The sequence below is a fragment of the Xiphophorus maculatus genome, chromosome 1 (assembly GCF_002775205.1).
Source record: "Xiphophorus maculatus strain JP 163 A chromosome 1, X_maculatus-5.0-male, whole genome shotgun sequence".
Classification (NCBI taxonomy): domain Eukaryota; kingdom Metazoa; phylum Chordata; class Actinopteri; order Cyprinodontiformes; family Poeciliidae; genus Xiphophorus; species Xiphophorus maculatus.
This window is the reverse complement of record NC_036443.1, coordinates 8,366,872-8,579,245: the sequence shown is the minus strand read 5'-3', so window position 1 is coordinate 8,579,245 and position 212,374 is coordinate 8,366,872. Positions and strand designations below refer to the sequence as shown.

The following is a 212,374-nucleotide window of genomic DNA, read 5'->3' as shown; positions in this document are numbered from 1 at the left end:
TATTAATGGTATGCCTCAACAGCAGAACAAAAATTATTCGTCATGTTTTTATAAATAAAAAGTAAGAAGTAAATTTCTGTTCTGCCAGTTCCTTGTAGTCCTTGTAATTAGTAAATAGAATCCATCTTTAAATGCAATATAAATGCTATATTCTGTTGCCACAACTCTTAGCCATGCACTCCACCAATGTGCCCTTTTCCCATCAACAGTCCCATTTAAGTTAGTCACAAACCATTTAAGGACAAAGCAAACACGCTCTTGTCAGATGAGGAGAAAACTGCACTTGTCGGCCTACATTCAAACCATCTCGTAGAAAAGTAACACAACACTCAGAATACATTATGTCGTTACACTTTTCTTCAGCTGGGACAGAGAAGCTGGACAGAGTCGATGGGAAGATGAATTGAGCGAATTAAGTGACAATACTGGAGAAACACCTTTGACCCCAAGGGTTCTTTTTCATTATTATTATTGTTGTAAAAATTTATTATTATATTCTATCATTGCATACTCCTTGAATCTATATTCAGTCTTACTTTGGCCCTCTCTTGTAGTCAGACAGGGGGTTAATTTCAGGACCTGTGTGAGGTCTCATCTAAGCCATATTATTTCTTTAATAAAAAATGTAGCTTACTAGTCACTGATATGTCTGATATAGCTGACTGCATCCTCATAGATGAAGACACGCATGAGGTCCTTTCAAACACTAAGGTCAGTCTTAGGTCATTCTAAGCTAAAAATGGTAAGTCATCTAGTCTCATTTTTATTTATGTGACAATATAACATAAAAAAGTGACAAAATAGCTAAGTGTGCTGTGAAAGATGGCACAAGATAAATAGTTTTTGAACTACATTTTTCATTTAAACTAAGCATAAGTAAGAAAGGCCTTATTCCAGTTTAATTTAATATTGTGATAACCAGCAGGGGACAGAAAGGCAGTGTCCTGTTTGTCTCTGCAGTTACATAACAATAATCGTGTGATGAGGAGAACAGAGAATGTGATCAGAGAGGGCAGGAGAGGAGGAGGGGAGCAGGCAGAGAACATTGGAGGAAAAAAATACTTTCTATTCATCCTCTCAGTGGGACACAGAGTCCTGCTTCTACTCAATCGCTCACACAAAGACACAGTCATTCTTAGCACATACAGAGGCCCTGGGCATCATAAAGAAATTCTAATAAAACAATGCAGTGCTGTGGATTCGTAAGATTTTTCTGATGTACCACTAAATAAAGGGTCATCATGATCTGTAAACAATTAATTGCAATTAAAATCATTCTACAAAGAATGCAAAGCATCCTGATCAACCTGGTAAGGTATCGCGATAATCCAAAGGACTTCCAACTTTTTTTAAACTGGCGAATCAAACTCTTCAAATCAAAGCATTCTTTTAATTAGTCAGAGTTAACAGAAACATTAATTTAGTTTTTATACTGTGCAGAACTTCGAGGAGCGCTTACTTCCCATCATAAGTAACAGAAGGGTAGTTTGAAGCAGGTTTTCCCCAGGGCTAGTGCACACTGGGTAGTGAGCCATGTCGTCCATTTCAAAATAGCCACGTTTGATCTTTTTATAGAACAACATAGTTTATGAATTTTTAGGCATTTTGCTATGCTATAAATTATTTTTATATCCTCCAAAAAGCAAGTACCACACCCACAATGTCGGTGACATCACATAATTGGAGTTCTTGATTTTTTTTTTTATTATTCAGATTTTTAAGGTGTTTTGTTTTCTCGATTGCAGAAAAGTGTTCAAACCATATTTGATAATCCTGAATGGATTATAGACAAATGTTGAGATCAGTAACATATGAAGGCAATTTTGTAAGAGGGACAGTAAATTAATCAAACTATGAACAAATGTGTTTAATGTTTTTGTTTTGCTTTTCTTCATCACACATTGTAAAACATTGTAATGTGTGGTGTCAAAATCAAAATCCATGTCATAACTCAACTCTGCTTTTATTGTCAATATACATTTGTTAGTAAGAAAAATACACCTCTGAATACTGTGCATAACAATTACTGCAAAAAGTTACATAACTTGTGGCGATGCAAATAATTTTACCTTATCACTTAAATGTTTTCTTCCTTGTTTATGGTTGTTCCACTTAGAACTACTAGTGTGGTCTCTGCTGCAACTCTTCCTTCTTAACACAAGGTGGCGGTAAAAGATTGTCCTATCTTTTTTCTCTTTCTCCACAGGTACAGCTAAAAGAAAATTTAATATTATAAATTACAGATAATGAAAATCCAAGATTCAGTTTCTCAGAAGATTAGAATACGTTGAAAAAGATAATTATTGGAAACTCATGGTACCACACCCCAATCAACTAACTGAAAACATCTGCAAGGTTTCCTGAGCCTGTTAACGATCTCTCAGACTGGGCCAGGAAGTGATTCTATCATGGGATTCTATCTGTCTTGACAGAAGACCAGGAGGGTAAGCCACAAAAGGTCATTGGTGAAGAAGCCGGTTGTTCTCAAAGTTCTGTGTCCAAGCATATTACCACAAAATTGAGTGGAGGGGAGGATTGGAATAGGAAAAGATGCACCAGCAGAGAGGAACTGTTTCAGATGAAAGTAGATTCTGCATTTCATTTGGAAAGCAAAGTCTGGGAGAAAGAGTGGAGACACAGAATCTACAGTGCTTGAAGTCCAGTTCAAAGTTTCCACATCCAGTGATGGTTTGGGGTGCCATGCCATCTGCTGGTATTAGTCCCATGTATTTCCTGATTGTCCAGACCCCGCAGTCAATGCAACAGTCTACCAGGAAATTCTGGAGTGTTTCATGCTTCCCTCTACAAGCTGCATGAGATGTTGATTTTCTTTTCCAGCAGGACATGGCACGGTCAGCACTGCCAAAGATACCTAACGCTGGACCAATGACCACAGTGTCATTGTTCTTCATTGGCCCACAAACTCCCCTGACCTAAACATCATAGAAAATCTGTGGGCTGTTGCCAGGAAGAAGATGAGAGATATCAAATCCAACAAGGCAGTTGACCTCTGCCATTGTACACTGATGCTGTAATTCATGCAAGAGGACACCCAAACAAGTATTAAGTCCATAAATGTATATATTAAGTTAAAGAAAGTTTTCAAAATCCTGACATTTGTGATTTAAAAATAGTCGTTTTTGATTGGTCTACCATGACATTCAAATTTTCTGGGGAAATGAATTTTGGGTTCTCTTTACCTGAAAGTTGTAATCATTAAAATTGAAAATAAAAAGAAATGAATAAAAAAATTCTAGAAATATTATTCTCTGTGTAATTAATCTCTTTAAAATAACTGCTTCACTTTCTGAAATGACTGCCAAGAAATATTGAACTCCTACGCAATTATTACATTTTTTTTACTTGTATGTTACGTTCCACCTCTAATTGGATAAGGGCTACCAAATGGCTGGTTTTATCTCTATAGTTCTTTGTGAAAAATATTGTTTGTGCATCAACAATTTTGTGTGTTTTGTTTTTTGTGTTTTTTAACTGATTTCCATTGAGCTGGAAGCTGCAAGACATGTAATAAAACACGATTCCATAGTATATTATATTTTCTCAAAGACGCTTAAATAAGAGATATGTTTTGACAAGACGATCCCTCTGTGGTGATTGTCTGACATCAAAATCCAGCAGCATAAAACACAAATCCCCGTTATGTAATAGAGCCCATTAAACTGAGCTCATCATAATAATGATACTGTAGATTATCTAACTTCGTGGAAGCATGCAGCTTCAATGTCAGTAGATGTTTGAATCCTGTCAGTAGTACCGTACCAATTAAACTGAATCATTTACTGTATATATATATATATATATATATATATATATATATATATATATATATATATATATATATATAATGCACACAAAACAAAGATTAGAGCATAACCCATCCGTCGCGTTCTGATTAAAAGTTCTTCAGTGATGCTTTTTCGATTCCAATAAACAATGTATAGCAGTAGTTTAAGCACAAAGAAAGAAACAAAAAATGTATTTGAGTTAAACAGACGACACAACACTTTTGAGCATAGCAAAGGGCCTTTACCAAATGAAACAAAACCAGGAGATGACCTTTTCAAGTGAATCCAGAGTCAAGATGGAACCAAAATGATTCCATCAAGTTACAAACACTGGACTAGCAAATTGGTGTTGCTTAATCGACACGTGCAAATAAATATTACTCATAACATGATAAGGGACGCCAACAAAATACTCAATACTTCCTGCATTGGGAAAAATCTAAATGAGGCCAACAGGATTCTGAGTATCACATTATGGGGCTAAAGAAGCTTTTATGTGGTCACACATTTTACAAATTTTAACTTCTGTTCTTTAAATAGGGGGGAAAACCAGTCAGATTAAAGCAGTACATACATAGAGGGCACTGCTTATTGACTTTCTAAGATGTAGGTGACCTCTAGTTCTGTGCTGCAAAAAAAAAAAAAACGTAGAGATTTTTTTTTTTTTTTTAAATAGGGCACATGAGAGTCACATTATTTGCAGTGAGTAATTTTCCACTTCAGCCAAAACATTAGAACAAATAATGACTAGTTTAGCCTGATAAATCTGCAGTGGGGAAGGGGAGGGTGTACATTTTATGGTTTAGTCCTACGAAAAAAGTGCACAACAGTCCAAAAAAATGGGGCAGTAAAATGTGACACAATGCCAATCACTTATTCTCCTTCGGCTGGATAAAGCGCAGTGACAGTGCTGATGCAGCTCATGTTTTCACCCACCTACACGGCCATCCAATTACTGCACTGAAGATTTCTTGCAAACGCAGCGATTTTCTAATGTTTCTCATGCCCCAAAAGCAACTGGAGTCTTTTAGACTCTGTAACTGGGAGAGTACGTCAATGAGAGGCACATCGGGGTATTTTTCATCCACAATTAGTGAAATATGTGGATTGTATTGTGGAAGTATTTGTTGATTGGTTTACTGAGTTTCCTCCCCGTGGTCTCACAATGAGGTTTGGGCTACTGCTGGGTGATGTGAGGTCCTAAATCTTTTGTCTTGGTAAAGAAAGTTTTCTGTTTTCGGCAGAATGAATGCAATTTTTTCCTTACACAGAAGGTGGAAAAAGGTTCATAACTTCAACTGTGTAACGATTATCCTAAGTGCCCGAGTAGAAGTGAAAATGTGCTTCTTCTCCGTTCATCCAAAGGAATTCTTCAACTTCAAAACATGGCTGGAAGTTACGCTGAGCTGTGAACAGTGTGAGGACAGTGACTCACATGCCCTAATTGTCCCATTTGTGACCTCAGTGGCCTCATAAATGTGATTGTTCTGACCTCAACTCATAAGCCCATAACGTCCTAACATGGTCAGAACTGAAGACGCCTTTAGAATGAGAGTTGAAACTCCTTCAAGATAAAAGAAAAGTCTATTTGTCCTCGATTTATGGGCTCCTGAGTGAGAATCTGCATCAGTATGTGGAAGAAATAAGATAAATGTACCAAAAATATATATTGAAGTTATTTTTCTTTTCTTTTTTTTCTTTTTTTTTTAAAGATTTTTAGCTTTAGAGAAATCTTAAAATCTTTCTCCACTTTGTATCTGAACACTACCATGTTAAGTTAAAGACTTTAACTGTGTATTTATTATCTTTAGAAGATGTGACTTTTAAAGATGTTTGATATGCATTTATTAAAAACAGTCAGAATCAGCGGTTCTCAAGTTTGTCTTATCTTGACAGACAACAACAATGTGTTGCAAAAATGATTTTGACCTTTTCTGTTTACTGTGTTAATCTCTTTTATTACATCCTTCAAATACCCAATCTGTGCCAAAGGATAAGAATTTTTGCTGGGATTTTTTTGGGGGGTGTAAATATGTAGCTAAATGCATTTGAATGTCTCGTTTTCCAAAATACGCATGGATTTAATTTATTTTTTTAAATTGTTTTCGGCTTTGTGTGTTCTCACAACGGTGGCGACAGAGCATCAGAAATGCGACTCGCCTCGTCTTTCAATGCATCCCATTATCTGGGCGGGGATAGGGGGAGAGAGATAGTGACCATAGCCACCACATTGCTTCCCTCTTCTCAGACACAGTTGCTCTGAGCAGGAACCGGTTGGTTTGTGCTATCCGCGCAAAGAAATCCTAAAGAAATGAGAGGACAACAACAAAACGGAGCAGTTTGAAAATCTGCTTCACAAACTGGGGCTTTTGTTTTGCATTCTTGCAGCTTTCAGGCTCGTCTTCTTCCGCTTCGTCCTGTTGCTCTGCAAGCTCTCATTGTAGGAGGAGGACTGGTCTCCCTTTTGTGTTGCTCTGCGGTTGTTTATTCAACTTCTGCCTCCCCAAGTCGGCATACAGGAGGTGGTTCATTTCAGCTTTTCACTGTGTCGTCCTAAACGGAATGAATGACAAAAACAAAGGAGGTTGATGTCCATAACTCTCCGACTCACCTCTCCTTCGCCTCGCCAAAGGAACGGAGACTTCATCTCCGGCAGAAGATGGAAAGCGGAGGCGGGACGGAGAGCTCGGACGGCGGCCAGGGGCAGCACTCGGCGCCCGGTCAGCCGCAGCAGCACCCCGGGGCTGAAACGGCGGCACAGCCCGCCCGCACGGGTGAGAAGAAGAAGATAAACCGGGCACCGTCTCCGGCGAGACCGAAGGACGTGCCCGGTTGGTCGCTCACAAAGATCCGCGGAGGGATCGGGAGCACAACCCTGAGCGTCAAGCCCGGAGCTATCCATCTGGGCAGCCGCATTTCCAGGCGCAGCCCTGTGGGCAGCCTCGCTGGAAAGGACGGTAAAGCCGAGAGGGGCGGCGGGAAAACGGTGGGAAAGTCTTCGCTGCTGTCCAAGACTTCGGCGTCCAAAGCGGCAAAAAGCAACAGCGGCCGGAGGAAGGTGTCGGACGCCAGCACAGGGTCCGACGACCTATCCAAAGACTCTGGGTGCGCCGCGGGGAAGCTCTCCCCGACAGACAGCAGCTCCGAGCTTTCGGACTGCGCCTCCGAGGAAAACAAACTCTCGGCGGATGCTGGGAGCAGCGACACCGAGTCGAGGAGCAGCCGCGGCGCAGAAGGAGAGAAGCCGCTCGGGAGCAGAGCTGGTCAGCGAGCAGCCGCCAGGAACACCTGCTCCACCGCGGAGAAAGATGAAAAGGATCGGCTCTTTCTGAGCGTGGAGACCGGGGAGGATAGCATTTCCCCGGGCGAGGAGCGCTCGGCCACCTCGTTTGACAGCAGGGTGCCTGCCAGCACATCCCTGGCGTTCTCAGACCTCACGGAGGAATTTACCGATGGCTTGCATGAGGAGTACCTCAGGGAAATAGAAGAGCTGAGATCTGAAAATGATTACCTCAAAGTAAGGAACATTCATTTTCTGTTTTTCTGTGGTTCCCTTAAATGCACGGACCGTATTAACACACATCACTGTAAGACATAAATATTAAAAGTCGTGTCATTTTACAATTAATAACTCAGTAAGTTTAGCTGTTTTTCATTGCATGCAGCGCACTTTAAGCTGCTGACAATTCTTTGGTTCGCTCTGATTTTTTCCCCCATGTGAAGATTGTTTTGGGAACCCCCGCCCCTCTCTGCGCATGATCTGTGAAGGATCGTTGTGACTAGACGTTAACAAAAGACCAAACAGATATGCTTTCCACCTCTTAAAGTGGAAGGAATGTAAACAATTTGAATAGTTGCATCTTATGTTTGCAGATGCTGCTTCATTGAAAGACATTTGTTGTTGGTGATGGCCATATTTCATAATATACATAAGGGTGTTTACACTGGTTTAGATGGAAACAACAGCAGCTTAACCTAATATAGCTTGTCAAATTTTGGTGCCACTCAATTACCTTCCTCTGTTCTCAAAGCTCCCCTCTTTTTTTGCAATGACTGTGTAGGCCCAAAGTAGACCAAATTAATCCACCCATCCATCCATCCATCCATCCATCCATCCATCCATCCATCCATCCATACATACATACATACATACATACATACATACATACATACATACATACATACATACATACATACATACATACATACATACATACATACATACATACATACATCGTGCTGGCCAGAAAATAGTTGGATATTCAATGTCCAATATGACTGACATGTGTAAAACATAATGGACTTTGGAGCTATTGTCCGTTATGAGAGTTTGTATCTCATTTATCCAGTGGCATGCATGCACTTGAACACATCAAAACGAGGAGGGGGGAGGGTAGTTTTAGCAGATTGAATAGCTGCTAATGGCAACAAAACAAAAAAGCATGCCTTTTGTTTTGCTTTCTAAATTGCAGCTACAGCATGTGACACGATCCAAACCAGATCTGAGCTTTGACTTTCAGGATGAATCGAACCCAACAGTAAGCCTCCCATTCAGCACGGGAGTTTGCTTTTTACCCGAGCTTCATTGATTCATATTTTGATATCTGAACCTGCCCAGGAGGCGTTCTGCAGTCTCTCTGCAAATCAGAGGCCCTTAAAGCCAAGTGTCTTTGACTGTTTGCACTGACAAATAACAACAGACCTTCTGTTCAGAATGAGGCACTAAACACAGAACAAACCAATTATAGGAAGAGATACAAGAAGGTGGTTTGTTCTTGTATTACAGGATTTTCTGTCATTTACATTTGGGATTTTCTCTCTCTCTCTCTGAGAACACAAAAATTGCTTTGAGTTGCTGATGAGAAAAGCTGAAACATTTTTCCTTCTCTTTAGAAAAAAGACAGCTGCTTAAATCGGTGCACTATTGGCGCCTATGAGAAACTCTGAAAATGTCTATCTTTGAACAAAATGCTTTGGTCTGATGGACCCGAAAGTAATTTGAATGGCAGCTTGTGCAGGTTGAAAAGTTTGATTGTGATTTGTATTCATTTACATATTAGCAACCTTAGACATAATAGCCTTGGAAAAACAGCCTAAAGTATTTGGGCTTGCAGTAAACAATACAGTTTAGTGCCAATAGTCCATCTTTCGGGCACATCTCTTTGGGAAACCTGTATTTAACTGATCCATTTTACACAAACACTGTACTGCTGAAGAGTGACATCCAGCATATTAAGTGAAATTGTTAGAGTAGAACTAACCTGACAATCTTATCAGTAACCCCCCCCTCCCCAAAAAAAACTGTTTCAGATCTCACAGATTGCCTGTAGACAGCAGTGAAAAGCAATACAATTAAATCTACTGGTCAAGCCTACCTTGAGATTGACTGTTTAAGGGAAAGATCAATTAGGGAGCATGTCCCGAAGCTCTCGCAACGTCTGACCAGACAAGCCAGTAATTGTCAGAGATTGATTGGAAGCGTTGACTGATTAGGAACACTTGCCTCTGTGTGCTTCTGGTTCTTTATGCCCAGCTAGTTCTAAAGGGAGTGTGTTATTTATATATATATATTTTTTTGAAGCTTCATTTTGACTTCAAACCAGGTTTCAGGAAGATCTAGTCAGCCCTCCGTGAAAAGTGAGTAGATAATTGACCATTTTCAGAATAACACTACATCATGATTTTAGCTGATTTCGTCAACATATGAAGAGATGTTTCTCCAGTGTCTCTCTTTGTGCTGGACAAATATTTGAAAATTAATTAGCAATGCATAGGTGTTAAGTAAATTCTTAAGACATTCATCTTGTCTTAGTGTTAAAGTTAGAAAAAAACACCCATTGCTATAATAGTAAAATGATACCTATTTTCTGAATGTGGTAATGGACAGACTACCTAACTTCTAACAGACATTTCTTTGCAATTTTTATTTGTGCAAGTGAAACACTGAAGCATAATGACACTCATGCGTTTCTCTCTTACTTAAAGCCACTCTTTGCGTCCTCTGAGTGCCGTTTTTCTCTGGCAGACTGCAGACTGAATATAGGCCAACGTGATTCAGAGCTACCTCTTTAGACCACAGCACACACTCCTGGGAGGGCCTGCAGTGAAGTTAATCTGTCGTTGCAGCTGTGAGGAACACCTGCAAAGATCTAAACAACATACTGTTTAAGCATCAGATTAACAGACTGGAGCTAAATCCTTATTCTAAATCTTATTTGTGACTACCTTCTTTCCTTAAAGCCTCATTTGATGTTCATTGTCATTGTTTGCCTCTGTATTACTGCCTGAGCTTGCAGTGCTGCCTATCTTTCACTATTGGCAATTAGCCTATAAACAGCAGTCAACTTAAAAATCTTTACGTCTACGGCGTGTTAAAAATACTACTTGCTATACACACTTTACAACCTCTTGCCATTCAGAACACACTCAATGCAGTGTGTGTGGCAGGCAAACAACAGTTTCATTGTTTCTCCACATTTGGCTCTGTTTCTACTCTTTTCAAGTGTTTTTCCTTCCGCTTGAAGTTAAAGAGAAACCTTTCTGGGCTGTACGAGTGTTACTGTATAAGTATGTCTTTGCTACTCATAGCTATCCCTCTGATTTGAAAAGTATTTTTCCCAGCCTTGACTTAATTTTTGAGGAATGTCTGTCCTGTGACTACAGTTTCAGATGCAAGATGAGCATCAGTTTCTTTGTACAGACAGGAAACAGCTCTGGATTAGTGTGATTGCACCACTACATCGTTTGACACTGAGAGCTTTTATTTTAACTTCCTGGTAGGTAGGATTTTTTTGTACTTGTTGTGACATGATTTACATGGATATTCTCAAATATTCTTATTGTCTACTTTGGATAAATATGTCTTTTGGGAAAAAAACTAAAATATAACAGGAATAAGCTGCATAAGCCATGTTGATGACCCTTATTTTTATTTTTTCTATGCCAGCCTGTCATATTTCACATGGCCAGTTGATCTAACAGTTAAAGTTCTTGACTTGCTGGAAGAAGCCAGGGGACCCAGAGACAACCCATGTATTCACAAATGGATCATGCAAACAATGTGAAAGATTGAAGCATGTTATGTTTGTCAGTATAAATAATTATATAGTTTTATTTATTAAATCAGAAAAAAACTTAACTTCAAATAAAAATACAGTGATGTCTAATAGTTTGAGCAGGTTGGTAGAGAAATGGATGTAGGCGGTGGTGAAGCTGCAGCACAAGGGTAAAGATGAGGGTACAAATTGACCCAAAGACTTTGGGTAAATGTCATAAATTATTTTAGCTCCAAAGGTTGTTGTTTGAACAGCAAAGTGCATAAAAGAGCAATTTCTTGGTTTCTTGAGTCATTGAACATAATTCTAAACTTATCACTTCATTGCGCAAATCTGTTACCAGTATATTACCTAAAGCTTGATAAGTATGTGATTAGAAAATCTTGGTTTTTAACCTGACATCTGAATTTGTGACAGGTTAACTCAACACTACAGCGGATAAACGCTAGCTAAACAGAGCACATATCAGGCAGGCTGGCTCTGTTTAAAGAAAATACCTCCTTGTCCACTACAGCTACTAAGCAAACAGGACAGAAAGGGGAGTTTAATAAATGCTGCTCCACATATTTTCCCACCTCAACAAAAAACCTAGAAAGGTTTTTTTATTTTTGGCTATGTTGCATTTTGTAGTAAGCTAAGCTAGCAGCTCTCCTGCTGCAGCCTTCTGTGTTACACAGACACATTAGAATGTAAATAAAAAAGAAACCCTTTACTAATGTTTTTAAACAATTTTATTTATAATTTAAATCTAATAAAACTCTTTAGGTTAGTATTAGAGAATGAATATTCAATGACATAAAAAGTTAGTTTATAATCTGAAAATTAGCACCAAATATACATTTCACTTTTCTTAGTATTACATTGACGTTTTGCCATTTCTTGCATTTTAGTTTGCCATTGCAAGCAGCATAAAGAACTTGCATGCATTCATACAGGAGAAAATAAATTGTGTGTGTACAGTAGCAAGGAGTTGTCTAAGCTGTCATGCGACAAATGGTTTCTGCCTTCCTCATTTTTAAATCATGTATCACTTGTCGCAAATACTTTTAACAGGACACTGAATCATTCGTCATATCAAGAAATCTGAATGATACTCTTGCAACCTGAGAATGTTACGGAAAAGAAGAAAACGTCAACTTTTAACTCAAAATACGCAGAGCCTTGCTCAAGCTTTCACATTCCTTGCTTTTGTCACATTTTGTCATGTTACAGCACCAAACCGCAAAGTATTTAGAGGGAATTTATGTGATATTTCCAACAAAATGTAAATAATTTGAATGAGGAAGGAAAAAAAGACAACAAAAAAATCAGAAAAGTGTGGTGTGCATTTGTATTCAACTTTTCTGAGTCATTCACCTTATATGCTCCAGTTGCAACTTCAAGTGTTTTGGGGATTTTTTTTCCACCAGCAGATTAAAAAAACCAGCATGCAAAAATGACAATGATCAATTCTTGCCACAGACAGTATCTGTTTGATTTTGGTCTTTGGACTTGAACTGGGTTTTGCTAACATTACAGCATGATTTCAAATATTAAAGTGTCTTGACTCTTAAACATGACAGCTGATTGGTTAATTTTTTTCTCCTGACTGGCTGTGTGCTCACATGACAGAGACTATCTTCCCTTTTCTTTCTCAGTTAGCTGTGAAAAGCAGGTCAGTGGAGCAATCTCTCTCTCTGTCTCTTGCCAGGATAACTTGTGATTCCCTGGTCTCATGTCCTCACGTTCTCCCCTCCTCTCCGTCATGTTTCATCATCTTTATGTACAATTAGTCCGCAAGCATAGAGAGGGATTTTTTTACCCACTTCCAAATTTCTCTTCAGCTATGTTTTTTTAATCTCCATCTTTGGAGATCTGTCCTTACTTTGGTGCACTGGCCCTGTTAAATGCACATATTTCTCTGTTTCTTCTTCTTTTATCTCGTTTCTCCTCTCATTTTTATTCTTTTTTTTCCCATTTCCTACAATTCCACCCTCTTTCCTTCTGGAATCGACCCTCTGCTCCTTGGATTGCACATTTGTACTTGTGCTCCTTGGAGAAAAAATTGCTTCCTGCTGAAGTCAATGTTAGTTTCATCAACACCGGGATGCTTACAAGACACTGTGCTGCATTATAATCCCAGACACTACCCTGTGGTGTTTTATTGTCCATTAAAAATATACACATTAACAATAAAAATGGCGCAGTGATGAAGTGATGAACTGTAGGATTTCATAAATTCAAGCCTCTTTAAAAACTGTAATAGTTGGGGATAAAAGGAGCTATTTCTGTTTTGTTTACACTTTGGTCGACGACATCACAAGAGGCGGAAGAATCGATCTGATCAGCTCAGACCATTTAACTGTTGTAGAGAAGCAACTTTTAACCAATTTTATTTATTTTTTTAGCATACATTAGAAAGCATTTGAGTTCCAGTCTATCTTGGTCCTCTTCCCTTTTGTTTTTGCCAAATGTTTCTGAAATACATTCGTTGCTCCCAAATATAGCTGATAAGCTTAACTGCTGCTGTACTAAATATAAGTAAGTACCTTTGAACAAGGGATTGGATTGAAAATGTGATCAAAGGGGAAGAAACACAGCAAGGAATGAATAAGTGAATATGCTCAAGGCATATTCAGTTGTGCCTTATGTGATGTCATCAGAGGTCATCTTGTTTTAGCGAAGGTGAAGTTCACAGATAAAAATCAAAACCAATAGAAAGCTGACCGTGAAACGCTATCCTATTGGCCACAAACTATATTATCGTTGAGACTTGATTCATTAAAAAAAAAAAGTACAGGCAGTAGCTTTAATCGTTAGTAGTTCCACGCTCATAGGAGTATTTTGTTGCTGCAGTGACACATGTGAACCCTACCTACTGCTGAACTCACTTCGACTCATTCCATATTCCACGCACACATCGCGACACATCCCCAGAGCTTGTTGTTGCTACAGTAGCAGCTCTGCAGAAGCTGACCCACATTATTCACTATAGTAAAATTGTGTCAGCACTACTACAACTACCACTACTGCTGCTGCTGCATCCTATTTCCGTTTCCTAACATCCTCACACATGTGCTTACATGCGGAGATTTCAGCAAACACACGCTTCTCGTCTTGGAGTCACGCTACTGTGTCACACAACCCTGCATCTGTGCTGCTGTCACATCAAGCCTCTTCCCATGGATGATAATTTTATTACTTACACCCACACTGCTACAGGAGCTGCACCCCAAAATATGATTCAGAGGGATGATGCAATTCATGTTTCTAGGTTGAAATGAATCATTGATTGCTATTTGTTCAAAATGAGAGGTAGGTAATATGCAGTGGATATCTTTGCAATGTTTTTGTCACGTTCTTTACGGTTTCCAAGAATTAAGGGTTTTTTTTGTGTTTCACATTTCTTGTCCTGAAAGCTCCTGTATATTCTTGTTGCTTTAGATATATAGGTAGACATAGACAGATATAGGTTTATTTCAGACCTTTCATAGGAAGTAAAACACCCAGATAGAAAGACAACAAAGCAGAATCAGCATCCAACCTAAAGAGTGAAGTTAGAAGTTTTGAGCTCCCCGGTGATATGCCTATTCTTAAAATGTGTGAGAACATCTTGCAATAACATTTGTTTACGTAATTCTGTCTTCTGATGACCCTTTCAGTTGCTGTAGCAGACAGTCGAGTCTGTAATTATTAGGTAATTATTAGGCAGTTATTAGACTGATGAAGAGAAGATGAAGTGACCGACAACGAGCTGACCAAAGAGATTATGTTGATAACAAGCTCAATGGGATCATATTTTCAGATGATTGCCTCACCATGGGGATAAGAGGCTTCAATAGCTCTCCATAAATGTTGAAGGATTCCCTTTATGTCTATATAATGTTTTCACCTTTTAACTGTGGTCCACTCTTGGGGAGTAAATTACCATGAAATATGCCGTTTTCAGAATATGACTGGAATTCTAATGAAAACATGCATTACTTTCTTAACTCCTCCCTTTTTTGAACCGTTTCCAGGATGAGATGGAGGAGCTGAGGTCTGAGATGCTGGAAATGAGGGACATGTACATGGAGGATGATGTTTACCAGCTGCAGGAACTGCGCCAACAACTGGAGCAGGTAAGAACAAGCCAGAGCCTATCTTGGTTAACATAGGAAAGTGTTTCAAAGCAGGCAAGCAAGAAAAGGTTTATCAGTCATCTGCTTTTGATGCTTTTAGGCAAGACCAGTCCTAGGTTAGATTAGCAAAATGATCTCCAGGCTTCCCTTCAAAGCAATGTGAGCCTTTAATTTTGCAATACTTAAACATCTGCCGTAATTGCACCAGAGTGTTCTTGCACGTAATAGTCCCACATTTCTTCCTTAAGTCTTGCAATGTTAGCTAGAGGAATTTGTTTGGCAACTTTCTCGTGGCCAAATGCAAGAGGTGGCATTGATAACTATTGTTTATTAAAAACATGCATCTGCTGAGCCCTATTATAGACGGCTATCAGAATGTCCACTGATTTTTATTTAGTTTACAACAGGCACTTTTATAGTCTAGACTCAGGGTTCAAGAAAATCTGGACAAAACTGCTAGAAAAATTATTTCTTTTTAAAAAAGGCTAAAAGTTCATTTGTTTGGAGCTGCTTTTGATAAAAAAAAACCCCAAAAATCTGAAACATGATAAATTGTCTTGTGTTTCTCAACCTGCCATCACTTTCCCTTACTTTGCTACTGCAATGTCATTGCTTTTTTTTTTTTTTTTTGCTTTTTGGTATATTTTCCTTCTAAAAATGTTTGAATTGCCCTGCTACTGAAAATGTGCTATGCAAATTAATTGCCTTGTTTTGCCTACAGTACCTTCACAATGCTTTCACTGGCTTATGTTAAACTCTGCATTGGCTTTATGATCTCAGGACTCAGGCCACATTCTTAACCATTAGTCCCTCTCCGCTGCTATTTTTACTAGTTGCACATCTTGTAGCTATTACCTTTGTTTTGTGTTTCAATTCTTACATTTTAATCCATTCCAAACAAATTAAATGCTACTTTGTTCTAAGTGTTTTCTGGTCATGTGTGGCATTGACTGCAGCAGGAACAAGGAAGGTTTAGACACAAGACATGTGACGTCATGTCTTTCTCCCTTTAGGCAAACAAAACCTGCCGCATCCTGCAGTACCGACTGAGAAAGGCAGAGCGGCGCTCTCTGCGCGTAGCCCAAACGGGCCAGGTGGATGGAGAATTGATAAGGACGTTGGAGCAAGACGTAAAAGTAAGTGTTAAAATCAGCAACATTTTGTATAACAGTTGCCGCACGCAAAGTGATTTTGATGTATGAGAAATGCAATATCAGTGTGGCTTTGTGGTTATTTACTGATTCTAAAGAGTGTAGCTTGAAGTTTACTAGAAATTTATTAGCTGGCTTAATAACTGCAAATCTAGATTCTGCTGTCAAAGAATTTGCCGGTGTTGAAACTTTTGTTTACTATTTTAATGTCAACGTTCAAGATTCCATTTATATATTTTAGCTCTATTCAATAGAAATTAGTATTTGCTTGTTTCATTTAATTGTATTTTTGGCAGTAATGATTTTCAAAACAAGAATTCCAGTTTTGTGTAAATGTGCGTTGTTCTGCACTCGCTTCTATATAACTTGATTCATTGTGACACTGGCTCCTGCAGCTTCCTGTTTTTTTTTGTGTTTTTTTTACAAACTTCAACTTTGGTGGTTTTTGAAATATATTTTCAACATACAGAGTAATTTTTGTTCACTAAAGGTTTGGATCAGATGGTTAAAAAACATAACCAGCTGGGTTTTCCAACAGAACAGTGATTCTTTGATGGCTTCCCTCATGGGTATGGGCTTCTAGATTTGGAGTGTTGTTCAGCTATATACCGACTAGAGATAAAAGTTCTCACCCCGGGGATAATCCTTATTTCAGATTTTGAAATATGACCAGCATAATGCTATCATAAGTCTGTGTGTGTCTCTGGACTGTCGCCGGATTTTGCTTCAGGCAATAAGGGCAACTTTCCTCTCATTTATTTCAGTTATGCTCACAGAAACGTAGAAATGCCTCATCAGGACTCTGAGCTAACCTCATGTTTTATCACACACACATAGAGATGAGTGGCACAGTACCTCCAGAAGTCTTTCAGAGCAGATTCGCTTCAGAAAGACACAGATATGGTTAAAGCAAGCGACCTTCAGAGCATGTGCAAATAATCTACAGTCATCCCAGTCACTTCAGGAATTCCTGATAAAAGCCTTTTCAACGTAAACACTAAGTGAGAACAGGGTGGGTTAGAGCTCACCCTGGTCATTGGTTGCTCTTTGTTAAATTTCCAACGTTCCTCCGACATTTTCACCGTCAAGGAGGACACAATGAGGTCTTTATGCACTCCAAGAGCGAGAGAGTGCATGAGTGTGGGGCCGTTGTATCATTCTAAGGGGTTTCCGCCCGCTGCTGCGGTCTGTCTCTCAGCTGCTGTCTGACCATCTGGTTGTTTTTGGAAGGAGGAAGGATGGGAAGGAAAAAGACGAGGGAATATCCGGTGTTTGTGGACTGAAAGGGGAGGGGGCAAAACTCCGTCTCAGTTTGAAAATTCAAACCGGCCAATCAGGAGGAGAGGATGAAAATAGAGGGAAAATGAAAACGAGGAGTTTTTAAATTGAAATGGAAAATGGGGAACGGATATCCAAATAGAGCCAGCCTATTTTTTAAATGGATGATTGTTCTGTTTAAATGTGTACAGAAAGCGTGACGTGAATAAAAACAACAGACAAGATTTTAAGAGGTTTGTCAGGATTTTTGAAGGAAGACTCTGTTAATCGTTAATAACTTACTTGCAGTTGATAGCACTTGTCCTGTTTGCGTTGAATGATTAATTACAGAGAAACTGTCGATTATTTACACAGAAAACAAAAGTTGAAGGGTTATGTAGTACCGATGATGTTCCTGTGTAAAACACATACTAAGAATAGAATATGTAAAGCGGCTGAATAGAACCCTACTTTAATATTGCTGAACTATCGCTTTAAGCAAATTCTGCATCTGTTGTCTGTATTACCAAATATGAGACAGGAAACTGGAATAAAGTGTCTTCTGGGAGGGAACGCTGACCTCTCTGCATCTTTCTCTCAACACATGGTTGATTGTGGCTCCCTGGCAGCAGAGACTCAGCCCTAAACGGCCGGTCAAGTTACACCACCCTGTTCAGTGTGTGGGTGTAGAAGTGCATTAAGCCTTTGCTAATCTTCTCGTATTGTTACTCATGTTTATTCTAAAAGCTTTTTCATGTATAAAAGCTTTATCTTTCTAAAAACAGATGCTCTCTCTCTGACTTTACCGTGACTCAGCTGTCTTGGAAAAGCTCTAAATAGTAGTGAGAATATAGGATTTCATGAAATAAGCAGGTGAGCAGTGTTGATCAGTGTACCAGTTCTTAAAGTGAACTAATTCTGATTTAGAAACTAAAATATATTTCACAAATGCAAATGTCTTTTGGGGTTTTCTGTTAAGTGGAAAAGAGCCAAACTAGCCATCTGTCTAGCACACCCTGTTATCAAAAAAAAACATTTTTTAATCTGGAACAGAAGCTACAACAGTATGGCAATGTGTTGTGCAAAAGTCCCAACCTTTAAGAAATGTAACTCTCACTGGTGTACACTATGATCAAGGAATAAAATCAGTAGAGATGCACCAATCAGGTTCGACTGATTGTGTGTGATTGTTTTTTATTCTAAGAATGATAACATACATAAGAGAAAGAATATCCTGCAGGTTATTTGATAGGAGTAGTAAAAACCAACAAAACATAATACAATTTTAATATTATTTCCATTTATGTATTAAGACACATTTCGACAGCATTTATGAAACTATTTTTATGAAATTGTAAAATTTGAATAAGACACTCAAAGTTTGTTGATGTGTTCATTGATCTAAAATGATGGGAGTTTTCAGTTTTGATGCATTTGGTAAATGAGTAAAAAATATAATTTTTCAGTATTGAAACTGAATAGCTGAAATTTTAAAGAAAATGCTAATTTAATGGGATTGCAGGTTAAGAAGGGGGCAGAGTCTGCAAATAGCATTACATATCAGGAACCTGGATAAATTTTTGTGTTTGATAACGTCCTCATCCTTCCTGGAAATAAATATTTACCTTGGAGGTGCTCAGTGTTTCGCAGCTCTTAGTCCAGGTTGACCTTAAGTTGCTCCACGGTTCTCTCCTGAGCTGCTTTACAAGAGTAAGTGGCTTAACCACTGTTGCTGCTTCAGGTTCCAGATTTGATGACTCGCCAACATGCAAATGAAAACAAATTGGCAAATGCGCACATGCAAACTCTTTGCCCTCACTGAAGTCTTTGCTCTTATTTTGTTTGTCTTCCTTTCCACTTCTGTCTATGACTTAAGTGTTGATTGCTGGATGATACAGAAAGATTAGTGTCACATGGATATTTTGTGACAAGGAACGAGGATCACATGCTCCAGCTTGTGTCCGTTTAGCTGTCTTGTGTGTGTCCCTTGCATGCACATGACTTGGAGATGCACTGTTTGTGTTTGTAGGTCTGTGTGTGAAATGGAAACTAGTCAGTGTGGTGTAGCACCATCACATTCTCCATGAGAACATCTAACATCATTTCCTGTCCCACTCACAAACCGCTCTCATTCCCACAGGCTGCAGACATCTGGACACACACACACACACACACACACACACGCACGCACGCACGCACGCACGCACGCACGCGCACACACGCACACACACACACACACACACACACACACACACACACACACACACACACACACACACACACACACACACAAGCAGAGAAGGAAATGGTTGTTGGTAGTCTAACAAAGCCAACAAAGCATTACTTCATTTAAGGGGATGATGTTATCAGGGATCTCTACTAGATCTTTTCTGCCTAAAGACAAATAGATTCTTTGAAACAAACTTCTTTTTTTTTTTACATGAAAAAGATATGTCATGTCTTTTGCTTTGCCTTATTTTCTTTTCTTAACAGAATATTAGATTAATAGACTGGTTCATTTGCCTTCATGAAAGAAAAGTATTCAGATTGTGATTCACAGTCTCCACTGTGTGCTCACATGGGGAGAGGACCAGGCCTCCTCTCCAGCATATAAAAACAGGATGGCTTTATAATGTTTTGTATAATATCTATATCTACTATAGTATACAGTAAAATTCCCTTCTCACCACCGTGGGTGGTTCTTATCCTCTGAGCTCGGGTCCTCTACCAGAGGCCTGGGAGCTTGAGGGTTCTGCGCAGTATCTTGGCTGTGCCAAGGACTGCACATTTCTGGACTGAGATGTCTGATGTTGTTCCTGGGATCTGTTGCAGCCATTGGTCCAGTTTGGGGGTGACTGCATGAAAAATGAAGGGGAGCTAACTCTTCGATGAGCGAGAAAATTAAACATACGCTCCAAACTGAGGGGGTGAAATGATTCTAGGGAAAATATGTCCACTAAAAACAGGAAGGGATTTTTAAGATTTTTTTTTTTTTTAAATTGGATTTCTTAAGAGACGGGCCAACAAATCAGCGGGTGAACAAAATCAGTTTGACCCTGTGGCGGCAACGTTTTCAGATCAGTCAATGCACTTTAACCGAGATCCACTGATGTGCCATAATAACACACGTCAGTGTGAACGGTGTTACTGTGGGAGGCACAAACTGAGTTATTTTTGGTCAGAGGCAACACAGAACATGAGAAATTATTTTAAACGGCTGGTACCTTATGTTTTCCAGACACATTGTATCATTTTACAGTACAATCAAGCAACTTTGTCTTCTTCAGTATATACTGTATATGACTTAAAAGAAATTTGACGTTGTAATTTAATGCCTTTAAAATTAAACTACTGCATTTGCGGGGACCCTAATAGTGAGTAGTTTCAGAGCTTTAATTTAAGAAGCTATACAGTAAAAAGTCCTGACAGTATAAAAGCCAAAGGCAGTTTGAAGGTATGGGAATTTTATTTCAAAATTAAAAAAAAAAACCCTCACTTGCCATACTTGCACTGCATAATGTCCCTGAAAGTCATTAGATGAAGGAAGCAGCAACATCCATCTGAACAAGCCTGCATCCTTTCCTCATCACCACATGCTCTGCTGTGTGTGCCAAAGTGAGGCGTGGAGCTAAAACTGGACTCAGTGCAGTTGGTTTACTGAATGAGGTCAGGTAAGGGGCTCCTCATGTACGTTTTTCATCTATGCATGAACTTCACAGTGATCCCACCCCCTGCGGTTGCACCATGTGTTATAATGTATACGGTTCCAGTTACCATTCCTGTCTCATTCTTTACTTCCCTGCAGACTGCAGAGGAACAACAGCAGCTCTTGTCTGTTTATATTTGTGTGACATTAATGCTTTAAAGCATCCATTTGGTTGCTTCTTTATTACAGTCTTGGGACAATAAACATGTAATTAGAATGTTTTCAGTGCTGCCATAATCCCATAAAGTTCTAAATGGTTTAAAGTGCTAGATAAAGATGTCCAGACTAGCATGCAATTAGTGTGTTCTAAGCTTTGACTTTGTTTTCCTTTTTGGTTTTCTTAAATTGAATCTCCAAGATTGGAAAACCGGCGACAACGTATGAACCTTACCAGATGCTATTCAAGCTTTTAGCTGGAAGCGTGTGCTTTGGTCAGATGATGTCGAGATTGTTCTAACACCAACAATTTAAGGGGAGGAAAATGTGAATCAGTATGTGGAAAAAGAAGCCAATGTTCACCAATTCCAAAATTAAACATCTGTGATGACCAGCTCCACAGACCCAGATCTAATTGAAAACTTGTGAGGAGCGCTGAAGTACAGAGAGCATAAGACAGGACTCACTCGCTCTTTTTTTTGTTTTGTTTTGAGATCATGCGAAAAGGAAGGCCTTTTACACTTCCTTACGCGTCCGGAAAGTGCTTAAGGCGACACGTGAATGCATAGATATGCTGATGGAATCAAAGGATTGCTGTTGATAGTGGAGGTGAGATCACGCGTTCCACCTGCCAAACAAAGTGCCGGTGATGGTGAGAATCCATCACATTCCTATACCCTCTGCCGCCTCCCTCCCTGTTGCTCTCCGACTCGTTCTCCCTCTCTCCGGAGACACATGATCACAGGCTGAACTGGAACAGCTGTCACGCCACAGCTCCCTTCTTCTCTCTCGCTCATATGCCTTTATATATAGACATGAAGCCGCCATGGGTGATGTAATATCTCCTAAGTGGGCACTTAGAGACGGTGATGCTGTGTGACTGTTTCTAAGGGTCAAGCGGCATCGATGCTTATAAAGCATGCGGAGCTGAATCGGTCGTGTTGGTAGCCACCTGCGAAAATCACTCAGTCGTGGAAATTCCAGCTACATTTGTCATAACTGACAGTAATGTTTCATTTTACTTCTGTAGGCTTGTTACTATAAGTTACACTGACTGTAGAATAAAGTAAATTGTGAATTTGGGAAATTTAAAAACAAAATCTAATTTGGCAGACTTTTTGTTTGCTGGAGATGCTTTTTATTTGTTTTATTTCATTAGGAGTGTTTACTTGCCTGGTGTACAGCAGCCGGCTTGTAATTTGTGAATAAAAAATAAATTATTACCTTCTATTTAAATGAAACTGGATATTTACATACACTTTCTAAAAAGACAAAAACTTTTTCCCTCACTGTTTAACATTCCCGTTTTTAGGACAGTTAGGACTGCCAAAAAATCTTTGTAATTACTAAGTAACTTAATAACCATAAAGACATTTTGCTACAGCTTTGTCTAAATTCAGAAAAATCGCATACCTTTAATATTTGTTAGGACATTTTCTGTATTTTTTCACAAGCTTTCACAGGTTTGCTGAAAATTTGGCCCATTCCTTCAGACAGAACACATGTAACAGAGATTTCTCTTCCTTGCTCACACACATAATTTAGTAAATAGAAATAGTTTTGGTTACTCTAACTCAGGGGTCTCAAACTCCAGTCCTCGAGGGCCGCAGACCTACAGTTTTTAGATGTGCCACAGGTACAAAACACTAGAATGAAATGGCTTAATTACCTCCTCCTTGTGTAGATCAGTTCTCCCAGCCTTGCTAATGACCTAATTATTCTATTCAGGTGTGGTGCAGCAGAGGCACATCTAAAGGTTGCAGGACTGCGGCCCTTGAGGACTGAAGTTTGAGACCCCTGCCTCTAACTGACCTTGACAGGAAATGTTTATCCTGATTTTACATATAGAGGTTATATATATACATATATATATATATATATATATATATATATATATATATATATATATATATATATACTGTATGTCTATATGTCTTTTATACAGTACCTGTATGTTGTAAAACAAGATGGAGTTTAGATTTAACGACCATGCTAGTTATCCAAACCAGTCGTTTTCTGTAGGTTTCTGCTGTGAGCTGATTCTGCAACCCTCTCTTCTGTGCTAAACTGCAGGACTCAGCAATATAAGAGGCTGTCTATTACATCACAAAGGACCATACTTTGTAAGCATATTTTATTGCTCTTTAGGGAAAAAAAATCACTTACCTTCAATGTTGGCTAAAAGATCTGAGATACTTTTCCATTTAAGTCGAGTCATCATTTCCCAACGTGAAGCCACGATGATTTGTGACTCGGTAAAGAGCAAACTGAGCCACAGTGCTGAGCTAAATGAAAACACAAAGTGAACAATGAACAATGTCAGCTTTATGCACCACAATGAATAATTATGTTTTATTTCACTTAATAACAGAATGGCTAAGGCACAGAAAGCTATCTAACACACAAAAGAATCAGTAGAAACCAAACTCGAACAACTGTAGAAAATCGCATCAACCTTAAATAACATTTCAAACTATGTTGCTCGATTGATTTTTCTGAGTGCGTTTCTCCACAGTGTTGTAGTAGAATATATTTATGTTGCGATATCCCAATAATGTCAACAAGCCTGCTGCATAGTTGGTCTGTTTCCTCTTACGTTTTTCAGAAAGTGTCAAGTTTTTGGGGGGGGGTTTGCCTTTGTTGCTGGGTAAGACAGTGGTTCCCTTTTAATATGCAGTTGACGGCCACATCCTGTAAGAAGTTAGAGCAAATTAAATATAAGTGAATAAGTAAATCCTTATAAATACATAAACAGGAACCTAGACATCTCTGCCATCTGCATATGATGTACACAGCCATATGTTACCATACCAGCTCTGACCCAGCAGTGCATGAACTGTTTTGAGGTGCCACCTGGTATCTGTCATCAGTAACTTCATACTCAAGACCTTTGAATCTAGACAAACAAATCAAAACTTTGAATATGGATTTTTTTTTTATCAGGCTTTAATTCAAACCTTAATTTCCATTTAATTAACCAACCAACCATGATCATCAATGACTTTGTGGATGTTTTGCTTGGGGAATAAGACAGTGTGGTGATTGAGTAGTAACTTTACTGTTAATGCTACGTTGGCCACCTATCTGTGTAGAACATGTATTGCCTTTCATGCAAGATTTTCTCTTCACAATTTTTATCAAGCATTTTGACAGGAATGATTATTAACAAAGAAACCTTGTGGCCGTACCAACAATGCTATATTCTTGTCAAACCTTTTACTCAAACAGTTTTCAAATAAAACTGAACAAATGTCTTCATCTGTTCTTCTTGGGAATCTTAAACCTATAATTGTACAAGGGTGCATAAAAATCAAACATGCACTGTAAAGCACACACACAGCTGCTTTTTCTCTGCAACGGTCTTCCGTTTAACAAGTCTCCTTTGTGTAGATTTTATCAGAGGGGTTTTACATGCGGCTGCTTTTGTGCACTAAGTGTGTGTGCGTGCGGGTGTTTGTGTGTGTGTGTGTGTGCGTAGATGCAAGAATTACAGCTGGAACAAGACTCCAGTTGTTGACCACAATCGAAAGCACACAGTCACACACGCTTTCCATGAAAAATATCCTTTGTTGACTAACTGAGTGACTGCTGTAGAATCATAAACATGAGGCTGTTTGTGTACTGGTCGGGGTGTGTGTGGGGGTGGGCGTGTGTGTGTGTGCTTTGCATAATGCTTTGGTGAAGAAGCATTAGAGAACGACTGACTTTCCTGGCTCCTTCTGTTTTTTTTCTCTTCTCTTTGCTTCCCTCTAAGTGAGCTTTAATTACACTTAAAGTTCTGTTGCTAGGTGCAATATAATGGCTTCGATGGTGTGAAATTCTTTCCATTCTTTCCTTTAACATTGAAGAACAATTAAGTATTTAGCGGCAGTGAAAGACCAACAAAGTGATGTTAAATAATAGGACGCTATAGGAGAAGAGGAGCAGAACTAAAGAGAACTGGCATGAGCTCATGGTGCATTTGATTTGTAGACAGAAGTCAAAATGCCTCAGCTCCTAACCAGGACAATCAATAGAAGATGCAATAAAGTGGACGTTTTGCCTTGGAAAGCCAGAGGTCTTTGATCAACTTTGAGAGTTAAAACAAATCAAATATGGCTGCCTGGTGTACCACAGTTGCCATTTTCCCTCACTTTTCTTGACAAAATACCTTGCAAAAATATCAGTCTTAGAGTTAAGTTAAAAATTCATTGACAAAAATGGCTGTTTTTTGACAGCTTAGGAGTAAAATTAAAGTTATTATTATTGTCATAATCAGCTTTATTGGTAAATATTGTATTTACAAAGGGGTTTGTAAGAACTCAAACTTTACAAAATAATATGTAATCTTAGAGGAAACAGAACAAGTGATGAATGAAACAGTAAGAAAACAAAGAAAAGGACAAAAAAGGAAATGCAGCTCGTGATGCTTATTTTGTTTCACAGCACAGTAGCTGACGACTTTGACTATACGGTTGTTCCTTGCAGTCATAAGAGAGGCAGTCTGGGTCTTTAGTGGCTGGTTTTTGAAAATAGTGCTCTGTAGCGCTGACCTGAAGGTAGGAATCTAATCAATTTGTATCCAGAATGTTTGTGGTCTGCACAGATGTTTGCATGCATTAATATCAGTTTTTATTTAAGCAATAGTAGAGTGTTTGGAGAAAGCATCTTTAGTGCTGCATCAGTGTAACCCTTGTTGCAGGCAAAAATGTCTACTCACCTGTTAGGAACCCTTTACTTGTGTTAAGTATGAACTTTTTACATTTGCATTTTATGAGATCAAGAAGATTTATGAGATCACTATTAAATTCACTTTCTTAGCTTTGTACGGCTTTTCAAATGTCAGCAGTTTCAACATGGTGCTTGGACTTTATGAACACCCATTACCACAGTTAAAAAGTTTGTGGCGCATTCAGTAGCTAAACAGCCAAATCTTTTCCCGAATCAGCACACCATTGTAAAGGAGCACTTTAGCAATCGCACTCGTGCATACTGTTGGGAATTTTATCTCTGTAGAGATGCACAACAACAATACATGTTTCAGATTACGTCTTCCTGGAGTAGAATGACTGCATCTGAATAATACTAGGTAATAAATTGTTTTGGCCTAAAATATATTGAAAGACTCTAATTAGAAGATAAACTAGAAAATTATAAGAAATGAACTGGAAAGTGAAGAAATAAGTTAAAGAAAAGACGTTACAGCAGCGTGTTTATTTATATTTATATCTGACTTTAGAGCAGAGAGCCTTAAATAGCGTTATCAAAATCCCCAGTGTGCAAACACACAAAACACACACTTATAAAACAACATGAATTGGAGCATGGTGGAGCCCAGGCATGGTTTGCTTGGCTAAAATAGGAGTGGGCAGTACAAGGCCCATCATTGTGGGATTCAGCTGCAGACAGGCAACAATTCAAACAAACACACTGAGGGGCTGGCGTTATTACACACAGTTATGGCCAGGCACACAGGCAACTCTATAGAGAAAAACAAAAACAAACAAATGTAGAGATATGATGCAGATTAGTATTGACACAAAAAAAGAACAAAGTCCCCTAGATGCAATATGGATTCATCTGAGTTTCTAATTGTTAGATAGATTCAGTGACTGTAATGCGGGAACACTTGAGTTACTATTGAACCATGCCTGGATGCCTAAAACAAACTCTCCAGTTTTGTGTTACATTTTATGAGATGCATTTTGTGGTTGGGGCCTCTGGGTCTGTTATATCTGAATATTGACTGAAAACTCATCTCACAAACAGACGGCGGATAATGAATCAGTCAGGCCTACACTTAGTTAGAGCACTGATCATTCCCATCTCTGTTTTGTCATAGATGGTAGCTTGCAAGTGTGGTGCAGCACTCAAGGTTTGGTCTGTGTAAATGTTTAAATTTTGTTTAATAAATAGAGTTTGAGTCCTTTTATGAGCCAATGAGTGAGTTAATTAGCACACTCGTTTTCCTTTTGATTAGCTTCCAACGGGAGTCATTATAGTTTCATGCACTCAAGTCTAATACAGCGTTCAGGATTAAAAAGAAATAAATTTGGTCTTGGGTATGATATTACGCTGCAACATCAGAACACCATTAAATTTGGATCGGCTGGCAGCACTGCTTGTGAGTTACTGTATTGCTCTTGCTCATGTCACCGCTCTGGCTGAAACCATCTCAACAAGCAGCTGCAAGAAAGAAACCCATGATTTCCTCACCAATAAATCTATTGGTTTTTTTTTATCAAGTTTTGTCGTACACAAGGGTCAGCTGGTGCTGTGTTTTCCATGAAATGTTGCTGCAACCTGGAGAGACACTCGTACTCCTCCAAATTACTTATGGAGCTGATTGCTGTGAAAACAAACAGTTTACAGTAGCATTTTTACAATAGATGCACTGGGTCTTATAATACTAACTTCAGAATGAAGCGTAATGAGATGGGGTTTGGTTTAGTTCTGTGCCAGCTGTAAATTATCGCCCAGGATGTCAGGTTCAGTGATTTGCGGAAACAACCAATCCCCTTCCGATTTTCTCACTTGTCGATGATACTCCCTGAAAACAATGGTGATGTTTTCTTCTCCATAGTAGGCTGGAAGCTGACGGTGGCGGTGCAGCAACCTGCCACTAATGTAGGGTTGCTCTACGGATTGGCAGAAGTGATGTGAGAGGATTAGTGAAAAAAACAAAACAAAATATTGTCAAGTACGAAGAAGCCACTGGCATCAGAATTTCTTTCAACTCAAATGAGATTTCTCAAATTTGCCACGGCCAGTGATTCTATGACCGGTTTCTAACAGGTTTGACTAATGTGGCAGGAATGAAATGGGGCCATTTCTAGTCTTATTCTGATTTTCTAAGAAATCACTTATTTACTATGAATAGCCGAAGTAATAATTAATTCATTAGTTAATGGACTGAGGTCATTTAGTACTCCAGGCACATGTGAAAGTCTTTCTCCAAAAAATAAAATAAAAATGTCCTTCTCACTTTAATATTTTGTATGTAACCAGATAATAGTGTGGCATATGAAGGTAAAATTTAGGCGGCCCTGGTATAAATGCTACAATGTCTAATTGTTCTCTTTTAGGTGGTTATATTTGGCACATTGTTCACAGTTTGCTTTCTCACTTTAGTTTCACCCAATGCAGTTGAAAATAGAGTGGAAGCCGCTGCGATGTGATTTGTTGTTGTATTGACTGGTGCGCGGTTATCCGACCGTGGTTTGAACTGCTCAGCTTGTTATGTGACTGTTGAGGGTTTGGAGAACACGACGGCAAAAAATTAGATGGAAAGATTACATCTGACTGAGAGCTGCGCTGCAGACATAAAGTGGTTGACTTTAGTTTCACTCTTTGACTTTACAAACTTTTAATGAAGAGCCGCCCCCTGGGAGGACACAATCAGACTTTCATGAGATCAATTTATGTATGAAATATCAGAGCCCTCTTGAGTGCTCTAGGGGTAGATTAGATAAAAAAAAAAGTCCTCCTCATGAACATAAATTGGAACATACGAAAAGTAAAACTGATTGACCATAACAATCAACTCCTTCCCATTTACGGAACAAACTTTAATTCGACTTTAATTTTATTGCTGTAGTCTTTCTATTACATAAATGAGCGTAAAGCTGTAATTACAGCTAATATTTAGCAGTACATCAGTTATTTATCCATCAGTTATCGACGTGTGGTGGAGAGCGTAATCTCGTCTGCCATCAGTTTTGTTCTGGACACGGCTCTGAAACCTCTGGAGGTGATTGTATTAGAAGGGATTCTTCATAAAATATAAGAAAAACATAATGAACAACCCTGAGCGTCATCTTCACTAGACAACAGAGTGTCTTCAGTCAGAGGCTTTTCCAGAATCGCTGTAAGACTGACTGTTACAGGAGGTCTGTAATGCCTTATCTACACTGACTCATTCAAGAAATTTCTATAAGCTGCAGCAATGCCTAATTTTCCTTTGAAATTAATAAAGTATTTTTGACTTGAAGTGAATTGACAAAAATCCCTGAATTGGCTCTGATGACAGATTAACTGGTCAAATAATGGCTTGTGAATTAAATGCCCCAAAACTACGTATTGCTATTTTGTGCTGTAAACCAGTTAGCGCTGTTTGTTTTCTTAATAAAACTAGGAAATTAACTGGCAAATACTTTACTTGCTGGAAACCTCTATTGAAGAGTATGTTGTGTTTGGGTTTTTTTTTTAACGTTTCCATGAATGATCAGCGATTTTGCTTGTAATGGTTTTCGAGAGTAATTATTAAAACAGATTATTTTGCCTAAAGGATATGTCTTTTTTTTTACTTTAAAATACAGTAGAATGTATTATTTTTCTATTCCTTCAGATTTTAAGCAGTGTTTTTACTCTCTAGCCAGCTATAACTTTTTCTCAATCCGCTTTTCTCCAGGTGGCGAAGGATGTCTCCATCCGAATCCACAGCCAGCTGGACAGTTTGGAGAAGAAGAGGAGTCGGCTGGAGCAGGAGAACGAAGAGCTCCGAGTCCGGCTGCAGGACCTGGAGGTCGCCAAACAAGTCCTGCAGCAGGAGCTGGACAAGGTCAGATTAAAAACTGCTGTTTTTTTTTTCTGTGTCCCCGTTTATATTTATGCAGGGGATCTGATGCTCCACCAAGTGTTTTGATAAAGAGCAGATTTTAGAGCTGCTGGGCTATTTATACAACATTTCCTGTTAAGATGCATCATACGACTACAGTTCAACGTCCATTTGAGATCTGATCTTAACATTTTATTTAAACACTCACAGCTCAGGACGATCCTGATTTATGCTCCCGTTCACTTAGGTCTCTGAAAACTCTGTTTGTTGTGCTTATTTTGTCTCAGAGCCTCAGGGGATTCTGTCTCTGATCTCATCTTGTGCTCATTTCATCTCTGCCTCTCTGGCATCGCTCGGGGGAATTTTTTACTTAACCAAGTGTGTTCAGAAAAACACTGCATTGAAAACTAAAGTGGTAACTTGGATGTCGAAGCAAGCCAAAGTGAAGACGAACAAAACCCAATTAATGTCATGCTCCGCTTGATAGGATTTATTCTGCTAGACTTCCTGCTTTTGTTTCCGGAAGACAATTTGTCACCATGTTCTTTTTCTCATCCTTTTTTTCTGCTCAGTGTCCCTTTCCCACAATCTATACTGGCTTGATGGCCCTTGCTGAGGCCCCTGATGTGGGTCAGAATTGGATGGTTGGGTTTCTGGCAGCTGATCTGGGTTTGGCTGCTTTTATCTGGGTGAACTGTGTGTTCCCACAATACATTCATAAAGTTTCTTCTTTTGTATGGATGCAGGGCAGCCGAGAGGGATGTACAACACACACACGCCTTCATTTGATATTTTAGGGATCTCCCAATAACAATTTTGACTATATTTTTATTGCAGGCATTTTCACCCCCTCAGCCTTACTGCATTGGTCACTTATTAGCAAAGTTTTGTGTCTTCTATTGATTATGGAAAGAAGCCAGATGTGCTTTGCCCAAACTCTAAGCTAATTCAGCAGCATTTTTCAGTGTGGATCCAGTTAACAGTGTACAGACAAAGCTTCCAGAAACAGGGCTCCTTCCGTTTCATAAAACCAGTACTTTTTCTTTGAACATTGTAAAATGTTATTAATTTGTCTTTCGGGTGCTTTCGATTTACTTCTCTCAAGACAACTTGCTGATACTCTGGATCGGATCTCTATTCTTTGAGTTTGATGGCCGAGTTTCTATTCAATTTTCACCAACAGGTATAAACCAGTTGTCATGGTTTAATCTTTGTGTTTAAAAGCCTTTAGTTTGTGCAGAATAAAGCTGTTTGAGATATTTTATGAGAGCGTACACATTTAAATCCCTAACCAATGCAATGCAACATTGCATTGCATTACGTCCTCACTGTAGTACTTATGTAAAGCTGTCCATGGACATTAAGCAGCTACATCAAAGCCAGTGTGCTCTAGTTATTTTCGTCTCGTCGTGTCTTTTTGTTGACTAACTAAATGACTGATTTGCTTAAGTGTTTTCTGGCTCTCAGCTCACCGTGTGTGACTAGGCCATTTCATTCCACATGTCGGTTTATTGTCTGTTGAGCAAACGTCCAAAATCCCTTCCAAGCAGGAGGCTCTCACCCTCCTTACCCTGACAATGATGATTCAGAGTTTTTGTTCACGCTCATCTGCAGTGGAAATTCTCACTCATCCGTTTTTCACCATTTGGACACACAGTGCAGCTACCGTGCCCTGCAAAAAGCATTCTACTGCTCCACATTTCTTCTCATCGGAAACCTCAAATGTCAATGCACTTTGTTGGGACTTCATGTGATAGAGCAACACGGCTGTTGCGTAACTGAATCAGAAGAAAAAATATACATAGTTCAAAGTGTTTCATGCATTTGTTCTGAGATTGTTTGGTCAAATGTTTGTTTTTTTCAAAAGAAATTTGTGAATAGCTTAGACATATTAAATGGAGAGTATCTCTGTTCAATTTTATTTCTACATGGACATTGACTGGCCCATTCTAACATAACATTGTTATGAAATCCAAACCCTCCATTGTAGCCGTGGCTGTATGTTTCGGGTGGTTGTTTTCTGGCAGGTGAATCTACGCTCCAGTCTGAAGTCTCAAACAGGTTTTGTTCCTGTAGTGTCGTGTTTTAGCTCCACCCATGTTCCTGTGAACTTTGAGCAGGGTCCATGTCCCTGTTGAAGAAAAGTTTCCCCATACTGCCATCTTGTTTTACTGTGGAGATGGTACTGGTGCAGGCTGAGGCATAACACACACGGTCTTTTGCATGAAGGTTTACTTTTTAATTCTTCTTCCACATGTTTGTCATGTCCCAAAACCACAAACAGAACTTCTTCTCTGATTAATGATCCTGTCCAGTTTGGTTCAGTTTAAGCCACCAATGGTTGGTGGGTTTGTTCCTCTGTGCTCTTTCCATTTTCAGGTGATGACCTAAACAGAGCTCTGTGACGCTGAAAGCTTCAAATATTGTATTGTAATCTCACTCTGCTTTAGGTTTCTCAATAACTTTCTCCCAGACCTCCGAGACCTTTCACAGAAAAACTGGAATTAGGTTTGTGGTTGTAATGAGGCAAAAGGTGAAACATTTCAAAGGGTGTGAACACTTTGCATGGCACAATGCAGGAACTATGACTAAGGCGAGACAACAGAGATATGTTTTGGAAATAAAGAAAGATGAAGTAGATACACAGAGATGATTGTAATAAGGATAAGCAGACCGGTTCTGACCCACGCAAACACAAGTACCTTGTAAACACTCAGACAATGGCGGTCCTAAACTTCACAGTGGTAAGACTGGCTGTTGAATTATTGACTATGTGGCAGACGCAGCCCACAGTCTGCACTGATATCGATATTCTTTAAGAAGCAGAGGCGCACGCAGCGCTGGAGCTGCACCTCTATGCTACTGCTGTAGGCTGCGAATATTATACTTTGAACCAGAGAGACTGTAAAAAAAAAAAAAAAGAAGTCTGTCTGCAGCTTTTGATGAATTAGCTCTGAGAAGGGGTCCACATGAAGTGGATTCCTCTGCCGGGCTGGACTGCGATTGGAACAGCTTCTGCTGCATCTGTCATGAGGATCAGTTTAGATTGTTGGAGGATTTGAGTCGCATGATGCAAACAGGATTTCAGGCTCCATGGAGATCCATCAAACATGTCATGTTTATTTCAACATATTTTGGTCCAAAATGTGCCGGACTCAAAACATTGTGCCTGTAGCTGCATATGTAATGAAAGGAAGTCTAAGTGCTTTGTTTCACATTTGAATTTCAGTGCTGCACATTAGCTTCACACTGTCTCAAACCATCACGTACCATTTCTGAACACTGACCTTTAATTCACATACCTTGTAAAACATACATTACCTATAATGAATTCAATTAAGCTGACATTGTTCGCTGCTCCTCATTTTCTTTGCCCCTGTTTTCCTTTCCTCCCATCACTCACCCACAGCTCCCCTCCTGTGTTCTTTTAATTTATTTCTCCCCATTTATTATCACCTCCCATTCTCTCTCCCGGTCCTCCTCCTCCCATCTCTCCCACAGAGACGTACAGGAATGCTGATGCAAGAGTTTTATTTTCTCCCTCCCTTTTCTCCCTTAAAATCCTTTCCTTGTTCGTCTCCTCCTCCAGCCAGACTTCACCTTCAATACTTCTGTCACACCAAGGCTGCCACTCACTCATTCCCCTTTCTCTCTCTCTCTCTCTCTTGTTTTCTCGTTCATCCACTCTTCCTGCTCCCAAACCACTGGTCCATTCAGCTGCGGGTGACCTTTGGAGGTGGGAAGGTTGCGCTTGATGATGGGATGGATGCACTTCAGTTCCACAGGGATGGAAGCAATAAGGGACGAACTTATTCTAAAGATGGTTGACGGAAAACAGATGATAGGACTGAATAGAGGCATATTTTCTTGGTATTTCGTCCTGTAAATATGAAGAAGCCCAATAGAAACATTCAAAATGATACTGATAGAGAAGGTCAAACTGAATTTATGTTAAAAGTTAAGGAATAAAATGGTAACACCGTCAGCTTGCCTCTGGTTTCTTTCAGGTCAGGTTTTGTTTACGGCTAACGCCATTACTTCTCTTATTCTTTTTGTTGTGCATATGCTATGTTGGTTGTATTGTAAACACACACCAGACTTTCCACAGAGTCTACTTATTAAACAAATAAGTAGGAGATATGCTGGTAAGATGACTTTGAAATGATTTAGTATATTGATTTGAATTGAATCTCTTTTTTTATTCGCATATAGAAAGCTAACTTGTCCTTTGGTGTGAACTGATGCAACTGAAATGAGTGAGATTCAGCTGAATTAATTAGGATATAAATGCTCTGCTTCGTGGTTTGCATTGTTGACGTGATTCAGTATTTATGTTTTATAAATGCCGTCTAGTGACCGGGACTGATGTTTCCCCTGTCCAGTGAGTTATGTGTTTACATAGATGACTCAGACTAAGTAGCAGGACCAGATCAAACGCGTTTGATTTATAGTTTGAAAAATACGCCGCATACTAACTGTCATTTGTTAGTTTTAGCTGCAACCTCTCCTTAAATCTAGTGAACAGAAAATTGCAAAGAGAAAAATGAGACCAGAAAAAGCATCTAAAGTAAGACGGATGGAAGAAAAGCAGCTTGGATAACTGAGAAATTACACTGAGTGAAGAAGGATGGAGAGAAAAGGAACAAAAATTATAGATTAAAAAAGTAAAAATGTCGTGGTTTGAGTTTCTCTGTGTGTTTATTTTTGAGTTTCTGTGTCTTCTGAGTCTCCTTGTTGTCCTGTCTACCCCTTGATTGTTCCCAGGTGTGTCTCGTTCCCTGATTACCTCCTGTGTATTTAATGTCACCTGTGTCTTGGCGTCTCTGTCGGGTCCTTGTCTCAGCAGTTGTTAGTTGTGGTCTGTCGTCAGTCGTCCATTTGTTTTCCCGTTGCTACCTGTGTTGAGCCTTGGCTTCCGCTCAGCAGTGCTGCCTGGTTTTTGGACTTTTGTGTTGGATTAAACTCATCATTTCACTTCAACCTTGGGTCTGCTGCGTTTCCCTCACCGCCTACCACACCACTTCATGACAAAAAGAGAAAACCCCCCCACAAATGCTAGGACTGAACCATGTGGGGGTTGTGTAAAGAGGAAGTCTGACAGAGGAGATATCTGTCCAAATTAGAAAAAAAAACAAAAAAAACTTTAATGAGTACAGGGTGAGAGGAGGGAAAAATACAGCAGTTCCCTGTCTCGTCTTATTTTCTTCCCCTCTCCTCTCTTCAACTGTTCTCTTTCTCTCCTTGTTTCTTTCTGCAGATTTCTGAAGCTAATATTTCTCCTGAAGGTCATTCAGTACCCTTCCTCTTTGTCTATATGTCTGAACGCGGTGATGTAGAATGAATCAGCTCAACGTGGCAAGCAAAAGGCAACAGACTTGTATATCATGGATGTTTTTATGCTTGAACAGTATTTACTGGGACAGTCCATTAGTTTTCTGGTCGGAAACTGCTGCCATCATATTACCTCATGCTGTCCTTGGGGAAAAAACTAAACAAAAAAAACAAATCAAACTTGTAATTGCTGATGCTTACGGGGTTTAAAATCGACTTTAGACCTGAAGGCAGCAGCTCAGGAGTGAACCACTCCAGACATTTCTTTCGTACCTTTCTGTGTTTTTTTTTTTTAATACCTCCCTCCTTCTCTTTAAGTCCTGGTGAAATACTAAAGGAAGCTGTTCCCTGCTGTTCCTGACTTTCAGGAAGTGCTGCCTTTTGTTTGCAGGGAGCCGAGGGATGTGGGGCAAGGGTGGCTGGAGACTTTATAGTGTGTTTGTGTGGCTGCGTCTCTTTGTGCGTGTTAATGTCCTTTATTTTAGCAGTGAAGAATAGAGGTACTGTGGGAAGCTAACTTCATTAACCTACAGATACAAGGAGATTATTTAGGGTGCATCAGAAATTCATAGTGCACCTCTTTATGATGTTTTATGCTGCTAATCTTCCTTATTTGGAGTCAGACATTTTTGAGGTACTACATGCATTCAGAAGCTTGTTAAAGCTAACAGAAAATTAGCAAAACGCACGACGGCAACTCAACGCACTGAGGCATGCAGATATGGCGAAGACACATGACTGAAGTTCAAACTGAGCATCAGAATGAGAAAGTACATTTTCAAAGCCTAAGCCGAAGTTCAAACTTTGATCAAAATGTCTAACATTTGCACTGGCAACTAGTTTTCCGAGCAAAAGAACTACAAAAAATGTTCCCTCATGCTGTTCCAGAGGATTAGCCTTCACTAAATGTGAAGCTAGAGAGAATTTAGGATATATTTTTTGTAGTAACAAATTCTAGAACTACTGTGAGCTGTCAGTCAGTTGTGTATAGTGACTTTAAAATGTTGCCTCATGTGGATTAAAGTACAAATTGGCTTCATTGGAAGCTAAATGAATTTAGGCTACAGTGTTTTGATACAAGTTTCAACACATGGCTATAAGAGTTAGCATGCGTGTCTGTAAAGTAAACGGCCTACTGCAGGCTCATCACAGAGGTGAAGACACTTGCTAATAACCGAGTTAACCCCAGCTTGTACGAAACTAAGGATCAAAAATTTGGTGTCGGAAACAAGATGACATGGGGCCTGAATCTTTTGCAAGTCCATAACAAAGGCTAGTAAACCTTCATCCCGTTGATGCACCTCCATTTCACCTACTTCCCTCCGAGCGTTCCTCTCTGTACTTAATCCAAAGCACCAAACACGTCATGGAGCTCCATCTGACACCACTGGGAGGAAGTGGAAGCAGTGTTTACTACAGAGACACAAGTTTGGAGAAAATGGGTCAGAGCATCAAAGTGGTCTGGGTTTAAACTCGGCTTTATCTGGGTCGCATTGATTGATTATAGTGAGGATAGTCTTAGAAGAGGGACATTGGGGACGTTAAAACCAACTGTGTTTGTTAGAGGAGGCAGTCACCGTTTTAAAGCTGGAGGGAAAGAAAGTGAGAAGCGTCAAGTTATTGCGATAGGCTGGTGGAAATGTGTCAAAAATGATGATTTAAACTGTAAGTTGTAACAAACCTGAAAGAGAAGCAAGAAAAATATACACTGACCTCGTGAATTGTGGATGACCGATAGGAATTCAAATAAAAGTAAAACACCAAGGTTTTAAAGACATGGTGAACATCATGCAGTAAAACTTAAAAGGAGCTAAAGCCCAAAGGGGGAATTGTGTGAATTCTGAAAATAGGAGAGGAGCAGAAGAGGAAGCACAAAAAAGACTGAATGCTTCGAAAGAAAAAGGGGAGCGAACCAGAGGGAAGTCAGGGTAAGACGACGGGAATCATGCCAGGAGGGGTTTTCTGGGTTGATCCCAGCTTCACGGGCACCAACTGGGACAGACAGCAGTTGCATGTGCACACAAACACACTTGTGTGCATAAGAAGAGAGAGACTTGCCCTCTTGTTTTCACAAATACTGTAATGCAGATGAGTAGAAAGTCGGTTAGGAATATTGAGGCCTTACAGAGAAGAATGCACAAAAAGAATCAGAGCAGCACAAGGGCAAACCGCAGAGCCGCGCGTCACTACTGCTGGCTTTATAGCAAACAAGGCTTGCAGAAATTTACTGAATTCTGCATGCTGCCACCTGGCTGGAAGATAAAAAAAGCCTTATCAATCTGGGAAATGTCAGGTTCAGCAGAAAGAAAACAGTTTGTGGATGTGACTGTTGCTGGATTGTATGTACAAACTGGCAGCACATTAATCAGAGACCCGATTAATGTGGGTCTCTGATTTGGTTGAGACAACATTTAAATCTGTGTTTATTTAACTGATCACTTATAATACTTCTTCACAGTTACAGTAAGTTTTCCTTTTAATACGATGGAACAAACACTGAATTTCACTGCTGTGTTCTGCACAATATTCTGCACATTAATCAAGGCTAAACAGTCCAATTATTGGTGTGTGTTTACATTTAAAACCCAGATGTAAACATGCACTGCATAAAAAGACATCAATTTTTTTCCCCGCCATCTAACTTTGAATCAGACAAAACTTTTCCTTTTCTAGGTCAGCTAGGATTATTTCTACTTGGTAAAATCAGCTCCCAGTCTGTCTATGAGAGTCTACCCTTTCCTTTTAAAATTATTCATAAAGCTCATCTTTTTAAACAGGCTTTTTTTTTGCTTTGTTTTTTTATTGAGGCACACTCTTAATGCTTTGATATGGATTTAGTTTGGGTGCTTTTGTATTAGTGTTGAACTTGTGTGTTCTGTTTTTTCTATCTTCTTTTTTATGCTTTGATAATGTTACTTTATTTTTACACATATTCAATCGCTGCATTTTTGTTGCCGTAAACCAATGTTGGTTGCCTCCAGCTTGAAAAGCGTTTTAATTAAAGTTGAGTTAAGCCTCTCAAGAACATTGATAGACCAAAGAAAAAAAAAATACCAATAAACCTTTTGCTTTCCTGCAAAGTTTATTTCTTCAGTATTTGGCAGCATTGTTAAACATTTTGTGTATTTTCCCAAAACTTCTGATTCTAGACTGGAATTCTGTCCCACACATTTGGTAAAAAGAGAAGAATCTCCTCTCCATTTCATTTAACAAGGAAACATAAACCTAGTCGGGGTGTGAGAATGAAAAAATATGAGCTGTAATTTTATGAACAAATTATTGCAAATACTTGCTGGACCCACGCTGGACAAGTGTAGCTCACCGAGTCAGAGAGGGTCTGAGAAGCCTCAGGTGCAGCAACAACTTTAACAATCTACCCAGGCTGTTGCCTGAGGGCGCAAGACACTGCTGGAGTGAGGGAGGTGAGCCGCCACAAAATAAAGAAACAAAGAGATACTCCAGGTAATTCTAAGATCAGCTCTATAGGGAGCAAAAATAAATAAATCTGGACAGAGGAATCAGAGGAACTGGTACGAAGCCCAGGCCCGAAGGCAAACTAGCTGAAGTGACTGAAATCTGGTTTTCTAAAAAAGAAAAAGAAACATGAATAAGAGAAGGGGATTCAACAGCAATATAACCAAATAACTTAATCTAACCAGTTCTGGATATTGTAATTAATCACAAGGTCACATCAAAAAGAAAATCCTCACAATTAGAGATTTTTGTATTTTTTTAAATTCCAGTTCATATCAAAAATGTCTGCACTGCACGAGATTTTAAGGTTCTTATGTACAAGCACTTATTTTTTCCCGCTGTCAATAAAGGAAGTCCGGAGTCCTTTTTAGTAATAATATGATAAGATTATTTTAATTTTCATTTCATCGTTACTCAAAAGCTTCATTTTTCTCATCAATCAGGTGTTATGGATGTCTGTCTCTCCTTTCCCTTCACCTCCTGTTCTGCCCTTTATGAATTGGCAGACAGAAATATCAACAAGCAATAAGCAAGCAATTTGTGCCTCATCGTCTCCTACAAAACCATTAGCAGCGTTTAGCTTTCCTAAACTCAACTCTTGTCTCCTGTCTGTCTTTTTTTTTGCTACAATCTTATTCTGGTGTAGAATCACTAATGGCCCCACGGGGGAGAGGGGAGGGGGGCAGCAGGGGTAATTTCATGCCTCACTAACTGTAAAGTGAGCCTGCCTGAGACACCCTGCCCCAAAAACTGGTCAAATCACTGATGGAGGCGCTGAGCAATGACTGGGTCGTAATAACAGTGAGAACACACGAGAGAGAAAGACGAGACGAGACAACCAGAGGGCACAGAGAAGAAGAATGGAGGGAGGATGGATGCTTGGACGTATCGACACCTTTCAGTGATGGGAGCCCTGCGGTTAGATCAGATGGTGGGGAACACCACAAGCAGCTCTTTTTTACAATTTTGTCCATCCACAAAATTAAAGGAAAACATCTTTTGTTTGTTTGTTCATATCTGTAAGTTTGTTTAAAAAATGAGGTTGTCAGATCTGTGGGAAGAAGTACAGACTTTTTTCTGCTCAGCTTAAAAGAGACATAACGGATGTACTTAAAGCGTTGAAACACATTGTTCTCTGACGATTATCCCTGACTGTTGCCGTTAAAAGCAGCCATCGAGCTTTCAGTAAGTGCTCACCTTTTTCTGCAGCCGGCTCTGTGCAAATGCTAATGCACTTCCAGAAAATGAGTCTTGGCGAGATGCTGCTTCGCCTTTTGACAAGCTTAAAAGACATTTCTTTATAATGTTGCCTTGATTGTATATAAAGGACCATTTTGTTATTTTGAACTTTCCTTGAAAGAAATGATTTAAGCCTAAATTCTTGCCAAATTTGAAGAAGAAGAAGAGAATAGATTTGTAGGTGTCATAAAGTGGGCTTCTAGCAACACTATCTCAAATGTTAATAAATGTCAGGTATAATTTCCTCTGCAGCTGCTGGATATTTTAAATGCCAGCCTGAAATACACAGTCAAAGGCAACAAGTCTTTTGTCTTGAGCAACATCTGAATTGATCAACTTAACCCTCTGGCATGACTTTTTATTTTTTGGGGGAAAAACCTTTTTCCTGCATTCTTTGAGAGCTTGGTGGTCCCTAATTACATGTCAATCATAAAATCGGACTCTGACACCTCCTGGAACCAGATTTGGGTTTGTTGCCTCAGGGCAACGTCGGTCTAGAACACCAAGGTTTTCTACAGTGATTATGAGAAATAAAATACAAATCAAACAAAAACTATATTCATAAAAAAACTTTTTTTTGGACAAAAATAATCAGACATGGTTCCAACTCACCAAATATAAAATAAACAACTAACCTTCATTAATGAATGGTACATTTGAGCAAATTACTAAAACGAGCATTTGTGTGTTTGTACGTGTGTATGTTTGGCAGAGTTAGAATCACTAACGATGTTGCCATCAGTTTTTTTCCCTATTATACGTAAAACATCAGGAAGGAATTGCTTGCTGATGTGAAAAAGAGAGTATATCACATTTATGGTACTTGATTATTGACATACCTGTGAATCACCATCTGTTTAGCTGATTATCTATGGGTTGTAGCTACCAGATTCACATCAGTGACTGGAGTTAGGGCTGAAGGCTCTCTTTTTTAAGAGTTTGTAGTTCTGATTCCTTGGTAGAATTTGAGCCAAGCAAAGGACAACATTTCCACCAGCTCCCATATCTGGTAGATCTGGTGGTTGCACGACTTGCCCTGTGTAGATTTTCAAGTTGTAAGGAACACTATCTGCACCAACCATATGAAGTACCCTGCAGCCCCATATTTTTGGTTTTGGCAGGTATTGCTTCAGTTTTTGCCTGTCTTGGAGTAGGGCCATTTGTTAATTGATGAACAGCTTATCACCCTTTGGGACTGAAGTTAGTTTTGAGGATAAACAAACAATGAAATAATGGTTGTACAGTGGATCCTCATGTTTTCATCAGGAATGACCCCAATTTATGAACCATGCACCTTTTGTCCATGAAATGATCTTGCATCCATCTCCTGTTGCTGTTAGTCATTAATAAAGTGCATATCAACGCACTACAATAATGTTGTCTGAACAAAAGGGCCCCAACTGCACAATTGTTGCCCTGAGGCAACAAACAAAAAAAACACAGTTTTAGCATATAAATTATAAAAAGAAATTGTCTTGAAATGATCAATCAATCAATCAATCAAATTTTATTTGTATAGCACATTTCAGCAGCAAGGCATTTCAAAGTGCTTTACATCATTACAAACACAGAAACACAAAGCAACATAGAATCAATAATCAAAACACAGCATTAAGTCAAGTGCCATCAATACATTTGTAATTGATTACATTTCAAATACAATCCTAAACAGGTGGGTTTTTAGTTGAGATTTAAAAGAAGTCAGTGTTTCAGCTGTTTTACAGTTGAAAAACAGCTGTTTTACAGAAGTACAATGCTTCTTTACATACTCACAGACATGAAAATATTTTTAGTTAGTTACCCAAAATTTAAACATGAAGAAAAGTGATGTATAACTTACAAATAGGAGGCAAGGTGTTGCATCCAACTCTGCTTCATAAAAAGGACTGCCGCTCTTCCAAGTAAAAGGTCACATGAACCTCAATACCTCTTTTATTTGGACAAAAATATGTCTAGTGGTACTTTAAATCATGCCCCCCAAAAAATAAAATAAAGGAGCAATGTGAGGTACAGATATGTGGTTTGTTGCCTGAGGGCAACGCCATGCCATAGAGCAGGGGTGTCAAACTCCAGTCCTCGAGGGCCGGTGTCCTGCAGTTTTTATAAGTGCCACAGGTACAAAACACTGGAATGAAATGGCTTAATTACCTCCTCCTTGTGTAGATCAGTTCTCCGGAGCCTTGCTAATGACCTAATTATTCTATTCAGGTGTGGTGCAGCAAAGGCACAACTAAAAGTTGCAGGACAGCGGCCCTTGAGGACTGGAGTTTGACACCTGTGCCATAGAGGGTTAACTGTTAAAATTATTCAGTTGCTATCAGCACATTTATATATTTTGTCACTGTACAATTCTAATTTATGGGGAGGATTTTGTTTAACAGGCCAACACACAAAGTAGTGAATAAATATGAATCTGAAGGAAAACTATAGTTTTTTTTTTTTTTTTCATTTTTACAAATAAAAGTCTGAAAAGTGTGTGATTTTTATCTATTTAGCCTACTCTGAAATACTTTACTCTGAAATACCTAAACAAAACCCGTGCAACTGCCTACAAAGTCCACTAAATAACGATCAGGCCTGTAATTAGATCTCAGTATAATTCTAGCTAGTCTGCAAAGCCCTCTGAGGTTTATTGGAGAACAATAAACAACAATCGGCTCCATGAGGAGGTCTGTAGTGTTCAGAGCAGAGTTAGTTAAACGAAAGAGACACAGCCGTCCACCCAGAGTGACATTTATGAGACCAAAATGACCAAAAGTCTTTGGGCAACATTAAAAAAGTTCTGTATTGTGGAAAGCTCACACTTCATATCACCATTAAGAATCATCCTCTGGGGGTGCTGTGGTGGCGCAGGGGCAGAACACGACCCACGTATTGAGGCCATAATCCTTGTGGCGGTGGTCGCTGGTTCGATTCCCAGCCTGGCGACATTTACTGCATGTCTTCCCCCTCTCTCATTGCCCTTTCCTGTCTAACTACTTTGGCCACTGGAGCCAACAAACCCTTCAACAAAGAAAAAAAGAATCGTCCACTGAATGTTTCATAACGTAAAAACGTACAGATGCTGTAAATAACAAGATGAAAGTGAGATGGGATAAATACAGCACTGCACTCTAGTCGGCTAGTGAGCGAGATCATTATGGACAGGTGGGGAGAGAAATGAGCAGATGGAGGAGATGGGAGGGGCAGAAACTTTCACTCTCAGCCTTTGAGAGGTTTACAGCTTTTAAAAGTAAACTGAAGTGCTGATTATCTCACCTGTGGGGAGACGCCGGGGTCTGTGGGGAATCATCGTGGGTGGAGGTACACACCAACAACGAAGAGGATTACTGTGCCACATGTTGGTGGGATGATTGATTTGGTTTTTAATGGACTTCGTAGGTTCAACCTGAAGCACTGAAATCACAGCGCATACTTTCCCTTTCTTTGACCTGAATTACACGTATATTTTATTGATAAAAATTCTCAGAAGATAAAAGTTGATCAAATGTTAAACTCTAACTCAAGTTTGGAGTTTCAACACAGGAAAGGTTTTACCAAATATTTGCTGGAGAGTTTGACAGTCACCATCATTATTGGCATTTTTCCTAGCTGGACATTGACCTGTACACTGTTCCTGACTTATGTAAAAAAAAAAAAATCTAGCGCTGCTTCCTTCAAACAGGTTCTTTGTTTAGGTATTAAGCACAAAAAATAAGTTTTGTGAACTAGACGAGGAGTAAATAAGTGTCACCTGCTCTGCTGTATTTTCTGCTTTATTTTAAACCTGATCAGAATATCAAAAGGCTTTTATTTAGTAATCGGGGTCTAAAAATATGACTGGACATATTTGTCTTAACTGCTCATCTTTATGGGACTTTCAAGAAAGCATTCCACTCTAACAAGGCGATTGGTGTCCATCATCTTTTTCTAGGTATACAGTTTGAACAAGAGGTAAGCTTAAAACGGCTGCTATAAACAACACTGAACGAGGTCCGTAGTTTATTTTGCCATCACTCACAGGGAGGAGAATGGTAGGAAGGAAGGTGTGGTTTTATTTTTAATTCAAAAAACAAATAATGGGGCCTGTAATCCGTTTTGGAGTCAAAATGTAGTTTCATCTTGACAAGCACGAGGAAACACCTCTTTGGGTTGAAAAGGAAAAATCTGCAAATGAAGACGTCACCCACGCAATCACACTGATCGCTTATATCTCAGAAAGCAGAACAAGTGCACTAAGACAAAACCCGACTTACATCAAGATGTAATAAAACCGGTCGCAGATCTTTGCCAATTTCCCCCCCAGAGAAGGCTGCATTATCGCTGCTGGGATTACTAATGGTCGAGAGGTTTATTGCTAATAATGGCTGATGGATGCTGGAGTTTATTGTTGATGCATTCAAAGTATGAGCTCTGCTGGGTGCAGAAGTCGTGCTGCGGCCGCGCTCAGCTCCACGTAAGCCGCAGTGAAGAGATTACCATGAAGCTGCAGGTGCAGGTCCTTTGTGAAAACACGTGTCTGTGTTTGTCTTTTGTGTTTGGAAAGATCCTTTATGCTCTCTGCCTCTTGTCTTTGTCCTCCCCCCTTCCTCTGTTCTCCGTTCTCCTCCTATCTTTTAATTTGTATTTTTTCTTCTTCTCCTTTTCGTCCTCTCCTCCTGCCTTCCTGCCCCCTGCTTTTCGCCCGGCCATGCGGGGTGACATCATCAGCACGCTGCCGGCCGTTGTTATGATGTGGAAATGGAGACGTGGAAAATGAGTAGCTGGCACCTCCCGCTGATGCTATAGTCTGGCTGGACTGTGGTCGCCATGGTTACACTGCTTGTGTTTGTGTGCTGCTCTGCACAAACAGAGCAATGTGCTGCAATTGACTTTATGTCTCGTTGGCAGACTCACTGTTTGAAATTTAAGAAGCATTAGATTTTGCTTCTTTGTAAAAAAAAAATATAAATTTTAAATGTGGTCCTTCAGAGGAGATGAAGTAAATGTCCTGTCAGGGAATATTTGCAAAGGTGTTACACAACTGGAAAGAGTTATTTGATGTTGCTGTTTCATTTCAGAGCAACAATTCTGGAAGGTTTTGTGAGTAAATAAATAAATAAAATTGACCAAATCTGTTTGTTTCCTATGCAGGACATTAATCTATAAGTGCATCAGTCAATGCACTTCTTTGCACTTTATGAGATTAATAAAAATCAGGTAAAAGTTGGGGATATTTCCAGTATTGTCATATTTTATAATTTCTTGATTTTTTTTTTTTTTAGGATTCTTTACTATGTGCTTTATTTCTTAAGTAATCCTAGAATGCCTGAGTGGTGGACCTCTGGAGAAAACTTTAGCTTTTAGACATTATTTTTTAAAGTGATGCTCCTTCACAATGCATCCCAAATCGTAGTTAAACAACTTATGCCAAATTAAACGGCAGCAGCTGCAAGACAAATGCTTGAGAATGACAAACGAGAGGAGTCATGCATGAAGAAAACAGCAGCTGACTTTTACAAAACCAGAAAGTGAATTTAGATTTGTTAAACAGAAGTAGTTAATGAAAAGGAAAGAGAAGGGCTCGATTTAAATAAAAAAATAAATAAAATAAATCTTTTTCAGTGAATTATCATCAGAAGATTGTTTGTATTGTTGCTATAGTGATGGACTTGTTGCTGTGTGAGCTCACGGTGGAAATGATATAATCTGTGGCACATCCAGGATTTCCTCTTCTACAAATACTGCATATGTGAAACAGTTTTTCAGCTACGCTTTCACTCTCTATATATATGTTTCGTATGTTGGACTCATGGAATTTCACATCCAGTTGTATTTTAAAGATGACGAACAACGCTGCCGGTAATGATCTATGAGATGTCGTTCACTCGTGGCATGTTGGGGAGTCTCATCCAGTCACCCAGATCAGAAACGGTCACTGGTTGGTTAATGGGGCAGAAAGGAGCTGTGGGGATCTGGAGCTGGCCCGATGAGAGAAGAGAAGCAGCAACGAAATCACACAATGACTGACAGAGTGGCTGGAAGAGAGAGGAAAGAGAAGGATATTACGTGAATGCTTTGCTGTGCCTAAAGAGAAATGTGGCTTTAAAGGGCCCATGTGTTGATATTTAGCTGTGGAGGAGAGGAACTGATTAAAAGAAGAAAGCGTGAACTGTTTTATGACCTAGCTCATAAAATGACATTTAGGAAATTATATTTAGATTCTTACTGAAATAAATCATTTCAGGAACAGTTGCTGAGAATTGAATCTACATGGTCAGACTTTCGTAGCGTGTTTCTGCTCTAGGTTTAGACTAAGCTTCATGTCTCATGGTATCAGTCTGCTTTTGGGACTGTTTCACTTTCAGCGAATTTTCCTGTGAAAAATACTGTCTGAGTTTATATTAGCATCTGTGAATTTTTGGGATTTTCTGACTTTTTGTAGTTTTTTTCACAGTTCAGTGAATCTTAATAAGTCTCCGCTTTTACAGGTAGTTTAAGAAAGTTCCTTTCTCTCACAGTTAATGTGTGTTTTGAAAAGATTCTTTTAAACTAGGGAAGCAAGAGTTCAAAATTTTTGAGAACATTTTGACTGTTTTATTAAATTGAGTAAATATTCTAAGTTTTAAATCAAATAATCAGTGCAAGTCCTCCCTTTTTTATCTTTTCACTGGTAAAGTTTTCACAAACATGGAGTTTTTAAAGCACACACCTTCTTCAAATCCTTAGAATTATTTCTCTACATATCCAGTAATTGGACAACACTTCACAGGAGAGACTTTGCTCTTAGAAATTTTGTAGTGTTTTATTCCTTCAAAATTTCACAGTACAAGAACTCGCTACATTTGCTACTTTAAATTGTTAAACTTTTTGGCACATTTTAAAGTTCACTCAGGATGAAGTTGCATTTCTGCTGAAAAATGTCGCAGGGCTACGCATGCCGCCTTAGACACAGCCTAAAGAGGGAACAAAGGAAAGAGGAGCCAAAGTTCTTCATGTTGTGTTCGAAGCATCAAGCAGCATTATCCCCAAATGCTACTTGACGCTAATGCTACATTAAAGATGTTCTATTCTCCTTACAATGAACTGTTTTTGTTTATTTTGCTTCTTTTGGATACCTTTATACTCCTGCTTGCTTAAATACTGGACAAAGTGAAACAAACTGAAACCACAAAGAGATTTTAAATTTTCTTTCTTTTTCAGCTGGAGGTCCGACAAGTAAGATTTGGAAATTCTAGGGGTGTGAAATTCAAACACTTATAAAAAGTGTGAAGGCTACAGAAAAGCAATAAAGGTGAAGAAGCTGAGGTACCAGAAAGTGGGTTGTAAAATGAGAATTTAAGTATTTAATATCATATGGGATCACAGGGATGGGTTTGGTTGGTGTGAGAGGGCTGACATGCTCAGTGGGCTGGATGACTCTGTAATCCTACAGTAAAGACGATTTATGATTGTCCTTTTCGCTCTAGAGGACATCCACGGAACATTGCAGAGTTCGCATCTTCACCAGAAAAACATGACCACACCGATAAAGCACTGGGGTTAGCAGGAAAGAGATATATATTATTTTATGCTGACATTTTCTGCATTACCAGCATTGATAAATATAACTATGTTTGATTCAATGACAGAGCACATCAGTGGACAGATCCTAATGATCATTTTATTGGCCTAGTTTGCGGCGTGAAGAGAGCTATTATTTCAAACTTGGAGCCAATTCACTCTCACAGATTTCTCTTCCAAAATGAACCATCTACTTGCAAATATATTGTGAACAATTATAGCCACATTAAGTTTGTAAAAATGGCGAATGTGGAAACGTGTGTGCTCGTTTAGCTACGTTTTTGTTGTAAGAAGTAAAAAAAGAGAGAAAAAAACAGCTATTGTAAGTTAGCGTTGATTGTCGAGCATCCAAGATACACATTAGAACAATATCTGGTAAGTATGTGGAGATTTCACCCATCAGTTATCAACATAGTCGTAGAAATTCTCAAATTTCACGTATAATTTGATATAGCATGTATTTGATTCATATATTATTTTGTGAGAACTTTACAAAATAACTTAACTTAAAATAACTGTTAAAGTTTATCCCCATGCCACGCCACTGCTTAATAAACATAAACTGGATAGAGCTGTTACAAGAAGATTCAGCATGTTAATATATGTCTTTAAACTTAAAATGATCCTAAAAATAAAAACAAAATACCAATTTCAGTGTGGATTCCTCTTTGAGACAAAGAAGAAAGAGTAACTGGTTCTGTGGAGTTGGCAAACAAACGCTCAGTGAATTTGCTTTTAACTCATCTGGGCTGGACTTCAAAAACATTTCATGCCTCTTGAGGCTGTATAGGTTGCCATACCTGGCCTGTGGGTGATGGTGAAAAGCAAATCCTTTGAAAGTGGTCAATTGTCAAGGTTAGTTTGCTGAGGGTTTGTCCCCTCCAACTCACCGTTTTTTTTTTTGTTTTTTTTTTTTACAGAATGACTTGGGTCATCAGGGTGAAAACATGGATACTGAAGGGAATCACAGAGCCAAACCATCAGTGGTTAAATGACCAGCCAACCCTCTTACAGTTCATTCACTTGTCCATCGGTAGCCGACGAGATTTCACTGTCTGAAAAAGATTTCAGTTTTACTAAATCCAGTGGGAAGGTGTACTTCTGCATAATTGCATAATTGGAAATGAAATAAGCGGGGCTTCAAGAAAACTGATGAGTCAACTACCCATTAATTATATGAGGCGGATATGAAATGTCCCCATGGCCTATTTTACAAATAGCTTTCATAGCTCCTTCAAATAGACCTCCTCATAATTAGCACAAACATCCCCAGCAGCCTTGCAGGCTCTGGACATGCACCGTCTGTGATTACAGTTAATAGAAACTCATTGGTTCCACACAACTGTGAAGTTGACTTAACTTCATAAAACAAACAAAAACTCAGGGGAGCAAATATGGTTGCTGTTTTCTAAAGTTAACTGGACATCTTTATATATACGACTGCTCAGTTATTGGTATGTGTTTATTTATAAACTATTCTGGGTACTACGCCTTCTTATCTGTCTTGTCGCTTAATAAGGAAACATGGGAGTTACAAACTTAGATCTATGGATGTTCTTCAATTTGTTGCTCCCAAAAGTACAAACTGACCTGGACTAGAAAGCTTTTAGGTTTTCTGTACGACGTGTTTGGAACAATTTACAATCTGAGCTTCAACTTCATGCCCTTGTTACGCTGAGGGACTTTAAAAATATGGAAATATCTTGGCAGTTTTTTTCTGGGAGCACATTTTAACGTTTTCTGTTTGCTTTCTTTGTAATTCAGCTGATGTTGTCTTGGCCAGGTCTCACGTATTAAAGAGATATCTGGTCTTGATGGGCATAAATAAAGATTAAGTAAAAAAAAAAAAAAACTCAGACAGAAAAAATGACTTGCATGTACTTTATACTGTACATGCTTCTAGGTTGGCTAAAATACACCTATTAGCCTTAGCTTGGCAAAATTATAAGTTGTCAGAGTTTTAAAGCTAAATGTGAGTAGCATGCAACAGGAATTTAGCTGTATCACTTCTATTTAGATGAGTATAAGAATTTAGTCTGTACTTTTTCCACAGTGGCTATTTAGCAAAGGGTTTCTTCACTCCATGAGTTCCTTTCAGCAACATTTCATTGTCTACAGTCTACGGTGAAAATCTAGTGAACTCCAATTAGCAATGCTAGGTTGAGCTCTAAAAAGTGGCTAAAAAACATTTAAATTATTTGTATCAACCCCAAGTGGCTTAAATAACATTTCTAACTTTTAGCTTCTTATTCTAACCTTGAAAAAGGTATCTGACTGTAGAGTGAATTGATCATTAAGCGCAGACAGGTCGGCCTCTACCAGGATTTATGAGTGTTTGGTTGTACTTTCCCTTCCCGAGCTTTTGTTGGGCACTCCAGTGGTTTACCCTGCACTTTTCTGGAGGTTCAGTAATGCAGGTTTGTGTTCGTCTGTCACACTGAGGTCAAAAATTAATAGCCACCACATAGTTGGTCCCAGCACTGATTTGATGGGAGCAGTGGAGCAAGTCCAAGTGGCTGAGTGGGAGCACTTGCATACGGGCATTTCTGTGTCTTCCTCTCAGGGGTCTTAGTCTCTGCCAGAGCCTTCACCGCAGAAAAAATATTGCAACAGAATCAGAAAACGCCCTTGATGTGGAGCAAGTGAGAGCAGAGTTCTGGGTTTAACTCTCTAGTGGTGCAACAGTGAATGTGTTTTTTCTCTTATAAAACTGGCTCGCCCCTTCAGAAAAAAAGATGCAACTAAAAGGCCTCTTGTTTTAGCAGGTTGCTTACTTTATATTTTCCATTTGACTATAACTTTCCACAAACCATCTAGTTATCTTCTTGTCTTTTTTCACTCTTATGTTTTCTTTCTACTTTATGTTTTGCCTGCTTACAATTGTAGCTTTAAATCTGGTCACCAGACAGCAACAGCCACACAACAACCCCAAATGATTGCCTCTTTGTTCGGTTGCTTATCAGCTATCTGGAGCTTCGTCGTCCTGCACACATCCCCCTCTGTGTAATAACCTCCGCCATGCTGCGAGTCGATAAGCCGGCCGTTTAAAACCACATTTAGCTCATTCCTTCACCCGAAGCTAACAGCTAAAAGCCCCTTATTCATTTGTGTTTGACTCTGTGCCAGGGTCAGCATCTGCCTTGGTCGCTTTTAAAACCAGACCGGCCTCTCTAACTGGATAAAATCAGGTCAAACTGTGTCACAGCAGAGAGCATTTGCTTTGCACATCACAATTAATTAGTTAAAAACACCCTCGCCTAACTGTTTTCACATTTTAAACTCCTGGAAAAGGCACAGCTTCTCCCCGTCAGTGAAAACAATTACGGACAAGACAGCATCTCATCATCACTTTTTGCTCGGAGCAAGAAGTTAGGCCTCCAATCAGCCTGTCATATCCTGTTTGATTTCCTGTCAACACGCGATTGCCAGGATTGCTGGAGTCAGAAGGAAGGAGGGCCATGAGGAAGACGAAGGGAACAAACAGGGTGGCAGGAAGAAGAGGGATGCGTTTAACGCCTTGTGATGAACTTCTGAAGACAGCTGTGTCCCAGCTGTTGTGAAAGGATGACACATAAGCGTGTGCTCACCTAAGATGCTTGTTATCACCGACAACAACACGATTATGGTCTCTACAATCTAATCTTATGCTGTGAAAGATAGGGAACGAAACCTAGAAGATGGAGAGGAAGACACGTGTTCTGACACCCTTGACAAAGACGTGTTAAAATACTTCAAATGATCATCTTTTATGGCACTGCAAAAGAATTGAAAAAAACACTCTATTGCTAATTGCTATTAGCGATTCGCAGTAACGCGTATAGGTAGATCACTGACAGATTCTATTTCAGTTTTTCTACAGTATTTGGACTGAGATGGTCACAAAGGAGGATTTATTACAACTTCTGCTAACTTGGCCATCTACTGTAGACCCTTATTCTGTAGAAAGACCCACTGGTGAGTCATTTTCAGTTTTCTCCAACAAAATCCCAAGGGTCTATGAAGGAAAAACAAACCTACAACTATAGCATCTGGATCTGGATGATAAATTGCCCAAGCAATTATTGCGACAAATAATAATATTGTTGTTTTGAAACCATTTTCAAGTAATATATCGATAACGGCAAACTAATGCAAGTTAGCACTTTTAAAGATCAACAGACTTACATTTTTGTAAAGAAAACTTAACACTGGTACTGGAAGATTTTTTTTAAAATCCAAAATAAAACAACAAATAAATAAAACAAAAACTACTTCAACTTCTACAAAAGATTAATTTATTTGATTTCTTTTTTTTTTTTTTTCCCCGCCCTTCCAACAATTTTTTCTCCCTTCTGTATAGACGTCACCAAAGTTGCAAGATGAGTTGTCAGGCCACACTGTTTACATCAGGAGTGTCATGAGTGTCTGCTGAAATTACCCTTCGGGTGTGTGTGGTGAACGCGTTGGTCTTTGTGTTTGAACTGTCAGTCACATCTAAAGGTCAGTCGAGCCCTTTATGTCTGCCAGCACCGGATATTGTTCTGCTTTCACTGAGATAAAACAGGCAGTTATTATTTAAAGCACCACAAGGTTGAGCGTGTTGACTTTTATGACAGACTCAGTGGTTATCCGTCTTTTATCTATGATACCTTAAATCAAATATACTCTAATTAATTGACCAAAGTTATAATTTTTAGCCAAATGTTTGACACAGTATTTATTACGTATGTGATCTTTACTAGTGTTTAATGTATCTGTAGCTTTCTTTCTCCAGCGGACTATTTGCAGCTGGATGTGACACGCGCGCACACACACACACACACATGCACACACACATAATTGATGAAGCTCGAACTGCCAATTACCGAAGAACCCAGTCAGCTTGCTGTCATACGTGCTCCACTTCACTGTCTTTCTTATGCAGCACACTGTGATATACCACCAGCTGTCACTGCTGCCTTGTGTGTTTGTCAGGTGTAAGATGGAGTGTGACAAGATATTCTGACTAATTAAATTTGTGAATCACACTTTCCTACCAACCACATGGAGGTCGGAAGGGTGAGTTTGTGTTGCATGCAAGTTAGCCCTTGAATGTATCTAAATAAGGATATATGTATCTAGGCTGCCCTTGCATGTGTTGGCACAAATAAGGATAAGAGGCCTGTTTGAAACATAAATAAAGCCGTGTACTGTCAAAATGTTGACTATTGTTACAAGATTTATTTATATTTTTCACGTATAAGATTATTGTAGTAAATTAAATTCATATTTGTGGAAGTTTCCAATACTTTCTCACAATAGAACCAGTATTTTCATATATTTTACTGGTTTTGTAAAATATATGAAACAATGAAAACTATCCCCACCACATGATACTGCCACCGCCATGTTTAAAAATGGAGATAGAGTATTCAAATTATTTACAGAGTTAGCTTTACAAACAAATAGCACTTTGCATGTGCTACTTTTGTAAATAATCATTTATTTATTGTCGTAATTTAGAATTCATTCAGGTCTGGATTTTGATTGGGCTCTTCCTCTACATGACTATTCTTTGATCTAAGCCATTCCAGTGTAACTCTGGTGGCATGTTTATTGTTGTCCTTGAAGAGGAGTGTCAGACTCATTTTCGTTTTGGGCCATGTCAAGATCACAAATGTCCTCCAGGGCTGCTTGAAGCAGAATGTATTGATAAAACTACCCATAGATTTCTCTGCAGTCAATGAGTGCTTCTTGAAATTAAATAATGTTGAACATCTTTTCACAATATCATTTGGCAGTATACAGATAAAAGCTGTCTTGATTTGATTGATAAAAAAAATATTTAAGCACACAACTGTTATCTGGAGAGTTATATTTCTGTGGCCCTAGAGTCTAATGGGCCACAAAACAATTAATGGTGGGCCGGATTTGGGCCCCAGGCCTTGAGTTTGATAAATTAACCAACATATTAAAAAGTGATTGTTTTTTGTATTATTTAGTTTTGAATCAGATAGCCCCAAAAAGGTCTTGTTCTTATTTTTAATTTTAGTAAAACATCAAAAACACAAAATGGATAAATGGGCCACAGAACCAAATGCAATGGTTTTCGCAACACATAACATTTTTCATTTTTCTCCATATTTGGACAGACCAAATATAATCCTGAAGCATCTGAGAATTTTCTTTCTTGTCACCTTGTTACAGTTACATCTGGCACTTGCATAAGGCATCTTCCTCTTTTGTCTTTTAAGATCTCAGACTCTGACTCATTCTAATCTTTGCAATTGAGGAACAGGAGGTTAACTTCAGGTTTCAACTCATTAGATGCTGCTTTCTGTCAGAAAGCATCAACAAAGCTCAGTTTGACAGAAAAGGAGCAGGGAGGTGTGAACTGCACATGATGCTCTCTATTTATAGGGTCTAAAAGGGTGCTGCTTGTGCTTCACTGGGACGTCCACAGTGTCACACTCACCAGATGGAGACCCTGTGTGTTGGTGTGTTGCGTTCACATATGGTTTCTCTGTGTGAAGTAGGAAAGGAGGGGGAGATGTGTTTGTGTAACCCTGTTTTGATATCGCAGGGTGACATTTTAGAACTAAAAACACCCCATTCCTGACTATTTTAGTTTTCAAGATGTCAAAAGCAGTATGTTTTTTTTGTTTGTTTTTTTTGTACTGGCATGTACTGTACTTTTTAATGTAAAGTGTGCTCATCAGTTGACTTGATTTCACTTTATTATCAGTCACTTTGAACGTCAAACAGGAAAATAAATGGTTTTCGTCAATAGAGATGAACACAGGTGACAACTGAATGAAATAGAAAATACTGTTACAGTTAGTAAACATGCTAAGACCAGCTAATCTAGCCGGCAGAATAATCTCAGTCTTTCCGTCTGTCACGTTCCTGTAATCCATTTTCTCAGCCACTTGGTTATTAATTCTTACCCACTAAGCTATTATTAGAGCTATTGGTCATAAGCATGTTGACATTAGGCTCAGTGATTTACCTTGCTGCAGCAATCTGTCAACGCCCAAACAACCCAATAGGAACTATTAGTCTTTCAAGTGACACGACAAACCTTGATCCTCCAAAGCAGCAAAAAATGGCCAACTATCACATTTTTGGGTTGAAATTGCATTGAAATGACCTACATGTCTTACCTTAATCTGGATTTTTAAAAAGTGAGTATTTTGTCAGTTTTAGGCATCTGAAAGCCGATGCCTGGTTTCGGCATTGGCTTTAGTTAGAGAAAAAAGGTTTCGCTGCTTTAAACACTTCAAATAAACTGCTCAGCTGGTGACACTGGCGTGGCAAATGTCTTGAAAACTTGCCGGTTTTCAGATTTAAATTACTCAGAAACCCTAATGCCAATACATGAAACTGTATGGAAACATTTGCGTAAATATGTTTGCAGCACAATTTAAAGCGATAGATTTTGTCATCTGTGAATTTAGCTTTAAATGGGGTAATTTGTTCACTATTGTCGGCTCTTTTTCTTTGCTTAGTGTTGAGGAAATCAGATGTAGACAATTATTACTAATCTTTTCCGTTTTGCTTGTTATGATCGTCGAAAGGGGATAAAAGGCTCGCACGTACACAATAATGTGCAGTGATGTTGAACAGTAAATCATGTTTGTGAAAGTTCACCCTGCAGTTGAACTATCATTACTCTTAAGCTAGCCCAGAAGAACACTGTTTCCCTTGTCTCGCTGGATAAAGAAGTAGAGGAAGAAGCTTAATGAAAGAGCATAAAGCGTGGCCGTAAATATTTCACACCCTTCAATTAGGTCTTTAATTCATTCTATGTCAATATTGAGGTTACAGTTTTACACTTTTTGATGAGCCAAATCTCCCTCCGTGTGCCTCTTCCTTATTTACGTCCTGTCTTTATCACATGGTTGTTACTCCGACACTGAATGCACAGAGTGGGCTTTCAGGTTACTGCTGATGTTTAATCATTTAAATTGGGATGAGCTGATTGCTCTCCGGAGAGACGCTTAGATGATTTAACTCCCATTTTCTGAAAAATTAAAGAAAAGAAAGACCAAAACAAATGTCTGGACCTTTTCAAACCCTGACTCCTGACTTTGTTTTTGATTCAACTCAGTGGATCTCCCTCCTCTCTTTCTTTCCTCTCTCATCGCTTGTCGGTCGTCCGCCAACACTTTCCCCCTCTTCATTTACTTTCCTACCTCCTCTTCCTGTTTCTGTCTTCTCATTAATGTGCTGCCAACAGGGTGCTTTGGCGACAGCCTGCAGAAGCTGTCGTCACGGCAACGTGCTATGGTCTGTGGTTGCTGATGCATGTATTTGTAGGGGGGAGATTGAAACGGATGCTGTATTCTTTGCTTGCTCCTCAGAATAGAGGAGGTGATGGCATTAAATATTAATAAAACAAAGTCTGACCTCTTCTTTATCCTCCAACTAGAGAATCATAAAACTTTTGAAGTATTGAATTTTAAATCTGTATTTAAAAAATGTGTCTGCTTCCATTCATGCACCTCTGTGCATACTGCGCGTCTAACATTTACCAGACATTGTAATATCGATTATGTTTTTGTCAGTGCAGTAGTTCCTCATTGAGTATTACACAGAAAGGACCAGACAAAAATAAGAGCTGTATTTACAGAACACAAAAGAAAAGGAACAGGTCCTTTAAAACGTCTTTTTTTTTTAGAATTTTACGTGACATCTGCTGAGCAGCAACAAAATAAATTTGGCAACATTTTGGCTTTGAAAGATAAGGAAGATACCTCTAAGCTGTAGAGAACCAAAAGTGTCAGCTACACCCAGACGATCACCGTATTCTCACCACATTCATGGAGCACGGATAATTCAGCTCAATCAAAGCAGTGGTGTTGTGTTTGAAATGTCTTTTTCCTCAAGGTTACCCAGTAACACACTGCCCTTAAGAAGCACACAGTTGACACACACACACACACACACACACACACACACACACACACACACACACACACACACACACACACACACACACACACACACACACACACACATGCCCACGCTCATGTGGCCCAAACACACTTATTGGCAGATTTACAGAAGCTTTTCGATTGATGGAAGAGGCTGGGAGTGAGCAGCGGTGCTTCTGGTAACAAAGGAAACCTCCTGTCTGCCCCGTTCCTTGTTTTCTCAAAATAATTTTCTCTCCTCTGTAACACCCGAAACCTGGTTTAATTTTTTTTTTTTATCCTCTGTTTACATACATTTCAGACGGCTTGTGATTACGTGTGACAAATGAAAGTAACAGAAGCTTGAGTTTATATTTTTCTTTCTCGAAGCTACATGCAGAGTAACACATCCGTTTCCAGTCAGCCCAGTGGCTCTTTGTTGCTCTGCTAATGCCATGCTAATGCTATGCTAATTGAGCGTTTAGCCTTTTGGCTTTGGCTGCGCTTATATACACACGCAAGACAGTGAGAGCTGAATTACATCACTTTTGTTGCATCACTTGTTTCCTCTGAAGACCTGGTGGGAAAACTGAAAACATGGGTTATGATAGACTGAAAACAGGAATCTGAACAACATTAGCTGTTGCTGTATGGTCTCTGTAGTTTAGGAAAGGCATAAAGCCAGTTTTTAGAATTTTTCAAGTCGGTGAGGATTAAATGTTTGATGTAGAACCACCTGATTTATTTGCATGGTTCCTACATTGTCTTGAATACTCTAGAAAAATATGAGATTTGATTCTATCCAAATATAGAAGTGTAAAGAAAGAAGAATCAGTCATGGTAAAACATTTGTCTTGTTATGGACTTTTTTCTCATTTGGTTAAAGTAAACAAACTCTCAAAAAGGATCAACACATTTATATTTATGTTACAATTGTTAGGTTTTTGTCCAACTCATGCATTGTTTTGGTTTCTGACTTGTGTGTGATCAGGAGTCAAAATCTGTCAGATTTTATAAGAGTCAAGTTGGCCAAACTGTGACCAGAGCTTAATTTAATGGGAACGTTTTTGTAAAAAAGTTTTCAGGTAATAATTACGCAATCAAATTAGATTAGATGGGAGGTTTGTTGAATATATGCCTGAAATAAATGAAAAATACTTAACTCTGACAAAAATAAGATGATAGTTTAACTACATGGTTGTCAAGTAGTTTGTTTAAGGTACAAAATAGAAATCTGAAAATACAAAAGTCACAGATTACAAGTTGTGTTTAATCAGTTCAGATCTACAAAATGATTAATTTCAATGTTAAAGCTGATATAAGTCCATATACCAAAAAAAGCTGTGAAATAGCCCTTTACCACACCGATGAGTTAGAAGCAAACTTTTATGCTGATGTTAAAACTAAACTAAGTTAACGTCTCAGACATTATAGTAACCAGAAACGGTTTGATTCATATGTTTCACTCTGTGCATCTTCTCCTTCTCTGCATAATGCAAGCACTCAGATTACATTTTTCTCCCTCTTTTATCTCCTCGCGTTTTTATCTCTTTCATCTTTTACCTCTATTTTTTTTTCTCTCTCTTCACACCTCCACTCCTGTGATGAGAACACACGAGGAATTGTTTTATTTCTACCTTCAGAGTATTCAACTCCAAAAATAAAACACAAACATGCCCTCATTGCTCTTTGGAGGGAATTGCATTTTTTTACTGCTCGCTTTCTGGTTTGTTGTCCAAGCTTGAGTTTTCTTCCCAGTTCTCTTAAAAATAAAAACAATTATCTTTAAATAGGCACATCATGCTTCATTTTACCAGATGTAGTTTTCTTGTATTTCTCATGAACTTTTTATTTTCCATAAAGTCCAGGATTGCTGCATTCTCCCATTTTAATTTTATTACAATAATTTCTTTCTTGCAAAGCTCATAAATAGGAGATGGGAGTGGGAAACATGAAAAAGCAATACAAAACAGACGCTTTGCTTGATATAACACTTTGAAACCCCTGCATTGTTTATTTTGGTATATGTCATTTCCGGTTCTCAGTTCATTCTGCGTCACACAAAGTGGTCTGATGTTCCGGGAGCTGATAGCAAGTTGGCTGATTATTTCCCACTTCAGCATTAGCAGGATGGGTATATGACAGACTGCGTGTCAATGCGCTGAGTGTGGAAGTGGAGTGTTTGCATGTGTGTTTAGTAATGAGCAGAGAAGCCTGGGGATTTGGGAAAACACTTCCCTCTTATCTTTTGCATTCTGAGCTGCTTCGCTCTGCCTGCAAACAACTGCAGGGAGCTACTTAACATCTCTCACTGAGAATAAATAGCATGTTAGGGTTTGTGCACTGTGTAACTTAAGCAGTCTGTGTTTGTGCTGCTTTTTAATCACTTCATGTGGTAAATGGCAGGATGTGTATTTTTTTTATTGACGTACAAAAATCCTTTCCCTGACCACATAATAGTCCAGTACCTTTCCAAATATACACTGCTCCAAAAAATAAAGGGAACACTCAAATAACACATCCTAGATCTGAATGAAAGAAATATTCTCATTGAATACTTTGTTCTGTACAAAGTTCCATTTGCACAACAGCAGGTGAAATTGATTGTCAATCAGTGTTGCTTCCTAAGTGGACAGTTTGATTTCACAGAAGTTTGATTTACTTGGAGTTATATTGTGTTGTTTAAGTGTTCCCTTTATTTTTTTGAGCAGTATACAAATTTAGTCGTTTTGCAACACTGTCACCTTTTTAAATGATGGCCTAAGCCATTTTTTAAAATCTGCACCTTTTTTTTTTGCCAAAATATTGTTTGGGGGGCGGGTCGGGGGAAAAACTCTTGGCCAAAAAAAAAAAAAGAGACTGCTGGTTTAATTTTTCTTTGCTCCTCCAGTGGGGTGTAATTATCGCCCTTCCTCTGATCTGTCAATCATCCATTTCTCTCTGCTACCATCCGGTTTAATCTTACACATGCAGTCACGTTTAGCACACACGCTGATTATGCAACCACTGTGTGGCTGCTCTGTGGCGAATCTTTGTCCCATTGTGTGTAATGGTAATGCTGATATGCCAGTGTCCTGTTTCTCAGACCAAACCGTTGCCAGAAAGAGACAAAGATGGAGTGTGTGTTAGTGTGACGCTTTGATAATCAATTCCTTTTAAGTTTTCTACTATCTCCTCACATGCACACACATTTTCCACTTCACAATTATGCACTAACACACATTGAGGTTTGTGGTTGAACATGACAGAAATGAGTAAAAGCGCAGAGTGTATCTGTACTTTTTTAAGCCAACGTAATTGTAAATCAGGAAGCCATCCGCTGACAGGCTAATTCGAATTTAGAGGTTCTGTTCTCCCTGCATGCGACTCTCTGGATTTCATGCCTGGTCGGTTTATGTGTCTGTATAACGGAATCAAATCTGATTTCTGCTCCGCTTCCTCTCGATGTCTCTGATTCTCATCTATTGTCATTCCCAGTGAGACAAGCCGTAACTCCTCTTTCTCTTTGGGAAATCTTTTGCCCCAATCCATCAAACTCAAACCAGGAAAAACCCAATTCAGTTGAATCAACCTGAATATCTTCCTCAAGCGAACAGAATAAGTGTTTTTTTTTTTCCTCTAAACTTCTCTCTTGTTTTGACTGCTTCAACATTTTGTTAAAAAATTAGCACTCCTTTATGTTGACGGTTCATTTTCATACTTGCATATTGACCGTTTTTGCATTTTCTGCTTTGGCTGTGTTTGTTATTGATTCCATGTCATCGTATTTCACCATCCTCTTTTCATATTGCTGGGAGGTTTTTTTTTTTCTTATCTGATCTCCTTAGTTTACTCAACCCTGTCCTGCCCTGCCCTGTGTGTTATGGCTGGTTGAACCGCAGGTCAGATGAGACTGGAGAGAGGAGAGGAGAGCCCTCACTGCTGTGATTCTTCTTCTATGACAGAGAAATTAAGTCTTTTTTCATTGCCACGTTCTTTTCTGACTCTGTCATTTGCTTGCTTCCCTCCTCACCGCCATCTGAACCATCCGGTTCTTTTTCTGCTTCTGCAAGTTCAGTTATTTTTGTCTCTTTTTAACCTTGTACTTAGCCTTTTCTGCCTATGTTTTCCCAACCCTCTCCACCTCTCCTTCCACCATCATGTCTGCTGTTTTGGTTTAGAATCTAGTTGTCGTGAAAGGGGGGGTCCATCAGAAGCTGTTGAATATCTTATCAGAGAGCACGTTAAGTCAACTCGCTATCTTATCTGCAGTGTAAGTGGAGATCTGCAGTCTTAGAAACATGAGAGCAGGGCTCTGGTCACAGTGTGTGGGCTTCCACATGATAAATAATGAAGAGCTCCCTGTACACTTTCAGTGTTGCCTCGGCATATTATTTATGAAAAGGCCCAGCTGAACCACAGGATAGATTGGTTATTCTAAGGAGGATTATTCATGTTGGAATCTGTCCATAAAGACGACGAGGAAGAAGGAAAGATTTGATTGTTATTTTACATCATTATTCATATGTTAAATGATTTAGACAGGGTGCGACAGGTGTGAGTATCTACTACTACGACATGTGGAGGAAGGTGTTCTGGTCACGAGGATGATTTTCTTCAGCAGGGCAAGAGGTGATGGGGAGGTTGATGAAAGCTCAGCAATTCTAGAAAAAAGAAAACACTGCTAGAGGCTGCAACTCTAAGGTGGATGTTGAAATTGTTTAGATCAAGGCATATTATGTTTTAAAATAACCCAGTCTATAGACCAGACCCAAATCCAATAGAGAATCTATGTGAAATGACATATAATGTAGTGTAAGTGTCTCTCTTCTGGACCGGCAGTCATGTTCCTCTTTACAAGAGGAGTAAATAGGACAAAAATAATAAATAAAAAAATTTATTTTAAAGCCCCCCCAAAGTCTTAGCCTTTAAAACGGTTCCTTCCTAGACTGAGAAAAATAAACAGTTTCTGCCGTTTCAGCATCTTGTGAATTTGAGAGAACTGTGACACATTTCAGGAAAAGCATTTGACACGCTGAGTCAGCATTTTGTGTCAAAGCTTGTTGAGCTGTTTAATTGTCATGGTAAAGTCTAGTTTTCTGTATACTCCACGCACCAGTCAGTCAGTTTATTCTTAGCGTGCTACTCATAGAAAATCAGTGCAGGTTTAGAAAACTGCAAAGTCTAGTTTGCAGGAAGTGATGCCTCAGTCAGGTTCCCGTCACAGACTTCTTGTGTTTTGTGTCTTATCATAAAATAAAGTGGATTAAAATATAGAAGGAGTAAATGTTTTTATTTACATGCATTCAAAGTTTTAAAGGAATATCGCCAATGTAGAGACGTTAGCTGTTTTGTTTTCAGGTGAAATATATTAGCACTTTTATTTTTAATATTTAAAAAATTAAACTTATTTGTTAAAGGCTGTTTAATGACAGCTGTGGTACCTGAACAAGTACATTAATGTCTCTACTAGCACATCCACCAGCAGTTTTCCATTTGTTGCCAGAGTCCCAGAGCCGAGCTGAGAGTCCGACCCGACAGCTCCAACACGCGTGCTGCCAGAATCGATGGCTCCATTATTAGGGGGGTAACTATTGATCGGTTCGGGGCCGCTAAACAGCCAGTTTGCCCCCTGAATAAATTGGTATCCGAGTGGGTTTGAGAGAACGGGCCAGGGTGAGGACACCCCAGCAGGAGATGGAAACTTAAGTGGTTGGAAACGGGCTTTCGGTAGGAGGATGAGGTGGTGAAGAAGAAAGAGCAGGTGGAGACCCCGGAGAATCAGACAAAAAAGCCCCTGTGCTGATTTAACTGCTGTTTGTCTGATCATGGCTGTTTGTGATGATGAAAGAGATTTATTTTAACTTTATTTTTCCATTATAATCTAAACAGCTGTTTGTCATTCCCTTTTGCTCGACCCTCTCCACCTATCTCTCTATTCCTCCTTTTGTTGTTGCTGATCAGCTCCAGAGAGCGAGACTGACAGGGAGGGAGGGAGAGACAGAGAGTAGCCTGTTTCCATGGAAACGTGCAGAGCCAGATAAGCTTGGTTTCTTGCACTGCCGAGTGTGCGCTGAGTGTTTGCATGATGAAGGTCTGTTTTTGCCTCTTGTGAGAAGGAATGATGATTGATTAGAGTCTGATTCACTGGGCAGAACAGATGCTTGGATGAACAGACAACGTGTGTGTGTGTGGGGGGGGGGGTCAGCAAATCTGTAGTCCTTACCTCCACCTCAGCGCTGTAAGTCCACGCTCTTATCAGCGGCCCTGCAGTGATTGGGATCGCCTTGAGATTGATCACCATCGCCATAGCAATGACGTCTTCTCCAAAGCCAGGAGAAGAATAACACAACTTAAGTTTCCCCAGTTTGGCTTGCTTTCCTGTTAGAAACATTTTCATTAAAATGAAAATTAAAGTGGCACTTCTTCTTCAGAGATCAGGTAGGGCAAGCTTTTAGCTGTCAGCCAGTCATAAATAATATAATGGAACATCACCAATCAGCGCATTGAGGTTACTTTCCAGTCTTTTTTCTTTTTGGTAAAACTTCTTGTACAAATTTGGGCTTATTCAAATTTCTCATGAACAGTTGCAAAAAAAGTAGAAAAGCAGTATTGAAAATATGTGTTTATGCCTTTCATTTTAGTAGCTATTAATTGTTTATATTAGTAGCAAAGAAGGCATTATGATACTCCTATGGGGGAGCAGTTGTTTTAAAGTTATCACCTTTTCAATTTTGTATCTTTTGTATCTTTATAGTAAAATAAACCCTGCGTTTACAAGGGTTTAGCACCATATATTTTGTGGTTACCTTGGTTACTGTGGCCAGCATTGCATAAACAGTAGTTTCTATCTGTATTCCCTCCTGAATGTAGATCCTCACTTCACATCTGACCTTCCCGGAAATGGAAAGCTCAGAACAAAGCAGAGCAGCTTTGCTGTACTCTGCCCAGCATTCCTCTGCTGAAAGTATCGCTGTCTCATTCCCTCAATGAACTGAAATATTTTAAAAAGTTCTTTCTTTTTTTTTTAAATGGCTTCTTACTGCTTTGGATGTCATCTGACTTTGTATTTGAACATCTCACTGAACTTCCACACTGAAGAGTGTTGATGACAACCTTCTATATGGTGTGTTCAGATGTCTCAGCTTCTGGCTTGCTGGTCATGTTTGGTGTTAATAATGCAGGAAATCTGCCTATTCTGATCGTCACACGATTTCTGTTTGCACCGTTAGAAAGACAAACAGAAAGGACGGGAACATAAATGGTTAATTATTGACGATTCCTTCACTTTTATATGCAAGGTTTGAGAAATCTAATTTGTCTGCTTTCTCAAGCATTGCGGTTAGGTTTTTTTCCCCCCTAATTTCGATCTCTAAAATTTTACTTTTGGAGCCCCATAAATATCCGTTTTTTGTAGCAAATGAATATGTAAAAGAGCGAGACATGAAGCTGGGTGAACAAAACAAAAGACTCTCTCTTATGATACATTTATCATTTTGCTATTTAGTTAGATTTTTTTCTTTCACAATTTGTCTTAGACCCACACTTTAGTCTCTAATAAAAGATCTTGAAGACAACAAAGATTTTTTTATAAACAGAGCAGCAGCCTCTTTGCTGCTGTTTCTCCCGATGCTTGTTGTTTCTGACCGATTTTATTCTGAACAGAATCGAAGAGGCGCAACATATTGCTAATGAGAATGTCATTCTGTCTCTGCTGCAGAACTCCCAGAAGAAAAGAGGAGCACGGTCCAGCAACAAACCGGACAAGAAGCCTGCTCCACAGGTAAGTCTTAAACTGGGACAGGGGAAAAAAACACTCACTGCTTGCAGGGGGGTTCCTCTGAGTGCTACGAATAATCGATAAGAGAAACACACCGCTGCCTCGGGAGCCAAAGCCTCTTAAACCTCCAAAGACATGGACATTGATCCGGCATGCATCCACACACACCACAGAAAGGAAAATGAGCAAGAAGTAAATTAGTTTTTACAAAGGTATTGCTGGTGTTTCTTCTCTGCCACTCATTATATTCTAATTAAAAGGTTTTACGTCAATGTTTTAACTTCAGAAATGTAAAGAATGGCTAATTTTTGGTCTTACGGTGCCTTGTATTGGGTTGTTCATGACCACAATTCACGACTGCCACACAATCAGAGACCATGGCTGATAAATGTGTTTCTGTTCAAGAAGTGACGATTGTCCACAAATGTCCCCCATGTCTCCTGCCTTTCTATTTCTGAATGTTCTTCTTGTCTTGCAGGTGTGCTAATTATAAACCATGCATGCAAAATTTTCATTTGCTTTGGCTGTACGGATAAAGCTTTCCACACAGGATTTAATCTCCATTTGCTCTATATTCAGTCTCCCTTGTCAGCATCATTGAAGTAACACTTCAATAGCCACAAACACTACCAAAAGAGATCATGTCCCTCTTTGTCGTCAGGTCAGAAAGGTACACATGTACAAGGTGAACACCCAGCAGAATGAAATGTGTTGAGTGTTTGCAGGTATTTCTTTTCACCAATGTCTCTGCTGCGCCGCTAAGACGTGCCTTGGCCTCCCCTTTCAAACCACATACCATAAATGGCTGTAAATTCAGCTGCCCTCGCCTCGTTTAATGTGGTTGGAACCGCTCCACAGGCTGTAAAACAAACACAGCCACAGAGCTGCTGCTGGGGAATGCGTGCACTTGGTCACCTGAGGTCAGCTGCAGCAAGAGCAGCAGGGTTTGGGATGAGAGAACGATGCATTCAGGTTCAGATTTTAAAGTTTTTTTTTTTCCTTTGAAACAAGAAGGCTGAACGAGAAGTTTCCTCGACAATTTGCGAGCACATTGACGTTCCTCTCGCCGTCGAGGTAGCGAATAGTCTCTGCAGATGATAAATGATGTCTGAGACAAACCACTAATGAGCGTGTTTGCTGATGTTTTCCCCTTAGAGCTTTTTATTCTTGCAATTCAAGCAAAATACAAACGCAGCAGGACTGCGACCTCACCATTTAGTGCCTTCGGTCCACATGTCAGTCAGACAGAGCTTTGGAAATGTCTTTCTTTAAAGTTTAAGGAGTTTGTTGGAGAAGCTTTCGCTCTCGTCCAAGATGAGGTGGTCCAGTTTGAAAAGCGCTAAAATTCATAAATTTCCGGACTTTATTTTGCTATTTTTAAATGCTACAGACTCAAAGAGGAGCAATCTTGTGCTTGAAGTGATCTGACTGGTCGGCTTGTTTTTGGCCATGCTTTGTGTGTATCTGTGCTGTCAGGTTGTCTGTTCTTCCCCGTCTGACCTCTGGAGCAGGACGAACTGCATGAAGGGCCTTTTTCCATATATGCAACTCCTTTCTCTGTAAAACGGTAAACACTCAGGTTTGATGAGTATCTGGCTGTGATGTTCCATGGGCATTAAATTATACACATAAGTGCGTAATTATTATTATTATTTTTTTTTTAATGGATGTATTTTCCACGGCACCGCAAGCACAAATGATTCAAGCGATACGTTTTGGTAAATGATGTGGTGGTTTTACATTTTGACACAATCATGAATCAAAAACAGAAACTATTGGGAGTTGCTATCAGGGAGTGTAGCATCTTTGTCGTTGTCACCTCAGTGCTGTTCTTCCCTCTGCCATGCCCTCCAGGAAGACAATTCAGACCTGAAGTGTCAGCTCCACTTTGCCAAAGAGGAGTCGGCCCTGATGTGCAAGAAGCTGACCAAGTTGGTGAAGGACAGCGAGGCCATGAAGGAAGAGCTGGCCAAGTACAGGTCTCTATACGGAGACGTCAACAGCTCGCTCACCGTGGAGGAGGTGAGAGGAGGACGGACCTCTAGGACTCAAAGGCTGCTAACTGCACGACACGAGTAGTAGATAGTTGTAAACTCAGCCTGGAGAGGTGTAGAATTTAATATCAGTGTTTTACAGGTCTGAGTATGGAGACAGAAAATAAGGACGTTTAAAAATATTTGTTTTTCCAGACTTTATTTATTCAAATGTCTTTATGTCCTTTCATCTGTCCTTCCTTCATTGTTTATTGCTTTTCTTTCTTCCCTCCTCGACCTTTCTGTTTCCTTCCATGTTTTTCGTTCTTTGTTGTGGCCTTCCTTCCTTCCTTCCTTCCTTCCTTCCTTCCTTCCTTCCTTCCTTCCTTCCTTCCTCCCTCCCTCCCGCCCACCCTTGTGACTTTTCTTACTTCCCTTTTGCCCGTCCATCTTTCCCTGCTTTTCTCTTTCCTTTTGTTTTGCCTCCCATGATAACAATTTTCAGTTATTGGGTTTTGGGCCCCATCCATCCATCCATCCATCCATCCATCCATCCATCCATCCATCCATCCATCCATCGTGACAACAAAGAAAAATTGTATCTGGAAAAGTTTGGTATTTTAAATTTGCGGGAACTCCATAAAAAATGTTACGGCTTTGCTGCCTGTTTTGTACAAGTTGTGGCCTGGTAAACAGTCTCATTACAGCATAAGTGTATTATAGTGGTAAACTATAGCATTTCTTTTCTTCCCACAAAACACTCAAGAGGCCTATAAAGTCATTACATGTCGGTGGGTGTGCCTGAGAAAAACCCTGCAGAGGAAAAGTTGCATTGCTTTAAAAACCACCAAATCACTATAAAGCTAAACTCGAACTTTTTGTGTTTTATTCAACAGATTCTTTTTTCTTAACAACTCAGTAGAATTTTAAACGCTTGTACGTGCGTGTATTAACTTTTTATTTTCTTTCAAATCTTTAAAAGCATCTGAATAGGCAATACGGTTAATTAACATTTATCAAGACAAAGCAGGCATAAATAACAGATGAGTTAAAAAAAATAAAAAGCACTTAAAACGAGCAATGCAAACAGACTCTTAGCTAAACATTTTCAGGCAAACATGTGTCGAGATGCTTGAGGTCACTGTTTGCCCTGTCTGACTCGTCTCAGGTTGCCGACTCTCCACACACTCGCGAAGCTGAGGTCAGAGTTCACCTAAAGCTGGTAGAGGAGGAGGCCAACCTGCTGAGTCGACGCATCGTGGAGCTGGAGGTGGAGAACAGGGGACTCCGAGCCGAGATGGACGAAATGAAGGGCTCACAAGGTGGTTAGTCCTATTAGTTGTTTATTTGTTTTATTTTATTTTATTTCCTTTGATTAAAAAGTAAAAAAAAATAAAAATAAAAGCCTGAAAAATAAATAAGATGACATATAGTCATGTCATTTCATGACATAATAATATTGCACAGCTCACATACTGTGCACACATCAACATTAGGTGAAACTTAAACCTCACATTCTCATCATTGACTGTGCAATTATTTACACATTATTAACAATTAAAATAGCAATTATTTTCTCATTTTTTTGCCCTTTTTGCCATCCTGTACTTCTTTACTGTTCACCTGAGATGCCAGGACACATTTTAGAACAGTTAATAAAAATCTGGAATCCAGCTCTTTCCTGATGTGAAAGTATTGGATATCTATTTAAATCTTAAATACTTTCTCTTTCAGAATTTTTTCGACGGTTTTATTTTTTGGGGTTTTTTTCCCCAAGTTTTGTTTCTGAATGAAATGACTGTCTTTACTTCTAGACGGCCACCAAGAACTTTCTAGTGTTGGTCCAGGGACCGGGCTTGGGGGAGCCGTGGTGCTTGGCGGAGGGGCCTCGTCCGAAAACGTCATGGAGCTCCAGAGGCACCTGCAGTTTGTGGAGGAGGAGGCCGAGCTGCTGAGGAGGTCTCTGATCGAGATGGAGGAGCAAAACAAACTGCTGATGAATGAGATCAACCGCTACAAATCCGAACTCCCGCCTGCGACGTCCGCGCTGTCCGCCGAGTCGCTGATGTCTCTGACAGACGGGCTGCTGAACGACAGCCACTCGGTCCAGGACGGGGCCGTGCTCATCAGCACCGACACGCCGGCCCCTGAGGAGGAACTGAGGCTGGCGAGGCTCCAGGTGGGAGAGCTGAGCGGGAAAGTGAAGAAACTGCAGTACGAGAACCGTGTGCTGCTGTCCAACCTGCAGCGCTGCGATCTCGCCTCGTATCACGCTCCTTCTTCCTCGTCCTCCTCCTCCTCGCTGAGGCTGGCTTTGGAGACAGATGCAGAAGCAGGAGACTCAGCTGAGTGCCTCCCTCTCAGGTTTGTGTAGATATTGTTTTCCAATGCTTCTTTCAGCATACTGTTATTGCGGGATTACTGTCTCTCTCAAGTCAAGTCAGTTTGTATAGCGCATTTCAGCAGCAAGGCAGCTCAAAGTGCTATGCACCATGCAAACAATATCAATGAATTACGAAACAAGCAGTAAACATTAGATTTTATCAAATGTCATCGTCAAAAACATCATCATCAAATTGTTGATCAGTGTTCCACATACTATTTATCAAAGACAACACTACGAGTTTTTAGCCTGGACCTGCAGGAACTCAGTGTTTCAGATGTTTCATTGATTCACTTTATTCAAAAGGGGACAATCTGCATCTCAAACATAAATGTCACCATTTGATGCGTTGTACCACCAATGGTACAACGCTCGTACATGCGTGTACCCTTGTTAGGACATCTTGTTGTGCCCTAACAAGATGCTCCTCTAACATTAGAGGAGCATTAAAGCTGAATGCTGCTTGTCTATGTTTGATTCTGGCTAAGGGAGCAGATGGAAGGACTTTAGAACTGCTGTGATATGGTCCGGTATCACTATGATAGCATGCGATAATAAGCTTCTAAACCCTCGACACCGGATTTTATCTAAAATTGTGTTGTCAAGGCAAATTTATTGGTATATATGTTGTAATAATTTGAATGTTCTTGTTGCACTTCCAAACCTTTAACCAGTGATCTGTAACTACGATCTGCACAGTATTATTGGATTATATGGTTTTGTTTACATCAGAGATTCAGCTGAGAATCAGCAGCCAAAATGTTTCATCCAGATATTTGTCAGTAAGAACACATCACTTAAGATTTGTGGAAAATCAGGCTAAAATCCATGCAAAAGCTGAACGTAAACAACCAGTTTGAAGATGTAGTGTGCATCTCATCTATGTAATTTGGTTCCGTTGTCACATTTAACAGCATTATCAGCATGCTGAAACAAAACTACAAATTATTTCTTTAGTTTTAGTCACTTTTCCTTTTTTTTTTACATTTCCTTCGATATACAAATCTTCTTCCGTAACGACTACATAGGCAATAAAAGAGGTCTCTCTTGTTTCTTTATCAGCCCGCCTCATCGCAAAGAGCCAGTAGGTGGTGAGAATGACGCCATGGAGATGGAGGAACAGAAAAAGAAGATCGAGGACAACGCTGAGGCAACGACTCCGCTCTCTGGGTGCCTGGGGCAGAAGGACCGTGATGCCTTGTTGGCCATGAGGGACCAGGCTCGTTTGGTTTCCACTGCCATACATCTGCTGACCTCCCCCGAGTCCAACTGCCTGTCCTCCTCCTCTTCTCCCTCGCTGTATCACAAGGTCTGCAGCAATGAGGCAGCAGAGCCGTGTGACCTGGAGAAACCTCAGTCTCACTGCCAGGTTTGCGCCCTCGGTTTGGTCGGTTTCTGAAAATGTCACATGAAATTTTGTAATCTTTAAATCTATTTATCAAATTCTTGCGACGACAGAAAATACATTTTCGTTATTACACTACCTGATCCCCTCTATCTCCGTCGGTTTTGACAAACCGTGTGACAAAGGTTGCGCTTTCCGCTCCTCAGATCTCGGAGCTTTCTGACTTGGCGGACCGTCCTCTGGTTGGTGCTCTGACCAGCAGGCTTCAGGCCCTGCACACCCAGCTGCAGGCCTTTGTAGAGCAGGTGGATGGCCTGGGTAAAGCTCCATATGGGGCGAGAGACGCTCAGGTGGAAGGGGCGTCCCCTCCAGCGTCACCCTGCGCTTCCATCCCTTGCTCCGGAGACGGCCAGGATCAAGAAAACAAAGTCGAGCACAAGGTAAAAATACACGAAGCACAGTCCTCTCCTTCACTTTTTTTTTTTTTAAGTTTCATTTTTGTTGGTCTGTTGTTGTTCTAGTGCCTAAGCATTATTTTGGCCGACATCTCTCTCAGTCCCATGCCACCATGCTTTCTTTATGAGTTTCTTTGCACAGTGCAACAATTCATTTACACAGCATGCTCAAATCTGCAGCAACATCCTGCCCATATCAGCTGTTTAATTGGAGTTGCTGTTAATCCAAATTCACAATTTTTAATGCTCTTTATGCATAGGCCGGAAAACTGTGGGAAGCATTCCGGTCTCTGTAGAGTCCGTGTTTTAAGTCAGATTTGAGCTGCCGGCGTAAAAACAACAACAAAAAAAAACAAAAACAAACTCTGCATGTCCTCTGCATGCTGTTTTAATGCCTTCTAACCTGTGTTTAAATGCTGCTTGGAGCCTCAAATGGAGCCAGTTGCCTGGACATAAAGAGGTTATCAAATATTGTTCGTTCATGTCAAGCAATCCCACACCCGGTTTACGTGGACTATAGGACTGTGCAACAGTGTCCATTCGTATTATACTTGGGAGGTCTATCTTTATTTGAGTTTGGCATCGTGAAGTCTTAGTGGTGGTTCTTGTTTCTTTTGTGTCATGACAACTGGGTGATTTGATTGTGGGTCCGCAAACGCAATTTACAATAGTTAGAGATTCTGAAGTATCAAGAAGGGATCAGAGAGAACATTAGAACATTTAATAGTTTTTTTTTTCTGGCTGGATTTTAAACCTGCACAGCTGTTTGAAAAACCTAAAGGCAAGTTTAAATTATTTCAGATCTATATTTCTATTTTGGTAGGGATTTTTTTTATGTAAAGTAACGTATTATTGTCAGTGTAAAATTCAATAAATGAGCCAAAAAAGTACAAGAAAACTCAGCAGAGATTTTGAGTTAACTTCAATTGTTCTGTGTTTATACAACTTTACAGATGGACGTCATTTTTTTCTTAGACATCACCGATGGGTAATTCGGTTTGATAAGATGAAATAATCTACTGAAATTTCTAAGTAAAGTTAGATAATGGCATTTAAGGTCCAAAAGATTTAATAGAACTGAAGCTGCAGACGTTTAGGACTTGATAAACTGATTCAATACCAAAAGAGTCATGCACTGTAAAATCATTTTTCTCTTCTGATCTGGTCTAGTTTATTGGTTTTTAAGAAGTTGTAATTAAATAATCAGTAGATTCAAGTGACGATACTCCATTAGAGGCCAGTTCCAACCCCCCCTATCTCTCCTCCCCTGTCCTCCCTCTCTTGTCCCTCCTTCTGTCTGCATGGGCTCCATATCCGATCGATTTCTGCTCTTGGCTTCCCGCCCCCACCTGCCCCCACACCTTTCACCCCACCTTTTTTGCCACCACTCACGCATGCTCATTTCCTTTCCTTCCTTCATCACCTTGCTTCTCTCTGACCTCTCCTTTCGCCCCTCACCTCTTCTGTTCCAACTCGTCCCTTTTATTGCTTCACGTCACTCGTTTCTCTCTCTTCTTCTGCACCTTATTGCTCCCTCCGCCCTTCGCTCTGACCTTTCATCCTAACTGCCTTACTCCTTCTCTTTCCCTTTCCATTCCTTCTTTGCTTCTTCTTTCCCTTCGTCCCCCTTCGTTATCGCTCATTCCCATTTTAACCCTGTATTGTCATCTGTTGCACTACTCTGTGTTCTCTTCCATTAAAAATATTCCCTCCTTGCCCCTCAGCCGTTCATTCTACCGTTCATTGTCTTCTTCTTTCTTTTCTCCACACTTTCATATTCCTCTTTGACCAAGCTCTTCTTCCTCTACATCCTTTTCTTTGTCTTGTGAGGCCCATAAGTTTTTTCTCCCCTAGTTTTCTTGATGTCTCATCGATGGGACACCATTTTGGTTTTACTGTTTTTTTTTTTACTTTATTGTTGTCATGTTTTCTGTCACCTTCAATTTTTTTTCCTCCCAAAATGTCTCCTCCCTCATTTCTACGTCTTTTCTCTATGATTTTTTTGTTTGTGTGTTTTCTTTTTTTCTTTCTTCTTCTTCTTCATTAACGTGCCCATGCATGCAGCAGCCTGATTATAGGGACCAATCAGATCCAGACAAGAAAGATGACACTTACCAGAGCAGCCAATCCATCAGCAACGACATGCAAAATCGGGCAGCTGGACAATTGGAGCAGGAGAAGGAGACGGATCGTTCCACGGTACGCTCAATCATAAACAACATGACAGCAAACAACTCATGCTGGAGACCCAATATGTCCGCCTCAGTGCATCTCTTGGCTGAAAGCCAGCACCATTTTATTAACCAGACAGCGACGGAGGTCACACCAAAAACCTAAACATAAAACTTTGACCGGTGTAATAATACTTTAGCCAAACAAAACAAAATAAAGTACGCCCCCTTTAAATTCTAGGCCCTTGCATGCTTTACATATTTTGTACGTATCTAGGATTTCTCAGATGTACTTAATTTTCCAAACATTTATATTTTTACTTTCACAAGACAAGATCATTTATAAACCCACAACAGAAAGAGGGTGTACTATAATGTCGCTTTACAATGACTCCACATTACATTGGGATCCAGAAAATACAGTCGCTACCTATTCAGGCAACTATAAATTGACAGCTCTGTTTGTGTGAGCGGTCATCAGAGTGCTGAAGATTATCGGCCCCATAATCGGGCCGATATTAGTTACCCATGTTTATCTACACGTTGTCGCCGTTTGTATATGTGATTCTGGAAGTGAGCCAAGTAGTATTTGTTTGAGCATGTGACACTGATAATGGTGCAGCGCAGGATTAGGGATGTCTAAGCAGAGAAGCAGGGTGTGGTTGTGTTCTTTACAGTGCTGAAATATAATGGTTTTAAAGTCATAGTTTGCAGTTATGGAACTAAACAGACATAGTTCTATAACTTAGCATTGTTTTCTTTTCTTTTTCGCTTTTTTTCACTCAGAAAATATTTGATTTTATCAGGTTGGCCTACAATTTCAAAAAGTAGTCGGTATAGAGCTGACCAGCGATTTGGTTACCAGTTGTACCTGAATGCACAAAGAAAGGTGACTGTTGGGATAACCGCTGTCATTGGATGGACTCCTGTTGTGCATGTCTGCCATTAGAAAGACTCACATTGCTTTCGGAGCTGGTGGAATGCAACAGGCAGCTGGATTTGACCTGTAGTCTGGTTTCTTGGTACCAACAATCTTCAAATCATTGATACAGATGCACCAGTGCCCATTATAATTAATTATATTGGAAGCTGAGATCTCTGAAATGTTTAGGTTTCATTTTCTATGGTTGTTCGTATCCTCCCCTCACCACTGATCAAAGTTTATTCCTGAAGCAACCTCTCTGCTGCTGTTTTACCAGTTGCAATACGAAGCACCGTGTATGTGAGAAGCTAATATTTACAATTATAACCCAAGACAAAAAGGACCTCCTCTGAGGATGTTGTAAGGCTTTAAGATGAGTAACAACAGCTACGATTTCAAATCCGACTATGATTTAGAGCTCCATAAGCATTTCATAGAAATAATTGATAACCATATAAACTAATTATTCAAAGCCTTTTCAATGGGTGTGCTAGCTGGAAGATTTGGGTGAGGTGCCGCTCTGTGTCGGACAAACTTTATCAACACCGGTTCGGAAACAAAATAAACAGCTGCGACACTGTCCAAGCAGTGGTACCAACAGTAAGAATAGACCGTCGTTTGCTTGAGCTTTTTATGTTGTGCTTCCATAGCAACCAAGCCTTCATGCATCTGCATCTTTATCCATGAGTATGAGGGTGAATAGGTCAGGGGACACCAAAGTAAACTGAGAGAGGCAGATAAGTGGAGGGCAATGATAAACAGAGGATGGCAAAAAAAACAGAAATTGGTTTTTGCCATCTTTCAGGGTCTGAAGCTCAGACCCTAAAGTGCTGAGCTTCAGGGTCAAGCATACAAAAGTAAATCTAGTCTGTCCATCAGTTCAAAAGGTTTTAGTGTGACAGCAAAGATATAACTCATATTATTTCATAGTCATATTCATTAGAATTACTGGATTTGGACTCCATTTCTTTATGTAAATGCCTAGTTTGTGAATGAAATTAATGTTGTATCAATTAGTTCCTCATTTTTTTATGTACTTCTTTGCACCAGAGTCATTTTGTAACAGAAAAAGTCATTTCTCTTGGTGTTAGCGGGAAGTTGCTCTTGGTTGGGGGTGGTGGAGGCAGAGAGCAAGCCCAGGGGAGGGTAAAAAAGGACATTCATGGTACAGTGGAGGGTTGATGGATTGCACTCACTCAGCAGCTAAATGAGCCATGGGAGAGTGCATGAGCATAGGTGTAGGAGGTTTGTGAAGACTTACCGTAGACTTGTACAGCTCAGAGTTGATTTAAAGGTGATGTGGCACGTCTCTTTTCTTTTATCCAAAGGGTCCATTTTTGTCATTTTCTTGTAAATCCTCCTTAGTCACTTCTTCTTCAGTTATTTACTCTTTCCACATGTTTAATTATTAGTTCCCCTCTGTTCTAATTGGCATCTCTCATTTCCTGTTCTCTCCAGTCTGTTCAGCTCAGTGACCTGCAGGCGCAGCTGTCCACAGAAAAGGAGTCAACCAGAGGAACTCTGGAGGAGCTGGAGAGAGAAAGGCAGAACCACAAAGGAATCAGCCTGAGACTCTCACAGGTCAGTTTAAAGGAGGAGTAAACAAAAATTGTAATTTTGCCCCAAAAGTCTAATTCTGTTGGATCAGTGTGTTTATGTTCTACGGCTTGAACTCTTTTTCTGTTTTATTATTTCCAAAGTGAATCTCAACGTTTTCAGGGTTTATTCTCAAGAATGAACAGAACCTCGGGTGCTTTCTGTGCTGTTCTTTGTTTCTTTAATTTATGGGTCAGTAACTACAGTTCTTTGTAAAAGTGTGTTGAACTTTTCACATTTTATTTCATTTTCTGGCTAAGACCAATGTCTCTACTAGCTTTTGCTCTAAACTTGAGCAGCTTGCCTGTTTCCACTGATGTAAATCTTCATCCACAGGATGATTCTACTATCATAACTATTCACTGAAGGTGTGTTGAGGGATCCACAGTGTTTGGGTTCAGCTACATATGTGGTCTTGCACAAAGGCCAAAACGTTTAATTTTGATGTGATACAACTTGCTGTGTCGTCCGCTTTGGCTTGTAGAAAACTGAAACCGGGACTTCTGTTGATTTCTTCTGGCTAATCTTCCATATTGACCAGATTTGTGGATTGCTTGATAGTGATGCATCAGCCTTGAACCTTCTCTGACTGACTACGATCCCCTCTCAGCTCCAGGAGGAGCACCAGAAGGCCCTTCTCCGACGGGACTTCCAGCTTCAGAGCCTGGGCCTGCAGGCTCGACTTCAGCAGAAGCTGTGGGGTCAGGAGAGGACTCTGCTCGTTCAAGAGTCCCAGCACCTGAAACAGGCTCTGTTGCTGCTGAGTCTGAAACTACGCTGCTTTCTCAAACAGTGGAGGCTGGGCTGCCAGAAGGATGCAGATGGGAAAGATGTGTTGGAGGTATGAGTGGATGGAAAGCAGAAACATTAATTAAAGCTGCAGTATGTAAATGTTTTTTTCCACATATCTGTTAAAGCTATATCAGACAGATAATCTGAGACAAAAAAATAAAGAGCTCCTCTGCCTTCCTTTATGGTCCTCCTGTCACAAACACTGCTCTGTCAGAAACAACCAATCAGTGCCAGGAGGAGGGCCTTAGCGCTGTCAATCACTTTTGTATATGTTCTGCTCACATCCTCTCTTTTGCTCTAATAATCCTCTGATGATGGCAGATAAACAGTTTTTCTGGAACAGTAAGTTGTTTCTCCTCCATTAGCATATTTAGCAACGCATACACGAGCATGATAGCTAACAGACTGTCCTCCTGGCTCTGATTGGTTGTTTTTGACATGGACCGGTAGGTTTTTGCAGATGGCAATAGTAGCACTGGGAGGAAGTGGAGGAATTCATTTTTTTTCACACTGATCACCTGTTTCACACCATATTGTCATGTTGTCATTAACAAACATGTAGAAAAAATATGTAAAAGTTACATACTGCAGCTTCAAGACGTTATTTCAATTTGTCCAAGTTGCAATTTCATTGATTTATCCTGTTTTACAAGAACTGATGGTTTTTGCTTTATTTATTTACATAATAGATCAAAAGAGTTTGCTGCGTTTCTCATAGGATAAAACTAAGACAAGATATAAAACACAAGTCCCTAAAAGACAGTTACAAAGTCAGCCTTCTATCACCTGAAGAACATTTCCAGGATTAAAGGACTAATGTCTCAGCAAAATCTAGAGAAACTCATCCATGCGTTCATCTCCAGTTGCATTGATTATTGCAACAGCGTCTTCACAGGTCTGTTCAACAAATCAATCAAACAGCTGCAGCTGATCCAGAATGCTGCTGCTCGTGTTCTCACTAAAACCAGGAAGATAGAGCACATAACACCAGTTTTAAAGTCCCTACACTGGCTCCCTGTAGCTCAAAGAATAGACTTTAAAATACTGTTGTTAGTTTATAAATCACTGAATGGCTTAGCACCACAATACATTAAAGATCTGCTGTTGTTGTATCAACCTTCCAGACCTCTCAGGTTCTGGTTCTGGTTCTGCTCTGCATCCCCAGAACCAGAACCAAATGAGGAGAAGCAGCATTTAGCATCTATGCACCACAAATTTGGAACAAACTTCCAGAAAACTGTATAATAGCTGAAACACTGACTTCCTTTAAATCTAGACTAAAAACCCACCTGTTTAGGATTGTATTTGAAATGTAATCAATTACAAATTTAATGATGGAACTTGACTTAATGTCATGTTTTGATTGTTGATTCTATGTTGAAATTGCACAAAACTCCGTGAGGGACGACGGAGTCCCAGAGCGAAATTCCGTGAAAGAGGTGTACGGAGCCTAATGCTGAAAGAAAAACGGCGAGTGACTGAGGGTCACTGTGCGTAACACAAACCCTGTAATTCTAGACACTAACAGGTACCATAGAATTGCACAAAAATCCGTGAGGGACGGCGGAGTCCCTGCTCGAAATTCAGTGAAAGAGATGTACGGAGCCTCGTGCCAGAAGCCCATTAAAATGCTGTCTACATCGTTTTAAACTGTGTGATTGTGAGTGGGAATAAAAATAGCAATAGGTATTTTGTTCCATATAACATAGTAAGAGTGTAACAGGTAAACCTTTTATGGATGCAAACTCGACTAAAAACCCACCTGTTTAGGATTGTATTTGAAACATAATCAATTACAAATTTATTGATGGAACCTGACTTAATGTCCTATTTTGATTGTTGATTCTATGCATTGTGTTTCTGTGTTTGATATGATGTAAAGCACTTTGAAATGCTTTGCTGCTGAAATGTGCTATACAAATAAAATTTGATTGATTGATTGATTGAAAAGAATAGGCCCTAAAACATTTCAATCATTATGTGTAGCTATAAAATAGGAAATATTGTGGATTTTCTTTGGTTGATGAACTATTGGAAAGAGGAGTTGAGGTGACGCTGCACTTTGATTGGCTCCTTAGATAAACAGCCTGAAGGATTTGTACCTGCTGCTGGAGGAGGAGAGCCAGGCAGATAAGAGTGCCTCTGCAGATGAACAGCCTCTCAGCCCGACTATAAAGGCAAGCAGACCAGCACACACACACACAAAAAAATGCATAGGACATGCATTGACTTACTTTTTGACAGCTTCTTGCATGTTGCTCTCACAGTGACGTGTGCATGACTAACACTTACTAGATCTGTCTGTGTGTTGTTACAGTCAAGTGCTGTGAGTAGCACTTTGGCAGACCTAAAGGTTGCTCTGCAGGACCTGAGTGCAGAGTTGAGACAAGAGAGACAAGGCTCCCAGGAACTTACTCAGCAGTTCGCAAAGGCCAAAGCATCATGGGAGGTGGAGAGAACCGAACTAAAGAGCCTCATCACGCAGGTAACAGAACAGCAGAGTAGAGCTGCTGTAGAAATGTCAAAAAATATAAATCACTAAGTTTGACAAACACAATTTTTTTTTTTTACTGATATCATGATGAGCAATGCTTGTGAGAACAGAAAAGAGCTGGAGAGAATCAAATGCAAGAAAGATGGAAGGTAGCCATCTTAGATTGTTGAAGTTCAAAGGGGTTTTACAAGCCATGTTTTAATTTGGTTACATGAAATAAGTAAATTTTAGAATTTGCACAAGTTAGGGTAATCAGTCCAGCTCTATAATTTTGACTGCAGGGCTGAACATTCAGAGCAGCCTTCTTTTATTTCTAGGAAGTAAAACTGCATTTTTGAGTAAGGTGATAAGATGGGGTGTACAAACATAAAATAAGAAATGTGATTTTTATTGACAGTACTAAACCAGCTCTACCATATCCCCAAAACACAAACATAGTGACTTTTTGCTGACCTTGGGGGTCAGGTAGTTTATTTGTATGTAAAACCTTTTCCAGCTCCTCTCAAGCTTTGGGACAGGATTTTACTGGCTCCTCCTCCTCTTGATTGTCTTTGTCTCGCTGTCTGTCTCACAGCTGAAGCTGTAATAGTTTTAATTAACAGCCTCAAGGATAGAGCACACCCTGTGTGTAATGGGGCAGGGGAAGAATGAGAGGTAAATTATTGCCGACAGGGAGTCCTATTAAAACAGACCTAATTGTATGATATCATCCCTTCTTTCTTTTTGTATAAATGTGTATATGTTAATGCATATTCTGCCCTGGACCTAATCGATATCAAGTTGCAGGTCAGATATGTTGACGGTTTTTTCTAGGAATTGATTATGTGCATTTGCCGCCCTGCATTTATTTTATGTTGTTTTTTTGTGCAGTTTCGCTTTTAAATATTGAAGACGTCAAACACAAATAGTATTTTGAGTGAAAAGGGTCACTTAGAAATATTAAAACCCCATCCATCCATCCATCCATCCATCTTCTTCCGCTTATCCAGGGTCAGGTCGCGGGGGTAGCAGCTTCAGAAGGGAGGCCCAGGATTCCCAATGAGTTTTATTTTGCATTTTAACCCATCTGTAGGAAGAAATTGCTTCGAAAGTCCCTATGATGTCATTTACCTGTAAAAAATGCATACGCTTCCATCGGCCTTTTGTGATTGGAAAAATAAAAATATTTACAAAAAGCCACCTATCACCACATTGTAAGTTAAAGATAATTCACTAAAAATTGATGGGAGAAAAAAATCACATATTATTCATGAATACAGCAAGTGATCCCACGGTGGAGGATTTTCTCCTCGTTATCGGGGTTCTCTCAGCACACAAACCTAATAACGCTCACAGAGACGCACGCCGACACCGACAGCCGTCGTTAATCATTCCGATCTCGACGAGTCAGGCCTCATTCTAGGATGCCAGATCATTTGTCTCCTGATGGCCAGTCGTAGATGAGAGCCTGAGTTCACCGAGACGAGACGCTTTTCCCTTCCCTGACAGCGAACTCTTTGGTATCAATTATTAAATGTAATTTGTAATGTTCGAATTTTTACAGTAAATTTTGGAAAATGAAACAAAAATAGTTGCATTGTCGTGTAAAGGCTTTAAACCACCTGCCATATCTTTACATCGCATGTACGAGACAGAAAAACTGTCGATGGAAAAACCGGAGACCGATCAAGACCTCTTTAAAATTTTTAAATCGTCGAAGTGAGGGATTGCTTCGTCTGTGCAGACCTGAACACCTCTGGCTTTTTCCTGCCAGGTGAACTCTCCCACTAGGATGAGTCTGTGTGTGGGTGTTGCTCTCATCTAGATGCCACATTTGGAAGTAATCTTTTCTCTGCCAACGATGCAAACCGTAAAGTGTGCAGTGTGGGTACGTGTCTGTTTTTTATGTGTGTGTTTGTGGAGCCATACAACAAACCAGCCGACCACATCAGTGCCAAGTCTTCCTGGCAACTCGCAGCGGGTCTTCCAGCTGTTGCTTCACTGAACAAGTCAACTCAATTTCAAACACTGTCCTTCCTGTCAAACAGCCTGACAGGAAATTATCTTCACTGTTCGACCTGACAAACAAACCCAGTCAGCGAGCGTACAAATGATCTCAGGATCCCTGCGCGCTTGCAGGACAAATGCAGCTTTCTTCCAACCTTTAAAGGCCTGAGGCCCCCCTTCTGATGCTGCCTTATATTGTTTAATGCAGGTTAATCAGTCATCCTGGCTGACTTGTTACAAACATCTCTGTGATGACAAGCTGAGCAGCTGGAAGCTCTTATTTCTCATTCATCACATCTGTGGCATTAACTTCACTCATGAAGGGAGGAGGACATGTGCTATATTAATTTGAAAATCAAATGCAGTCGCAACACTCTGGTCTGTTTGTTTAATGTGTGATAAAAACACATGCAGCTTAACCAGAAACATGCTTACCAATGTCTCTTTGTGGTTCCTTGTAGGGATCCGAAAAGACATATTTATTTTAGTTTTATGTCTTTGTTGCTAGTGCGTCTTATTAGGGCTGCAACTTATGATTATTTTAGTAATCCACTGATTATTCGATTATTGTGAAGGTTAACCGGGGAACCGTTTAAATCTTTTTTATACAGTATTGGAATATGGATGCATCTGCAGCTAAAAAAAAAATACTTCTAACATTAACGTGGTAAAAGCTCAGTCAATCAAGTTTATTTGCTTTTTAACATATTTCAGAAACAAAGCAGTTCAAAGTTCTTCACATCATAAAAGCACAAAAATACAAAGTCATCGAAAAACACCATACAGTCAACAATTGAGAAACCAGTAACAAACCTAACATTTTTATGAGTGACGTGATCAAAATTATTAATATACATCAAATATGCTGGTCAGCCTTCCATTTATTATGGTTCAAAAATAACTCTATCCTCAGCCTTTTCTGCTTGATTTGACTATTATTTGACTAACTAACTAACTTTGCTAATTATTATGTAATGTAAAGGCCATACACGCTTTCAGCCTCACAGGATTGTGCTTTTATTAGACCATTAATTCCAGTAATACTGTTGTTCTCTGTTCAGCACCTCTGTAAAGAGAACATTATCACTGCAAGTTGTTAAATATATTTTTAATAAAGCTTTACTAATTCATATTATGAGCAGTCACATCAAAACAGCACTACTAATATTTTAAAGCAAAGGAGAAACATCTGTCCCTGTGTATATTCTGAGAGAATGGAGAGCTATTTCTGCCAACAGTCAGTATTTCCAGATCCAGCATGCTCCATAGCAGACAGAGGTTACGCGCTATGATGGATAAAACTTTCCCTTAAAACGTCTGACTTTCCTGTCATTTTCTAAAGTCTTGCTTTCTCTCACTCTTCTGCAGCCATGATGAGTCACAGACGTGTCTGGGGACGTTGTAAAAATACTTAATAGCTTCTTAGACCTATATATATTACTAAATGTAGCAAGTTTTCTTATATTAAAAATATTACCTATTCATAAACGTGACAAGTATTTCCTACTTACTGGTAAAGACTCAGATGCTGCCTTCCTTTCCAAAAGCACTTTAACTGTTTTAGATTTTACCTCCATAAATACAGTTAAAGTTGCTAAACAGTAAGTATCGGGTTTTGACCCAAACACCTCCGCAAACACTTGGCATGCAGTGAAATAGCCTCCCTCTCAGCACCTCTGCAGTAAACCACGTTGAGTTGTGGGCCTCATTAAGCTGTGTTCGTCATTAATAAGAAATACTGCGCGGCTGTAAGAGACGGGAGTTGGGCTCGGTCTGCGTGTGCTTCACTGTGACTGGCTGCCTGACAGTTTCATTAGTACCGCACATAGATGCCACCGAGTCGGGCAGCCAGACTGAGGCACAACGAGAGGATTGATGGGTCTGGGAGGTCTGGGTGTATGTGTGTGGGCATTTGAGTTTTCATGTTTGTCAGGCCGACGTGCCAGTACTGTCAGGCGTGTGCGCGGTGAGACACGGACGCTGAGGAGAAAATGTAAAACCGCTCATACATATTTAAGGGGATTCCACCTACAGAATCTGCAACAGCGGAACAGAAGGGAGGGTGAAAAGAGGAGTGATGCAGCTCAAAATTAGAGAGTGAGAAGTCTGCAGGGACAGGATGGAGTGAAACAGAGTTAAAGGGGAAGAGAGGCGATGACAGGGAAGTCCACAAATACAGGACGAGACACGTTGCTATCCTGAGACTTCCTCTTATGAGTGGGCGCAGTTACATGATTCATTTATGGATCCCAGACAACCATCAATTCTAATTATTAACAAGGCACAGTTTATGTTGATTAATATTGACTAAACTCAGACACAAGCTGCTGGGTAGAAAGTTACTGACTGCTGACATTCAGAGGCCAAAATCTCTGGAACATCTTGTAATTAAATTTTTTTTTTTGAATGCGACTTTTTTCTCCTGAAAGGGCAACTAAAACTCTTTTTTTCCCTCAATTATAATCTCCTGACTAATAGCAACTAACTACTCTTCCTGGGGAACTCTGTAATTTAAATTATTAAAACCTGTAACACAGAGAACAATGTGGACTCTCCCATTTTCTATTACATTTTCCCATCTCCAATATTTCACTCTATAAAGCCGACTGGATGATTTTAAAGTGTAATTAGGCAACACAACCCAGTATAAATGATTTTAATCACTAAGCAAATTAAAGTTATTTTTAAGCATATTCAACTTAAGTCCAATTATGACACATTTCCAATTACCTTGATTGTAATGGCAAAAATAATAGTCCGCATTAGAAGAATAATCATAACTATGTTGAACTAATGGGGCCGAACCTGCAGCTTTGCTGCTAACGTGGATGAGCAGAAGAATTAGATGGCTACCGAAGTGTGTTTATAATTATTTCTTTAGGTCAAAATTCCTCTTTCTCAATATTACTTTTTCATATTTAATAATAAATTCATACATTGCCTTTTATTTATTAATTTACATTGACTTCTAATCTTGTAGTCTTCCATTAACACGTTTTAATTTCAGCATCTTGTGAAGTGTCGTAGCAAAAAGAATATCAGTCAAGTTTTTTCCATGTTTAGTCAAACAATAATATCTGTGACAAATTAAATAAACAGCGAACCTAATTAGAATCTTATAACTTTAGTGGATGACACTGAAATGAGAGATTTAGATTAAACACTCACTCTTCTTAGATATTAGAATTAAGAAAGATTTTCTTTTTCTTAGTAAAGAGAAAATCCCATTAACTTTTTTAAAAAATTCTGACTGAATTTACTGGTTTTCACCTTCCAGTTTGAGACCAAACTCGGGAAAACCACAGCAGCACTGTCCTCCGCTGAAACACTGGACCCTCTTGACCTGAAGGTGGCTCTTAAAAAGGAGCGTGAGGAGCACCAGCACCTCCTCGCCGAGTCGTACGCAGCCGTGATGGACTTAACCAAACAGGTGAGCTGATGTCCAAGCATGAAATGAAAACCTACAACTTCTTTGGCGCTGATGCTGCAAACTGTAAACGCATGACGAATCCAGAATTTCAATGGACTATTTCAGCTGTTGGAATTGGGCCTGTCGACACAATAGTGAAAACAGAATCATGTTAATGATGTACAGTGACTTCCAAATGAACCGGACTGCTGGCGGTCGCGGCATCATGCTGACAGGACGCAGGAAGAAGAAATTGAAGACAGTGGTCATAGCATAAGAAAAATCCATCCATCCATTTTCTGTACATCTTTGTCCCTTAGAGGGATCAGGAGGGGTGCTGGTGCCTACCTCCAGCTAATGTTCTGGGCGAGAGGCGGGTTACACCCTGGACAGGTCGCCAGCCTGACGCAGGGCAACACAGAGTCAGACAGGACACACAACCATGCACACACACACCTAGGGAGAATTTAGAGAGATCAATTAACTTGACTTTCATGGTTTTGGATTGTGGGAGGAAGCCACACATGCGCAGGGAGAACATGCAAGAGAATAGAGAGACCCCGGGCCGGGAATCGAACCCAGGACCTTCTTGCTGCAAGGCAACAGTGCTACCAACTGCACCACTGTGCAGCCCGCATGAGAAAAAGTTTCTTTTTTAAATTAAAAGTTTTGAGGGACGTGAACATGGATGTACGTCACCTCCATCTGATTTCAACTCATCCTGCTGTTTTTGAATCTCTCTCCTTTGGCTTGTCCGACCATCGATCGGATCAGCTTCAGATCGGAGAGAGGAACTGGAGCAGGGAGAAGCTGGAGCTGCTGGAGAGGTTCAGCCAGGAGAGAACGCAGTGGGAACAGAGGCTGAGAGACGCTGCCACACAACAGGAGAAGGTGCGAAGGGTGGGTCTTTGTAGGCCCATGTGAGTGTGAGAAACATTCTGAACGTCTTGGGTTGAGAGTCTGACATTGAAGGACATTCCAGATCGATCATGTTATAGAATGACATTTAATTTCTGCTAAAATTCTTCTTTTAATATTGCCTCTTTACCGTAGAAACAGCCATGCAGTGTCAGGGCTTTTTTCCCCATTTAAAAAATAGCTCCATTAGTTGATGTTGCGCATGTAGAGTTCAGACCTCTGGACACGATGCTGTTGGTTCAGGTTGCTGCTCTGGGTTTCTGCTTTCATCTTCTTGTGGACAGAAACAGTAACTGCACAGATGTTAATGCCATGATATGAGCAGAGGTGGGCTGAGTACCCAAAAGTTGTACTTCAGTAAGAGTAGCTCCACTTGAAAACATTTTTAACCAAGTAAAATTTTTAAAAATAGCTGTCGAAGAAAATACTTAGGTAAGAGTGGAAAAAATGTTTTGGTAAACTAATCAAAGCATCAATCAGTTAATATTTAAAAATTACTGCATCAGTTGGACAAAAATATAACAATAAGTTTAAAAGAAATATTTTTAAAAGACAAATAATTCATATAAATAATATAACTACAAAATAACAAATCAGGCAAAAGAAACATTATTCCAAATCTGCTGCATTTGATGTAAAACTGATGAAACTGCTGGTGTCTGATGATTGTTTTTTAAATCAAAACAAGCTCGTTCTCCATCCAGTGAAGTTACTCGCAGTGGAAAGAGTATCCAGAAATGTTGCTACGGTAAGAGTAGTGACACGTCTTAATAAAATTACTGAAGTAAAAGTAAAAAGTCCAGAGTAAATAAAAATAATCCTAAAAGTATTTATTTTCCAAAATATTCCTCAAGCAAATGTAACAGAGTAAATGTATCTGGTTACCATCCAACTCTGGATGTGAGTAATTGCTGGACTGTTCTGTAAAAGCTCAGCTCACCAGATTTACGTGGTTTCTCATGTGGGCTGCAACATGTCAGTGAGGGCTGACAGCGTGCTACGACCTTCTGTGGACTCTGAGGTTAAAGGGATTTTCTGCGTGCCTAACTCAAACCCCAGAGGTGCATTTAAGGCCTTTCTGTCATCTTTGAACTACTCAGCCTGCAGAGAACTCCCCTCCTCTCTCTCACCCTGTTTCCTGTCCACGCATTCGCTTTTTCCACTTCCGCGTCTGTCTCCGTCGTCTTCCTTCCCCCTCTCTGCTGTCATCCTGTCTCGTTCCAGGCCTGTGCAGGAAAACTGGGAGGAGATTCAGCTTGTCGTTTAGCTTTTGTCTCAGCCACTCTGATAGCAGCGTTATCACACTCTGCCTTCCTCAAGTCTTATGGATGTGTAATTTGTTTGGACCTTTTCAAGCTTTTGGGATGTAGTTGTAGCCCCACCAACAGGCAACTTAGTGTAATCCTTGCTTTATTACACTTAAACAGAACAAAGGCGGTCAATTACTACACATCTTTTACTTTCAGTATTTAGATTTCTGTTTATTCAGATAGTTCGGGCTGCATAGTGCTGCCGGTGAGAGTAAAATAAGGTTGTCAGTGCAGCTATAGGCACAGCATCTGCAGATGTCCTTTTCTTCCACTTCTCTTCCTCCACGCACAGAGGAAATGGCTTCTGAGCTTCAGATCTCACCTCGAGTGCAAAAACCACTGACTCAGCGTCACGATCCGTGTTTAACCTCGATCTGCCACAGACTGATTATAGCAGACGAGATTCTTCACTTCTAAACACTCCAAAGGAGGCGGCCGGCCACTTCACGCTCACGATAAAATGCTATAGGAGATGCGATGCGCAGACGTGTCACGAAGGTCGTTTAAATGTTGATTGTTTGCAAAAACCAGATCAAGTCCTTTCAACGTGACTCTTCTCTTTTCCCTCACAGTCGAAGCCTCCGGGAGACGAACCCAGCGTGGACACGGGTGTTGTAAATGGATCGCCATCGCCGAGGTGACAATGAAAAACAGTCATGCTTACTTTAGCACGTACTTATCCAAATCATTAGTTGTCATCACCTTCGCTTTTTGTGGCTGTTTCATCATCGGTGCTTTAAGTTAAAGTCAGAATCAGTGTCAGAATCCGTTTAAACAAGTTCACTGGGACTTTTTAAACCTAAAAAGTTAAAAAATAAATAAAATATGAAAAAGAAAAACATACAATACCTACAACATGTGCAAAGAAGCAGGTGGATAAAGTAAGTAAAATGTGGGGTGCTCCAGAAAGATATTTATATATTTTTATCCTTTCCACTTTTTGTCAAATTTCTTTGTACTGTTTTTTTTTATAAGCATTGAGTGCATTTATTAGTCATACCTCCTTGCACTGATGCCCCTAAATAAAATCCAAGGCAAAGAATGGAGGCACTGCATTGGTCCACAGCTCAGATGGGCCTATGAAAAAAAATGAAAAGAGAAGAAAAGGAAAAAAAAAGTATATTGCCCACAAATTTGGCTTTCACGGAAAATAGGCAAAAAGAAAACTATTGTTAACATAAACCCAGAAGAGGTCATTGTTAGAATTTGCTACAATTCTAACACTCACAAAAAGAGCTATGATCACAAATAATAAACATTTTGTGTTGTTCTGTTACATAAAATCCAAGTTAACAAACACTCAAGTGGGTGGTTAGGAATGTCACAAATGTGGAAGAATGAATACTTTTGCAGATCACTGTAAATTTGTCATTGTGACATCTGAACATAACTTTTCTGTTACTGCGTTTTTGAATAGGATCAAATCTACACTGGAGGACTCAGAGGGTAACAGATCTTCCTGTGTGAAGGACAAAGCACATTTTGGTTCAATGCCGCTTTTTACTGGATCCGAGTTTGGAGATATAACCGTGAAGAACTGGACCAGCATAACCAACGAGGTTTGAAACTGCGGCTTTTATACGGCTACTGGTCTAAAATTTTAAAAACTTTGTTGAGGTTTCCCTCTTGATTTTTTTTTAATCTTAACTTAGAGTGACTGTTTTCACAAAAGCATTGAGTCAGAACATTTACTAAACCTATGCTGTTGTCTCCTGGTCTAGACCCCAGAGGTGGCTGATGCCTGTAAAACCTGGGATGGTCCAAGCGGTTCTTCTAGCAGCTCCGCGGCCTCTCAGATGGACTTGGACTTTGTGCAGAGGAGCTGCACTGCTCCGGACCGGACCGGCATCCGTATCTACTACAGCCCTCCTGCTGTGAGGCGTATGGAGCACCGGAGAAGATACCAAGAGCCTCTAGATCCCGATCAATACAGCGTTGGGGGCTCCTCTCTGAAACAGAATGACACGGATGGTGGCGTGGCTTCACTAAACGCGCTCGATGCTCAGCAACAACAACCCGCCTCATCATTTACCTCTTCCTATGAGCAGTGGCTCAGCTCGCTGTCCAAGCAGCACCGGGAGCTGCTGGAGAGCAGAGGCAGCAACATTTCCACGTCGATGCCGAGCGTTTTCAGCAGCAGTGGGGAGGCTAACAGGGTGGTGGACGGGATGATGTCCGGTTCTCCCTACCATGACCTGGAGATCGGAGACATCTCTGCCAACTTAAGTGATGACATGAAGGAAATGACTAACTGTGTCCGGCAAGCTATTCGCTCTTCTTCTCTGGAGAGGAAATCCAGCAAGGAGCCTGGGAGTCAGGTATCGTCTCTCATTCATTTTGATCCTTTTTTCCAGTAAATGTTTTTTTTAAATTGTTTTGAATGCCTAGTATTTTCCTGCTTGCTATTGCTATTCTTGTTGTATTTAATCTTTATTACTTTATAGCAGGGATGCCAAACTTAATATCATTATGAGTTTGCATGTCTTTGTATTGAAAATGCTTTGTAAATAAAATGTAACATTAAAACATTTCATAAATGTTGGATTTAGACAGAAAGAGCTCAGTGTTCTAATTGCAAACTTAGCTCTACTGGAAAAAGTTCAGGTAAAAAGGCTAATCCAAAACATTTTAAACTTCTTTCAGCCCGGTGGAGTATCCAACAAGACCACCCAGACTGTAGCTCAGGGTGTCAGCATCGGGCTGCAGACAGAGACCAGCAGGGCAACGGGGTTGCACTCCAAATCCTGGTCACCTCGGCCAACGCCAACAACCACTTCCTCACTGGCATCCGCCCGAACTCGGCAGATTTCTACATCTCTGGATAAAGTGCACAGCCGCATCGAGAGGCCATGCTGTTCGCCCAAGTATGGATCGCCTAAGCTACAGCGGAGAGTGTCTTCTGGTAAAACTTCCTATCGCTTCCCTCTGAACCCAGCTCGTTGGTGCTTTGGAGCATTTTTAGACGAATGACCGAGCAAACCGCTGGTTTCAGGTTCCACTTCCAGACTGGACGGCGCTTCCTCCAGCAGAGACCGCAGCATGTGGAGCCTACATCAGCGGGCCATCGGTGGGAGTGGCGGCTCTGCTTGGGCTCGCTCCACTACGACGAGGGACAGCCCCGTCCTGAACGGCCTCACCGACGGCCTCTCCAGCCTTTTCAGCGTAGTGGAGCACTCCGGAAGCACAGAGTCGCTTTGGAGGAGTGAAATAGGTGAGATCCTTAATCTAGGTCTGTAAATCTATCATCTTTTAAGTATTGCAGATACGTCACCTAATCACATGGAGGCGCCATGACCAACGCTGGGAGTGAGAGATTGGTTTTCCAAGTTATGTTTGCCTTGACTTTATAGCCATGACTTTCACTTGTTCAAATCGAGGTAATTTGTCTGCTGAAGTAAACAAACTTATTTGGGGCTCATAGATGGCAGCACTTACAAACATTGGATAAAGCTAGATTAGAAAGCGTGCCATACATTCCCTCTCCTGACATATTTGTTTGTTTAATCAAAGAGCCGGATTCACGCCCCATGATTTATACCACTACGCCATAAACAGCGTTTCCCATAACACCGAAGCAGATTTAAGAGCATACAAAAGTCGACCAGTTTATTTGTACACGGCGGAGCATTTTCTCCATGGTTACTAATGAATAGATGCGTAACTACGCCGCACTGCAATATCTGATTGCATCTGACTAAACTTGAACATCAATCTTCTTTCCATGCAAAAAGTGTCTGCTATAAATTCACAAATACACTATCACCAACTCCATTCCTCCTCAAAAGGTTTACAATAAAATGACAAGTTTGGTTTGCATCCATGTCCGTCTGTCTGTCCAGCCAACCACGCAGCACCCTGGAGCCATTTTTAAAGTGAAATCATCTAAATAAAAGAGACATTAGGCTCTCAACCCTGTCTGCTTTTTGACCAGCTTTACAAGAGTTAACACTCACATAGGTTGTTTTGACGTCCATTTTGGTGGAGTGGTACATGAAGATGCTGACACCACGAGCAAAGGCTCAATCCCTGCAGTAAAAGTTACATAACAACAATCTGAGAAACAACATAATTTGATGGAACAGAAAACAGCCAAAATGTCTTCTAGTCTTGTTCTATCTTAAACCCACAATAACTCCAAACCTGTGATCCCTGCGCTGCTATAGGGTCAAGCCAGACGGCCAGCCCGGCTCGGCAGCCTCACGCTGCCGGAAAACCCTCCGGTGCTGCTGTTTGCGGCTCCGACTCCAACTCTCAGCGGTATGGAGGGCTGGTGCAGGAGTTCTTCAGGAATGTGTGCAGCAGCCGCGGCCCAGGTGGAGCCCCCCTGTCCATGGAGAGAGTGCAGAGAGACCCCCTCGCTGTCCTCGGAGGCGTGGGTGTCTTGGGTGGCTTGAACAGCGTGGACGACCCCACACTCGGAGGGGCTGCTGCGCTGGCTGGACTGAGTGGAGGCAACGACAGCGTGACCAGGATTGTTAATAAGCGGTTTATGAGGCAGACAGCTGGGGAGGAGATGATCAGCATCATGGGAGGAGGGAAGGAAGCAACGAGCAACAGCGTGGCTGCAGGACCGGGAACCGAGGTTTGTTCTTTCAAATGAAATGGCAGTTTGTAGTATTTTGCTAGCTTTACTACATGTTACATTTTATCATATTGCAACCTTAAAGTTCAACCTGTTATAGTGGAACTTCAAACCAAAATGTGGTAAATCTCCTTTTATAAAGTTCACTTTGACCAATTGCCTTCGAAGGTCATGTAATAAGTACTTGTTGTCCACTTGTGTGTAATGAATTCAGCTATTTTGTGAAGTTTTCAGAGGTGTGTTTGAGGACATCAGTGAACTAACAGCATCACACAGACCAAGAAATACAGTAGACTGCTCAGAAAGAAAGCTATAAAAGCACTTTTAATGTGTGTACTGAAAATGGTAGCAGAATGATGAAGACCTGCCACGCCATGGCCTGAACTGCCAGGTGGAGGAGAGCACTGATTACAGCATCTGTCAAAAGACCTGTGGTAAAAGGAAGCTAAAAATACAGCCAAAGTTACAACAAAGGAGTTTAGATTAACGCATTAAGTCAACTTTGCAAAGACTAGAAAACTCCTCTTGAAATTATGTATATCCAATCTGATTAAGCCTGGGGTGATTTGTTAAGGAAATTGGGCAAAAGTTTAAGTTTCTAAATGTGAAAAGCTGGTGTAGAGATAACCCAAGAGTTGCAGCTGTAATTTTTAAACATCCATGTATCATTTTCATTCGAAAGCACAACTATTTAGTTTGATCTGTTGGTCTAACCAGTAAAAAGATTAGAATATTAATGAATATTTATTTCAGGAGCTTTATCACTACGTGAAACACATCATGCAGATTAATTACACACATATGGGTGTTTGAAAGCGTTTATTTCTGCTAACTACAATCATTTTCCACTTACAGTTAATAAAAACATGATATTTAAAATCAGAAGATCACATCGGCGCAATAAAAAACTTTTTAAAAACAGAAAATGTGTGCTTAATGAAAAGCATGTTTGCTACTTAAAGGTTGTTATTTTCAAAAGATACTTTTAATCTGACAAATGAGACTCACTGGGACATACTGTATATTCTGATTTACTGAACATGTCGGTACATGAACGTTTGTGCTTATGACGTGACAGAATGTGCAAAGGGTAAATGGGTGTGAACATGTTTCCAAGGCCCTGTACACCACGGCATCATGATGTGGGCAAGCAGTAACTTTGTTCTGTTTCCCAGGATGCACCTTGCGATTGTGCTACCCAGTCCTCCTGCTTTGTCCGATCGTCTAGAGCAGCTGCTCGCCACTGCAAGCACCGCCCACAGGACTCTCCAGCTGGAGCCGAGGAGAAAGGAGACGCCTGTAACGAGTGACGGGGCTCCCTCTGCCCCAGCGAAGAGTCACACAGAGGAAATTCACTTCTTCACAAACACGACTGCCTTGGAAACGCTTTCCCGTACCTCCGAGAGCACCAAATGCACACAAACACCTAGAACCTGCCACGCACACAGGCCCACTGCCAAACATAACATCGCGTCAGCACACAGCGCAAACTGCCCCCCAGAAAGCTACTGCCAGCTTCTCTCAATCAGAACCCCGGAGACGCCACTCCGGTTTCTAGACGTGCAACCGATGCCAAGGACTCCGCCAGCATCCCAAACCTACCAGCAGGACTGAAACCAGAACTGCCGTCTAACACTACAGATGCCAATCAACAGGTTAAATAATGATGATGTCAGGACTCAAAACACAACCTCCAACTAACAGAATAACAGGTACTACAATCAGTCTGCTAATATTAAACGTTCACAACTACATGCTATAATGTTACCACCATCATGCTGTTTAATGAGCAGTTATTTTAAATATTATGTGTAACTTTGGGGGGTGTGAAACAAAATTTTTTTTTACTATTATTATTGTTATTTTTTTTTTTTTCATATACATTCTGGCTGGTCTGAGACAGCCAGTCTGCAAATCGAGACACAGTGAAACGTTTCGATGATTTCACAGTGTTGGACCTGTACTTAAAACGTCACGCAGTGTCGGATTGCTTTGCACAATTGACCTCACAGATTAAAAAAAAAACGGCACATCTTAATGACACATAGCAGAGTGGCATACATTGTATCTTATTAGTATAGGAAGACGTTGGAAAGTACTGGGCTGTGTGTCTCAGGATGACTAGATTTGAACTAAATTGAAGAATGCAGGTACCTAATGGCTCGAAAAATGAAACCATAAAAATGGTCTCTAAAATAGAGACTGTGTTTAACCAGTGTTCCTGGAGAGCAAATATATCTTATGGCTTGGTTTTCTAGTGCCGTCTGCCCTCTGTTCTATTGAACAATGGGAACAAATACAGACAAAACAGGTGATATGAAAGCCATGACTTTGACCTTCGATGATAGAAATTATGTCTTTATTTTTAAGCAGACGGCCAGAGATTGAGTTGTATTGATGTCATCCTTTAACAGTAGAGCACCAATCTGGTAAACGTACATATCTACTGTGCGCCATCTTGAAATGGCTTCTGTTGTGACACTTTGGGAATCATTCCTCCTTGTTGTTAAGTTAAACTGGGATCCTTTTTGTTAAGCTTATGGGACGTTGGATAGAAATGTAATTTTTTTAATGTTTATTTATTATGTTGTTTTTTCAGATTTACCCAAGCCAATGTTGGGAGCAAGAAATTAAAGGCATTCCAGTTTTACTAATCAATCAAAACGTCTTTTGGGATCATAGTCACACGGTTGGGGAAAATAAACAAATACCGTGCGTTGCGAAAGTATTCATACTCTTTGACCATTCCACTTTAAATATATTTACATTCATCTAATCTATTGTAGCTCTGGTTCATGTTCATGATTGTTGTTCTGTTGGAGGGTAAACCTCAACCGCAGTCTCAAGTCTTTTGCACCTCCAGGATTTTCTAGAAATTTTCTCCATCAGTGTTTTCATGAACCTTTGTACTGGCTTTAGTAACAGTTATAGTTTGGTTAAAAAATAAAAATATAAAAAAAACCGCGATTGATATGAATACTTTTGCAAGGCAGTGAACTCCATAGTTTAGATACTTGGACCAGACACACTAACTGTCTAAGTCGAGATATTAAGGTAAACATATTGTCATAACCATACACTAACAGCTATCTTTCTTACTAATAAGGCTCATTGAATTGGTTCATAGCATTACAACAAACTTGAAATCTCTTTCAGGATTTTTAAAATGTTTTGTTTTTTTTTTATCAGAAAAATATGACTTTTAATATTTAAATATCTAAAGCATTGAAACTTTTAACTTATTTGAAATGGATCCATAAATTGATTTTCTATATAAATAAATGAAGCTGAAATACAAAGTTAACTATAAGATGGACTACAGAGTTAATTTTCCTGTAACAGCTGGACATAATGGGCAGCATAAATCAACACTAACAGAACTGCAAAGTCACAAAGCCTGGTTGTGCAACCCTGCAAATAGAAGAAATCTGATGTTGGACAAAACATAAAAATATACTCTGAAGGATTTTTATACATGTATCTTGAGTCCATTACCTTGCCATGTCCTTCTTTTTATATTGGATTTGCTATTCAAATGGCCTGTTGGATTATCTGTCTTATATTTTGTCACACTAAAACCAGACTCTCTAAAACACACAAACTTCCTTTATTTAGGAAGTTTGTTTTCGTCATTAATGTACTGTATCCTGGTAAAGCGACAAGAGGCTAACAACTGTAGCTGGATGTGGCAAAGATTGCACCTCTGGCATTTTTAAAATACAATGTAATTTTTCTGGAATATCTACTACTTTACTTTTTAATTGATGTTCTGCTGATCTGTTGTCAAGTCTCTGTTTTGATACGATGGTGCTAGTTGGTGTGCAGCCTTCTGTGGACTTTAACAGAGAACCTACCCACCTTGTGCATGCACACAGTTTAATGACTCAGCAGTTTAAAAGTAGGGCATTACAGAAAGTACATATACTGAAATAACATGCTGAGGAAAACCCACAGTCTCTGTGCTACTGTCTGTCATTTTGGGTACAAAACCAACTGCATAAAACCAGCTGCTGCCTTTCCAGCCACTGACAGGAATACAGCTCACCTAGACTGTCTGAGTTCTGGCCACGATTTTATGGCTGTACTTGATGTCTGACTGGTTTACCAGCTAAGCAATGTTTCAACGGTTTCCAAAAAGGTCATTTACTATTCCTTTTTCATATTTCACTTTTTTAAAAGCATTTGCATTTTCCTGCACAACAATTATCTGATGCTATAATTTAATCTCGATTTAAACTCAACAAGAAAACACAGTAAATATGACTTGAATACTTTATGTTTTCATTTTCAATTGAGCTATTGAACCATTTTAGGAAAAACGCCTTGGTTTTGTTGCAAAACCCCAAGCTTAACTTTCAACAAGCTAGCACATTTAGCTGAGATGTTCATCTAGCAAAGCAGTCATTCTCACTACCACCACATTTCCTCCTGATTGTTATTTAAAGCAAATCCCTGTTAAAATATATTAAAATATTATATTCTACTACAGAAAGCTGACCAAAACATTTAAACAATAGGGCAGACTATTCCTTCAGTGCTGATTTACATTAAGATATTTAGTATTTTTCTAGAACCCAAAATAAACTCAAAGGGCTTTCTGTAATTTGAAAATGTTTGCTGTAATGGAAATGTTTTATAACAATATGATTCAAAGTATTGCAGCTGTTTGTCCCACTGTTAAAGGGTTATCCAGAAATTATCATTTTTGACTTTGCAAACAGTTAACTTTAGCTTATAGCTAGATGCTCATGGAAAAACAGGTCAGTTACTTGTCAGTATAGTATTCTGGTCCTCTTATCAGACCATATTTGAAATATTGGAGGCACAAGTTAATTTTACATAAGTCAATGACAACTAAGCTTCAATAAACCAATAATCTGAGTACTAATATTAAACATTCAAACATATACAAACAGTTAGCATGCTAACAAGACAGCCATAGCTCATAGGATATTATTAAACCACCAAAAAGGTTTACTCGTAGTTTTTCTTTCAAAACTTTTCTGCCTGCAGTTAAAACCCTAAAAAAAATAGCAGACATTAAACAGACTGCATCACAAAGTTTAGTGGTCATCTTTATGTACTATCTACTGTCTAAAAAGATTGTTTCTAACAGTTTCATTCTCCAGACTACAAAAACCCAAACTGATTGGCGTACAGAAGATTTCCAAACCATGTTCAAATAAGAACCTGTCTTTTTCAATCTTTCCTTTGCATTTCTATCTGAAACTCAAAGCTATTAAAATCGTGTGCTATCAACAAAACAGGGTTGTGCTTAAAACATTAACATGATTGGCTTTATACACTGCGAACCAATAAAAAGCTCACTGTGGCAGGGATTTATGGGATATTCGTCGTGCTGTTCCAAATAAAAGGCAACTTTATAACATGATTCCTATATTGTAATTTTAAACTATATTTCTGATTGTCTGCACAAAAGTAATAGTGGACAGTTTACAGAATTTCGTTCTACCTCTTAGACTTTAGACTAAAATAAACACAAACACTAAATTCATGTAAATCTGCCAGAAAATCTCAGTTGAAACTCATGCAATCTCTACATTTTATTTTCAAGGTCATTCTGTCAACAAGAGGGTCACTTTAGTGCCTTTCCTCTACAAAAGTGTCTTGTTTTTACTAGAACTTTTTCTTTTTTCTGCATGGATTCCATTACAAAAAAATCACCACATCTTAGTTCAAATATTCAGATTAGATATCTTGTCGAATTAAATCTAAAAGTTGTACTATTTTGCACAATTGATAAGGGATTTATGAAATGAGAGCTAAAGTGAACCCTTAGATATTAATATTTTGATTCGTCAGATTTCCAAACAAGTCAAAATTAAAAAAAATAAAAACATTTTCAATGAATGTCTGTAGCCTACACTGTTTTCTTTTTTGTTTTGTTTTTTATGTGAATAGGTCTAAATTTAAGATGTAATCTTCGATGTAATATGAAGAATCACATGATGAGAAAAGTTATTTCATTATTATTGTTATTTCATTTTTGGTGTCTTCAAAAGAAGTACGCAAACATGCTGGACACATACTTGTTTGATTTGTGGCAGAATGATAGGGTTATATGCATATAATGATTCTGATTATTTTTAAATTGCATTGCTGCATAGAATGTGGCTTGGTAGAGGTGGATATCCGTCTCTCCCTAATCCCTAAATTGTATTTCACCCATTAACTAAAACATTTTGCAGAAAAACACCACCAGCCAATGACTTTTTTAAAGGCTCTGGGGTATCAACCATTACCTGCACCCATTTTTAGGTAAGCCTAGTAAAGCAACATAAATATTTCCATCCTTTTTGAAATTTTTCCATACCACTAATTACATTATTACATGCTGGGATTATGTAAATGACTCTTAGCTGATCATAATGGTAGCTAAGGTACTGCTGTATATTAGCTTTATTAACATACTTTTATCTCTTTTTAACAGTGCTTGATTAATAAAAGGAGAACATTTTAAAGAATTCCCACCCACATTGTAAAGCAACAGGAAAGTGACACGGTTTGTTCCCTGCCCTTCAGTTTCTATGAGAATAGCTGAATGTCAGCAGCTGATCTGACCCAGGTCGCTGTGGAAATATGTAGCTCTCTCCCTCTTCAGATGGCACTTGACCATTTTCATGTATATAGTTGCATTTTGAAGATGACTGACGAAAAAAAAATGAAATGAAATAAAATAAAACAATAACAAACATTGAAAGATGGGAGAAAAATACATACAAATGGATTTTTGAAGGTATTTTTCTTTTTCCAACCATGGTAGCTTGTAAAATAAGATGAAACTGCCTCCTGTTTGTCATAGAATTCACAAATAAACGTGTCATGGATTTTGATGTGGTTTGTGGTCTCTGCCTTTTTGCTTCCTCTCTGTTCTGCATCGGATCAGACTGCGGTTCGCTTGAATAATGCAATTTCTACGTTAGCAAGAAGCCTCCCCAATGATGTGGTGAGAGCTGATTGTGATGCACACACAAGGAATCTGATGTATGTTGAAGGGCCCAACTTATGTGTTTTCCAACGGAGCTTCAATTTCTCACAAGAAAAGGAAAACAACAAATTGAGCACACAGTGTGCAAAAAGAAAAACAATCAGCAACTTTTGTGTTTTAGTTATCTGGGTTGAATCCTCTTGAGGAGGATTTAAGTTTGTGAGTAGGAAAGTAAACCGTCTACCAGTTCATTATGGTTATATTCAATAAAAAGTGGAGGATTTTGAACTAACCTTTGAGGAAACAAAGACTCCTCGTAGTGTAATTTAGAGCTTGTCAAGAGTCACCGGGGTGTTTTTTCCAACCAGTAGAGGGAGCCATAAGGTCAAAATGGAAGGTAGAGTGAGCAACCTTGGGTGTCTGCTTACTCCTAATATATGGATCAGCTAGTCGGCCCCTGCTGGTCTTTGGGGTTACCCACCAGATGGAACATCTTCAGGAAAAACTGGGACCTTGAACACTTGTTCTCTCATCTGTAGCAGAAAGCTGTCGAGATTGGTCATCTGGGGCCTGTGCAGTCATTTTTTGGAAAACTGGACTCTGCTCTAGTTTTTCTACCGCTGACTTCATGCCTTCCCTCTAAATCTGCCTCCTGCTGTGATTCAAGCTCTGGCTGGGGCGGAGGTTCTTGCACTGGAGCGTCAGAATATTGTAGGTTTAACTTTAGCCTTGAAAACTTTATTTGATTGCTTATTGAAATTATTAATAAATTTAGTAATCTAGATTTAAGATAAAAAACAAAAACTACTTATTTAAAGTATGTATGGAAAGACGAAAGAAAATGACATAGAATTAGGAAGGTTTGTTTTTTCCAGTTTGTTTTCCTGATAGAGTCAACAAATGCACATGATGGAGTGTAAGTTGTCTCTGACACCTCTGGCTCAGGGTGACAGAGGACTTCATTCTAGCGGTGAACTGGTTGGTCTTTGCCCTCATTTTTCTCCTGACAATATTTCCTCTTCTGTCTTTGACACATGAGATGATGAGACAGGCATTGTGGTTTTGTTAAGGTTTCTGAAGCCCCAGGACTGAAGACACCTGGCACCTAATTGCCTCACAATGGGTGTGGAGCATAAAGGGAGACTCACTCACCTGTTTTCTTTATGCATGCATTTGGTCGCACTTCAGTGGGAAGGTCGCTTGGTTAGCTTGCAGTGGCCATAACTCTAACATCAGTAAGTAATGTTTCTCCTCCTGTATAAGATCAGCAGTTTTAGTTGGTTAACTCAAATTGTTTACATTTAGAAACTGCCTGAAGTCTCCTGCTTGGTACTGGGGTGTGGCTGTAATTTACCCTCCCCTGTTCAGCTTGGCAATATAAAATGAGTATGTATTTTTTTTATGGCACCCATGCAGTTGAATAGCACAAAAATGACAACTATTTATATATAGGAAGTACTGGCAAGCGGATCCTCCTGCTGTTGGGCCGGAAGGGCCTCTCTGGTCGGGGTGGAGTCATCCAGCTCTGGTAGGTGACAATGGCTTCCTCTGCCTTCTACCATTTTCTAAAATCGCCTCTTAATCTGGGGCTTCATTTCAGGCGTAAAGCTGCTGCAGCTCGCTGGAGACCCTGCCGCTTTGTTTTATTTTCTGCTTTGTTTTCTCCATTTTTTTTGTTTGGTTTCTTAGTTTTGTGCTTTTTGTTGAAATTTTGAAAAATGTGGGGTTATCCTATTCTTCTGTGTGGCCTCCTGCCTTGCTGTGGGTAGCAGCCTTGGTTTTGGTTATTTTTAGATTAAAGCATTGATTTTTTTTTAATGGCTATGTCTGAGGTTAGGGGTAACCTCCATTTTAGCACCTGTTCATATCTAAATTGTAGTGTCTTTCTATTTTGTATTTGCTTTGTTTAACCCGAGTCTAATCTGCTCATTGTGCATACACTGTCTTTTTAAATTTTTTTAAGAATTATTATAAACATTGTTTAGAATATCTGAACCAACATCAAAGTATCCAAGGAGACCAGGCATGATGCCTTTGCATTTTCCAAAAAAATGGAATCCTAGAACTAGATGCCAACATGAATAAGATCTTCCTAAACCAGAAACTTCATAAATCCCTTGAAAACTGTTTAAGCAAAGATGTTTTGGAGAACTAAAAAATGGTTCAATGGAAACATTGATTTGTTTTTAAGCACGTCAAATTACTGAAAATCTAATGTATTTTAAGAAGATATTTCTAAAGTATTATTTATTGTACCAAGGTACCCATGGAGACCAAATACGTTTTTTCAGAGCATTTTTTAAAAAGGAGGACAAATGTCATGTAGTTACCCAGCATTGGACACAAAACGGCAACTGATTCTCTTTAACGGCTGCGATAGACTGGCCCATCTGTCTCGGCTCACTGGACCATCGTGAAATGATTATATTGAAAGAGAGCCTGTTTCAGGGCTTTACCCTGATGATGATTGCCTTAGGTAAGTATGAACTTCTTTTCTACTTCTGATCATCCTGTGATTTCTTACTGTTTATTTCATAGACTTTATTTTCATATGTGTCATGCACCCTTTCACAGGTGCCCAGCCCACACGGGCTTTCAAGACACAATAAAACACATACATATGAGTGGACACACACAAATACTCTTTAAATAAAGAGTCCTATTTTTAAGGTGCCAGGCCTTCATCTTTTAAGTAAGATATCAACTGCCCACTTACACTTATAAACTTCAAATTAAAACTGTTTAAGCTGTACAGTGCATTCCTATAAATGTACTGAAAATCTGAATCCTCAGATATCTTATCAATTTCTCTGGCCCAAGTATACCTGCTTGTGACATCCCAAAAAGGAAAGGTTACAATAAGACTTCTTCGTACAACTGATTGTGTGAATTTTCTAAATTATTTCTCATTTCAATTTATTATATCCTTCTTAGATTGCCAGTTTTTAAAGCTCATGATGCTTGCAAATTGCGTACGACAGTGGACGTAAAAGTAGAGACAAAAAAAACCCCAAATGAGGCAAGAGAAGAAAAAAGAGAAGAACTGAAGAAGAGACTTTTAGAGAAACTTGAGGGGGTAACTGGGGAAGCAGGCCAATCAAAGAGCAACAGGTGGAAAAATTGGTGAAAATAAAAGAGGCACCAATGAGATGCTTTCATAGTCAGAGAGCGAGAGAGAACACTGCACTGCAGCTCATAGTGAACAGTGGCCTAGGATGGCCACCAGGGGGGACCCAAGAGCAATTTATTTTTTCTTTTTGCCAGTATAAGAATAATTTCTACATGGTCAAATATTATTTTTAAAAAACAAACAAAAAACATCACAACTTTATAATAAAAATGTGTATTTTTGTTAATGTTATCTCATAGAAATTATTACTAGAAAAGCAGTTCCACTTAGGGGGCCTCCTAATGGCTCCTTATGCAGTCACTAAGTTTTGCTTATGTTGAAACGGAAGCCATTTCATTGAACCCTTTTTGGTGTCTTGTAACAAATGACACAGACAAACAGCAGGGAAGCAGAGGGTTGTCCCCTCAGACCATCAGTTCAGACCATCAGTTCCCAAAACCACCAAAAAATAAATAAATCTCGTAAAGCGCATATTGGATCAGTGCCCTGTTGCGCCACACAAAGGGTAAACAAATAGTATCTAAACTGAAGTTGTTCTGGTTAGCTTCACACGTATTCTGTGTCAATGATCTCTGGCCAATATTGCTGTAATATGTATAGGACGATCAAAGCTGTAATACGTTAGAAAACGTGTCTACAAAATATATCATTCACCATTTATGTTAAACACCACCATTTATTTTTCATGATTGTGATAAAGTCTATCTAAGCTAATGTTGTTTTTACATCTTGATGTTATTTATACTTATTACATTTGTGATTTTTCCTCCACAGGGTTAGGTATTGGGTTTTTGCTGAGGCTTATGGTTTCTGTAACTCAAGATCAAATGGACTGGATCAAATTCCCGGGAGATTTGTTTTTTAACCTGCTTCAGTTATTTGCTGTCCCTCTCATTGTGACAAGTGTGATGGCAGGCAAGCTAAAAATTCACACACTTCATGTGTTAACTTGTAAATGTTAGAAATGGATTTAAGAGATGCTCACTTTTTTGTGGATATTCTTTCCGATTGTATATGTAAGACTTATCTGACATTCTTACCATTTATTTTTTGCGGCTAAAAAGTGTTGAAAGTTGAAGATCAGCTCAGACATTTAGACTATTGCTTGGACACACATGAACTGGCATGTTGTCTTGCTCATCGCTCAGGCACCAGGTGAACTTCTGGTTCTGATCTCTTTTCTCAGAAGTAAGTGGATTAAACAGCAGATTGCCTGGGAGATCAGCCGTCTTCCTAACAACGTACATCTGTGGCTCCACCATTCTGGCCGTAACTCTCGGTGACTTTATGATGGGCGGCACAGTTTAACATAGATTTATCAAAACAGTCATAGTGTGTATTGTGTAATTGTTTTGACATGCTGCCTGTGACTGTGTTGCAGGAATGAGTCTAGTGCTCCTGGTCAAGCCTGGTATGGATCACACAACCGGCAAAACAACCGTTAACATAAATATGCCATCCTCCTCTATGCATGTGATTTTCATGGATCTTATTAGGTGAGAAGATAAGTGTTTAGACACAATTCCTGGTTTGCATATTCAGGTTGTAATTTGAAGAAGTCAAAATAGAGATTTTTGCTATCTCTGACAATTATAAATTAAAACTTTCTTGGTTTATGTGAAATTCTGATATTACGGAAAAAACATCCTCATGTTCCATCCATCCATTATCTGACATGCTTGAACGGGTGAGAAGCGGGTTCACCCTGGACAGGTCGCCAGGCCATTTCAGTATCCTCATGTTTTGTATCCTTAAAATTTACATGTACGTTTTTTTTTTTTCTGTCTGACTCTCCTTTGACTCGCATAGGAACGTGGTTCCAGAGAGCTTCGTTCAGGCTTTCTACGAGCATGTAGGTTTTTATTCAGCTCCACGACTCGTTGTGTAACTTTCCATGTTGGATTTGGAAAGTTTTTAAAAGGTTTCTTTTTGTTTTCTTGCAGTACAAGACAGAGATTGTTCAGGTTAAAATGAATATTCCTAGACACTACCTTGATCCAGTAATGGTGAGTATTTTCTTCTGATCTTTGTTCTTTTTCTAGAGCACCTTCCGAAAGTCTTTAGATCCCTGGAGCTTTTTCACATGTTGTCACATTACAACCACAAACGTCACTGTATTTTTGTTTAGATTTAAAACAGTGGACCAACACAAAAGAGTACCTCATTGCGAAGAGGAAGAGAAACGATGGATGGCCTTAAATTTCTTTCAAATTAAAACATGAAGGGAGAGGTGGCGTTTGTTCTCAGCCCACCTGAGGGGCAGGTGTGCCTTTCTGTAGTGGTGATGGGGTGTGAGGAGGGATACGTCACCAAGGAACAGACAGACAAGCAACCATGCAAAACACTTGTACCTGTTGAAGTGTTGACCCAACAAAAACATTTTTTGGGAAGAGGGAGGAACATCAGTTTTCACATTTTGCCCCAGATTTTCTGTTGTATTTAAGCCTGGATTTGATTACAGGGATCCATAATATGGTCATGCTTTCACCTGAACCATTCCATTGTAGACATGGACTGAATGTGACTGTCCTAATTTCACCCTAAATCTGTTCTATAAACGGATCATAAGGAAAACTAAAGCCATTCTTGCTGACAAATCTCACCCTTTACACGCGGAGTTCCAGTTTCTGCCTTTTGGCCTCTGGCTCAGACTTCTTAGTATGAAAAGTAACAGGTACAAGCTCTCCTTTGATCCTGCTGCCATTTCTCTTTTTAACGCAGGACAAGGTCGGGGGACTTGCATCTGATTGTTAGTGTTTGTATCAACTGTCGGTCGACATATACACTGCTGTACTCTCCCCATTATGTATTGATTTATATTTGATGTCTTTTTTGGTATGTTTTATTGTTTTTTATTTTTTAACTTTGATACTTTGTCATTTAGTTTTTATACTTGGTGTAACATCAGTTACCCATTTGGGACATGAATAAATTTGAACCCGAATCTGAATTTTCCTGGGCTTGGCTCCATCCGTCAGCTTCCCTGTCCCTGCAGAAGAAAAGCAAATGAACACACATGTGGATAACTGGATATACATTGGCTAATGAAGGGGTTACAGCATAAAGTTTAGCTTAATACACAAAATTGTTTTTAGATTTTTACATGTAAAGGTTTTATAAACCTTGAATATGTTTCTTTGCATCTCACAATTATGCAGTACTTTGGATTGGTATTTTGCAAACTAAATGCAAATAAAATGCATCAAAGTTTATGGCTTTAGTGGGACTTTTTGTGGAAAAGTGATATGTATTGTCCAACAATGTGCTGTACTCCTATGAAACTGCTCTTAGAGAGTTAGATCCAGCACATTTGTGTTTCTAGGCGCAGAATGGCACTGAGACACGACTGATGGGCAATTATGTCCCTGGAGCCAACATGGTAGGACTGATCGCCTCGTCTTTCACCATCGGCATCATGTTAAACAAGGCGGGACTCAAGGCCAAAGCCACTGTGAAGTTCATTAAATGCCTCAGCATTGCACTAAAAATCATTTTCAACTGGATCCTGTGGTAAGATCAAGCACCATATCATTTCTCTTTTTTTTTTTTTTTTTTTTTTTTTTACCAAATTAGATTCATTTTTATTATTAAAAAAAAATACTCTTAATTAGTTCAGATCAGACAAAAGGGCAAATCACTGGGACCATACCACTATTTACATAAGGAAGCTGTTTGTTTTTTGTTTTTTTTAATTTATTAACAAACAGGGAGTTGAAATAATTTTCTTTATACACCCATTTTCTTTAACCTTTTTTTTTTTTTGACTGTTCTTTGTTTCAGGTACTTGCCAATCGGCCTTTTGTTCCTGGTTGTGGAATACGTGTTGGACATTAGCGACTGGACCGTTATCATTAAACTTATCAGGCTTACAGGGGTCATTTTTCTGGGGTATGTCCACCTTGTTCATTTCAGCTTTGTTTCTACTGCTCTAAGGTGGCAGCACTGAACTCTGCATAAAAAGGAAAGAAATTGCTTTGAATGTATTTACAGTACAGTACTCCTCCTACTCCTTTATGCTTAGAGGATGAAAAGATCAGTTCTTATAAATGCAACCATTTTCAGTCCAGTTCATGCAGTTTTCTCCAGAAGTTCAGACCCTAAGAGGTTTTGTTATGTTTGCCAGTGAACAAACGGCATCGTGAAGACTGTTACAGTCCAGCCGGTTAGGCACAAGGACAAATGTATATAAAAAAACATTCTTTATTTATTTTTCTAAAAGTTATTAACAGATGGCCTTTAAAAGCAAATCTCAAAAATATAGAAAAATGAACCCAAAAGAAAATATCAAATAATGCAAACCTAACTCAGGATAGCAAACCAAAACTGACCTCCCACAATGAACACACCGGGGGAATTGACTGGCCTACACAAACGAAGAGGGGTGGGGAAGGAGTCAAAGACAAGCAATGCATAAACAACTAATTCAAACCAACACAATGCAAATGTAAAAACAGAACAACCCAACACCAAAAATGTTTTAGTAATTGTGCTATTAGTAGAGAGAGGTAGATTCTTCAGCCTGATGGACTGATGCCTGATGCAGTCCTCTCCCCCAGGAGTCCTTTAAAACTCAGCAAAACAAAAAAAAAAAATTAGTAATCCAAATATACATAAGGTGTTTACTAAATGTGTGCACTCATAATAGAAAACATCCTAATGCAATGCCACAGAAAACGTGAAATTATAAATACATTGTGTGAAAACATTTGAATGAATACTAACACTGGGGAAAAGCTGGAGGAACCTCCACAAAGACCAAGAAACCCATCTTCCTTCAGCACAAAGACTCTAAAGACAACGTTGAAAGGTCTAGATAAAAACTTATTCATGTGTTAAAATGGCAGAGTAAAAGTTTAAACCTATATTCAATCTGTGGGAAGCTTTGTGTTCACATGCAACATCCACTCTGACTGAGCTGGTGCAATTTGTTTCTGCAAATGTTGTTTCTATGAAAGCGTAAAGCTGGTGGAGACACAACCTGACAGGCTGCAGCTGGAACTGCAGCAAAAGGACTGAGACTGAATAGAGATGCACAAACATCTTCATAGACGTTACTGTGCAACCATGCATCATTTTCCTTCCACTTTACACTACTGTGTGTTAGTATATCATATAAAATCTCCCAAACACATAAAAAGTGTCAAAGTTGGAAGCTAGTGAATATTTTTTCATTGAATGTTTTTAACCATGATCATGGTTTTGTTGTCTCTTTCAGGCTCGCAATCCACTCCTTTCTTGTTCTTCCATTGATTTTCTTCGTGTTCACCAAACAGAACCCCTTTCTCATCTTCTTCCAGATTTCCAAGGCTTTGTTCACCTCAGCAATCTTGGCGTCCAGGTGAGATGTTCTGTTTGTTTGTTGTCAAAGTGTGACACTTTCGTAGTTTCCTCATACAAACGGTTTGCCAATAAAGGATGTGCTTTCTGCCAAAGCGCCGCCACTCTGCCTGTCACCATTCAATGCTGTGAAGCAAACGTGAAGGTCAATACGAAACTCTGCCGGCTCATGTTGCCAATGGTCAGCAGCATCAACATGAACGGGATGGCGCTGTATGAAGTGGTCGCTGTCCTCTTTATTGCCCAGATAAGTGACATCCTTTTGGATGTCACCCAGATCATCACCATTTGGTAAGCTGCTTCCTAGAAGTACCTGGAATTGAGAAAAGATGCATGCTGGAATTGTTAAGAGGGATACAGTTGTATGCTGTAATTGAGACAGAAATACTCATGAGCATTTCCAGCTGCAAACCAAGCACAATCTGTATTGTGCTTGGTTTGCAGCTTGACCTGTTGCATTTCAAGCTTTGGAGCCGTAGGAGTTCCAGCAACCGGATCTGCAACCACTATCCTGATTTTGACAGCTGTGGGACTACCTGCACATAATGCCTCCCTTCTGCTGGTCTTTGAGTGGTTTCTGTAAGTTTAACTTGATACTCATCACCTACTACTCTGTGTGCACAATTATTAGGCAAGTTTTAGTTTTGATCATATCATTTTTAAGCATATTTTCCAATTCCAAGCTGCACAATCTTGAATGCTTTTTGAATATAAACATGTCAGCTGGTGTGCATTTTTTTAATGAGGGAGTGTGGGCCTAAGGAGATCAACACCCTATATCAAGGTGTGCATAATTATTGGGCAGTTTCTTTTCCTCAGGCAAAAAGTGCCAAAAAAGAGATTTAAGTGACTCTGAAAAGTCCAAAATTGTAAAAAGTCTTTGAGAGGGACGCAGCACTCTTGAAACTGCTAAGATATTTGGGCGTGATCACAGAACCATCAAATGTTTTGCTGCAAATAGTCAAAGGGACACAAGAAACGTGTTGAGAAAAAAAGAGGCAAATTAACTGCCAAAGATTTGTGAAAAATCAAACGTAAAGCTACCAGGATCCCGTTATTTTCCATTGCTGTCACATTCCAGAACTGCAACCTACCTGGAGGGCCCAGAAATACAAGATGTTCAGAGCTCAGAGACCTGGCCAAGGTAAGGACGGCTGACCCCCACTGAACAGGACACATAAGTTGAAACATCCAGACTGGACCAAGACACATCAGAAAACAGACTTTTCAAAAGTTTTATGAGCTGCTGAGATAAGAGTGACTCTTGATGGACCAGCTGGATCGACCTGTGGCAGGATTAGTAATGGGCACAGAGCTCCACTTCACATCAGACACCAGGAAGGGTACTGGTACTGGCTGGTATTAAAGATGAACCAGATGGATCTTCTGGGTTGAAGATGGACTCAAAATCTACTCCCAAACCTACTGGCAGTTTTTAGAAGACATATTCTTCAAGGGTTAGGATTCAGGAAAAAGTCTGCATCTTTCAAGAAGACCATGATTTTTATGCAGGACAATGTGTCATCACATGTATCAAAGTACTCTGCTATGTGGCTAAGCCAGTAAAGACCTTAAAGATGGAAGAATAATGAAGTGGCCCCCTTCCTCACCAGACCTAGATCTCATAAAGAACTCGTGGGCCCTTCTTAAACGGGTTGGATTGACCGAGAGTTCTGTAGTTGTTCAATAATAAAATTAATCCTCAAAACTACAACTTGCGTAATAATTGTGCACACAGTGTTTAACCATCTAGTCATGTAGTCATTTTGGATGGAGTTACACTTGTCTGCTATCAAATGCTTGCAGTTATTTTTGGTCAGGACATAGCCCAACAGACTGCAGCTAGAACTGCAGCAAAAGGTCTCATTGAGACTGAATAGAGATGCACAAACATCTCTATTCAGTTTTTTCTGCAAACGAAAATACTAATACGAGTCTTGAGTCGCCTACTTGAGGGGAGAGCCTGTGTAGCAATGATTGATAAAGCTACCCTTGGAGACTGATTTTGTTACCAGGAACAACCTGAGCTGGAGAAGAGTTGGTTTATCTGGTTGTTGTACAGAGCGGGACAGAAAAACTTCAAGAAAAACATATTTGAGTCTGACAGCATGTTTGTTCTCCTCTTATGTGCTCTTCAGAGACCATTTCACTACCATAGTCAATGTGCTAGGAGACTGTTTTGGTGTGGCTCTCATCAATCATCTGTGCCAGGATGAGATCGTGATCCTGGACAAATCATCAAGGTAAATTAAATCATTAAAATGATGTGTTCATCTGCAAAGACATAATGTTGCTGAAAGTATTCACTTCTTTGTCCAAATCGATCAATTCAGGCTTTCCAGTGTTTCTCACTGCTAAAGGTCGATGAAATCCAGCACTGAGGCTGAACAAATAGGGTGCTCTCAGAAAGAACAGTGAATTTGAGCATGGTACCATGAGAGGATACCACCTGTACACTTCCACTCATTAAAGTTTGTCTACTGTACTCTATACCAGTGTGGATGTGTTGTCTGGAGTTTCAAATCCTGCCTCAAAAGTATCAGAAAAATGCAGCAAAGCCTTTCCTCCCTGGACTCTGGAATACAAACCATCTCTCCTAAGAGATTCTTCTGGTCCTTTGCATCGGATGTTTTACTCTGCAGAAGCTGCATTGCGTTCTTACTGATGTGAAAATGATAAAACACGTTGGTGTCCTAACAACTGGGTTTGTCTGTGGTCAGGACAACAGCTCTTGCCTGTCAGCAGTGTTTGAGGTGTACAGGAAGGCGGGTTGGGATTCATTATTTGGTACCGTTTACCAGAAGTCGGGCTCAGCCCATTTGTTTAAGTGACTGGAACTCCTAATGATTTAGCACACCAAGGCTTTTTTTTTACTATTTCAAGCTCCCATCCTTGTGGGAACAGTTTGAAAACGGCCTCTTCCTGTTCTCACATGACTGTGCACAAAGCAGGTTTAATAACATAGAAGAGTAAGTTTGGGGTAGAAGAAATTTACCGGGACGTGCTGTGGTGGCGCAGTGGGTTAGCACGCCCCACGTTTGGAGGCCTTAGCCCTCGACGCGGACATCGCGGGTTTGGCTCCCGGTCCCGGCAACCTTTGCCACATGTCCTCCCCCCTCTTCTCGCCCTCCTTCCTGTCTGCCTACTATAGAAAAAAATACGAGCCACTAGCTCCACAAAAACTCTTTGGAGAACAAAAAAAATACAAACTTTACCGGTTTGCTCACATCATATATAACCCCATGGATTGAGATTAGGATGTTGCTCAGGTGTGGGTGTGTGTGCGTGTGTGTGTGTGTGTGTGAAGGCAGATGAATAAATACTTTTGTCAACATTGTGCACATCCAATTCTGAACTATGTCAGTGTTCTCTGTAGTATTCACTCAGAGAGCCACATAAAAATGATCTAAATGGTTCAGAGCCTCTTCAGTTAGTAGTATGTTTCTATGAAATATTGAGTAAAATATGGGCTCAAGTTCTTGTAATGTAATATAGTATATATCTGGAATGTAGACTATTATAAGTCATTTTCACTGAGTAGAAAGACATGAGATATTTTGGTCACAGTTTGTCCAGATTATCCATGTTTTCCATTTTGCCTGTTTGCAGGGAAGGAATGCGTTCCACCAGGGAGCTCGAGCTGGACTTATTCTGTTTGGAGCCCGAAGAAGAGTTCATCCCTTCCTCTTCCTCAGGATCCATTTTATCTATGTGAGGGGATCATCTCAGCACCATATTAGCCCCAACGTATTAAGCCTCAGGACAGGAATGTCAGCATCCTGGGGTGTCTGAGCTGATCATTTCTTTGTTTGAATATAATTGTTGCTAGCAGGATGGTGCCATAGCAGTTTATTCATCTGTATTTAGTTTCTGTTTTATTTCAGTTTTTGCAACTTTTACATTATTTATTTATATTCACTAATTCATTAACACTATTCTAGAGTTTATTGTTGTGTGCAATGGCGTGTTTACTATGTGGACGTTACTGTTTTTATAAAATGAATTTTGACAATAGAAATATTTCTCCAGTGTTTCCTCACTTATCAACTGAGCTGCCACAGTTCTTCATCTTCTATAATGGATTTTCTCCCACTTCCAAATCCTCACGGTTTTATTACCTGTCATTACTTGCGTTAGCTATTTTTTTTTTTTATTATTTGGTTCATTTCATTAAGTGTCTCTAGTGGTTAAACGCCTTTCTTTCTGTTTTTAAGCTCTGTAACTTTGTGTCAGACTTGACTGAATGACAAATGCTCTATATACAAAATTTGGCTGATTGGTTGATACAATAATACTTTGCAAATAAATACTTTTCTTCATGTTGCACGAACAGATTTACGGCTTTCAAATTCAAAATAACTGAATTAAATCTAAATGTCATTTTTTTACGAGTGAACACATGAACATTGCATAAAATCTTTTCTTGAGATCAGCTGATTTTAATAAATTGCCAGTCAACTTAAAAGTTAGTCTTTAATTATGTACGAGAAATTTAAAAATAATTTAGCCTACCACTGTCATTAAGTGTCCATAAAGTGGACCCTGAAAAAGCAGTGCACAGAAAACAGATCAGCCGAACGCTGACACTGGAAAATGGAGCCCTGTCTTTACTATGTTGCCTAAGTTATTCGTCATTTCAAGGACAATCACAACATCCTTGGGGGTTTATCGCCAAGCTCTGCACCTTCTGCTCGAATGATAATTAAAAACACTGCGTGATCTGCCTCGATCATTTGAACTCCCTCATCCTTTGACAAAAAAGAAAAAGAATACGTCACAGATATGCCTTGCATCCATATTTACAGCACAAAATCTTTGTTGTATTACTGTAAAACAGTAATATCATTGGAAACTTTTGAGGCATGTTTCCTTCAAAATGCTGCACAGAAAGGATCCTACCAAACAATACATGAGGATGTATATTATCAGAGTGCTGTGTGGTATTAGTTCTCTGAAACACATGATGTTTTGCATTTTGGTCAAATTTTTGAGTATTGAGTCGGGCAGAGGGGACAGACAAGTGGATGGAGGAAGAGGATCAAAGTGAGCGGGAAGTAACGTGAACATGAGAGTCAGACACATGTGGTTTTTTTTTATTTACAAATTACTGCATATAAATGAGACACTGCAGACGAACAAAGACAGGTATTGATCTACGAGAAAACTTACACTCAATTAGAGGACAAACCACCACAAAACCAGAAAATAAATACAATGAAATAAAATGAGGAAAAAAAGGAGGTACACATTAAAATGAAAATATTTAAGACAAAGACAAAACACAGAAGAGAACCAAGTGGAGCTTATTAAGGGATTTTTCAGGAAGATCAGAGTGACCAAGGTATGGGGGGGTAGAAGAGGAGTGAGTGAAGGGTGTTCATATTACGTAGGACCTGGTGAGGTTATTAATGTGAGATTTGAAGGATGGTTTGCTGTCAAGAATGACTAGCCAGACTCCTGGCTAGTCATTCTGGCTTTTTTTTTTAGCCAGACTCCTGGCTAGTCATTGGTGGAATCATCAGAAGCAAAAGAAAAACTATCGGTACATATTTTTTCAGAAACTGGGTCAAAATACCCAGTTTCATGAATAAAAAGTCCATCAAATAAAGAGTTTTGTGAGGTGGTGCTATTATTAGAAAAACAATGTCTTTTTAGTTTTATTTGAAATAAATATTAACCTTGTTTAGCGTTTGAACCAAAATCAAGGTATCCAAGGAGACCAGGAATTCTTTTCCAGGCATTTTCCAAAACATGGAATCCAAGGACTGGTTGACAAAATGAACAAGATCTTCCAAAACCTTTTTAAATTACTTAAACGCTGTTTTTAAATAAAAATATTTCTGTGCACTGGAAAACCGATTAATCAAATTGACTCAATGGTAGCATGATTGGCTCTTTAAGCACATCAAATTACTGAAACCAGTCATAAGTTATGTGTGTTATTTGTGTTGCCAAGGTATCCATAGAGACTTACCCAGCATTGGACACCAAACAGCAACTGAAACGGCTGCCATAGACTGGCCCATCTGCTTCCTGAATCACAGTGAAACAAAACAATGGAGGAGGGTATATTTCAGGTCATTTGCCTCTTGTCGGTTGCCTTAGGTGAGTATTGATTTCAGTAGTATATTTTGCTGCATAACGAGACGGGGGTTAGCGGTTAAACACGTGTGCTTAACCTGGGCTTTTAACTGAAATGAGTTAAAACGTATTTTAAATATGACATCTAATATGCTAACGAAATGTTTGGTGAAATGGTGAAGTTAAGCTGCGTTTCAGTGCAGCTCGAGTTCAGCATTCTGACAACTGAAGGGAGGAAGCTGTTTTTGTAACACACCAAACAACGACATGTTCACATTTCCTGATGGCACAGCTATTCTCTGCCTCTTTTCAGACACATCACATTTCACCACCGACAGCAGATTAAAAACTGTTTTCAGCGGCGGTGGTAACAATTTCTAATTCTTAATATCTAAAGATCACAGGAACTTATTTTTGACCCGAAGGCAATAGGTGATCACTCACCAGTGGTCATCCATAATCAACTAATTGCCCAGGTGGAATCTTACAAATACCTTAGGATACACACTGACAATAAACTCTGTCCGCAGCAGCGACTACATTTTCTGTGCAGGTTGGGGTTTTTTGTGTTAGTCAGAAAGTGATGCTGCTCTTTCAACATGCTGTAGAGAGACCAGACCTTCATTAGGTTCAGCTCTGGTAACCCATCTGTCCAAATGAAGGCCAAACTCATTTGTCTCACGCAAAGAGCTATGAAGCTAGTGAAGGTCAAGCAGTATGCCTCACTTCAGAGGCATGCTCTGAAGTCGCAGCCATGAAAGGTACTCTAGGTAAACAAAATGTTTACTGTAGGTAATTTACCTACAATTTCCTGTAGGTAAACTAATTGCCCAGGTGCCCAATTTACCTACAGTTAATTGTGACTGTAGGTTATGGTGTTTAAGATTTTAACATGCTTCTTTTATACTTTATATCTCTTTTAATTGATTTATTATAGAAGTGGTTTTATGCGTAAAGTCTTGGATTTGGATGATGCAAGAGCCAGAATTTGTACCCAAGGCAAATTTCCTTTGGGACACTGAAGTTAGTATAATCCTATTTGAAGGTTGAATATGAACTGATTTGTCAGTCACAGCTGACAAAAATTGTAAAAAAAAAAAAAAAAAGAGAGAGAGAGAAACCCCCCCCCCCCACAAAAATGTTACTTCGTAAGATATTAGCTGTCAGTTAATAAATGTACCCTGTTTTTATAATAATGATTTTATTGACTTCAAAAGTTTCTAACTTAACCTACTTGTCTTTTATCAATATAAGTAATCAGATTTAACTTTTCCAAATACCTTTCAAAAATCTCTCTTTAAAATTACTAGCATTGTTATTAAGTTATTTTCTATACTAATTTTATGCTCCTTAGTTTGATAAAGGAGATAAGAGGTTTTTTTCTTGACAGCGATCCTTTCAATATTTGATCTATTGAACATTTTTTTAGTACTGTGAAAGTTGTTGATTTTTATCCCATCGTTACCATTTATAAAGTCGCAGTTTTCTACTATAATCTACTATATAATCTATGCTTATTTATTTATTAGAACTGCCTATGAGAGTTGCTATTTTTTCAATTTCACTGTGCTTTCTTGCATAATGACAATAAAAGTAACTCTGAAGCCGATAATGATTGAGGAAGTTGTTCTGCAGTCGATTCATCATGAACCATTGTGTTATCGCCATGCCAACATACTATTTTTCTACTGTCTAATTAGGCTGACACACATCTAAATTGTTCAGCTTTTAAATGTATATAGGATGTTGGATGCATTCAAGTCAAGTTCAATAAACGAAGAGATTATTGAAAAGTTCATTCATGTTGGTAACTCAGTTAACAAGCTTATGAATGTTTTCAAACCTTAATTTCTTTGATAATAATTTTCTAACTAATGAAAACAAAAATATGTAACATTTGTACATCAAACCAATAAAAACATGTTTTTTAATAATAATAATAATAATAATAATAATAATAATAATAATAATAATAATAGTTGGCATAAAGCCTGTTTAAAGGCTATTTTTGAAAGATACTTTTGAAAATAAACAAGTCTTATTAGAACATATTCTAAATAGAGGGATTATTTGTTTGCAAACACAGCAGATGCGCGCGCAGCTTGACTGCAAAAACTAGTCGGGCCGGCCTTTGAACGCTGACTGGTTGTCATGGTTACCCGTACTAATGTTGCTGTTTTAACATCAGCTTGCATGTTTATCAGTCTGCGGATTACATCCGTTTATCGCGCGATAAAATAAGTTATGCTGCAAAGTTGACATTAGTGAACGAGACGCATGTTAACGACCCGGAAGCATTAAATGCAGGCGAGTCGGATTTTAATTTCTAGCGATTTTGTTCACGGTAACATCATCAGCTCTCAATGACATATGCGAGACCCTCTAAATAAAGACAGAACAATAAGGGTACCGGAATAGGGTTTTCCTAAAATTTAAGTTTTTTTTACCCAAAATAAAATAAAAGCAAATATTTTTTTTTTATGTTTTAAAGGGATTTATATTTAGAATGCAAACGACAAAATAAAAAATCTTTCTAGTTTGGTCACAAATGGAGGGTAAATGAAGATGTCCATCAAGGCAGGTGATAAACTAAGGCTTCAGAAATAATACCTTTTTTTTTTTAAATCCAGTGGGTTGCACGGGAGGAAGTGCGAGGTACAGAGATGGTGAGCTAAGCGTGGAACCTCCTTCAACTGCAGAGCGCGCAAAACTGCGTGTGAGAGTTGCGCCGGGCGAAGAGATCTGCGCTGGTGGGGAGTTGTAAATTATTTCATCAGCCTAATTGTAAATAGGTTAAATAATTAGAGTCTTGCCTGCAATCTGAAGACAAGATGCGCAGTAGAGTGGCTGCTGACTGAACGTGACGTTGACTGATAGAACCTGCAGGCCATGTTCTGCTGCATATTACACTGAACCTTGTTTTATCTGCTAACTTACACTCCTTTTCCTCCAGTTATTGAATGCATTGTGTAAACGACACGTAGCCAGTGATTATTTTACACATGTTTAGGAAATAAATGCCAGATTTCCTGTTTTACTTATGCAGCGTCAGGGTTATGTTACCTATAGACAATAAACTGAAAAGGAATTTCCGAAAAAAAATATCTACAATAGATATCATTTTCTATTTATATTAAAGCACTCCCATTTATTTCTCATGACTGTTACAAAGTATACCATAGCAAAGGTTGTTTGTTCATCTTGGTGTTTTTTTTTCTTCATATCTATTATGTTTGTGATTCCCCTCCACCTCCATAGGCTTAGGCACTGGGTTTCTGCTGAGGTTTATGATTTTTTTAAGGGAAGATCAACTGAATTGGCTCCGAATACCAGGGGATATGCTTCTCAACGTGCTTCAGATGTTCGCTGTGCCCCTCATTGTGACAAGCGTGCTTGCAGGCAAGCCAAATATGAATCTAGATACTTGAAGTATTAACATATCATTGTTATAGAGGTAGATTTAAAGGATGCTCACGCGTCTTTTTGTGGATATTCTGTATAAATATTGCTCGAAACCCTTTATATTATATTATATCTAGACGTTAAGCTAATTTCACATTCACAGCATTTAGTTCCTGTGCTTTTGAAACGTTTTAAAAGATGAAGATTAGTTCAGACATTTAGACTATTGTTAGGACACATATGCCCTGGCATGTTGTCTTGCTCATTCCTCAGGCACCACACCGACTTCTGGTTCTGCTCTCTTTTCTCAGGAGTGACTGGATTAAACACCAAAATGTCCAGAAAAACAGCCTTGTTCACAGGAACCTACATCTGTGGCACCACTCTTTTGGCCGTAATTCTTGGTAACATTATTATGGTTAGCAGTTATTAATGAAGATTTATGAAGACTGTCGTAGTTTGCATTGTGTTATTGCTTTTGATATCCTGCCTGAGATTTTGTGTTGCAGGACTGTTTCTGGTGCTCACAATCCGGCCTGGTGCGGGAGAACACCTAACACAGGAGAGCAATAAGGGAATACCAACCTTCTCCATTCATGTGATCCTCATGGATCTTTTAAGGCAAGAGGACAGACATTTAGACACAATTTCTGCTTTTGTGCATATTGCGCATATTGTCACCTTCCTAAAATACTGGTCTAAATATGTTTTTTTATTTTTGCCAAAAGTTATTCTGGCAAAGAAACACAACCTCTCTATTGCCAACAGATGATTTAGGCAAAGAGAAAAATTACGTTGGGCAAAATATGATAGGCCATTATTTTTAGGAAGGTGATTTTGTTCATCTTGTAGTTTTTTTCATAGAGGATTATTGACTTTTATTATCTGAGATAACAATTTAAACTATTTTCACCTATGTGAAATGATGATAAGAAAATAATATTCTTTAACATTTGGCTCAGTTTTTTTTTTTTTTTTGCAACTCTCCTTTGACTCACATAGGAACATGTTTCCAGAGAGCTTCATTCAGGCTTTCTATGAGCAGGTATGTTTTTATTCCGAACCACAGCTCAGTCTGTAACTTTCCGGGTTTGGACAGTTTCCCAACAGTTTCTGTTTTTCTCCCAGTACAAGACTGAGATTATTCAGGTTAAAAGAGAAGATTCTGGCCCTCCCCTTCATCCAGCAGTAGTGAGTATTTTCTTCTGATTTTTGTTCTTACTCTGGTGAATTCTCCAAAAGTCCATAACCTTTCAGTTTTTCACATGTTGTCACATTACAACCACAACCTTCAAAGTATTCTGTTTTGTTTAAAGTAGTCGGCCACCACAAAAGAGTACTTGATTCTGAGGTGGAGGAAAAAGGATGGAGGGCTTCAAATTTCTTCTAAATTAAAGCCAGAAAGGAGAGGTGGTGTTTGCTTTCAGCCCACCTGAGGGGCAGTTGTGCCTTCCTGTAGTGGCCTTTGGGTGGGAGGTGGAGTACATCACAGGGGAACACTGGGACACAGCATAAGCAACCATGCAAACACTCGTTGTACCTATGGGTTTCAACAAGAACAGTTAACCCTACGGTAATGTTTTTGGTCAGTGGGTGGAACATCATTGCTTACATCTTGCCACTGATTTTCTATTGTATTTAGGCCTGGATTTGCCTAGAACGATCCAACAGATGGTTATGCTTTCACCGAGAGTGGCTGTTCGGCTGCAAGGGGAAGATTTTTCCTACTCTCAAGTCTTCTGCACCCCTGAAACAAGTTTTAATCCTAGATTGTCTGGGTTTTGGCGCCGTCCGTCTTCCTATGAAGCAGGCCTGATGGCATGGGTGGGATTGGAGGTCATTGCCCACTCACAGAGTCGGCTGTGCTAACATGTCTTAATGCGTTTTTCTGAGTCCCCTTAAAAGCAACATGAGCCCTAAGATGCTCGCGCCAGGTGTATGTGCTGTGTGGTGAAGGAGACATGCTGCTGCTGTACAGAGACACGTGTGTTAGAATAATGGCAGCAAACCAGCAAAAGGCAAAGACTATTTGCACAGTTTTTCCCCCCCTAAGCTAACCGACTGAATTGAGTAATGCTGTTGGATGCGGATAATGCCAATGCCAAAATATTACGTTAAGCTTGATAGGAATTTTGTTTTCTATGTTCAAAAGTACAGTAGGTATTACTGGCTACGTTACATAATCAGTAACTTTTGGGGCAAAAGGTACTTTGTAAGAGTAGTTTTACTGTTCTGTACTTCTTTCTGTTACTTGAGTAATATTATTATTGCGTCTCTGACTGGGGTAGATTGATTATGCATTTACGTCCTTATTGTGTAATTTTCTATTAATAAACATGGTTATCTTATTTGAAAGGTAACATAAATGTTTATTTATGTATTTATATTAAAGTACTAGCTCGCTTACTCTCCCCTCTCAAAATGAGCGAATGCCCTCCAGTCCTCTGGAGCCGGGGCTGCAAAAGAAAAGCAAATTAACACAGACGTGGATCCCTGGATGTACAGGGCTACTGAAGAGGGTACAGCATAAAGTTTAGCTAAATACACAAAGAAATATTTGGGTTCTATGTACTGTAAATGTTTTTGTTTTTTTTACAGTTTAATTTGTTCCTTTATATTTCACAATTATGCAATGCTGTGAATTGGTCGTTTCCAAAAAAAAAATAAAAATAAAAGCTAATTAAGTACATCAACGTTAATGGTTTTAATGTGACTTATTGTGAAAAAGTGAAATGCATTGTCCAACAAGGTGTTGTATTCCTACAATATTGCTCTTAGAGAATTAGAGCCATCATTTCTGTGTTTCTAGGTGCAGAATGACACTGAGATGAAACTGGTGGGCAGTTATGTTGATGGACCCAACATGTTAGGACTGATCGTCTGGTCTTTCACCTTCGGCATCTTGATAAACAGGGTGGGACAGGTGGCAACAAGCACTGTGAAGGCCATTCAAAGCCTCAATGATGCAATAAAAATCATATTCAACTGGATTCTGTGGTAAAATAAGACAGTATATCATTTCACTCTTTCACAAAATTAGATTCATTAATAATGTACAAAACATTCCTTTAATTAGTCCAGTATTTTTTGTTTGTTTGTTTCAGGTACTTGCCAATCGGAGTTTTGTTCCTGATCGTAGAAAACGTGTTGGATGTTCAGGACTGGGGCGCTGTCATTAAACTCGCAAAACTTTCAGCTGTGATTGCTCTGGGGTATGTCCACTTTTTCTGTTTTATTTTTTTGGTAACACTTTATTTGAAGGGTTGTGCATAAGACTGTCATGACGCCGTCATAAACATGACATAACACCTGTCATGAACATGAAGGAATCTTTATGAATGTTTGCAACTTTTAATGCAAAGTTGCACTAAAGGTTGCTGTAAAAGTCCATTAAAAGTGTAAACTTTGCATTGTTTGGTCAATAATGACCCTATTAATGCAAAATTCTATTAAACTTTCCATTAAAAGTTCACTAAAAGTGTCAACTTTGCATTAAAAGTGTCCTTATTTACCAAATGACACTTCATACCAACAGTCATAAATATTCATGAGGACTCCATGTTCATGACCGTTGTTATGTCATGTTAATGCACACCCCTTCAAATAAAGTGTTACCAACTTTGTTACTAAACTGATGCCACCGCTGCTAATGCATTTTGTTTAGAGGATGAAGACACTGCAAAGATCGGTTCTTATGAAAACAATTATTTCCAGTCTCTTTATTCTGATATCTTCAAACACCCAATTCAGGTCATGCAGTTCCCTTCAGACGTTCTGTTTGGCCTCAGAGGGTTTTTGGGTGTTTTTTAGAGAACATTAGTGAACAAACAGCATCATGAACACCAAGAAACTCAGCAGACAGATCAGGGATAAAGTTCGGTTAAAGAAGGGTTAGTTTCTAAAACTTACCCAAGCTTTCAGACGAGGAAGAGGAAGAGGGTTAGAGTTATAGATGTGGATATAGAAAATACTAGAAAATACTAAGAAAGATTGTTAAAACCAAGTTAACAGGAATAGTAACTTATTGGATGATGCTACAGCTGTAAGAGGGCTGGGCGTAAAAATAAGTTCATACTTCTACCCACTCCTTTGAATGTGTAAATATACTTTACTACTGTTCCTCTTTTGTTCTGTTTATTTTTGTTTTCAAATTATTTTGTTTGAACAAAACTTTGTTTATTCTTTTATTACACGACATTCAATAAAGACAAACCTAAACTTGACTCATCTCAGAGTTTGAGCTTCATAAAGATCAACCCTCGAAGAATATTTGTTAGAGGCTGCAAACCACTTTAGACTGTGGCGAGGTCCGTCTCCTTTCAGCACGACGACTCTAAGCCTACAACTAGAGAGCGTGGAATGGTTTAGATCAGTTGTCTCGAGCTCCACTCCTCAAGGGCCTTTGTCCTGAAACTTTTTAATGTTTGGATGTCAATATTGGCTCATTAGCAGATCTCTGTAGATCTTAATTGCCTGCTAGTGATGCAGTTAAGCTATTTCATTCAAGTTTGTTTGACAAGGGAAACATCTAAAAGTCTGGTACGCAGGCCTTTGAGAACTAGAGATCACTAATTTGGACCAAAGCTTACTCATGTGTTAGAATGCCCTAGTCAAAGTCCGGCCTAAGTCCGTTTGATAATCTGTGGCAAGTTGTGGAGCTTTGTCTTCACTCTCAACATCCATTTTGGACTTAGTCCTTTTTTGCGGAGAAGAATGTACCAAACGTTTCTATGAAAACGTAAAGCTGGTGGAGATATAACCCAACAGGCTGCAGCTGGAACTGCAGCAATAAGTTGATCTAAAGTATGGACTCAGGGAGGATGGTAACAAATACACAAACATCTTGATAGATGTTGTTGTGTGCAACCAGGCATTATTTTCTTTCCACTTTACAACAATGCACTATTGTGTTAGCATATTGTAACCCAGAAGAGAAAGCCTTCTTTTTTCTCTCTCCTTTTATTCAGATCAACACACTTGCGCTCTTTTATTTTTTAAAAAAAGAGCCATCAATTTCAGCATTATTTTTTCCACAGCCTTGCATTCCCAAAGTGCAACTGATAATTCATTCCAAGTCACCGTCAAGGTGACAGGATCGCGCATCACGCCTCTTCTTTTCAAAATATTTTTTTTCTAAATAAAAGAGCGCAAATGTGTTGATGTGAATAAAAGGGGAGAGAGAAAAAGAGAAAGTTTTCTCCTCTCAGTTATAATATCATATAAAATCTCCCCAAATACATTGAACTCTGTGGTTTTACTGTGTGCCCTTTGAGATCTCAAGATATAAAATGTATTCTAAGCCAAATTAATTATTATTTATCATTATTATTACAAAATGCATAAAAGTGTCACTGTGGAATGCCAGTGAATACTTTTGCTTTGCGTGTCTTCAACACTGAGCGTGACTATTGTCTCTTCCAGGCTTGCAATCCAGTCCTTACTTATTCTTCCCATGGTTTACTTCACGCTTGTCAGAAAGAATCCCTTTGTCATCTTAAGGAGTACCTCTAAGGCTTGGATGACTGCAATTATCATTGCGTCCAGGTGAGATGTTGTGTTTGTTGTCAAAGAGTGACACTTTTCCAGTTTCCTCGTACGAACGGTGCACCAATAAAGGATGTGTTTTCTGCCAAAGCACTGCCAGTCTGCCTGTCATCCTTCAATGCTGTGAAGAGAACCTGATGGTCAATGGGAAACTCTGCCGCCTCATGCTGCCCATTCTCACCAGCCTTAATATGAATGGGACTGCGGTCTACGAAGTGATCGCTTCTGTCTTTATTGCCCAAATGAATGACATCACGCTGGATGCTGGCCAGATAATTGCAATTGGGTAAGCTGCTTTTTTGAAGTGCCGAGGAAGCAGCACTTCGTGGAATTCAATTTCCACGAATTTGAATTCCACGGAAAGGCTTTATTATGGTTGTGTGTTGTACTTTAGACAGAAATGCTGATAGAGACTGTGCTTGGTTTGCAGCTTGACTAGTTCCATTGTCACATTTGGAGCTGCAGGGATCCCAGCATCAGGAGCTGTGACCACTATCCTGATTCTGACAGCTGTGGGTCTGCCTGCAAGGGATGCTGCCATGCTGGTCGTAGTGGAATGGGTTCTGTGAGTTCAACTTGAAACTCAGAGTCAACCACTCTTGCTTAAAACGTACTTTCATCATCAAACCATGTAATCAATCTAGATTGCGTTACGCTGATCTGCAATCATGAAACTTGCAAGGGATTTTGGCCGGGTCATGATTTTTAATTTGCATGTCGTCAGGTACTGGGTTGTTTTCAGTTGTTTTAGGGTTTTGGTGATTTTACTCTAGTTTTGTCTCGTTCTTTGATTATATCAGCCTCTTTTCTGTTTTACTTTAGTTAATTTTTCTTAGTAATTCCAGTTTATGTTTATTCATTCCTTGAGTCTAGTAATTCTTTGTTGCTCTTAGATTCATTCTCTTAGTTATCATATTTACTCTCCCTCACCCCTTGCTGCCATTCTCTCTCTCCTCACACCTGCAACCCGTTAGCCATCAGCCTCATTCAATTGTTCCAGCAGTCAATCTCCCAGTATTTATATACCTCTTCTCCTCTTAATACCTCAGTAATACCTTGTTGTCTTTACACCTGGATTCGAATTTTTGTTCTACCCTGGCTACCTGTGTTGCCTGTAGTTTTTATTATTATTATTATTATTATTTGGCTGTGGTAGAGTGAGGGAAAGAAAATCTCTGAGGAAAAACATAGTTGAGTAACAGCATATTTGTTTTCTTCTTCTGTGCCCTTCAGAGACCATGTCAGGACCGGGGTGAATGTAGTGGGAGACTGCTATGGTGTTGTTCTCATCAATTTCCTGTGCCATGATGAGCTGGAAGACCTGGACAAACCACCTAGGTAATTTAAATCATTAAAATGATGTGTTTATTTGGAAAGACATAGTGTTGCCAAAAGCATCCCGATCCAAATGACTGACTTCAGGTGTTCCAGTCGCTTCCTCTGCTATAGGTGTATAAAATCCAGCACTGAGACTGAACAAATAGGGTGCTCTGAGATGATAGGATGCCACCTGTGCACTACATCCAGTCACTGCATTTCGTAAAATGGACTCTAGACCAGTGTGGACATGTTGTCTAGAGTTTCAAATCCTGCTTCAAAAGAGACAAAACAAATTTAAAAAAGATGCAGCAAAGACTTTCCTCCCTACATTCTGGAATACAAATCACCTCTCCCAAAAGCTTCTCCTGGTCCCTTACTTCTGCTTTGAGCGTTTTCACATAAGCTAGCTGCCAGGCTGCAAAGAAGAAGATCCTCCATGTAGTAATTACAATGGCTTTAAATTATTTGCTGCTCCTTCCGCAAACTAAATGAAATGTACCATTCTTGTTGTCTCAGGCAAAATTTTAAAAAAGATACATTAAAAATCCAACACAGCTATTTCAACTTCTGCCTTCTAATAAAACAGTGGTTCCCAAAATGTGGGGTGCGCCCCCTAGGGTGGGCGCAGTGCCATTGCAGGGAGTGCGGGGGAAGCAGTATGGATGAATGAAAAAAAAATAGTTACACAAAAGTGTTTCACTGTAAAGATGGTTTGTAGTTTTGTTGCAACCTGAAGTGTGAAATAAACTTCAGTGGAGTTTGAAAACAAAATATGTGTTTAGGTTTATGTCTGGTTGAACGATGTGTGTGCCCAGTTGATTCGTTTTTTCTTTTTTGGGGGGGATTTCATTATAATCCATAGGGGGATAGCCCAGAAAGTCTTTGGGAACCACTGTAGTAGAAGATGTGGGACAATAAAGGGTCGAACAAACGGGCTTGGTAAATGTGTTTAATACCACAGATTATTGTTGAACTAAAGAAATATTTCAAATGACTATTCTAACTGTAGCAGGAGCTGTTCTACATAGTCAAACTGGGTAAATATCCTATTGTTTTTTTTATTATTGAATTCATTCTCTGTATTTAAAAACCTTTTTTGTATTTTTAGTCCCGCTTTTTATGATTTACTCTGCAAAAGGTGCTCCTCATTTCTCTATGAAATTTTTGCTATGAAAATGACAATACACTTTGGCGTCCTAACAACTGGGTTTGTCAGTGGCCAGGACAACAGCTCTTCTATGTCAGCAGTGTTTGAGTTGGGCAGGAAGGCGGAGTAGGAATCATTATTTTTGGACCGTTCACCAGAAGTTCTGCTCTGCCCGTTTCCTTCAGTGAAAGGAACTCCTAATGCTTCAGTACACCGACGAATTTCTTTTTTATTTCAACCTGTTCCCCGTAGGAACAGGTTGAATTGTGCAAATAAAGCAAAGCAGTGTCCATAACATGGATGAGTATTTAACCGGTTTGCTCACTTCACGTCTAATCCGTTGCACTGAGAATAAGACAAATGTGTGTGTGAAGGTAGATGAGTGAATACTTTGGTCAACATTGTGCAAATCTCTTTCTGAGCTGTTAGTGGTCTATGTACTATTCGCTCATAGACACACATCACAATGGTCTAAATGCCTCAGGGTGTCTCCTGTTTGTAATATCTTTCTTTGAAAGGTTTAATAAAATATTGGATCAAATTATAGTGAAAATAAATCTTGAACAATGATTGTCATAAGTCATTTTCACTGATATAGGGTACTTTAGTCACAGTTTGTCCAGATCATTACACTGGGTTACAAAAAAATATCTTTTGGAAGTTGTCTATCTTTTTCAACTGAATTAGGATTATTTTTGCACCGCTGAATCCAAAAATGACATCCATTTTTCTCAATTAGAATAATTAGGTTTTTATTCTAATATAATTTAGAGAAATCTGATCCTCTGACTGAATTGATTACATTTCTGTGACGTTATCAGTTCATTTCCGTTAATATTTCTCATCCAAAAAAAATTGTAGGAGGGAAAAAAAACAATTGTTTTCTAACAGAGTCTGGTAATTAAATGTTACAAACTTAGATTTCTGTAACTTGAATAGTAAACACTGATAAGGGTAAGTATATGTGAACTGAACATTACGTCTGCATTGTGCAAAATTCTCCGTCTCTTTTCTGTCCTGATGGAGTCTCTCCTCCTGCTCATCACTCGTTGATCAGATTCTCAGGAGTCTGATCAATATGTGAGAACAAGTCACGCATTCTGACGCTCATGTTGCATCCATAGTTCAGAAAGTCGACCTGATTGAGAACAAACAATGTGATTTTTGGATTCAGCTCATCAAAATGATCCTAAAACAATTGAAAAACCCCAGACAATTTTTTTGGCTGTTGACCAGAGTTATTTACCCTGTTTTCCATTTTACATGTTAGCATTGATAGGGTTCGTCCCACCAGTGAGCTCGAGTTGGACTTAACCTGTTTGGAGACTGACCAACAGCTCAGCGCCTCTCGCTCCTCCTCCGCTTCCTCAGGATCCATTTCACCCAAATGAGGGGATCATCTCAGCACCATATTAGCACCAATACATTAAAACCTCAGGATAGGGATGTCACCATCGTGGGGTGTCTGAGCTGATCATTTCCTTGTTTGCGTATAGTTATTATTGCTAATAAGATTGTGCCATATCAGTTTATTCATCTGTATTTAGTTTGCATTTTATTTCTGTTTTTGCTAGTTTTCAGTGATCTCTATTCCAAATTTATTGATCTTTAAGTTGTTAATTGTTATGTGTTTGAAGGTAATTCACCTTCGCTGTACTAGATTTTATTATTTATGCTTTTGAATGTTTACTATGTATGGACTTTTCTGTTTTTATAAATTTGTTCTTTCTACTTGTAGATTACAAGTAGGATAGAAATATTTCTCCAGCATTTCCTGACTCATGAGCTGCCACAGTTCCCCGTCTTCCATAATCGGTTTTCTCCCACTTCTGAATCCCCACTGCTTTATTACCAATAACTGGTTTTGACCTTTTACTTTATTTGGTTATACAGATCATTTCACTGTGTGTCTGTAGTAGTTAAATGCTCATCTTTCTGTTTTTAACCTCTGTAACTTTGCATTTCACTTGAGTGTATGACCAATGCTCAATATACAAAGTTTGACTGATGCAATACTTTGTGAATATAATCCTTAACGTTGCATGAACATGTTCACTGCTGTCAGACTGAAAACAATTGAATTGAAAATACATTTCATTTTTATGTACGAATGCATGAACATTACATAAAATCATTTCTTGAGAAGAATTGATTTTAATAAATTGCCAGTCACTCTGCTGCTGTTGTAGGAGAGTCTTTTTTTGTATTATTAATTTTTTTTAAAGAGTTGGCTGAGAAGCAAACTTTTGACCGGCAGAGGAAGCTTTATAAAAGGGCAAAAGACTAGATGAGGACAGAAACTTATAATCGGCTTAATGAAAAAGGAGATAAATGATCCAGTTTCTTCCATAAATTCTCTTATCTATAAAATCTCCCAGAAAATGAATGTGACAAAAGTTTATTATGAGCATAGGATGATCTTGAATAGCAGCAAAACTTTGAATTTAAAGCGTAAATACTTTTGGACTCCCAAATCACCACAATGAATGGAAATACTCTGCTTCCTTAATTTCATCCTAAATGAAATGATTTAAAGTTTTCTGTTGTCATTAGCTGAAGGATTTCATTAGCCAAGAGAAGGATTATCATATATTAACAGAAATAAAAACTTAGTCTGCGCATAATTAATCTATATAATGTGTTTCACTTAGGTAATTGAACTTTTCAGTATTCTAATTCATTGAATATGAAAGTGTAATGAAAAAGACTGGAGATGCAACAGTGACGCGCCTATGAGAAGGTTCAGAGCAGACTGGACTTCTTGAGGAAGCTGAGATCCTTCGAGGTTTGCAGCAAGATGCTGCAGATTTTCTATAAATCTGTTGAGAGCGTCATCTCTTCTGCCATTAGCTAATGGGGCAGCAGCATCAGAGCCACGGACCTAAAAAGGCTCAACAGCCTGATAAAAAGGCAGGTTCTGTCCTGATTCTATTCTGACGATGACTGTGGAAAGAAGGACTCTTCATTGGATCAAGAAAATTGTAGACAACCCTGACCATCCTCTTCATCAGGCTGTCTTGGAACTGCAGAGTGTCTTCAGTCAGAGGCTTCTTCAGATTCGCTGTAATACAGACCTCTACAAGAGAGATTTCCTGCCAACAGCCATCACTATCTACAATAACTCTTGAAGACTTTGAATTAATGACTTACAACATTTAATTTCCCTTTGGGATCAATAAAGTGATTTAGAACTGAATTTGAATTTTGAATGAAACAGATTCTCTCCAAACAAAAGAAATGTTACCCTGGTCCCTCCACCACAGTTAAAAATCCTGACATTTCTCCAGGAATTTAGACAGACTTTATTTTCATTCATTGGTGCATTTAAAATGTACATATTGGGCAAAATGTCATCGCAAGACTCCAATAATAATAAAATAAATAAGTAATAGAAAAGTATCAATATAAATATATATAATAAAAATATTAATAGTTTAGTAGTCTTATAGCATAAGGGATGAAGCTGTTCTGGAATCTGGTTGTTCTACATCTGGAGCTGCTGACCCTTTGGCCAGAGGGCAACATGGAGAATAAACCATGGTGAGGGTGGAGAAGTGTTTTGTAATTCGCCTGAGCCACGGTCAGGCAGCGACTGGGAACAGCGTAGAGCAGGGGTCTCAAACTCCAGTCCTCAAGGGCCACAGTCCTGCAACTTTTAGATGAGCCTCTGCTGCACCACACCTGAACAGAATAATTAGGTCATTAAGGCTCTGGAGAACTGATCTACACAAGGAGGAGGTCATTAAGCCATTTCATTCCAGTGTTTTTGTACCTGTGGCACATCTAAAAACTGCAGGACAGCGGCTCTTGAGGACTGGAGTTTGACACCCCGGGGGTAGAGGATGGAAGGAAGCTCAGTCCCAATGATTCTCTCTGCTGTCCACACCTGTTTCTCTAAACGTTGCCAGCCAGAGGTGTTACACACTCCAAACCAAACCGGGATGCTGCTAATCAGCAGCTTCTTTATCTATAGAAAGTGGTGAGGATGGGAGGAGGGAGGTTTACTCTTCTCAGCCGATGTAAATCGGACCAGGTCAAACTGTCGGTGATTGCATTTTACAATTGACATTAATGACACTTCTGCAAAATTCAGTCCAATTGTAATTATGTTAGAGCCTAAATGCATAGTAAGCAATGGTGTTCAGACTGGTCAAATTTAAGAAAAACACCCCATAAACTAAACAATTTAGATGTATTAGAAACACACCGTCTTTTTATTATTATTCTTAATTTTTTTTATTGTTTTTGAACAAAAATCAAGGTATCCAAGGAAACCAGACATGCTTTTCTTTGCATTTTCCAAGAAATTTAATTTAGGACTCGCTGCCAAAATGAACAATAAGATCATCCTAAACCAGAAACGTCTTAAATCACTTAAATATTTAACAAATTAACCAACCAAATTGACTCAATTGAAACATGATTTGATTTTTAAGCACACCAAATAACTGAAAACCCATTATATTTTTTTAAAATAGTTCTAAAGTATTCAACTTATGTCACATATTTTAACAAGGTATCCATGGAGACCAAACATGTTTTTCAGGGCATTTTTTGTAAAGGGCGACAAATGTCAGCATTGGACACAAAACAGCAACTGATCGTCTTTAACAGGTGTGAGAGACTGGCTCATCTGTCTGAGCTCACTGGACCACCGTGAAACAATGACAGATATAACCACCATATTTCAGGGGTCTACTCTGATGATGATTATCTTGGGTAAGTACCAACATGCTTTTCTACTGCTGATTATCCTGTGATTTCTTATTGTTGTGTAGCAGGATGAAGCCTGCCCCAAGATTGAGGACACCTGGCACCTAATTACCTCAGTGGGTGTGGAGCATAAAGGCAGACTCTCTCAGCTGTTTTCTTCATGCCTGCATTTGGTCGCATTTCAGTAGGAAGGTCGCTTGGTTACCTTGCAGTGGTCAAAACTCTGAAATCAGTAAGTAATGTTTCTCCTTCTGTATAAGCAATTTTAGTTGGTTAATTCAAATTGCTTAAATTTAGAAGCTGCCTGAAATCTCCTGTTTGGTACTGAGGTGTGGTTGTAATATACCCTCCCCAGTTCATCTTGGCAACATAAAACGGGTATGTATTTTTTTTTTTATTGAACTGCCTGATTTCAGAGTTTTGACCACTGCAAGGTAACCAAGCGACCTTCCTATTGAAATGCGACCAAGTGCAGGCATGAAGAAAGCAGGTGAGAGAGTCTGCCTTTATGCCAGTTGTATATTTGGGGCAGAATTGCTGCTGGAGGTTAGCAGTTAAACTGGCATATAAACAAGCCAGGTTACCATGGCGTGTTTAACTCAGATTAGTTAAAGCATATTTTAGATGTGACATCTTTATAGCTATTTAAATGCTCAATATCTTTTTAATGCATTTTCTTCTGACACTATTGAAGTGTAGCTGAAGTTTGAATATGAACTGATTTGTCGGTCACAGCTCAACATTTGCTTCTTCATGAGAGAACGGGGGAACGGCAGTGTGGCAATGCTCAGTAAATATTGTTTCTCTGTCCCTAGATATGCAGGGTATTGCTTTGCCTGCAGACGTTTTGCTTAATCAAAACTAGTTTATTCATGTTAAAACATGGAAATAGCAATTGGAAAGACTTCAATGCATCTGCCAAGTCAGTTGGACACATAGGGTACCCAAAAAATGTACTCTAGTAAAAGTAACGCTACCTCAACATATTTTTACTAAAGTAAAAGTAAAAAGTATCCATCCAAGATACTCAAGATTAAAAAGTAAACAGTAGAAAGAGACGGCTTTAGTATGATTTATCATTCAGGAATTATGTCATCAGACTAAAAACAGACTGTCATGAAAATTCTGGTATTTCATAAACTAAAGTTTGAAAAGTTTTGGGTCATGACCGAAAGAACAAGATTGCGGATACAAGCGGCCGAAATGGGTTTTCTCCGTAGGGTGGCTGGGCTCTCCCTTAGAGATAGGTTGAGAAGCTCAGTCATCCCGGAGGGACTCAGTGTAGAGCCGCTGCTCCTTCACATCGAGAGGAGCCAGTTGAGGTGGCTCGGGCATCTGGTCAGGATGCCTCCTGGACGCCACCCTGGTGAGCTGTTCCGGGCACGTCCCACCGGGAGGAGGCCCCGGGGAAGACCCAGGACACACTGGAGGGACTATGTCTCTCAGCTGGCCTGGAAACGCCTCGGGATTCCCCCGGAAGAGCTGGAAGAAGTGGCTGGGGAGAGGGAAGTCTGGGCCTCCCTTCTGAAGCTGTATTTACTTACTGGGCGGGTTCATCTAGTAGGTCCAGCATTGCCACGCCGCTGCCTCCCAGTGTAGAGTTTTGACATCTGCCACTGACTCACACGTGAGCCACTGGACCTATTGAACTGCGACTGTCCTTCCCCTTCAGCAGACATTTGATTCATTGTAAACTTACCTGAACTTTAACTTTGTGTGTTTAAACATCGCCTGGAGAAAGTTCTGTGGCTCATTTACTCCACTCTGCTGGGCTGCTGACAGACTGCCTTATCAATTGACTTTCAAGGCGAGATCGCTTCGCCCCATGCAGAAATGGAGCATACTTCCTACAAACAAACACGGTCATAAGGTGAAGGCTGTGAAGCTCACAGCGTTACCTGTGACATTTGCTGAGGCATTTTTTGACTTATTAGCCAACATTACAGCAAAGAGGATAGGCAAAGTATTTCAAAGAAGTCACGCGATAGGTCCGTTAAGTAATTTGGGAAACCACAGAGAAATTTATATTAAAGTCCAAGCAGTGGAGGTTTCTGATATTGGCGACATGGGCAACTTCCTAGGCCTGCATCTGGTGTGTCCGAAATGACGGGCCGCGTCCTTTGAAGGCCGGATTTGTAGGCCTTTATGAACTGTGAACTGTGACCTTTATGAACCCATAAAGGAAATATGAGGAGGAGGGGGGGGGTGAATTTTCTTTATTTGTTGTATATTCAGTATCAATATTCAACATATTTGGCAATATGATGTTTTTTTTTTGGTCTCTGGTGGATGTTGAATGTCATTTTTGTTTCTTCATTGTCATGGTACAATATTAAAGTTTAAATGTGATGATTTTCGTTTTGTTTTTATCAAATAAAAATTGTCAGCAGTCCAGCTGCTAAGCACTCAGACATCCTTTGCACTCATAATTTGTGGGACATGCTGCAGATGAAATAATCTGTGGCACCTTGTTGGGCTTTAGAGACAGAGCATCCAGACATAACGATGTTGGACCAGATGTCTTTATATGGAGTGAGCCTCAAAAACTCAAGTGTTTGTTTTTTAAACGTCATAATTTAGTTTGTTGTATGAAGGCATTTTCACACGTTTTGTCTAATATTGATCAGCACAACAATACTATACACAATAAACTGAAAAAAGCATGTCTACGAAATATATAATTTATCATTTACATTAAAACACTCCCAATTGTGTCTTATGGCTGTTATAAAGTATACCATAGATAAGGTTGATGGTTTTTTTTTACATACCTATTATCTCTGTCATTTTTTCCCCCCCACAGGGTTAGGCACTGGGTTTTTGCTGAAGTATCGTTTTCCTATAAGTAAAACAACAGAAAGGTTGATTGATATGGTAGGAGATGTGCTTCTAAACTTGCTCCAGATGTTCGCTGTACCCCTCATTGTGACCAGCGTGATTTCAGGCAAGCTAAATATGAATCTAGATACTCACCTTTTCTGGATACTCTGTGTAGATGTTGCTCAAACTCACCACTTATTTCTTGTGACTAAAACGTGTCCAAAGATGAAGATCAGTTAGGACATTTGGACTTTCACTTGGACAGTCATGAACTGGTGTGTTGTCTTGCTCTTTGCTCTGGCACCAGGTGAACTTCTGGTTCTCATCTCTTTTCTCAGGCGTAACTGCATTAAACAGCAAATTGTCTGGGAAAACAGCTTTCTACATAATAATCTACGTTTGTGGCACTACCACTCTGGCTGTAATTGTCGGTAACTTTTAGCAGTTTGTAATATAGGTACATTAAGACCGCCACAGTGTGTATTGTGTAATTGCTTTTAACATCTTGCCTGGGCCTGTGTTGCAGGACTGATTCTAGTGCTCACGCTTGAGCCTGGTGGGGACACGAAAGCAGAAGAGTCCAAATCGCATATCCCAGAATACGCTATGCATTTCATTTTCATGGATATTATTAGGTGAGAGAATAAATGTTTAGAAAAAATTCCTATAAGCTATTTTTACTTACTCTAGATAAGTAAAAATAGAGATTTCTATTGTCTGATAACTATCAAAACTAGCTTGGTTTATGTAAATTATGATATGAAATTCATAATTTGAAACTCCTTAGGTGAAACTCATAGTGGTGAAAATAATATTCTCATGTTTTTTTGTCCTTAACGTTTACGAGGTCAGTTTTTTTCTGACTCTCCTTTGTCTCGCATAGGAACATGGTTCCAGAGAGCTTCGTTCAGGCCTTCTTCGAGCATGTATGTTTTTATTCAGCTCCACAACTCGCTGTGTAGCTTCCCATGTTGGGTTTGGAAAGTTTCCAAACAGTTTCTATTTTCCCCCAGTACCAGACAGCGTTTGTTAAGGTCAGACAAGTAGACAAAACCATCGTCTCTGGATCAGTGAGTATTTTCTTCTATTTGTTTTTATTCTGGAGCACTTTCCAAAGGTCTTTATAACCCTTGAGATTTTTCACACGTCACATCACAACCACAAACTCCAATATATTTTGTTTCAGTTTAAAGTCGTCAACGAACACAAAGGAGTACTTGATAGTGAAGAGGAAGATAAAGGATGGGTTGCATTAAATTTCTTCTAAATTAAGACCTGAAAGGAGAAGTAGTGTTTATTTTCAACACACATGAGGGCAGTTGTGCCATTCTGCTGCAATCATTGGACAGGAGGAGGGGCACATCACAGAGCACTGAGACAAACAACCAGGCTAACACTCATACCCACTGGTTAAGACAAGACCAGTTAACCCAACAGTAATGGTTTTTGGAAAATAGAAGGAAACCAACTTTCACATCTTGCCAAAAATTTTCTGATCTATTTAGGGCTGGGTTTGACTACATGGATCCAATAGATGGTTATGCATTCCATTGTAGATTAGGTTGTATGCTTAGAGTGTCTGTTCTACTGCAAGCGGAAGATCTGTTCCAATTTTCATCTTCCATTTTTTTAGATTTAGCTCCATCCATCTTCCCATAAAACGTCTGAGCGGCTTTCCTGCCTCTGCAGAAGGAAAGCAAATTATCACACATGGTAGTGTACAGGGCTACTGAAGAGGTTACAGAAAGTTTACTAAATACACAACTTTTTTTTAATTATTCTTTTTATATGTAAAGTTTTTTAACCCTTGAATTTCCTTCTTTTTACTTCACAACTATGCAATATTTTGGATTGGTCATTCACAAAATAAATCCAAATAAAATACATCAAAGTTTAAGCCTTTAGTGCGACTTATTGCAGAAAAGTGATATGCATTGTCCAACAAGGTGCTGTACTGCTACAAAACTGCTCCTAGAGAGTTACAGCCAGCATATTTGTGTTTCTAGGGGCAAAATGGCACACAGATGCAAATGAAGGGCCGTTATGTTGATGGAGCCAACATGCTAGGATTGATCATCTGGTCTTTCACCATTGGCATCTTGTTAAACAAGGTGGGACCCCGGGCAAAAGCCACTGTGAAGGCCGCTAGAGAAATGAACGATGTAATAAAAATCATATTCAAGTACATCCTGTGGTAAGATCAAACAGTACATAATTTCACTCTTTCATAAAATTAGATTCTTTTTCAATGTAAAGACATTCCGTTAATTAGTTCAGGTCAAGCACAAGAGTAAATCATCAGTACTGCATGATTGAAATGTGGTTTCAGTTTTTGTATGTACATAGGACAGCAGTTTCCTTTCGTAACGAACAGTTGGTTTTATTTAATCTTGTTTATTTTTGCTACTTTTTGTTTCAGGTACATGCCCATTGGAATTTATTTCTTGATGATAGGCCACGTGTTGGAGACTGAAGACTGGAAATCTGTCATTAAAGTTGGAAAGCTTATAGTGGTGCTATTTCTAGGGTATGTCCACTGTGTCTGTTTCAGCTTTGGTGCCAAATTAACCATTGCTCCTGAGATACTGAACTCTAACTAAGAAGGAAAGACATTGCGTTGAATGTATTTACAAAACATCATGTACATCATGTTATGGAATGCTTTGTTTCATCAGAGACAGGAACGCTAGCCAGAGTTCATGGAAAGCAGGCTAAGGTTTGACCTTCATACAGCTCAATCCTGAAAGAAAATACATCAGAGGCAGCAAAGCCTTTAGACTGTGTCAAGAACCAACACAACGTCGCTAAACCTGCAGCTAGAGAGGATTGAAAGCTTTACATTACAGCTTATTTATGTGCTAGAATTGCCTAGTCAAAGTACAGACTTACAGTATATTCATTAGATAATCTGTGGCAATTTGTGAAGCTTATGCTATTTTGCAAAGAAGAATGTGACAAATATTGGCTCTGTGAACGAGCAAAGCCAGCGGAAACAATCCCCCAAACACAATGAACTGTGGTTTTACCATGACAAAATACATAAACGTGTCAAAGTTGAAGGTCAGTGAATAGTTTTGCTTTGGATGGCTTTAACACTGAGCATGACTTTGTTGTCTCTTTCAGGTTTGGAATTCACTCCTTCGTCACTCTTCCCTTGATTTACTTTGCTTTCACCAGAAAGAACCCTTTTCTGGTCTTCCGGCATGTCAACAAGGCTTTGCTAAATGCAGTTACCATGGCATCCAGGTGAGATGTTTAGTTTGTTTGTTGTCAAAGATTGACACTTTTCTCGTGTACATATAAATGGTGCACCAATAAAGGATGTGCTTTTTGCCAAAGCTCTGCCACTCTGCCTATCACCCTTCAATGCTGTGAAGAGAACATGAAGGTCGATGTGAGATTCTGCCGTCTCATGTTGCCCATCGTCTCCACCATCAACATGAATGGGATGGCGATCTACGAAGTGATCGCTGCCGTCTTTGTTGCCGAGCTATCTCAAATGAACCTGGATGCCGGCTATATAATCTCCATTGGGTAAGCTGCTTCCTACATGTGTCTGGAATTGAGAAAATGTGAATCCTGGGATTGCTAAAAGGAAAGGCTTCGATACAGCTGTGTGTTGTAGTTGAGATAGAAATCTTCATGAATGCTGTCCTTGGTTTGCAGTTTGACTAGTGCTGTTGCCAGCTTTGGAGCTGCAGGTGTCCCAATGATGGGACCTGCGAGCACCATCATGGTTCTGACTGCTGTGGGACTGCCAGCGAAGCATGTCTCCATTCTGATGGTCTTTGAGTGGTTTGTGTAAGTTCAACCTGATGTTCACAGATCATTACTCTTGTTCAAAACAGTACTTTAATCAAACTGTCCAGTCATTCTTGATGGGGTTATGCTGGTTTGCTATGAGAAAGCTTATCTTTGACAAAGACTTGATTTTTAACTTGCAAAACAAGGGTTTTAGGATCCCTTACTTGTGTAGAGAGCATGTATAGCAATGATTGATTAAATTACCCTGTGAGATGGATGTGGTTAACAGGAATGGCATGAGCTGGAGAACATAGTTGAATCTGACAGCAGGTTTCTTATCTTTTTCTGTACTCTTCAGAGACCATTTCGCCACCCTGGTGAATGTACTGGGTGACTGCTTTGGTGTAGGTCTCATCAATCATCTGTGCCAGGAGGAGCTGAAAGACATGGACAATGACACAGGGTACATTAAATTATAAAATTATCTTTTCATTTCGAAAGACACACAACGTTGGCAAAAGTATTAGCTTCCCAATCCAAATCATTGAATTCAGGGGTTACAGTGGCCTTCATACATGGCTACAGGTGTATGAAATCCAGCACTGGGGCTGAACAAATAGGTCACTCTCAGAAGAAACTGTGAATTTGAGCATGGTACCATGATAGGATACCACCTGATTCATTATTTGGTACCGTTCACCAGAAGCCAGACTCAGCCCATTTGCTTTAGTAAAAGAAACTCCTAATGCTTCATCACACCAAGGCATTTTTGCGTATTTCAAACTCCCAACACTGTGGGAACACTTGAAATTGGCTTCTGTCTGTTCTCACAAGACTGTGCACCAGAGCACAAAGCAGGTTCCACAACATAGATGAGGAAGTTTGGGGTAGAAGACCTTTACGGGTTTGCTCAAACCATATGAAACCGCATGGATTGAGATTAGGATGCTGCTCAGGTATGTGTGTGTGTGAAGGTAGACAAGTGAATACTTTGTCAACATTGTGTACATCTCTTTCTGAGTATGTTAATGGTCTGTGCATTGTTCACTCTCTTGACCCGCATAACAATGATCTGAAAAGCCCCCAGGATATCTCCAGTTTGTAGTACTTTCCTTTGAAATATTTAATCAAATATTGCGACAAATTCTGGTGAAAATAAATCTGGAAAGTAGATTGTTATGTCATTTCCACCAAGTGGTAAGATATGGGGTACTTTAGCCACAGTTTGTCCAGATCGATATTGACCATGTTTTTTTCCATTTTGCCTGTTAGCATTCGTTCCATCAGTCAGCTTGAGTTGGACTTGTTATGTTTGGAGCCTAAAGACAAGGCCAACCCCTCCCCCTCATCCACCCCTTCAAGATCCATTTCACCTAAGTGAGGGGATCATCTCAGCACCATATTAACACCAACAAGCTGAAACCTCAGGATTGGGACGTCAACATCCTGTGTTGTCTGAGCTGATCATTTCCTCGTTTGCATACATTTCCAGTAGGATGGTGCCAGTTTACTCATTTGTATTTAACTTCTCTAGTTTTTCAATTTTTCATAGCTTTTAAATGATCTACATCCTTAATGTATTCATGTTTAAGTTATTGTTATTGTTATGTTTTTGAAGATAATTCATCTTTGCTAGATGTTATTGTTGTTATTTTTCCTGTTGCGTGTTTACTATGTTTTGTCCTTACTGAAATACTTCTCCAGTGTTTCCTCAATAAACAACACCTACTGCCACATTTCCTCATTTTCTAAAACTCATTTTCTTAATCCTCATAGTTTTAACATAAATAATTACTTGTTTTATTTGTTTTCTTGATTTGATTATATAGATCATTTCATTGTGTGTCTAGTGGTTAAATCCCTGTCTTTCTGTTTGTAACCTCTGTAATTTTGAGCTAAACTTCAGTGTAAGACAACTGCTCTACATACAAAGTTTCACTGATTGATACAATAATACTTTGTAAATAAGGTCCTTTGTGTTTCATGAACAAATTTACTGCTTTCATTTTGAAAATATTTTAATTGAATATAATTTTCATTTTTATGAATGAACGTATGAACATTGCATGAAATCATTTCTTGAGATGAACTTATCTTAATAAATTGTCAGTCAATCTGCTGCTGTTCTAGAATAATCTTTATAGTATAAGTAATTTATGAAAGCATTCACATTGGTAAAAACAGTCTTTGACCAGCAGAGGGCGCTGTTTGCAATAAAGTACCTCTTACAAAAAGGCAGAAGCTTACAGGATGACTCTAACTAAATCACTACAGAATCTCCTCTATTGCAACTATCATATTATTTCATAAGAATTGTTCAAATGTTGATGTAAACATGACGTTTGCCATATGTATCTTTCAAAATCCCCTCTTTTCAGAAATACCACTGGCTACAAAAATCCTACACGGTGTTAACTTTTCAAGATAAATGCCACACCTAACTACTTATTGCTTAAGTTTTTTTTGTTCTTTTTGTCTGTTGAACATGTTTTAAACAAAAACTGTTTCTTGCTAACGAGATTAATGAGAAGCTAATTCTTCTAATTAAATCCTGTCCGATTTCTATAATCGGAATTTTAAGATGGTTTCCGTTTTCCAAGCAACTACTGAACAGATGTAAAAATATTTTTTTGGTGTGCACATGTCCTCTTTGGATCAAAGAATCCAATGGAGCCATTTTCAAACATGTTAGCACGGGACTGAGACAGTGATGAGTCTTTGTAAACTCAATCTAGTTACGCGCGCACACAACCAGGTGACACTGGTGGTATCTCTGCTGTGCAACTCAGCATGGAGTTTAGTGTCAACTTATTTTGCTACCTTTAGGCTGCAATGTTAGACATTTAGTTGTGGAAACCAAATTTACCAAATGTACCTGTAGATCAGACTGTCTAGGTCTGAGCATCAAAATGCATGACTTGTTCTCAGATATTATTCAGACATGTATTTACCCTTATCAGTGTTTACTATTCAATTTACAGAAATCTAAGTTTGTAACATTTAATACACTGTGTTAGAAAACAATTGTTTTGTCCTAAAACTTTTATTTAATGAGGAACATTAACGAAAATGAACTGATGTCACAAAAATGTAATCCAGTCAGTCAGGAGACCGGATTTCTCCTAGTCAAATTAGAATTAAAACCTAACCTGAGAAGAATGGGTGTCATTTTTGGATTCAGCGGTGCAAAATAATCCCAATTCAGTAGACAAAAACATAGACAAGTTCCAAAACAACCATTTTTTTTGTCACCCGGTGTAATTTTTGATTAGTCTTTTGTTTTAATTATCTTTTGTTTTATCTGAAATACTGGCAAACTTGTGGTGTAACTTATGCACAGTTTTTACTCCATGGTGTTGTTTATTTTTAAGCAGTTATAAGGCACAGTGGTGTGCAAGGCCACTACAAGAGACCTTTTCCTGCCAACAGCCATCGCCATCTACAATAACTCTGAATAATTTGAATTAATATGAGTAATAACAACATTTAATTTCCTTTTGGGATTAATAAAGTATTTTTGAATTTGAATTTGAAGTAGTGTTATTTATTTTACCAAGGTATCCATAGAGACTGAATATGCTTAGCAGGGCATTTTCTAAAAAGTGGGACAACTGTCTTGAACAGCTGCAAGTAACTAGTCCATCTGTCTGACTGGACCACAGTAAAACAAAAACAATGAGAGAAAGCATACTTCAGGCCTTTTGCATGTTGGGAGTCACCTTGGGTAAGTACTTACTTTTTTTTCTACTCGTGATTTTTATTTTTTTTTTTTCATTCATTTGTTTTTGTGGTGGAATTGCTGCTTGAAAACTAAAATGAGTAAAAGCGAACGTTAAATGTGAAATTTAATGCGCCAATGGAATGCCTAATACTTTTTGAAAGTATTTTCTCTTGATGCTAGTGAAGTACAGCTTAATACACTGTAATACAATACACAAAATAACTACATGTTCAAATTTTCTGATGACACAGCTATTCTCTGCCTCATTTCAGACAAATCACATTTAACCAGCGTTTTTAATCTGAAGACAGATTAAAAACTGTCTTCAGTGTTGTGAGGAACCGTTTCTCATCCTTAATGTCCAAATATCACAGGAACTTCATTATAATCTGAAGGCAATAGGAGATCACTCATCCATTGCATCTATTTGCCCAGGTGGATACTTACAAATACACTGGAATACAAATTCACAACACACTCTCATGGACTGCTCAAGCTGACTAGGTCAGTAACAGGGTCCATTAGCAACTACACTTTCTGTGCAGGTTGAAGGCCTCTTGTGTTAGAAAGTGATGCTGCTCTTTCAACATGCTGTAATATAGAAGGCATAGTTGGGGGCATCATTAGGTTCAACATTGTTGCCTGGTTTCGCCACTTGTCTGTCTAAATCAGGGGTCTCAACTCCAGTCCTCAAGAGCCGCTGTCCTGCAGTTTTTAGATGTGCCACAGGTACAAAACACTGGAATGAAATGGCTTAATTACCTCCTCCTTGTGTAGATCAGTTCTCCAGAGTCCTGCTAATGACTTAATTATTCTATTCAGGTGTGGTGCAGCAGAAGCACATCTAAAAGTTGCAGGACAGCGGCCCTCGAGGACTGGAGTTTGAGACCCCTGGTCTAAATGAAGGCTAAACTCACTTATCTCACATAAAGCTAAGTGAGTGAAGCAGCTGTTGCCGGGTGTCAGGCAGGACGCCTCACGTCAGACAATTTTGAGTGAAACAGCCATCAGAAAATCATCTCAAACCTCTGTCATGTTCCTCAGAATCAGTTTCTGAACTGCGTTTAAAAGATCCTGCATATCAACTGAACAGCTGCAAGGACTCATTCGATTCACTTTTCCCTACAGAAAATGGTATCTAAAACTTTACCATGTTTCTGTTATGTAGCTATTTCCATTATAATGATAGCAGGTTTAATTATTTTTATTGGTTTTAGAAATGTTGACAGGTTCCGATAACCTAACATAACTTATTTGTCTTTGGTCAATATTAATCATTTAAACATTTCCAAAAATCTTTCTTTTATATCTTTAGGATTATTGTTAAGCGATTTTTTAAATATTTATTTTAGTCCTCTTTATTCTTTGATGAGTTTGATAAATTAAAATTTGGCGTTAAGTGGATCGCCAGCACCACACCAGGGTTTGTTTACGTCGCCAAGTGTTGTGACTCGAGCTGTGGAGGGGTCTTGCAATAACCCACTGCGAGAACCCGACGTTCTCACTGCTACTTATGCCTGCCTTCTTGTCATGTGGGCTGTCTACCTCTTTTAAGAAAGACTTTGCTGCTCTGGTTGCCCGTCTCCAAGCCCTCTTACCGAATGTCATATGGATTTTAACGTTCACGTTGGTGCTGATCTCTCCTTCTCCAAATACTTCTTTCCGATCCACATCCAAGGACACACGCTGAACCTTTTAAGCTGCTCTGTCTGGACTTATTCCTCTGAATTTCTTCTGACGAGCTTCCTTTTGCTGATTATTTGCTGTTCTCTTTTAATGTTAACATCCAATGCTCTTCCTCCAAACTGTTATGGTCCCTCTTTTTTTGTTATATTAAAAATGTTAATCACTCCTGATTAATCATTCCTGAACTTCGTTCCGGGTTTCTTCCATCCACAAAAACCTTGGGCCTAACTCTGTTGAACTCAGACTTCCTTACCCCTTACCCTCAGTCTTTCCTCTCCCCTTTGGTGCAGACGCTAATTGCCAGTGTAAACCGTCTTCCAGTCAGCTCAATCTTTTTCCTACAGTTCTCGTCAAACCCTGTCTCACTTCTCTGCTCCCTATCATTACTGACATCATCCATTCCTCTCTGTCCTCTGGTTTCATCCCCGCGGGATTTAAATCTACAGCCATTGCTCCCATCATCAACAATCTGGTCTCCACCCTTCGAACTTCAACAATCTCTATCCTCTCTCTAACCTACGATTCATTTCTAAAGGGATTGAAAAAGTATTTTCCAATCAGTTGCATTTTCTGTCATGTTGACTGCGAGGGTGTAAATCCCCTCTCATTATTCGGGCGACCATAAACAGGGAGATTTTTTAAGAGCAATTTTTGGGGGTGTCGGCAAAGTTACAGTCAAATGTAATGTAAAGTGTGGTTTAAATTTTTTTTATTGTGTTCAAGCTGCACCACCAAATATGACTAGTAAGTAGCAATGAATAACAAAAGTGACAAAAGTTTACAAAAGTGACTCTTAGTTTGACTCCTATGGGTCTCAACGGGCTGTTGAGACCCATAGGAGTCAAACTAAGATTTAAACACAAAAGGAGAAATAAACAAAACCCAACTAAAACACCTGAGATCCTAACATTTTCAGGTTGTTGTGCATTGTTTTGTTTTGTTTTTTAACTGTAGAATAACTTTGAGTGTGCTTTTAAATAAAATGTATTATCATCGTTGTAGGAGTTTGTTTTCTTGCCAACAATCCTTTTAATAATGTACTTTGTTGAATATTTCATATCATGACCGTGTAATTCTTGTACATTGTCCACAGCGTTGTAAAATAGCAGTAATATATTGTGTAAATGACATGCTGTTTGTCACTGTTTTACACACATAGATGACCAACATTTTTGTTTTACTTATTCAGCATTAGGGCACAATGTTGCCTATGAACAAACTGAAATAAACTTTGAAAATATGTCTGCAAAATATATCATTCACTATTTTTATTAAAGCACTCCCATCTACTTATTAAGGCTGTCATAAAGTATGCAACAGTGTGGGTTGTTTTTACATGTGGAAGTTTTTTTTTCATACATATATATTCTGTTTATGATGGTGTTTTTTTGTCTTTTTTTCCCGTTTTTTTTTTTTTGCCCAACAGGGTTAGGCATTGGGTTTCTGCTGAGGGCTGTAGTTCCTATAACTGAACAATTAAAAAACTGGATCGGCATACCAGGGGATATGCTTCTGCACATGCTTCAGATGTTTAGTCTCCCCCTCATCGTGACAAGCGTGCTTGCAGGCAAGCTAAATATGAATTCAGACACGTGATGTATTAACTTATCATTGCCATAGAGATAGATTGAAAAGATACTCACTCATCTTTTGGTGGCTATTCTTTATAGATGTTGCTGAAACCACTTGACTACATATGTATCTAGATGTTATACTCATCTTATGTTCACACCATATATTTCTTATAACTAAAAAGTATAAGAACATGAAGATCAGTTCTGAAATTTAGACTATTGTTAGGACACACTTGAACTGGCATGTTGTCCTTAGCCTTCAGATGAAATTCTGGTTCTGCTCTCTTTTCTCAGGAGTAACTGGATTAAACATCAAAGTATCCCGGAAAACAGCCATCATCACAGGAGTCTTCATCTGTGGCTCTACCCTAATAGTCGTAATTCTCGGTAAATTTATCATGGGCAGCAAATTTTAAAATAGATTTATGAAGACAGCTATTTTGTACTGTGTTATTGCTTTTGACGTCCTGCCTGATGCTTTGTGTTGCAGCAATGTTTCTGGTTTTCTCCATCCAGCCTGGTGTGGGAGAGATTGAAGATCATAATGAAGAAGAGGATGTGTCAGCCTTCATCTTGCACGTGATCATGCAGGATCTAATAAGGTGAGACCAAATTCATGATGTTCTGCATTTTCTGGCTGTATGTTAAATTAGAGATCTTATCATCTTTGACGAATATTAGTTCAACTATCTAGGTTTCTGTGAGATGAGACTCTGGGTAAAGTTATATCCTCAAGTTTTTTTTGTCTTTAACATTTATCTCAGTTTTTTTCTGACTCTCCTTTTACTCTCACAGGAACATGGTTCCAGAGAGCTTCTTTCAGGCTTTCTATGAGCAGGTATGCTTTTATTCTGGCCCACAGCTCACTGTGTAATTTCACCATTTGGGGTTTGGAAATTTAACACAGTTTCTCTTTTTCTCCCAGTACAAGACTGAGATTGTTCATTTTAAAAGAGAAGAACCTGGCCTCGAACTTGATCCAAAACTGGTGGGTATTTTCTCTTGATCTTTGTTTCCATTCTAGAATCGTCATTTTACAGCCACAAACTTCAAATTGAAGAGGAAAAAAACAAATGGCCTTGAGTTTCTTCTAGTTTAAAGCCTGAATGGGGAGGTGGTGTTTGCCAATGTGACAGCAAGGTGTGCCACAGTTGTCGTTGGGTGTCAGGAGGGATGCATCACAGGGGAACAGAGGCACATAGGACAAACAACCATGCAAACACTCATACTATCAGGATCTTGGGTTGTTTGAGTTTGTTTTTGTTTTGTCATTATTTGTGTTCCTTATGTACTTCGTTCTGCCTTGTTTCTATTTTTACATCAGTTCCTTCTTAGGGATTCTAGTTATATTTATTTTTGTGTCTAGTCCTGTCCTTAGTTACTCTAGTTTTCATTATGTTTCTTATGTCTAATTATTTTTGTTAGATTCATTTCCTAGTCCCAAATCTGCTTTCCCTCGCCCCTTGTGCCACTTCCTCTTTCTCTCTCCTCAGCCTGCCTTCTGCTTTCTCTCCTCACACCTGCAACCCATTAGCTCATCAGCCCAGATCTTTGTTAAGCATTTGTTCAACCTAACAGTATTGATACACCGCTTTCTCAGTCACTCCTTGCTGGTTTCCCTGCTACATTCCATTCGGCTCCATTTCCCTTGTGTTTGTTTTTTGTGTCTAAAGGGTTTAAACACTTGAATTTGTGCCTTTCCATTTCACGATGATGCGGTGCCTTAGAGAGTGGTCTATTACAAAAGAAATGCATATTAAATACATCAAGGTCAATGGTTTTATGTTGACTTATTATGAAAAAGTAACATGCATTGTCCAACAAGGTGATGTGCTCGTACAATATTGTTGTCAGAGGGCTGGAGCCACCATGTGTGTGCTGTTTTTTTTTGTTGTTTTTTTTGCGCAGAATGGCACTGAGACAAAACTAATAGGCAAGTATGTTGATGGACCCAACATGTTAGGACTGGTCATCTGGTCATTCGTCATCGGCATCATGATAAACAGGATTGGAAAGGAGGCAAGAAGCACCGTGGAGGCCATTCAATGCCTCAATGATGCCATAAAAGTCATAGTCAACTGGATCTTGTGGTAAGATCAGACAGTATCTGAGCAGATGTCATTTCTTTTACATATTCAGTTCTATTTACATAGGACAGCAGCTTCCACTCTTAACCGTTCATTTAAAATATATTTGGAACATCCTTTTTATTAAACCTTTTATTTGTTGACTGTTTTTTTGTTCCAGGTACTTGCCAGTGGGAGTTATGTTCCTGCTCACAGAACATGTGTTGGGTGTGGGTGACTGGGACGCTGTCCTTAAGCTCGCAAAGTTTGTAGGAGTGGTTTTAGCCGGGTATGTCCAACCACCTTTTCATTTCATCTTTGCTACCAAATTGATATCCATTGCTCCTGAGGTAGCAGCACTGAACTCTACCTGAGTGACATGAGAAGAAAACTGTGCTATGAATATATTTACAGAGCAGTTTTACAGATTTTATGAGATTTTCCTCATTTATGTTGAGAGATCAGTTTTCATCAATTATTGTCAGCCGGTTTACTCTGATTCCTCCAAACATCGGGGGCCTCATGCACAAAGCGTGAGTGCGCACATAAAAAATGTGCGGCGTCATATTTTACGCATAAGTCGGCATGTATAAAAATCGCTGGTGTGACAATGTGCGGCAGCCACGCAAACTTTTTCTGTCGACAATATCAAACTACAAAGCGTGAAAACTCACCGAAATGCACTGAAATCTGACTACATTCGGTGTTATTTAGACCAAGAAGCATCAAACCCGATGTGTTTTTCATGATTTTAATATTTTATTGTTTAAAAACATATACGATGAAACTGAACCGCATTTATCCTCAGACAATAAGCTAACACGCACACACAATAAAGAAAGTAAAAAATAAAAGTAGCCTATGTGAAAACCTCGCTCGAATGTAAATAGTACTTTTTCTCAGTTTTTGTGTCATACCGCATTGGCCTGTGCGCCGAAGCGCATGAAATGCATCCATGGGGTCATTTCATTCTCACTAATAGAAGATAACAGGGTTTGATCAGCAGATTAACTCAAACATGCTGATTAAAAATAATTAATAGGTTCGATTATTTTTAAGGCGCAATCACACGCCCCACAATTACGTAGCCGCGTAATTGTGGGGCGCTTTGGTTCTGATGGAGAACATCGCCAATGGAAGGATTCAGAGGGAGCGATTGATCAGAAATCATATTGATGTGAAATGTTGATGATGGTTTATGAGCGTTTAGTTTGCTCGCACCGATCTTCCTGGAGCTCTGAGCAAAAGAGCCGTGCGGTACCGGTGCCGGTCCAGCTGCAGTCATCCTTCAGTCGAGTCGCCCGCTTTGTGAATGCGCTTTATGGACATAAAGCATTTAGAATAAACGTCCACTTTACCCACTCAAAGGACTCTGTGACGCGCTGTCTGTCTTTAAATCCCGGCTGAACGCGCTGCTGTTCCAACAGGCATCTGCAGGATCTCTTTATTTTTTATTTTTTTAATTTGGATTTTTATTTTTGTGACGTGACATTATGTGTCCTCAAAGCACCTTTTAAATAAAATATATAATTATTGTTATTATAAATACTTATACTGCTTCGAACAAGGACGTTGCCATGGTTATTGCTTCACGTGGTGGCAGACTTCCGGGTATTTATACTAATTTACATATGTATTCATGGGTGGCGACAGGGCGGGCCAGCAGCTGCGCTCTATTTCCCGCAAAGTAGGATTTATAAAGGAAAGGTGCCAGCCACGTGCGTGCGCACGGCTTTATGAGTCCGATTTTTATTTTTTTTTTGTGCGCCGCATTTTTCTAAATTTTTCCGTACGCCAAGTTTTAGTGTGAAAATTGCGCTTTTACGCATGAGGCCCCTGGTCCAGTTCAAGCATTTCCCGTCAGAAGTTCTGTTTGGCCTCAGAGGTTTGTTAGAGAAGATGAGCGAATAAACTGCATCATAAAGACCAACAACCTCAGCAGACACATCAGAGAGGAAGTTCTGGAGAAGTTTAAATCAGGGTTAATTTCTAAAACAATATACCAAGCTTTCAGATAAGAAAGAGGAAGAAGGTTGTTTGAGCTTCATACAGATCAAACCTGGGAGAAAATACAGTATGTTAGAGGCAGAAAAATACTTTAGACTGCGGCGAGGTCCGACTTCCTTCAGCATAATGAATCTCAACCTTCAACTAAAGGGAACATGGAAAGGTTTAGATCAGTTGTCTCAAACTCCACTCCTCAAGAGTCGGTGTCCTGAAACTTTTAGATGTTTCTCTGCTTTAGCACACCCTGGCTCCACTACAGGCTTATTAGGAGATTTCTGTAGAGCTTGACCGAATGCTGGTGATGAAGTTTAGCTATTTCATTGAAATTTGTAGGTTCAAGGAAACATCTAGAAGTTCGAGTACCCTGGGGCTCAAGGACTAGAGTGTGAGAGTGTGAGACCACTGGTTTAGGTCAAAGCTTATTCATGTGTTAGAATGGGATCAACAAAGACCAGACCTATATCCATTTGATAATATGTGGTTACACTCTCCATTAAATCTTAGCTTGTGCTATTTTGCAGAGAAGAATGTGACAACTGTTTTTATGAAAGAGCAAAGCTCATAAACATGACATAACACCTGTCATGAACATGAGTAAGTCATCATGAATATTTATGACTGTTGTCATAAAGTGTCATTCGGTAAATCATGACACATTTAATACAAAGTTGACATTATTCAAAATGTCTTCGTTATGACAACTTGACATTAACCAACAAATCATGATCTCACATTCATTTGTTATAAAAGTATTACCGATTAAACTTTAAAAATGGTGTAGCTTTGTGTGGAAATGTTATATTGCTCTGCCATTTTGTTTAGTCTTAAATTTCTTAATTTAATTGATCCTAAAGTTTTACAGTAAGATGTCTACAAAGCACTTATGAACTTTGCATTTGAAACATTATTTAAGGCTGTTTTAAGTAGTGCAATACACCATCTCCACCAGTGAGAGGCAGCAGTGCACAACAGGCGTGCAGTGTGTTGGTGAAGAAGAAATCTTTCATCTTGTGGGGCAAGCCTTACACAAGTTCTGCAGGCCTCCTATTTAAAAAGAAGCCAAAGTTTGTCACCTGATACATATGAGGTATGTGTCTTCTTAACTTTACATTTTCTTTGAGAAAATAACATTCACTGTGTTCTCATTCTTTGTAATGTTAGCTATGACCAATCCAAGCCAATCCTACCTTGCTGTAAGTTAATGTTAACTAAAGTTATTAAACTCCATTACTGTAAGGTCAGCCCTTAATATTAACCCTCTATGGCATGACTTTTTATTTTTGTGGGGAAGAAATATTTTCCTGCATTCTTTGGGAGCTTGGTGGTCCCTAATTACATGTCAATCATAAAATCGGACTCTGACACCTCCTGGAACCAGATTTGGGTTTGTTGCCTCAGGGTAACATTGGTCTAGAACACCAAGATTGTCTACACTGATTATGAGAAATGAAATACAAATCAAACAAAAACTATATTCATAAAAAAACTTTTTTTTGGACAAAAATATGTCAAAAATCATGCCCCCCAAAAAATAAAATAAAGGAGCAATGTGAGGTACAGCTATGTGGTTTGTTGCCTGAGGGCAACGCCATGCCATAGAGGGTTAAACATATTTTAAAGGCAGGCAAATAGGGTTTTTTTCCCTCCAGTATTAATCTAACAAATTAAAAGCTTATATGTTAGTCAAAGTTATCCTTTATGTGCATTGTTTAGCAACTTGGCTGATGTGACATGGTGCTTGTGTTCTTTGCTTTGCCAACTTTTTAGGTGACCACAATGAATTGAGTCATCACCCGCTATGAGAATGTCCAGAAGAGGTTCACCAGAATTCACGAAAAGGCTTTCACCATGATTAACATTGACCACAACTATTGCAAGAACAGCCACAATTTCTGAGCATTTCCGGCACTTTCAAAGACCTGCTTCCAGGAAGTGAAGACAACAAGAGGATCTCCCTGTTTTCGGAGCGTTGCAGGAAGACTATGACGAAGGAAATGGCTGACTGTAGATGGAACCTATTTTCTTAAGTTAAAAAAATAAGTAATTCTGTTTTAGTTTTTCAATCAGTCTTTCATAGTTAGAATATACTCACCAGAAGTTAAACCCTCTGTTTGAAGAACAAGTTATCTTTTGTTTTATTCCACTGTTATAAAGGGTTTGTTCTACTGTGTAAATAAAGCTTTATTATTGGTCGTACTTGTTTTGCTTTACTTAAGGTAGGGGAAATATTAATAACTGGTTTGTTAAAGATTTTGACAGTGTATAATGACATTTATGACATTATTATGACTACTATTATGACATATTTATGACATGATGATTCTTGGTTAATGACAAGTTGTCATAACGAAGACATTTTGAATAATGTCAACTTTGTATGAAAAGTGTCATGATTTACCGAATGACACTTTATGACAACAGTCATAAATATTCATGAAGACTTACTCATGTTCATGACAGGTGTTATGTCATGTTTATGACGGTGTCATGACAGTCTTATTCACAACCCGTCAAATAAAGTGTTACCATAATTTTCATTCCACTTTACTGTGATCCATCACTGTGTGTTAGCATATCATATAAAATCCCCCCAAACACATTGATCTGTCAGGTTTTACCATGACAAAATGTTTAAAGAGGTATGAATGTACCAATAAATGTTTAACAACCAGTGAATACTTAATGAATCTCTAACACTAATGTGACTTTGTTTTGTTGTTCAGGCTGGCAATCCAAGCCTTCATTGTTTTCCCCATGATTTACGTCGTTCTCACCAGACGGAACCCTTTTCTTATCTTCAAGCAGACCTCTAGGGCTTTGACGACAGCATTTATCATCGCGTCCAGGTGAAATGTTCTGTTTTTGTTGAAAAAGCATGACACTTCTCCAGTTTGTTCATATGAACGGTGCACCAATGAAGGATGTGCTTTCTACCAAAGCGCCGCCACTCTGCCTCTCACCTTGCAATGCTGTGAAGAGAACGTGAAGGTCGATAAGAAACTCTGCCGCCTTATGTTGCCCATTGTCACCAGCATCAATAGAACTGGAATGACGTTCTATGAAGTGTCCGCTACCATCTTTATTGCCCAGCTTCATGACATCACGCTGGGTGTCGGCCAGATAATCGCCATTGGGTAAGTTGCTTCATATAAGTGCATGGAATTGAGAAAAGGTGCATGCTGGGATTTGGTGTGTTTTGGTTCAGTTATGATATTAAGAAAAAGGCGACCTACACACCAACTTTTACAGATCATCAGTAGAGGAGATGCTTAAATTAGCTGATCCACCACAGTGATCACTTAATAGGTGCAAAATAAGCTTCAAGTCTAAAAACATAAAACTGTAAAACAATTTTGATATTAAATCCTGAAATTTCTGATCACCTCACTTGACCAAATATTTGAAGAAGCAGTGGACAAAGGTTGAGGCAGCAGGTCAAAAACTAAGCACTCTATTAATTCTAAAACATTAATCTGGAGGTGTTTCAGGATATTTATAGTTATTTTCACTGTAAATTTTGAACTGAACCAACTGGACAATAGGAAAGGATTGATAAAGTTGCAGATTGTAGCATTTCTGTTGCTGGGACAGAGATGCTAATTGAGATTGTGCTTGGTTTGCAGCTTGTCTTGTTCCATTATCACCTTTGGAACTGCAGGGATCCCAGCAACAGGAGCTGTGACCACTATCCTGATTCTGACCGCTGTAGGACTGCCTGCAGAGCATGCTGCCATTCTGATCGGGGTGGAGTGGATTCTGTAGGTCCAACTTGATTCTCAAAGCCTGCTGCTTGTGTTTAAAGAGTACTTTCACCATCAAACTGTGTAGTCACTCTGGATGGAGCTATGCTGGTCTATTATCAGAAAGCTTGAAATTATTCTTGACCAGGACATGATTTTTAACTTGCATAATAAACTAATGTCTAGGATCACCTACTAGTGGAGAAAACCTGAGGAGAGCTAGTGTAGTAATGATTGATAAAACTACACTTGGAGACTGAAGTCAACATCAGTCTGAGCTGTAGAAGACCTGGTGCATCTGGTTGTTGTAGATTGATGGAGAGAAAACCTTTGAGACAAACATAGTTGAGTCTGACAGCATGTTTGTTCTCTTCTGTGCCCTTCAGAGATCATTTCATTACTGTGGTGAATGTGCTGGTAAATGTCTTTGGTGTTGCTATCACCAATCATGTGTGGCATGACGACCTTATAAGCCTGGAAAAAATACCAAGGTAAATGAAATTATTAAAATGATGTGTTCATTTGCAAAGACACAATGTCGCCAAATGTATTTGCTCCCGTATCCATACTAATACTAATACTAATACTTTTGTCAACATTGTGTAAATCCCTTTCTGAGCTGTATCAGTGGTCTCTGTATTATTCGCTCATAAACTCACATAACAAAGATCTAAATGTATCAGAATGTCTTCAGTTTGGAGAAATTTGAGCATAGATTGTTATAAGTCATTTACACCAAGTGGTAAGACAAGAGGTACTTTAGTCCCAGTTTGTCTTGAACGTTATTGACCATGTTTTCCATTTTACCTGTTAGCATTGAAAGGACTCGTTCCATCAAGGACATCGAAATGGACTTATCCTTTTTCGATTCTGATGAAGAGTTCATTTCCTCCACCCCTTCATCCTACTCAAGATCCATTTCACCTAAGAGAGGGGATCATCTCAGAACCGTAGTAACGCCAAGAAACTGAAACCTCTGGATAGGGACGTCATCATCCGGGGGTGTCTGAGCTGCTCATTTCCATGTTTGCCTATGTTTTTATTAGGAGGATGGGGCCATATCAGTTTATTCATGTGTTTCTATGTTTCTATTTTTTTTCAGTTCTTACAAATTTGAAATGATCTACTTATACCTCCATATTTTATTGATGTTTAATGTAATTAGTATGTATAACTATTGTTATGTGTTTGAATAAAACTGATCTGTACTACAATAGATTTTATGGTTGTTACTTTTCCTTTTGCATGCTCACTATTTACGGTCTTTTGTGTATTTATAAATTTGATCTTTCTCAAATGGCTGGTTAAATATACTCACCAGCCACTTTATTAGGTACACATTACTAATAAATGTGTACCTTATTAGGTACCAGGTTGGATCCCCTTTTGCCTTCAGAACTAACTTAATCCTTAATGGCATCGACTCAACAAGGTACTGGAAACATTCCTCAGAGAGTCTAGTCCATACTGACATGATAGCATTAAACAGTTGCTGCAGATTTGTTGGCTTCACATCCATGATGGAAATCTCCAGTTCCTCCACATCCCAAAGATGTTCTACTGGACTGAGATCAGGTGGAGACCAGTCGAGTTCAGTGAACTCATTGTCGTGTTCAAGTAACCAGTCTGAGATGATTTGCACTTTATGAAAGACATGGCACGTCATCCTGCTGGAAGCAGCCATCAGAAGATGGGTACACTGTGGTCATAAAGGGATGGACCTGGTCAGTAACAATACTCATGTAGGCTGTGGCTGATAGGTATTTTTTCTTTCGAACCTACATAAAAGAAAGAACCACAGTCAACATATATGAATTTCATGTCAAGCTTTTGCAAAAGGAGAAGTCTCCGTCAACTGCTCCTCCGAACAATTCACAGAGCATTCTGATCTGCTTCCGCATGAGCTCCTGTTTTTATTGTCAAAGAAAAACAGGCAAGGGGGCAGTCAGGAAAACAACAGAGGTCGTAAAACTTCTAACCCAAACAACTAACAACCCAGTTCCAGATGTGATATCTGATCAAAGGTCTGAGCCCGGTTCAAATCTCGGTTAATACTGTCAACAAAACAAAATACAACTGCTCACAGGTAGTTACTAAATTAGGAGGTGTTCTTGCAAAAGGACTTAAGGTCTGAGAAACTCAGTGTTAACTATTTCTCATGAAGATGAACACTAGAAGGCTGCCAGACAGTAGTGACCTCCATACACACATAAGGAAGAGAACACTTTAAACAGAAAATCACAATGATCTATAGGGTGAATGTGAACTAAAGTAATAATAAAATGATAATACCAAAAAATCTCTAACATTCCCCCCTTTTTATCATTTCATTATGTGTGTAAACGTTATGCAAAAGCTAAGCATAGAAAAGAAAAGAAAAGAACCAATAAATGCAAGATTTTTTTTCCTAATCTAAACACAGAAAATACACATTGAATAAATAGAATATAATGCAATAAATGAAACAAATAAAAGAAACAGCAAACAATCAAAAGCAGTTTTCTCATCCTTAACACCACTTGTTTCACATTTTCGGTGTAGGAGTCATTCAGCAAATGAATTTATCTGTTTACTGATTACAGAACTTCATCATTGTTCAGAAAATCGTCAGAAACTCGAAACAAGTCATCTTCAGTTGTCTCATAAGATGCCTTTGCCAACTGATAGTTGATAACAGTTGTGTTAATTGTTTAAAACATCATATTTCGTAGACAAGGAATAATGCAACCCGTAAAAAGACAGAACAGAACTAAAACAACCAGAATAGGTGTCATGAGCTTTAACAGCAAATTCCACCATGGTCCAGATGTAAGCCATGAAAGCAAATCAAAAGAGGATGAGCCGCGTGTTCCACTCTCCACATATTGTTTTAGATCTTCCAGCTCATATAGAGCATCAGAAATAGTTCCTCCAGTACCTGTTTCATCAGGCACAAAAGTACAGCATGTTGGGCCAATGATCTTGCAGACCCCTCCCTGAGGGGCAGTGAGGAAGTCCAGGACAACACGATTTTGCATAACCATGTTTCTCAGTTCAGTCAGTTCTTTCATGGTGCCATTGGCCAGCTGGTATGTGATGTTGATTAGTCGCAGTAATCCGTACCTGTTTATCTCAACGTGGTCCCGAATCTCACCTATTCCAACCCACGGAAACAGGCTTTGCATAAATTTTTCTCCACCGTTCCAAATCCTGAATTCCCATGGAACTCCAGTATGTGTTGTGAGGCCTCCCCATCTTTTGACCTCTGACATAACTGTTCGTTTGGAGTGGGTGTGTAGATCATTCTGTGCTTTCCTGATGAACGCAATCGTGTTGATCAAAGGAACCACAGCACACAGTCCTCCCCAATTTTTCGGCAAGAACATGTACGCTTCATTCCCGCATATGAAGTACCAATCTGCCAACATCCGTGAGCCATAATCTCCTGGCACTATGGCGCTGCACAGTGTTGTCTCCTGTCTCCTCTTTATCTTATGTGTGATGTTGAAACTCCTCTCCTGAAGCAGGTTGTCACAGTCTGGGTTTTCCTTCCAGACTTTGCAGTGTGGAGTCGTCCTTGGACCCCTACAGGCTGTGCAGGTTATGTAATCCTGTGTCGGTTTGCAGTAGGTGTAAACTCTGTTACACAAGTTCCAGGGCAACGTCCCTGGTCGGAGACCTGAGTTGTGTATGGAAACCGGCAGCTGCGCACACACGTAGCAGTTCACAGCATGTCCTTCATAAGCGGTTCTATTCATCAGTTTTCACCACAGCTTGGTGCTGTAGTCGTGTGGGTGGAACTCAGGCTCGCTTCCTTCTCTAAACATCAAACATACAGCAGTCACAGCACAGTAGAAGATCCATCTGGCATATGGAGTCCCCATTACTGCTCGGCGTGCAGAGATGTCAGAACCCCCAAACTAAAAGAGTGAGAATCTTAGCAGTTCTTCACCGGGTTTGAGACAAACCTTTGTAGCCCGGGAGCCAAAGCTCTCCTTCCTCTCTACTCCGAATTAGGGGTCCAACACTCTCTGCCGCTTACAGTGACTAAGATGTATCCAGCTGGGTCTTTCAGCAATCTTTACAGCTGTTGGTGTGGTCATCAGCACTTGGAACGGTCCTTCCCACCGTGGACTCGCCCAGTTCTTTCGTTTGATGACCTTTATGTAGACCCAGTCACCTGGCTCAAGTGAAATGGCCTCCTGTATAGGAAGAGAATCAGAAGGCAGTAAATTCGCACTGGACACTTCCTTCAGTTTAAGAGTCCTGATCATATAATCTGCTAATGTCTGTTCTTCATCAGCTTTTGGTATGTCTGGAGCAAACAGAGGCAATCTGTAAGCTCTCCCATGAATTATTTCAAAAGGTGTTAGACCATTAGCTGTTGGGGTGATTCTCATATAGAGCTTCACCAAGTCTAAGCATTCTGGCCAGGATCGGCCAGTGTCTGCCATGCACTTTCTTAATCTACTTTTCACAGTAGCATTTGTTCTTTCCACCAGCCCTGCACTCTGTGGGCGATAGGCACAGTGATTCTTTAATGTCATTCCCAAGTGTGTAGCCATGTTTTGTATCACTTTGTTTACAAAATGCAGTCCATTGTCACTATAAACAGTCTGTGGGATGCCATGTGTTGGGATAATAGTTTTACAAATAGCCTTAGCTACTGTCAAAGCATCTGCATGCTTTGCTGGAACTATTTCAACCCATTTAGAAAAAGCATCAGTCAGCACCAGACAATATTTATATGGCCCACTTTGTGAACGTTCAATAAAATCCATATGCATAGTTTGAAATGGATAAGATGATTTTGGGAACCTGCCTCGTTTTGGCCTTATGTTTCCCTGAGGATTGTATTTCACACAGACTGGACATGCAGTACAAAATTTTTTAAGTAAGAATTTAAACCATACGTTGTGAAATGTTGCTGTATTATGGTTTCCATCCCCCCTGTTGACACATGGCAGCGCCCACAATTGCTGCTGCTTTAAATAAAGATTTTTTTATAGTTTGGAAGAATCAGTTGTTGCCTGCATTAATGCTTGTTTAAGTTCAACAAATCTTTTTTCAGCTTCTGGATTCCAAGTTATTTTGTCAGTCATGGCCATTGGGGTGCCATGAATCAAATCCTGTAAAGCCTGAGTTTTTTCAGCATAGTGTGGAATCCAGGCTCTGCAGTAATTGCAAAGTCCGAGAAATGACATCATTTGCTTCTTAGTTTCTGGTTTAGGAGCTTCAGAAACTGTCTCTTTTCTCGCTTTTTGTATCTGCTTTCCCTCAGCAGGAAGTGTGTGTCCCAAATAATTTACTTCTTCCCTGACCCACTGTAGCTTATCTTTGTTTACTTTGTTCCCTGTCTGACAGAGATGGTGCAGCAGAGCGAGTGAGTCTGCTCTGCATGCTTCCTCGCTTTCAGATGCTATTAACAGGTCATCAACATAAATCAAAAGTTGACTTTCTTCTGATATTTGGAAATCAGACAAGCAGGCCATAATTGCCTCGCAAAATATGCTTGGACTTTCCGCAAAACCTTGGGGTAATCTGGTATAAGTATACCCCTGACCTCTGTAGGTGAATGCGAACCAGAACTGCGAATATGGGTGAATGGGTACAGAGAAGAAAGCATTGCTGAGGTCAATTACTGTGAAGAATTTATTGCTTGGTCTTAGCGAGTTTAACAGCATGTGTGGGTCTGGGACATTTGGTGCTCTCGTTTGTACTGCTTCATTGACTGAACGTAAATCTTGAATCATGTGCCAGTCTTTTTTTATTTGCCTTTTGAACAGGAAAAATAGGTGTGTTACAAGGAGAATCTGAACACTTTTTAATGATTCCTCCTTTTAACAAACCTTCGATTACTGGTTCAATCCCGTCCAGTGCTTCCGTTTTTAAAGGGTATTGTTTTACTCTAGGTCTCCAGCTAGATTTTGCTTTAATTTGCACTGGGGGAATTGAACCAAGTAACCCAACATCAGAGGGACCTTTTGTCCACAAGTGTTCTGGAAGCTTAGCTAATTCAGCTTCCTCTTTTTCTGTCAAAAATATGTTCATGTGTCACTCAAGTGCATGAACTTGAGCTGTCCCTGTAACAACTTCACAAAGTGATTGTTTCCAGACATCACAGCTGGGGTTGTAGCTCCAACCATCTTCACCTTCTTTGAAATCAGTGGCTTCAACAGCCATTTTGGTTCTGTTACCCACATCTGCCCATGTAATATTATGCGGCTTAAAAAGCGAGATGTATGGGTTTGCAGGTAACTTATACAGCTCTGTTTGACTAGTCGGAAGGAGCACGGTTACAGCTGCATAAGACCTTCGGTCTGTGAACATTTCAGTCACAGCAAGTATCACAGGATTTGTTTCTAAAAATGTTTGCACATAATCATCCTGTGGATCATTTAGGATGTTCATTGTTACATGCAACTGATTGTAGTTCATTTCTGTTTCAGGTGAGTCCAGCTGTCCTCGAGTTTCTCTAAGAAGCTTTCCTGGGACATGAGGATTGTCAGCTGGCTTTAGATCATATGAACAGTAGATTTTTTCATCCTTGTGAACTGTGTACAGATCAGAATGTTTTAGTCTGACAGCTCTCATGCCATCTTGTACAGGGACTACTGCTATCCCTAATTTTGTCATTAGGTCTCTACCTAACAGATTTGTTGGACACTTAAGTGACATTACAACAGAAGCTTTTACTTTAATTCCTGTTTCAGGATCTTTAAAAGATGTGCTTTTTGACATATGTTCCCTATGTGTTTGTCCATCGGCAGATTTCACCCAAATGGACTCATTTGTGGGGTTTACACCTTCTATTTTAGTTTTTAGAACTGTTTTGCATGCACCGGTGTCGCATAGAAATTCAACTTTTTCCCCACAAACAATCAGTGTGATATAAGGTTTTTCTTTTAATGCATTTAACATATCCCAGGCTGCACATACATCCACCATTTCATCAATTTGATCTGGTGGTAAGTTTTGTTTGGTTGTGGAAGAGTCTAGTCATGCTGAGGAGTTGTAGTTTTGTTTTTTCTCCCATCTGCCACCCTTTCGGTGATTTATTTTGTTTTCTGGGCAATGTCTTGCCCAGTGGCCAGGATGGCCACAATTCCAACATCCATCTGGACGTTGTGGTTTTTGTGGGGTATAGCTTCGGGGTGGCTGCTCATAGCGACCTCCTCTGCCACTGTTTCTCCCTCGGCCTCTTGAGGAGCCGCGGAAAAAGACAGAGGTATCTACTTCTCCAAAATCCTCCAGATGAAAAACATCTGATCCTGTTTTTGGTTTTTTGACTACTTTTTCTGCATGACGTGCCTACGTCATCAGCTGTGGGACTGAGGCAGCATCACAGTGTTTTTTAATCCAGCCCTCAATTTCAGGCCGGAAACTCGACATTAAAGCGTTTTTTAGTTGTTGTTGATATACGCTTTCTGGTCCTTCATCATAAGTGATCCCACTATGAACTTTGAACTCCTTCTCAAACCGCAGACGAAAATCGTCTACGTCCTCTCCAACTTTTTGTTTAATTCCTGACAAATGACTATAATTTGCCCTTTTATGGAAATTTGCTCTAACTCTCTCACACAACGGGTCCCATTGTGCTTTAAATGCATCAGAGAGAGCAGGGTTAGCTCCTGGAGGGTATGAAATTGGAACTAAAATATTATTATTATTAGTTTCTTTCCCTGTATAATTTCCCCTCACTTTTGCCCAATCTTTTCCAATGAGGACATGGCTACTTCTCCTGCTTCTACCCCATTTAGTCTATATCAGCGTTTCCCAATTCCGGTCCTCAGGCCTCCCTGCTCTGCATGTTTTAGATGTGCCTCTATTCCAGAGCAGCTGATTCAAATGATTGCATGACCACCAAGTGCTGCAGAAACCTGTTGATCACCCATATATTCAATCCAGGTGTGTAGCAGAAGGGAAACACCTAAAACATGCAGGGCAGGGAGGCCTGAGGACCGGAATTGGGAAACGCTGGTCTATATGAATGGATTAATCCAGTCATGTCTTCTATCCACTTATCGGGGTCCTCTGATGCAGGCGTTATTCCTTCTACCGCCTTTCTGGCCTCTTTCAAGGTCCAGGGTCTGAAAACATAAATATGTGGCGGCTGGGCATCTCTAGGATTAGGATTTGGGACCTGGATCATTGGATATTGTTCTGTCCCTTCAGAACTGTACATAACTCGAGGAGTTCTGTACTTTCTCAGATCATATGAATGTCCCTGACCACTTGGACCTGCACCCTCTTCATTATATAATGGTGGTGGAGAGACTGGAAGAGGAGGGTAAATTTTGGTAGGTGTGAGAACTGGCACTGGGTCTGTGGTCAGTTTGGTACTTGGGGCTCGTGCTGGAGTGAGAGTTGGAGGAGCTGAGGGTGGTGGGGGCTGCATGCCTGGGGAAGGAGTTTGAACTGCACTAAATATGGGCTCATTATCTTCTGGTCTTACAAACAAAATAGTGGCTTCCTCACTGATATTAAAAGGTGCACTCAGCTGACTATCTACCGAGCCTGGTGATACTGAGACAAGGGCAGACGAATCTGCCGCAGCGGTCGGGGGAGGAGCAGTCAGCCGTACCTGCTCTCCCCATCCCACTGAAGCATTCCGTCCGTCACTGTCTTCTGGCCATACAAATAAGTTATTTGATTCTACAAGCTTTTTGTCTTTAACCTTTTTAATTTGTTCTTTCCGGTCTATGGCTGCTTTTAACCATAATTTAGCACACCTTAGTTCATTCTCCTTTTTAGCCCTTTCTATCCCCTTTTTTCTTGCTACACTACTCTCCAAAATTCCCACAATTGTTTGCCATTGATCAATTTTTAGCTTCCCATCTATGTTATATTTCTTTTTCCATTTTTTCATATGTACAATGCTACCAGGAAATCTGGACATCATGTACTTTTCATCCCCTTCGGGGCCCTCAACGAGTGAGGAATTACAGGAATTTGTGTTTCCCATTGTTTAAATCACTTGCAATTGTAGCTTGAAAATACTGGTATCGTGTGCTCTCTCAGAGAAAGTGCCGTAAGTCAGCGCTCAGTGCCTCCTGAAGAACAGGCTTCTACTCGGAGCCAAGCTCCAAGCGGTTCTTCACTTTGGATTCTAATTCCGAAGGCAGAGAGTTTTACTCCCAGAGAGAGAAACACCATTCACTCCTTCATGCACACACAGCAACAAAACAGCAAACAAAACACCAATATCAGCACAGCAAATAACAAGCTTCCTATCTACGTGAGGACTTTCCCTTAAGAGGCGTCCTCTAAGTAAGGAGGCTCTAAGAGCCTGACCTTTTGCCTTTAGTTGAAACTCTCTGTCAACTGGGACTCTAACCCTTCATTATTCTTTAGTCAAATTGAAATTTTAATATTTGACAAGGACTCAAACCTGTATAATTTCTTTAGTCAAATTGATATTTTGACAAGGACTCAAACCTGTATGACTTAAAATTCACCTACGTTTCTGTAGTTTTCGGGTTGTCCAGTCGGATCTCGTCACTCCGCCGTTGGCAGACAAAGTCGGACCTACGTCGCTGGCCCAGCGAAGAATTTTCTTCCTGGGTTTTCCTTTCCAGGTCCAGCTGACTCTGGCCGTGCACGGATTCAGCACGTCTTCCTCTGCCTGACAGCGGGGGAGGTGAGAGATCCCGGGTTTCGACACCAAATAATGATAGGTATTTTTCCTTTCAAACCTACATAAAAGAAAGAACCACAGACAACGTACATGAATTTCATGTCAAGCTTTTGCAAAAGGAGAAGTCTCCGTCAACTGCTCCTCCGAGCCGTTCACAGAGCATTCTGATCTGCTTCCGCATGAGCTCCTGTTTTTATTGTCAAAGAAAAACAGGCAAGGGGGCAGTCAGGAAAACAACAGAGGTCGTAAAACTTCTAACCCAAACAACTAACAACCCAGTTCCAGATGTGATATCTGATCAAAGGTCTGAGCCCGGTTCAAATCTCGGTCAATACTGACAACAAAACAAAATATGACTGCTCACAGGTAGTTACTAAATTAGGAGGTGTTCTTGCAAAAGGATTTAAGGCCTGAGAAACTCAGTGTTAACTATTTCTCATGAAGATGAACACTAGAAGGCTGCCAGACAGTAGTGACCTCCATACACACATAAGGAAGAGAACACTTTAAACAGAAAATCACAATGATCTATAGGCTGCATGTGAACTAAAGTAATAATAAAATGATAATACCAAAAAATCTCTAACAGTGGCGTTGACACGATGCTCAGGTGGTACTAATGAGCCCAAAATGTTCCTGGAAAATGTCCCCCACACCATTTCACCACCAGCAGCCTGAACCGTTGATACCAGGCAGGATGGATCCATTCCCCCCATTTCTATAGTGTGAATAAAGCCCTATATGAAGACAGAAGGCCTAACGTAGAAATATGCATCTACAAAACTCAATGTGGAACTAAATATAAAGTCCTGCCAGAAAATTGTATTTTTACTCTTTCAAATGCATCATAGGTGATTGATGATTTATGACTCTGCACATTCAATTATGACTGCAAACAACCAACAGTTTGTTGTTGACAAATGTTCAAACAATATATTGATCTAAATAATTCTTTTAATATTACAATTCCCATCTATACGAAACATGTTTTTGTTTTTAATACGCTCAGGCCAAGCGCCTTCTCTCTTTCTAAACTCTAAACTAAATAAACTGATGCATTCTCTCAAAACAAAAAATATATATATATATTCTAGTCACATGAATAAAAAGCCCATAAAATAACACTTCAAAGAGTTGATATTATTAGAAGCACATTGTCTTTTTAATTTAAACAGATATTAACACTGATTAGTTTTTGAACCAAAGTCGAGGTATCCAAGGAGACCAGGAATGCTTTTCCTGGCATTTTCGAAAAAAAATTAACCCAAAGACACACTGGACGACAAAATGAACAACAAGATCCTTTTGAAACTGAAACTTTTTAAATCACTTAAACGCTGTTTTAAAAAAAAATACTTCTTGAACTACCAAACTAATGAATACAATTGAGACCATCGAAACCTATTTTTAAGCACATCAAATTACAGAAAGCCCACTGTCTTTTTTCAAATATTTCTAAGGTGTTATTAAGTTGTATTATTTATTTTTACCAAGGTATCCATGGAAACCAAATATGTTTTTCAGAGCATTTTTTTCAAAGAGGGACATATCTCTTCTATCTAGCCAGCACTGGACACCAAAAAGCAACTGATAATCCTAACCAGCTGTGAGAGACTGGCCCGTCTGTTCCAGCCCACTGGACTGAAGTGAAACAAAGACAATGAAAGAAACTATATTTCAGGCCGCTACCCTGATTTCAGTTGCCTTAGGTAAGTACTAACTTTTTTTTCTTGCTGAACATCTTGTGATTTTTTTAAAATTATTATTATTGTTTTATTTGTGTGGTGGAATTGCTGCCTGATGAGACAGAAGTTAGTGGGTTTAACCAGGGTTTTTACTGAAATCAGGTAAGCGTACTTTATATGTGCATTAATACCCTAGTGAAATGTTTAATTGTTTTTTTTTTTGGGGGGGGGGGGGTATGTATTTTCTGACACTAATTAAGTGTCGCTCAAATTTGAATATTGACTTATTTGTTGGTCACAGATAAAAACAATTAAAAATGTGTATTTGTCATATTGTAAGATGTTAGTTAATGTACTTTGTTTTTAGAATAATCTTATTATTTCCAGAAATATAAATTGACAATAAACTCTCGTGCACTGCTCAGATTGACTCTGTCTGCAGCAGCGACTACACTTTCAGTGCAGGTTGAAACCCTTTGCTGTTAGTCAGAAAGTGATGCTGCTCTTTCTACATACTGCAGAGAAACCAGGCCTTCATTCAGCGTTTCTGCCTGTTTTGGCAACTTGTCTGTCCAAATGAAGGCTAAGCTCATTTGTTTCACACAAAGAGCTATGAAGCAGAAGGGGGTCAAGCAGTATGCCTCACTTCAGACCATTTTCAAAAGAAACAATAACCAGACTGGCCCAGAATATCATCTCAAACCCCACCCATATTCTTCATTCAGAGTATCAGTTTCTTAACTTAGTGACTCAGAGCTCTTGCATGTAGACTGAGCAGCTGCAAGAACTCATTCGTTCCACTTTCAATCAAAGCCATACACTGTAACAAACATTTAACTGTGATTGTTTTATATATTAATTTCTCTTATAATGGATTTAATATACAAGTGGTTTTAATCATTTTATTGTTTCTGCAAAAATTTTAAGTTTCTCCTAACCTAACCTATTTACTTTTCTTTGGTCAGCATTAATAACCAAATTTAATCTTTTCCAAAAATCTTTGTTGGTATAATTAGGAAAGTCAAGTTTTTTTGCTTCTTTGTTGTGAGTTTCATAACTTGACTGTAGGAGTTTTATCTTGCCAATTAATCCTGTCGTCATTTGATTTATTGGGCTTTTTTTTATCATGACTGAGAGAGTTGCGTATTTTGTCCCCGTCTTTTCCATTTATAAAGAAGCCGTTTTAATCAGATGGGGGAGTTCTTCTGCTGTCGATTCATGATGAACATTTGTGTTTTGAAATTTACACGTGGTACTGCTCGATACGTTACAGTGCAGTTCAATACATGACGATATTATTGAAGAGTACATTTAGTTCAGAAACTCTGTTAACAAAGTGATGGATGTTTCCAGACCTTCACTTCTCTAATAATACTTTTCTGTTTACAGACAATGAAAACACATAATTTAACAGTAGAATTTGCACATCAGACCGAAATAAAACATATTTAATTCAGAGATGAGGCTTGACAAAAAAGCATGCCTAATATGTATTGTTATTTCTAAAAGATATTTTTGAAAATAAACAAGCCTAATTAGAATACATCCATCTGTTCATTCCTTACCTGAACACACTTGTCCTGCAGGGTCATGAGGGTGGCTGATGCCTGTCTACAGTAGCAGGTATACTGGGTGAGAGACTGGGTACACCCTGACAGGTTTACTTATTTAGCATCAGGGTGCAATGTTACCTGGAGAGAAAAAAACTTTGAAGAATATATTATTCATCATTGAAACTAAATGGCTGTTATAAAGTATACCATTAGGTTTTTTTTCACATCTTGATGGTATATATAAACATATAAATATGTGTGTGTTTGTGACTTGTTTGCTTCATAGGGATGGTCCTTGGATTTCTGCTGAAGCTTCTAGTTCCTCTAACTCCACATCAAATTCACTGGATCCAAACGCCAGGGGAAATATTTCTAAATATGCTTCAGATATTTGCTGTCCCCCTCATTGTGACCAGCGTGATTGCAGGCAAGCTAAATATGAACTTAGATACTTGATGTATGAACTTGTTATTATTATTATAAAGATGTATTTGAAAGTTGCTCACTCATTGTTTTGTGGATAAACACTTGACCATAGCTGTATCTGGACATTAGATTCATATGGTGATCTTACTAATTATTTCTTGTGACTAAGAACTATAAGAAGATAAAGATGAGTTCAGACCTTTAGACTATTGTTAGGACACACATGAACTGGCATGTTGTCCTAGTCATTGCTCAGGCACCACATGAACTTCTGGTTCTGCTCTCATTTCTCAGGAGTAACTGAATTAAGCAACAAAATGTCCAAGAAAATGGCCATCTTCACTGGAACCTACATCTGTGGCACTACCTTCATTGCCATAAGTATTGGTAACTTTCTCATAGGTAGCAAATTTTAATGTAGATTTATCAAGACCACCATAGAGGGTATTGTGTTATTGTTTTTGACATGCTGCCTGAGACTTGTTGAAAAAAAAAATCATAAAACTGTTCATTTAAAAGTGCATCTCAGGACAATCAAGATTGCTGTACCGTTAAAAGCTAACATAAAACAATAGCAACAGAATGCAATAAAGATTTAAAAAATCCACATCATCATAAGCTACGAAAAATAGGTTAATCTAAAAAGATGCGGTTTAGACCAGATTTCAATAGTCAGAGTGAGGTGATATTTTTGTAGATTATTTGTGTTGTAGGGTTGACTCTGGTGCTAATAGCTAAGCCTGGTGAGGGGCAAGACATTTTATCCACTGAATCTCCGGATGCCCCAGCCTTCTCCATTCATTTGGTCCTTCAGGACCTTTTAAGGTGAGAGAAGAAGAGTTCAGGCAAAATTCCTGCTTTTCTGAATATTAATGTTATAGTTTCCTGCATAGAAAAGATATAATAGATGTTTTTTTATCATCTCTAACAAATACATACTATAAGTATTCATACTCCTTGAACTTTTCCATATTTTGTGACATTACAATCACAAACACGAATGTGTTTCATTGGAATTTTATGAGAAAGGCCAAAACAAAGTGGTGTGCAATTGTGAAATAGAAAGAAAATTATTAGATTCAAAACATTTTTTTACAAATAAAAAGCTGAAAAAGTGGTGTGCAAAAGTATTCAGCCCCCTTTTCTCTGAATGCAATCAATAGCCCTAAGAAGTTGCCTGATGAGTATTAATGCCTAACACCTGTGTGTAGTCTAATCTCATTATAATTTAGGAGTGCACATTTATTGCTTTGCTTATCATTTGCTGTGATAAATGTCCTGCAATAAGAATTTTGATTTTTTATTCTGATGATAAATTAATTCCAATTGTTTTTGCTGTACCACGCAGCCCCCACTCTGCTCTTACACCATATTCCCTGTACCTGCTTCTCTTCAGCAAGAACAGGGAATATGGTCAGAGTTGACAAGAAGATTGATGGAGCCAAATACAAGGAAATCTGTTCGAGTCTACAAAAGATATGAGACTGGGGTAGAGGTCCACCTTCCAGCAGGACAACGGCTGTAAACATAAAGATGGGCTACCAAACAAAGTCCAGATATAAACCCATTTAAAAATCTGTGGCAAGATCAGAAAACTGCACTTCACAAATGCCCTCAATCTAATCTGACTGAGTTTGAGCGGTTTTGCAAAGAAAAATGGGCAGAAATTTCAGTCACTACATGTGCAAAGCCTGCGACAGACTGGTGACCTATCTAGGGTGTTCACCGCCTCTTCCCCAAAACGTTTTCTGGAGATAGGAACCAGCACCTCCAGAAACCATTAGGGACAATTGTGTACAGAAAATGGATGGATGGATGGATGGATGGATGGATGGATGGATGGATGGATGGATGGATGGATGGATGGATGGATGGATGGATGGATGGATGGATGGATGGATGGATGGATGGATGGATGGATGGATGGATGGATGGATGGATGGATGGATGGATGGATGGATGGATGGATGGAACTTACACTAAAAGACTTGCAGTGTTTAGTGTAAGTCTCTATTACAGCTTCAACTGTAATAGAAGCAAAATATTTTTCCACAAAGTATTGACTTGGGTCAGTGGTTCCCAAAGATTTTCTGGGCTATCCCCCTATGGATTATAAAATCCCCCCCAAAAGAGAAAAAAAAATCAACTGGGCGCAATCATCGTTCAACCATATATACATAAACCTTTACACATATTTTGTTCTCAAACTCCACCAAAGTTAATTTCACACTTCAGGTTGCAACAAAACTACAAACCATCTCTACAGTGCAACACTTTTGTGTAACTGTTTAGTTTTTGTTTTTCATTCATCCATACAGCTTCCCGCGACCCCCTTGCAATGGCACTATGCCTCCCCTAGGGGGCGAACCCCACACTTTGGGAACCGCTGACTTAGGGGGTTGAATACTTTTGCACATTGCATTTTTCTGTTTGCAAAAATGTTTTGAATCATGTATAATTTTCTTTCTGCTTCACAAATGCATACCACTTTCTGTTGGTCTTTCACAATAAATTTCAATGAAATACACTTATGTTTGTAATGTGACAAAATATGGAAAGGTTCAAGGGATATGAATGCCTTTTCTTCCCATTGCTTGAGTTAAAACTATGTTGGTTTATGTGTAAAATTTATGGTGAAAAATTATATCCTCATGTTTTGTGTCTTACAGTTTTTCTCAGTTGGTTTGGTGCTTTTCTCAGAACATAATTAAAATTCACAAAAGCTTCTTGTTCAATCTTCAAATTACTGTGCCTCTTAAGCACATCAAAAAAAGAAGTTTCTCATTTCTTTCAACAAGTTACAAATACTTTTTTACATTTATGCAGGTGATTCTATCTGATTCTCTGATTCTTCTTACTTACGTCATGTTCATAAAAATTAATTATGTCATAAGTTTGGTTTTCCGATTGTCTTATGTTCCCATTTCTACTTTGTTTTTGTTGTTTTCTTTGTGCTCTGCAGTTTTGTCTTGTTCTTTCCATACCAAACTAACATGGTCGGGTCAGCAGATTACAGTAAAAGGATAAATGTGAATTTTGCGGTCTCTTGCCATTAACCTCCCATAATTACAATTTACAATACTGATCAAAACTTTAGCTGTAGTTTACAACAGAACATCCCTTCACACTGTTATATTGACAACACGACCAATCAATTTGACTGTCACAATGAAATGAGGACGTTTAATTCCGAGGCATTGGCACGTTCATTGACTCAGATGTTTAATTTTGAGAAAGAAACTGGCTTTTGCAGATAATCCAAGGTGTTTTGCTGCTTGTAGAAATTGTTTTGAGAAACGCACTTTTTCGCAAATGTCAAGAATGATTTGAGAAATGCACCAAAGCGACTAAGAAAGACTAACATCTACAAGCACAGTTATTTTGTGACTCTCCTTTGACTCACATAGGAACATGATTCCAGAGAGCTTTCTTCAGGCTTTCTATGAGCAGGTATGTTTTTATTCAGAAGCACAGCTCGCTGTGTAAATTCCCATGTTGAGTTTGGAAAGTTCCCACAGTTTATTTATTTTCCTCTAAGTACAAGACTGAGATTGTTCTTATTAAAAGAGAAGAATCTGTCCGCAACATTAGTCAGGTGAGTATTTTTTTTTTCTGATCTTTGTTCTTTTTCTATAACAACTTCCAAAAGTCTTCACAGCCTTTGTGGAGGGGAAAAAAGTCTTTTCGCCATTGGTCGAAGTTTCCCAATACACACCAGTAGAGCTGAGACTGTATAAACAGCTGATGTCAGAAGCAGAAGTCAAGAGATTTTGGATTCCTGTAACGATGTAAATGTGATGCAGATGTGCATGAAATATCTTCCCGTTTTGGCTATGAGCAGAGGGAATTTGTATCATTTCTTTATTTATATATTCCATGAGTTTAGGCACCTTTAAATTCCTCCATGTAAGCAGCTCTTTATTTAGTTTCTTTGTTTTATTTTGCCCGAAAAAAAAACACTAAAAGACTTAAGTGATGAAAAAATTGTTCAAATACACAAAGACTTTTTTTTAATGTTTGTATATATAAATAAATGTTTTTTCTATTGAATTTGTTTCTTCCCACCTCTCAATCTGAACGGGTTTTTTTGCTAAATACATTTTTACAAAATAAATCAAAATAAGATGCATTGAAGTTTAGGATTTTAATGCGACTAATTGTGGAACAGTGATATTTATTGTCCAATAATGATGCACTTCTACAATATTGCTCTAAGAGTTTTAGAAACAGCATATTTATGTTGTTTTTTTGTTTGTTTGTTTGTTTGTTTTTTTGCACAGAATGACACAGAGATAAGACTGATAGGCAGTTATGTTGCTGGACCCAACATGATAGGACTGATCGTCTGGTCTTTTGTCATCGGCATCATGTTAAACAAGGTGGAAAGCAAGGCCAATGTCACTGTGCAGGTCATTCAATGCCTCAACGAAGCAATAAAAATCACATTTAACTGGATCCTGTGGTAAGATCAAACAGTGCATCATTTCACTCTTTTACCAAATTAGACCCATTTTTAACATGAATATTCTCTCAATTATTTCCGATCAAACACAAGAGGAAGTCACCAGTACTATACCACTTAAATGTCATTTCAGTTCTTGTATTTACGGCAAGAATGACCGTTAACCTTCTTAACAAAATCCATCCATCCATCCATCCATCTTCTTCCGCTTATCCGAGGTCGGGTCGCGGGGGTAGCAGCTTCAGAAGGGAGGCCCAGACTTCCCTCTCCCCAGCCACTTCTTCTAGCTCCTCCGGGGGAATCCCGAGGCGTTCCCAGGCCAGCCGAGAGACATAGTCCCTCCAGCGTGTCCTGGGTCTTCCCCGGGGCCTCCTCCCGGTGGGACGTGCCCGGAACACCTCACCAGGGAGGCGTCCAGGAGGCATCCTGACCAGATGCCCGAGCCACCTCAACTGGCTCCTCTCGATGTGAAGGAGCAGCGGCTCTACTCTGAGTCCCTCCCGGATGACTGAGCTTCTCACCCTATCTCTGAGGGAGAGCCCAGCCACCCTACGGAGAAAACCCATTTCGGCCGCTTGTATCCGCAATCTCGTTCTTTCGGTCATGACCCAAAGCTCATGACCGTAGATGAGGGTGGGAACGTAGATCGACCGGTAAATCGAGAGCTTCGCTTTTTGGCTCAGCTCTCTCTTCACCACGACGGACCGGTACAGCGCCCGCTTGACAGCAGACGCTGCGCCAATCCGCCTGTCGATCTCCCGCTCCCTTCTTCCCCCATTCGTGAACAAGATCCCGAGATACTTAAACTCCTCCACTTGGGGCAGGACACCCCCCTGACCCGGAGAAGGCACTCTACCCTTTTCCGGCTCAAGACCATGGCCTCGGATTTGGAGGCACTGATCCCCATCCCGGCCGCTTCACACTCGGCTGCGAACCGCTCCAGCGAGAGCTGCAGATCACTTGTTCTGCTGGGGGACTTCAACGCTCACGTGGGCAATGACAGTGAGACCTGGAGGGGCGTGGTTGGGAGGAACGGCCCGCCCGACCTGAACTTGAGCGGTGTTCTGTTGCTGGACTTCTGTGCTCGCCATGGATTGTCCATAACGAACACCATGTTCAAGCATAAGGGTGTCCATATGTGCACTTGGCACCAGGACACCCTAGGCCGCAGTTCGATGATCGACTTTGTCATCGTTTCATCGGATCTGCGGCCGTATGTCTTGGACACTCGGGTGAAGAGAGGTGCGGAGCTGTCCACTGACCACTACCTGGTGGTGAGTTGGCTCCGGTGGTGGGGGCGAAAGCCGGTCAGACCTGGCAGGCCCAAACGTGTTGTGAGGGTCTGCTGGGAACGTCTGGCGGAATCCCCTGTGAGACGGAGCTTTAACTCCCATCTCCGGCAAAACTTCGAACACGTCCCGGGGGAGGTGGGGGACATGGAGTCTGAGTGGACCGTGTTCCGTGCCTCCATTGTCGAGGCGGCCGATCGGAGCTGTGGCCGCAAGATTGTCGGTGCCTGTCGCGGCGGCAACCCTCGAACCCGCTGGTGGACACCTTCGGTGAGGGATGCCGTCAGGCTGAAGAAGGAGTCCTATCGGGCCTTTTTGGCCTGTGGGACTCCGGAAGCAGCTGATGGGTACTGGCGGTCGAAGCGGCATGCGGCTCGGGCAGTTGCTGAGGCAAAAACTCGGGCGTGGGAGGAGTTTGGAGAGGCCATGGAGAAAGACTTCCGTACGGCTTCGAGGCGATTCTGGTCCACCATCCGGCGTCTCGGGGGGGGAAGAGGTGCAGCACCAACACTGTTTATAGTGGGGATGGTGTGCTGCTGACCTCTACTCGGGACGTTGTGGGCCGGTGGGCAGAGTACTTCGAAGACCTCCTCAATCCCACCAACATGCCTCATCTCTGCTTTTCGCAGACGATGTGGTCCTTTTGGCTTCATCAGATCGTGATCTTAACAAAATTAGTAAAGCAAAAATTGTAAATGCCTATTTTATTTAGCCTTCTGGCTGCTTTTTGTTTCAGGTACTTGCCAGTAGGAGTGTTGTTCCTGGTTACACACCAAGTGCTGGAGGTTCAGGACTGGGGCGCCATCATTAAACTTGGAAAGCTTTCAGGGCTGGTTCTTCTGGGGTATGTACACCTCCTGTGTCCAATTCTCTAATTTTTGCCCTCTTGTAATCTGACCACTCGAACCCTTGTGTGCACTTTGATTGAGTCCACACTTCATAGAGTGGTGTAGGGGCCCTGTTGAATATTGGAACCGGGTCCTTGACTGCATGCTAGTGATGCCATTCAGCCATTTAATTCAAGCGTGTCGGACAAGGGAAACTTCTAAAAGTCTGGTACACTGGCTCTTGAGGATTAGATATCACCAGCTTATCCATGTGTTAGAAAGGTCTAGTCAAATCCAGACCTATAATCACTTGATTATAGGTCAAATGATTATAGTCCGCTATTTTGCGGAGAGGAATGTGACAAACAAATCATAACAAAACATAGAAACAGAAATAGAAAGAGCAAAGCTGGTGCAGACATAACCCAGCAGGCTGCAGCTGGAACTGCAGCAAAAGGTTGATCTATAATGCATAATGTAGATGTACGAACATTTTCATAGATGAATGGTTACTGGGAAACCATGCATCATTTTCTTTCCACTTTACAGTGCTGAACTACTGTGTATTAGTATATCATATAAAATCAATCCAAACACTCTAAGGTGTCTGGTATTACCATGACAAAATGTATAAAAGTATCAAAGTTAAAGGCCAGTGAGTACTGGCCTTTAATACTTAATAACACTGAGCATGACTTTATTGTCTCTTTCAGGTATGTAATCCATGCCCTTTTTGTTCTTCCTGGGCTTTATGTCATAATCCTCAGAGTGAACCCTTATGTCATCTTCAAGAAGACCTCAAGGGCCTTGCTGACAGCATTTGTTATTGCGTCCAGGTGAGATGTTCTGCTTGTTTGTTGTCAGAGTGAGACACCTTTCTAGTTTCCACATATGAACAGTGCTCCAATAAAGGATGTGTTTTCTGCCAAAGCTCCGCCACTCTGCCCATCACCCTCCAATGCTGTGAAGAGAACGTGAAGGTCAATGTGAGACTCTGCCGCCTCATGCTGCCCATCGCCACTACCATCAACAAGAATGGGACCGCACTCTACGAAGTGATCGCTGTTGTCTTTATTACCCAGATAAATAACATCGTGCTGGATGTCGGCCAGATAATCACCATTGGGTAAGCTACTTCCTAGATGTGCCTGGAATTGAGAAAACATGCATAGTGGAATTGTTAAATTGTTGGGGGGGGTTCTTATAACAACCAAGTAACTATGTTACCTTTAGTTGTTAAAGAAATGCAATCAATATGAAATATAAATTAAAAGATATTTGGCTTTGATATTTAATTCCTTAAAATTGGCCATTTGTCTCTTTAAAAATTATACTCTTTGAAACTCTGCCTTCAGAAAGTCATCACAATAGCGCTGCTCTATTAACCTTTTAAGTTTCTGCCTGTGTTGTACTCAGAAGTAGCTCATATGCTGAGCTCAGGAAATGCACAGTTCCACGTGTTTGCTAATTGCTGCTGGCTAGTCTGAATGAGCTGAGGGTGAGAGTTGTGGGAGAGGGGTGCTCTGTGAACCTTGTTCAGCTCCAAGGTTCCAAGCTGCCACTTTCAGAGCTTTGTCCGAAAGTGCCGATCAGTCCACAGAGGCACAGCTGAGTGGTTGTCATGGGAGATTACAGGATTTCTCAAAAAATGCATGAAATTATGCGACACTCCAGGTATGTTTTTGATGAGGAAATAACATTATGACACGATGTAAGCTCAAAAAAGTAAGTTTTGCATAATACTAACCACTTAAAGAGGAAAGGCTGACACACAGCTCTGTGTTGTACCTAAGACTAAAATGCTCATGAAGGCTGTGCTTGGTTTGCAGCTTGACTGTTTCCATCATCAGCTTTGGAACTGCAGGGATCCCAGTAACGGGAGCTATGATCACTATCCTGATTCTGACATCTGCGGGACTGCCTGCAGATGATGCCTACGTTCTGCTGGTGGTGGAATGGCTTCTGTAAGTCCAACTTGATGCTCACAGCCTGATATTTGTGTTTCAAAATTACTTTGAAGTGTCACTGAAATGATAAAACCACTTACATGATTTAAACAACAGCTTTTTACAACAAATGGCCTTGTGATGTAATCAGCATAAATCAAACCCTACACAACTAGGCTGAGTACAGGGAGGCAGAGAAGGTTCTGAGCGACTCTTAGCGAAGATTTGAGCCATTTGTCTGAAGAACCTAGATGGAGTGATGAAGAAGAGGGAGCTGGTTGTACTGAAGAACTGCAATCCTATTTCTTTGAGCCATGTAGTTCAGGAAGCAAGGATGACTCCAGCATTTCTTGGGAGGAACGATCTGAGCTGGACATCTGTCTCCTCCAAATCACTGAATCGTAATAAACAGATATAGTAGTTATTCATATTTAAACCCAGTTTAATTCAAATAATCCAGTTACTTACATAATCGGTTCAGGTTTTGGGTATGTCCAACATGTAAATGCTGAGCATGCTGAGCCTGGCGTGGAATGAAAATTGCGGTCAAACTTGACGGCTTACTTTAGTGCCTCTGTGTGTGAGCAGAGCTCACCGGGTAACAGCTGGGAACGATTATATGCATTTTTTCTTTTTTGCAGCCTGTGTGGGGCTTTAGGGGAAACATACTGTTGGGGAAGCGCAGACTGACGTAACTCATCTTAAAACACCAGAAAATGTCCATGTTCAGTTGCTGCAAAAAGGAGAAAAGCAGCCCATTGACAGCACTAGAGCATATAGTGATAGAAACCATAAAAGAGAAGCAGCACAATAGACATTTTTACCTTCTTCTGTATCGGCATATCGCCCATCACTTGTATATGGTTTGATTTACCCTGAATACGTCACAAGATGGAAGAAGAGCTGGTGCAGCTGGTTGTTGTAGAGTGAGAGACAGAAAACCTTCAAGAAAAACAAAGCTGAGTCTGACAGCATGCTTCTTCTCTTCCTCTGGGCTCTTCAGAGACCATTTCGGCACTTCGGTGAATGTTCTGGGAGACTGCTTTGGTGTGGCTGTCATCAATCATCTGTGCTACGATGACCTGATGAAGTCCGACAATAAAAGGTGAATGAAATTATTCAAATTACATGTTCATTTGCAAAGACACAATGTTGCCAAAAGTATTTGCTCCCTGATCCAAATCGTTGAGTTCCGGCGTTCCAGTGGCTTCCACAGCTGCAGGTGTATGAAAGCCACCACTGAGACTGAACAAATAGGTCACTCTCAATAGCAACAGTGAACTTGAGACTAACACCATGATGGGATGCCACCTGTGCACGACTTAAATTCATTACATTTCCTCTATTCTAGACCAGTGTGGACATTTTGTCTGAATATTCAAATCCTGCCTCAAATGTAACAAAAGAAATATGTACAGCAGCAAAGACTTTCGTCCCTAGACTCCAGAATACAAACTGGCTGTCCCCTTAGTTCCTCCTTTCCCTTTACTTTTGCTGTATGGAGAGCATCTTCATATATGCTAGCTGCTGGGTTGCAAAGAAAAACGTTCTCCGAGGGGTTATTGCCACTGCCATTGAATAATTGGCCACTCCCTGTGTGTGTGAAGGCAGATGAAAGAATAATTTTGTCAACATTGTGTAAATCCCTTTCTGAGCTGTATCAATGGTCTCTGTGTTATTCACACATAAACTCACATAACAAAGATCTAAATGTATCAGAATGTCTTCAGTTTGGAGAAATTTGAGCATAGATTGTTATAAGTCATTTACACCAAGTGGTAAGACAAGAGGTACTTTAGTCCCAGTTTGTCTTGAACGTTATTGACCATGTTTTCCATTTTACCTGTTAGCATTGAAAGGACTCGTTCCATCAAGGACATCGAAATGGACTTATCCTTTTTGGATTCTGATGAAGAGTCCATTTCCTCCACCCCTTCATCCCACTCAAGATCCATTTCACCTAAGAGAGGGGATCATCTCAGAAGAGTGGTAACGCCAAGAAACTGAAACCTCTGGATAGGGACGTCATCATCCGGGGGTGTCTGAGCTGCTCATTTCCATGTTTGCCTATGTTTTTATTAGGAGGATGGGGCCATATCAGTTTATTCATGTGTTTCTTTGTTTCTATTTTTTTTCAGTTCTTGCAAATATGAAATTATTTACTTATATCTCCATATTTTATTTATGTTTAATGTAATTAGTATGTATAACTATTGTTATGTGTTTGAATAAAACTGATCTGTACAATAGATTTCATGGTTGTTACTTTTCCTTTTGCATGCTCACTATTTACGGTCTTTTGTGTATTTATAAATTTGATCTTTCTCAAATGGCTGGTTAAATATACTCACCAGCCACTTTATTAGGTACACATTACTAATAAATGTGTACCTTATTAGGTACCAGGTTGGATCCCCTTTTGCCTTCAGAACTAACTTAATCCTTAATGGCATCGACTCAACAAGGTACTGGAAAATATTCCTCAGAGAGTCTAGTCCATACTGACATGATAGCATTAAACAGTTGCTGCAGATTTGTTGGCTTCACATCCATGATGGAAATAATCCCAAAGATGTTCTATTGGACTGAGATCAGGTGACTGTGGAGACCAGTCGAGTTCAGTGAACTCATTGTCGTGTTCAAGAAACCAGTCTAGGGAAACATACGGTTGGGGAAGCGCAGACTGACGTAACTCATCTTAAAACACCAGAAAATGTCCATGTTCAGTTGCTGCAAAAAGGAGAAAAGCAGCCCATTGACAGCACTAGAGCATATAGTGATAGAAACCATAAAAGAGAAGCAGCACAATAGACATTTTTACCTTCTTCTGTATCGGCATATCGTCCATCACTTGTATATGGTTTGATTTACCCTGAATACGTCACAAGATGGAAGAAGAGCTGGTGCAGCTGGTTGTAGAGTGAGAGACAGAAAACCTTCAAGAACAACAAAGCTGAGTCTGACAGCATGCTTCTTCTCTTCCTCTGGGCTCTTCAGAGACCATTTCGGCACTTCGGTGAATGTTCTGGGAGACTGCTTTGGTGTGGCTGTCATCAATTATCTGTGCTATGATGACAATGAAAGGTAAATGAAATCATTCAAATTACATGTTCAAAGACACAATGTTGCCAAAAGTATTCACTCCCAAATCACTGAATTTAGATTTTCCAGTGACCTCCACCTTTACAGTTGTGTGAAATCCAGCACTGAGGCTGAGGAAAAAAGCTGCTCTCAGAAGAAATAGTGGTACCGACATTGGATGCCACTTGTGCACTACGTCTAGCCAGGTGCGCCGTATAAGGGGGAAAAGTTATGATAATTCCAAGGGCCCCTGACCGACAGGGGGCCCTCCACAATTTATTTTTTTTTATTTTTTCAGTAGAAATGAAAAAGAAATGGGGCCCTGTCAATTACAAAGTTAATCATATTGCGTTTCCTAAAATAGTTTTTAGCAGTACAAATCAAATGTTGCCCCTCCCAGACCAAAAAACACACATCCATATTTGCACTGAATCCCCCTGGATCTGCATGAAGTGGTTCGTTCCTGCTTAGCGCTTCACGGTGACGATGTTCAGCAGCAGTCTGATGTTGTCTGTGTATTTAATTAGAGTTTTCTGTGTCCCCGAGTCTTCGTGTTGTCCTGTCTTCCCCTTGATTCCATACTTAAGTACAAGAAATTTCAGATACTTTAAGACTTTAACTCAAGTAACATTTCAGTCAGTGACTTCGACTTTTACCAAAGTCATATTTTGGAGAGGTATTTTTACTTGACTCTGAGATTTCAGTACTTTAAACAACACTGGCGTCGAGCCCTGGCTTCTGCTCGGCCGTGCTGCCCGTTGTCTTGGACTGAGTTTATTCATTAAAATCATTCATTTATCGCATTCCTGGGTCTACAGCGTCTGCCTCACCACCCGCACTTCTTGACAGTCTGATCCTTTATGACATGCGTCATAAATCAGCACCAGTAAAAATCTAAACTGGTGAGTGTTTACCACTGATGCTGGCTGACTTGTGGGCCTGAAGTACGTCTCACAGATTGAGGATACTATGAGGAGAAGTGTTTTGGCGCCAACTAGTGGTTAAAGTGGTTAAAGATCAGTTTTATTAAATCAGACGTGCGTACTCGGAAAGTAAACCTAATTTTGCCTATTAAACAAAATATATTGTTTATCTTTAAACAGTTAAAAAAAAACTAGTTTTTATTAATTATTTCAGTATCTCCGTGTTTTTTTTATTGGTCTTTTTCTTATTGGTCTCTTTTCTAAAATAGCGAAACGACGGACTCCTACAGGAAACTAAGGGTTTAATTGGTTTCGAAAATGTATCCAATGTTTTTAAAAAAAGTCTATTTCTTCAGTTGAAAACTCTTCTATTCATTGTTTTAAATAAAGAGCTTTTAAAACATGTTTAACATTTATATAATGTCACAATGTCCTCTGAGCAAGTCGCACTTTTACTCTTCCAAATGCATCATTTGTAGGTGATCATTGGGTTACGAGATCCGCAGCTGCAAAGAGCTGACGGTTAAAGTTAGAATACATTTCAAATGATTATTTTTTATTACCATTACCATGGAGACTAAACATGTTTGGGTTTTTTTTTGTATCATTTAACATGCCTATCTTTCATTCAAAACTCTAAATGGAATAAAACCGAGAATGAAACAGATTATCTTAAATCTCTCAAAACACAAACGTCATCCTAGTCATTTCACCAGTTACGTTCTTTGACATTTCTCCATGAATTCCCACTGAGCAACAAATCACATCACCCGTCCCTCCTTTCAACAGAAAATGTTTTATTCACGTTATTACTATAAACGACTCTTGGCACTTGTGCTGTGGGCTAACACTGTAAAGTACGTCAACAATATTTCTCAGACTGTTAAAATGTCCAGTGTCCAGACACTGGACATCCACTAAACCAAGCAGTTCAGTGGAAGCACGTTGTCTTTTTCATTTTTCTTAGAATAAATACTAACATTGTTTAGCATTTGAACCAAAATCAAGGTATCCAAGGAGACGCGGGAAGGCTTTTCCAGACAGAATATACTTTCCGGGGCATTTTTTAAAAAGTGGGACAACTTTCATCCAGTTACCTAGCATTGGACACCAAAACATTGTCGTGAACGGCTGCGATAGACTGGTGCGTGTGTCTGACTGGACCACAGAGAAACGATGAAAAAGAAAGACAGTCTAATTCAGGTGTACTTTGACATTTGTTAAGTTTAATATGCAAATGAAATGTTTAACATTTCTTGACGCTAAAGAAGTGCCGCTTACTACACTGTATTACACCAAACAATTACATGTAAAGATTTTATGATGCTACAGCAATTTTTTTTTTTTTTGTTGTTTTTTTTGCCTCAGTTCAGATCACATTTAACCACCGACAACACATTTAAAAAAAAATCTTCAGTGGTGTGAGTAACAATTCCGGATGTCCAAGAATCACAGGAACATATTATTATTATTATTATTATTATTATTATTATTATTATTATTATTATTATTATTATTATTATTATTATTATTATTATTATTATTATTATTATTATTTTCGTCCCAAAGGCAGTCTTAGGTCACACACCAGTGGTCATCCATAATCAACTAATTTCCCAGGTGGATTCTTACAAATTTCTTAGAATACAAATTGGTAAATAAACTCTCATGCGCTGTTCAGGTTGACTCCGTCTGCAGGGTTGTTTGGTTGAAAAGCTTTATTTTATTTTTTTTTCTTCAAATTTTTATAATTTGATTTATTGGATATTTTTTTAGCATGACGGTGAAACAGAAACGTAATCAGTCAAATGACTTCTTTCGCCACAATGACTTTGTTTTCATCGTCAAATCTCGCCACAAATCTCGCCAAATCTCGAGATTTGATCCACCGCGAGAACTGGACGGTGTCATTGTCACATGTTCCAGCCTTCCTGTCTTCCTGGCCCCACTCACACCGCTGTAGAACCCATTTACAGCACACCCAAATATAATAATAACTCTTTTATAAAAATAAAAAAATGTGCTACTCTGCTTCCCATTCTCTCAGCCCTCTCAAAGAGTGCTACTGTATTGGGTGATTTTATTACTTATTTATTTATTTTTGTTAAGCTTTGAAATGGACATGAGCTGTTGGATGCACTGAATAAAGTATAAATAAAATCAATAAGCGAGAATATTAGAGGGTATCGTTCAAAAGATACGGGCTTAATAAAAAACAGTATGTTTAAGGTTATTTTTAAAAGGTAGTTTTGAAAATAAACAAGTCTCATTAGAACATATATTCTAACTTACTGAATATGATTGTGTGCCTTATTTATTCTATTGTTACAGTGAAGCTTGTTTGTTCTGCCAACTTTCAGCCAGCATTGGACACCAAAAAGCAACTGATAATCCTAACCAGCTGTGAGAGACTGGCCCGTCTGTTCCAGCCCACTGGACTGAAGTGAAACAAAGACAATGAAAGAACGTATATTTCAGGCCGTTAACCTGATTTCAGTTGCCTTAGGTAAGTACTAACTTTTTTTTCTTGCTGAACATCTTGTGATTTTTTTTTTAAGTATTATTATTATTGTTTTATTTGTGTGGTGGAATTGCTGCTTGATGAGACAGAAGTTAGTGGGTTTAACCAGGGTTTTTACTGAAATCAGGTAAGCGTACTTTATATGTGCATTAATACCCTAGTGAAATGTTTAATTGTTTTTTTGGGGGGGGTATGCATTTTAACCCTGACACTAATTAAGTGTCGCTCAAATTTGAATATTGACTTATTTGTTGGTTACAGATAAAAACAATTAAAAATGTGTATTTGTCATATTGTAAGATGTTAGTTAATGTACTTTGTTTTTAGAATAATCTTATTATTTCCAGAAATATAAATTGACAATAAACTCTCGTGCACTGCTCAGATTGACTCTGTCTGCAGCAGCGACTACACTTTCAGTGCAGGTTGAAACCCTTTGCTGTTAGTCAGAAAGTGATGCTGCTCTTTCTACATACTGCAGAGAAACCAGGCCTTCATTCAGCGTTTCTGCCTGTTTTGGCAACTTGTCTGTCCAAATGAAGGCTAAGCTCATTTGTTTCACACAAAGAGCTATGAAGCAGAAGGGGGTCAAGCAGTATGCCTCACTTCAGACCATTTTCAAAAGAAACAATAACCAGACTAGCCCAGAATATCATCTCAAACCCCACCCATATTCTTCATTCAGAGTATCAGTTTCTTAACTTAGTGACTCAGAGCTCTTGCATGTAGACTGAGCAGCTGCAAGAACTCATTCGTTCCACTTTCAATCAAAGCCATACACTGTAACAAACATTTAACTGTGATTGTTTTATATATTAATTTCTCTTATAATGGATTTAATATACAAGTGGTTTTAATCATTTTATTGTTTCTGCAAAAATTTTAAGTTTCTCCTAACCTAACCTATTTACTTTTCTTTGGTCAGCATTAATAACCAAATTTAATCTTTTCCAAAAATCTTTGTTGGTATAATTAGGAAAGTCAAGTTTTTTTGCTTCTTTGTTGTGAGTTTCATAACTTGACTGTAGGAGTTTTATCTTGCCAATTAATCCTGTCGTCATTTGATTTATTGGGCTTTTTTTTTATCATGACTGAGAGAGTTGCGTATTTTGTCCCCGTCTTTTCCATTTATAAAGAAGCCGTTTTAATCAGATGGGGGAGTTCTTCTGCTGTCGATTCATGATGAACATTTGTGTTTTGAAATTTACACGTGGTACTGCTCGATACGTTACAGTGCAGTTCAATATATGACGATATTATTGAAGAGTACATTTAGTTCAGAAACTCTGTTAACAAAGTGATGGATGTTTCCAGACCTTCACTTCTCTAATAATACTTTTCTGTTTACAGACAATGAAAACACATAATTTAACAGTAGAATTTGCACATCAGACCGAAATAAAACATATTTAATTCAGAGATGAGGCTTGACAAAAAAGCATGCCTAATATGTATTGTTATTTCTAAAAGATATTTTTGAAAATAAACAAGCCTAATTAGAATACATCCATCTGTTCATTCCTTACCTGAACACACTTGTCCTGCAGGGTCATGAGGGTGGCTGATGCCTGTCTACAGTAGCAGGTATACTGGGTGAGAGACTGGGTACACCCTGACAGGTTTACTTATTTAGCATCAGGGTGCAATGTTACCTGGAGAGAAAAAAACTTTGAAGAATATATTATTTATCATTGAAACTAAATGGCTGTTATAAAGTATACCATTAGGTTGTTTTCACATCTTGATGGTATATATAAACATATAAATATGTGTGTGTTTGTGACTTGTTTGCTTCATAGGGTTGGGCCTTGGATTTCTGCTGAAGCTTCTAGTTCCTCTAACTCCACATCACATTCACTGGATCCAAACGCCAGGGGAAATATTTCTAAATATGCTTCAGATATTTGCTGTCCCCCTCATTGTGACCAGCGTGATTGCAGGCAAGCTAAATATGAACTTAGATACTTGATGTATGAACTTGTTATTATTATTATAAAGATGTATTTGAAAGTTGCTCACTCATTGTTTTGTGGATAAACACTTGACCATAGCTGTATCTGGACATTAGATTCATATGGTGATCTTACTAATTATTTCTTGTGACTAAGAACTATAAGAAGATAAAGATGAGTTCAGACCTTTAGACTATTGTTAGGACACACATGAACTGGCATGTTGTCCTAGTCATTGCTCAGGCACCACATGAACTTCTGGTTCTGCTCTCATTTCTCAGGAGTGACTGAATTAAGCAACCAAATGTCCAAGAAAACGGCCATCTTCACTGGAATCTACATCTGTGGCACTACCTTCATTGCCATAAGTATTGGTAACTTTCTCATAGGTAGCAAATTTTAATGTAGATTTATCAAGACCACCATAGAGGGTATTGTGTTATTGTTTTTGACATGCTGCCTGAGACTTGTTGAAAAAAAAAATCATAAAACTGTTCATTTAAAAGTGCATCTCAGGACAATCAAGATTGCTGTACCGTTAAAAGCTAACATAAAACAATAGCAACAGAATGCAATAAAGATTTAAAAAATCCACATCATCATAAGCTACGAAAAATAGGTTCATCTAAAAAGATGCGGTTTAGACCAGATTTCAATAGTCAGAGTGAGGTGATATTTTTGTAGATTATTTGTGTTGTAGGGTTGACTCTGGGGCTAATAGCTAAGCCTGGTGTGAGGCAAGACATTTCATCCACTGAATCTCCGGATGTCCCACCCTCCTCCATTCATTTGGTCCTTCAGGACCTTTTAAGGTGAGAGAAGAAGAGTTCAGGCAAAATTCCTGCTATTCTGAATATTAATGTTATAGTTTCCTGCATAGAAAAGATATAATAGATGTTTTTTTATCATCTCTAACAAATACATACTATAAGTATTCATACTCCTTGAACTTTTCCATATTTTGTGACATTACAATCACAAACACGAATGTGTTTCATTGGAATTTTATAAGAAAGGCCAAAACAAAGTGGTGTGCAATTGTGAAATAGAAAGAAAATTATTAGATTCAAAACATTTTTTTACAAATAAAAAGCTGAAAAAGTGGTGTGCAAAAGTATTCAGCCCCCTTTTCTCTGAATGCAATCAATAGCCCTAAGAAGTTGCCTGATGAGTATTAATGCCTAACACCTGTGTGTAGTCTAATCTCATTATAATTTAGGAGTGCACATTTATTGCTTTGCTTATCATTTGCTGTGATAAATGTCCTGCAATAAGAATTTTGTTTTTCATTCATCCATACAGCTTCCCGCGACCCCCTTGCAATGGCACTATGCCTCCCCTAGGGGGCGAACCCCACACTTTGGGAACCGCTGACTTAGGGGGTTGAATACTTTTGCACATTGCATTTTTCAGTTTGTAAAAATGTTTTGAATCATGTATAATTTTCTTTCTGCTTCACAAATGCATACCACTTTCTGTTGGTCTTTCACAATAAATTTCAATGAAATACACTTATGTTTGTAATGTGACAAAATATGGAAAGGTTCAAGGGATATGAATGCCTTTTCTTCCCATTGCTTGAGTTAAAACTATGTTGGTTTATGTGTAAAATTTATGGTGAAAAATTATATCCTCATGTTTTGTGTCTTACAGTTTTTCTCAGTTGGTTTGGTGCTTTTCTCAGAACATAATTAAAATTCACAAAAGCTTCTTGTTCAATCTTCAAATTACTGTGCCTCTTAAGCACATCAAAAAAAGAAGTTTCTCATTTCTTTCAACAAGTTACAAATACTTTTTTACATTTATGCAGGTGATTCTATCTGATTCTCTGATTCTTCTTACTTACGTCATGTTCATAAAAATTAATTATGTCATAAGTTTGGTTTTCCGATTGTCTTATGTTCCCATTTCTACTTTGTTTTTGTTGTTTTCTTTGTGCTCTGCAGTTTTGTCTTGTTCTTTCCATACCAAACTAACATGGTCGGGTCAGCAGATTACAGTAAAAGGATAAATGTGAATTTTGCGGTCTCTTGCCATTAACCTCCCATAATTACAATTTACAATACTGATCAAAACTTTAGCTGTAGTTTACAACAGAACATCCCTTCACACTGTTATATTGACAACACGCCCAATCAATTTGACTGTCACAATGAAATGAGGACGTTTAATTCCGAGGCATTGGCACGTTCATTGACTCAGATGTTTAATTTTGAGAAAAAAACTGGCTTTTGCAGATAATCCAAGGTGTTTTGCTGCTTGTAGAAATTGTTTTGAGAAACGCACTTTTTCGCAAATGTCAAGAATGATTTGAGAAATGCACCAAAGCGACTAAGAAAGACTAACATCTACAAGCACAGTTATTTTGTGACTCTCCTTTGACTCACATAGGAACATGATTCCAGAGAGCTTTCTTCAGGCTTTCTATGAGCAGGTATGTTTTTATTCAGAAGCACAGCTCACTGTGTAAATTCCCATGTTGAGTTTGGAAAGTTCCCACAGTTTATTTTTTTTCCTCTCAGTACAAGACTGAGATTGTTCTTATTAAAAGAGAAGAATCTGTCCCCAACATTAGTCAGGTGAGTATTTTTTTTTCTGATCTTTGTTCTTTTTCTATAACAACTTCCAAAAGTCTTCACAGCCTTTGTGGAGGGGAAAAAAGTCTTTTCGCCATTGGTCGAAGTTTCCCAATACACACCAGTAGAGCTGAGACTGTATAAACAGCTGATGTCAGAAGCAGAAGTCAAGAGATTTTGGATTCCTGTAACGATGTAAATGTGATGCAGATGTGCATGAAATATCTTCCCGTTTTGGCTATGAGCAGAGGGAATTTGTATCATTTCTTTATTTATATATTCCATGAGTTTAGGCACCTTTAAATTCCTCCATGTAAGCAGCTCTTTATTTAGTTTCTTTGTTTTATTTTGCCCGAAAAAAAAACACTAAAAGACTTAAGTGATGAAAAAATTGTTCAAATACACAAAGACTTTTTTTTATCTTTGTATATATATATAAATGTTTTTCTATTCAATTTGTTTCTTCCCACCTCTCAATCTGAACGGGTTTTTTTTGCTAAATACATTTTTACAAAATAAATCCAAATAAGATGCATTGAAGTTTAGGATTTTAATGCAACTAATTGTGGAACAGTGATATTTATTGTCCAATAATGATGCACTTCTACAATATTGCTCTAAGAGTTTTAGAAACAGCATATTTATGTTGTTTTTTTGTTTGTTTTTTTGCACAGAATGACACAGAGATACGACTGATAGGCAGTTATGTTGCTGGACCCAACATGATAGGACTGATCGTCTGGTCTTTTGTCATCGGCATCATGTTAAACAATGTGAGAAGCAAGGCCAATGTCACTGTGCAGGTCATTCAATGCCTCAACGAAGCAATAAAAATCACATTTAACTGGATCCTGTGGTAAGATCAAACAGTGCATCATTTCACTCTTTTACCAAATTAGACCCATTTTTAACATGAATATTCTCTCAATTATTTCCGATCAAACACAAGAGGAAGTCACCAGTACTATACCACTTAAATGTCATTTCATTTCTTGTATTTACGGCAAGAATGACCGTTAACCTTCTTTAGAAAATTAGTAAAGCAAAAATTTTAAATGCCTATTTTATTTAGCCTTCTGGCTGCTTTTTGTTTCAGGTACTTGCCAGTAGGAGTGTTGTTCCTGGTTACACACCAGGTGCTGGAGGTTCAGGACTGGAGCGCCATCATTAAACTTGGAAAGCTTTCAGGGCTGGTTCTTCTGGGGTATGTACACCTCCTGTGTCTCAGCTTTATTAATAAGTTGAAACCACTGAACTCTACATAAGAAGGAGAGAAACTGCTTTGAATGTTATTTACAGAACAGTATCACTGATTTTACTGAGATCTCCTCCTTCTTTATGTTTAGAGATCAGTTCTTATGAATACAATCCAGCGATGACTTCGAAAAGCATAAATATCTATACTGGATATCGACGTTTCGACTCGGGGGCGTACTGTTCCAATTCTCTAATTTTTGCCCTCTTGTAATCTGACCACTCGAACCCTTGTGTGCACTTTGATTGAGTCCACACTTCATAGAGTGGTGTAGGGGCCCTGTTGAGTATTGGAACCGGGTCCTTGACTGCATGCTAGTGATGCCATTCAGCCATTTAATTCAAGCGTGTCGGACAAGGGAAACTTCTAAAAGTCTGGTACACTGGCTCTTGAGGATTAGATATCACCAGCTTATCCATGTGTTAGAAAGGTCTAGTCAAATCCAGACCTATAATCACTTGATTATAGGTCAAATGATTATAGTCCGCTATTTTGCGGAGAGGAATGTGACAAACAAATCATAACAAAACATAGAAACAGAAATAGAAAGAGCAAAGCTGGTGCAGACATAACCCAGCAGGCTGCAGCTGGAACTGCAGCAAAAGGTTGATCTATAATGCATAATGTAGATGTACGAACATTTTCATAGATGAATGGTTACTGGGAAACCATGCATCATTTTCTTTCCACTTTACAGTGCTGAACTACTGTGTATTAGTATATCATATAAAATCAATCCAAACACTCTAAGGTGTCTGGTATTACCATGACAAAATGTATAAAAGTATCAAAGTTAAAGGCCAGTGAGTACTGGCCTTTAATACTTAATAACACTGAGCATGACTTTATTGTCTCTTTCAGGCTTATAATCCATGCCCTTTTTGTTCTTCCTGGGCTTTATTTCATAATCCTCAGAGTGAACCCTTATTTCATCTTCGAGAAGACCTCAAGGGCCTTGCTGACAGCATTTGTTATTGCGTCCAGGTGAGATGTTCTGCTTGTTTGTTGTCAGAGTGAGACACCTTTCTAGTTTCCACATATGAACAGTGCTCCAATAAAGGATGTGTTTTCTGCCAAAGCTCCGCCACTCTGCCCATCACCCTCCAATGCTGTGAAGAGAACATGAAGGTCAATGTGAGACTCTGCCGCCTCATGCTGCCCATCGCCACTACCATCAACAAGAATGGGACCGCGCTCTACGAAGTGATCGCTGTTGTCTTTATTGCCCAGATAAATAACATCGTGCTGGATGTCGGCCAGATAATCATCATTGGGTAAGCTACTTCCTAGATGTGCCTGGAATTGAGAAAACATGCATAGTGGAATTGTTAAATTGTTGGGGGGGTTCTTATAACAACCAAGTAACTATGTTACCTTTAGTTGTTAAAGAAATGCAATCAATATGAAATATAAATTAAAAGATATTTGGCTTTGATATTTAATGCCTTAAAATTGGCCATTTGTCTCTTTAAAAATTATACTCTTTGAAACTCTGCCTTCAGAAAGTCATCACACCTGTGTTGTACTCAGAAGTAGCTCATATGCTGAGCTCAGGAAATGCACAGTTCCACGTGTTTGCTAATTGCTGCTGGCTAGTCTGAATGAGCTGAGGGTGAGAGTTGTGGGAGAGGGGTGCTCTGTGAACCTTGTTCAGCTCCAAGGTTCCAAGCTGCCACTTTCAGAGCTTTGTCCGAAAGTGCCGATCAGTCCACAGAGGCACAGCTGAGTGGTTGTCATGGGAGATTACAGGATTTCTCAAAAAAATGCATGAAATTATGCGACACTCCAGGTATGTTTTTGATGAGGAAATAACATTATGACACGATGTAAGCTCAAAAAAGTAAGTTTTGCATAATACTAACCACTTAAAGAGGAAAGGCTGACACACAGCTCTGTGTTGTACCTAAGACTAAAATGCTCATGAAGGCTGTGCTTGGTTTGCAGCTTGACTGTTTCCATCATCAGCTTTGGAACTGCAGGGATCCCAGTATCGGGAGCTATGACCACTATCCTGATTCTGACATCTGCGGGACTGCCTGCAGATGATGCCTACGTTCTGCTGGTGGTGGAATGGCTTCTGTAAGTCCAACTTGATGCTCACAGCCTGATATTTGTGTTTCAAAATTACTTTGAAGTGTCACTGAAATGATAAAACCACTTACATGATTTAAACAACAGCTTTTTACAATAAATGGCCTTGTGATGTAATCAGCATAAATCAAACCCTACACAACTAGGCTGAGTACAGGGAGGCAGAGAAGGTTCTGAGCGACTCTTAGCGAAGATTTGAGCCATTTGTCTAAAGAACCTAGATGGAGTGATGAAGAAGAGGGAGCTGGTTCTACTGAAGAACTGCAATCCTATTTCTTTGAGCCATGTAGTTCAGGAAGCAAGGATGACTCCAGCATTTCTTGGGAGGAACGATCTGAGCTGGACATCTGTCTCCTCCAAATCACTGAATCGTAATAAACAGATATAGTAGTTATTCATATTTAAACCCAGTTTAATTCAAATAATCCAGTTACTTACATAATCGGTTAGTTTTGGGTATGTCCAACATGTAAATGCTGAGCATGCTGAGCCTGGCGTGGAATGAAAATTGCGGTCAAACTTGACGGCTTGCTTTAGTGCCTCTGTGTGTGAGCAGAGCTCACCGGGTAACAGCTGGGAACGATTATATGCATTTTTTCTTTTTTGCAGCCTGTGTGGGGCTTTAGGGGAAACATACTGTTGGGGAAGCGCAGACTGACGTAACTCATCTTAAAACACCAGAAAATGTCCATGTTCAGTTGCTGCAAAAAGGAGAAAAGCAGCCCATTGACAGCACTAGAGCATATAGTGATAGAAACCATAAAAGAGAAGCAGCACAATAGACATTTTTACCTTCTTCTGTATCGGCATATCGCCCATCACTTGTATATGGTTTGATTTACCCTGAATACGTCACAAGATGGAAGAAGAGCTGGTGCAGCTGGTTGTTGTAGAGTGAGAGACAGAAAACCTTCAAGAACAACAAAGCTGAGTCTGACAGCATGCTTCTTCTCTTCCTCTGGGCTCTTCAGAGACCATTTCGGCACTTCGGTGAATGTTCTGGGAGACTGCTTTGGTGTGGCTGTCATCGATTATCTGTGCTACGATGACCTGATGAAGTACGACAATAAAAGGTGAATGAAATTATTCAAATTACATGTTCATTTGCAAAGACACAATGTTGCCAAAAGTATTTGCTCCCTGATCCAAATCGTTGAGTTCCGGCGTTCCAGTGGCTTCCACAGCTGCAGGTGTATGAAAGCCACCACTGAGACTGAACAAATAGGTCACTCTCAATAGCAACAGTGAACTTGAGACTAACACCATGATGGGATGCCACCTGTGCACGACTTAAATTCATTACATTTCCTCTATTCTAGACCAGTGTGGACATTTTGTCTGAAGATTCAAATCCTGCCTCAAATGTAACAAAAGAAATATGTACAGCAGCAAAGACTTTCGTCCCTAGACTCCAGAATACAAACTGGCTGTCCCCTTAGTTCCTCCTTTCCCTTTACTTTTGCTGTATGGAGAGCATCTTCATATATGCTAGCTGCTGGGTTGCAAAGAAAAACGTTCTCCGAGGGGTTATTACCACTGCCATTGAATAATTGGCCACTCCCTCCCCAACCCCAATGAACTCTACTATTCTTATTGTCTCAGGAAATAAAACAAAAAAATATTAATTATTTTTGTAAGCACATAATCTATTTCAGCTTGCACCTTCAGGTAGAAGATGGAAACAATAAGATTTTGAGTATACAGGCGTGACAACACTTTTTAACGCCACTGGTTATTTTTGAACTGTTTCAAATAACAATTATCTGATTGTAGCAGGAGCTGTTCTGCTCGTAAAACACTTACACAGATTGTGTAAATACAATTTCATTTTTTACTGCATTGTTAAATAAACATCCTCACGGTCCTTCCTGTCCCTGTGAATCTCTCCTTCACACAAGTCACTTCTTTCGAGCCTGTAGTTCTCCAAAGCCAGATCTCTGATCTCATCGCTGTGTTTGGGAGTGTTGCATTCTGATCATTTCTGGAACCTAGTTTCAGTGGGGATGATATGATGTTAGTATGCAATGGGCAGGTCCCACTTTGCTCTGCTGTGACAGGACTCTTGGTAAACACCAGAAACCAACAGTGAGGGGTCCTGAGTGCACCGATGGCAGAGGAGCTGAACTGCTTCTGTGCTCTCTATCAGCAGTTCTCTTCTGCTCCAGTCCTGCCCAGCCCCAGCTGGTTTCTGTACCACCTCACTCCCTGTACAAGAGGATGATGTCAGACTGGTGGTCCTGGCAGTGAACCACAGCATTTTTTTTTACCATTACAAAGATCCCAACCTTGTGGGAACAGTTGGAAAATGGCTTCTTCCTCTTAGCACGTGACTGAGCACCAGTACACAAACCAGTGTCCATAACATGTATTATTGCATTTTGCGTGGAAGTACTTAACCGGTTTGCTCATATCATATCTAACCCTGTGGGTTGGGAATAGACATCCCTCTAGTTCTCATGTGTGTGTGAAGGCAGATGAAAGAATACTTTTGTCAACATTGTGTAAATCCCTTTCTGAGCTGTATCAATGGTCTCTGTGTTATTCACACATAAACTCACATAACAAAGATCTAAATGTATCAGAATGTCTTCAGTTTGGAGAAATTTGAGCATAGATTGTTATAAGTCATTTACACCAAGTGGTAAGACAAGAGGTACTTTAGTCCCAGTTTGTCTTGAACGTTATTGACCATGTTTTCCATTTTACCTGTTAGCATTGAAAGGACTCGTTCCATCAAGGACATCGAAATGGACTTATCCTTTTTGGATTCTGATGAAGAGTCCATTTCCTCCACCCCTTCATCCCACTCAAGATCCATTTCACCTAAGAGAGGGGATCATCTCAGAAGAGTGGTAACGCCAAGAAACTGAAACCTCTGGATAGGGACGTCATCATCCGGGGGTGTCTGAGCTGCTCATTTCCATGTTTGCCTATGTTTTTATTAGGAGGATGGGGCCATATCAGTTTATTCATGTGTTTCTTTGTTTCTATTTTTTTTCAGTTCTTGCAAATATGAAATTATTTACTTATATCTCCATATTTTATTGATGTTTAATGTAATTAGTATGTATAACTATTGTTATGTGTTTGAATAAAACTGATCTGTACAATAGATTTCATGGTTGTTACTTTTCCTTTTGCATGCTCACTATTTACGGTCTTTTGTGTATTTATAAATTTGATCTTTCTCAAATGGCTGGTTAAATATACTCACCAGCCACTTTATTAGGTACACATTACTAATAAATGTGTACCTTATTAGGTACCAGGTTGGATCCCCTTTTGCCTTCAGAACTAACTTAATCCTTAATGGCATCGACTCAACAAGGTACTGGAAAATATTCCTCAGAGAGTCTAGTCCATACTGACATGATAGCATTAAACAGTTGCTGCAGATTTGTTGGCTTCACATCCATGATGGAAATAATCCCAAAGATGTTCTATTGGACTGAGATCAGGTGACTGTGGAGACCAGTCGAGTTCAGTGAACTCATTGTCGTGTTCAAGAAACCAGTCTAGGGAAACATACGGTTGGGGAAGCGCAGACTGACGTAACTCATCTTAAAACACCAGAAAATGTTCATGTTCAGTTGCTGCAAAAAGGAGAAAAGCAGCCCATTGAAAGCACTAGAGCATATAGTGATAGAAACCATAAAAGAGAAGCAGCACAATAGACATTTTTACCTTCTTCTGTATCGGCATATCGTCCATCACTTGTATATGGTTTGATTTACCCTGAATACGTCACAAGATGGAAGAAGAGCTGGTGCAGCTGGTTGTAGAGTGAGAGACAGAAAACCTTCAAGAACAACAAAGCTGAGTCTGACAGCATGCTTCTTCTCTTCCTCTGGGCTCTTCAGAGACCATTTCGGCACTTCGGTGAATGTTCTGGGAGACTGCTTTGGTGTGGCTGTCATCAATTATCTGTGCTATGATGACAATGAAAGGTAAATGAAATCATTCAAATTACATGTTCAAAGACACAATGTTGCCAAAAGTATTCACTCCCAAATCACTGAATTTAGATTTTCCAGTGACCTCCACCTTTACAGTTGTGTGAAATCCAGCACTGAGGCTGAGGAAAAAAGCTGCTCTCAGAAGAAATAGTGGTACCGACATTGGATGCCACTTGTGCACTACGTCTAGCCAGGTGCGCCGTATAAGGGGGAAAAGTTATGATAATTCCAAGGGCCCCTGACCGACAGGGGGCCCTCCACAATTTTTTTTTTTTATTTTTTCAGTAGAAATGAAAAAGAAATGGGGCCCTGTCAATTACAAAGTTAATCATATTGCATTTCCTAAAATAGTTTTTAGCAGTACAAATCAAATGTTGCCCCTCCCAGACCAAAAAACACACATCCATATTTGCACTGAATCCCCCTGGATCTGCATGAAGTGGTTCGTTCCTGCTTAGCGCTTCACGGTGACGATGTTCAGCAGCAGTCTGATGTTGTCTGTGTATTTAATTAGAGTTTTCTGTGTCCCCGAGTCTTCGTGTTGTCCTGTCTTCCCCTTGATTCCATACTTAAGTACAAGAAATTTCAGATACTTTGAGACTTTAACTCAAGTAACATTTCAGTCAGTGACTTCGACTTTTACCAAAGTCATATTTTGGAGAGGTACTTTTACTTGACTCTGAGATTTCAGTACTTTATACAACACTGGCGTCGAGCCCGTTGTCTTGGACTGAGTTTATTCATTAAAATCATTCATTTATCGCATTCCTGGGTCTACAGCGTCTGCCTCACCACCCGCACTTCTTGACAGTCTGATCCTTTATGACATGCGTCATAAATCAGCACCAGTAAAAATCTAAACTGGTGAGTGTTTACCACTGATGCTGGCTGACTTGTGGGCCTGAAGTACGTCTCACAGATTGAGGATACTATGAGGAGAAGTGTTTTGGCGCCAACTAGTGGTTAAAGTGGTTAAAGATCAGTTTTATTAAATCAGACGTGCGTACTCGGAAAGTAAACCTAATTTTGCCTATTAAACAAAATATATTGTTTATCTTTAAACAGTTAAAAAAAACTAGTTTTTATTAATTATTTCAGTATCTCCGTGTTTTTTTTTATTGGTCTTTTTCTTATTGGTCTCTTTTCTAAAATTGCGAAACGACGGACTCCTACACGAAACTAAGGGTTTAATTGGTTTCGAAAATGTATCCAATGTTTTTTAAAAAAGTCTATTTCTTCAGTTGAAAACTCTTCTATTCATTGTTTTAAATAAAGAGCTTTTAAAACATGTTTAACATTTATATAATGTCACAATGTCCTCTGAGCAAGTCGCACTTTTACTCTTCCAAATGCATCATTTGTAGGTGATCATTGGGTTACGAGATCCGCAGCTGCAAAGAGCTGACGGTTAAAGTTAGAATACATTTCAAATGATTATTTTTTATTACCATTACCATGGAGACTAAACATGTTTGGGGTTTTTTTTTGTATCATTTAACATGCCTATCTTTCATTCAAAACTCTAAATGGAATAAAACCGAGAATGAAACAGATTATCTTAAATCTCTCAAAACACAAACGTCATCCTAGTCATTTCACCAGTTACGTTCTTTGACATTTCTCCATGAATTCCCACTGAGCAACAAATCACATCACCCGTCCCTCCTTTCAACAGAAAATGTTTTATTCACGTTATTACTATAAACGACTCTTGGCACTTGTGCTGTGGGCTAACACTGTAAAGTACGTCAACAATATTTCTCAGACTGTTAAAATGTCCAGTGTCCAGACACTGGACATCCACTAAACCAAGCAGTTCAGTGGAAGCACGTTGTCTTTTTCATTTTTCTTAGAATAAATACTAACATTGTTTAGCATTTGAACCAAAATCAAGGTATCCAAGGAGACGCGGGAAGGCTTTTCCAGACAGAATATACTTTCCGGGGCATTTTTTAAAAAGTGGGACAACTTTCATCCAGTTACCTAGCATTGGACACCAAAACATTGTCGTGAACGGCTGCGATAGACTGGTGCGTGTGTCTGACTGGACCACAGAGAAACGATGAAAAAGAAAGACAGTCTAATTCAGGTGTTTTGCCTGCTGTCAGTCGCCTCAGGTAATGACTAAATTTATTATTATTATTATTATTATTATTATTATTATTATTATTATTATTATTTTTGCTACTGCCAAGCATTCTGTGATTTTTATGCAGTTGTATTAATTAATTTATTTTTGTGGTGGAATTGCTGGTGAGACGGAGGTTAGCGGTTACGTAGACGTGTTTAACCCGGGATTTAACTGAAATAAGTTAAAACGTACTTTGACATTTGTTAAGTTTAATATGCAAATGAAATGTTTAACATTTCTTGACGCTAAAGAAGTGCCGCTTACTACAATGTATTACACCAAACAATTACACGTTAAGATTTTATGATGCTACAGCAATTTTTTTGTTGTTTTTTTTGCCTCAGTTCAGATCACATTTAACCACCGACAACACATTTAAAAAAAATCTTCAGTGGTGTGAGTAACAATTCCGGATGTCCAAGAATCACAGGAACATATTATTATTATTATTATTATTATTATTATTATTATTATTATTATTATTATTATTATTATTATTATTATTATTATTATTATTGTTATTATTATTATTATTATTTTCGTCCCAAAGGCAGTCTTAGGTCACACACCAGTGGTCATCCATAATCAACTAATTTCCCAGGTGGATTCTTACAAATTTCTTAGAATACAAATTGGTAAATAAACTCTCATGCGCTGTTCAGGTTGACTCCGTCTGCAGGGTTGTTTGGTTGAAAAGCTTTATTTTATTTTTTTTTCTTCAAATTTTTATAATTTGATTTATTGGATATTTTTTTAGCATGACGGTGAAACAGAAACGTAATCAGTCAAATGACTTCTTTCGCCACAATGACTTTGTTTTCATCGTCAAATCTCGCCACAAATCTCGCCAAATCTCGAGATTTGATCCACCGCGAGAACTGGACGGTGTCATTGTCACATGTTCCAGCCTTCCTGTCTTCCTGGCCCCACTCACACCGCTGTAGAACCCATTTACAGCACACCCAAATATAATAATAACTCTTTTATAAAAATAAAAAATGTGCTACTCTGCTTCCCATTCTCTCAGCCCTCTCAAAGAGTGCTACTGTATTGGGTGATTTTAGTACTTATTTATTTATTTTGTTAAGCTTTGAAATGGACATGAGCTGTTGGATGCACTGAATAAAGTATAAATAAAATCAATAAGCGAGAATATTAGAGGGTATCGTTCAAAAGTTCATTTATGTCAGTAACTCAGTTCACAAACTGATGGATGTTTGAAGACCTTTATTTCTGTAATACCAATTTCATACTTGCACTTTATGAAAACACAGTACTTAACATTTGCATAATACAAAATATGTTTAATTTGGAGATATGGGCTTAATAAAAAACAGTATGTTTAAGGTTATTTTTAAAAGGTAGTTTTGAAAATAAACAAGCCTCATTAGAACAAATATTCTAACTTACTGAATATGATTGTGGGCCTTATTTATTCTATTGTTACAGTGAAGCTTGTTTGTTCTGCCAACTTTCATTTATTTTCCTCCAGTTATTGAATCTATTGTGCAAATGAGTTAGTCACGATTTTTACCCATCTTTAGAAATTAAATGACAGACTCTGTTTTACTAATTCGTCATCGGGGTACAATGTTGACTGTCAAAAATAAACTGAACAAACTTTGAAAAAATATAGCTGCATGTAATTTACCATTTATATTCAAGCACTTCCATATATTTCTCACAGCTGCTATAAAGTATTCCACACTGAAGGCTGTTTTCACATCTTGATGGTGCCGGTTTCTTATACCCGTTATAACTGTGATTTTTTTAATTTATTTTTTGCTCCATAGGAATAGGCATTGGGTTTCTGCTGAGGCTAACAGTTGGCGTACGCAATAGGGTTATGAAAGAGTGGATCAAAATGCCAGGGAATATACTTCTGTATGTGCTTCAGATGTTCGCTGTCCCCCTCATTGTGACAAGCGTGCTTGCAGGCAAGCTACATTTAAATCTAAATTCTCAATGTATGAACTTATTGCTATACGGGTAGATATAAAAGGTGCTCTCTCACTTATTTTTTATGGATATTCTGTATGAATGTTGCCGAAAACACTTATTTATGTAAGCATCTAGATCTCGACGAGTCTAATTCACAAGAGTGTATTTCTTGTGAATAAGAAATAAATCATTCACAAGAAATAAAAGGTGTTAGAAGATGAAGATCAGTTCAGACACTTAGACTATTGTTAGGCCATTATTACATAAACTAGGATGTTGTCCTGTTCCTCGCTCAGGCACAAGATGAAATTCTGGTTCTGCTCTCTTTTCTCAGGAGTAACTGGATTAAACACCAAAATGTCCAGGAAAGTAGCCTTGATCACAGGAGCCTACGTCTCTTTCTCTACCGTTTATGCTTCATCTTATGGTAACTTTATAAAGTGCAGTGTAGATTGATAGACTGTCATAGTGTCTATTGTGTTATCAACTGAGAATGCATTCATCAAAATGCTGCTGTTCATACATTTTTCACTCTGCAGAAACAATTTATGCATCAAAATGTAGCAAATATTTGAGCAAATATTAGTGTCGCTGCTGTAGATCTTGCAGTTTTCTTTCAAGCCTTCCCGGAGCACAGGTATGTCTCCAGGATTGTTTTCTTCCCTGTGTTTCCCTCTTCTGCTGCGCTTAGATCCGTTTGCGTTCGGCTTTCTTCTGGTCTTTCTGTCTTCAGCCCTCCTCTGGCCTGTCTCTCTCTTTAACTTCCTTCATTTCTGTCTCTCCATTCAGTTTTTTCAAAACTCTTTCTGGCATCTGTTGCAGTGTTCATTCTGCAGATATGCATTCTCACGGCTGTTTTGCACGGAACAGCAATTTTTCTAGTTGCTTTTCACATCCTGCCTGAGACTTTGTGTTGCAGCAATGTCTCTGGTGCTCTCAACAAGGCCTGGTTTGGGAGCACAGCATGCAAGTGGAGAACCGGATCTTTCCGTTCCCTTCTCCATGCACGTGGTCTTAATGGATCTCTTGAGGTGAGAGGACAAGTGTTTAATTCAATTCAGTTCAATCCAATTCAAGTTTAACTGTGTATGGCAAATTTCAGCAACAAGGCAATTAAAGATGTTTTACATCATAAAAACACAAAATTCAAAGTCAGAGAACACACAGGCAACAATTAAAGCATTACATTTTGTCAAGTGCCACCGTTACTTATCATAATGTTTGTGAATGTTACATTTAACTGTGGTGACGCGTGAACAACGCAAGGCACAGGGTCTCCCAAGAATTAGCTGTTTAGCGATTTTCTATTTACCTTCGACCGGACTATTCAATCAGAATTGCTCGGCATTGCTGCTCTACAGCAAACCAGGAGTTTCTGGACATTTTGACTCCAAACTCTGACAGTTTTATCTCCGACTCATCCCAGAGATCTCCACAACACCAGAGGCTGGTCGCACTTTCTGGCCAGTCCGCTCTGATGGCACCGAGAACGCAAACAAAGGCAGGGTACGCGTGGAGGGCTGCGAGCTAAGCTAAAGCTTGGTGGCAGATAGTTCTCAGTTCCTGAGACTGAGGTTGCTTCAGACAGGGGATGAGTCTGATGTTTCATTTCAGACCGTTGCGTTTTGCATTTCTGATTTTTTGTAAATTTTCTTCTAGTGCTGCAGTTTACACTGTTAGGTTCTGGGGTTTTTGGTCGGTTTTTGTGGGTTCTTTTTTTTTCGCCTGCTGCTTCACTGTTCTACCCACTAGAGGGCGCCAGTGGCCATCGCCATGGTGAGGCGTGTCCCACGCTGCAACGCACCTGTATGGTATCAGCTCATCATCTCCGGGATTCTTAAGGAGCAGACTGCCAGCACTTCATCGCCTGAGTGTTATGCCAGTAATGGTACCCAGAGCCCTCTAGAGCTATTTCTTTGTGCTTTCCTTAGATTTACTCGCAGTAATCCTTCACTGTTTCCCTGTGTACAGGTGTTTCCTCGTGAGTTCCCGAGAATATTCCATTTTGGTTTCTTGGATTCCCTTTTTCGTGACGCCGTGGATTATACCCACTGGTCGCCCGAGCCCCGCCGTCATCTCCTCCGTCTGATCCCTAGCAGACTCCACATATCTTCAGCTGGCTGTCGGACCGCTCCTCCGTTTGTCCCACCGCACTCGAACTTACCTGTCCGCCCTCCACCGCAGAACCCTCGACTGGATTTCGAGCCGCTCCTCCACCATCTCTCATGGTACCAGGATCTCTGTAAGGACCCACACTAGGAGACCAAAGCCTCGAACCTACAGTATCAACCCTTCCGGATGAACAAGTCCTCCACAACAATGAACAGACGTCGCAGTGAGCCCGTTCCAGAACCCATTTACCCATTTGTTTGCAATAAATATCATTTTACTGATTTCTGTCTCTCCTGTGGTCGTTCTGTATTTGGGTAAAAAAGTTAGATACCAATATGACAGAACACTCAGGCCAACAAACTAACCCTGCAGACACCATTAGGAGAGCTTTATCAGAGCAGCATTCTCTCATACAGTCCCATGAATCTGCGTGAAGAGAATTAAGTTCTTGTCAAGCTCAGACTAATCAAAGACTTGCTGAATTAACTGATTATTTGCAGCACTCTACTCAACCGATCACCGCTCCAGATCCGCTGGCTGCGGCTCCCGTTCTGCCAGTCCTTCCCATGTTTTCAGAGATCCATATTCCAACTCCAGAGGCTTTTTCTGGTAATACAAGCAAATGCAGGGGTTTTCTCTTACAATGTTCAATCGTTTTTAATCAGTCACCTCAAAGTTTCTCCCATGATGGGGCCAAGATCGCATATGTCATTTCCCTCTTGTCAGGTCGAGCCTTAAACTGGGCAGCCAGATCCCACCAATTTCGGCTGCACATTTAATGACTTTCTAAAAGAGTTCAAGCTGGTGTTTAGCCAGGATTCAGATAAGTCTTTCAACTCACGCGAATTATGGGGGATCAAGCAAGGGCAGAGAACTGTGGCAGACTTTGCTGTTGATTTTAGAATAAAGGCTGCCTCGTTGTCCTGGGATACTGCTGCGCTAAAAAGTGCATATTTTCATGCCCTAAGTGAGCCCATTAAGGATGAGCTCGCCGTCCTAGACGAACCGGAAACCTTAGATGAACTAATCAACTTAACCATCCGTCTAGATAATAGAATTCGGTCCCGTACTAAGGAGAGAAATAGAAGAAATCCTATCAGAACCGTGCCAACCTCTTTGTCAACTCATTCCGAGTCATCTCCACCAAACCTTGTAGAACCCGAACCCATGCAAATAGGCAGGACCCGCCTAACTCCCGAAGAAAGGCAAAAGAGGTTAACCTCAAATCTCTGTCTGTATTGTGGTTCACCTGGCCATTATATCGCCCACTGCCCAATTCGGCCAAAATCTATGGTCCGCCAGTAGAAAAGAGGAGGCTGGCGGACCATCTACGGGAAAAGAAATCTTCTCGACTTTTGTTATCAGCAGTGCTAAGTAACCATAACCAATCCATTCCACTATCTGTTCTTATCGATTCAGGATGTGAACAGAACCTTATCGACTCCACTTTTGTGCAACAGATGTCAATCGAAACTGTACCTTTAACAGTTCCCCTCCGTGTTTCAGCTCTTGATGGAAAAGCACTATCCAAGATCACGCACAAAACCAAGCCCGTTCACCTTCTTATTTCTGGAAATCACAGAGAGCTCATTTCATTTTTTGTTTTACCCTCCTCTAACTCTCCCATAATTCTAGGATTCCAATGGCTACAACAACACAACGCTCACATCAACTGGTCCGAACTCCACATTGAGTCCTGGTCTACGCATTGTCATTCCACCTCCAATCTGCTGCCCCCCCAGGTCCCGCACAGTCTGACCCCCAAGCTCCAGATCCACCCGACCTGTCATCCGTTCCAGCGGAGTATTATGATCTGGTGTCAGTTTTTAGTAAGACTAAAGCTCTTTCCCTACCACCGCATCGCCCCTACGACTGTGCTATTGACCTTCTCCCTGGAGCACCTCTACCTAATAGTCGTTTGTATAATATATCTCGACCCGAGCATGAGACAATGGAGAGGCACATAAAGGAATCCTTAACTGCAGGAATTATCCGTCAGTCTTCCTCTCCCTTGGGGGCAGGCTTCTTTTTTGTGGGAAAGAAAGACGGTTCACTTAGACCCTGCATAGACTATTGAGGTTTGAATCAGATAACTATAAAGAACAAGTATCCTTTACCTCTTCTTTCATCAGCATTCGAACCAGTTCATGATGCCACCGTTTTCACTAAGCTCGATCTTAGGAATGCTTATCACCTCCGCATCCAGCAAGGTGATGAATGGAAAACAGCCTTCAAGACTCCTATTGGGCATTTTGAATATTTAGTCATGCCGTTCAGGTTGTCTAATGCCCCAGCGTTTTTTCAAGCACTAGTAAATTATGTGCTTAGGGATTTCCTGAATGTTTTTGTGTTTGTCTGTTTAGATGACATTTTGATTTATTCCAAGTCCCTCGCCGAACACAGACGTCATGTTCGCCTTGTTCTTCAACGCCTCTTGGAGAATAAATTATACGTCAAAGCCGAAAAATGCGAGTTTCACAAGTTATCAGTCTCGTTCCTCAGATTCATCCTCGAAGGCGGACAGGTAAGACCCACGGAGGAGAAAATCAAAGCGGTGGTGGAGTGGCCTACGCCTGACTCTAGGAAACAGTTGCAGAGGTTCCTCGGCTTTGCAAATTTTTACTGTCGATTCATCCAGAATTACAGTCAGACGGCCTTACCATTAACCGCCCTAACCTCTACAAAGACCACCTTCAGCTGGACACCTGAGGCAGATGCCGCCTTCAAGAAACTGAAAGCCTTGTTCTCCAATGCTCCCATTCTGATCCAACCTGATCGTTCTAGACAGTTCATAGTTGAAGTAGATGCTTCAGACACCGGTGTCGGAGCTGTTCTATCTCAAGTGTCCGACCGTGACAATAAGACTCACCCTTGTGCCTTTTTCTCCCGCAGATTATCTCCCCCCAGAACGCAATTACGACGTGGGCGACCGAGAATTGCTGGCCATAAAGCTAGCCTTGGAGGAGTGGCGGCATTGGTTGGAGGGAGCTGAGTACCCCGTGCTGGTTTGGACAGATCACAAAAACCTCTCTTACTTGCAGTCCGCTAAAAGATTAAACCCTCGGCAATCACAGTGGTCCTTGTTTTTCTCCCGATTCAATCTATCCATCTCTTATCGCCCAGGTTCCCGTAACATCAAACCGGATGCCCTGTCCCGTCTTCATTCACCCGATGATTCTGTGAAAACTCCAGCCACAATCCTTCCTCCCAGCTGTACTGTTGCTGCCATTTCCTGGGAGATCGAGGATATTATTAAACAAGCTCAACTATCTGAACCGGCCCCAGAAAACTGCCCCTCCAACAAGATCTACGTTCCCTCCACAGTCCGTGCCTGATTCATTCACTGGATTCATTCCTCCAAGTTCTCATCACACCCAGGCATTTATCGCACTGTGTCACTCATAAACCGGAGATTTTGGTGGCCATCTGTCCATAAAGATGTGAAAGAATACGTCCTAGCCTGCTCCGTCTGCTCCCGGAACAAGTCATCACACCAACCTCCATCTGGCCTGTTACAACCGCTGCCCATACCCAAACGCCCCTGGTCCCACATAGCCATCGATTTTGTCACTGGTTTGCCTCCTTCTAAAGGTATGACTACTATATTCACAATCGTTGATCGTTTTTCCAAATCATGTCACCTCATTCCCCTCAGAAAGCTCCCCACCGCCTTCCAGACTGCCCAGCTCCTGATCAAGCATGTTTTCCGTCTCCATGGTACCCCTCAGGAAATATTATCGGACCGCGGTCCACAGTTTGTTTCTCAGGTATGGAAATCCTTCTGTTCAGCACTCAACGCCAAAGTATCTTTAACCTCTGGCTACCACCCACAATCCAATGGACAAACTGAAAGAATGAATCAGGAACTGGAATCTACACTTCGCTGCTTCAACTCCACCAACCCCTCTGACTGGTCCCAATTTCTCCCGTGGGTCGAGTATGCACATAATAGTCACATTTCTGCTGTTACCGGTTTTTCCCCATTTGAAGTCTCCATAGGTTACCAGCCACCACTACTTTCCTCAGATGAAGATAACATTGCAGTCACATCGGTCCAACATCACATCCGCCGCTGCAACAGAATTTGGAAAGACACCAATAATGCTCTCCACAACACCTCCGCCCAGAATAAGCGCATGGCTGACCGGAGAAGGGTTCCTGACCCCAACTACACACCCGGTCAGAAAGTTTGGTTGTCTTCCCATGATATCCCCTTGAAATCCATGTCCAAGAAACTGTCCCCCAGGTTCATTGGTCCATTTGACATTGAATTGGTCATTAGTCCTTCTGCTGTCCGTCTTCGCCTTCCTGCTCCCCTCCGTATCTATCCCGTTTTTCATGTGTCTCAGATTAAACCTGTCCAGACCAGCACTTTATGCCCTCCTTCCGAGCCCCCTCCTCCCGCCCGAATCGTGGGGGGCCGTCCAGCCTTTATCGTCCGCCGGATTGTGGACTCCCGTCGGCAAGTTTCGCGGTTGGCAGTACCTCGTCGCCTGGGAGGGCTACGGTCCGGAGGAACGCTCATGGGTCCCGGGGTCTTTTATTCTTGACTCTTCCCTTATTGATGATTATCGGTCTTCGCTCCCTTCCTGTTCGTCTCGGCCGCCAGGTGGCGACCGTTGAGGGGGGGTACTGTTAGGTTCTGGGGTTTTTGGTCGGTTTTTGTGGGTTCTTTTTTTTTCGCCTGCTGCTTCACTGTTCTACCCACTAGAGGGCGCCAGTGGCCATCGCCATCGTGAGGCGTGTCCCACGCTGCAGCGCACCTGTGTTGTATCAGCTCATCATCTCCGGGATTTTTAAGGAGCAGACTACCAGCACTTCATCGCCTGAGTGTTATGCCAGTAATGGTACCCAGAGCCGTCTAGAGCTATTTCTTTGTGCTTTCCTTAGATTTACTTGCAGTAATCCTTCGCTGTTTCCCTGTGTACAGGTGTTTCCTCGTTAGTTCCCGAGAAGATTCCATTTTGGTTTCTTTGATTCCCTTTTTCGTGACACCGTGGATTATACCCACTGGTCGCCCGAGCCCCACCGTCATCTCCTCCATCTGATCCCTAGCAGACTCCACATATCTTCAGCTGGCTGTCGGATCGCTCCTCCGTTTGTCCCACCGCACTCGAACTTACCTGTCCGCCCTCCACCGCAGAACTAGTGATGGTGAGATGAAGCCTCATGAGGCATTGAACCACTTGAGCCAACTGGTTCGAGAAAGGGTTCATTTCTTGAAGCTTCATGTGCACACGAAACCACCTACTGGCCAGGTGTATAATCACAGCCAGCTGTATCTTAACACGTGTGATGCATTGAATTTTTGTCTATTATGGCTCTTGGGAATGACTTCACAAAAGGTGTAGGACGAAATCATTTGTCTACATAAATTATATATACACATATGTGTATAATAAAATGTTGTTTGAATGTATTCTCTGCGTGTAGTTATTCCCAAAATAGTAGTGTCATGTGATATGGCATGTTGTGTAATAAAGTTTTTCTGTGACTCTAGAAAAATGGCCTGGGCTTAATCAGGCAGAGGACAGTGAAAGTGCCTGTGGAACTAGGGATGGGGTAGTGAACAGGCTAATGCTTGTGTAACTTGGATGATTTCATGCATTTTTATTAAGAAACAACAATTTCTCCACAATTTCTGGTTTCAAACGATTTCTCTTTTTTGACACTACATGGATGAGGTACCCCAACTCCTTGGAGCACAATAAACACCTCACCTTTACAGAAAATAAGAAACAGTGAAAAATACAGTTCCTCATAAGCAAACATAATGCATCTGCAAATGTTCAGTTCACCTTATCTTGTTAGGGCTTATCAAATCAAAATGTTCCCACATAGGAGAAATCCTCCTCTTTCTCGCCGGCTCAAACTAAATAACCACTATCCAAACGCTGCTATCCAAACTATCAAAACTCTATCCACTCTCTCAACTGACCGCAACTCGCCTACAACAACCCACATTTTGAATGGAGCCTGCGGGGTTTCTAAAGCTGTCAAACCCCGCGCCAACATCTGAGCCACTTCCCGAAGCAGTCACGTGGTACAGCCTGGCAGCGAGGCTTCGGACGTCATCGTTTTCGGCTCCTCCCCTAAATGAAGCAAGCTTCGATACGCGCTTTACGGAAACGCCCCCTCCATTACTCGACACACGCCTCGAAGCCTCGGCACATCACGTAACATCACTACGCAGAACCCTCGACTGGATTTCGAGCCGCTCCTCCACCATCTCTCATGGTACCAGGATCTCTGTAAGGACCCACACTAGGAGACCAAAGCCTCGAACCTACAGTATCAACCCTCCCGGAAGAACAAGTCCTCCACAACAATGAACAGACGTTGCAGTGAGCCCGTTCCAGAACCCATTTACCCATTTGTTTGCAATAAATATCATTTTACTGATTTCTGTCTCTCCTGTGGTCGTTCTGCATGTGGGTAAAAAAGTTAGACACCAACATGACAGAACACAATATTCCTGCTTTTCAGCATATTCAGTTTACTGCATAGAGAAATTAAAACAGAGATTATCTTTATCAGCAACTATGATTTAAAACTGTCTTGGTTGATGTGAAATGATCATATTGAACTCTGGTGAAAATAATGGCCTCAGGTTTTGTGTCCTTTACATTTACAAGCTCAGTTGTTTGTTTGTTTTTTCTGACTCTCCTTTTACTCACGTAGGAACATGTTTCCAGAGAGCTTCCTTCAGGCTTTCTTCGAGCAGGTATGTTTTTATTCAGAACCACAGCTCACTGTGCAACTTCCTATGTTGGGTTTGGAAGGTTTCCAAATAGTTCTTCTTTTTTTTTTTTTCTCAGTACAAGACTGAGATTGTTCATGTCACAAAAGATCAAACTATAACCTACGTGGTGAGTATTTTCTTCTGATCGTTGTTCTTATTCTAGAACACCTTCCAAAAAGCGTTGATAAACTAGAGCTTTTTCACATTTTGTCATTTTACAACCCCAAACTTCTAAGTATTTTGTTTAGGTTTTAAGCAGTCAGTCAACGCAAAAGAGTACTTTACTGTGAAGAGGAAGAGAAAATCTGGATGGCTTTAATTTAAAACATGAAAGGAGAGGTGGTGTTTCTTTTCAGCTCACCTCAGGGGCAGTTGTGGCTTTCTGTGGCGGTCAATGAGCAGGAGGGGGGGCACATCACAGGGGAACGCAGAGACAAGCAACACACTTGTTCTCAAAACACTTGCACTATTGGTTTAGACGAGACCAGTTAACGCAACAATAATATTTCTCTGGGCAGTGGGTGGAACAATTTCCACATCTCGCCACAAATGTTTTGTTGTATTTAGGCCCGGATTTGACCATAACGATCTAATGGATGGTTGTGCGTTCACGTAAACCCATCCATTGTAGATCTGGTTGTATATTTAGAGTGACTATTTGCTCCAAGGGAAAGATCTTTCCTAGTCTCAACTCTCAAGTCTTCTGGCCCCCTAAAACAAGTTTTAATCCTAGATTGTCTGGGATTTCGTGCCATCCATCTTCCTATTCCTAAGACTGTCAATTGCTTCCCTGTAACGGAAAAGCAAGTGAGCATACATGTGGATAACTGAATGTGTAGGGCTACTGGAGGGGTTACATAGCTAAATACTCAAAGAACGTTTTTTTTCTATTTTTATACATTATGCCATACTTTGGATTGGTCTTTTATAGAATAAATGCAAATAAAACATCAAATACATCAAAGTTAATGACTGTAGTTAGACTTATTGTGGAAAAGTGATATGTATTGTTGAATATGTTGTTGTGCTCATACAATATTTCTCTTGGAGAGTGAAAGACAGCATATTTGTGTTTGTAGCCACGCAATGACAGTGAGATGCGACTGATAGGCACCTATGTTCCTGGAGCCAACATGCTAGGACTGATCATCTGGTCTTTCACCATCGGCATCTTGTTAAACAGGGTGGGAGACCAGGCAAAAAGCACTGTGAATGTCATTCAATACGTCAACGATGCAATAAAAATCATAGTCCACTGGTTCGTGTGGTAAGATTACAATTCAGTATACAATTTTACGCTTTTTACCAAATTAGATACATGTTTAATGCACAAAATGTTCCCTTAATTAGTCGAGGTCAGACGTAAGGATAAATCATAATATCAAAGAAATGTGATTTCTGTTTTTGAGAAAAATGAATCTGTGATTAGGTAAATTTAACATAACTCAAACTGTGAAATCAACAATAAAAAAAAAATCTAGTTTGTGTCTTTACACAAATACATACAGTATTGAGGTCAAAAGCATTTGTTCAAAATGCAAGACATTGTAAAACATTTTTCAGATAATAAATTGTTTAAGTACCAAGAGCCTATCTTTTTAAGTTCATCCACACAACAAAAAGCAGTCTTGTTATCTATACTGTGTTTCTTTCTGTATTTCAAAACACCAACCTAAGTCATCAGAGTTCCCAAGCACTCTGATGTCTACGGGACCAGCTGTGATTTGAAGTACACTGATAAAAACATCTTCTGCTGTGTCTACTTAAAAATATGAAGTTAAATTAAGTAAAGCTTAACGTTCAGGACATCCTCAGACCTTACTCCATTCCTGCTGAAGCAAATCTGCAAACCTAAGAGAAAGTCTTGAACGTTTGTCCAGCAGATTCTGTGTTGAAAAATAAAATATGCACTATGATGTTTTTTTTTTTTTTAATGTATATAGGTTAACAAATAATAATGCTGTTGTTGGTGACGTAGGCAGAAAAAATACATTTGATGAGATTAACACTGACAGTAGCAAAAAAACAAAAAAACAACTGTAACAAAAAGTGTGGCTACATTGGTTAAAAACTTTATTTGGGAAAACTCCTTGGGTGAAAAAAGTGAAGACAAAGCATGAATTTTGAATTTTTGTAAATAATAGACTAAATAGAATTTGTACAACTTCCATGAAGGAACAGTTTGTGTAATATTTTATTGCCGTAATACTTGTCATTGATTGTCTGCCCCGAATGTAGTTTTCCAAAGAACTAATAAAATCTTAGAAAAATTACAAATTTAACAAACTACCACTTCTTTCCATATTTAAGTTTGAGCAGAGAAACAAATAAAAATCAAGTATTAAGTTTTAAAAACTTTATTTTTTTTTAGACAATAAGTTTGCATGATTTTTTAACTTAGGTGAACTAATTAGATTTTACAGTGAACTTGCATATTTCATTTACACTAAACATGTCGAGTGCTTTATACAAAGTTCTGTTTAACCTGCTTTAAGTTAACTTAGATTTTATGTTTCAAAATATGTAAGTAAATAAAACAAAGAACAGTCTTGCTTGATCAACATAAATAAATCATGCAAATAGTTGCCTTTATCTTTCTAAGTAGACAGAAAAGAATGTTTATCATCCTTGCAGGACACCTGTTTGACAAACAGTTAATCAAAATAAATTTGGACACCCATTTCTTTAACCTTTTTTCTTGACCGTTTTTTTGTTTTGTTTTGTTTGTTTTTTTGTTTGTTTCAGGTATTTGCCAATTGGAGTTTTGTTCCTGATCACAGACAGTGTGTTGAATGTGGAAGACTGGCGAGAGGCCGTGAAACTTGTGAAGTTTGCAGGGGTGGTTTGTATGGGGTATGTCCACTTTGTCTGTTTCAACTTTGTTGCCAAATTGAGATCACTGCTCATGAGATGGCAGCACTGAACTCTACACAAGAAGGAAAGAAAACAGTTAGCAGTAGCACTGATTTCACTGAGATTTTTCTCCTTCTTTATGTTTAGTGGATGAAGACGCTGCAAAGACCCGTTCTTTTGAATACAATTATTGTCAGCTGATTTACTCTGATAAACCCCAAACATCCAGTCCAGTTCAAGCAGTTTTCTTCAGAGGTTGTGTTTGGCCTTAGAGGTTTGTTAGAGAACCTTAGTGAACAAGCGGCATCATGAACACCAAGAAACTCAGCAGACACGTCAGGGAGAAAGTTGAGGAGACGTTTAAATCAGGCTCCGTTTCTAAAACAATATCCCAAGATAAGGAAGAGGAAGAGGGTTAAGGACTTTGCATAGTTGAGCTGAACTACCAAAATCAGTTCTCGTTGTGCCGCTGCTGACAGGATCTGGGCTGGAGGTGAGCGGCTGTGAATAGAAGTTACTGCAGAACCTCAACTGATAAAGGAAGATTTGGTCCATAGCATTGGAGCTCACTAAATATCACATAAACATTAACGAAAATAATGTACCTTTAATTTGGACCATAGCATAAAACCAATCATGCCACAATTAAATAAATCAAGATGTCCCAAAAGAAGGGGTGGACCAGCATACAGGTCTACCAGATTCCTGTGCAGCTCTGCATAGTGGTTGTTTAATATATGGATGACACAGGCAACTGCCCAGGGCACCAACTCTAAGGGTAGACATGAACACACCAGGATAACTGGCTATGCTAACTAATCAGTCACTGATTATTGGGCATTACTTGATGTTGTGTATTTGAGATCAAACCCAGCTCAAACACAAAGACTGCAGAAAGCATCAGATTGTTCTACCTTGACAACAAATAAGATCAAAATCAATGTAGCGCTCCTCCATCTCCATCTCACTCATGGTGCAACACAGGATCCAAAAACATGCCACTAAGCACCCTGGGAAATCGTTCCCACTCCTGTCTTTTTCTTCTTTCAGTTTTTTTTTTGTGTTAACCTAATATCTCTAGTTTAATCAACTCTTGGAGGTTTGACAAAATTAAGAAAAAGTTAGCACAATGTACTACTGTAATTATCTTTAACAAACCCATACATTTAGGTTCAAAATCTACACTCGGTAAATTTATTTGACTTAAAGAGTAGAGGACAGTAGACGCAATTAATACAGTATATCAATACACATACAGTGTGAGCTGAATACAGGTCAATTCTGGAAGAAAATTTGTAGCGAGGTCCATCTTCCTTCAGCACAACGACTCTAAAACTGCAACTAAAGCTAAAATGAAACATCCCTAGACTCTGGAAGACAGAAATGGTCTCAAGTTCCAGTTCTCAAGGGTCAGTGTCCAGCAACATTTAGATGCCACTCTGCTTCAGTAAAATTGAGTGCAATATTGTCTCATTAGCAGAGCTCTATAGAGCCTGACTGCATGCTAGTGATGCATTTTCACCATTTCATTCAAGTGTGTAGGACAAGGAAAACGTCTAAAAGTTTGAGGACACTGGCCCTTGAGGACTAGAGTTTGAGACCACTTGCTTAGACCAAAGCTTATTTGTGTGTTAGAATGACCCAGTGAAAGTCTAGATCAATATCCTTTTGATAATATGTGGCAGAAAGCTTTGTGTTCACACCCTGCATCTAATCTGAGCTTATGCTATTTCGCAGCGAAGAATGTGACAAATGTTGTTTCTATGGAAGAGCAAAGCTGGTGGAGACATAACCCAACAGACTGCAGCTGGAACTGTAGCAACAGGTTGATCTACAAAGTATAGACTCACTGAGGCTGAATAGAGATGCACAAACATCTTCATGGATGTTACCGGGCAACAATGAGTCATTTTCCTTGCACTTTGCAATGACGCACTACTATGTGTTAGCATATTAAGTCCCCCCAAACATATTAAGCAGTGTGGCTTACCATGACAAAATTCATAAGTGTCAAAGTTGAAGGCCAGTGAATACTTTTTTGTGTCTTGATAACACAGAGCATGACTGCGTTGTCTCTTTCAGACTGGGATGCTACGCCTTTCTTATTCTTCCCTTGGCTTATTTAGCGATAGTCAGACAGAACCCCTTTAAAGTCTTCAAGAATATCTCCAAGGCTCTGACAACTGCATTTATCGTCGCATCCAGGTGAGATGTTCTGTTTGTTTGTTGTCAAAGAGTGACACTTTTCTAGTTTCCCCGTATGAACGGCGCACCAATAAAGGATGTGCTTTCTGCCAAAGCACCGCCGCTCTACCTATTGCCTTTCAATGCTGTGAAGAGAATGCGAAGGTCAATAAGAAACTCGTCCGCCTCATATTGCCCATCACCGTCAGCCTCAACATGAACGGGACAATAATTTACGAAGTGATCGCTTCCGTCTTTGTTACTCAGATAAGTGACATCAAGCTGGAAGTCAGCCAGATAATCGCCATTTGGTAAGCTGCTTCCTCGAAGTGTCTGAAATTGAGAAAAGGTGCATGCTGGGATTGTTAAGAGAAAAGGCTTGACACAATTGTGTGTTGCAGTTGATGTAGTCTGTGCTTGGTTTGCAGCTTGTCTAGTTCCATTGTCACCTTTGGAACTGCAGGGGTCCCAGCAAAAGGAGCTATGACCACTATCATGGTTCTGACATCTGTGGGACTTCCTGCAAAGGATGCTGCCATGCTGGTGATATTTGAATGGCTTCTGTAAGTTCAACTTGATGCTCCTGTTTAAAAAGTACTTTAACTGTCAAACCGTGTCGTCACCCTGGATGGAGTTACACTGGTCTGCTATCAGAAAGCTTGCCGTTATTTTTGACCAGGACATGATTTTTAATTTGCATGATAAACAAATGTCTAGTGATGTCCTACTTGTGGGGAGGTCTTGGGGAGAGCCTGTATAAAACTACCCTTTGTGACTGATGTTGTTACTAGGGATTGTCTGAACCTTTGGGAAAACATAGTTGAGTAACAGCATGTTTGTTCTCCTCTTATGTCCCCTTCAGAGACCATTTCACTACCATGGTGAATATGCTCGCAAACATGATGGGTCTGATTACCATCAATGCTATATGGGAAAAGGAGCTGATAGTCATGGAAGAAGCAGAAAGGTAATTCAAATCATTAAAAGGATGTGTTCATTCGCAAAGATACAATGTTGCCAAAAGTATTTGCTTCCTGATCCAAGTCATTGAATTCAGGTGTTCCAGTGACTTCCACAGCTGCAGAAGTGTGAAATCTAGCATCGCAACTGAACAAATAGGGTGTTCTGAGAAAGAACAGAGAATATGAGTGTGGTGCCGAGATTGGATGCTGCCGTTTCAGCACCATACATTTCGCAGAAGTAGTTCAGGAAATGTAAAGACTGGACTGCTTCCAGACTTTACATTTCCTTTACTGGACTCTAGACCGGTGTGGATGTGTTGTCTGGCGTTCCAAGTCCTGCCTCAAAAGTAAGATAAAAAGATGCAACAAAGACTTTCCTCCCTAGACTCTGGAAGACAATATGGCTCTCCACAGAGCGCCTTCTGGCCCTTTACCTCTCATGTGAGGGGAATTTCTTCACAAATCCAAACTGCCAGTTTGCAAAGAGGAAGGTTCTCCAAAAGATTGCTACAAAGGTCATCAAATTATTAGCTGCGCTATCCCCATCCTCGATGGACTCTCCAATTCCTGCTGTCTCAGGAAAGAAAAGAAAAACTTAAATAAAACCCAACAATCATATACTATGCTTAGTCCCAAGTCGTTAAGTGCTTCAAAGGCCTATTGTAGTCATAGTGTTTCTTTTTATAATGCTTCCATCAAATTAATTGGCTTTTTGCGGGCCTACATATGTATTAAAACTCATCAAACTAGGTGAACGCATTAGAACACATTTGTGTGTCATTTCCAGATTTTAAAACGCATCTTCCACTTTAAACACATGTTGACACCTTTTTATCGGAGCATTTCTGAAGTTCACATTTTCTATGAAAAACTGGCCCATATATCAAAATAAAAGGTAGCAGTACCTCCTCTAACTATCCCACTTACTGCTCCACCGAAAAGTAGCTACAACCGTTAACGACTAGACGGAGGAGAATGTTCTGGATTGCGCAGCTAAAAACATTGAATAAGACCTAAAGGAAGTGACTAATCCTGAGCATTAAATTGGCTACAGGATCGAGATTGAAGGCTCACAGGTGAGCCAGAAGCTAGAACTATTGGCAGCATAGGAAACAAAGATCATTTAAAGAGCAGATATTGGAATGGAAAACACAGACCTGGAAATGCTAACAGCAGTGCTAGCTGCTCAGAGATCTTTTTATGGGAATAAAATTTTAATAACTCTTACTCTCTCGATCGACCCCCTTCCAGGTCAAGGGTGAGACTCTGCTCCCCGTTCTTCCCCTGTGTTATGGTCGTACTGCAGTGAATTTCAGCCTGACTTAGTAATTTCGTCTTCTTCTACTTAATATTCATTCGGGTCGCTTTCGGTGTACGCCTCCTTGCAGAGGTGTGCACTGCAGATCATCGTGTCACATAAACAAGTTTTAACCACACCTGAGTGAAGTTGGCCCCCCACACGTTTATGCAGCAACATTTTTTGTTTGTGCCGTTATCATGTTAAAGACATTAAGAAATGTTTCTAGAGGTCATGAAAGGTCAACCAGTCACCCCCCACTCCCCCCTCCAACCACCTTCTTCAAATCAGACAAAATTGGTGTCAATCAACTCCACTATGTTTGTGCAGCAAAAGTTTTTGTTTGTGCTGCTTTGGCTTAGAAGATATATTTATGAGAGTTTAAAGGTTACAAGGTCAACCAGTCCCCCCCCCCCACACACTTTTATAAAATCAACGAGGGGGTTGGTTGACCTTTTGACCTTTACACTTTTTTTAATATCTTCAAAGCCAAAGAAGCACAAAAGAAAATGTTGATAACATTTTTATTAATATCTTTAGAATCATGAATGAGTTGACACCAATTTTGTCTGATTTGAAGAAGGTGGGGGAGTGGGGGGCTGGTCGACCTTTCATGACCTCTACAAACATTTCTTTATATTTTTTAAATGATAGCGGCACAAACAAAAACTTTTGGTGCACAAACCAGCACAAACGTTTGACACTAATTTTGTCTGATTTCATAAACGTGGGGAGGCTGATTGACCTTTTGAACTTTAAACCTTAATTAATGTCTTCAAAGCCAGAGCAGCACAAACGAAAATCACCGGAAAGTCACCTGAGCGAACAAACCCTCCTTGAGCTCAGCAGTCGGCTGCCGTTGGGCTCTGTTCTCCTCCAGCTGCGTCATGAAAACCACTTGTTTTTTTTCTAGAAGTCAAGCTTTTTGATTAATTTAACATTTCATAACAGTCGTTATCTAATTGTGCGTTCACACCATTTCGTGCGTCAAGAGCGTCTGGTGTACATTCAAAATCTATGTGGAGGCGCGTGGAGGGCTTGTTGCGGCGCCTTTGAAGCATTCTCTCTTAGACCAACATAACAATGATCTAAATGACTCTGAATGTCTTCAGTTTGGAGTATTTTTCTCTGAAAGGTTTAATAAAATATTGGGGCAAATTCTGGTGAAAATAAATCTGGGATGTAGATTGTTACAAGTCATTTCCACTAAGTGGTGATGACACAATGGGGCACTTTAGTCTCATCGTTATTGACTGTGTCTTACATTTTCCTTGTTAGGACTGATAAAGTTCGTTCCCCCAGTGAGCTCCAGCTGGACTTACTCTGTTTGGAGCCAAATGACGAGGTCATCCCGTCCAATGCCGCCGCATCAGGATCCATTTCACCTAAGTGAGAGGATCATCTCAGCACCATATTAACGCCAACGAGCTGAAACCTCAGGACAGTGATGTCACCATCCTGGGGTGTCTGAGCTGATCATTTCCCTGTTCGCTTATAGTTATTGCTAGTAGGACGGTGCTATAACAGTTTATTCATCTGTATTCATTTTCCATTTTATTTCGGTTTTTGCCACTTTTAAATTATATGCTTATGTGTTCCTAATGTATTTATGTGAAAATTGTTACAAATTATAAGCATTGTTATGTGTTTGAAGGCCACTCATCTTCAATATTCCAGATTTTATTCTTAAAATAAAAATAAAATATATTAATTTTTCATTTTATTTCAGTTTCTGCCACTTTTAAATGATATATTTATATGTTCCTAATGTAGTTACGTGAAAATTGTTACTGATTATAAGCATTGCTATGTGTTTGAAGATCGTTCATCTTCAGTATTCCAGATTTTATTATCACTTTGCATGTTTATAATGCATGGACTTTACTGTTTTTATACATTTTAGCTTTCTCTTTATATAGTAGAAATATCTCTCTAGCTTTTTCTCTCTAATCAACATGAGCTGCCACAGTTCCCTATCTTCTGCAATTGATTTTCTCCCAATAATAAATCACATTTGTTTATTATCAATAATCGCATGTTTTATCTGTTTACTTGATTTGATTGTTTGGATCATTTCCTTGTGTATCTAGTGGCTAAATGCCTGCCTTTCTGCTTTTAACCTCTGTGACTTTGTATTAGACTTGAATGTACCATAAGTGTTCTATGCACAACATTTGACTGATTGATACAACAGTACTGAGCTTTGTAAATAAATGGCCCTCTACGTTGCATGAAAAGGTTTACTGCTTTCAAATTGAAAATGTCACATCCTCTGAACGCAGGTTGTGCTAGCTGCAGTGTAGCAGAAAGTCAGCTAATGCTCCTGCTCACAGAGAGAGAGCAAGTTTTCTCTCTTGCATGCTCTCAGTTGTGGCACCAGGGGGTGCCATAGCTCCCACTGAAGAAACCCCCCAAAAAATATCAGATTTTTTTTTTTAATATGTGGTTATTGTAATATTTTTCTTGCAAAGCACAATTAATTTAGAAAAGCAACCAATGATTGCATATTGAGAATTTTTTTAAATCCTGTCTCGTAACAGGAAATGAACTTGTACGCCTATTTTCACCTCCAGTAAACCATTGAAAAGAGCAAGTAACGTGAAGAAAGATAGTTTTCTACAAGCCAAATTTCCAATCATGGAGTCAACAGCTCAGAAGAAAACTGTGCATGAAACAAAATATAAAATATAATAATACAAAATCATTTAAAAT

The 212,374-nt window shown here is 39.5% G+C and overlaps 8 protein-coding genes across 11 annotated transcripts; all 8 read left to right on the top strand.

Moving 5' to 3' along the window:
- Nucleotides 1–6,059: 6,059 nt before the first annotated feature.
- On the top strand, nucleotides 6,060–97,154 carry soga1 (suppressor of glucose, autophagy associated 1). Of its 4 annotated transcripts, none has more exons than XM_023331617.1 (24): nucleotides 6,060–7,323; nucleotides 14,860–14,961; nucleotides 15,975–16,097; nucleotides 29,621–29,770; nucleotides 63,905–63,967; nucleotides 65,819–65,986; nucleotides 67,106–67,259; nucleotides 67,752–68,301; nucleotides 69,383–69,689; nucleotides 69,872–70,105; nucleotides 72,188–72,319; nucleotides 74,672–74,794; nucleotides 75,420–75,650; nucleotides 77,680–77,778; nucleotides 77,919–78,086; nucleotides 83,359–83,511; nucleotides 84,265–84,390; nucleotides 86,291–86,355; nucleotides 87,136–87,277; nucleotides 87,440–88,036; nucleotides 88,362–88,620; nucleotides 88,711–88,929; nucleotides 89,882–90,300; nucleotides 91,476–97,154. In XM_023331617.1, the coding sequence occupies exons 1-24, from the start codon at nucleotides 6,373–6,375 to the stop codon at nucleotides 91,608–91,610; spliced, it is 5,670 nt and encodes a 1,889-aa protein (XP_023187385.1). In that variant the 5' UTR covers nucleotides 6,060–6,372; the 3' UTR covers nucleotides 91,611–97,154. The 4 variants fall into 4 exon arrangements, with proteins under 4 accessions (XP_023187385.1, XP_023187390.1, XP_023187378.1 ...); XM_023331622.1 differs by having other exon boundaries at nucleotides 72,185–72,319; nucleotides 84,265–84,381; XM_023331610.1 differs by having other exon boundaries at nucleotides 72,185–72,319.
- A 2,513-nt stretch (nucleotides 97,155–99,667) lies between these two features.
- Nucleotides 99,668–109,688, top strand: LOC102217761 (excitatory amino acid transporter 3-like). The gene is made up of 14 exons (XM_014469153.2): nucleotides 99,668–99,725; nucleotides 101,154–101,294; nucleotides 101,566–101,658; nucleotides 101,761–101,874; nucleotides 102,167–102,231; nucleotides 102,323–102,379; nucleotides 103,702–103,889; nucleotides 104,160–104,267; nucleotides 105,595–105,717; nucleotides 105,813–106,007; nucleotides 106,161–106,295; nucleotides 107,855–107,959; nucleotides 108,189–108,191; nucleotides 109,326–109,688. Exons 1-14 carry the CDS (start codon nucleotides 99,668–99,670, stop codon nucleotides 109,429–109,431), a joined length of 1,491 nt encoding a protein of 496 aa, XP_014324639.1. The 3' UTR covers nucleotides 109,432–109,688.
- Nucleotides 109,689–114,362: 4,674 nt separating this feature from the next.
- Nucleotides 114,363–125,381, top strand: LOC106699659 (excitatory amino acid transporter 3-like). The gene is made up of 13 exons (XM_014469173.2): nucleotides 114,363–114,378; nucleotides 115,056–115,196; nucleotides 115,511–115,603; nucleotides 115,709–115,820; nucleotides 116,202–116,244; nucleotides 116,328–116,390; nucleotides 118,009–118,196; nucleotides 118,304–118,411; nucleotides 120,621–120,743; nucleotides 120,835–121,029; nucleotides 121,174–121,308; nucleotides 121,977–122,081; nucleotides 124,481–125,381. Exons 1-13 carry the CDS (start codon nucleotides 114,363–114,365, stop codon nucleotides 124,599–124,601), a joined length of 1,443 nt encoding a protein of 480 aa, XP_014324659.2. The 3' UTR covers nucleotides 124,602–125,381.
- A 2,493-nt stretch (nucleotides 125,382–127,874) lies between these two features.
- On the top strand, nucleotides 127,875–136,049 carry LOC102218272 (excitatory amino acid transporter 3-like). The gene is made up of 13 exons (XM_005800187.3): nucleotides 127,875–127,929; nucleotides 130,727–130,867; nucleotides 131,082–131,174; nucleotides 131,270–131,378; nucleotides 131,627–131,669; nucleotides 131,757–131,813; nucleotides 132,750–132,937; nucleotides 133,163–133,270; nucleotides 133,867–133,989; nucleotides 134,083–134,277; nucleotides 134,410–134,544; nucleotides 134,846–134,950; nucleotides 135,760–136,049. The coding sequence occupies exons 1-13, from the start codon at nucleotides 127,875–127,877 to the stop codon at nucleotides 135,866–135,868; spliced, it is 1,461 nt and encodes a 486-aa protein (XP_005800244.3). The 3' UTR covers nucleotides 135,869–136,049.
- A 2,113-nt stretch (nucleotides 136,050–138,162) lies between these two features.
- On the top strand, nucleotides 138,163–150,267 carry LOC102218530 (excitatory amino acid transporter 3-like). Its single transcript, XM_023341620.1, has 13 exons — nucleotides 138,163–138,211; nucleotides 141,321–141,461; nucleotides 141,763–141,855; nucleotides 141,959–142,070; nucleotides 142,264–142,306; nucleotides 142,394–142,458; nucleotides 143,373–143,558; nucleotides 143,716–143,823; nucleotides 148,265–148,387; nucleotides 148,481–148,675; nucleotides 149,165–149,299; nucleotides 149,668–149,772; nucleotides 150,096–150,267. Exons 1-13 carry the CDS (start codon nucleotides 138,163–138,165, stop codon nucleotides 150,250–150,252), a joined length of 1,512 nt encoding a protein of 503 aa, XP_023197388.1. The 3' UTR covers nucleotides 150,253–150,267.
- A 10,257-nt stretch (nucleotides 150,268–160,524) lies between these two features.
- LOC111609885 (excitatory amino acid transporter 3-like) lies at nucleotides 160,525–173,238 on the top strand. The gene is made up of 13 exons (XM_023340904.1): nucleotides 160,525–160,606; nucleotides 162,422–162,562; nucleotides 162,856–162,948; nucleotides 163,275–163,386; nucleotides 165,969–166,011; nucleotides 166,100–166,156; nucleotides 166,842–167,023; nucleotides 169,049–169,156; nucleotides 169,853–169,975; nucleotides 170,071–170,265; nucleotides 170,969–171,103; nucleotides 172,089–172,190; nucleotides 172,936–173,238. The coding sequence occupies exons 1-13, from the start codon at nucleotides 160,558–160,560 to the stop codon at nucleotides 173,090–173,092; spliced, it is 1,497 nt and encodes a 498-aa protein (XP_023196672.1). The 5' UTR covers nucleotides 160,525–160,557; the 3' UTR covers nucleotides 173,093–173,238.
- A 4,308-nt stretch (nucleotides 173,239–177,546) lies between these two features.
- Nucleotides 177,547–188,500, top strand: LOC111609670 (excitatory amino acid transporter 3-like). Its single transcript, XM_023339194.1, has 13 exons — nucleotides 177,547–177,595; nucleotides 179,410–179,550; nucleotides 179,844–179,936; nucleotides 180,263–180,374; nucleotides 181,954–181,996; nucleotides 182,085–182,141; nucleotides 182,813–182,994; nucleotides 183,235–183,342; nucleotides 184,255–184,377; nucleotides 184,473–184,667; nucleotides 185,338–185,472; nucleotides 186,456–186,557; nucleotides 188,198–188,500. Exons 1-13 carry the CDS (start codon nucleotides 177,547–177,549, stop codon nucleotides 188,352–188,354), a joined length of 1,497 nt encoding a protein of 498 aa, XP_023194962.1. The 3' UTR covers nucleotides 188,355–188,500.
- A 2,973-nt stretch (nucleotides 188,501–191,473) lies between these two features.
- Nucleotides 191,474–211,126, top strand: LOC102218781 (excitatory amino acid transporter 3-like). The gene is made up of 13 exons (XM_005800189.2): nucleotides 191,474–191,557; nucleotides 193,365–193,508; nucleotides 193,847–193,963; nucleotides 194,432–194,543; nucleotides 202,306–202,348; nucleotides 202,443–202,493; nucleotides 203,446–203,633; nucleotides 205,112–205,219; nucleotides 207,302–207,424; nucleotides 207,520–207,714; nucleotides 207,832–207,966; nucleotides 208,266–208,370; nucleotides 210,941–211,126. Exons 1-13 carry the CDS (start codon nucleotides 191,503–191,505, stop codon nucleotides 211,053–211,055), a joined length of 1,491 nt encoding a protein of 496 aa, XP_005800246.2. The 5' UTR covers nucleotides 191,474–191,502; the 3' UTR covers nucleotides 211,056–211,126.
- The last annotated feature ends 1,248 nt before the right edge of the window (nucleotides 211,127–212,374 follow it).

What these genes read in the sequence shown, in the direction of transcription:
- soga1 (XM_023331610.1), top strand. Translation starts at nt 6,373, where the DNA reads ATGACAAAAACAAAGGAGGTTGATGTCCATAACTCTCCGACTCACCTC. An exon ending in ATGGGAAAGATGTGTTGGAG is followed by an intron (nt 75,651 to 77,679) that starts GTATGAGTGGAT and finishes TTGGCTCCTTAG; the next exon opens with ATAAACAGCCTGAAGGATTT. An exon ending in CTGCAGGACCGGGAACCGAG is followed by an intron (nt 90,301 to 91,475) that starts GTTTGTTCTTTC and finishes TCTGTTTCCCAG; the next exon opens with GATGCACCTTGCGATTGTGC.
- LOC102217761 (XM_014469153.2), top strand. Translation starts at nt 99,668, where the DNA reads ATGATTATATTGAAAGAGAGCCTGTTTCAGGGCTTTACCCTGATGATG. An exon ending in TGTGACAAGTGTGATGGCAG is followed by an intron (nt 101,295 to 101,565) that starts GCAAGCTAAAAA and finishes CTCTTTTCTCAG; the next exon opens with AAGTAAGTGGATTAAACAGC. An exon ending in CATTCTGGCCGTAACTCTCG is followed by an intron (nt 101,659 to 101,760) that starts GTGACTTTATGA and finishes ACTGTGTTGCAG; the next exon opens with GAATGAGTCTAGTGCTCCTG.
- LOC106699659 (XM_014469173.2), top strand. An exon ending in TCTTTTGGCCGTAATTCTTG is followed by an intron (nt 115,604 to 115,708) that starts GTAACATTATTA and finishes TTTGTGTTGCAG; the next exon opens with GACTGTTTCTGGTGCTCACA. An exon ending in GACCTGGACAAACCACCTAG is followed by an intron (nt 122,082 to 124,480) that starts GTAATTTAAATC and finishes TTTACATGTTAG; the next exon opens with CATTGATAGGGTTCGTCCCA.
- LOC102218272 (XM_005800187.3), top strand. Translation starts at nt 127,875, where the DNA reads ATGACAGATATAACCACCATATTTCAGGGGTCTACTCTGATGATGATT. An exon ending in CACTCTGGCTGTAATTGTCG is followed by an intron (nt 131,175 to 131,269) that starts GTAACTTTTAGC and finishes CCTGTGTTGCAG; the next exon opens with GACTGATTCTAGTGCTCACG. An exon ending in GCAGTTACCATGGCATCCAG is followed by an intron (nt 133,990 to 134,082) that starts GTGAGATGTTTA and finishes TTTTTGCCAAAG; the next exon opens with CTCTGCCACTCTGCCTATCA.
- LOC102218530 (XM_023341620.1), top strand. Translation starts at nt 138,163, where the DNA reads ATGAGAGAAAGCATACTTCAGGCCTTTTGCATGTTGGGAGTCACCTTG. An exon ending in TTCAGGCTTTCTATGAGCAG is followed by an intron (nt 142,307 to 142,393) that starts GTATGCTTTTAT and finishes TTTTTCTCCCAG; the next exon opens with TACAAGACTGAGATTGTTCA. An exon ending in GTAGGAGTGGTTTTAGCCGG is followed by an intron (nt 143,824 to 148,264) that starts GTATGTCCAACC and finishes TTTGTTGTTCAG; the next exon opens with GCTGGCAATCCAAGCCTTCA.
- LOC111609885 (XM_023340904.1), top strand. Translation starts at nt 160,558, where the DNA reads ATGAAAGAAACTATATTTCAGGCCGCTACCCTGATTTCAGTTGCCTTA. An exon ending in CTTCATTGCCATAAGTATTG is followed by an intron (nt 162,949 to 163,274) that starts GTAACTTTCTCA and finishes TTTGTGTTGTAG; the next exon opens with GGTTGACTCTGGTGCTAATA. An exon ending in CTGGTGGTGGAATGGCTTCT is followed by an intron (nt 171,104 to 172,088) that starts GTAAGTCCAACT and finishes TGGGCTCTTCAG; the next exon opens with AGACCATTTCGGCACTTCGG.
- LOC111609670 (XM_023339194.1), top strand. Translation starts at nt 177,547, where the DNA reads ATGAAAGAACGTATATTTCAGGCCGTTAACCTGATTTCAGTTGCCTTA. An exon ending in TGTGACCAGCGTGATTGCAG is followed by an intron (nt 179,551 to 179,843) that starts GCAAGCTAAATA and finishes CTCATTTCTCAG; the next exon opens with GAGTGACTGAATTAAGCAAC. An exon ending in CTTCATTGCCATAAGTATTG is followed by an intron (nt 179,937 to 180,262) that starts GTAACTTTCTCA and finishes TTTGTGTTGTAG; the next exon opens with GGTTGACTCTGGGGCTAATA.
- LOC102218781 (XM_005800189.2), top strand. Translation starts at nt 191,503, where the DNA reads ATGAAAAAGAAAGACAGTCTAATTCAGGTGTTTTGCCTGCTGTCAGTC. An exon ending in ATCAAACTATAACCTACGTG is followed by an intron (nt 202,494 to 203,445) that starts GTGAGTATTTTC and finishes TTGTGTTTGTAG; the next exon opens with CCACGCAATGACAGTGAGAT. An exon ending in GCATTTATCGTCGCATCCAG is followed by an intron (nt 207,425 to 207,519) that starts GTGAGATGTTCT and finishes TTTCTGCCAAAG; the next exon opens with CACCGCCGCTCTACCTATTG.